The 234,267-nt window shown below is 37.0% G+C and overlaps 1 protein-coding gene and 2 long non-coding RNA genes across 4 annotated transcripts; 1 reads left to right on the forward strand and 2 right to left on the reverse strand.

Annotated features, from left to right (window-relative positions):
• Positions 1-17,459: 17,459 nt before the first annotated feature.
• On the reverse strand, positions 17,460-23,151 carry LOC145521718 (uncharacterized). Its single transcript, XR_014065624.1, has 3 exons — positions 23,072-23,151; positions 18,680-18,741; positions 17,460-17,761 (listed from the first exon to the last, which is right to left on the reverse strand). It is a non-coding gene; the product is annotated as an uncharacterized LOC145521718 (long non-coding RNA).
• A 13,173-nt stretch (positions 23,152-36,324) lies between these two features.
• Positions 36,325-212,635, forward strand: REV3L (REV3 like, DNA directed polymerase zeta catalytic subunit). Of its 2 annotated transcripts, none has more exons than XM_081530576.1 (32): positions 36,325-36,837; positions 94,002-94,191; positions 99,789-99,863; positions 103,270-103,430; positions 109,132-109,231; positions 117,647-117,741; positions 118,307-118,411; positions 119,402-119,486; positions 119,571-119,722; positions 127,028-127,147; positions 129,798-130,035; positions 135,420-135,562; positions 136,220-140,390; positions 144,092-145,005; positions 146,767-146,846; positions 148,165-148,290; positions 152,151-152,343; positions 154,157-154,268; positions 160,184-160,299; positions 163,038-163,156; positions 171,584-171,702; positions 179,848-179,989; positions 181,499-181,743; positions 183,178-183,286; positions 185,131-185,337; positions 192,602-192,711; positions 197,775-197,889; positions 202,626-202,763; positions 204,667-204,857; positions 205,515-205,761; positions 207,418-207,627; positions 211,510-212,635. In XM_081530576.1, exons 1-32 carry the CDS (start codon positions 36,699-36,701, stop codon positions 211,648-211,650), a joined length of 9,408 nt encoding a protein of 3,135 aa, XP_081386702.1. In that variant the 5' UTR covers positions 36,325-36,698; the 3' UTR covers positions 211,651-212,635. The 2 variants fall into 2 exon arrangements, with proteins under 2 accessions (XP_081386702.1, XP_081386703.1); XM_081530577.1 differs by having other exon boundaries at positions 119,574-119,722.
• Positions 201,928-206,761, reverse strand: LOC145521724 (uncharacterized). Its single transcript, XR_014065630.1, has 2 exons — positions 203,937-206,761; positions 201,928-203,318 (listed from the first exon to the last, which is right to left on the reverse strand). It is a non-coding gene; the product is annotated as an uncharacterized LOC145521724 (long non-coding RNA).
• Positions 212,636-234,267: the final 21,632 nt, after the last annotated feature.

A 234,267-nucleotide genomic window follows, 5' to 3' on the forward strand; every position in this document is an offset into this window, starting at 1 on the left:
TCCGCCATAACCACGGAATAAATGAAAGCTGCTTCACTATCTTCCATGTAGGACAGCCTAGTAATTGCTAATTAAACATATACAGACTTTTGAAGTTTAATCATCATTTTACCTCAAATAGATACTACTGTGTTTTCTGTTTCTTTGGCCCAAACAGGATGCTTCTAGTTGAGAGGGGCAGTGTGAGTACAGACTCTAGCGTCAAGCTCTGTAGATTCAAATGTTCTCCTATTACTTACTAGTTATGTGACTTGATGGGCTTCCCAGATGGCTCAGCAGTAAAGAATCCACCTGCAATGCAGGAGCCACAAGGTGACACAGGTTCGATCCCTGGGTCAGGAAGATCCCCTGGAGAAGGGAATGGCTACCCACTCCAGTATTCTTGCCTGGAGAATCCCATGGACAGAGGAGCCTGGTGGGCCATAGTCCACAGGGTCTCAAAGAATTGCTTCACATCTGAAGCATCTTAGCACAAACACACAGATGTGACTTGATAAACCACTTAACCTCTCAGTACCAAATGGGGCTAAGAATAGTACTTAGCTTGTATGGATTAAATAAATATGTGTAAACCCATATTTGAACAATGTTTGACACATAGCAAACATTCAGGGGAGCAGGCTTATTTTCTTTCTCATTTGGTATCACGTGGTTTATGCGATATATGCCTTGTTAGGGGCTGAATTGTGTTCCTTCAAATTCATATGCTGAAGCTCTAACCCCAAAGACCTTGAATGTGACTACATCTATTAGAGACAGGGACTTTAAAGGGGGTAATTAAGTCAAAATGGAGTCATTAATCCAAAATGACTAAAAGAGAAGATTAGGACACAGACAAATAGAGGGATGATCGTGTGAGGACAGAGAGAAGGCAGCCAGTCACCTGCAACCCAGGGAGAGAGGCATGAAAAGAAATCAAACTTGCCAACACCTTCATCTTGGATTTCTAGCCTCCAGAATTGTGAGAAAATAACCTTCTGTTGTTTAAGCTACACAGTCAGTGGTATTTTGTATGGCAGCCCTAACAAACTAATACATGTATCAAAATTAAATTTGGTTAAAAAAAGTAAATCTGCTGAGAAACCAATGGTTTGTCGTTAACATTTCTCACTGCATTTCATTGATAGGATATCTTTAAGTTTTGACTTTTTGTGAGGCTGAAATCATAGTGGTTAGGAGCACTGGGCTCTAGTCTTGGTTCTATCACTTTCTAGCATGATCCTTTAGGCAAGCAAAGCCTAAAGACATATATAAGGGCTGTTTAAGCTCCACGACTTCATGGGTGTGTCAAGACTGCTGCTGCTGCTGCTGCTAAGTCGCTTCAGTAGTGTCCAACTCTTTGCGACCCCATAGACAGCAGCCCACCAGGCTCCCCCGTCCCTGGGATTCTCCAGGCAAGAACACTGGAGTGGTTGCCATTTCCTTCTCCAATGCATGAAAGTGAAAAGTGAAAGTGAAGTTGCTCAGTCGTGTCCGATCCTTAGCAACCCCACGGATGGCAGCCTACCAGGCTCCTTCGTCCATGGGATTTACCAGGCAAGAGTACTGGAGTGGGGTGCCATTGCCTTCTCCGGTGTCAAGACTAAATGAGATAATATGTACCATGTGCCTGGCACACAATAAATAGGAAGTTAATAAAATTCTGTCTTTCTATCTATCTATCTAAATGTCCTCTGGTGGTGGTGCAGATGGGAGAGAGGAAAACATTTTCTCAGCACCTGACATTTTCTGATTTTTTAAAAACCAAATAAAAAAGCTGAGGTCCATACAAATTGTTTTCTCCAAGGTTTCAGAGAGTATGATGGAGCTAGGATTCACAGGCAGGTATGTCTAATTCCAAGATATATTCTCTTTCCACCATATCACATTATCTTTTCCATAAATTTTCTTAGGTTCTAGTATACTGTTCCCAAGACCTACCTAAACATGAGTGTGTGTGTATACATACATTTCATGCATGGGGCAAGAGCACTAGGAAATTAAATATTTTCAAGAGGTCTTCTCATATATGAAAGAAAAGCAAAAAAGAGAAAAATAAAATCCAATCTTTAGGTAGAAGTAGTTCTAGCTTTGGTAACTCGACTGTCCTGTAATGAAGACATATATGCTTTATATTCTCACATTGTAGTGTCCTGATTTGAACCAATAGGCTATGATTTCTAAAGGATTATAACTTGTGCTGCTATTGGACCAACCCCAATGTCTAATTTTAGCACAGGACTTGCTCTGGCAATATTTAGTCCTAGTTAAATAAGTGTGTGTTCTCAATTACTAAATGATAGTTCTCTATTTCATTTTCTAACTTTTCTATTCCCCTCTACCCCCATCAGAGTCGCAGACCAGCTACCTATGGAGTTATTTTAAGATACCCAAAAAGGCGTGGTCCAAATAGTTTCTTTAACAACAACAAAAAACTCAATAAAACAATAAGGTGATCACTTCTTGAATCATTTGGTTTTTACTAAATTGTTGTTGTTCAGCCGCTCAGTCGTGTCCAACTCTGCAATCCCATAGACTGTAGCATGCCAGGCTTCCCTGTTCTTCACTGAATTACTTTCCAGAAAATATTTAATTCCATCATGTGAGCAGTTAATTCATATTTATTTTTGTTAAAAATAGACTAGCTCGTAAAGATACCAATTTTTAAACGTTTCAATGTGAAAGGCCACGTACACATTTCTACCACTTCAATTAAAAACAGAAGCCTAAGCTGGGGATGGGACTATTTTTCTAAGTGGAGTTAAGATGGTTGTGTGAACTACTTTGCTCTAGAAACAATTTTTGCTACTTCACTAGTATTGTACTATGACAGAAGCTTGTTTGCATGATATTTAGATACTTGGGTTTGAAATGTGAAAACCTCTATGTTCAAAAACTTGTTAATCCAGTAGAAATAGTTTAAATGCTTACTGTAAATCACAGTGCAAATCTGCAAGACAATTAATGGGATTGTCATTGTCAACAGAATGAAGAGCAAAAGGCTGAAAACTGTTTTAAAAAATCTTCTCATCAAAAAGAATACAGACAGAACATAGTTTGAGGCAAATAGGGAAGCAAAAAAGCTTATCCTGCTCCTTTTGCCCAGTTTCAAGGGTAGTAACTATGTGGGAGGTCACCAAAGTTATGTTAAAGGGTCTGAAAAGCCACATGTTCTCCAAAACCAGTTTGAAGGTTGCTGCATAAGAAAGAGGTTGGAAATCACTGCCTCAACCTCCCTTTGACTTTCTTTCTTCCGTGTCTTCAGGAAGGGATGAATAAGAAATTCATGGAGAAGAATTCAAAGTGGAAATGGAGATGAGAGTAAAGCATTATTGATTCCATTGTCATTAACCAGAAGTAGTAGAATGGAGCAAAGTTAGAATGCTGTTTCTCCTTTGTTCTATGCTAACTTAAGTTCTGAGTTACCATGCCCTCAAAGAATACAGCCACAATATGCACAGTGACCATTCACCTGGATTTCTGTGATTTGAGGTCCCTCAAAATGACTGGAATGGCTTCTAAATAAAGCAGGCTAAAAAAAAAAAAAAAAAAAAAAAGCAGGCTATTCCATTACATTATTTCCTAAGCTAAGTCAGTATCAAATTGAAAAAGAATCAATAGAATTTCCAGTCAGGTGGCATAGTGAATTCATGCTTCAGTTCATCCTGTATGCTTTAAACGAATGGTAACGCAGATAAAATAGAAAAAGAGAAAGCCATAAGGTCATTGCTGGTCTCAAAAAAATAAGATAAACATCTTTGTGCGCTAGAAACACAACAGAAATGCAAAGCAGTGAGCTGAGCTAAAGCTGCAGCCCGTCAAGGCCTGGGCCCTGAAACAGCTGGTGGCAACGGGAAATTCAGCTCTGGGGAACACCAAGGCTAAAACACTCTAGTCAAGACAGAGACCAAAGCTAGCATTGTTCTGAAAGCCAGGCACTGGAACACACCAACCATCCTGGTTTCTCCAGGACACTCTCTGCTTTACCAGTGAAAATCCTGAGTTTCAGGAAATCTCTTTGTTCTGGGTAACCAGTGATGATTTGTCACCTAACTTTTCCTAGCCCCATGAAAGGAAGCTGGATAAAACTGCTGCCAGTATATTGCCTGAAGCTACGGATTTATCAAAAGTAGTGGACCCAGGAAAGCAAAAGGACAGAAAAAACATCATTACAGCAAATGAACTGAGATACCAGCTGGCTCACTTACTAGATTAGACATATTCCTAACATCGATAAGGAGCAGGAATACTCTAAAGCCATCTTAAGATCTTGTTTCTGAACTGGAGCATGGAATGGAGATAAAGGCAGATGAAAATACTCATTAAATTGGAGATGGAGTAAGAGAATAACGGAAATATCTCCCACTCGGTGATTGTGCACATCAAAATCCCAAAACACATAAAGAAGTTGATGCTAAAAAAGATAGTTATGCAATGATGGAGTAATCAGTACCAAACTAGATCTCTTGCTATAAAAAATTTTAAAAATAGAAACATATATATATAAAACAATTGTCAGAAGTTGAACAGGCTGTATGGGACTCTGTTCCTTGGGAAGAGAAAACAAAAGAGAAAACAAACGAATTGAGTTCTCAAATGCCCCATCTTTCTGCCTGGAGGTTCTTTGTGACTTGACATTACAAAGAAGGAGAATTCAAGCAGAGCACAGTGGTTTTGCAGAGTTGAAGAGAGACTGGAACTCTGGAAGTAAATGCAGTTTGAGAAGCAGTGTACTAGGGAGGAGAGAGCAGAGACAGAGTTTCAGAAATCTGCATAAGGGTCATCTCAAGTGTTTGTTTGAATATTAAGACGCACATGTACAAGACAGGACCCCAAAAGGCCAGGGAAAACGATTGGGAGAAGAACAACTTTCAGAGGAAAAACTACTGGGGATGTGAGACTCAAGCAATGCTTTCATGGAGATGGTAAGCATTTAAATTCCAACCAGTAGAGACCTCTTGAACACAAGAGTTTTCGGTAAAAGACAATCTTCCATGGCATTTTCCCATGTCTTGTAACAATGTTGTCCCAGACTACCTTTCCAAGGATACTTGTATATCCAGTAGCCTTTTGATGCTATTAGTGTCACCCTCCAGGACAAAGCGCAGCTTTGTTTCCTGACCAGGAAAATAGAGAGAATGGCTCCTTCCAGGGCAAAGTTTGGACAGCTTCGCTAGCAGCTATAAGGTGAGAGGTTCCTAAGCTCAGGGTTCCTCAGCTGTGATCCAGATCCATAGTGTGTGATCCACTCTGCAATGCCCCCACGATGTTCAGAACTAAGGGAAACCAACGAGAATAGGAAACATAGGATGCCTGCTGTGCTGTAATCAAGTTCTTCGTCTCTGACCAAGGAGTCTTAGGTCTTCTGCCAGAATCCAGGCTACTTTTGTAGGCTTGCAAGTAGGGTAAAATCGCAGATACTGACTAGTCCCTGACTGACAGCATTTAATAGAGACTCTTTTGTGACTCCATGAACTGTAGCCCACCAGGCTCCTCTGTCCATGGGATTTCCCAGGCAAGAATACTGGAGTGGGTTGCCATTTCCTTCTCCAGGGAATCGTCCCATCCCAGGGACTGAACCTGTGCTTCCTGTGTCTCCTGCATTGGCAGGCAGTTCTTTACCACTGAGCCACCAGGGAAGCCCAAAATAATTACTACCTGGCTCTTCAAAGAAATTTTTTTTACTCCTGCTTTAGAACCATCTTAACAAAACTTTAAAACAAGACTCAAAAGGATCAAGCTGATCTGAAAGTAAATTAACTGCCTGCTGAAACAAAATACTGTCAAAAAGGAAGACAAGAAAGTCTAGAAACTCAACAGTACAGTTCAGCACCAACAGAAAATTAGGAGACACATAAGGAAGAAAGGAAATGAAACTCATAACTAGGATAAAATCAGTCTACTAGAATAGAAAAGGATTTTAAAATAGACCTTATAAATATGTTCAAGGATATAATGAAACACATGAAATAATTTGGAAACAAGTAAAGTATCTAAATAGAGACACTAAAAGAAGTTTTGAAAATCTTATATAATTTCTAGAGTTGAAAAATTACATTATTTGAAAGAAAAATTTCATTGCAAGGGCTTAACAGCAGCAGATTACTGTGCAAGATCAGTGAACAGACAATGGGAATTATACAACCTGAAGCATTGGGGAGAAATACAAAAAGGACAGAGCCCCAGTGAATTGTGGAACAACATCAAGGAGTATAATTCAGAAGTAGGAGAAAGAGACTGGCAGAAAAAAATATTTGAAGAAATGATGATTGAAATATTCCCACAATAGATGAGAACCATTAACTCATAGATCAAAGAAATGCAATAAACCCTGAGAGGGATAAGCACAGGATCATCACACCAAGGAACATCATAATTAAGTTGCCATAAACCAATGATAAAGAGAAAATCTTAAAAGCAGTCAGAGGGAAAAAAAGATACATTATATAGAGGGGAACAGAGATAAGAATGATTACCAATTTTTCATCAGAAAGAAAGTAAGCCAGAAGACAAGTGTTGAAAGCAAACAAACATGCAAATAAAGACATCATCAACTTAGAATTCTTTATACAGAAAATGTAACTTGGAAAATGAAAACAAAAGAAAGACCTTTCCTGACAAAAGTGAGAGAATCTGTCACCAGCCGACCTGGACTGTAAAAAATTGTAAAGAAAATTCTTCAGGTTGAAGAAAATAATACCAGATGGAAAAGTGATTGCACACAAAGGAATGAACACTGGAAATTATATATAATACATATATATATATATATATATATATATAAAATAAATTTTAGGGAATTCCCTGGTAGTCCCATGGTTAGGGCTTTGTGTTTTCACTGCCAGGGCCTGGGTTCAATCCCTGTTTGGGGAACTAAGATACCACAAGCTGTGTGGTGGGGCCAAAAAATAAAATAAATTTTAAAAAGACTATTGACTATGTAAAACAAAATATTTAGAGTGTATTGTGGGTGTATAAAATATGTGTAGAAGTAAAACATCTGGCAACAAAAACACAAAGTACTGGAAGGGAGAAATGGAAGTATACTAATATATTATTTGAAGGTAGATTGTGGTAAGTTAAAGACATGTGTCGTAACCCTTAAAAAGCTAAAACAGAGCCATAACTAATAAACAATAGAGACAGCAAAATGATTTAAAATAGTCAAATATCTCAAAAGAAGGCAGGAAAAGAAGAAAAAAGAACTTAGAACAGATGGCATAAGTAGAAAGCAAGCAGCAAGAGAGCAGACTTAAACCAACCATATCAATAATTATATTAGCTATAAATGGACTAAGCACTCAATTAAAAGGCAGAGAAATATGACTGGATAATAAAGCAAGGCCTAACTATATACTATATATGAGAAATACATTTTAAATATAGAGATAGATTAAAAGTAAAAGGATTAAAAAAGATACACAAAATAAACACTAATTATAAGAAAAGTGAAATGGCTACATTAACATTAAACAAAGACTTCAGAGGGACAAAGAATATTACCATAAATATAGAGGGACACTTCATAATAATGAAAGAGTAATCATTAGAAAGATATATAACAATTCTAAATATGCATTCAGCTAATAATGGAGCTTTAAAATACAAGAAATAAAAACTAATCCAACCAAAGGGACATACAGACAAATTCACAATGACAGAGATTTCAGCTCCTCTTTGATTGATAAAGTAATTGATAGAACAAAGAGAAAATCAGCAGAGATATAAATGACTTTTATAGTACAATCAGCCAACTTAGTCTAATTGACATTTATAGAATACTATCTAAAAACTTCAGGATACACATTTCTTTTCAAGTACACAAAGAAAATGCACCAAGAAAGCTGTTTGCTGGGCCTCAGAGCAAGTTCCAAAAAAAGTAAAAATGATTGAAATTACAAAAATATGATTTCTGACCATAAAATGAAATTAGAAAACAATATATGTGCAAAATCCCCAAGTATCTAGACGTTAAATAACATTTTTAAATAGCCCATAGGTAAAAGAAGAAATTACAAGAAAGTATTTTGAACTGAATATACAACATACCAAAATTTGTGCAGTACACAAAAGCAGTGCTTACAGGGAAATTGATAGCAGATCATTTTTGATTGGGGATCATAAAGAATAAATACTTGAATGTCCGAATTGAATTAAAAAAACATTTTAAAGCAGCAAGCTATTGAACAATACAAGAGTTCAAAAGGAACTAAGATACATACATTTTTTTCTACAGTGTATTTCTCTTCAAGTATACAAGAGTCCCACGATTCTTCTAAAGGAAAAAAAAAGATCTATAGAGACCCAAATGAAGCTAAAAATATCTTCAAATTATGTCTGTAAAATAGAATTGGTGAGATAGATTTTAAAAATTTAGTCAGCCCGACTAATATTCCCATGTCATTTTCTAGTTACACGCTCATAAAAACAGATTCACTCAACATGTTATTGTTGAGCATTTACTACATTCTAGGAATATACTAGGAATATGGGAAAGAGGTAAAAAGGAAAAAAGTTCCAAGCACTCATGAATTTTCCTTGGGAGGGGGGCAGACAGATGATAAACAATCAACAAGTAAAAATACATAGTATTTCACCATATGGAATAAGTGAAAAGCAGAGCAGGGAAAGTGGTGGGGTTGAGGGGAGCTGTAATTTTAAAGAGTGAACAGGAAAGGTTATATTGAGAAGGTGGTATTTGAGGAACGAGCCAAAGAAAGTAAGGGAACAGACCACGCTGGTGCAAGTGTTATGAGTGTGTCTGGTGTTGGAAGGAAGAAGAGGTGTACATGGCTGGTGCAGGAGGAGCCCAGAGAGAGAAGCTGGAGATTGAGTTAGAGGTGGAAATCAGGAAAAACCAAATAAGGCTTTGAAAGCCTTGCCAGGGACTTTAGCTTTTACCCTCAGCGAGATGTGAAGCCTCTGGAGGGTTTTGGGCAAAGGAGTAGCAAGATCTTGGATTTTTCTGGCTATTGAGATGAGTAGAGTTTGAAGGGGAGTAGGGGCTGAAAGAAGACCACTTAGGAGGCTACTGCAAGAATCCAGGAAGAGTGCAGAGAGCTGCTTCCAACAAAGTGGTAGCAATTTATGCAAATAGAAATGATCCAGCAGAGAGGGCGGGAATGATGATCCAGAAGAGAAGGGAAGACTGTTGATTCACTGTCTTTGAGTAGGAGGGAAGGGATAGGATCTAGTGCATAAGCCAAAGAGATACAGAGCTTGGAACACTTCATTCATAGTAACAGGAAGAGAGGAAGAGAATATGTACAGAAACTGGCAGGTGATGGTGGTGGGATCTGTGGATATTCTTCTCTGATTACTCCTATTTCTCAGGGAAACAGGACACGAGGGCTGAAAAGGAAGGGGGGAAGGAGGCACTGGTGACTTCAGGAGGAGAAAATATGAAACAGCGAATTACGAGGGTAAGAGAATGAATAGATTGGATTTGCCCTGGTTGGTCTTCTCCACTCAAGATACATTTGAAACAGTTCTCTATAAACATTTTGCTCCTGAATCTATGTACATGAAGAAAACATAATTTGGAAGCCAAATAATTATCAATATCTATCTATCTTTATTATCCATATTCTATTCTGGAGAGAGAATGAAAATTCTGCCTGCTAGTAAGGGTAGAGATGCCTCAGAAATATATAGCTCAATGTGAATGAAATGCTGGCAGATTTGTAGCTTTCTTATATTTTTGCAGATTAAGGTTCTCTGTTTTGAATTCCTTCTTTATTACAAGACTACTTTCAAAAGAGAATCAGCACATCATAAATTTAAATGCAGTTATTATGTGTACTTCCCATTTACTCTAAAATTATAGCTGAAGTAAAAACTTAAAGGAAGAAATTAATGCCATAGAGGGAAAAATACTTATTTAAGAGGCTGGAATGTTCGAATTTTTTTCCAAAAGATCATTAAGTTTTCTAATGACCATTTGACACAGAAAACTTAGGAAAGATAAGTGAGTTTTTTTTCATAGCCTGCCGATACCAGCTAACAAAATCATCTGAAATAAATAAGGGTGTAAATTGTGTCATAAACATGCTGAAATTATAAATCTGTAAATCCTCTGATGGAGTGACAAGGAGACTAATTATCATTTTGTATTTCTTCTATTGATGCAACTCACGGAAGATGCAAAGCAAGTCTGGTGTTTTTACAAGACATGAGCAGTGTGTTGGTTCCCCTAAAACATCTGCTTCTCCTAAAACTCTGTATTTGAGAAAAAAGAATTCATACCTAAATCACAACATTATTGGACTACACTTACATGTGTATGTATTTCCAGAATCTAAACCTGTAAATGTCTCATCATCCCAAATCCCCCTAATTCACAATCTTTACCTGTCCATACTCCAAAATAGGAATCTCCTGAACCCCATGCAGGATCCAAAGGACAGCTGTCTATATAATGGATGCATTTTAAACGATGTTGTAATGGGTTTTCCTCTGTATGTGGGGGGATGGCAGATTATCATTTAAGAAAATTAGGTCCCTTCTGGGACTTCCCTGGTGGCTCAGATGGTAAAGAATTCGCCTGAAATGCAGGAGAGCTGGGTTCAGTCCCTGGGTTGGGAAGGTCCCCTGGAGAAGGGAATGGCAACCTACTCCAGTATTCTTGCCTGGAGCATTTCATGGACAGAGGAGCCCGGCGAGCTACAACCCACGGGGTTGCAAAGAGTCAGACACAACTGATAGTATAAGGCCACTTACAATAATTACTGCTCAAGTTTGGGAATAAGATTAAAAAAAAAAAATAGGAATTTAAAAGCCAACAAGACTCAAAACACTCTATTTTTTTGGTGTAAATGAGGCCAAATTAACCAAATTACCTTGCTGGTACCTAAGCAAACATTTCTAAAAATCTTGTTCCAATTACTCTTAAAGATAAAGACAGGGCAAGTAGTTACAGTCCCTAAGGTAGAACTATTTATTCTGCTTAGTTCAGTTTTGGTTTTGAATAGCTTTAGGCAGTTTTTCACTCTTGGGCAAGGCCCATCCAGCCATTCTCAGGTAGGTTTGACTTTTTCCAGATGGATAACTTAAAAAATATTGGTTGAAAATGAGTAATACAGATGTTCAGATTAGATTCAGCCCATGATCACGAGGGCCTTTGGGTCTGTGCATGTCATGAGGGAAGCTTGCCCTCTGAAGCTGCTTCTCTACAGGTTAAGAATGCATACCAAAGCCACTTGATTTAAAGAAACACTACATTATTAATGGTTGAAATATTAAAGGAGGAGGGACCAGATTTTAACTTAAAGGGCTAGTCATATTTTCAGCCCATGCTACCACTTGAAGTAATGAGAATTTTCGTAACTCCCTGAAATGCTTTATTGTTTATCCTAAATTTATCTTTTCATTCCCTCACAGAAAGGAAATGTAACAAAGAAGAACAAATTTCAGTCATAATGCCCTGATATAAGATATTCCTGATAAATAAGTTTTAAAAAATAACTGCTGAACTGAGCTTCTTGTTTTATTCATAGCTTTTAATCATCTCAGCAGTTCCTGTCCCTCATTTGCACACATAAATGAAGGTTGGCTGTGCTATACTCCAAATTTCATTCTGCTACCATCAACTGTGTTCAAACTTCCAAAGTTTCCCAGGTTTAAATTTCCTTGCTTTCTGATAAATAGTTTATCTATTCTGTGTAAAAGAGAAGAGTGAACATGCCTTATATGGATTATTTAAATACACAGCTAATCCTAAAGCCTTATTTACATCATTGATAGCAAACAGAAGCTGTAAAAGCTGAGGAAACTTAGAGCCAGCCCAAGTAAGCCCTCTTTGTGTAGAGCTTGTTAGATCTTCCTCAGGAAAATGGAGTCTGTGCTGGCCTCTACCTCTGAGAAACACTCTATCCACATGTCTCATGGGTGCTGGTACAGCCCATTACCATCATTCTTAGCTTCTCAAGAGTAGGTATTCACCTTAATCACTTGCCCATCATGTAAGTACCTATGTAGTATTCACAGATACTAAGTACTGAATACATCTTTGTCAAATTGATAAATAATTCCATAAGATAAGGGGTTTGAACTTGATGACCTCAAGGTTTCTTTCCTGATCTAAAATTCTACAATTTCTATTTGTCTCAGCTTCTACCTAAAGATTTTAAGAAATCCTAAGGATGTTAATGAATAATATACAAAAGTTGCCAATTTGGTCATTAATGAGGTTTTAATCCTTTTCCTGAATTATGGTAGTGATTTAAGACCCAGAGTGAAGGAACATCTTGTTAATAGTTATTCTAGATCAGTGCTGTCCAATAAAAATATAATACGAGCCAAAAAATACAAACCACAAATGTAATTTGAAATATTCTGGTAGCCATATTAAAACACTAAAAAGAAACAGGTGAAATTAATTTTAATATATTACTTAACATCATATGTCCGAAAGTATCATTTCAACATGTAATTGATATAATTAAGATGTTTTAAGTTTTTGGTGTGTTAAGTCTGCAAAATCTGAGGTGTAATTTACACTTGTACACCTCAGTTTGGACTTGCCACATTTCAAGTGCATGTGTGGCTGGTTAGTGGCTGTTTTTTTCACAACACAGTGTTATAGCCTAATATTCAAGTGCTCTAAGGACCAGGAGCTTGTGAGAAACGCAAATCCTTGGAATCAGAATCTGAACTTAACAGGTACTCCAGGTAATTTGTATGGATATCAAATTTGAGGAGGGAATATCCAAATTCTTTTTCCAGTGAAACTATGCTTTAGATATTTTTATAACTTTCACATTTCGTTTTTTTCTTTTTTTTTGGCTGCATCATGTGGCATGAGAGATCTTAGCTCCCCAAACATGGATCAAACTCATGCCCCTTGCACTGATCCACCAGGGAAGTCCTCACATTTCTAATTGGTATAAATTTTTTCATGTGTCATGCTTCCTGGGTGTCCCTCTCATTTTTAAAGTAACATATTTTTTCCAGTTATGAAAGCATAACCTGTTTATATAGAAAAATTAGAAACTACAAATAAGAAAAAAAAATCACTTGTCATCCCATCAGAGATAACTACTATTGACATTTTGGGTGTTTATCTTTCCAGTCTCTAAAATGTTTATTGATTAATTATGTAATACATAAATAAATTCTTATAAATAATTCAAACAATAACATATAAAATGAAGTCCCCTCAACTAATATCCCAAATGCAGTCCTCCCTGATCCGTTCACCAGGTGAAAGACATCTGGGTTGTTTCCAGCTTTGGGCAATTATGCATAAAGTTGCTATAAACATTGATTTTTGAGTTTTTGGGTATGTGGGAGAGAGACTGCTTTCAGAAAACTTTTCAACTGGCTACACTGTACTTCAAAATTTGAATATATATTCACTCATTCATTCAACCAACAAATATTGAACACTTCCTCTGTACTAGGCAATGAGAATATAGTGAATGCAGTGGTGGTCAGTGTTGGTCCCAATCCCAAAACAATGAGTTTTAAGATTTTAATTCAGTTATTACTGATCATCTGCTACCTACCCAAAATTTTCCTTGGAGTTTTCAAGGAAAAAAATGACCAACCGGGTAATCATCTTGGTTAAGAGAGTCACCTAACTCTAACCACAGCACAGGCAGACGCTAGCCTCAGGCAGCTGTTGCTAGTTAACTCTAGGTTAATGTGGAAGATCTGGATAATCCTTCAACTTCCTAGGCCGTGGTTTTCAAACCTTGGTGCACACCAAGATCAGAATCGTGTTAAAACACAGATTCCTGGACCTCACTTTGATTTAGTATGTCTGGGACGGGCTCATTAATTTGTATTTTTAACAAGTTCCCAGGTAAGGGTAACACTACTGTTCCCAGGAACACACTTTGAGAACTGTCCTTAGCTATTTCTAGGAGTTTCTGAGCCTGATATCTTAAATTTGGACTCTCCATCAGTGGTTAGGAATTCAGAGATCTAGAAGTACCGTATCTTTTTTAAAAAATGTTTTTTGATGTGGACCATTTTCAGTCATTGAATTTGTTACAATATTGCTTTTGGTGTTTTTGTTCTGGCTTTTTGGCAGTGAGGCATGTGGGAGTTTAGCTCCTCTACCAGGTATTGAACCCACATCTCCTGCACTGGAAGGTGAAATCTTAACCACTGGACTGCCAGGGAAGTCCCTAGAAGTAGGTATCTTTGAAGTTCCTGGAGAAGTTATTAATTAATGCAGAAGAAATGTCTGTGAGTCTAGAGGCTCCTTTGTGGGATCACCTGACACCTCTAGTTCCTTGGATTTGATTCCTTTTCCTCTTTACTATCTTCATGCAGATTTTGCTGTTATGCTGGTTGGCAGGGGAACCTGTCCTGTGGCACTCTCAGCACCGTTGAAGGGTTCTTCTGGAGCAGTGTCTTAATATCAAGCTCCAGAATTTCCTCATCTGGGTTGCAGGTGACTGCGTTTCTAGCTGCAGGAGCCTACTGAAAGCTGCAAGGCGTTTACCTGAGACTTCAGGTTGTGTCCAACTCTTTGCTCAGTCGTGTCCAACTCTTTGCAACCGTGTGGACTCTAGCCCTCCAGGCTCCTCCGTCCACGGAATTCTCTAGGCAAGAATACCGAAGTGGGTAGCCATTCCCTTCTCCTGGGGATCTTCCTGACCCAGGGATTGAACCTGGGTCTCCTGCATCGCAGGCAGATTCTTTATTATCTGTGCCGCCAGGGAGTGGGCAAGTTCAAATAAGGAATTTGTGCGTTCAGTCCCCTCAGAGCAGTTTGAATTCAGTTTCACCACTCACTGGCTCCATCTCTAACTAGTTCTTGGAAAATTTCCTCATCTGTAAAATGAGAACTCCTCCATCCTTCAGTTACTGTGAGAATTAACACAGTGACATATGGAAGGTACTCAATACCTTGTTAGCTCAGTACAGGACATACTGTAGGACCCTCTTCATCTACTGGGAGCATGGATTGGAGTGAAGTTGTGGTACATCATACTGTGGGACCTTCATCGGACTCATCACAAAGTACATTTGGATCTCTGTGTATATAAGGATACTGGCATTACTCCCTCTGGGAAAATGAGGCTCACTAGTAATGAGGGCTGGCCCTCAAGTCACTCACCAGCATGCACATTCTCTAGAGGGGATGTAAGATTAGGGCCTACAGAGCTGCCAGGATAAGAGCCTGTAAGAGTTGGAATGTCAGGTCAATTTGGAAGAGAGGACAAGTTGGGATGACAAAAGCATTGGAGCTCATCTTCCTGCTTTCATTTGTCATTCCCACACACTCTAAAAGGTTAATATTACTTGTATGTTCACTATAAACATTATTCCAACAACCTGACTTTAGCTTATCTACAGTTTAGTACCCATGTTTATACTCCAGTTTTACGTTTTAGTAGTCAGGAATCTTTTCCTGTTGTCTTAGGCATATCTCAGCCAGTGAAAATAATTTCCCTCTATGCCAGAAACTTAAAGAAGAAAATAACCAGAAGCCTACTTTTTAAAAAGCCTGTAAAATGAAAACTTGAGATACAACAGAGTATCTGTGAGGCCTTCTTTCTTAATAAAAAGCCTTTCAAAAAAAAAAGCACAAAAACAAACTTCACTTAGCAAACGAAATAGTAAATAATTTCAGAATGGAATGTACAGAGTGCACTCCCATCCCCCACCCCACACTCCTAGTGTCCTCTGAGTTCCTGCTGCTTTTGTTGAAGATCCATCATGGATATGAATCTTCATTACAGGAGGGCCTGACTTTTTCCTTCTCTTGGGGCTTCCCTGGTAGCTCAGACAGTAAAGCATCTGCCTACAATGCAGGAGACCTGGGTTCGATCCCTGGGTTGGGAAGATCCACTGGAGAAGGAAATGACAACCCACTCCAGTACTCATGCCTGGAAAATCTCTTGGACCGAGGAGCCTGGTAGGCTACAGTCCATGGGGTCCCAAAGAGTAGGACACGACTGAGCGACTTCACTTTCACTTTCTTTTTCACATCCATACTTAGAGGAAGGGAAGATGGGGGTGAGGGGGGGTGTTCCCCAGGACTTCGACTGTAAAAGAAGTATTTTCTCACTAAAATGATATTAAAAGTGATGTGTGGGCTTTCCTTAACTATGAATTAGATAAATCACTGAGAGCTAGGCTGAAAAGCTAATAGCCATTTTAAGATTGTTTCTATGAGAAACACATCTGTAGGTTCCCAAAATTGGCTAACAACCAACAAACATTTGAAATACAATCTGTTATAGATGGGGAAATGATTGAATTTTAAAAATTTGATTTATACAAATTCTTTCAAGCATGCAGTAAGCCACAAACATTTCTTGAGTCCTTGAACATGCTGCATTAACATAGTCCCTGTACTGACATCTCACTTAAAGCTCAGACATAACTTGGTTTACTTTTGCATATGTCTGACATTTTTCACAATAAAAATAAAATTTATTTGAAAAATTTTCAAATAAAAGTTACTGCATTCATTAAAATAAAAAAGACCCTTTCAAACATAAATTTCAAAAATCCCCAAGGGCTCAACCTAGGGCAAAATTGGGAGGTGATATAAGAATCCCTAAAAAAGAAGTAAAAACTTAAATTCTGAATTTCCTCCATAATATAGACAGCAAAGCAGCTATCAAAATGTTGAAAACATTTGAAATAATGGACCTATTTTAAAACCTTCATAATGTCTTATCACTGTTGTTCATAATTAAGAAAGTCTTTTAAATGCTTAAGTAAAAGAGAAAAAAAATTCATTGAAACTGAATCAAAAGGAAAAGGAAATTCACCTTTCAGTATATATACCTCTTTAAGATGTAGCTTGATAAAAGTCTACTAGACTTCCTAAAATGTAATTTTATTAAATTCAGAGTTAAAACATACATCCTTTAGATATCCACAGTCAACTAATAAATTTGTGATAACATCTTTCATATCTTTTACAAAGTATTTTAAAAACCGACAATAGCATGATATAAAAGAGAGCAATAATTATAGTAGACAAAATTAAATGAAATATGATATGCCTTCTATGTACCTATGAGTTATACAGAATAATCACTACCACAGATATCCTTAGAGAATAAAAGAGAACAAGAAAAGGATAAAGGTGGAGGAAGGCATGGAAGATATTTTCTGTTATCTTCTACTGTGTGGTCTTTCACTGCACTATTCTTTAAACAAAAAAAGGTCTCTGCAAGGGCAAGCCCTGCTTCAAATGTCCCCTTACCCTCCTGACTGGAGAATAATGTGTTTGTGTAGTATATGATTACACCAGACAAGGCTGTGAACACGTGTGATTTATTCAATGATCCTATTCTGTTTCCTTTTAAAGATAAAGAATGCATTTAGGTCGATTGTGTATGAGACTGTGGTAATTCCTTAGAAGGCTCCATTCAAACAGAGAATAATATTACCTATTTTAAAACATCAAGGGCATAGCCACTTCTCTGGTCTTCATTTTCTTTCCAGGCAACATCAATTAATACTTTCATTTATTTTAAAAGAGAAACATAAAAAACACACACAAGTAATTACTTTGAAACAGTTTTAATTTTTCTTTGTAGAAGCAAAACAGTCCCATAAGACATTTACTTTTCAAAAATCCTTATACACAAATAACTGTGAAAGATGGAAGAAACAGCTAAAAACAACATAAACCACCAACACAACAGCTCTTAACAGTAGGCCAGGTCAGGATGCAGACTTCATGAAAACAAGCTGCTGACATTCTAAGAACTACAATCCCCAGGGAGGAATCTTGTCCTCTTTAACTTGCTGGGTGGCAGAGCTCAGGGGAATTACTCAAACTATGAAAATCCCCAAGCATGGTCACCTAGGGGGAAATGAGACAGATATGACTTGAGCAGGATAATTATTTTCTTGTAGTAACAGTAAAGAAAACAAACTTAAGTGGTAAAGGCTGCGTGAGCTCCCACTTCAACAGGTAGCTAACTGTGTATTCTGCAGACGTGGCATTTGTCAGTGAAGGCAGAACACACAATGTATACTTGCCACTTGTCTTTCAAATAATAGTCTCTATTCACATTGATTATAGATACATGTAAATGGTATGTAAAGTACTAAAAAGATAGCAAACACCAAGGCATACTGTTCTATGTGCAGTTTACTTCACTTAATCCTCACAGTAACCCTATGAGGTGAGAACCATTATTATTCATGTTTTACCACAAAAAAAAAAAATCTAAGTCATAGGGAATTTAATTGTTTGACCAAGATCACACACCTGGAATGCAAAGCTAGGTATCTTGTCTCCAGAGCTCCTGCTTTTAATTTAGCTCCAGTTCTGCCTCATGTAATTGGATTTTTAACCCCATTATCACAGAGCTATTCTTCCAAGACTGAAACTTCTGTTTCTGCACTGTGAACTTCCACTTCTCTGAGCCATTTTCATCTTCTGCCTCCCAATTCACCTTCTGGTTTCACCTGCTTCCATGAACAACCCGGACCCCTAGTCATTTCAGCTGTGCCCCAAACCCCTCCCAGGCCTCTCCTACATAGGCACACCAAGGTGGCTGCCTGCGCCGGTGATCTCTGTTGCTACCACTGTTTCTCAGCAGCAAAGCATTACTGCTGACCCGAGAAACAGTCCTGCAGTTGGTCGGTAAGTGGCCTCACTACTGCTCAGCAGTCCTTTCACTGACACTGCACAGCATTCATAGCAGCTGTTCCAAGCTTCTTCCAGGATTAAATCCCCCCATGCACTCATTTAGCCCTTTGCAGATTATCTTACCATGGCTTTATTGAAAATTCATCCAAAGTAGGGTTGTCAAAATGCAGGTTGCCAGGAGTTATCTGAATTTCAAATAAATAAGGAAACATATTTTAGGGTAAATGTGTCCCAATACCGCATTACAGAAATATTTAAATGGTATTTAAACTAATAAAAATAGCAAACTATGTACCAAGAACCTATCAGATATTGTATGCCATGCCATGAGTGCTCAGTCATGTCCGGATCTTTGCAACCCTATGGACTGTAGCCTGTCAGGCTCCTCTGTCCATGGGATTTCCCACGCAAGAATATTGGAGTGAGTTGCCATTTCCTTCTCCAGCCAAATATTGTACAGAACATACTTAATACTAAAAATACTTGTTCATTGTTTACCTGAAGTTTAAATTTTACTGGGCATCTTGAATTTAATTTGCTAAATTGAATTCAAATTCCTCTCTTTCCATTCCCAGAAGTATTCTTCCTTTATTTCAAAGGTTAATTCTCTGACCTATGGTATTGATCTTTCTCCTTACTTCACTTTCTTCTTCATCCTACATATTCCTTCGTTTCTACTTTCAAGCATGCTCCTGTCATTCCTACTATGGTATTAGTGGTCCCAATTCTTCACCCCTGTGTGAACCCATGCCTTTACCATGTCACTTTGCAATTTCTCTAGAGAGGTGGTTTCTATTTCCCAACTCTGGAATCTGGGCCTGGTCACATAACCTGGCCAATACAATGAGGCAGAAGTGCCAGCGTGTCAGTTTGGAATCTAGACCTCAAGAAGCCTTGTGTATTTCTGCTTGCCCTCTTAAGACTCATCTTCCACATAAGAAAAAAAAAAAAAATTTGAAGAAAAAAAACACTAATTCGAAAAGATACATGTACCCCAAAGTTCACAGCAGCATTATTTACAATCGCTAAGACATGGAAGCAATCTAAGTGTCCATCAACAGATGAATGGATAAAGAAGATGTGGTACGTATGTATGATGGAATACTACTCAGTCATAAAAAAGAATGAAATTTTGCCATTTGCAGCAACATTGATGGACTTTATGCTAAATGAAATAAGTCAGAGAAAAATACTGTATATTACTTATATGTGGAATCTAAAAAATACAACAAATTAGTGAATATAGTAAAAAAGCAGACTTACAGATATGGAGAACTAGTGGTTAACAGTGGGGAAAGGGTGGGGGGAGGGGCAATATGGGGTCAGGAATTAAGAAGTACAAACTATTATATATAAAATAAGCTTCAAGGATATATTGTACAACACAGGGCATATAGCTAATGTTTTATAATAATTATAAATGCATATAGCCTTTAAAAAAGTGAATCACTATATTGCTCACCTGTAACTTACGTAATATTGCACACCAACTGTACTATCATTTTAAAAATATTGCAATGAAAAAAAAGCCAAAAACAAACTCCTCTTCCATCTCCATGAGAAAGACATGCTTAGGCAAGTCAGAGTCCCAGGAGGATGACAGATATGTGACATAGAGCCCAGCCTAAAGGAAAGCCCCAGCAGGCTTTCAGATGTATGAGCAAGCCCAGCAGAGATCAGCTAACCCTCAGACACTTGAGCTATAATAATTACTGTCTTAAGCCACTGTGTTTTAGAATGTTTGTTATTCAGCAATAGTTAACTTGAGACATCTACCCCAACTTTCTTTCTTGCACTCCTAACCTACTGCAAAAAGTATCCTGTATTATCATTTTTTTTTACCTTTGTTCTCTTACTACTAATTTTTGTTATCTGCACCACTTCTCTCACAATTGACACCAAAACCTCTTAATGATCTGTCCAATCACTTTGGCTCTGTCCTCATCCACTTTGGCCTCTATATAGCACCTGACACCTCCGTTAAAATTCCCCACTCTTGGACTGCACTACTATCAACTTCTTTGACTGTTTCATCTACTTCAGGGGTTTTATCTTCTCTTACAGTCTTCTGGGAGTTTATTCATTCTCCCCACAAAGTAATTGTCACTGATTTGACTCACACCTTTATCTCCACCCCCAAACTCTCTTCTAAGCTGTAGTTCAATTGGTTCTCAAACTATAGTGTGCATCAGAATCACCCAGAGGGCTTACTGATATTCAGATTGCCAGGGCCCTATTCCTCAAGTTTCATCTTCAGTTAGTCTGGGGTGGGCCTGAGAATTTACATTTCTAACAAGTTCTTAGGCAATGCTGATACATCACTTTGAAAACCACTCTTCTAGTTTCATATTTCTAACTAACAGTCTCCACCTGGTTATCCACAGGTGCCTCAAAGGTCATATACAGTGTCAATTAGAGGTTTTTTATTGTAAGCCCTAGGAACCAATTTGGGCTAACTGTAGCAAAACAAGAATTTATTAGGGAGGTCACAGAATCAATGTGAAGGCTGGTAAACCATGTTCCAAATAAGACAGGAACAAGAAAAGAGACCACCTGACAGCAGAAGCATTACCTCTAAGTCAGAAGAAGTAAACAGTGTTTCTTGTGTTCTTAAGTCTCTCTGCTCAAGATTCATTCCAAACGAGAGTGCTTTACCCATCCCTGAGTTGCACCAGGGCAGTGATAGAAAGGATTATTGTGGAAGTAGCCACAAAGATTCCTCTTCTTTCTTACTGTCTTAGTTTAGACCCTCATAATCAAGCAGGCGGATTACTACAACAACCTCTTACCTGGTTTTCTTGCCCCTAATCTAACCTCCAGTTCATTCTCCTCATCTTCACATAATCTTCAGTTATCTCTTTAAGACATGTCATTTTCTTCTTTGCCTTGTCCGGTGTAGTGTTTCTGTCTTATCTTGTTTTAAGTAATAAATTACTTCTCTTTATATGCAAGCGGTTGGGATACTTTTAGCTCAGCAGACTCGTAAAATGGAAAAGTAGTTTTAGAAGGTAGAGAATATGTTCCATTGTAAAATGAGGATCTAATTCCCTAGTAACTAGCAAGGATCTAATTCCCTAGCAAGGATCAGAAGTGGTCCCAAAAGTCTGCATCGAGACCCCTCTAGGAGCCTTTAAGAAATCAATATCTCATGAGACTAAAGACAAGGACCTAGCCCTCCGTTGTATTACCAGCACTGGACTCAAAACAGGCACTTAATGAAATCATCTCCAGGCCCTCCTTACTTGAGGTTAGTGTATGTGTTAGCCCCCTAACTGACTTCCTGGTCTGCAGTCTCTGCCTGTCTACCTCCTTACTACCAAATCCTTCCTGTATAGCAATGCTAAATCAAACCGATCATCATTTTCTGCTTAAAACTATCGGACTCCCCAAAACATGCTTGCCAACTGTAAACCCCTCAGTATTCAAAGCCTTCCATAATCTGGTTTCAACCAACTTTTCTAGGCTTTCTTCCACTTGTTACTTATACTGTCAACCTTGTCTAGACAAACAAGATTTTTTCAATAAAACCTTTTCTGCTCTTATTGGTTTGGTTCTACTTTTTGAAATGTGTTTGTCCCATGGTGTATACTCTACCCTACTCTACCTTCAAAGTCTAGTATTTGTCAGTATGTTGTGTGCCTGCCAAGTTGCTTCAGTCGCATCTGATTCTTTGTGACCCTATGGACTGAAGCCTGCCAGGCTACTCTGTCCATGGGATTCTCTAGGCAAGAATACTGGAATGTGTTGCCATGCCCTTCTCCAAGGGATTGTCCCAACACAGGGATCAAACCTGGGTCTCTTACGCCTCCTGCATTTGCAGGCAGGTTCTTTACCACTAGCACCACCTGGGAAGTCAGTGTTCCTAATCCTTTTTAATCCATGACTCACATTTTAGGTTCTTTTGGTCATGCCCTCTTGTACCACATACCCGTTAACTACTGAGTTAAGGATCTTTCTATTCGGAACATTTTAAAATTAATGTCTTGTTTGTATAAACACTTCATAAGAGTTGAACACATACTATCTTAAACTTCATTAATAGCTTGTATTATTTGTTTTACCAGATTTCAAGAGCATTAAGAAGCTTTCTATTACTACTTAATTTTCTGTATTTCCCAGAAACTACTCTAGTGCCTTACACAGAGTAGTGGTAATTATAATCTGTTGCACAAATGGATGTTTATAATATGGGGCTAGTGTTTGGGACCGATCCCTTATAGAAAGCAGCCAGTGGCTGCATCAGGAATTCCTGAACTGCTGGAATCAAGGGATATAAATCTTGGTGCTTGGAACTAGAAGGTGAGTCTAAAACCAAAGATGATCATGTTGTAGTCAAATGCCAGGAGGCCAAACACAAGCATCAATTAAAAAGATCCAAAGGCCAAACCTGAGACAATGTGTAGAGCAAATGGTATGGAGCAAGGCAAAGGAAAGTAGAAACAATAATAGGTTAATAATAAGTGGATGGGGATCTGGGATAGTAGACTTCTTTAGGGGCTTATGTATAGCATTTACCAAATCAAAGTGAGTGGTTTGTTGGTAGAATGGAGTTGCCTAAGAATCAGAAGTTGGGCTGGCAGCCATTTATCATTTCTAGCAAAGAAACACATACATGGAAATAAATTTATAATTGCAAACATAGTGAAATATAAATCAATTTGCTTTGAGAGATTTAATTTGAGCTCCATTTTCTGCTTCTGCCTTGTCTCCTTAATTTATTTCATACTTTTGCACAAGATTACATACAAGTTCTAATGTATTTTTTTCCTTTATATTATGGATAGAGAAAAAATTTTTTTAAGAGATATAACTCCAATATCATAGTACTCAATATCCAATACAAAAATTCAGAAAAAAATTTTTGCTATATTTTTTAGATTTTTAATCTACCAATTAGTAAAGCTACAATAAGAAAATGGTACCTAATAAGTGACAGACAGGGAAGCCTGGTGTGCTGCTGTCCACTGGATCACAAAGAGTCGGACACAACTTAGCCACTGAAGACCACCACCCTAATAACCACTGATTTTCCTACATTGACTGTTCACAGCCTGGAAAATTCCAAGAATATTTCACAAAGGTTTTTTAAAAAAATTTTAACATAAAAAAATCCTAATTATCAGAAATGCATATTTTATTATTGACAGCTCTAAAGAGTTCAATGCCTACAGCTACCTTTCCTTATCAAGCATTTGTTTTGTTTGCCTATCAGTCTGTGCGGTTGAGTTGAGCAGCTCTCTGCCACACACAGTGTTTCCTTATACTAATTAGCAGCAAGCATTGTGGCAAAAACTAATGTCCACATGAAATGCACAGCAAAATTCACTTTAAATTCTATTGTAAACATGTAGTAGTCCTTGGCATGAATTGTGAAGTAAATTTTGTTTTGAATTAAATGCTGAAAAAGTATACTTTTAAAACCTATATTATTCTTTCTGATATTACTGAGAAAAGGATAAACTCCCATATTAATTTCTTTAAAAGTCAGTATTTGGCAAGCAACATGGAAGAATAGGACGATGACTTACCAAGGAGCTAGGTGACCTGGATCCCACTTACTCTTTGGGGTTTTAGGCAAGTTACTTATTCTAAATCTCAATTTCCTCATAAAGTCTAAAGACCTGAATTAGCTTAATGGTTCTTTAGAGAAAAAGGCATTAGAACTTGGTATTTCTGAGTTGGTAGAAGTGAGAAGGGAGAGTCTGGATAAGTGTGACTTTACAATACTTCATGGGTGATCCTGATACATATTACTGGGTTAAGAACCAATGGACTAAACCATTTCGTGGGTCTTTTGCAATTCTAAAACTCTATTCGTTATTTTCAATCAATGGAATTTTAATAGCTCCCAGCTTTCATCATTATTTTCTTCTTAATGAATACTAGTTTAGGCAAATCCAAGTAGTCTCTAGTTGTTATAACTCTGGGCCAGAGGCCTAAGGCTCAGCTCACTTGAATCATTTCATTCTTGCCTTTCCCAGCTTCCCCTTTCCATCATTTCTTAATGAAGTGTATTTTAGGTAATAAAGAAGCTGTAATTATTATTAATAATATTGTTGTTGTTTAATTGCTCAGTTGTGTCCAACTCTCTGTGACACCATGGACTGCAGCATGCCAGGCTTCCCTGTCCTTCACTATTTTCCTGAGTCTGCTTAAGCATGTCCATTGAGTCAGTGATGCCATCTAACCATCTTATTCTCTGTCACCCCCTTCTCTTCCTGCCCTCCATCTTTCCCAACATCAAGGTTTTTTCCTGTGAGTCAGCTCTTTGCATCAGGTGGCCAAAGTACTGGAGCTTCAGCATCAGTCCTCCCAATGAGTAATAGTTTATTATTCTAAGTTATGAATAATAGCTTACAGTTACTGGGTGCTTACCAGTTCTAAGGTTTGAACTCATTTAAAACACATAATTCAATCTTCTGCCAATGCAAGAGACACGGATTTGATTCCTGGGTCAGGAAGATCCCTTGGAGAAGGCTAGAGCAACCCACTCCAGTATTCCTGCCTGGAAAATCCCATGGACAAAGGGGCTTGGCAGGCTACATCTATGAGGTTGCAAAAGAGTTGGATACAACTTAGTAACTAAAACAATTCAATCTTCACAACCACACTGTGAGGTAGGAACTTAGTATTATCACCTGTATATCACAGATGGGAGAAGAGAGGTACAGAAAGTAATTTGCCCAAAATCACAAAGCAGGGACCTAGGGAAGCTGGGTAGAGCCTGAATTCTTAACCATGCTGCCACTCAATAAACAAACTATATGTACAACATACACATTGCTGTTGCCCATCCATGCAGCACTGCTTTCCCTGCTACTTCAGGAGGGGAAAGGGAGTGTATTCTTAGAAATTTGTGGGATCAGAAATGCTGGGAAGGGGAAGCTGGGAAAGGCAAGAATGAAATGACTCAAGTGAGCTAAGCCTTCCGCGTCTGGCCCCAAGTTACAACTGGAGACTACTTGGATTTGCCTCTAAAAGGGTAAGTGTGGTAGTAGTGATTTCCCTTCCATAATCATTTCATTCCATAATGTTTGAGACTGTTCTTTTTGACTATTCAAATATTAATTTTAAAAACATTAGAAATTTACCTTATTGAATAGACAAGACCTCAAACTATTGATATAAAGTAAAACAGGAAAGTAAACACAAAAGCTAAATTAGAGAATCAGAGAGAGGTTAATGTAATTGAAATGGTTCAGCCTAATACTACTTTTGGTTATACAAAGAATTTGTAACACTATATCTTGGTTTATGAAGCATGAGGTTCAGATGGGTAGAGACTAATACATTATAAGGAAAACCTTCTCTTCCCAACAGTATGGATAGAGAATGATCTAGCCAGGATTGGAGGTCCTGAATTTAGTGTTACCGACAAAGTGACAATTTAGTATTACCAACAAAGGTGAATTTATTGCACTGACAAATGCCTGTCTAGTCAAAGCTATGGTTTTTTCAGTAGTCATGTATGGATGTGAGAGTTGAACACATAAAGAAGGCTGAGCACTGAAGAACTGATGCTTTTGAATTGTGGTGCTGGAGAAGGCTCTTGAGAGTCCCTTGGATTGCAAGGAGATCAAACCAGTCAATCCTAAAGGAAATCAGTCCTGAATATTCATTGGAAGGACTGATGCTGAAGCTGAAACTCCAATACTTTGGCCACCTGATGCAAAGAACTGACACAATGGAAAAGACACTGATGCTGGGAAAGATTGAAGGGAGGAGAAGGGGACGACAGAGGATGAGATGGTTGGATGGCATCACCAACTCTATGGACATGAGTTTGAGCAAGCTCCAGGAGTTGGTGATGGACAGGGAAGCCTGGTGTGCTGTGGTCCATGGGATCATAAAGAGCTGGACATAACTGAGCGACTGAACTGAACTGCCAATATGCACCAGGGTGCACTCAGCAACCTGGGAGCAGACACCTAGTTAAACTGGTGTTTTGCCAGGTGATACCAGGGCACCACAGCAAAGGAGACGTGGTTCTTGGCAAGAGTGGTAATTAAAACAATGCAGCAGGAAACAAAAGTGAAGGCAGGAGAAGGCTGATAGGGAGAAAGAAGTGAAGTCTCTGGAATGGAGTTCCCAACTCGGAGAAACCTGAGAAGGGAGAGGCTGCAGTGGAGTTGGGAAGAGCACTGGAAATGAGACGTCAGGGAACTGAGAATTGCTGTACTGGGAATAACTGAGACAACGAGTTAGGATGAAAGTTCTGGCCAGATGTGAAGTCTGTATTTCTGAAGTCAGAGGTGAAACACATTGGGTGTATGACAAGATTCACGATGTGGCAACAGAAGTGAGAGGCTGAAGATCACATCAAGGAACTCTGAGGCTGGTGCTAGGAAAGCTGTCAAGGGTGATGGATTTACTCAGGATGAGGGCAGGAACACAGGTAAAGAGGAAGATGTAGCCAAGTGTCATGGTCATTAATAAATTAAGTTTTGAAAGACCCTGGACATGCTTAGTACAGGGTACTAGGTATCTTAGAAAGGTATCTTTCTCCCTTATTTATAGGAGTTTTCAGTCTAAGAACAGTTCATATTAATGCAGAAGTAAGCAGTAGCTTAAGAAAAATGAGTAATGTTTCCCCTCATTCTTAAGACTAATATTTGCTGTACTTTTTAAACTTGGCAAGAACCTCTGCCTCACATTTTAAAAAACATTTGGCTGTGCCAAATGTTAGTTGCAGCATGTGTGGTCTTCGATCTCAGTTGTGGCATGTGGGATCCGGTTCCCCAACCAGGAATCGAACCCAGGTACCTGCATCGGGAGTCTCAGTGGATCATCTGGGAAGTCCCATATTTTCATCCTAAGGCTAGGTCTGCTAAAGTTGAATGGAAAATGAAATTACTTGCTAGTTTAGGCAAAAAAAAAAAACAACAAACAACTCAGTTCTCTGATGTCATAAATTCGTGGAAGTAAATGTTTTAAAAACAAATTACAATTCAACTGCCCTAGTTCTGGTTTAAAAACATCTGGTGAGACCACTGGTTACAGTTTCCCACTACTCGTTTATAAATTTTTAAAGATATAAAAACACACATACAAAGGTTTCTTACAATCTTGAAGGAACAGGTTGGCATGTTACTTACTGACAGGCTGACCTTTATACAAACAACCCCCACCTTCAACAAGCTGAAATTACTGTTACTGATGCCTTCAGAATATTGTCTGCTTGAGAGAGCAGCAAGTTTTGTCCAAGTCATACAGAAGTGGCTACACTGGACACCATTTTGTCACCAAATGGTGCAGTCCAGAAGGCAGGGGAAAATTATTTCTGCAGTACCAACCATATGTGTGATACTGTGCAAGGAAAAAAAGGAAATGGCAAAATGTCAAGAAACTTACAATTTACTGGTCAATTACATAATACTTTAGCACAGATCTAGGTCTTACATTTTTTGAATCACCCTCGGCATCTAACATAGGACTTTATAGGTATCAACAAGAAGTGAACAAAAAGTTAAAACAATACAAAATGCTTAGAAGGAATAAAATACATGCTTAATATAGGTGACCAAGAGAAAACAGTTAAACTTGTGTCATTACAACCTATGAAAAATCTTGCTTCTAATTTTAAGCATGTACTGACACAGTTCAGTTCAGTTCAGTCGCTCAGTCGTGTCCGACTCTTTGCGACCCCATGAATTGCAGCACGTCAGGCCTCTCTGTCCATCACCAACTCCCAGAGTCTACCCAAACCCATGTCCATCGAGTCGGTGATGCCATCCAACCATCTCATCCTCTGTCGTCCCCTTCTCCTTCTGCCCCCAATCCTACCCAGCATTAGGGTCTTTTCCAATGAGTCAACTCCTCGCATGAGGTGGCCAAAGTATTGGAGTTTCAGCTTCAACATCAGACCTTCCAATGAACACCCAGGACTGATCTCCTTTAGGATGGATTGATTGGATCTCCTTGCAGTCCAAGGGACTCTCAAGAGTCTTCTCCAACACCACAGTTCAAAAGCATCAATTCTGAGGCACTCAGCTTTCTTCACCGTCCAACTCTCACATCCATACATGACCACTGGAAAAACCATAGCCTTGACTAGACGGACTTTTGTTGGCAAAGTAATGTCTCTGCTTTTAAATATGCTATCTAGGTTGGCCATAACCTTCCTTCCAAGGAGTAAGCGTCTTTTAATTTCATGGCTGCAGTCACCATCAGCAGTGATTCTGGAGCCCCCAAAAATAAAAGGTCCTTATTGTTACCCTTACTTTTACCCAGATAATTCCTCTTCCTCCTTAAATATTAACTTAGAGTCATATTCCTCAAGAAAGTCTTTATTCTTCTCTCTAGACTAAGTTGGACAGCTTTGCTATGTGAGAATGGCACCCTGTTCTTTTGAAGTATTTGGTCATCTCAAATGATCTGTACAATAGCTATCTTGTCCACTAGACCAGGGATCAGTAAACAAGAGCTCATGGATCAAATCCAGCCCCGCTGCCTATTTTTTAAATAAAGTTTTATTGGAATTCACTCTTTCATATATGTGTGATTCATGATTGTTTTTGTGTTTCTGTGGCAAAGTTGAATAGTTTGTGAGAGAGACCATATGGCCTGAAAAGCCTAAAATTTATCTCTTTATAGGAAAAATTTGCCAAACCCTGCACTAGACTATAGTCTTGTAAGAATGAAGGCTGAAATCATGCCTGTTACTTTCACTTCTATATTCCCAGCACCTAGCATAATAACTGGCACCTAAGTGTTTTTGGACTAATTGTATTTCAGCCTCAAGCTTTAACCCATTTTATCAGTGATATGCATGAGATCACATTAATTGGCCTGAGTTTACAATAGCATTATGATCACTGCTTATCCAGATAATGATTGTAGTATTCTAGTTGGGAGGAGGGGGGACAAAAATTAAATAATACACAACTGAATGGGTTATTGCAACCAGAGGTAAGTGCTATGGGAAAAAAAACACAGTACAATTCGAGTGTGTAACAGAGAAACATAATCAAATACAGAGTTTGGGAAGCCCTCTGTAAGTCACCTTTGACCTGAAATTTAAAGAGTAAAATAACTAGGTAAAAGAGGTGGAGAGTGGAAGAACAAACCAGGCAGAAAGAAAATCACATACAGTTCTTTCTTCTTTGGAAAGGAAGAACATGGCATGTATGGAGAACTGATGTTCTTGTCAAATAATAAACAGTAAAGTAAGTTCCTGCAAAATTAAGAGTAGGATCCAAAATGGAGCTAATCATTGTGATATTTATAACATAAAATTTGAAACATTCTGTTACTGGCCAACAGTAGGAAAATGGAAGCTATTGTACGTCCATGACGCAGTGTATTCTGCATCTATTAGAATAATGTATACAAAGAATTCTCATTTGCATGGGAAATGTTTCTGCCTCAATGTAAAGTGAAAAAAAGAACCCAACAGATTATTTCCATTATGTAAAGTATCGAAAAATTTTCTAGGGAAAAAATTGACTAAAATGTTAATCATAACTGCCTTTGGGTGGGATTGAATGTCCTATATTTTATGGTTTTCCATATTTTCTTTCCTATGCATTTCAAACCTTTAAGATTAGAGAAACATATTTTATTGAAATAAGGAAACACAAGTGTTGGTCTGTGACCTACACATCTGACAGTAAATAGTCTTTCCTGGCTCCTGGAATGGGGATGTAAAATGAGGATCAAAACCCAGGAGAGTTCACTATCAATAACAACAATTACTAGTGGAAGTTCTCCGGGAGTGTGATTTAAGCTGTGAATATTTAAGTGCAGTGGGGACTTTGGGGCCAGGGAAAACTACCCTGAGATATGTCTACAGACACTTGCTTGTGAGATTTTGTATTTTGATTATTTAAACTGAGAACTTAAACTAACCTTACTTATGATATGTGTTTGGTTTCTTCTGGCCTAGGTATATAATCCATTGGAAATGCCCCAATATTAGTTCTGGATATGTAATTTAAATGAGGGTCTTGGAGAGCTCAAGCATCAGTTCTAATATTACTCTATTCTGAAAGCTTCTGTTTCTCAAACATCTTCTTTAATTTATAGGCTCATTGGTCTCTCCCTTAAAACTACTACTGCTAATTTATGGAAGTGGAAGAGTTGAAAGTTGTTTTCTGAAAGTTTTGTTTCTCCCTGTGACTGAGCAGATTAACTGGTTAAAAACATAAGAACAGAGAGAAATTCAGCTCTCACCACAATGATTAATTTTACTGTCCTTCAGTTTTTTAAAAAAAAAAAAGAGAGACATAAAACTCCATTCTTTTAGTAAAAAAATATTTTATTAATCATTCAGGCAATTCATATTTATGTGCCTATCTTATAACCAGATGCCCGCTGTGAATAAATTGGGGGAAACCTGCATGAAGTCTTTTTGAGAGTGAGCAGTCGATGGCAACTGCCTCCAGAGTTTGCCATACTTAGGTCTTCCAAATCCCTTCTAGGAGGAAATGAGTTTCTTTTCCATCATGGTTTCATAGAAGCCAGACACTGTATGAAGGACTGAGTAAAAATTTCCCTTAGAAAAGATCAACTACCATTTATATGCAAGTGACACATAAAACTCACTGGTCCCCTTTAAATTTTCATTCTTTTTTTTTTTTTTTTATAAATTTATTCATTCCTAAATATGTGCTTCATCACCAAGGTCATTGGTATAATTTTTCTGACAATGGGAAAAAAAGATCACCATAATTCTGCTCTCCCAGGTATGAGAATTTTGAAATCTTTTTAACTCAACTCTGTATTTTGTTCTGCTTGAGAATCCAAAGCAAAAATTGCACATGATCTTTCCTAGATCTGTAATGATCATGGTTCCTAGCTGCAGACAGCAGAGTCCACTCCAGGAGTTCAGTAGAGAGAAGTAACTCCTCTTTGGGGGCATTGAGAAATATATGGGGGGATTTTTATCACAGTGGAATTCAGTGCCCAGGGGTCAGGGATGTTAAATATCCTGCACAATAAAGAATTGTTTCATCCAAAATATCAGGAGAACCCCCCTTGAGAAACACTGAGCTCAGGGTCAACTTCACCGGCATGCAAACTGTGCCGTCATACAGGGTCCACTGCTTGGTTTAATGCTCTGCAGTTACCATGCTGAAAATCTTAATACTTTTATGTTTGAATGTCTGTTTTATAAAAGAAGTCATTGGTACAATGGATCATACAGGCAAGTAGAGGAGGCAACCTGTTTGTCTTTTTCCTTACTACCCAGTTTGCATACATCAGTATAATGCCTCACAAGGATTCAGATGAACCTAAGTAGTACAGGAACTCAGAGAATTACAAAGTGGCTACAAGGCAAGCATGTTATATCAGTGACTGATTTAGTGGAGGCACTGACAGTTCTAAGAGGCAATGCTTTCCATTTCAACCAGAACTTGTGTCAGGTAAAGAAAGAAGACAGTGGCATCCTAAGACACACAAGTGACCAAATAATTCTATCATATCCTTTCTTGTGTGTGTTACTTTCCTGTATGACTATTTTCACTGAAAATGATGACACAGAAGGAAGGGGAAAGGTAGGGCAACCCATAGTTCCTTTCAGTTCAGTCCTTCCTTACTCAGGTTGATAGGCTATGCTCATATCAAGAAGGGAAAGAAAAACAGCTGAATTGGTTATATGCAGTATTTACACTGCTCTGAAAAGCACAAAATACATCCTTGTGGCATGTACAAACTACAAAATATGAACTGTGTCATTTTGGTGATTTCGTGTATGAGTTAAACGCTCTTATATTTGCATCTATAAATGGCACCGCACAATTAAAGATAAATGGTAAAATTCATCCTAATAATCTAAAATTCTAATTTCTCTTTATTCAGAATGACATTAAAAAACAAATTAAAAAAACAGCATGATAAGTTGAGGGAGAGATGACAGAAGAAGAAAAAGCCTTATATTTCAGTACATGTAATGGCAATTCTTTTCCTGCTTTGTGAACAGGGGCCCTACATTTTTCATTTTGCTCTGGGCTCAACAAACTGTGTAGCTGACTGTGACTGAGCTAGTTTAAGCAGAAAGGGATTAAAGGACAGTACTTAGCTCATAGATCTCTGAGAGGACCAGACAATCAGACTTGGATAATACTTCGCTAGAAACAACATCCAGAAAAAAACCACACCAGGAAGAACATTCATCCCACATCACGTAGCTATTTAGCAGAAGCCCACCGTAGCACCACTTGCCAGTCAGCACCTATGACTCCCAAAACGGATGCCAGAATTCCTCCCCAGCTACTCAGAAGAATCAGACACCTCTGCCATGGTGTTTGCCAGAAAATCCCATTGCCCTGAGTGAAGTTGAGGCATTGTGTTGCTCATTTTCAGGTCTATGTCTTGAATGGGCACATTTGATTGCTGGAAACCAGGTCACATGGAGTGAAAGGCTGAAGCTAGCTGGTAACCGTCAGCTTCTTCTCCAACTAACTCCCCATTCAGTGAATTCACTTTGATAGCTTGGGAATATTCACACAATGAAAACTGGTCAGTACTAGAAATCAGGGTCTTTCCCCCTCCTCCAGCCATCCTTAATGACTTACCAGCACCCCACTTATCCATGCCAGTACTCCAGTTGCAAGGCAGTGTTGAAACAGTATTTTACAATTTTCTAAAGTACAGAAAAGCAAGCTAGAAGGGGGTTGGATAAGTGTTGAGTAAGCCATCTTATAATATCTGCCAAAAAATTATGGTATCCATTGCTTTCAGTCCTAAATTATAAATTGCTAAGAGACATTGAACAGTATTGGTATAGAAGGCTGAGCAGGCTTTTACTAAAGGCATGACATAACGAGCATAGGTCAGTGAACTAGAAGAGATGATCAAATGTTCATTGATATGACTATAATACGTTTCTATGATGCTAGACTGTAAAATCTCTAAGAGCACGAACCATGTATGCTTTGTTTCTTACTATATCTCAAATCACTTGGCAGTCACTTAACAGTAACAAGTAAAAGAGATGCTTTAAGGTTATTGAGTATCGAGTTCAATTTTGGCACTTCTCATTTGGTATGTAGGTAAGAGTTCCAAGTGATTTTACTGTTTTCAGATGAGTTAAATGTCTGGATGTCAAAGTTTATTATAATACTTTCACATACATTATCTCATAATATCCCATAAAAGTTAAAATAGGAATTACTCTCCATTTAATAGATGAGGAAAGAAACCCCCCAAAATAGTTATCTTTCCAAATTCATTTACTTAGTAAATGATGGTTTTTCATTCTTTAACTCAAGAGTCCAGAGAGCTTTCTTACCTCTGAAGAATATATTTATAAAACACATTTGACAGTGATTAATTAGGGGAGTATTGTCAGGTTTTCAATCTGAGCATTAATGTAATTACATGCAACTGGACACAATACCCTAATTTCATGCTGCAAATGTTTTTCTTCAAGAGTGAACATTCTCTCCTTGGAGTTCTAGAAGGATTTGAATGGTGGTTGCAACTGGCTTTTCTTAAAGTAAATGATGTTGATTTAAGAGGTAGGAGGAAAGAGAACATTTTCTAGAAATAGCTAATCTGTGAATTTGGTGGTTGGTAATTATTTAGTCACTAAATTGTGTTCAACTCTTGTGACCCATGGACTGTAGCCCACCAGGCTCCTCTGTCAATGGGATTTCCCAGGCAAGAACACTTTTACCTTTTTCTAGTTAGCAACTCCACCCACCACTGTCATGGTTCTTCAGTAATATAAAATCATGAATGCCTGTACTATATTACAATCTAGTAAATCCATAATATTTATACTATTTCTAGGTCCCATCGCTCAAAAATGTGATTTAGTAAGGGCCAAACTATTAATTTTTTCAAAATATTAAATTTCAAAGAACACTCTAGTGGCATAGAATACTGTGAGAATCACTGATATTGTGCATCTGATATTCAGCTTGTACAAGATATTTTTCCAGAAAATGCATTTGGTATGGTAGTCCTTTTTTAAAATCACTTCCATTGCCTTCTAAAACTTAAATCAACTTAAGAGATTTTGCCTCTTAAAATATACCAGGTAATTTCCTGTATATTAGTAGAAATCTTGCTACCTATGTTTATAATCATGCTCTCAGGTTGAAAACGCAGGCTAATTTGATGTGGTAATCACTCTCGAATTCCCTGGAGCATAGATTCTTATTAGCATTGTATGTCATGGAATTTATAGACAGCTTACCAGTGCTCTGTCCCTTTGGGCTTTTTGGTTTTCCTACTTTGAGAACCACAGTGTTTCCAAATGAGGATCTCTCACAACACTTCAAATATATAGCAACCTACTAACCATTAAAATACACCTGGAAATACATGTGTGAAAGAATGATCTCTAATTTTAGTAGACTGAAAATGACTGTCAAAAGTCCTAATTTAGTGGCATATTTCAAACTTGAAACCACGGTTTCTGCTGTCTACTGCTTAAGTAATTTTGCTGGGAAGAAACTCTTAAAAATTTTTAAGTGAAAACTCGTTTCACAGATGAGCAAACTGAGGCCCCGAAAAAAAAAAAACCCCAATTTGTCCAAGGTCACGCCCAGTGTTAGTGACCAAGTCAGACAAAAACCTAACGGTTCCAATATTATTAACAACCCAGCTGCATCGCTTACTACCCTGTTTTTTTTTCCCCTCGCTTTCACAACCGCACCCCTCCTTTTTGGGTGAAGTTGTTTTGTCTAACGGTCCCTTCCTTTTGCTTTCTGGCCTTAGGCTACTAAACCCTCACACAAACGGTTAATGCGTAACACTGGGAGTCCACATCTGATGCGGTGACTTTCATGGGCCTTTTTCTTTGGCCGAAAATTTCGCTGAAGGGCTCTTAATCCTACATTCCGCCGGGGAAGGGAGGGGAGGAGGGAGGTCACTGGGAACTGACAAGTCCTTACATGTCCAGGCGCGCGACCGGGACGCAGCCTGCGGGCCCCGGGAGGAAACCAAGGAAGGCTATACTACGGCGACAGGGAAGCAAAGGGGCGGGAGAAAAACACCGCGGTGGGAAATCCCTGTGCACTCGATCTGCCAACCCCTGGCAAAGATGAGCAGAGCCGAGCGTGAATAAATCTCATTAAGCGGCCGGGTGCAGACACTGCAGAACGGCGGCGGAGGAGGGGGCCCGGCGTCTCGCACGTTCGGGAGGGAGCGGCGGGGCGGCCCTTTTATAGGCCGAAGCCCGCGCTCGCGCGCCCCCGCCCCTCGCACCGCCCCTGGGCCAGGCGCGAGGCCGCAGCGTTACCTGAGAAGGGCCGGCTGCGTCCGCCGACCCGCCTCCCGCGAGGCCGCGGCGGCACGAGATCTGCGCCTCGCCTCCCCCCCGCCCCGCTCCCGCGGGCGGGTTTTCTTACCTTGTAAAAGGCCGTTTCCGCGGCTGCTCCCGCCTTCTCCGCAGGACGTGAAATGGCGGTCGGCGAGGCGAGCGCGATCGCCGCGGCTCCGGCCAATCCCGCCTAGCCGCCAAAAAACGACCCCGAACACTGGCGCCCCCCTACCCGCCGGGCCCTCCGAGCCCATCCATGACATCGGTGCTCCGTCGCCCCCTCCTTCCGCTGCCCCTCACCCCAGGTGGCCGTGCCCACCGGCCGAGTCATCGATTCCCCGTGCCCGGCGCGGACCCAGCTCTCCTGCAGCCTCCGCCCTCGCTGCGTGCCCGGGGGCGGGGGGAGAAAACACCTACTTGGCCCCCCGCTTGGGTGTCCCGCTCGGGTGCCCGCCCCGCTCCCTCCCTTTCCCGCCGTGTCCCCTCCCCCAACTACTCTTGGCCCTCCCTTCGCCCCACTCGCTCACACACACAACCCCTTCTCCCCTCCCCCAGTGGTTGCGTCCGTGACATCATCATCATGGCAACAAGAGCTGCAGCCGGGGACCAAGGAGCCCGTGTGATTCCCGGCGGCGGCGGCAGTGGCGGTAGCACGAGCAGCAGCACCGACGAAAGCGCGAGGGCTTCTCTCCGGTCGCCCCTCGCCGGGTGCTCCTGAGGAGGCGGCGGCAGCAGTGCCCACGCCGCCCCGCCCGCCGCCGCCGCCGCGGCTCGCAGTGTCTAGAGTGTGAGGGGAGGGGGCTGAGCCGCGGAGGGGAGGGGGCGCCGCCGCCGCCGCTGCTGTGGGGCCGCCGCTGCGGAAGGAACCGCCGCTGCTGCTGCCGTTGCCAGGTCGCTAGTGAAGAGGAGGTGGCGGCGGCGGCGGCAAACATGTTTTCAGTGAGGATAGTGACTGCCGACTACTACATGGCCAGCCCGCTGCAGGGGCTGGATATCTGCCAATCCCCCCTCACCCAGGCCCCTGTCAAGAAGGTGCCGGTGGTGCGAATCTTCGGAGCGACCCCGGCAGGTAAGCGGGCGCGGGGCGCGGGCGGGAGCGGCGGGCGCCTGGGCAGCTCTCCCCGCCGCGCATTCGCGCGCACGCCGCCGGCGCCGGCCCTCTCGGCTGATCGCTGCCGCGTCTTCCCTCCCCTTCGCCCTCCTCGCCTTTTCCTCCGGAGCATGACAAGAGGCGCAAAAATGTGGGTCCGCGCGAGCGTTCCGCCCCCTCCTCCCCCCATCCAACCCCAGGCGGGGAGGCGGCGGGCGCCGAGTGTTTACACTGCGTGCGGCGGTCGGGAGCCGGGTCCGCACTCGAGGTCGCGCGGGCAGGCGGAGCGGGCGTCGCTCTCGCCCCGGAGGACGGGGTCAGGTGGCCGCGCCATGTCTTCCGTGAGCCGGCGCGCAGGGCCCCGCTCTGGGGTAGGTGACTGGTGGGACCTCGGACACCCTCTGCGTCTCCCAAGTGCCCCTTGCTGGAAACGGCTTGAGGAGTAGGGAAGTGTCAGCTCTGTTGTCAATCGCTCCCCGTCGCCTCTTCTCACCAGCGCTCTCCTCTGCCCCTTCTGGAGATGCTGTGGGCTGAAGAGTGGCGCCTGGGGCCAGATAATCTTTCTCATTGAAGTGACCATGTGGTTCTGCTGTGAGGGCAGGTCATAACTCCTTAGAGTTTCAAGTAAAGCCTCGGAGTCTAGGGGCAGGGCTGCGTCCCCAGGTGCATTGCTTTCAGGGAAGTGTGTATCCACGGAAGTAGGAAATGCGTGTTTATGTCGCCCAGTGTAAAACATCCCACTTAATAGCGTCAATTTCATAAGAACCACAGCTGAGCCCAGCAACGCAAACATTAAAGAAATGTCCCTACGCAGGGTTGTAGGATTGCATTTTAAATACAAGTACGTTTAAGACAATACGCTTTTTAATAGGCTGTTTTGTTTTAAAAAACTATTTCGAACAAGTGGGGTGGGGAGACAGAAGCTTCGTTCTCAGAAGCTCTTGGGGATTTATGGTAGTGTAAGTAGGATAGTGGCCAGATTTGCAAGGTTTTTAATTGTTTTGCTTTTCTACACGCTTTGAACTGCCTGTGTGAAATAATGGAGCTGCCTCCTAGAAAGAGATGCTCTCTAGCTATGTACTGCCCTATGGGATTTTAGATAGCATTTCCCACTTGATGCTCCTTGCCCTAATCACCATTCATCTTTTACTACAGTCAGTTTTCCTGTGGGCTATCAAGATAATAGCACTTTCCAAACTCAAGCACTCATTCTAAGCAGTTATCTTTTAATGTGAATTCTCTTCTTTAAAAATTTTAGTGTTGTTAGTGAGATTTGATAGAATGATATTTGATATTTCTTTTTAAAATAGTGACAAAGCTTTTGATGATACGGACTTTTTAAGATGAGGTATTTGAATGCTGTTAACAATTTGTTGAAAGTGTAACACCTGAAACTTAGAGGCTGGAGAATAGAGGCAATAAAATGTTTTGAAAGATAGATTTTTCTGCCCTTTTAAGTATAGTGGTGCTGTCTTTATTTCTAATTGGAATTTCAGTGTAATATACTGTTTTTTTCACTTCAGGTACAGAGGAAAAATAAGATAGTGATGTTGATATAACTCTTTCAGCCACATTTTGAAATTATCAGGGGATGTGCTAATACTGTGGCATATACTGGGTGTTACAATTTATTTGGTTTGGGTTACTTTTCTACACATAATTTTTTTTTCTACACTAGTCATTAAATATGTATCCTTGAGTGATTTGCAAGCTTTGTTTTATAGGCAAGTTTTGCTTGTGGAAAAAAAATTTCACTGTGAGCTAGTAGTAATTTTATTATATGAAAAAAATTCTTTAAAAAACAAAGAATATGGTGTACTTTTGTTTCTCAGTATTAAAAAAAGACGTGAACTAGTCTGTAGAAAGAAATACATATTTCTTTCCTCTTGGCCATCTTACAATAGATTACCAGCATCACTCCCCTTTAAAAAAAAAAACAACTGTATTTTTAAAAATACACCTTGAAATGTATAATGTAAATCAGAGTTTTTTTGTATATACATTGAAAGATACAAAACTTGATACAGAGAATTTCAAACTTTAAGTTATTAAGGATTATTGAATTGAATTTGCTATAAAATTTTTGTGTTTCTTCAAAAGGTGAAAAATTTTGATGTCACTGGCATACATTTAGAGTTTACAGCTTTCAGAAATCAAGCCAGCATTTCTAGCACGTAAAATTAATGTTAATAAACATAAATAAAAACTATACTATTATCTGCTTCTGAATTCTCTCCCCAAAGAAAACCAGTCCAGCCACCTAGTAAAATAAATTTTGAAAATAATATAAAAAAGAAGTCAATTTGGTTCTCTAGTTTGAATGCTAGAATTTTTAATGAAAACAGATTTATTGTTTGAAATCACAAACTATGTTTATATATCTACTAATTAGTAAAATTAATGAAAAATTGTAACATGGTAAATGTTACAGACTGTCATAAAATTAAGTTTTTCCTATGTAGTAGTTAATTTTGGGAGTCCTCAATTCTTTACGTTGGTTTGGAGAAAATGTTTTTAAACTGAGTTTGCATTTCAAGTGAAATTGTGAAAAATAGCAGCAGAAGAAATCTTCCAAATAAAGTGACCATTTCAGATGTACATTATAAAATTTTGAACTGATTCATTTATTAGATTTTTACTAGTTCAGTTTTTCTATTATTGCATGAAAAATATTTTTCTGCTTTAGAAAACAGTCCAGTTGACTTCCTATTGTCCTATGTTTTGAGGGCATATTTGAGTAATTTAAGAAATAAATTTAGTGTCTTAGGTTTAAAAGCTCTCATATCTTCAGTTGGTGAAATTTGAAAAGGTATTTTAAAAACTGGTACATTCAAATTTGAATGGTAAATCCTGACTGATTTAATCCCTTCCTGCCTGAGGATATTGGTTCCTGAGAGAATCACTTAAATTTTCTATATGTAAGTGATGGAATTATTTTTAAAAACCCATAAACATCTTTTGCTTTTCTTTCACTCATTTAAAAGTGACTTGAATATTGTTTTGACATACAATGTATTGAGCAATTTAACAACTTTTTGGTAACTTGTTTTAGTGGAGGGAACCCAGGCTATACCTAACTACGGTACAAGACAGCGTTTTTTAATTTTTTCACTTAGATTTGAATATGGGTGTGAGTGCTCTGGGATTTCACTTCAAAAAAAATCCTAAGGGTTTACTATGAGGAACTGACTCAGGTGAATCTGGGAAGCTGCCCAGTTACCACATCCCAGCTCTTGCTTATTAGTTGCCTGATGTAACTCACTTCATGTTGAGCTTAGATAGCTTTCTCAGTTTTCTCAGCATCAATTTAAAACAGAATTATCCTTTCAAAAGCTTCCCTGCTGAGATGCAGAGGAGGAGTAAATAGAAGAGTGTGAGTGAGATGTTCACAAAGCACGTAATTAAACAAAGTAGGCCAAACAGACTATAGAGGGAGCTGCTTGACTTTAAGATTACTGTAAGGAACTCTGCCATCATCCCATCCCCCCCCCCCCCCCCCGCCCAGTCTTCCTCCAGCTAGTGAAATATCAACAACTTAGATGACAAATAATTTCTCTAATAAAAGTCTTGTTTGTTCATAGCCTCTTTTTTTTTTTTGCTAAATCATTTAACAATATTTTAACATCACACAATGCCTATTTAATATAAATATTAGAAAGATTTTTCAGGAGCACTACTGAGATGTAGTGTTTTACCACAAACAAAATTAGTCACTTTAGTAGGTATCTGATGCCCGAGTTGCAGATTTTATTAGGTTTCTGTATTACGCTTGACTTAAATAACCGTAAGTTAATCAGAAGCTTATTAAACAGAAGCCCTCTAAAATCTGTGGAGACAGTGGAATCTTGTAATATGTGATTCAGTTCATTCAGTGAACACTTAATGAGATCTTGGTACATATATTGAGCTGTTTTTTAAATGGCGTCATTATGAACAACTTTTACCCTCCACAAGCTCACAATGTAGGAGAGATGATAGACATGTAAACATAGTTTAATTGGAATATAAAAGAAATGTGTATAAGACAAAGTGAGGACTCAAAGAGGACATGTTCAGTGACCACCTGGCAGGCCAAAAGAGGAGTCAGGGAAGGCTTCATGAAGGAAGTATGGATTAAGTCATTTTAAAGGAATTTCAAAAGAATTTAAAAATTCTAATAGAGGAACAGATACAAGGTAATTCACAAATGAAGAGAAAACTACTCTTGGCCCAGTAGCTTGGCAATGCATAGCAGAATTCTTGAAATGTTGTTTTTTGACCCAATAATTTCAGTTTTAGGGACTTTGATCTATGAATGTAAATCTTTTGACAAAATCTGATTATCTTTTGAATCCGTCTATTTCTTTCATTATCCATCACCACCCTAGTCTAAACTACTAGCATTTTTGGATGCATTTACAACAGTAGCCTCCTAATCTTGGCCTACCCCAATCTATTCTGTTCCCCTCTAATCTGTTTTCTACACTGTAATCAGAGGGATCTTTTCAAAATGCAAACCTTATTATATCCCCCTACTAGGTATGCTTCAGTAGGTTTCCATTGCATTTAGGATAAGGACAAAGCTACATGTCTTATGTGGTGGCGTCTACATGTCTTACAAGGTCTTGCACAGTTTGGCCCCTACCTCTCTATCCAGTCATGGCTTGAGCCATGTCCTTCTTGCCTTGCTCTTTATGTTCCAGCCATACTGACTTTATTTCAGTCCCTTATTCTTGCCATGCTCCTCCCACAATGAGGCCTTTGAACCTGCTGTTCCCTCTGCCTAGAATGTTTTTCCTTTTCCTTCACCTAAACTCCAATTTATCTTTCCTCAGGGAAGCCTTCCCTACCATAGACTCTCAAAGCTTCATGAACTCTCCTTCATAACACTTGCTGTAGTTGTCATTTTTATATACATAGGAGATTAACGTTTGTTTTTCCCAGTTACCTCCATAAATGCTGGTAATGTGTTCATTTTTGCTCACCATTATACAGCCAATGGTTGCTTACCACAGTGCTTGAAACTCAAGTATTTGTTGCAAGAATTAATAAATAATAGATGATAGGCATAACAGGGAACAACCCCAAATGTTTAGCAACCGAGAAGTAGTTACATAAATTGGGCATGTTCATTTAGTAGAATTTGTCATTAAAATCATGTTTTCATGATTATTATGTAAGTATAACATAAAATAATACAGGAAAGTGCTATCAGTATATTATGTGAGAAAAATCAGTTTATGAAATAATAATTAATTAAAAATGCACTGAAATATAAAGATTGCTTATCTCTGGGAAGTGTATTTTGTATTTTCAGCTTTTCTGCAGAGAATGTATTGATTTTATAATTTGGAAAATATATATATACAAAATTAAGGAAAAACTATTAGAAATATGAGAAAAAGCCTTGAGTTTGATATTGGGCTCCCAAATAAGTATCAACTAAAATATGTGATTGGATGATGATAGTGTTGAATTTGATTATATAAATTCAGTTTAGGAACTGCAGAATCATTCTTATATTAAAGAAAGCCAATAATTTCTGGTTTTATTGTACTCATTTATATGTAAACTGATTTTAATTTTAAAATGTTCTGCAGAGTAGCATGTCTTTGACACAGCAAAATGAAATAGCAATGAAATAGAGCAGAGGTCAGAAATTGACTTATGTGTAAGAACTTAAGTGATAATGGATGCTACCTTTCCTATTAGTAGGGAAGAAGATTCTTTAATACTGAGTGTTGGAATAGCTACTTAGTCATCTGGAAAAGTAAAAACTTGGCTTCCAGATGAGTCAGAAGATTTAAATGTAGAAACAAACAAAAAATGTAAGATAATTATTTTAATCTCGGAATGGTGAAGGCCTTTCAAAGTATGATACAGAACTGAAGCCAGATTGCTGAGTTTTACAATGTAAAGTAAAATTCTGTATAGAGACAAAAATCATAAAGTTAAAAGAGAAATAGACTGGTAAAGTTTATTTGTACACTTTTCACAAAAGACTAATTTCCTCTTAATATACAAAGAGCTCCTAGAAAATAATCCAATAGAAAAAGTGAGCAAAGAGAATTCTTATGAAAAGACGTGTGATTTTATTATAATGAAGATGTAAATTAAAACTACAACATACTGTTTATCACCTAATTAGAAACGATTGATTATACAGTATAACTTGAGGAGGATGAGAGGAAGGGGAAATGGGCATTCTCACATATTGCTGGTGGGAATATAAAATGTTCATTTTCTATGGAAAACAATTTGGAAGTCATTTTCAGAATTTAAGATGCATGTATATTTTGGTAGTTCGTCTTCCTTTTTGGGGGCAGGGGGGTTCTGCACTGCGCAGTTTGTGGGAACTCACCCTACCATGGATTGAACCTAGGCCCCTGGAAATGCGGAGTTCTAACCACTGGACTGCCAGGGAGTTTCCCCCCCTTGTTTTTTTATTCTTTTTTTTCTTTTTCATGTACATTTTGATCTAGCAACTTCATTCAAGGATTTTGTCCTCTAAAAGATTTTTATATGTGTCAAATGAGCATGTAAGAATATTTGTGGCAGCATTGTTTGTCATTGCAAAAGGTTGGAAATAACCTAAGCATAAATCAGTAGTTAAGTAAATTATGGTGTATCTCTTCAGTGGAATACTAGGCAAGTCCTTACAGTGATGAGGCAGTACTATATGTACTGTTCTGATGCCATGTCTAAGATACATTAAAAGGAAAAAAAGCAAGATACCAGGCTCCATATGTTGTATGCTACCATTTGTGTGGCTTAAAATATATATATATACATATATATAAAATATAAATTAAATATTTATATGTAAATATAAATGTATATTTATAAGTGAATATATATTATATATATATGTGCACATATGTCTGAAAGGATACATGAGAATTTTGCAACAGTGGTTGCTTCCAGTGAGGGTAACTGGTGGCCTACAGGACAAACGTGGGAATCTGATTTTTTTTAAGTATACGCTTTGGTAACTTTTGGAGGTTTTTCACCATGTGCCTGTGATACTTATTCAAAGTTAATCTTTTTAGATTATGTTGTGCTTGCAACAATTGGTAAGGAAGAACAAAAATACAAGGTCATAGTAGTCATAAATATTTAGTTGTCAGATGATTACTGCAGTACTGTTTAATTTTAGGTTTTGGTAGAGGTCTTCTAATTCAGAGCTCCCACTTGATGTTATGTGGCTCTCTGGAGGTGGTAGACCCTAGTGGAGTGGGGTCTGAAGGCAGGCTGTGGGGTTCCTGAAGCAGATAGCATGATGAGCACAGCACAAGTGTGTTAGTCGCTCAGTGGTGTCTGACTCTTCGCGACCTCATAGACTGTAGCCCGCCAGGCTCCCTTTGGGATTCTGTCCATGAGATTCTCCGGGTGAGTATACTGGAGTGGGGTTGTCATTCCCTTCTCCAGGGGATCTTCTTGATCCAGGAATCTAACCTGGGTCTCCTGCATTGTAGGCAGATTCTTTACCATCTGAGCCACCAAGGAAGCCCCATGATGAGCACAACCAGCAGTTATTGCTCTATTTGGTATTTTAAGTATGTTAAGCAAAGTGCTCTACCATTGATGCTTGAAATCTGCTTCAGCCAGCCGGAGACTGTAGCTGCCTCTTATGGAGAAGGGATCATGGAACTGTTATTGGAGTTTGTATTCTGGGTGCTTGAGAGAACGTCATCTGATGATGAAAGGACAGGGTGGCAGGATGTTGCTCTGGGGCCTAGCTCTTAGCCTGTACTTTGCCTGTATTGGATCCTCTTAGCCATTTTCTGATATGCCATTTAGCCTCCTGCAAGGTGACTGCCTAATAGCGTATGTATGTTCTGCAAAAATTAAGCATCATTGTTATTTTGAAATGTTCCTAATGTGGAAAAGGTTGGATTTGAAATCCATTCATATTGCTACAAGCTTTGTTTAATTTTCTTTCATAATTATATAAAGAAAATATAATTTTTTTTCATCAAGCACAATGTTGATGCCTCCAGAAGACTTCTTGTTGGCTATTGTGCTGAATGAATATTATTTACAATGTGAAAGGAGTTGGAAAACACTGTTCTGGTGAAATTCTTTCATTTTATTTAAAGAAAACTGATGTCTAGATAGATTAACTCAAGGATTTGTCCAGTGTCCTGTATCCTATAATTGGTTGGCGTGGGGCTGGGTCTAAAAACTGGGGATTTTGACTTTCAGCCCTTAGTACCTCACACTCTCTTCCCCACATCTGAGAATTGGAAAGGCCTTGGTTATAATTGAAAGACAAACATACAGAAGTTTAGTGGAATTGTTAAAAAAAAAAAAGCATGTACACAGTTTAGAAATCTCAGAGGGCCTACTGTGTTCAATAGTGTTTAGACTCTTCCCGTAGAATAGATTATAGCTGGATTTGTTTTGTGATGATTGTAGCTCTCTCTTTAAAAAAAATAATGTCTATAACATATATGTCTATAGATTAGTCTATAACAAGAATTTAGGACACATATAAACAAAAATTGATACTAGAATTCTATGTGTATAGTTTTCCAAAGAGAAAGGCGATAGGTCGGGAGACCTTTCAGAGTTCCTCTTGTGCTGTACTTAAACATTTTCTGGTCTTACTTTTGATTGGATTAGAATTTGTTCAATTAAAAATGAGTGAAAAATGAGTTTTTAAGTAGGTTGGGTTTAAATAGGCTTCAGAGGATGTTGCCATTAGCCTTATATATTTCTGAGAAATACTTGGAAACTTACTAAGATATGGAACATGGGATGGTGTATGTCATTTTGGTACCTGACTGCCTTTTTAACACCACAGGGATAGTGAATAAGAGAGGAAATAAATGATGGGAGTTGAGGTACAGTAAACTGTGGGTAAAATTGTGTTAACTTAGAGTTTCCAGATAAGGCAGGAGTAGGTGTCTTAGGCAATTTAAAGAAAAATTCTTCACTGTCTGGACATAAAGTAGGTACATTTTGAGGCTAAAACAAATTATAAGTAAAACCCTTTTAATGACCGTCTGTGTAACCTTTTGGTGTGTGATTGGGTGGGGTATTTTTTGTTTTTATTTTTTTCATTTTTTAAGTTTTCCAGATGACCTGTGTTTTTTCCAGTGCTCGGTAGATTTTTAAGTATTTCATTTTTAAGTGAAAAATATTTTGTTGCTTAATTAGTATTGGCAAACTGGACTGTTTTCTGCAGCAGAAATTGAATATATGCCTAACAAAGTAAATTTGGAGAAAAAAAGGGCAGTAATTGTCTTTGGAAAATTTAAAGTTTTTTTGGTCCAATTCTGTTTTCTTTTTAGATGATAGCTGTGGGAAGTACCAAGATTTTGAGGTCAGTTTCCTTGGGGACAGTTATTTAATTTTCTTTGGGTTAAGAGAGCATTTACTATATAAATGATTCAAAGAATTAAAAAAAGCGTGTTACCTCAAAAATGCTTGTGTAATATATAACAGTTTAACAACAGTTTTCTATTTTTCTTCTATTTATTATAATTACCAAGGAAGTATAACAAGAATTAAAAGAACTATCTTATTTTGCATATATATTTATAGTTCAAAGTAATTTATATATTAAATTAGGTATTGTTTGAGATGGTGAAATGAAAGACTCTGTAAGTAAGAATACATGTTGATATGTGAAAAAAATGTGAACTTAAAACATGTTGGCATACTCCTAGTTTCTCAGAACAAGAAAATGACTAATCTAAATTTCATTTCAGAATAAAAACCAAGACAAGCCACATAAAAGCAACCTAAAAATTAATCTGTCATCATATTATTTGTTTTAAAACTATGGAATAAAATATCTGAGGAAGATTTCTCTCAAAATTGTTTTTCTCAATTTCAAGTAAGTAATTTATTTTGGTTGATATATTGGGGATGAAGGGAGGTGGGAGTGAACCTTGGCATTGAAGTTGATAAGTCTACTCATCCTTTAAGTAACAACTCAAAGATTAACCACTTTAAAGCCTTCTGTGACTCCTTTGCCCATTCCCAAAAGATCCTCTTTGGTTTCCCACAGTCCTAGCCTCCTTTCACATTGCTGATAAAAGACTGACTACACTGAGTGTTGTATTTGTCTGTAGGAATAGTCATATGGCACTGCCCTCGTGTTCCTCCTGCCCCACACCCCTATTCCAGGACCCTACTGCTGCTGAGAAACCCTGGACGAGTTATTTTATTTCTGTGAGCCTTAATTTCCTCCTCTGTAAAATGAGTTGTAATAATTTCTACCTCACTGGATTATTATGATTAAATACTAGTAACCAGCAACTGTCTGGCATATATAGTAGCATAACTATTACTTTCTTTCTAACCCTTCTAAGTCCAGAATCTGCCACATTACTAGGTGTATACCAGGTGCTCTTTAAATTGAGTTGAATTGGAATGAAAAATGGAAGTTTTGTAGCATTTATTCATTCCTCACAATAGGACAAAATAAAATACCTATACATTGTGCTATAAGGCTTCTTCCAGTTGGTCACTGACTCACGTCTATAAAGTCTAGGTAATTACCAGTTTAAAACACTTGAAAGATCGTCTTTTTTTTTTTTTTTTTTAAGTACCCTACCCAGACTTGATTTTTCTTTTTAAAATTGTTGATGTATACACATATAGACAGAAAACTATCCAGGCCTGATCTTGCCCTGAAAAAGGGCAGTGTTAAGCCATTGATCAAGGAGTAACTACAGTTTTCCAATACTGCAGTTTAAGTTAAGTGTATTTTGTATGAAAGAGCCTTATTTTCTAAAGTCTTCTATTTTTTTGTTTTAAATGGTAGTAGAATGAATTGGAGGTGTCTGTGCCAGAGGTCATTGCAAAGGTGACAATAGGAACTATTGCTCCCTTTTTTTGCCTTTTCTGAATTTGTAACACACACACAAATTGAAACCTTTGGTTTTTAAATCCATTTAGAATTGTGAAATGTGGACCAAATGAATTTGTTATTGTTTGGAGTTTCAGTTTTCTTCATTTTTTTAAAAAAAAATATATTCCCAGGTTTTTGTTTTGCTTTTTAATAAGATTGTCTTTTTTTTTTTTTTAATGAAGTCTTTAGGAAGATTTTTCAAATTAATTTTGATGTATCACACTTTGGTTGATGATGCTTAGTGGTTATAAAATAGAAGCCAAATTAGTCAAAAGACCTTAAGTTTACATCATTTTACTAACAGAGGTTATAGATCACTTATTGAGCCCTTACTGTGTGCCTTATTCTAAGTGTTTTAATTTTCACAACTCTATAAAACAAGTACTTTTATCCCCATTTTACAGTTGAGGAAATGAGGCATGAAGAGGTTAACTAACTTTTGCCTGAAGTTATTCAGCATATGTTTACTTCATAGCATGTGAGAATTAAAATGAGGGAATATGTACTAAGCCATTAGCTGCATAAACAGAAGAAGCAGGGAAGCAAAATCTGAGATGTATGTCTCCTAATACTTACAGAATCTGATAATAGCCATTATTAAGACATTGATCATGAATGTATTCTTATTCACTTTTTTTTTGTAATAAATATACCCTGCAACTTTGTACTGACTTTGTTTTCCCTGAGCAATATTAATGTCTCCTTTCAAATTCATTTTCCCATTTGGACTGAATTATTTTGTTTTTATGTATATGTGTTTATAAGGTGATAGTAGGGCTTTACTATAATATCAATCTGATATAAAAATATTTTTATAAGTTAATTAAACAAATAGTATATGAATATGTTCTTGTGAAATTTAAAAAGCAGAAAACAGGTAAAACAAAAATTTTCCTTGACCACCAATCCTATTCACCTCCCCACTGGTACCGATTTTTATATAACAAACCTCCCCAAAAATTTAGTGTATAAAACAATAGCCATTTGTTAGCCCATAGTTCTGGCATGGGCTCAGTTCAGCAATTCTGCTCCTGCTTCTGGCTGGGTTTGCTTATGTGGCTGAGTCAGCCGACTGGTCATCTGGAAGCTATTTGGCCTAGAATGGCGTCACTCATAGTCTGGATATTGGTGCTAGGGTGATTGAGATCTATGTGTTTCCAGCAGCTAGCCTTCAAATCATGTAGCCAGGCCCAGAGTTGGTGTGGGAGGAGTTTCCTAACTGTGTGACTCATTAGGGGACCATTACTGCTCAAGTATGCTATATCTCCGTTGCTTGCTGATTCATTTTTCAGGAAACGTTTGTCAGTGTACAGTGCCTTGTTCTTGAAAAAGTATAGTGTTTAAGCAATTAATTTACCAATTCAGATAAATTTAGTTAATTTCTTATTCTCACTTGTTTTACACCATTCTGATCATCCCTCAGCATCATTCTTGGTCCCATTCACCCAGAAAAGTTAATTGAACACCCACTAAGTGCATAATAAGCTGTCATAAGGTGAGCTCAGATGGAGCAGTACTGTTGTCAGTACTGCTACTTCATCATCCAAGTTTCATAAACTTACCTACCTGTCTGTTTCATCTTATGAACAATATTCTATAAAAGCAGATAATTACAATAGTTTTGTTTAATGACCAACAACAGCTCACACCAGGCTGAATATATCTTGTGTACTACATTTTTTAAAATGTCTTAGAAAGATAGTCCCAGTAAGAAAAACTATAATACAGAGGTGGTTTCTGTATTATAGTTTCCCACCAGCAATAATGAGACTTTTTCCGTATTTCACCAAGGTTATGGTCTCAGATATTTTGATCTTTATCAGTCTAATAGATAAAACATATGGATCTCAGTGTAGTTGTAATTTGCATTCTTTTATTATAAGTGAGATTGAATGTCCTTCTATATATTTGAGAACCATTTGTTTTTCCTTTTCAGGGTACTACTCGATTATCTTTTACCCACTTTTCTATTGTGAGTCTTGGTCTTTTGATTGTTGATTCCAAGGAGCTCTTCATATATTAGGAAAATTGGTCCCTATCTGTGAATTGAGTTACAAATATTTTTCCTAGTTTGTTTGTTCTTATGGTAAATACATTTTATTTGAATATCTTTTCATTTTATAAAAAAGTTTGTATCTTAAATGAGGCTTTTAGAACAGATTTAGTTGAATCTTGGTTTAAGTTTTAGGTATGGGAATGAAAGAAAACTTAGAGAAATTAGCTTTCAAAACTCTGACTTAAAATGAACAGTTTCAGAAGGATCCTATCTTCAGTACACTTCTTTCTCTTCTAAGTTTGGTTCTATCGTGAGAACCACTCCTTCTGACAGACCAGTCTAAGAAGTAGGATCATCCTTTTGAGGGTAATTTTTAGATGATTGAGTATATAGCATAGGTGGAAAATACATTTGTGTTATTACTTAGAATAAATTGTTAATAATGTTGCTTTGAGTCTTGTCTAGTACAGTGTGTATGTTTTTGTGTGTGTAATGTGTGCGGTATATACACACATGTATATAGTGGTGGTGTTTCTCATATAACCCTTTATCTCTTTAGCCGGCTTTTACCTAATCAACTGCATAGCTATGTGAGAGTGGCTACATTAGGCCAGGGCTTTTCCAGTGGGCCACAAAAAAGAAAGATAAACAGACTGTGTCCTTTTTTGAGAAAGCAAAATAATGCTACCCATATCCTAATAATATCCTATATTTTTAATAAGGTTGTAAGGAGCTAGGAAGAGAGTAGCAGAGGCATCTATGATCTGTGCAGCATCTGACATTATGGAATACCTTGACTTCCTCCCTTGAGTTCTATATAAAAGTGAATTAGAAAACTGCAAGGCTGAAGAGATTAGCATGTTTTAAGTCATTTAATGTAGTTTTTAAAAGTTTTTAAAATTGGCAAACCTTCTTCCTAATAGTTTTACCCAGGAGCATCAAAAAAGCAAAAGCAGACAGGAATCCTTAAGTAATTTATAGTGGGAAATGGTAGAAAACCAGTTTTTGCCATACTTTAGATACTTTTTAATTTTTCAAAGTTGTTGAGGTATTCTTTCAGTTCAGTCGCTCAGTCGTGTCTGAGTCTTTGCAACCCCATGAATCGCAGCACGCCAGGCCTCCCTGTCCATCACCAACTCCTGGAGTTTACCCAAAGCCATGTCCATCGAGTCGGTGATGCCATCCAACCATCTCATGCTCTGTCGCCCCCTTCTCCTCCTGCCCACAATCCTTCCCAGCATTAGGGTCTTTTCCAATGAGTCAACTTTTCGCATGAGGTGGCCAAAGTATTGGAGTTTCAGCTTCAACATCAGTTCTTCCGATGAACACCCAGGACTGATCTCCTTTAGGATGGACTGGTTGGATCTCCTTGCAGTCCAAGGGAGGGTCTATAATATTTTCAGTATCTTTATAAATGTTTTGTGGACAAAGTTTTCTATTTATTTGATACCAAATTGTTGCCCTACTACTATTTCCTTGATTAATTCTGTTTTAAAAATTCTAGTATTTCTGAGGTTAACACATCTCACACTTGTACATTTGACACAATTATTTTTTTCTCCTGAAAAGCTGGTATTAAACTGATGGATATCTTATAATAGATGACTTCCTGAACAAACTGTGACATTTCATAATTGGTTTTCATTCTCTACTTATTTTTAATCTAATAGGTCATGAAACTTTCCCACTTTATTTTGTTCTTCGTTTTTTCCTTGCATCTCTATTTTAACTTTTGTACATTTTGATGTGTTATTTGGCACATAAAGCTTTATAACTGATATGTCTTATATAACTACTTTTCAAACTAATTGTGGTGAAGAATCTCTTTTTTTCTGATACTTATTTAAAATACATTAAAAGTAAGTACTAGAAAAATGAAATGAGAAAGAAAACCCAACAAGCAAAATACAGGCTCCCTTTTTTTAATGATTATTAAACCGGTATAGAATTCCCCTGTCGAACTACTATAAGAGTTGTTAGTTTGGTACTTGTCTTGTTGCAAACCTATAACAAACAGTTCATTCACAGACTGCATTTGAGTAGCACTATAGATAACTTTTTAAATCAGTTTAAACTCTTCTGTTTCTGTTTTTTGCAGCATAGACTCTGTTTTATGTGTTTTATTAAAAAACATGATGCAGTAAGCATTTTAAAAAGCATATATACAGAATTGTAGCTTTAATTACAAAACTTGGGAACAAATAAAAAATACTTTCTTTTGTGTAATACAAAGAGTTTAGCTTATTTTAGATTTTTGTACTCTCAGCTTGCCAATTTTTAAGACTATCTTATAAATGTTGAATGTTTTAAACTGTGTATCTTCTCTTTAAAAATTTTTAGCGTGTGTATTAAATTTAAATACAGCAATTTAAACTGACCTCCATGTATTAATTTGGTGTGGAGCACCACACGACTGAGCAACTGAGGGCAAGCATGAGCGCTGCTGCTGATCTATTTATCCCATACCGCTTATACCCATTCTTGAGCTCCAGGTTTGGTTGATTGATTGATTTTGGTTGCCTTAAATACATTTTCAGGTACCATTTTTCATAACAGATTCATTTCTTTGGCAGTTTAAGAAGATGTGCTTAATGTTTGTATAAGCCCCAAGTTTATCCATCTGTGAACAAGAGGCTGTTTATTTGGTCCTGTTGTTTGCAAGTTGATAGAGTATGGGAAATCCAATTGATTGTCTTCACTTTTGCTTATAAACTGATAGAATTGCCCTCCCAGTTATACAGAGCTAGTAGTTGAGCTCAGCCCACTTAGATGAAAACATTCATTTTGTGTGCCCCTACTGGACTGAGGTTTGTTTTCCCCCGTTCTGACTGCAGAGTCTCTGACATGTGGGAGCAGACTTACTCTGGGATAACTTGTGGTGCTTTCTGTTTGACTTTCTTTCTCTACTCCAGAGCATTATATGAAAGTCTCCAGGTTATGAAAGCCCTTACCACTTCTGATGATTTTTATCAGTGATGGAAGCTCATTTAACATCCAGAATGAAGAGAGCTGTTCTCCAGTTTTGTTGATAGTGAGAGTTGTGTTTTTAGAATAGATGAAGAAAGAGAGGTACTGAGTGAGAAAATATAACCTTGATATTGAGTGAGGAAATACAACCTAACACATCTTAGAAAGTTTTTAGTAGGGGACCAGTTTCTGTTAGTGGATTTTGTCTCCAACGGAGAGAATAGCACAGCATATCTTAAATATTTTAGTGGAAAACTGGAAGAGTTATTTTGTATTCAATTGATTCTAAGATGTTTATCTCCCCTTCCCATTTTTATAGCTCAGTAGGGGATGTAGCTTACAATCAGTGGTTAAAGAAAGTCAAAGTGTTAGTCGCTCAGCCGTGGCCGACTCTTTGTGACCCTATGGACTGTAGCCGACCAGGCTCCTCTGTCCATGGAATTCTCCAGGCGAGAATACTGGAGTGGGGTGTCATTTTCTTCTCCAGGGGATCTTCCTGACTGAGGGATCGAACCCAGGTCTCCTGAATTGCAGGCAGATTCTTTACCATCTGAGCTACCAGCTGTGCTGTGCTTAGTTGCTCAGTTGTGTCCTACTCTCTGAGATCCCCTGGACTGGAGCCCGCCAGGCTCCTCTGTCCGTGGGGTTCTCCAGGCAAGTGGAGAACTTGGAGTGGTTTGCCTTGCACTCCTCCGGGGGATCTTTCCAACCCAGCTTATTGAACCCAGGTCTCCCGCATTCGGATTCTTTAATTTGGTAAAGAATCAGTGGTGTGCCATATTTAATTGGAAGAATGTTCTTTGTTAGTCGTATAAAAATTAATGGTGTCTTAAAATCTTTGGCATTTTGGACTCAGTTAAATATATTAATAGCTGTTTAGCTTAGTACCATTCTAAATTTAATCTCCTCACTTAGTGTGAGTAAAGAATTAATAGCTTTTCTTTTTTTTGTACTGTTTTGGTCTTGGTTAACTCTCTAGCTTTATTCACCTGGAAATGATAGAAATAGAATGTCAGTTGTGTAACTGAGCACCATTGCTTTTAGTAAAAATGAATCATGGTTAGTAAAGTACATATGGACTGGGAGGACTGTGAATAAACTGTAAATATTAATAACAGTGGGAGACAACTGCTTTGGGCTTCCCTGGGTATGATAACTCTTATAGTTGAGTAAGTTTATTGTGAGTCTGGAAATCTTTGTCTATAGATGAAGATGGTGATTACCATTCAGTGTTTCCAAGCTAAGTTGGATACTGCACCAGCCTTTGTGATTTCATTCCTTTTACTTGACCTGCCACCTGGAAGGCCAAAAGGAAAACTTCCTGAGTTGGTGTGAAAACTCCTGCTGAAGAGTGACTTCCTGACACTGCCTTGCTGGCATGTTGTTTCAGGTTTTATATCCTGTCAAGTATAACTGGTATCTAGAGTGGCCTCTTTGGGCCATGCACCTCTCAATGTTGAGGAACATCAGGGGTGTTGTCCTTTATTTGTTGACACTGGTTCAATCCCTTGGTCAGGAAGATCCCCTGGAGAAGAAAATGACAACCCACTCCAGTATTCTCGTCTGGAGAATTCCATGGACAGAGGAGCCTGGTTGGCTACAGTCCATGGGGTCGCAAAGAGTCGGTCACGGCTGAGTGACTAACACTTTGACTTTTGTTTTTAATATTTGCTAAGTGAATCTATATTTATTACTTAATAAGAATTTTAATTATAAATATATAATAAGAGTATCTATAATATGTATAGATTAAAGAATATAAAAGAGACACAGGTATAAAGAACAGACTTTTGGACTCAGGGAGAAGGCGAGGGTGGGATGATTTGAGAGAATAGCATTGAAAATGTATATTACCATATGTGAAATAGATGAGCAGCCAAGTTTGATGCATGAAACAGGGCACTCAAAGCCAGTGCATTGGGACAACCCAGAGGGATGGGAAGGGATGGGAAGGGATGTGGGAGGGGGGATCGGGATGGGGGACACATGTACACCCGTGGCTGACTCATGTCAGTGTATGGCAAAAATCACCACAATACTGTAAAGTAATTAGCCTCCAATTAAAATAAGTAAATTAATTAAAAAATCTTTTTACTACTACTACTAAGAAATAGAATGTTACAGATATCTTTGAAGTCTCTGATTGCCTTCTCCTCTCCTATCTGTCTAATCATTTCCTTGTTTTTCTTTATAGTTTTACCTCATTTGTAAACATCTCTAAACAATATATTATTTGGCTTTTATCTTTTTAGAGTTATTTATGTGTATCTGTTCTTCTGTGACCCCCGCCAATCCAACATTATGTTATAAGGAGTCATCTATGTTGTATTATACAGCTGTAATTCATTCATTTTTACTGCTTTATAGTATTGTGTTGTATGAATATATCACAGTTTTATTTATTCATTCTCTTATCTTTGGACATTTGAGTTGTTTCCCGGTTTTTTTAATCCTCAATTATTAGCAATGCTATTACAAAAACTGTTGTACATGCCTTCTAGTTCATGTGTATAAGAATTTAGCATGTCTTCTAGTGCATATGTAAAAGAATTTATACTAAAGGTGGAATTGCTGTGGTAGAATGTGCACATTCTCTGTTTTATTAGGTAATGCCCAATTGTTTTCCAGAGTGGTTCTATCAAACTGTTTGCCCACTATTAGAGTTTCTGATGTCCCTCATCTTCACCAGTATTCACATTTGTCAAACTTCTCAAGTTTTAAATGAATTCTTACAGGTGTAAATGATCTCTTTCGTTGTGAGTTTGTATATTTTCTCTCAATAGTAAGGTTGAATTTTTCCATATGTTGATCTGCTTGATCTTTCAAATATTGAGAGGAGTGTTACAGTCTTCAACTTGTGGATTTGCCTGTTTCTCTTTCAGTTCTATCAGTTTTTGCTTCATGTATTTTGAAGTTTTTATTATGTCCTTGTATATTTAGAATTATTATGTTTTCTTGGTGAAAGGACTTACTAATCCCTGGTAATGTTTCTTATTCTGTAAGTCTTCCTTGTCTGTCATTAATATAGCCACTCCAGCTTTCTTTTGATTATTTTTTAACATGGCATATCATGTTAAGAATTGTGAAGCGCCTGAGATTTTGTCTTCTTGAAAGGTAACAAGTTTAGTTGCCATAAGTTTCATAAATGCTGGCTATAGACAGTAGATTTCTGACTCTCCACTTTATTGACTACTATTAAGGAGGAACTACAGGTGGAAGGTGGTTGCAGATCAGTTACAACCTGTAGTAGATTCAAAGACAGACACCATGACAGAGACCCATGGAGAACTGTCTCCTAACATAGCTTTTCCCATCCTTTTACTTTCAACCTACTTATACTTTTATTTTTAAAATGGGTTTCTTACAGACAGTATATGTGTGCATGCTAAGTTGCTTCAGTTGTTTCCGATTCTTTGTAACCCTATGGAATGTAGCCCACCAGACCCCTCTGTCTGTGGGATTCTCTAGGCAAGAATACTGGAGTGAGTTGCTAGGCCCTCCTCCAGGGGATCTTCACAGCCCAGGGACTGAACTCGTCTCTTATGTCTCCCGCATTGGCAGGTGGGTTCTTGACCTCTAGTGCTACCTAGGAAATTAGACAGTATACAGTTGGACTTATTTGTTTATCTAATCTGACAGTCTCTTTTAATTGATGTGTTTAGGTTTATTATATTTAATGTAATTAATAATATGATAGAACTAAAATCTACCACTCTGCCAGCTGTTTTCTGTTATTCTGTCTGTTTTTTGTGTTTTTCCTCTTGGATTACCTGGCTATTTTTCATTATTCCCATCTGTTATAAATAGCTGCTTTCACCATGGTATGTTTGCGCTGGTCAGTGCTTTTTGACTTTTCTATCAGTTTAGGATTAAAAGACAAAGCAGGCTGGGCTACCATTTCGGCTGTCATACTTCTTGATAGTGTCTTACTTCTTTTTTTTTTTTTTATTTTTTATTTTTATTTATTTTTATTTTTTTTTTTTATTTTTTTTTTTAGTGTCTTACTTCTTTTTGTGTCCTAAGAAGCACTGATTTTGATACCAGATGACATGTTATTTAATTTTGATATTTATCTGCTGTTATCTGCTTATTTATTTGTACCTCTTTTTGAAATTAATTTAGTGGTAGTCTTAGGGTTTGTGATATACATTTGTAACCAAGCAAGTCTTCCATTATATAATAGTATGTAATTTTATATTTTTATATATATATATACTATAAGAATTTTAAAACTATTTACTCTAAATTCTTCCCGCTTATCCTTTGTGCATTTGTTGTCATACAGACATATGACACTTTTATACATGTTAAAGTTATGACCAACCTAGACAGCATATTAAAAAGCAGTTTGCTAACAAAGGTCTGTCTAGTCAAGGCTATGGTTTTTCCAGTAGTCATATATGGATGTGAGAGTTGGACTATAAAGAAAGCTGAGCGCCGAAGAATTGATGCTTTTGAACTGTGGTATTGGAGAAGACTTTTGAGAGTCCCTTGGACTGCAAGGAGATCCAACCAGTCCATCCTAAAGGAGATCAGTCCTGAGGGTTCATTGGAAGGACTGATGTTGAAGCTGAAACTCCAATCCTTTGGCCACCTGATGCGAAGAACTGACTCATTGGAAAAGACCCTGTTGCTGGGCAAGATTGAAGGCAGAAGGAGAAGGGGACGACAGAGCATGAGATGGTTGGATGGCATCACTGACTCAATGGACATGAGTTTGAGTAAACTCCAGGAGTTGGTGATGGACAGGGAGGCCTGGCGTGCTGCAGTCCATGGGGTCGCAAAGAGTCGAACACGACTGAGCAACTGAACTGAACACATGTTATCAGAACTCAGTACATCTATTTTTGCTTCAGACAGTCATCTTTTAGAGAAATTACAAATAAGAAATAAATGAGGTTTTATATTTACTTTCATTTATGTCATTTCTAGTGTTGTTGATTTCTTTGTATGGATCCAAGCTTTTGTCTGCTGTCATATTCCATCCGCCTGAAAAACTTCCTTTATAATTTACAATAGGGCAAATCTAGTGGTAATGAATTACTCGTTTTTTTTTATTTTCTGAAAGAGAACATATTTTTCTCTTTTATTTCCTTAATTTTAATAGAATATGTTTTGCTGAGTATAAAATTGTAGATTGCCTTTTTTTCTTTTAGTACTTAAAAGATGTCACTCTAGGGAATTCCCTGGCACTCAAGTGGGTAGGGTTTGTTGCTTTCACTGCCAGGGCCTAGGTTCGATCCCTGGTTGGGGAGCTAAGATCCCACAAGCTGCATGGTGCAGCCAAAAAAAAGTCATTCTGTTGTTAATTCTTTGATTCTCTGTATATTAAATGTTCTTTTTTTTTTTTTTGGTCTGTCTTTTTAAGATTTTCTCTGACTTTGAATATAATGTGTCTTTACTTTTGAAAATGCTGTGTCTCTGGTTTTCTTAGAGCTTCTTGGTTCTGTGGTTTGTATCTTTTAGTTTGGAAAATTCTCAGTCATTATCTTTTTTTCTTTTTTGACCTGTTCTCCCTTTCTTCTGTTTGTGTGATTTCAATTATATGTATGTTAGATCATAAAAGACTGTCTCATAGCTTTTGTATGATTTGTTCTGGGCTTTTTCTGTTTTTTCCTATACTCTCCTCACCTCCCCGTATGATGAGATTTATCTTTAGAGAAATTTCCTTAATGATAATAGTTGCTGTTGCTATTCCTTAAGTATATGTCAATAAGTGAAGTGATGGTATAAAGGCATATGCTTTTTGGCATGTACTGAGATCTTTTAGATTATTAGTAAAAGATAAATTTGTAATAATTTTTACCCCAATTTAAACTAGTCTGATTAGATTCTGGGATATGGCCCAGAATTATTTAATTGTAAAGATGGAGTATAATGTAATAATCCAATAACTTATGAAGTAAGATATGTTTTAGTTTTTATGTCAAAGTATATTCTAATTTTTCTGTGTTAATTACTTGAAGCCCATTGGATTTTCATTCTGAATTATGTTGCAGTTATTATAACTTTACATACTTAATTTGGAATAACGAAATAGTATTACATATTACCAGGTAGCTAGACCCAGATGTTTATTTTACTCTCTTAGGACTGTGTGGAGTTACATACATATGAGGTACAGTATAAGTAAGAATCTAACATTATTTTGCTTTGTTTTTATAATCTGTTGTTTGAGAAAGTGGTTTGAAAGTGTAAATAGGATGCGTTTTAAAGGAGAGATTTTTTTAAGATCATTAAAAATCAATAAACCTATTAGTATAAATAAAATGAACTTAAAGCTTCTTGAAGGTGAAAGAGGAGAGTGAAAAAGCTGGGTTAAAACTCAACATTTAAAAAACTAAGATCATGGCATCCAGTCCAACCACTTCATGGCATATAGATGGGGAAACAATGGAAATAACGAAAGACTTTTGTTTTCTTTTGTTTTCTTGAGACTTCCCTGGTGGCTCAGAGGTTAAATCGTCTGCCTCCAATGCAGGAGACCTGGATTTGATCCCCGGGTCGGGAAGATCCATCCCCTGGAGAAGGAAATGGCAAACCACTCCAGTATTCTTGCCTGGAGAATCCCATGGACGGAGGAGCCTGGTAGGCTACAGTCCACGGGGTCGCAAAAAGAGTCGGACACGACTGAGCGACTTCCCTTTCCCTTTCCCTTTCCTTTTTGTTTTCTTGGGCTCCAAAATCACTGTGGACAGAGACTACAGCCATGAAATTAAAAGATACTTGCTTCTTGGAAGAAAAGCTATGACAAACCTAGACAGCATATTAAAAAGCAGAGACATTGCTTTGCTGATCAAGGTTCTTCTAGTCAAAACTGGTTTTTCCAGTGGTCATGTATGGATGTGAGAGTTGGACCATGAAGAAGACTGAGAGCCGAAGAACTGATGCTTTTGAACTGTGGTGCTGGAGAAGGCTCTCGACAGTCCTGTGAACTGCAAGGAGACCAAAGCAGTCACTCCTAAAGGAAATCAAGCCTGAATATTCATTGGAAGGATTGATGCTGTAGCTCCAGTACTTTGACCACCTGATGAGAAGAGCTGATGTGTTGAAAAAGACCCTGTTGCTGGGAAAGATTGAAGGCAGGAGGAGAAGGGGACGACAGAGGATGAGATGGTTGGATGGCATCACCAACTCAATGGACATGAGTTTGACCAAACTCCAGCAGATAGTGAAGGACAGGGAAGCCTGGTGTGCTGCAGTCCACGGGGTTGCAAAGAATCAGACAAGACTGAGCGACTGAACAACAACAAAAACCAAAAAAACTTGGAAATTTTTCAGAGGAAAAATTTTTTGAGTGGATACAGATGCTTTGAATCATCAAAAGTGATAAGTTAGGCTTACCTAGTTTTTTTTTTTAATAAGGTAGATGAATGAAAAGAAATGTTACCTAAGAGGAATGCAAGATATGCTTCTCAGTTTTTCATCAATTGAGGTATGTCAGATTTAAACCCAGAGAAAGAGTCTTTGGATATGTGTGCTTCAAGTGTCTAAAAGTTTAATCATAATAAAACCTTGCATTTGTTGTCTGAAGCTTAATAGTGTAGAATGGTTATTAGTATCTTTTAAAAAAACGCTTTTTGGGGAAATAAACTGGTTTATTGTAAACATTTTTATGTAATCTCAGCTTTACCTAATAAGGTTTCTTTTCATTGATAAATTTTAACTTGTCACAGAGAGTAGAAGTGTTTTGTTTGAGCCAGTTTCCAATAGTTGGCAGATTTTGAAATGCAGATTCTCTAAGTTTATATTGGAGAATAGCCATATAAAATGACAAGGAGTCAAATGCATAAAGCATTTGCTTTTTTGGCAGAATGCACCAGCAGATACAGGTTCTTTTTAAAAATTGAAGTAAACTTGATCATGAGGAGTTTCTTGCTTAGTATGTTAATTTCCCACTATAGCCCCACCATATATTCAATAACAGAGTCAAGCTTTTGCTGACAACTGTGATTCTTTCTGGCTCTGCTTTTGCAGTTGTAAAACTGGAACATGGAATTGTTTTTCCTCTGATAAAAAAGAATACTCTAAATCACTTAAATGCAGTTGGAAACCTGATCCTACACATACATGTATACACACACACAGTGAGAAAAGTGAAAATGCATGGTGTTTTTTTAATCCTCATTTTTTCTCAATAATTATTCTTTGATACTCCTACACTATAGGAGTTAATAAATATTTATTTTAAAAAAGAATTACTTCTCTGCATGTTATATTAATCAGATGACAAACCCTTACATGTAGATTATGGACTTTCAAATCCATTCTCTGTTCATTTCTATTTTTACTGCTTTGATTGAGATCTATCTCATTGTTTTTGCTTGGACCATCATAATAGCCTCTCACCTTGCCTTTAACTTTAACCTTTTTTCACATTCAGCCCTTATAATGTAACTAAAGTGATCTTTCTTAAATCCAGATACCATCCAAATGTTGACACGGACAGTGGTACAGGAAAATAGGTGAAAAATTGCTAATAACCTAAATATTTAAAAACAAGGGATAGTTACACCTAAATGGTACCTATGGTCTGCTATGCAGTCATCAAAAATCTTTACTAAGAATAGAAGGGAGAAATATCCACTTGTATAACTAAAGTGAAGAAAAATAGGCTTCAGAGTAGTTTGTATAGTATGATCCTTCTACTTAAAAATGTGTATTAACATAATATTAAGTGAGAAAAACAAATACACCAGAATGTGAACTCTTTATCTCCAGGTGGTAGAATTGAGTAATGTTTTTCTGTTTATGTTTTTTTATATCTTTTGAATAAAAGCACCTTTTTAATTAGGGGGGGAAATTAATAAACCCAAACAGATAAACTGTTCATATTATTCTCCTGTTTGAAGTCATCATTAACTTCCCATATTCTACAGAGGTATTTCCCCAAAAGTAGTCCATGGATATATAACTGCTTTATAATCACCTAGTGTACTCATTAAAAATAAATTTCTGGGGTCCGCCCCCAGGCATATGAAATTAAAACCTTTGGGGTTATCCTGGGAATGTGTACTTCTAGTAAGAGCCATCTCTGATTTTTATTCTCTCTGAAGTTCTCAAGTTGGCCTGCAGTATAAAGTAAAACTCTGGATGATATAGAACTTTCCCATATCTGACACCTGAGTGCCTTTCCAGCCTCACCTTCCTCCCCAAGCACTTTGCTCTTCAGTTTGAGCTGCTTGACCTTGTTCAGATGTGTATTTCATGGCTCTGCATTAGCTCTTACCTTAAGGAAAGCAGGAACTCTGGTGGTTCTGGGTGTGGAGTGCCTGGCATAATTTTGTCCCTCTTGGACTGTTTGATGACTGGAATGACCGTGTCCATGCTGTAAGTTTTATCATATTTTACAACTGTCCTAAAATACCACCTCCCTTGGGAACCTCTCCTAACTTCAGTCTGCCCAGAGTTGATTGCCCCTTTGTGCCATCATTGTACTTTGTATCTCTCTTAAAGCAGTTATCTTGTTGGCATGTCTGACTTCCCTGTTCAAAGCGTTAAATTTCATGAGGGTACAGCAGTATGCTGTCGTCTTTGTATCCTTAATGATGTTGCCTAGACATCTAAAAAAATTAGTAGAAAAAACTCATGATGGAAGGACAAATTTTGTGCAATTCAACATGTAAGAGGTGTCTAGAATAGTCAAATTCATAGAGAAAGAATGTAGCAATAGATTAGTGGTTACCAGGGACTGGAGGAAAATGGGAAATAGGAATTTGTTGTCTAATTGGGTACAAGAGTTTCACTTTGGGATGATGGGAAGAAGTTTCTGGAGATGGATGGTGGGAATGATTACACAACAATGTGAATATACTTCATATCATTGACTTGTACACTCAGTGAAGATTAAAGTGGTAAATTTTGTGTATATTGTGTCACCAAAGGAAACAACGACAAGGAACCAAAAGCCCAAACCACCTCATGAAGCTAAAGGCCTTGACCAATTTACTCAGCTTTCTTCTCTGCCGTTCCTAATGTTGTTTAGTTTCATTGTGTTTTCTTTTGATGTGGTAAAACTTGATTTTAAAGATGTTTGAAATTAACTTGATGTACAGAGAAAGCCCATAGGAAAATCAGTAACAATAAATCAACATAATTTATGAAGGAAGAAAAATAAAGGGGGCTGAACATAGCATCTACCTTTTAAAAAATCAAATACTGAAAGAAAATAGTGTTATAATATACAAATAGTAATTAAAATTGAAGTGGCTGTCACCTGCCACTAACCAGTATATAGTTGTGAAACAGAAGCAGTATGGCGTTGTAGAATTTCAGACTTGGTAAGGTCAAAGGATCTTTTTTCCTCTGCTTAGAATTGTTTTCCTGCTAAAGTCCAGGATGATTGGCAGGTGTCATACTGAGTGCCTTAGCAGTTTCTTCAGTGATTTTTGTAGAGGATACATTTGAGCCCTTTGTAGCTCCATGAGAGATGACTCTGTTCCTGTAGGAAAAGCACATGTGCTGTTGAATGCTGTTGACTTGCAACTGTTGCAGACCCAGTTGTGCGTGTGTGTGCATGTGTATCTGTATATTCCTTCCAGTATAGTGGTTCTCTCAGATTCAGTTTGCAAAACTACTTCTTTGGGAGCAGTTCAGAAGGTAGATTTGGGGACTTTTCACCTAGAATGTCTGATGAAAAAGGCTTGAGATGCTTCTGACTTAGGTAGCCCTTAGAACATTATGTAAGAAATAATTTGATGAAACATGACATTTTGACCTGGTCAAGGTCTCCTTTAGAAGTAAATTATTTTCATTATTGGAATGGTTAAAATGGAACAAGAAAGGCATATTATTGTTTCTCCTTATGACTGTATCATTCATGGCAACTCCCTGTTCTTTCTGGTCAGTGAACTTTACATCTCTTCTTTCCTGACTTTTGCCATTGTCTGTCAGGTGTTGATAAATGTTGGTGAGTGACAGGTATGATGGAAATATGTTCATTCCTCTATTCTTTTTCTTTAATCAGTTTTATTGAGGGGTAATTTAAACAGAATTGACCAACTTTAAGTATATGATGAACTGCAGTATGCCAGGCTTCCCTGCAGGTCATCATATACTTTAAAGTTGGTCAATTTTGTTGGACACAACTTAGCAACTGAACAACAACAAAGTATACAATTAGGTAGGTTTTGACAAATATGTGTGGTCATGTAGCAACCATCACCAGAATCATGATATATAGGACATTTCTATCACCTTAAAAAAGTTCACTTGTGCCCCTTCAGTTAAACCTTCCCCTCCTCTTCAGCAACCACTGATCTAAATTACTATAGTTTTGCCTTTTCTAGAATTGCATATAAATGCATCCATACAGTATATAGTCATTTTTGTCTTCATCCACTTTGTTGCATGTATCAGCAGTGTGTTCCTGTATATTGCTGAGTCATATTCGATTATATGGATCTACCATTCACTAGGAGCTAGACATTTGGGGATTGTTTCCAGTTTGGTCAATTATGAATAAAGATGCTGTGAACAATCATGTACGAGTCTTTATGTGAATATATATTTTCCATTTTCTTATAAATACGTAGGAGTGGGATTGTTGGGTCATAAATTTACTTCATAAGAAACCACCAGAGTCTTTTCCAAAGTAGCTGTATCATTTTGCATTACCTCCAGCAGTGCATGAGAGGTCTAGTTTCTCCATACTCGCACCAACATTTGGTTCTGGTTTAGTCTTTTTAAAATTGAGTTTTTTCTTTTGGGAGCATAATAATATCTCATTGTTTCAGTTTTCATTTCTAAAGCCTAAGGATACTGAACATCTTTTAATGTGCTTATTTGCCATTGGCATGTCTTCTTTGGTGAAGTATCTATTCAAATCTGTTGCCCATTAAAAATACCGTTTTCCTTCTGCTCTGGTCCTCCTGCCCTACTCCCTTTTTCTCTATGTCCTTTGGACATCTGGCTTCTTAACACTTGTTTTTCAGTCAGTAAGTTGTGTCCGACTCTTTGCGATCCCGTGGACTGCAACATACTAGGCTCCCCTGGTATTCACTATCTCCCGGAGTTTGCTCAAGTTCATATCCATTAAAAGATGCTATCTATCTGTCTCATCCTCTGCCACCCTCTTCTCCTTTTGCCTTCAGTCTTTCCCAGCATCAGGGTCTTTTCCAGTGCATTGGTTCTTTGCATCAGGTGGCCAAAGTATTGAAGTTTTATCTTCAGCATCAGTCTTTCCAGTGAGTATTCAGGACTGATTTTCTTTAGGATTGACTGGTTTGATCTCCTTGCAGTCCAAGGGGCTCTCCAGAGTCTTCTCCAGCACCATAGTTCGAAAGCATCAGTTCTTCAGTGCTCAGCCTTCTTTATGATCCAGCTCTCACATCCATATGTAACTACTGGAAAAACCATAACTTTCACTATATGGACCTGGACCTTTGTTGGCAAAGTGATGTCTTTTCTTTTAATATGCTGTCTAGGTTTGTCATAGCTTTCCTTCCAAGGAGTGAGTATCTTTTAATTTCATGGCTACAGTCACCGTCCACAGTGATTTTGGAACCCAAGAAAATAGTCTGTCACTGTTTCCATTTTTTCCCCATCTTTTTGCCATGAAGTGATGGGACTGGATGCCATGATCTTAGTTTTCTGAATGTTGAGTTTTAAGCCAGCTTTTTCACTCTCCTCTTTCACCCTCATCAAGAGACTCTTTAGTTCCTCTTCACCTTCTGCTATTAGAGTGGTATCATCTGCATGTCTCAGGTTGTTGATATTTCTCCCAGCAATCTTGACTCTAGCTTGTGATTCATCCAACTCAGCATTTCGCATGATGTACTCTGCATATAAGTTAAATAAACAAGGTGACAATATATGGCCTTGTCATACTCCTTTCCCAGTTTTGAACCTGTCAGTTGTTCCATGTAAGGTTCTAACTGTTTCTACTTAACCTGCATACACGTTTCTCAGGAGACAGGTAGGATGGTCTGGTATTCCCATCTCTTTAAAAATTTTCCACAATTTGTTATGATTCACACAGTCAAAGGCTTTAGCGTAGTCAATGAAGCAGAAGTAGATGTTTACACTTCCGCTTCCCAAACTTCTAGCTCAGGCCCAGGGCATTTCTGTACTCTTCATATAGAGTTGTGCATCTGTATTGTTTTTATATGGGAATTGTTCATGATTCTTTCTCCTTTCTGGAGTTCTCCTGGTGACCCATGAGGCATAAATTTAATGAGTAAAAAGCTTTTTATGCTTTCCCTCTTGTGAGATGACTAGGATAGTTGAATATCTCATTCCACTCATGAGTACTCTTTTAACATTTACAGAATCAATACTATCCTGTCCCCCTTTTTATACTCAGTCATTTCACTCAAGAGGTGGTATCTTAGGTTTCTTGGGTGTATCAGCTTATACATAACATGGTTGGTTGTGTTTCCCAGCTAAAGCAACGTAAGCAACAGATTGAGCAGAAGCAGATATGAGAACCCAGCTTTCTCTTATTAAGCAAAGCATTAGAGATTTACAAAAATGTAAAGCAGTTTCTGTCTTTGCACTAATATTTTTTTTTGGAAAACAAAATGAAATGTTATTCATGTTAACGTGTAATAGGTTTATTATTGTCAGTGAATGAAAAGGTCAATACTTGGTGTATTCCTCAGTTTTAATGTGGTTTCTCGTATGGTTAGTATTGGTGTAACCCACATAAACAAAATTGTTTGGGGTCCTCCATAACTTTCAAGAGTGAAAAGCTCTCTTGAGACCAAATTTTTCAGAACTGCAATAGCTAGGGTTTATTGAGGACTTATTACATGTTTTTTACTCATTTAATTCTCAAAACAGTACTGTTGTGTAGGCATTATTGTTATCTCCAGTTTCCTAATGAGGAAATTGAGACAGAGAGAGATTGAGTAAGTAACCCTTCTAAGTTCATATAGTTAGTAATTAGAGAAGCTGAAGTTGAGACTCACTCGATACATTTCAAAATTTTAACCTCTTGTGTCCTTCTTCACAGTATACAGTTAATCACTAGTTTCTATTATTTCTTCCTTCAAAATATTTTCATTTCTCTCTTTTCCTATTGTCACATTCTAGTCTGGGTTCTTATTGTGTCATTCTCAGAGGCAACAGTTTCTATCTGTGCTCATTGTCTGTTATTGTCAAAAGAATTTGCCTGCATTGTGGGAAACCTGGGTTGGGAAGATCCCCTGAAGATGGAAATGGCAACCCACTCCAGTATTCTTGCCTGGAGAATTCCATGGACAGCGGAGCCTGGCAGGCTACAGTCCATGGGATCACAAAGAGTTGGACACAACTGAGCAACTTTGATTCACTCAGTCTGGGTCTTTATTGCTTCATTCTTAAGAGGCAACAGCTTCTATTTGTGTTCCTTACTTGTTATTGTCAAATTAATTGTCCAGATATAGAGCTTTCCTCATTTTTTTCTTCTGTCCGTCATCTAAATAGCTTGCTCTTATGTACTACTTTAAGTTTATATTCATCTCTCTCTTTTGTTTTTGGATTTGCATATAATACTTATCCTCCAAACTGGGAACTCAAATTCCATCCATGTATTTGAGTCTACGTAAAGTTGTCACATAGGTTACTAATGTTTGTTTTTTTCATGCTTATTTCTCTTGTGCTTCATTTCACATAGTTTCTGTTGCTGTACTTCAAATTTATTAATTTTTAATAGACATTTATTAATTTCTGAATGAATTAATGATGCTAATAATTTATCCATTGTATTTTTCATCTCAAACATCTATTTTTCATTTCTGATGAGATAAGAACTTTGATTTGTGTTTTTATATTGTCCATGTCACTGCTTAACATAGTTAAGCATTCTTCTACTTTCCTTAACATATGGATTAGTTATAACTTTCTTGATATCGTTGCTAATTAATAGGTCATGTTTTTCTATTTCTTTTTATGCCTGGTAGTCGTGTATTGAATGTCAGACATTATGAATTTTACCTTATTGTGTTCTGGAAATTTTTGTATTTCTGGAAATATTTATTCTGGGACACTGCTGAGTGACTTGACAGTAGACTGACACTTTCAGACCTTATTTTTTATGCTCGGTTAGGTGGGACTAGAGCAGATTCTATCTAGGGCTGATTTTGCTCCTCTCCTGAGACAATAACTTATGATTATTCCACCTGATATCCTGTGAGGTATAAGATTTTTTTTCTTTCTGAATGAAACACAAAAATTATTCCTACCACTGTCTGAGCTTCTGGGATTGTTCCTTCTGCTCCTTTTAGTTGGTTTTTTCCCTGCTCAGGGTAGATTCCTCACAAGCATGTAGTGATACTGTTCTGGAAAGACGTGAGGGAGCCCGTCTGTAGATCTGCCCCCCTCTCCCTCTGCAACTTGCTCGTCTCTGGTGCTCTACCAGACAAACCCGAGCAACAGCCTCAACCCAGGGATAGTGCTGGGCTCTAGGTTCGTTCGTCCCTCTGCTCCTGGAAACTAAGGAGGGAGCTGTGGGGAAGGAGCTCATTTTATTTCGCTTTTCATGGCTTTACTCTCCTATACCAGCCCTTGTTCAGAGCCTGAAAACCAGTTTCATATATTTTTCTGTTTTTTAGGTTTTTTTGGCGGGAGGTAAATCTGTTCCCTCTTACTCCATCTAGACTGGAAACCCTGTCTATTCATTTGTTAGAGATTCAGCTCGACTCTTAGCACTTCTCCAAAATGTTTCATGATTCATTTTCTAGCTGGGAATCATTTAGTTGCAAAGAACAGAAGCCTTTTCAAAGAAGCTCTAATAAAAAGGAAATTTATTATTATAATACAGAGAAATCTCTCAAATCTTCATTGCATGGTACGAACAGGTCTTTTCTGCCTTTCTCTTCTCTGCACACCAGTTTCCTCAGCAGAGTTCTTTCCACTTGCCTTTGACTCTCCTTTGCCAGGGTATGAGCTCTGGCTTTAACTTACTATGACCTTTCAGCTCTAGTTCTTGTTACCAGATTGCCTATTTATGTGAATAGCCCTGAGGAGTCAGAAAATTAACATTCATCTTGCATAAGCAGGGTTCAGTAGTGACATGACCATGATTAATATTAAAGGAAAGTAAAAAGTTTTAATTAATAAACATTTTAGAATAAGTATTTTGTGTGAGAAATACCAACCTATAAATTCTAACTGGGAAGTTAAAGTCTTAAATAATACTTATTAAATACAATGTTTATACCGAGGTAGCTCAGACATTTTGCTGATGTTTTTTGATTAATAAATACTGTGATTCATCTAAAAACATTCACTGAGTATATATTATATACCAGACACTGTCCAAGGCACTGGTGGTTCACAGAAGTTTATGCTCTAGTTAAAGGGTTGCAAACTGCAGCCCTGAAAGCTAAATCCAGCCACCTTTCTTAATTAGTTTTATTGGATCACAGCATCTCTCATTCATTTTGTATTATCTGTGGCTGTTTTTGTGCTTCAGCAGGCTCTGAGTAGTTGGAATAAAGACTCGATGACTCACAAAACCTGAAATTTTACTATTTGTCCTGTTACGGAAAAAGTTGCCAACCCTTGGCGCAGGGTGATTGTATATATTTTTTAAATATAAAAACTTTGACTTCTTTTTGTAGTGTCAGGACCTTGTTTAATCAGGTCTTAGACTTGGACCAAAATGAATGTTTATAAAGAGGTTAAATTACTTTCCTAAATTCCTAACATTAGATTAGAAGTTTCAGTTTCATTAATTAAGACCATAGGATTGTTTTGTCTCTTTAATTAATTTCTTGTTAGATTGGAGTTACCGCAGATGAGGGCATCTGGGTTTACTGGTGATTCAGAACACATGTGGGGAGGTATTTGGCAAGAGGCTAAAGGCCAAGTGTTGCAACCACCCACATAACAGTCTTTTGCAAACCATCAAGTGCTTTCTGTAATTGTAGAAATAAAAACAGATTTTTTTCCCCTGCAGTATGTTAAAACAAAGAAGTAATATACTTTGAGATGGTAGGCATAGTTGGAAACTAACTTGTTTTCAAATGTAGAAATTAAACACAGAAGCTCAGGAAATACCGTCTGAGTCGAAATGTGCTTGTGAGGTTGGTAATCTATGTAGTTCCTCTTGGTTCATGATGTCATCGTGAAAGTGTTAGTCCCTCAGTCGTATCCTACTCTTTGCGACCCTGTGGACTGTAGCCCAGCAGGCTCCTCTGTCCATGGGATTTTTCAAACAAGAATACTGGAGTGGGTTGCCATTCCCTTCTCCAGAGGGGATCTTCCCGACCCAGGGTTCGAACCTAGGTCCTCCCGCATTGCAAGTAGATTCTTTACTGTCTGAGCCACCAGGGAAGCCCCATGGTGTCATTAGTTAAGGTAAAGAAGTCTTATACAGATTTGCATGAAACTATTCGCTTTTCTAGTCTCTGCTACTATAAAAAGTATAGATGTTACTCATTTTTAACATGTGCCTATCTCTTTTAAATGAGATAGCCACTATTCTCAGAATCAAATGTTAGATTATCCTTCTGCTCCACCAGAGATTCCCGCTGTAGAGAATCTTAAAGAAAAAGTAAAGCATCTCAGTGATTTGGACAGTTTTCATAACTAAGATAACCATATATCCCCGTTTCCCTAGGATGTTCCTAATTTACCCTAACATAATTACTAACAGTTACCCCCCTTTATTGTCAAAAATCCTAGTTTGGATGGCAGTGTATGATCAACCTCTTTGTTTATAATCATGTTGACCATTGAGCAACTGGACCTGCTTTAAAATTTAGCATTTAACCAGCCTCAGTATTTATTCTGATCCTAATTCTCACAAAGGAGTTGGTGGTTTGATGGCTGTAAGACAGTATAGTTGTTAAAGTGAAACTTAGCTCATATATATTTATAGAGAGACTCATCTGATAGCAGGAACCGAGATTATGTGTGTTTCTACAGCTCAAAATTCTTTGAATCCTCACTGCTAACAGTGAACTTTTTTTATACTGTCTGGGGACTTTCTCAGTCTCTCTTCGATCTTTTCTTTCATGTTTTTCTTTCCCTTTCCCACCCATGAACCCCACATTTCAGCCCCACCTCATATAGTTTGATTTTCCTGAATATAGTCTTTTTTTCCCCTAATTTCCATACCTCCCTTATGTCGTTCCCTTTAGTTTTTTCCTGCTCTGCATTTTCCAGTTTCCTTTTCCTCTGTCTGTCAAATTCCTACCCATCATTTAAAGTATAATGCAGATACTACTTCTGTGAAGCCTTTTTTGCCACAGCCGCATTCTAATTAACTTCTCTTTTCTCTAGGGTCCCTAAGCAGTTTGTTTCTATCTCTGTTATATCTTATCATGTAACTTGGTGCCCCAGCTCTGTCCCCAGGTCTTTAAAGGCAAGAGCATGTATTTGATTCATTTTAAAAGCCACAATGCCTCTGCAAAGCCTTTTAGATACTAGTTGTTCAGTAAAAATGTGTGATCAATTGTTGGTGTATCTCCCTAATTTTTTTTGGAACAGCTAGGCTAGAAAATATTTTAAAAAGAGATTTTCTTTGTGAGCTTTGTAAGGGTAACTTTAATATACCAATTTCTGAATTTAATACCATTGATTATTTATTTTATTATAATTTTTATTTTCTTAAATTATAGTTGATTTACAATGTGTTTTAATTTCTGCTGTACAGCAAACTGATTCAGATATATATATTATTTTCTTTTGTGTTATTGTTTATCACAGGTTATTGAATATAGTTCCCTGTGCTATATAGTAGGACCTTGTTGGTTATCCGTTCTGTATATACTACTTTGCATCTGCTAACCCCAAACTCCCACTTTATCCCTTCCCTACTCCCCTCCTTTGGCAACCACAAGTCTATTCTTTATGTCTGTAATTGTGTTTAGTAGATCAATCTGTTTGTGTCATATTTTAGATTCCACATGTAAGTGATATCATAGGGTATTTGTCTTTTTCTTTCTTCACTTAATATGGTAATCTCTGGGTCCATCCATGTTGCTGCAGTGACATAATTTCATTCTTTTTTATGGCCTAGTAGTGTTTCATTGTGTATGTATGTGTGTGTGTATGCCTGAGTGTTCAGTTGTATCCAACTCTTTGTGACCCCATTGACTATATGTAGCTCGCCAGGCTCCTCTGTCCATGGAATTCTCTAGACAAGAATACTGGCGTGGGTTATCATTCCCTTCTCCAGGACATCTTCCCAACCCAGGGACTGAACCTGAGTCTCCTGTACTGCAGGCAGATTCTTTACTGTCTGAGCCACCAGGAAAGCCCATGTGGGTTTCCCTGCTTATACACATACAACACATCTTCATCCATTCATCTGTCATTTAGGTAGTTTCCACGTTTTAGCTATTTTGAATAGTGCTATGCAGATAGGGGTGCATATATCTTTTTGAATTATAGTTTTGTCTGGAAATATGCCCAGGAGTGGGATTGCTGAATCATATGGCATCTCTATTTTTAGTTTCTTGAGGAACCTCCCTACTGTTTTCCATAGTGGCTGCACCAACTTACATTGCAGCCAACAGTGTAGGAAGGATCTTAAGTTCCCCAACCAGGCATTGAACCTGGACTCCAGCAGTTAAAGTGCCAAGTCCTAACCACTGGACTGCGAGGGACTTCCAAGATTTTTGGCCCCTTAGTTTATGGTGGCGATCCAGAGTCTCCTTGTATTGTGCCACCATAGACCTTCATCAGGAGGGGAAAGTAGTAGCATTTGATAGTACAGAAAAGTTCTCATCCTTCAGTCTGAATAACAAAGTGAATTGTGGTCTGAGAAGGAACTTAAAGATTATAGATTGAAGAACTGCCTTTTATGATATGTTTTAAAGAGAGATTGGTACATTTTCTAAATAGAAGTGGATGATTTGACAGTTTTGAGAAGAGATGTGGAAGGCTGAATATTGTCTGGAAATGCTAGAGTTAGGAGATACTCCTCTTGGCAACTGATAAGATTAAATAGGAGACATCAGTGAACATATAAGTTATTCTCATTTAGGACAGAATATAGGTTAGTAATACAGGAGATATTTGAGAAATGCTAGATAAATTTACAATCAGTATTGGCAGAAGTAAAGATTAGGAAGAAGTATGGGTTCTTGAAGAAACATCAGTGTTTACTGTGAATGGGTACTTCCTTTTAATCACTAAATTTATTTGATAAAAAATACAACCCCTGAGTTTTTATTGTTGTTGTTTTTTAGCTTGTTTGAAGTGGTGCTTTGGTAAAGTGAAAAGAACATCAGACTAAGAATCAAGAGCTTAGAGTTCTTCAGGTTCTGAGGTCCTTGGACTTCTCAGCCAGTTAAATGTGTGACTTCAGGCACCTTGAATCTCTCGTTTCATATATTAAATGGGTAAACAAACTGAGATATACCCATATAAGGAGTTACTATGGAGCAATAAAAAGGAATGGGCTACTGATACATGTGATGTTATGGATGAATATCAAAATCACTGTGCTGAGCAAAAGAACTCAAGCACAAAAGAGATATGTACAGCGTGATTTCACTTTTATGAAGTGCTAGACAAAACTTTTGTGAAAAATTAGAACAGTGATTGCCTCAGAGGACATGGGGATTGAATGAAAAGTGGCACAAGGGAATTTTGGGGTTGATGAAAATGGGAAATGTTCCGTAACTTAATGAAGATACACATATTTGTCAAAATTAATCAAGTCCCAGTATTTGTGTCTTGCACCAAATGGAAATTTTATGACTCTTCCCCTGCTCCTCCCAGAAAATAACAGTAAACAAAATACTGAATTCTAGTTAGTAGGCATGCCTTTCTCAGTTGAAATGTTTAGTAATTCTGAAACTACTTTTTACATTTTCTAAGTTTTTGAAGACAGGTAAATATATTTAGGAAAATGGGAGCCAGGTTTCTGTTAGACAAAAGAGAAACATGTAAATGGGGACAACTAGAATGTCTCTGGGGGTATTAGTTTGGAATTAGGGGTGTCAGTATGAACTCAGCTTTTATAAGAGGAGGTTAGATAAGTAGGTCGTAGATAGAGAGGAGAGAGAGGAGGGGGCAAGAGAAAGACAAATATAGCGGTGTGTATAAATATATAAATTTCCTAGCTCTGTTTGCTTAGAGGTTCTGCAATTAATGACACCCTCATAGCAATAGCAATGAGCACACTTACTCCCAGATCTTGATTTCCAAATAAGATTCTCACTAAATGAACCTTTGAGAGATAGTTGATTCCATGGCTGGGGCAAAGAATGTACAAGATGAGCCTGGAATATATTATTTTTCCAGAAACATTGTGTGGTGTTAAGTAATGATGGGAACATATCAGAAGGACATAAGAATTCTGGTTTTCACTTAGACATGAAGTTGTCATTCTTATAAGAACAAAGTTGAACAAACTAAAAAGCAACATCTCTGCTTACCAATACCCTGAAAACTGGAGAGACAGACAAATATGGAGAATCCCAGCTTCCCAGGGGCAGAAGCTGATGGAGCCAGGAACTGGTAGGAAAACTTAAACTGTAACTGATGAACTTCCAGAAGCTGAGTGCAGATTAGCTTGAGAGCTAAACATTCCCAGGGGCTCAGTTTTAGGGAAGGGGGTCTCACACTTCTGTGGAGTTTTTCTTCCTCGAGCTCTGTCAGGTTCTCACAGTGAAGAATATGGGAGGAGGGAGTCCCTTTATGCCTCCAACGGGGCAATGAAATAGAAACCATTTTGAAACAGGCTCCCCCTGCCCAAAGAGGGAAACTACTAGAGCCTAACCAACTTGGAGAAAGGGAAATACCCAACTCCAGCTCTGTCCAGTCTTATTGCCCCATCTAAGAGGGGAAAAAGGCTGAGGCATTTGCAAAGGCCACAGCCAGACACACAGGGCCACTTGAAGACTCAGATCTAACCATCGGATTAGAGAACACTTTTCTCACCCCTTTTATCTTACCACCAACTCAGTGGGGCTCCTGTATAGTAACAGAGGATTACAGATGGAAAAACTACAAGGCTTGCATTTTAAAAGGAGTTTCTAGGGAAATTCAAAAGACAATAGGAGAGACAAAAATAAGGATCTTAGAGGAAATTTTAGCCTCTGATACCTGTAACTAGAGTAAACACAGCTTGACTACTAGTAAAATATGGCACGGATTTTGGAATTGTCAGACTGGGAATTTAAAATTAAACTGGTTAATATACTAAGAAATCTAATTAGAAAAGTGGATAGCATGTAAAAACAGATGGGTAATGTAAGCAGAGAGATAGAAACTCCAAGAAAGAATCAGAGGGAAATAATGGAAAACATTGTAATAGAAGTGAAGAATGTCTTTGATGGACTCATCAGAAGGAAAACAGAGGAAGGAACAAAGGAAATATTTGAGGTAATAATGGCTGAGAATTTTTCAAAATTAATGACCAGACACCAGATCACCAGTCCAGGAAGATTAGAAGACACCAAATATGATAAATAGCAAATCTACACTTACTCGTATCATTTTCAAATTGCTAAGAGTTACGTTGGACTTCTCTTCACAAACCATGCAAGCAAGAGAGTGGAGTGAAATGTTTAGAAAGGAAGAGCTTTATAGAAGGACAAGTGAAGGTAAAATAAAATCTTCTGTTTTCCTATTCCTAATTGACATAGTAGATAACTGTTCAAAATAATAATAGAAGCAGCGTAGTGGGTAATTATAGATTGTGAAGAAGGGAAATGAATGATGGCAATGTTATAAGGGAAAAGAGGGAGGAATTTGGAATACCATTATTAAAAACTTGGAAAACTATTATATAAAATACTATCCGTGAAGTGCATCTGTAGTGTTATTTGATGGTTTAACATTTCCATCAGCAGTATGTTGAGGTTTCCAGTTTCTCTGTAACACTTGTTATTGTCTGACTTTTTGATTATAGCTGTTCTAGTGGGTGTAAAGTAATATTTAATTATGGTTTTGATTTGTATTTCATTAGTGGCTACTAAGGTTGAGCATCTTTACTTGTACTTATTGGCCATTGTAATGTTTTCTTCAGGAAATGTCTATTCAGATCCTTTGCCTCTTTGAAAATTGAGTTATTTGTCTTTCTGTTATTGAGTTGCAAAACTATTTATTCTAGATACAAGTCCCAAATACTTTCTCTTGTTCCTTAAGGTGTCTTTTTACTTTCTTGTAGACAAGTAAAACTTTATGGTCCTTGAGTATTTAGCTACCATAAAGTATGCTTGAGAAATTTACTAGATTTGCATAATCTCATTATTTGTAACATTTTAGTTATGTGCCTTGGAAAGAAAATCCAGGCATATATATACAAAGTTGACTGGACAATAAGTTTATCTTGATTAGCTATTAATACTGCTTTAAATCATCTGAGTTGAATTTTCAAATTGTAAATCAGATTATTAATTTTACTTCAAGACCTTGGATTACTTACCTTTCAGTTGAAATACTGTAAGGATTAATATGTTTGACCATTCTGGCTAAAACATGGAAAACTAAAACATTGGTTTTATAAGTCAGAATTATATTTTTAGCAAGTTAATAAGTACTAGTTATTTTTATGACATTTAGTTTGAAAGGTGCACATTTTCTTGGGACGTGTAGCTTGAAACCACTGTTGGCAGTTTAATTTTTTAAGGCTAGGGTGTTTAGAACAGTGTGATGGTATGCCATGGTGTGTGAAGTAGTATCCAGGCTGAGGCTCACTGTCACTGTGAGAAGAAAGGTGATTACTGATTTCCTTTCTGTGATAATATTTGCAAACTAAATTACATATGAATGTTGGGCATATCATTTCATCAGATTTTTGACATATTAATCATAAAATAATTTGTTTATATATGCTTTTTTGCGACCCCATGGACTGTAGCCGTGCAGGCTCCTCTGTCCATGGAATTCTCCAGGCAAGAATATTGGAATGGGTTGCCATTCCCTTCTCCAGGAAATCTTCCCAACCTGGGATCGAACCCAGGTCCCCCGCATTGCAGGCGGATTCTTTACCATCTGAGCCAGCAGAGAAGCCCAAGAATACTGGCGTGGGTAGCCTATCCCTTCTCCAGCAAATCTTCCCAACCTAGGAATTGAACCAGGGTCTCCTGCATTGCAGGCAGATTCTTTACCAGCTGATCTACCAGAGATATAAGGGTTGGTTATTTTACTGCTGTTTACTATGGAAAAGTGGTCCTTAATTCAGTCTCTTGTACTCCCTAGCAAGCAGGTGGGGAATAGGAGGACATTATGAATATCTTCATAGCATTTGAAAAGCAGTGTTTATAAGGAGAAAAAATAAAAGCAGTCAAATTTCTACTAGACTCAGTTTTTGAAAACCCTTGTAGGAGTTACCCAGTATGAAAAAAATCCTGTTGTTCTGCTTTCTAACCATAAATTCTCCAATTTTCTGACATCACCTTTGGATGTTCTACAAGTCAATTCAGTTGTGACACTACCTGAAGTTTGTGCAGACTCCATAGAGTAAGGGATCAGTCCTGTAAGACTGTCCTCACTCCTCAGCCATGAATGGGGTCCCCAGGCTACCTTCACTTCTGTTCATCCAACTACAGATTAGGGGTTTTCCATAATCCCTCTCTCAAGTCCCTTTCAGGTTCAATAAATTGCTATAAAAACTTACAAATTTAAGGAAAGTGTTACACTTAATGTGGTTTATTTAAAAGGATACAAATGAGTAGCCTGATGAAAAGATACATAGGGCACTTTTCAGAAGGCTCCTGAGCTCAGGTGCCTCTCTTTCCATGGCGTTGGCATGCACCACCGATCAGGAAACTTCCCAAAGCCTCGTTATTCAAGAGTTTTTATTGAAGTTTCCTTACAAAAGCATGACTGATTAAATCATTGGCCATTGGTAATTGAACCTGGAGATGAGACAGGTGAGATGAGGTCGAAAGTTTCAACGCTCTAATATGGTTGATTCCTGGGTAACCAGCCCCCATTTTGAAGCTGTCTAACAACCCCACCAAGAGTCTCCTCATTAGCATAAACTCAGGTATGGTCAAAAGGGGTTCATTACGAATAACGAAAGATACTGCTATCAGGATACTCAGGAGATACCAAACGTTACAAGAGCTATGTATAAGGAATTAGGCACAAAGGTCAAAAATATACACATTTTTAAAATTAAACCACACATGCTAATCTAATATGTATCAAACACCCTGTGTATTTCAGGCTCTCTGCTAGGCATTAAGAATAGGAAGAATAAAAAGACATGATGTGTATGTTCAAGGGACTCCCACTGTAGGTGTGAAGATAGAGACAGTGACACTGCATCTTACAGGGTGTTAGGGTCTGAAGCTGAAGGTATGAGATTAAAACCTAACAGGCAGAGTTTCTCTGACAGTCTCTTAAATTGCATGAAATCCACCACACATCTTTCTGTAAGTCCAACAGCTTAGTTTTCCAATATCATGATCTCCTCAGTTGAGCTCTAGTTGAAATCAGGGCCGTGTTTTATGAAAACTCCTAACTGTATCTTTTAAACAGTAAGATCATACTTAGTTAACCTCTCTCAGTAAGAGCTGCTTCTACAATTAGAGGCATATAGGAACTGAGAGACTAAGGAACAGCAGATTTGTATGTCTCATAGTGCTAGAGGATAAATTTATTGACTGATCACACTGGTATCATTTAATTGTGTTCTCAGATTATTCATTTAGTCTCCTCTATCTCTGTCTCTTCCCATCCTCCCTCAATCCCTCCCTATCAAGTAAATAAGACACATATATGATGTGATTCCACTGTGTATAAACATATGTATAGCATAAGCGCATAATAGATTTATATAGGTGAGGACACAAGTGAAGAAACAAGTTTTAAACTCATCTTTGTAGGTAAAGGAAGATGTGCTGTGTGCTGTGCTTAGTTGCTCAGTCGTGTCTGACTCTTTGTAACCCCATGGATTGTAGCCCACCAGGGCTCCTCTGTCCATGGGGCTTCTCCAGGCAACAATACTGGATGGGTTGCCAGTGTCTCTTATGTCTCCTGCATTGGCAGGTGGGTTCTTTACCACTAGAACTACCTGGGAAACCCAAAGTATGATATTCATAGTTGAATTAGCAAGTGGAACTTATAGTTCGAAATGAGATGCAGTTAGTGTTTTCCATCCAAATACCAATCACATACTTCATTTTCTTCAAAAAAATACTCATTATGTCTGTCTTTATCCTATTTTCTCAGTAATTCTTCTGCTTATAGAGTATATTAATTAATTCAAGGAAATGGACTGAGCATGTCTGAGACATGGCTGAGGCAGAGGATTCTAATCTCCAGTTTCTTTGGCTTGTAATGCTGCTGTAACTTATCCACAGTACCCCAAGTTTTACTGGTGAATATAAATATGGGAAAACTGATCTTCCCCATTGAGTAGAGAACTATAGGCCAAGATATAATGCGTCCTTTGGCCACCTACACGGTTATGTTACAGTAATACATCTTCTATTTTGCTCTTTTGTTTTCTCTGTGTATAAAACACAAAGCTTTTATGTTGCTCTACTTTTCCTTTATGCTGAAAAAGTTACCTTCTTTTATGCTGAAAAGTTATTTTCTAGTATACTATTTTAATTCTATTGTTGTTTCTTATGTGTATGTGTGTATATATATATATATGCGTTTGTGTATATGTAAGTTAGGATTCCCTGGTGGCTCATACGGTAAAGAATCTGTCTGCATTGTGGAAGACCTGGGTTTGATTCCCAGTTTGGGAAGATCCCCTGGAGAAGGGAATGGCAACCCACTCCAGTATTCTTGCCTGGAGAATTCCATGGACAGAGGAGCCTGGTGAGCTACAGTCCATGGGGTTGCAAAGAGTCGGACATGACTGAGCAACACACACACACACACACACACACACACACACACACACACACACTCTCACACTCACACTCACACTCACACACTCACACACTACTTTCCTTGGGGTTGCCACAGGGATTACAGTTAACATCTTAATTTAAAACAGTCTAGTTTGGATTAATCTCGACATATAAAAACTTTGTTCTAATATAAAACCATTTATAAAAATTGTATCTTTATACATTATAAGCCCATCAACATAATTTTTTAGATTTATTTATTTATTTTATTTTGGAGGGCTGTGGTGGGTCTTTGTTGCTGCTCGCAGGCTTTCTGTAGTTGCAGAGAGTGGGGGCTACTTTCTGGTTGTGGTGTGTGGGCTTTACATTGTGGTGGCTTCTCTGTTGCAGAGCACAGGCTCTGGGGTGTGTGGGCTTCAGAGCATTGGCTTAGTTGTTGTGGCAAAGGCTTAGTTGTTCCACGGCATGTGGGATCTTCCTGGACCTGATGGAACCAATGTTCCTTACATTGTAAAGCGGATTCTTAACCACTGGACCGCCAGGGAAGCCGCCATCAATACAATTTTATAATAATTTTATGCACCTGTCCTTTGAATGAGATAGAAGAAAAGAGTTACAAATATACATTTTTCTTATCTTTTGTGTTTACTTACATAGCTACCTTTACTCCTGCTTTTTATTGCTTAGTGTGGGTTTGAGTTACTGTCTGTTGTTTTTTTCATTTCAGCCTGAAATGAAACAACTGTTTAGTGTTTCTTACAGGGCAGGTCTGCTAGAGATTTAATTCTTTCAATTTTCCTTTATCTAGTAATGTCTTAACTTTCTTTTTTCCCACCTCACCTAGCTCTCTTCATTTTTTGCAGGATACTTTTGCTAGAACAGAATTCTTGGATGACAGTCTTTCTCTTTCATCACTGTGACCCCTGCTCACTGGCCTGCATAGTTTCTAATGAGAGGTCAGCTATTAAACTTGTTCAGGAAACTTTGTACCTGAGAAATGTTTTTCTTTCGCTGCTGTCATGATTTCTGTCTGTCTTTTGACAGTTTGGCTGTGAAACATCTAAGTGTGAATATCTTCAGCTTTGTCCTACTTGAAATTTATTGAACTTCTTAGATATACAAACTGATGTTTTCCATCAAATTGGAGAAGTTTTTTGTCATTATTTTTTTCAGATACTCTTTCCACTCCTTTTCCTCTCTCCTCTCCTTTGGAAATTCACATTGTGTATATGTTGGCATACCTGATGTAGTCCCACAGACTTTGAGGCTCTGTTCATTTTTCTGTGTGTGTGTATGTGTGCGTGCGTGTGTGCGCGCGTGTGCACGCACTTAGTGGCTTAAGTTGTGTTCGACTCTTTGCAACCCTATGGACTGTAGCCCACCAGGCTCCTCTGTCCAAGGGATTCTCCAGGCAAAAATACTGAAGTGGGTTACCATGCCCTCCTCCAAGGGATCTTCCTGACCCAGGATCAAATCCATGTCTCTTGTGTCTCCTGCATTGGCAGGCAGGTTCTTTACCACTAGTGCCAAATGGAAAGCCCAGGTTTCTTCATAAAATTGGAGAATCTCAACTGTCTGCAAGTTCAGTGATTCTTTTGCCAGTTCAAGTGTGCTGTTTATCTTCTCTAGTAAAATTCTCATTTCTTTTATTGCTCTTTTCAACTCAGATGTGTATATTATACTTTTTGGGTTTTTTAATTGCACTGGATGGGAATATCATTTTCATATTGAAATGCTAGCTTTTTATTTGATTGTTTTTATAATTTGTCTCATTTATATTCTATGATAAGTAGAGAATATAAAATGTATTATATTTGTATATAAATATAAATGTGTTATATATATAAATTTATATATAAAATATAAAATGTGACTCAAACTTTTCTTTAATTCTTTATACATAATTTCCTTTATTTCTTTGAAATATTTTTAATAGGTGATTTAAGGTGATTTAAGGTTTTTGTCCAGTAAGACCAACATCTCGACTTCTTCAGAGACAGTTTCTGTCGACTTTTTTCCTATGTATGGGTCATACTTCCCTGTTTCTTTGTATGTCTTACAATTTTTTGTTGGAAACTAGATATTTTCAATAAAGGTGACAGTTAAGAAAAGCATAGTCCTTCCTACCCCCAGAATTTGTTTTGCTCTGTTGTTGGTGTTGCTATTTATTTCTTTAGTGACTTTCCTGGGTTAATTCTGTTCAGTGTCTGTTCTTTGAAGTCGGCTCAGCTAGCTTGGTGGTCAGTTATTGATTGGCCAGAGATTTCTTTAAATGCTTTGAGCCAGTAGGTCTCTGTTCAGCTTTTGTTTAGGGGCTGTGTGTGTGTGTTTAAGCAAAGCTTCAAGAGCAGCCAGAAGTGAATGATTAGGGCCTTGTTAGGTCTTCTGCGCAGTTCACACGGCTCCGCATATGTGCATAGCCTTCTAAATTCCCAGGACCATTGCAGAGTTTTTCAAAGCTTCTTATGGATATTTCACTCCTCAGTCTTTCCTTTTAAGTATTTTGGTCACCCTCTTTATTAGCTGCAACTAGTAAAATCTGCTCAGGAAACTGCGATGTTAAACAATTGCTATTGACTATTTTCAACAAATACATTGCAGATAGGACTATACACATCGAGAGGGCTCTGTGTCTTGTCAAATAAAGCCTGAAGAATGCAGTTTTTCTAGCAAGCTGCCATGCAGGTGAAATAGCAAGAGTTTTCTAGTGCTTGGGGGGAAAATGCAAATATATTCTAGCTCTCCAGTATATGCTTGGTTTTTGGGTTTCACAGCTACCATAGTAGCAAGATTTTGGTTTTCAAGGCTTATCTAAAGCTGGAGATGAGAGATTGCATTAGGGCAAGTTAACAGCCTACAAAGCTTGCTGCTTTTGCTAAGATCAACAGGTTTTCTTGAGTAAGCATTGCTTGGATTATCACAATCCTTCAGTTAATTTCCTGAGTGCTGAAAAAAAGTTTATTTTGACAGTGTTTATCTGTATTCTTTTAGAAAATTTTTTCTTGAAGTATTGTTGATGTACAGTATCAAATGTTACAGGTGTACAATACAGTGCTTTATTATTTTTAAAGGTTATACTTCATTTATAGATATAAAGTATTGGCTATATTCCCTGTGTTGTAAATTACATCCTTGTAGCATATTTTATACATAATAGTTTGTACCTCTAAATCCTCTACCCGTAAATTGCCCCTCCTCCTTTCCATTTCCCTCCCGGTAACCACTAGTTCTCTATGTCTCTGAGTCTTGTTTGTTGTATTCACTAGTTTTGTATTTTTTTAGATTCCACACATAAGTGATGTATCATGCAATATTTGTGTTTCTCTGTCTGACTTATTTCACTTAGCATCAGTTTCAGTTCAGTCGCTCAGTCGTGTCTGACTCTTTGCGACCCCATGGACTGCAGCGCGTCAGGCCTCCCTGTCCATCACCAACTCCCGGAGTTCACCCAAACCCATGTCCATCGAGTCGGTGATGCCATCCAACCATCTCATCCTCTGTCGTCCCCTTCTCCTCCTGCCCTCAATCTTTCCCAGCATCAGGGTCTTTTCTAATGAGTCAGCTCTTTGCATCAGGTGGCCAAAGGATTGGAGTTTCAGCTTCAACATCAGTCCTTCCAATGAATATTCAGGACTGATTTCCTTTAGGATGGGTTGGTTGGATCTCCTTGCAGTCCACGGGACTCTCAAGAGTCTTCTCCAACAATACAGTTCGAAAGCATTGTTTCTTTGGCGCTCACTTTTCTTTATAGTCCAACTCTCACATCCATACATGACTACTGGAAAAACCATAGCCTTGGCTAGATGGACCATTGTTGGCAAAGTAATGTGTCTGCTTTTTAATATGTTGTCCAGGTTGGTCATAACTTTCCTTCCAAGGAGTAAGTTTCTTTTAATTTCATGGCTGAAATCATCATCTGCAGTGATTCTGGAGCCCCAAAAAATAGTCAGCCACTGTTTCCACTGTTTCCCCATCTATTTGCCATGAAGTGATGGGACCAGATGCCATGATGTTAGTTTTCTGAATGTTGAGCTTTAAGCCAACTTTTTCACTCTCCTCTTTCACTTTCATCAAGAGGCTCTTTTAGTTCTTCTTCACTTTCTGCCATAAGGGTGGTGTGTCACCTGCATATCTGAGGTTATTGATATTTCTCCTGGCAGTCTTGATTCCAGCTTGTGCTTCCTCTAGCCCAGCATTTCTCATTATGTACTCTGCATATAAGTTAAATAAGCAGGGTGACAATATACAGCCTTAACGTATTCCTTTTCCTATTTGGAACCAGTCTGTTGTTCCATGTCCAGTTCTAACTGTTGCTTCCTGACCTGCATACAGGTTTCTCAAGAGGCAGGTCAGATGATCTGGTATTCCCATCTCTTGAAGAATTTTCCACAGTTTGTTGTGATCCACACAGTCAAAGGCTTTAGCGTAGTCAATAAAGCAGAAATAGATGTTTTTCTGGAACTCTCTTGCTTTTTCGATGATCCAGCAGATGTTGGCAATTTGATCTCTGGTTCCTCCACCTTTTCTAAAACCAGCTTGAACATCTGGAATTTTGCGGTTCACGTACTGTTGAAGCCTGGCTTGGAGAATTTTGAACATTACTTTACTAGCGTGTAAGATGAGTGCAATTGTGTGGTAGTTTGAGCAATCTTTGGCATTGCCTTTCTTTGGTATTGGAATGAAACCTGACCTTTTCCCGTTCTGTGGCCACTGCTGAGTTTTCCAAATTTGCTGGCATATTGAGTGCAGCACTTTCACAGCATCATCTTTCAGGATTTGAAATAGCTCAACTGGAATTCCATCACCTCCACTAGCTTTGTTCGTAGTGATGCTTTCTAAGGCCCACTTGACTTCACATTCCAGGATGTCTGGCTCTAGGTGAGTGATCACACCATCATGATTATCTGGGTCATGAAGATCTTTTTTGTATAGTTCTTCTGTGTGTTCTTGCCACCTCTTCTTAAAATCTTCTGCTTCTGTGAGGTCCATACCATTTCTGTCCCTTATTGAGCCCATCTTTGCATGAAATGTTCCCTTGGTATCTAATTTTCTTGAAGAGATCTCTAGTCTTTCCCATTCGATTATTTTCCTCTATTTCTTTGCACTGATCACTAAGCAAGGCTTTCTTATCTCTCCTTGCTATTCTTTGGCACTCTGCATTCAAATGGGTATATCTTTCCTTTTCTCTTTTGCTTTTTGCTTCTCTTCTTTTCCCAGCTATTTGTAAGGCCTCCTCAGACAGCCATTTTGCTTTTTTGCATTTCGTTTTCTTGGGGATGGTCTTGATTCCTGTGTCCTGTACAGTGTTATGAACCTCTGTCCATAGTTTATCAGGCAGTCTGTCTATCAGATCTAGTCCCTTAAGTCTATTTCTCACTTCCACTCTATAATCATAAGGGACAGCATATTAAAAAGCAGAGACATTACTTTGCCAACAAAGGTCCGTCTAGTCAAGGCTATGGTTTTTCCAGTGGTCATGTATGGATGTGAGAGTTGGACGGTGAAGAAAGCTGAGCGTCAAAGAATTGATGCTTTTGAACTGTGGTGTTGGAGAAGACTCTTGAGAGTCCCTTGGACTGCAAGGAGATCCAATCAGTCCATCCTAAAGGAGATCAGTCCTGGGTGTTCATTGGAAGGACTGATGTTGAAGCTGAAACTCCAATCCTTTGGCCACCTGATGTGAAGAGCTGACTCATTAGAAAAGACCCTGATGCTGGGAAAGATTGAGAGCAGGAAGAAAAGGGGATAACAGAGGATGAGATGGTTGGATGGCATCACCGACTTGATGGACATGGGTTTGGGTGGGCTCAGGGAGTTGGTGATGGACAGGGAGGCCTGGCGTGCTGTGGTTCACGGGGTTGCAAAGAGTCAGACACGACTGAGCGACTGAACTGAACTGAATGGTCTAATGGTTTTCCCCACTTTCTTCAATTTGAGTCTGAATTTGGCAATAAGGAGTTCATGATCTGAGCCACAGTCAGCTCCCGGTCTTGTTTATGCTGATTGTATAGAGCTTCTTTGGCTGCAAAGAATATAATCAATCTGATTTCGGTGTTGGCCATCTGGTGTTGTCCATGTGTAGAATCTTCTCTTGTGTTGTTGGAAGAGAGTGTTTGCTATGACCAGTGCGTTGTCTTGGCAAAACTCTTATTAGCCTTTGTCCTGCTTCCTTCTGTACTCCAAGACCAAATTTGCCTGTTACGCCAGGTGTTTCTTGACTTCCTAATTTTGCATTCCAGTCCTCTATGATGAAAAAGACATTTTTTGGGGGGTGTTAGTTCTAAAAGGTCTTGTAGGTCTTCATAGAACCGTTCAACTTCAGCTTCTTTGGTGTTACTGGTCGGGGCATAGACTTGAATTACCGTGATATTTAATGGTTTGCCTTAGAAACAAACAGAAATCATTCTGTCGTTTTTGAGATTGCATCCAAGTACTGCATTTTGGACTCTCTTATTGACTATGATGGCTACTCCATTTCTTCTAAGGGATTCTTGCCCACAGTAGTATATATATTGGTCATCTGAGTTAAATTCACCCATTCCAGTCCATTTTAGCTTGCTGATTTCTAGAACGTTGATGGTCACTCTTGTCATCTCCTGTTTGACCACTTCCAATTTGCCTTGATTCATGGACCTAACATTCCAGGTTCCTATGCAATATTGCTTTTTAGAGCATCAGACCTTGCTTCTATCACTAGTCACATCCACAACTGGGTGTTGTTTTTGCTTTGGCCCCATCCCTTCATTCTTTCTGGAGTTACTTCTCCACTGATCTCCAGTAGTGTAGTGGGCACCTACTGACCTAGGCAGTTCATCTTTCAATGTCCTATCTTTTTGTCTTGTCATACCGTTCATGGGGTTCTCAAGGCAAGAATACTGGCCATTCCCTTCTCCAGTGGACCACATTTTGTCAGAACTCTCCACCATGACCTGTTTGTCTTGGGTAGCCCTACATGGCATGGCTTAGTTTCATTGAGTTAGACGAGGCTGTGGTCCATGTGATCAGATTGGCTAGTTTTCTGTGATTGTGGTTTCAGTCTATTTGCCCTCTGATGCCCTCTCTCAGTGCCTACTGTCTTAACTGTGGTTTCTGTTACCTTGGACATGGGGTATCTCTTCATGGCTGCTCCAGAAAAGTGCAGCCGCTGTTCTTTACCTTGGACGTGGGGTATCTCCTCACGGCCACCGCTCCTGACCTTGCACGTGGGGTATCTCCTCTCGGTCACCACTCCTGATCTTGGATGTGGGGTATCTCCTCTCAGCCACTTGCCGCTCCAGCACTATGCAGCCTAAGTATCACTTAGCATGCTGCTGCTGCTGCTGCTAAGTCGCTTCAGTCCTGTCCGACTCTGTGCGACCCCATAGACGGCAGCCCACCAGGCTCCGCCATCCCTGGGATTCTCCAGGCAAGAACACTGGAGTGGGTTGCCATTTCCTTCTCCAGCATAATACTGTCCAAATCCATCCATGTTGTTACATATGGCAAAATTTCATTCTTTTTTTATGGCCAAGTAGTATTCTGGGGTGTGTGTGTGTATACGTATGTACACAGCTTCTTTATCCATGCATCTGCTGATGAACACTTACGTTGCTTCCATATCTTGGAAATTATAAAAAACGCTGCTGTGAATATTGGGGTGCGTATATCTTCTTAGTGTTTTTACTAATTACTTCCTCTGCCATTCTGAATGTACTTCTTCCCATTGCTGTGTATTTTTGTTAGCATTCTGTTTCCAGTCTCTTATCCAGCTTCTCATTGCTTGTTTTTCTCTTACATGTTTCTACTGGACCCTTGGGACTCTGGTTCCATGGCTAACATACTTTGTTGTTGTTTAATCACTAAATCGTGTCCAGCTCTTTTGTGACATCATGGACTGTAGCCCCCCAGGCTGCTCTGTCCATAGGATTTCTCAGGCAAGAATACTGAAGTGGGTTGCCATTTTCTTTTCCAGGGGATCTTCCCGACCCGGGGATTGAACCTGCATCTTCTGCGTTGCAGGTTGATTCTTTACCACTGAGCCACCTGGAAGCCTGCTAACATACTTCCGTTCTCAATTATTCATTGACTGTTACTGCTCTTCTATTGTCTGTCTGTTGCCCCTGAGCATTCTTACCTAGTTGTTGCTCAGACTCGCAAGTCTGTTGTCTTCTCCAGCCCATATCTTTGTCTTAAATTCCACATCTGTATCTAATTGTGCTTAATGTAAATCTTTGGAATTTCTATAGACACATAAAATTTCTTAAGTTCAAAATACAAATCAATTTATTTTTCTTTCTCAGTTTCTTTGATACTCTCATTTATCTAGTTGCCTAAACTAAAAATGTGGGTCGTTTTTGATTCTTTCTCCTTTACCTTTCCTCCATATTAGAGTCAGTTACTTTTCAATTCTGTGCCCTAAATCCTTGAATTAGATTTTCTTCATCTCTACTGACATCTCTTGTCTGAATTACTCCAGTAGACTCCTAAACAGATGTTCCCATTATAGTCTCATTCTGTCCCAAACTTCTTCACAGTGTGTCCACAAGGAAATTATAAATGCAAATCCACGTAAGTCACAGAGTCTACACACACACGCATGTACGAATACATACACACACAGACTTCGCCCTTCTCTGCATTGCATTTCTTGCTCCGTCCAAATTGCCTTTTTCCTGTTTCTGGACCATGTCATGTTCCTGTTCACTTTCAGTTACATACTACGGTATTCTTTCTCCTTTGCTTTTTGTTACTTCGTCAGGGAAACCTTCCTGTATTCTCACAAACTGTATTACATACCTCTAGATATAGAATTACCATACTGTAATTGCCTATTTACTCATCTTTATCTCCAAGTAGAATGCCAAGTCCATGAGATCAGTGACTGTGATTATGAGCAGCCTGTAGCCTAGCACTTAACTTTGGGCTTCCACAAATTATTTCATGAATAGTGAATTTATGCCTACATATATGAATGATGGAACCAAGCATATTGAGCACTGAGAATACAAAGATACCCTCAGCAAATGTATGAATAAAACAGCCCTTTGAAACATCTGGTGTTTGAGGGATATAGCTCTGCTAGTAATGCAACATTACTAACTTAAAGCCAATGATTCTAAATGAAGTCCTTTATGTCTTAGTTGAAAAATACAATGCCATGAATATATATATATGAAACCCCAAAGCATTATTTAGAAATGAAAGGAGAAAGTGAAGAGAAACTATTCAATAGGAAGTTATATATATATGCCCATAATAAAGTTAGTGATTATACTTAGTTTTTATAATATTTTGTTTTTAATTTCTGGGTCATTGAGAAGTAGGTGACTTCTTCCTTCCTGCCTGTCTTTTGCACAAATTTTATAATATTTAGAAAATATTTATAAGCAACAAGAAAAAAAACAAAATCACCCATTATCTAATTTAATATATATAGTTTCACAATTGAAATAAATCTGAGTATCACCAGAAATAGATATATCATAAGCATCTCTCTATGCTAGGAAAAACATCAGTACCATCTGTTACTGAGGTTAGCAAACTTTATACCACATAGTATATATTTCAAGTTTTAAAGACTAGAAGGTCTTTGTCACAATTATTCAACTCCTCCTATATTTGGAATAGACCATTCCAAGTGGGTGTGGTGTATTCCAATAAAACTTTACTTACAAAAACAGGTGGCAAGCAGGATTTGGTATGAGGGCCATAGATATGTTCTGTGATACATATAAAGCATAATTACTTAATTTCCTAATTGAAGATGTTTATTATCTTCATTTTTTAATGATTATTATACTGTCTTAACATCTTAATATCTAAATCTTTATGTACATTCTTAACTTTTTTCCTTAGCATAAATCCTGGAAAAAATTTCTAGGGCTAAGAGTATATCCTTAAAACTTCTTTTTTTCATGAGAATAGGTGATATAACACTTGCTTTCAAACTGTGACTATTAGGAGTTTTGTTTGGTTCATTTTGTGGTTTTTGTGGGGCTAGGAAAAGAAAGATGGAGTGATGGAGGCGAAGAAATACTGGAGAAATTCAAAAACATTGAATGATCGTAATATAAAACTTAAGAGATGTTTCATGAAGAAGAAAACATGAGAAATTTCATAAATACAAATTTTTCTGTTCACATAACCGAGTTTTTTTTTTTTGTTTTTTTTTTTGATTGTTTGTTTCATAGCTCTGTAGAGTTTTGTTTAAAATTTTGTGTAGATTGAGATTTGGGAGATGGGGTTTGCAAATTTCAAAATGGGCTTTTCTTAATCAGTCTCCTAAGATACTCTTAGGCCAGCATGATTTTGATTGTGATTACCAATCAGCTTGTTTTGGGGGAAAAAAAAAAAGGAAAAAAGAGGCCATTAAATTTTCCTGTTCTGGTTGACAGGGAAGTCTAATCAGAGCAGGGATTACTATCCATAGACAAAATCCTGCCTGTCCCCAGTTGTAAATGAAATTTTATTGGAACACAGCCATGGCTATTTACTTAAGTACTGTCTGTGACTGCTTTCAGGCTATAACAACAGAGTTTCATAGTTATAGCAGAGACAGTATAGTCCATAAAGCCTAAAATATGTACTGTATGCCACTTACCAGAAAAAAACAATTCAGACCCCAGAGTAAGAAGAATGGCACATGTTAGTCTTTCTACTATTGCAAATGGATCTACAAAACCAGACGTCATTTTTGTTACAGATAGACTAACAAGATTTTAGAAGCACAGTTAATTCAGATCCAAATCTGGGCTCTTAAAATATAGAAGAAAATGTGAGAAAACAATAAAAGAAATGTTGGAATACAGAGGACTTAATCTTTAGTGAAGTTTTAAGTTCTGTGAGAGATTAGATTTAGAGCACCAAACACTAGCTATTACAGAAGCACCTACCTTAGTTATAAAATCCCTTCTTACATAGTTGGAAAATAGCCAATTCCACAAAGTTTTGCTATAGTGTCTTTAAAAGTGAGCAGTTATGCTGTGACAAGTTCAGTGGAAAATTTTTTGAAACCTGTTTACATAGGCTTATTCTTCCAATGACAGTCTGTTCCTACTGAATTTGTTGCCTTAATTCAGTTTCACATAACAATAATAGGGAACATTCAGAAAGTAGGGATATTTTATTTCTTTGGATCTATGTTGCCTGGAAATAGCTAATATCCAGAATCCCTAAATCATTTAGTAAGGTTTCTAAGCAGCATAGCTTTTGTTAATTTGAGAAAGACATTCTTAAGAGAAACTTGTGTGGAACTCTTTGGAGTATAGTAGAAATGCCTCGAGACTGAAGTCAAATCTTCCTCTTAACGAGGCCACTAAAGAGATGTTGAAAAAACCTGAGTCTGTAGTACCAGCTACTTGGGCTTCTTTTATGAGAAGCCACTAATGCTCACACCACTGGTTTTAGGGTGTTTCCTCACAGCTGACTCTAATCCTTAGAGGGGTGAGGGTAGACTAGTTTATCTGAGGGACTGTTCATCTATATGGTCCCACACATTTGTGTGGGATGGAGCTAATAGAAGGAAATAAATAAAAACAGTCTGTATCAAGCAATGCTATGGCAGAGCTACAAATTTTACAGTCATAAAAGACATAGTGTTGCCAAAAAGACATCGACTCTCATTCATTTTTACACATTTCTCTTTGTTTCAACTTTTGAGTCTTATTTTATCTTGTTTCTGTGATACTTATTCTGTAGTAGAGCTGTTACAGCTCTGCCAAGAATTCCTTATGCTGTGGTTGCTCTTCAGGAGATTGTTCTTGAGAAGAGGTGGTGAGTCAAGCACTGAGCCATCCCTCGCTGCTGGAGAACTAGATGGAGGTGCATCTGTTTTGATGTAGTGACTACAGCTTTGAGTGGGACTTTGGATCCTTCAGGGTAGGAAAGTGCAGTAAGCTGGGGACTCTCTATGTCCTTCTGTAACCTTGGCAGTGGTACCTTAGTTGTATCCGAGTCCCTCTGTTTTCACAGATAGGTTTTTTCAGATATTCTGGGCTTTCACACCATTCCTTTTCCTTAAGCAACTATTCTGTTTTGCTGGAAGCTCTTGCATTCATTTAATAAACGTCTATTAAACACATATGTTTTGTGCTGGATCCTGGGGATTTTATGATCATTGAAACACAGCATCAGGTCCCAAAGAGTTTGCAGTCAGATGGGAGAGTCAGATAAAGAAACAGGTGTTAATAGTACAGAATGAAAACTGAGAAATTAAGGAAGCCAGTATTAATTAAAAAAAAAAGAAAATACTGAACCAGAATGGTTAAATGGAAAGAGCATTGGTTTTAGATTTTGTTGATCTGTTTTTAAATCCTGATTCAGTTACCTAATAGGTATGTTATTTTACTAAAGTTAACCTTTGTGATACTTGCAAGGTTGTTCTAAGTTTTAGAAATAAATGCATGTAAAGCACTTGATGTCCAGTGCCTGCTGAATAAATCATTTCTGTTTTTTTTTCTAAATCATCCACCACAAATTATTATAGTTCCAAAACCTAGAAATAGAAAGATCATTTCTCTGGCCCCTACTCCACAGGAGATATGAAAAGAGGATATTTTAAATGTTTAAATGAACTTTGTAAACATCCTGCCTATGAGGAGACTATTAGAAATGAAATTTTATAATTATTTCTTATAAAATGTATCTAAATTTCCATTATTAAGATATTGATTAAAATTAGTGTCTTAAGAGCTTAACAGTATTACTTGTAAAATATGCTAGTAATTCTGTAATCACTGGTCTTAGATTTTATTTGTCAACCTAAAAAGGGAATACATTTCTGTCTCCTCACCTCCCTGGAGCACACTATGGTTTAGCATGTCAGTTACTTTTAACCAAACTGGTGTATATCCAGAAGTTGTAATGGTTATACCCTTTTTTCATGAGATGTTCAAAAAACATTAAAATAGATCATCAATAAATTGATAAATATATTTTTTAAGACTCATTCATTATTACAATTTGAATTTTTTCTATTTAAAGGATTAAAAGCTATAATATTTAGAAAATAGTATCATGCTGCATGGTGACTCAGACAGTTAAGACTCTGTTTGAAATGCTAGGAGATCCGGGTTCGATCCCTGGGACAGGAAGATCCCCTGGAGAAGGATACGGCAACCCACTCCAGTATTCTTGCTTGGAAAATTCCATGGACAGAGAAGACTGGCAGGTTACAGTCCATGGGGCCGCAAAGAATCAGATATGACTGAGTGACTAACACTTTCACTTTCATTGTGTTGTATTTAGAATGAAACAGAATAAAGAATTCGCTTTTAAATGAAAGAGTTTTTTTATTTCTTTGAAATTAAGTAACGTAAAATTAGAAATTGAAATTGGTCTAACAGCAACAAAATTTGTAATTCTTCGAAAATGTCAAAGTTAGTAGCTCAAATCTGAATACTGTACTGAGGAGGGCATAGATCTTATTCCATTATGTGACCTTTGCAATTTTGCTACACTTTATAACTATTCCAGATTTATTTGTTAATTCTGTTACAGCTGTCCCTTAAAAATAAGACAAGCTGATATTATTCATTATAAAAAGTATAAATACAAGATATCAACAGAACATGAAACTCTTTTCCATGTATTTTATGTAAATCACTCTAAATTATGAATAGGAAATAGTGATCAAACAAAAACTTTTCCGAAGAAAGAAAAAGCCAGGAAACAAGAGTGGGATAAGAGGTGGGGGAGAAGCCTTAGGATAATGTTTGCAGGGCAGTACGGTGATAGTGACAGAATGAGAAAATGGGTGTGTTCTTCCATCACTGCTGTTTTCTTCTGTGTTTGTATTAGACAAATGGCACATACCCAAGGGGAACAAGGGACAATGTTCTGAGGACAGGAACCATTTTTATACAGCCCTGCCAGATTCATGAGAGTAATAGTGCATCTGCTTTTTGTTACTTAACCTTGTCACGAATACATTACTGTTTCTGTAGCACTTTCTTTAGTGAGTTCTCACTCACGTTACCTTCTTTATCATGGCTATATGGGATTGTCTGTTGGTAGATCAGCACCATTTACCCTTTCTGCACCTTGCCTAATATGATGACTTCCTAGAAAGTGTAAATGCTTGTTTTTTTCCCTCATTGTGTCTCCCCTGTCCCACTTCACCAAATGTGCAATTTAGATATCCAGACAATTGATCTGTAGGAATTGTCTTTTGTTTTTGTATGTTTTGATTTTTTTTTCCCTAACAGCAGAATTTCATTTTTGCCCTTCCCAACTACCCCCTCTCCATAGCAAAATTCCACCCACTGGAATGTGAAGATAGACATTAACTGATTTATTTAGTAAACTTTCAGTGAATTTTTGTAAGCTTCATAACACTGTGTTATGTGGTATTATAGGGAAGTTTGGTGAAGTACGTAAAAGTAGTTAGATTGTGAAGATGAAATATTCCAACGTATTTTCAGCAAAACTGCTATTTAAATCATACTCTAATGCTTATATTTACAGAATGCTTCTAGATGTTCTGTTGTGAGATATAGTCAATACAGGTGGCTTTAACTACGGGTTAGTTTCTTCAGCCCTTCTCTCAGATAAGCTGCATTGTTATTAGACCATTTAAATGATTTGTATTCTGAGCTTTGTAATGTTAAGGTTTTAAAATGCATCTCCAGTCTAAACTTTACACTGTGTTACATTTTAGGTCAGAAGACATGTCTTCATCTGCATGGCGTCTTTCCTTACCTCTATGTGCCATATGATGCTTATGGACAGCAGCCAGAAAGCCATCTGTCTCAGGTGGCATTCAGTATCGACAGAGCACTTAATGTGGCTTTAGGCAACCCATCTTCCACTGCTCAGCACGTGTTCAAGGTGTCATTAGTATCAGGAATGTAAGTATATGATAACATCTTTTTAAATTTCTATTTCTTTGTATTTATATTGCTATTCCAGTTAAAAGAAAATATATCCAATTCAGATATACTCTGTTCATTTTTCCTTTAATTCTAATCTAATGGAACTGGGATGAAATTTCTTACTATAACATTTTAAAATCAGTTTTTATTGTAATGAAAGATAGATGGTTAACAGTGATTTTTGTTTTAACTTTTTCCATTTCTCTGCTTCCCAGAACTGTAGAAATTCATCATTTCTACATTCATGTAGAAAGTCATGTAATTTATTCATCAACTATTTATTGAGCACCTTTTTTGTGCCAGCCACTCTTCTAGGTGCTTGGGATATACTGGTGAACAAAACAAAGATCCTTGCCCCTGTGGAAGTTACATTGTAGTGATGCAAAACCAATGGACAATAACCAATGAATATAACATGAAATAAATTTATTGACTTATTACATGATACTTAGTGCTATACAATAAAATATGTAGAACAGGATAAGAAGGATCATTAGTGTGGGTTAGAGAGGTAGACTGGTGGCAGTTTTATATAGAGTAATCAGGGAAGGTGTCATTGACATGGTAAATGACATTTGAGCAAAGACTTGAAGGTTGAGGGTGGGAACAAAATGGAGAGCAGGTGGCTGGAGCAGAGGGAAAGGAGAGTAGACAAAATGAGATTAGCGAGATATAAGAGGATGGAGATCATGCTGGCCACTGGATCACCAGAATCAGTTTTATCTGGTTTGACACCATGAGAATGCACTTCTCAGATCTCCAAATACAAGGAACATAATTGAACAATGGCCCCAGCTACTGTGCTGAAACCCATTTATCATCCCATGTAAGCTGAAGCCATTTTTCATAGGCTTCTCCTACCCAGTGGCTAAGCACAGTAAGAATACTAAGACAGGCCTGTTTGTAGGAGACACTTCGGGACCTTCAGACAGTCTTTCTGAACTTTCACTAGAATCACATTGCAATAGAAGGCACTTCCACTCATCTTCCCTCTCTCTCTCCTTCATTAGATCGGACCTGTATCTAAGTCTGGTGGCTTTCTCACTCTCGTGAGGTCTTCCTCATACTCTTTCACAGGTGTTTCCACTAATTTCTTGCTCATTTTGACTTGAACTTCTTGAAGGACTTCAGACTAACACACTTGAGAACTTGGTAAAAATATTCTTTGCTCTGATCCCAGACCTAATGAATCATATAATCTAGTTGTGGGGCTCAGAAATTTGTGAGCCTTTCTGCTGATTCTGATGCGTATTCAAGTTTGAGAACCATTGAAGTAGGTTATTCTAAGGACTTTGGTTTCTGTTCTGAGCTATTAGTGATTTTGAGCAGCCATGATCTAACTTTGAAAGGGTTACTTTAGCCTGTGTAAAGAATAGATTGTAGGAGCACAAGAGTTGAATAGGGAGAACATTAGGACTCTGTTTCATTAATCTGGGTGAGAAAATATGAACACTTGAACAAGGGTAGTAGCAGGGGAGTAGTGAGAACTGGTCAGCTTCTAGATCTATTCTGAGAGTTGAATCCTCGAGATTTGCTCTCTGATTGGATGCAGTTTGTGAGAGGAGTCAAGGATGACTACGAAACTTTGAGTCGGTGCAGACAGAGCAGGCTGGCAAGAAAGTTTGGAGCTCGTACTGGAACATATGCTGCTGCTGCTGCTGCTGAGTCGCTTCAGTCATGTCCAACTCTATGTGAACCCATAGACGGCAGCCCACCAGGCTCCCCCGTCCCTGGGATTCTCTAGGCAAGAACACTGGAGTGAGTTGCCATTTCCTTCTCCAATGCATGAAAGTGAAAAGTGAAAGTGAAGTCGCTCAGTCGTGTCCGACTCTTATCGACCCCATGGACTGCAGCCTACCAGACTCCTCCATCCATGGGATTTTCCAGGCGAGAGTACTGGAGTGGGTTGCCATTGCCTTCCCCGGGAACATATGAGTTAAATATATATCTCTGTGAAATCCATCTTAAATCTACTTCCAGCTGAATCCAGGTTTTCCTCTGGACTACCAGTGTCCTTTTAATTGAATTTTCTTCTTCTATTCTTATCTCACCCCAGAGCTACAGAAGTACTCTTCTTGTAATGTAAATTGGGTCCTTTTAAAATCATTTAAAATCCTTGAGTGGCTTCATATTGTTTATAGAATAAAATTTAAGCTTCTAACCACAGCCTATGTGATCTGACGCCTGCCTGATCTGACGTCTGCCTAGCCAGACTCCTGTTTCTGTTCCATCCAGAAACACTGGACTTCTTACAGTTTCTCTGATATACTGAGCTCTTGCCCACCTTTGTACATGCAATTTTCTTTCCTTGAGTGCTTTACCCTTCTCCAGTACTTCAAATCCTTCACCTCTCCAGAGAAGTTTTCTGACTTCCCTTCTTAAAATAGGTTGATGTTTTCGTTTTGTATCTTTAGCCCATTCTTTGTTTCCTTTAGTACTTAACTGTTGTTCTTGTTGTTTAGTCACTAAGTCGTATCCTACTCTTTTGTGACCCCATGACTGTGGCTCTCCAGGCTTCTCTGCCCATGGGGTTTTCCAGGCAAGAACACTGGAGTGGGTTGCCATTTCCTTCTCCAGGGAGTACTTACTGTAGTTTCCAGTTATTTAATTATTTGTTTATTAGTTCTTATGCTTTTCTCGCACCAGCATGTAAGTTTCATGAGAAAAAAGACCATGTTTGTCTGTCCATCATTATATCCCCTTACAACTTGTATGGTATTGAGCACTTACTAGACAAGACTCAATGACTATTTGATAGAATAAATGAATCAGGTGAAAGTTCACACCCATCATATGATAGCAACAATTAGGTTAAAGATAATCATCAGCTTTATAGTCTACATTTTTTTATGTTTAATGATTTCTGAGGACTTTCCTATACATATTCTCACTTCAAAGTTGAATCTCCAAACAACCTAGTGGAACAAAGAATGAGTCACCAACCGTTTTGTATTTTTGATGGGCATTTGTTAAAAGCATAACTGTATTTTTAAGAGTATATGACACAAATCTAGAAACCTGGAGGCAAAGATGAGCTATTTAATTTATGACTTCCATTTTCTTTTTTTCTCCTGTTCTAATATTTTGTTTGTTTTTTTCTTTATATAGGTCCCCTTTTCCCTTATCACGCATTGTAGCTTCTGTCAGTCCTTTACTTCTTCAATATTGCATACTTATTTAAGGTAGACAAAGTTGCATCTAGCTGTCTAATTACAATTTGTACAAATTTAACTCCAGCCTTCCTAGCCTGTGCATTATCCTGAAGCTAGGTTAAGAGACAGGAAGGATCATGACCTTAGGCTCATTTCAAGGGTTCCCTGCCACATGGGTTAGCTACCATGATTCTAGAAAATAGTCTATAAAAAGATTCTTAGTCCATCTAAATTAATTAAGTTTTTTAAACTATCATTTTTCTTCTCATTATTATATTAAAAAACTAACTCCAATTATCAGCTGCAACTTTTTAAGTATAAACATACCTACCTTAGATTTAAGTATAAACATATTTACATTAGACTCTGCCCCATTCTACTTTCTTTCTTCCAGAGAGGCTCCCTGTTGAGAAATTCTTTTGGGAAAATCAAGTAAAGTCAACAGTAGCAAGTAAGGATTGCAGTAGGAAGTAAGGATTCCAGGTTAAATTATACAGAGACTCTCTTGGCTAGAAGAAGCAGAAAACTGAGTTTATAGAATGTCCAGGCTATATTTTGAGGCAGAATACATAGACAAGCAGAATCCTAGATTTACAAAGAATTGTAGAAATTTGATAGTCTTGTATTCAGCTTTTGAAATTTATAAGATTCTAACTGTAAAAACCTAAAAATCTTTAGCAAAAACAAGGATAACATGGACCATACCAGTGCAGATTTAACTCTCTTTATTTCCATTTATCTGGCTAAAAGTGTAACCCCTATATCTTTAGACAAAGAGCTATATTTATGTATGAAAAATACCAAAGCAGGAGGAATAAAGAGTTGAATTTTGCCAGTGAAAGAGAATGAGATCATTCATATAATGTGTCTTTCACCCTTCATAGCAACAAAAATGGGGTGAACAGCATCAAACTGGACAGGAAGAGGTGTTATTATTATTATTTTTTTTAAGAATGGGTAAAGGGTCAGGGATAGGGAATGAGGGTCAGTGCAGGCCATTCAGAGGAGGTGAATTTAAGCAGGGGCCTGACTGAAGATTGAAAGTAAGCCATGCAATGGTTCAGGGCAGAACTTTCCAGGCAGAAGGAATGGCAACTTACTTGAAAGTGAATCAAGTTAGAAGGGGTTGAAATGTTTGGAATGGCTGGAGGAAAAAGGGTGAGTGGGTATGAGATAAGATTGGAGTGAGTGGCAAGAATGAGACAAAGACCTTTTAAGACTTTTTCTTTTTAATAGGAATTGCTTTACAGAAAACATACAGCTGACTCTGACCTAAAGGCTTAGAATAGCTTATTTTTTAAAGTTATTTAAATATACCTCAAATGACTGTGTTGCCAACTTACTTTTATACTTGAGGCCTACTATACTATCAGACATGACAGAAAGAAAATGGTATCCTAATGAGGGTAAGTTCTATCTAGTGCCCATCATAAGGGGAAAACACATTTTTTTTTTTTTAATGAAAAGAAACTGAGTTTATCCACCTAAAGATTTAACCAACTACTTATTTATAGACAAACTCTAGGCAAATACTTTTTATTTTGCCTATAAATTCAGACCTATTCACATACTGTTTCTGATTATATAATCTTTGAAAATGGTAGTCTGTTCATGAGAGTTTCAGATCCTCCTGAAATAATATAACATGATAGCTCAACTTATTCCTTCTTGCATTGAGGACTTGTTTCTCCTTCTATCTTAACAGATTTTTGCTTCTCTCTTTCCCCACTGCAGCTGACTGATACCTGAATTGAACTCAGCCTCAATATAAATAGGTTATTAGTAAGGCCATGATCTTTTCAATCTCTTAAATTCTGTCTGCACAGTTTTCACAGTTTCATTTGATTTAGGTGTGTGTTTTATACACACACACATATGTACATATGTATAACAGGTAAATTGTCTTTTAGTGAACTTGTGAAATTAATTTTGATGTTCAAATTAATAATAGAGACAATAAGGAGAAGAGATACAAACGCAAGTTGTATCCTTTCTCAGTTAAAGAATTTTGTTGATAAGAGCTTTAGTTTCTGACAGAAAAATATGGGGGAAAGTGTCAGAAGGAAGGTCTCTTTTTCACATGCATGGCCTGAGTAGAGCCACTTTTTAATAGAGCTATGATGGTTGAAATTAAAGTATAAATAGTTTGCTCTTCCTTTTTATCCCCAGGTTTTTTAAAGTGGTATTTTTAAACTTTTTAAAAGAAGTAACAAGATTTCATGTGTCATATGAAATATGATATTGTGGTAGGTTTAATTGAAAAGTCTTGGAGGTTTTTGTTTTGTTTTTTGGGGGGAGGTAGTTGATAATGTTCCATATAAGTAAGACTGAATTAGGCCAGCTGGATCCAATTAGGGCAATAAGTTGCATTATTTCATCTCTGATGAAAATAACTTGAAATATCTATTTCTTGTATTTCAGGCCTTTTTATGGTTATCATGAGAAGGAAAGACACTTTATGAAGATCTATCTTTACAATCCTGCAATGGTGAGAAGGTAAAAAGATAAGTGAAATAAAAATGTAAACGACTATCACTTAAGTATTTTAATAATAAAAAGAAAAATCTAGGAGAAAGGCCTGTATAGTTTGTAACATTATTAAAGAGTCCAAAATATGTACTTATATGTGTAAAGAGAGAGAGATCCATAGCTTGGACTCTAGGAAGGATATTTTAAGGGTAAGGGACCTTGTCTTATACCCCTTAACTGATTCTTTTCTGCCTTAAATTTAGAGAGTTGGTAGAAGTTGATAGAGGGATGATTGACTGCCTTGTATAATCCTAGTACCCTGCTAGCTAGACCATATGTTCAATACCAAGAGAAATTTGTTCTTTAGTTTCAAAGCAAGGAGAAATGTGTGAGAGTGAGGCCATTGTGGGAGAGCTTTCTACTGTGAAAGCTTTCTACTTAATCCCTTTTCAGTACTTTTTTTGTTTTTTCTGATGAGATAGGTGGTGATATTAACATTTTTCCATATTATTTAATGAAATATATTACCATTTAGAAGATTTATATAACTTAGTGGATGTATATTTTCCAAATGACGAGGGCAAGACATTAGAAAATTATGCACGGGTAAAAATAAAGTGTTAGGTAGACCAATAGATTTTAATGTAACAGAGTACAAAAAGTTCATTGATATGGTTTCCACATTGTTGCTAAACTTTAAGAAACCACCACCCCCTTGCATGTCCATGTAATAATAACAAAGATCAGCGTTTACCTGAAAAGGCTATTCAGATACTTCTCCTGTTTGCAGTTATATATCTGTGTAAGGCTGGTTTTTCTTTATATGTTTCAGTGAAACAGTATTTCAGAATAGATTGAGCTGAAGCAGACATGAGAATCCAGCTGTCTTCTATTAAAACAGAGATTTGCAAAGATGTAAAATAATTCCTTTTTCTCACCAAATTGTTTTTGTTTTGAAAAATATAGATTTTTTAAATAAAACAATGTTATATATGTTAACATATCTTGGGTTTATTGTTATTTTTAAATCAGTGAATGAGTCTCTTAAAATTTTCTGTCTTAACTTGATTTGGTAAATATCAGTAGATATAAACCACATAAACAAAAGCTTTTTGATGCTAGTAGTAATTTTTAACAATGAATAGGAGTCCTAGGGCTAAAAAACTTGATAACCATTGGAATAAAGTTCTCTTAAATTTCTGTCAGAGATTCTTAAAATCTATTCACAGCTGTTCGCTATTTCTCACTGCCTATTAGAGCAGAAGAGATTTACCCCTACCTTTAAAGCTCAGGATCCACTCCCTTTGACCCTTTCCTTTCATCTATCAGTTATCCCCTCTCCGTTTCCACACCATTTAAACAATAATAAGACTTAATTTTACACATGCACACATTCAAACTCAAAGACATACTCACAGCTATTCTCCTAGAAAAAATTAGCTATACTTTGTGTGTCCAGTATCTTATCTCCCGTTTGATCTTTGACTTAACTCCAACTCTGCTCTCCAATTCAGCCCTTCCACTCAAATTGCCTTCCTTAATTAACGACCTCAGTGTTGTTAAATCCAATTAATACCTTTTACCTTTTGACCTCATGTCCATCAGTGCTTACACTACCTTAAAATAAGGTTGCTTAGATGTAAACGTTTTTCTAGTTTTCCTCATCCCTGTCTGGTCATTCATATTTATGCCATTTTGTTGGTTCCTCTTTTAACATATGTGTGGTTGGTCCTTGGACTTTTGTCTTAGGCATTTATCTTTTTCTCTATATATGTTCCCCTCACTTTACAGTCTTATATACTTCCATGGTTTTTGTTTTCATCTATATGCATTTGGCTTCCAAATATATATCAGTAGCTTAAATTTTCCTTCAGAGCTCCTGATCAGTGTATCAGACCATCTACTGGATAAATAGAATAGCACTATAGTTAAGAGGGCTTAAGTCAGAAAAAATTGGAGTTGAATTTTAGCCCTTCTACTTTTTATTTGTGTGGTTTTGGGTAAGTTTTTGATCTAAGATTCAACTTCTCTGTTTATAAAATGGAGATCATAGTAGTTACCATAGTTTTGTAGTAAGTATTACTTGAGATTAAGCATTTAGAGCACCTGAGTTTAGACACCAGTTGTGCCTAATACACAGTGCCTCAAAATATGTTTGCTGTCTCTCGTCTATTAATAAAATTATCCTTAACCTCATCTTTATTATCACTCATGTCTAATATTTTCATAGAAATCTATCTGAACATTCCAGTATACCTCCAGTTTGTCTAAAACCAGTAAACTCCAGTTTGTCTAAAACCCAGTTTGTCTTTATTCCTTCTCCAAATAAAAATCCACAAATAAACCTATTTTCTTCCAATCTGTTCTGTTTCAATAAATGCAGCACCACCAACTTGCTGCTTAACCTAGGCATTATCCTCAACTTACATTCTGTCTCACCCTCTGCATCTAATTAGTCATCAAGGCCTGACCATTTTATTCCTTATACGCTTCCTGAATCAATACATTTCCTGATCCTTGTTAAAGCCGCCATCATCTTAGTTTTTCCACAGTACCCTCTCACTTTCTGTCTCTAGTGTTTTGCTTTCTTTAGCTAACCTGGTCATTTCAATTTTCCTGCTCTCTTCACTTGACAGGTAAACTCTACTACCTCTTCAAATACGTTAGTAGGCTCTGCGTGATCTGACTTCTCATCACCTCTCTACTCTCCCACTACCACCACCATAGCCTCTGTCACTAAGCCTCACTCAGTGCTTTTAGTTCCTGAATAACCACGTTTTCTTGTGACCCTTTACATGTGCAGTTTTATTTGAATGAAATGCTCCTTCTTGTCTGAGAAAAAGTATTTCTAGTTCATTGTTCTGCTTAGAGACTTCTCTCGAAGAAGGCTATGCAGAAACTACAGTCTGTTTATTGTCCCTTCTAGATGTTTTATATACATCCCCTGCATAACGCTTTATGTTATTTATAATTGCCTATTGTTTGTACCCCCCAATATGAAGGACAAATTACTCAGAGAAGAAAAATACCAAAAGTGGTAACATCTCTGTGTGGTAGATTGAATCATATGTCCTCTTTTAGAATTGTTGTATAATCTTTTCAAAATTTTTTTCTGGATTTTTAAAAGAAAAATATGATATCTTAAAAGCCTTTTTTCAGACATGTTAGCTTTTTCAGTATAGTTAGCATTGGTTTTAGAAGTCAAAATATTCTTCATTTAAGACATTTTTTCTCATTCTCTTTCAGAGCTTGCAGCTTACTTTAAAACTTGATTTAAACTTTCAGTTGCCAAAAAAAAATTTTTGAGTAAAATTGAAATGAAAATTTTGTGTGGTAGAGTAATATGTTTTATTTTCTATATTTGTATAACCATTATTTCACTTAACATTTTAGGAAACATAATTTTATGGTATAACTTTCTTTTCTAATTTAGGATATGTGAACTTTTGCAAAGTGGAGCCATAATGAATAAATTTTATCAGCCTCATGAAGCGCATATTCCCTACCTCCTACAGCTCTTCATTGACTACAATCTGTATGGAATGAATTTAATAAATCTGGCTGCTGTCAAGTTCCGAAAAGCAAGGAGGAAAAGTAAGGTTAATTTCACAAGTTCAAATTAACGCTTTGAAAAAAGTATTATGTAATTGATGATTTATAAAATAATATGTACTTAAAAGTAAGTGCTGAGTGGATAAGGAATAGAAAGAAATGTGCAAAAATATCTTAAGAGTTTATCAGGAAAAGAATGTCAATTTTTTTGATAACACCTTTATTCCTTACAATTCTCTCATTTAAAATGGACAGCTCTGGTTTTTAATATATTCAGAGTTGTGCATCCATCACCACAGTCAAATTTAGAACATTTTTCAGCACCTCTAAAGGAAGCCTCATAGTCTTTAGCAATCTCCAGCAGTCCTCCCATGCCTTCACCTCTTAGCCACGGTTAATCTCCCTTCTGTCTCTGTCTGCCCATTCTGCCCATCTCATTTAAATGGAATAATATGTTTGTTTGTTTGTTTCACTTAGCCTAATGTTTTCAGGTTTCATCCATGTCACAGCATGTATCAGTATTTCATTCCTTTTTATGGCCAGCTCATACCCTGTTGTGTGAATATACTACATTGTTTACTGATTCATCAATGACAGACATCTGGGTTTCCTTTTTTTGGCTATTATGAACAATGCTGCTATGAACATTCATGTACAAATATTCATATAGCCATATGTTTTCATTTCTCTTGGGCATATACCTAGGAATAGAATTTCTGGTTAAAATAGTCTAGCATCTTTTGCATTTTATTCTGGCTGGATTCCTTCTCTTCTACTTAAGATAAAGTAAAACCAGCATTTTTACTGCAATTCTGTTGTCCTTTCTGTTATGATTTTTTTCTTTTCTTTCATTGCCAAACTTTTAAAACCAAAAGTTCAGATTTTTTTTCTCTTGTTGTTTACCAGCTGTTCTTTTTTGGCTTAACTCCTTGCACTTCTTCTGCCATACCCAAGCTGTGCTCTGAAAAGTAACCAGGGAGGATTTTTTTCCTGGGAATGATGGGTTAGATTAATAGGATCAACCTTCTCACAAAAAACCAATTTAAGAGCTAGGTAAGGTTTTTTGGTTTTTTTTTTTTAATCTTAAATGTATCACAAAGATTACAAACAATAAAGAAGTACTGGCCAAAAGAGGAAACAGAGTGCTGAAAACAGCCTTTGCCCTGAGGTGTTTTGCTAATCCTGGCTGCCTTCATTGAGACAGCCTTATTAGGTGAGGGAACTAGAAACAGCAATTCAGGACCTGCTGGACAGGTTGGAATCCTGCACAAAGAGGGGTAGGGTTTCAAAGAGATATGCCCAAAGTAGGAAGTGGAACCACTTTGTGACATTTCAGCCCAGTTTGAGTCTCCTGGGACTAAAAAAGACTGCCAGATCTGGAACTTTGTCTTAGGTGGTGGAATCATTGGATATCCACATATGAGAAAATAAAAATAAGAGCCCAGGACTTCCCTGGCAGTGCAGTGGATAGGAATCCACCATCTGGTGCAGGGAACACAGGTTTGATCCCTGGTCCAGGAAGATTCCACATACCACAGAGCAGCTAGGCCTGTGAGCCACAGCTACTGAAGCCCACACGCCTTAGAGCCTGTGCTCTGCAACAAGAGAAGCCATTGCAATGAGAAGCCCATGCATCACAATGAAGAGTAGCCCTCACTCACTGAAACTAGAGAAAGCTGGCACAGCAAAGAAGACCCCAGGCAACCAAAAGTAAATAAAAAAACAGACAAACAGATAAAAAAATAAAAATTAAAGAGTCCAGACACATTCCACACCCTGTGTAAAAATTAACTCAAAATGGATCACAGACTTAAATGTAAAATTATCAGATTTCTAGAAGAAAACAATAAGAAAATCTGCCTAACAAGTTGATTTGGTCAAAGTTAAAACCTTTTTATAACAAGTAATATTAGAAAAATAAAAAGGTAAGTCACAGACTGGGAGAGAATATATTCAAATTATATATCTGATAAAATACTTAGATCTACAATATATAAAGTGTTAGTCACTCAGTCGTGTCCGACTCTGCAACCCCATGGACTATAGCCCACGAGGCTTCTCTGTCCATAGGATTCTCCAGGCAAGAATACTGGAGTGGGTTGACATTTCCTTCTCCAAGAATATATAAAGAACTTCTGAAAACTCAGTAATAGGAAAGCAAACAGCCCCATTAAAAATGGCCAAAAGACGTGAACAGAAATTTCAACAGAGGATACAAGGATGGCAAACATAGGAAAAGATGATTCTCAATACTGTATATCATTAAGGGAAATACATATTAAAACCACAAAGAACTACCATTACACATTATTAGAATGTGTAATATCCAAAAAACTAGCAATAAACAAATGCTGATAAGAATGGAAACAACGTCAACTCTCATTCATTGCTTGTGGGAAGGCAAAATAGTGCAGTCATTTTGGAAGACAGTTTGCCAATTTCTTGTAATGTAAAATACAGACTTACTATAGGACCGAGCAATTACACTTCTATGTTTACCCAGTGATTTAAAAGTTATGTCCATCCAAATGTTATGTGGCAGCCTGGATGGGAGGGGAGTTCAGGGGAGAATGGATACATGTATATGTATGGCTGAGTCCCTTCACTGTTCACCTGAAACTGTCACAACATTGTCAACTGGCTATACCCCAGTGCAAAAAAGAAAACAACTTATGTCCACCCAAAAACCTGTATGCAGATGTTTATAACGGCTTTATTTCATAATTGCTAAAAATCTAAAGTAACCAAGATGTTCACTCAGTGGGGGCCATGGATAAACGGTTGTATACCAACACATTGGAATACTGTTCATCAGTGAAACATATCACGATATTGATTCCTACAGCATTGATGAAAGTTTAATTCATTTACTAAGTGAAAACCAGACCTAAAAGACTACAAGTTGTATGTGCATATGTGTTAGTCACTTAGTCATGTCTGACTCTTTGTGACCCCATGGACTGTGGCCCACTAGGTACCTCTGTGCATGGAATTCTCCAGGCAAGAATACTGGAATGGGTTGCCATTACCTTCTCTAGGGGATCTTCCTGACCCAGGGATCGAACCTAGGTCTCCTCCATTGGAGACAGCTTTTACCATCTGAGTAACCAGGGACATATACAAATTGTATGATTTTATTCATATAACATTCTGGTAAAGGTGAAACTATAGAAATGGAAAATATATTAGTGGTTGCCAAGAATTGGAGAAGAGTAGAATACTGATTACAAAACAAATATATAGGGGGACTTTTCTGATGAATTATTCTGCATGTTACTTGCATGGTGGTATGATTTTCTACAGTCATCAAATCCATAAAAATATACCCTAACCAAGTACTGATTGTCAACAGCCCCAGTCATTGGATATAGTGTTATTTGGATATCATGTCCCTCTCTTATGGTGTGATCATCATGGAATTCTTCATAAAAATACCTCATTGTGGTATTCTCCACGAAAACTCATAATGACAATCTAGTCGTAAGAAAACATCAACAAACCTGGATTGGAGGACATTCTGTAGGTTACCTAACCAGTAAGCGTGACTGTTGAGGTCATGAAAAATGAGGAAAGACTGAAAAAATAGAGCAGAGGAGACTAGGAACACATGATAACTAACTACAATGAGGTATCTTACTTTAGATCCCTGAAACAGAAAATGGACAGTAGTGGGTAAACTGGTGAAATTTAAATAAAGTGCATAGTAGTTAATAAGAATGTACCTGTGTCAGTTTCTTTGATAGATATATTGTGGTAACGTAAAATGTTAACAACGGGAAGGATGTGATAAGCAGTATTCAGAAACCTACTATCTTTGGAACGTTTCTGTATCTAAAATTCTTCCAAAATAAAAAGGTTACTGGGGGAACAACAGGTTGGTTATCAGTGTCAAATATAGCTGGGAGTACAAGAAGGATTGAAGAATGGAAAATGTTTTAGAGAATGTGTAGGAGGTATTTATAAGAAAAGGATGTCCTTTTTACAAAAGTTTGTTTCCAATAGGTAAAAAAGCATGAGAAGAGTCTTAATTAGCAAATATATGTAAGCCACTTATTTTAGTTATAAAAGTTAGATGAGTATTGGAAGGTACAACTGGAAGGCAGAAATATATGAAATTTCTTTAGGGAAAATTAAGAGAGAAATTTCAAGTATGATGAAATAAAATTTGTGTTTTAATTTATCATTACTAAATAAACCTTCAGGTTTTTGTTTTGTTCAAAAAAAATAGATTAAAGATTATACTGAAATGGAAAGAATAGGTGAATTATTTTTTGTATTAACATTTTATCATGTTATCTCAGATATATAATTAAATGGACAGTAAACTTACTATAAATATGTTATATATGCGTAACTTAATATTTTAATCTTATAAAACAAGATAATGTCATCTTTAATGTAGTCTTTTGAAAGTAAATTTAAAAGTGAAAAATATTTAGAAATTTTAATATTATGTATGCATATACCATTTTGTCTTAGTATTCAGTTATATACTCAGTTGTCAAATGAAATGGAAATATTATTAAGGTGAAGTATATAGAAGTACTTAGAGTAAATATTTTTTAGATCAGAGGCATTTTTTACTATTCTCCATAGTGACTTTATATTACACTTTTAACATCCAGAGTTGAAAAGAATGACAAATATATTTATAAAATAAAATAATACAAAAACTGGAGATAAAGTGTGAATTTTAATACTATGATAGGTAACTTGGTAATTAGTAAACACATAGATTATTCATTCATATAAATTTTATTAGAAAATAATTGTTTTGTAATTTACAACTTACAAAGTATTTCATATAAATATTCTTGTCGCATAACACCAAAGCCTTCAAAAACTTCTGAAGGTAGATAGAACCACTTACATGGTTTGATACATGTTTTGTTAAAGCAGCAAAGATGGTAAGTCTAATTAATTATATAATTTTGTGATCAGGCTCACCAAATAAGTATTAAATTTAGTTGAAGAGGATTGCAAATTTAGTGTCTTTCTTACACATCATTGTTAATCAGATATCCTCCAATATAAAATGAGAAGTTAAAAAAATACTTTATGTTGGGATTCTTTCTTTGGCACTCATTCAAGCTTTGTTTATCTGAAAATTTAAATTCCTCGTAAGAGATCACAAAAAGATTGCTAACATTTAGAGACCATTTCCAAAGCATGGCTCCTGGATTCTGTTTATGCATCTGGGATAACTAAGCAAAAATGTAGTTCTCTCCAACCACTGGTCAAATTGTATTTGCATTTGCCCCAGCTTTCCACTTGCTGTTACTGCCATTACTTTTGGAGTGCATCGTGTGTTTTCTTTTTATTCAAGGATTAGTATTAAAGTATGTTTTGAATTTTATCTGGAATCTGGTTTCCACTGGAATTTTAATTGAGGCTCATACAGAATACCCTAGGAATTTAGATTATAGTCTACAAAAATACTTAGTTTTTTTTTTAATGAAGTTTTAAGCACACCTATCACTATAATGTGTTTAAATGTATCATACTTTTATTCTAGTATGAAAGTATTGTGGCCATTCCTCTTTCATATCCATATATTGCAGATACTTTCCCCCCTCTCCATTTGGAATCCTTACTCCACTGTGCAAATGCATTCCAATATGTTTATGAATTTTTAGGATACAGTTTTAGGAACTAGTCATGTGGGTTGTATACTAATTTACCTAAAGAGTAATTATGTGCAAGTTAAAAGTGAAACTTAACCCTTTTGCCTTTTTATTTCTAGGTGATCCATTGCATCCGATTGGGTCTTGCAAGGATCGACTACCAGGAAAAAATTCCCTTACTGGTACTTTATTTCGTTGGGAAGAAGGCGAAATACCAAGGTTAGTTAATGTTGTAAAGGAAAAGAAAACTTATTTACATATGTCCTACTCTGTTCAGAAATCAGTGGCTAGCATAATTTAATTTTATAATTGTTTCTTTGTAAGTTTATCAAAAAAGCAAATCTCAACATTAGTATGTTACATGGATCATAGATTTCAAAAATAAACGGTGAAAATAGGTTGAAAATATACCTAGTTATTCAGTTCAGTTCAGTCATTCAGTCATGTCCGACTCTTTACGACCCCATGAATTGCAGCACGCCAGGCCTCCCTGTCCATCACCAGCTCCCAGAGTTTACCCAAACTCATGTCAATCGAGTCAGTGATGCCATTCAGCCATCTCATCCTCTGTCGTCCCCTTCTCCTCCTGCTCCCAAACCTTCCCAGCATCAGGGTCTTTTCCAATGAGTCAGCTCTTCGCATGAAGTGGCCGAAGTATTGGAGTTTCAGCTTCAGTATCAGTCCTTCCAACGAACACCCAGGACTGATCTCCTTTAGGATGGACTGGTTGGATCTCCTTGCAGTCCAAGGGACTCTCAAGAGTATTCTCCAACACCACAGTTCAAAAGCATCAATTCTTCGGCACTCAGCTTTCTTCACAGTCCAACTCTCACATCCATACATGACTACTGGAAAAACCATAGCCTTGACTAGACAGACCTTTGTTGGCAAAGTAATGTCACTGCTTTTTAATATGCTATCTAGGTTGGCCATAACCTTCCTTCCAAGGAGTAAGTGTCTTTTAATTTCATGGCTGCAATCACCATCAGCAGTGATTTTGGAGCCCCCAAAAATAAAGTCAGCCACTTTCCACTGTTTCCCCATCTATTTCCCACGAAGTGATGGGACCAGATGCCATGATCTTAGTTTTCTGAACGTTGAGCTTTAAGCCAACTTTTTCACTCTCCTCTTTCACTTTCATCAAGAGGCTCTTTAGTTCTTCGCTTTCTGCCGTAAGGGTTATGTCATCTGCATATCTGAGATTATTGGTATTTCTCCTGGCAATCTTGATTCCAGCTTGTGCTTCATCGAGCCCAGCGTTTCTCATGATGTACTCTGCATATAAGTTAAATAAGCAGGGTACTTATTTTGAGGTACTCCTTTTCCTATTTGGAACCAGTCTGTTGTTCCATGTCCAATTCTAACTCTTGCTTCCTGACCTGCATACAGGTTTCTCAAGAGACAGGTTAGGTGGTCTGGTATTCCCATCTCTTTAAGAATTTTCCACAGTTTATTGTGATTCACACAGTCAAAGGCTTTGGCATAGTCAATAAAGCAGAAATAGATGTTTTTCTGGAACTCTCTTGCTTTTTCTTTTAGTTATTACCTAATTAATAAAAGGAATCTGAAGATAAATTTTTATACTTCTCTCCAACATCTATCTTGTTTGTACATTCTAAATTGACATCCTACAACTTGTTAAGTGGGCTTCCCTGGTGACTCAGAGAGTCGAGAATCCACCTGCAATGCAGGAGACCTGGGTTCGATCCCTGGGTCAGGTAGATCCCCCTGGAGAAGGAAATGGCTACACACTTCAGTATTCTTGTGTGGAGAATCCCATGGACAGTGGAACCTGGTGGGCTGCAGTACATTGGGGTCACAAAAAGTCAGACATGACTGAGTGACTAAGCACACACACAACTTGTCAAGTAAAAATCAGATAATAAAAAAGCAATTTAAAACCTAAATAGCAGGACTTCCCTGGTTGTCCAGTGATTAAGACTCCAAACTTCCACTGCAGGGGGGTTCCATTCCTGGTCAGGGAACTAAGATCCCCTATGTTACATGGCACAGCAAATAAATATTTAAATCAATAGGTAAACCAATCAATCCTAAATTGAAAATATTTTTAATAAAAATAACCCCTAAATATTTCTGAATACTTGTGAGAAAAAAAGTGGGTTACTGTAGTGTATATGAATAATACAATTTGTGATTTCTTTTGACTGTTTAGTATTTATTAGACTCTTAGAGAAGGTAAGATATTCTAAAGGCTTAGATTTCCCTACTATAAAGTATATTTATAATCAGTACCTGTCAAAATTATCATAATATCTTAATCTACATAGAAGTAGAGGATTTTTGTTTTATACCAAAAAGTTGTTGCCCAAGCTTTCTTGATTCTTTTGTTGATCATTCAGGTATTAATGGAGTGGTGTGGTGTCCTCTGTTTCACTACATATATGTCATCTGATAAGTTTTAAGTGGTTTTTTTTTTTTTTTTAAATGAAGGATGCAAAGTAGAAGTATTCAGTTAAATGACTTTTTATTTCATGATAAAATGTGAATTTATTAATCGGTTGAAGATAAGCTGTTATAAGGATATTTGTTTAGAGCTTAATTTATATAGTTTAAGATACCAATATGTTCTTCACAGAATTTCCATATTATAGAATTACTTTGGCTTTTTAAGACCTAACATTAAGACTTTATTAAATAATGATAGAAGTATGTTGACTTATGACTAATATTATGCCATAATGAGACTTCAGAGACTTCCAAGTGGACAGTGACTTGCCTTACCTCTGGATTCAGTTAGCAAATGTCAGGACTTTTTGGTAAAGTCATACACATATACATACGTATGTGCTTCTAGGGTCCTCAGATAACAGCAGAATTGTTTTTATAATTGTGTTGAAATGGTATTAATTTTAGAGAGAGTGTTATTTAACGCATCAAATTCAAGTTCTAATTAGTCCAGAACAAAGTGACTGACAAGCTGTTTTCTGTCCAGTTTTTGTGCCTGTGATATAGTTCCTCTATCTCTCTAAAATTGGAACAAATCAGCTTAACCCAAGGATTTGACCTACTCACTAGATCCCTTGGTTTTCAAAGTTCTATATTTAGTAAGTTGTTTTTTGCATGATCAACTCAAATCAAGGTTTATTTGTATTGGAAGCCTTTTTTAGCAAGCATGGTTCTTGTTAGATCATAAGACTATATAGTAAAGCTTCACTGGTTAGGAGTTAGTTTAAAGAAAGTCTGTGTATTATAATGAAAAGTTTGAATTATTACTTTTAAAAGCATAGATGAGCTTCCCTGGTGGCTCGGTGGTAAAGAATCTGCCTGCTGGTGCAGGAGACACAAGTTGGATCCCTAGGTTAGAAAGATCCCCTGGAGAAGGAAATGACAAACCACTCTAGTTCTTGCCTGGAAAATCCCATGGACAGAGGAGCCTGGTGGGCTGTAGTCCATGGGGTCACAGAGAGTTGGAAATGACTGAGCACAGTACGGTACAGAGCAAAGATATGAAATGGCAAACTAGTGAAATTAGACAAGGTATTCAGAACTAGAATTTATAATAAATCTAGGTTAGCTATATTTTGTCCCATATTTTTAGGCTTCTTGTATTAAACATGAAAATCTAGCATTTCATCAAATACAAATAATGAAACGTCATAAACATTTTTGCCAAATCAGTACTCTTAAATTTTATTAGTCTCATTTTTACCCCTGTGTGAGCACCTTTCTCTGGGTACCTTTTTTTTTTTTTTTTAAACCTGAAATGTTTTATATTCCTTCACAAACATTATTTCAAGGGATGGAACAAATAGCAACAAACTCAATGAGATGAGAGTGCTGAGTTTGCAAGTCTACTAACTTTACCTGCTGTGGCGGTGGTGGTATTGCTAAGTCGTGTCCAACTCTTTTGCAACCCTTGCAACCCTATGGACTGTAGCCCACTAGGCTCTTGTGTCCATGGGATTGCCCATGTGAGAATACTGGTGTGGGTTGCCATTTCCAGGGAATCTTCCTGACCCAGGGATTGAACCCACATCTCCTGCATTGGCAGGCAGATTCTTTTCCATTGAGCCACCAGGGAAGCCCTGCTGGCTCATTGTAAGTTACCACATATCATGGACCTTCAGTCATTTTCCAGAGTGTTGAATTCACAAAGGTTGAATCTACTGCAATAATCTCAACCTGGCTGCCCATCAGAATGGTCTGAAGAGATTTTTTAAAATTACAGATGTCTGAGCTCTACCCTCAGTGACTGTAATTTGTGGGTCTATTGTGTTAAGCTGTGAATAGAAATATTCAGAGAGGTACAGTTGTCTAATTACCATTGTATTGCTTATCTACCTTTCATAATTAAAATGAATGGCCTACATGTATTTGCAAGCTCAAATTTATTTTAATTTTTAAAAAATTATTTCTAGTTGGAGAATTATTGCTTTACAATATTGTGTTCGTCTCTTCCACATATAAACATGAATCAGCCATAGTTAAACATATGTCCCCTCCCTCTTCAACCTCCTGCCTACCTCCCATCGTATCGCACCCCTCTAGGTTTTTTTTTTCTATTTACTGAAAGCAGTTTTTTAATTTCTGAAAACTACTTCCAAAAAGATGATGCTGTTAATGTGCTTCACTCACTGTGCCAGCAAATTTGGAAAACTCGGCAGTGGCCACAGGTTTGGAAAAGGTCAGTTTTCATTCCATTCCCAAAGAAGGGCAATGCCAAAGAATGTTCAAACTACTGCACAATTGCACTCAATTCACATGATAACAAAGTAATGCTCAAAATCCTTCTAGCTAGGTCTCAACAGTATGTGAACCAAGAACTTCCAGATGTTCAAGGTGGATTTAGAAAAGGCAAAGGAACCAGAGATCAAATTGCCAACATCCACTGAATCATAGAAAAAGCTAGAGAATTCCAGGAAAACATCTACTTTTGCTTCATTGACTACGCTAAAGCCTTTGACTGTGTAGATCACAACAAACTGTGGAAAATTCTTAAAGAGATGGGAATACCAGACCACCTGACCTGCCTCTTGTGAAACCTTCATGCAGATCAGGAAGCAGCAGTTAGAACTGGACATGGAACAACAGACTGGTTCCAAATAGGAAAAGGAGTACGTCAAGGCTGTATATTGTCACCCTGCTTATTTAACGTATATGCAGAGTATATCATGTGAAATGCTGGGCTCGATGAAGCACAAGCTGGAATCAAGATTGTGGGGAGAAATATCAATAACCTCAGATACACAGATGACACCACTTTTATGGCAGAAAGTGAAGAAGAATTAAAGGGCCTCTTGATGAAGGTGAAAGAGGAGAGTGGAAAAGTTGGCTTAAAGCTCAACATTCAGAAAACTAAGATCATGGCATCCAGTCCCATCACTTCATGGCAAATAGATGGGGAAACAATGGAAACAGTGACAGACTTTATTTTCTTGGGCTCCAAAATCACTGCAGATGGTGACTACAGCCATGAAATTAAAAAATGTTTGTTGCTTGGAAGAAAAGCAATGACAAACCTAGACAGCGTATTAAAAAGCAGAGACATTACTTTGCCTACAAAGGTCCATATGTGCTGTGCTTAATTACTTAGTCGTGTCCACCTCTTTGCGACCACATGGACTATAGCCCACCAGCCTCCTCATTCCGTGGGGGTTCTCCAGGCAAGAATACTAGAGTGGGTTGCCATGCCCTTCTCCAGAGGTTCTTCCCAACCCAGAAATCGAATCCAGGTCTCCCACATTGCAGGCAGATTCTTTGCCGTCTGAGCCACCAGGGAAGCTTAGTCATGTATAGATGTGAGAGCTGGACAATAAAAAAGGCTGAGGGCTGAAGAATTGATGCCTTTGAACTGTGGTGCTGGAGAAGACTTTTGAGAGTCCCTTAGTCTGCAAGGAGGTCAAACCAGTCAATCCTAAAGGAAATCAACCCTGAATATTGATTGAAAGCACTGAAGCTGAAGCTCCAGTACTTTCGCCATCTGATGGGAAGAGCCGACTCATTGGAAAAGACCCTGATGCTGGGAAAAAATTGAGGGCAGGAGGAGAAGGGGATGACAGAGGAGGAGATGGTTGGATGGCACCACTGACTCAATGAGTTGGAGCAAACTCATTCACAGGAGATGGTGAAGGGTAGGGAAGCCTGGCTTGCTTCAGTTCATGGGGTCGCAAAGAGTCAGACCAATCTGAGCGACTGAACAGCAACAACATCCTCTTCCTGGTAACACCTCCTATTCTGAGTGTCTGAAGCAGTTTTTAATAAGGGCAAGAAATAATTGCAAGTTTCTACTGTGAAATTGCATTTTTAAATATTTCCTCCCTTTGTTGCAAATGATCTACTCCTGGAAAATTCACCCTTGAAATTTATAATATAATTCTTTCAAAATTGTGAAACGTTTTGGTATAAAGGAGAAAACTATTGGCCAAAACTATTTTATCTGATACTTTATTTCATGGCATAACTTTTTTTGTTAAATTAGACAAGCTGTATTGAGAATTACTTTTTCTGAAAGTTAAAGAGATGGATATACTTTGATAGTTTGACGAACATGTCCCTCCTCAGTGATAAAAAGATACATGTGTGTTGTGTCTGTATATCTGTATCTACATATGTGTATAGATAAATTATAAAAATTCTTTGTTTTAACAAATTAATTGCTTATGTTCCATCAAATTTTATACCTATGGCTGATTCATGTGGAGGTTTGACAGAATACAACAAAATTCTGTAAAGCAATTATCCTTCAAATAAAAAATAAATAAATTAAAAAAAATAAACTTATTTCTTAGGTATGGACAATGGAGAATGAGTTTTGTTAATATGTTTCTTTTAAAACATGACCTTATGGTATCACCTCTTTTCCTAGCTTGATCCCGATACTGGACTTGGGTGGTTTTGCAATTCTCATGTTATAGAAAGTTTTAAAGCATTCCCCAGCTCAGTAGTAGTCACTGAAGGCAGGGAGAGCAGTATCACCTGCCCGCTTTTCAATATGTTTATCTCCCCTCAACTCTTGTTATATATTTCCTCCTAATTTTTAAAAACCGTCTTTTAATAATTGCTGAGATAGATGCCTCTGGGCAAGTAATTGCATATGTGTATGGTTTTGATGAGTCCCCTCTCTTGTCTCTCTACTGTCTTAACCCAGCTCGCTATGGATATGACCCACATGCTGAAACATTGTATATTCCCTTTTATATATTTATATAATTTTATGTATTTATTTATTGTTTATTTTTGGCTGTGCTGGGTCATTGTTGTTTCAAGGGTTATCTCTAGTTGCAGACAGCTGGGGCTACTCTCTAATTACAGCTTCTCATTGCAGTGGCTTCTCTTGTTGAGGAGCACAGGCTCTAGGGCATATGGGCTCAGCAGTTGCGGCTCCCAGGCTCTAGAGCACAGGCTCATTAGTTATAGTGCATGGGCTTAGTTGCCCCACAGCATGTGGGATCTTCCCAGAGCAGGGATTGAACTCATGGACATGGAACAACAGACTGGTTCCAAATAGGAAAAGGAGTACGTCAAGGCTGTATATTGTCACCCTGCTTATTTAACTTATATGCAGAGTACATCATGAGAAACGCTGGGCTCGATGAAGCACAAGCTGGAATCAAGATTGCCGGGAGAAATATCGATAACCTCAGATACGCAGATGACACCACCCTTATGGCAGAAAGTGAAGAAGTACTAAAGAGCCTCTTGATGAAAGTGAAAGAGGAGAGTGAAAAAGTTGGCTTAAAGCTCACCATTCAGAAAACTAACATCATGGCATCTGGTCCCATCACTTCATGGGAAATAGATGGGGAAACAGTGGAAACAGTGTCAGACTTTTGTTTTTTTGGGCTCCAAAATCACTGCTGATGGTGATTGCAGCCATGAAATTAAAAGACACTTACTCCTTGGAAGGAAGGTTATGGCCAACCTAGATAGCATATTTAAAAGCAGAGACATTACTTTGCCAACAAAGGTCCGTCTAGTCAAGGCTATGATTTTTCCAGTGGTCATGTATGGATGTGAGAGTTGGACGGTGAAGAAAGCTGAGCGCCGCAGAATTGATGCTTTTGAACTGTGGTGTTGGAGAAGACTCTTGAGAGTCCCTTGGACTGCAAGGAGATCCAACCAGCACATCCTAAAGGAGATCAGTCCTGGGTGTTCATTGGAAGGACTGATGTTGAAGCTGAAACTCCAATACTTTGGCCACCTCATGCGAAGAGTTGACTCATTGGAAAAGACCCTAATGCTGGGTAGGATTGTGGGCAGGAGGAGAAGGGGACGACAGAGGATGAGATGGTTGGATGGCATCACTGACTCAATGGACATGGGTTTGGGTAGACTCCGGGAGTTGGTGATGGACAGAGAGGCCTGGCGTCCTGCAGTTCATGGGGTCGCAAAGAGTCGGACGCGACTGAACTGAACTGTACTACTGAACTCCTGCATTGGCAGGCAGATTCTTTACCACTGAGCTATCAGGGAAGCCTTGTACATTCCTTTTATATAAAATATAATGAACCAAAGTATGTAAAATGATCCCAAAAAGATCTCTGTAGAGTTATCAATTGATAAATATCACTGGCTTTCTGGTTACCCCTTAAACATGAAAAATCATTTAAGAGAAATCTTAAGAAAATTTTCTCTTACATAATTATTGTGTCTTTTGATACTTCTTTAATACAGCTCTTTAATACTGGAAGGTGTTGAACCACAGAGTACTTGTGAATTAGAAGTGGATGCTGTAGCTGCTGATATCTTAAATCGGTTGGACATTGAAGGTATATACACAGTTGTTCTTAATATATATTTTTATTTTTAAAAATCCATGACCAAAGAATGGAAAAAGTATGGAAGAAAACATCACTAGGGAAGTGAAATTAGTTAAAGAAAGATGCAAAATATTATGAAGATTTTTTCCCTGTACCCCTGATGAGATAGTCATTTTTTCATTTATGCTTCATTCATATGAGTTTGTTTGTATAGATATAAACCTAAAGTAAGTGTGACACTAAATAAATAAATTAGCCATTAGGAAAGAATTTACCATATTCTGCCTTCTAATTTTTTGATTTCAGATTATGTACCAGGGAGGGGACTTTTGGGTCTGTTGACTATCATCAGATGTTTGAATCGTATTCAAACGTTTATGGAACTAGTAAGGAAACTAAAAAGGGAGTAATATAGTAAATGTAGGTTGGGATAATTTGTTTTATTATACAGAGTAGGTAATTGTTTTTCTTAAAGGCAACAATTTATTTTTTTTTAAAGTATGGAGTTCTCTTTTTTTAAGCAAGTATATTTCACTTTGACCCTTGTCTTATTGAAATATTATTGTGCTTATAGCTCAAATTGGTGGAAACCCTGGTCTACAGTCCATATGGGAAGATGAAAAGCAACGGCGAAGAAATAGAAATGAAACTTCTCAAATTAGTCAACCTGAATCACAAGGTACAAGCCTAATAATACTCTGATGATATTTTTTTAACTGGATATTTTAATGAAAAACTACAAGCCATTGAATTTTTACCTTGACATTAGATTTTGCTTTTCAAACTACATTTAAATTTTTTACATATTTTTCTTCATATTCTCATTATTCTTCACATCCAAAGTGTCACTTATTGTCTATTATAAGAAATTGACATCTTCATTGGCCTTGGTTTTCATTCGACCCTTTTCTCCTTTTTCATTCTCTAGGATGTTTTAACCTTGGCATTTCCAAATGAGCTATAGAATACTTATAGAAGAGCATGAATCCCAACTTAGAAACACTGTTTAGTTCATTAAGCTTTGAACATGTAACCCATGAAATTCTATCCCCAAATTATTTCTCTGGGTATATAATAAATTCTGACTTTGATTACCTGTACATCTCTGAAGAAAATACTCATTTGATTTTTTGCTAAATTTTGGTACATTCAAAAAGAATTGGAAGAAATTTTTTAAATGCCATGGATACAACAAATTGTTAAATAAAGGTAAAAGAATAGAAGACAATTTAAAAGGCAAATGTATTTGAAATACAGTAGTAAGCCTATACTGAAGTCCAATTAAAATTTGGGTTATAATCTCATGGACACTAAAAATCCTCTGATAAATTTTGAATGCCTTTTATGTGTTTTAAAATAGAAATATTTTATAAAGGGAAAATTTCTGGATTCATGGTGTATGATAACATTTTTAGATAGAAAATAATGTTTTTCTGTTTTATATTTAATTTATAGAACTTAATCTTGAAATGACTTTTAAGTGCTTAATTTTATAGCTTCAGTAACAACTATTTCTTTTTTGTTTGATTTATAATGGGACTATTTTTAGGTGGTGTTATATGTGTCAAATATAGGAAATTGCTACCACTTTAAAAGCTATTCTAAGAAAAAGGAAACTATTTCATTCATTTGCTGTCTACATTTTTTAATGAACTTTTAAAATTCAAAGATCACAGGTTTGTGCCAGCAACAGAAAGTGAAAAAAAATTTCAGAAGAGACTTCAGGAAATTCTCAAAGAGAACAATTTCTCTGTGTAAGTGGTTATTTATTATAGATCTCAGAACTAATTTTATTGCTTTGTTATGTAGTTTGTTATAAAGGATATGTTTTAATTAAGCAGAACATTATCAGGATCTGTGGACTACAGCGATGGATCCCAGGAGTTCTCTGCTGAATTAACATTGCACTCTGAGGTTCTGTCTCCTGAAATTCTTCCGTGTACACCAGCTAATATGGTAGAAGTCCACAAAGATGCAGAGTTGAGCAAAGGTGAGGTTTTCCTGCAAGCATACAGAAAATACCAAGATATCCATGTATCTAGCACTGAGATATTAGTATTTAGTTGAGTTAGCTCATTTTTTTCCTAAGAACTAAACATCATTGATGTAGCAAAAACCTCTCTCTCATTCCTTTACCTTTTCTTAATCTCTAGAGGTAAGCATCATTCTAAAGTTGATACAAACTGTTAAACCAGGTATGATTTTATATGTTCTTACATAGGTATGTCCACAACAAATACTATTGTTTTAGGTTTTAAATTTTACATAAATGGTGTCCTACTTAGCATAGGTTAAGCAACTTGCATTTTTCATTCAACATTATATTTTTTAGCAATTTGAGGTATAATTTACAAATGACATAAAATTCACTCAAGTGTGTAATCCAGTGATTTATGATAAATTTGCAGATTTGTACTAACATCCATAATTCAATTTTAAAACAGTTCCTTCACCTCAAAAGACTCCAACCCTAAGTAACCACTAATCTACTTTCTTGTCTCTCAAGATTTATCTTTTTTGGGTAAATCATGTAAATGAAATCATAAAATATGTGATCTTTTGTACTTTTTTACTTAGCATAATGTTTTTAGTTTTTTCCATACTGTAGATATCTATCAGTATTTCATTCCATGTTATCACCTAATAGTATTGCCCTGTACTGATATATTTTATTGATTCATTCATTAGTTGATGAGTATTTGAGTTCTTTTCACTTTTTGGGCCCTTAAGAATAATGCTGTTCTGAACGTTTATGTCTTTGTGTGGATATATATTTTCATTTTTCTTGAGTGGATACCAAGGAAGAGAATTGCTGGGTCATTTGATAAATTTGTGTTTAACTTTTAATAAACAGCCAAACTGTTTTCCTAGGTGACTGCACTGTTTTACATTCCCATCAGCAGTATATGAGGGTTCCAGAGACCTTACTTTCTCACTAACACTTGTTATTATCTGTCTTTTTTATATAGCCATCCTAGTATGTGTGAAATGGCTTCTCATTATGGCTTAATTATAATTTCCCTCATTAATAATGATGTTGAGTATCTTTTGTGTCAGCAGTAATAATTTTGAAATCTATTCTTGTTCTTACATGTTTGTAGGTCACTCATTTTAGCTGCTGATTAGCATTCTTTTGTAAGACTAAACAAGTTTATCTGATTCTCTACAACTCTTAGATGGTTTTCACTTTTGCACTGTGGTTAGCAGTGTCACATCTGTCACCTTGTGGCCATGTGCAGGAGTTCCTCTACAGAAGACATATAAAAGTATAATTTGCCAACTCTTAGGGTGTATGTATTATTAAACTCTACCTTAGATAGCATCTATTCTATCAGGGTTTCTGCAATGCAGTTAGCTTTTACATGGTTGGTAGTTAAGAGTGTAATGAAAGTTTTACTCAGAAGTTATATTGTTTATGCATACAATTTTTCTAGGCAGGGGAGTCAGAATAGCAGAAGTAGAATTACCAACTTACAGTAGGAAAGGAAAAGCCCTCTTTTCACTGCTGCATGGGCAGTAGAGGCACTGTTGACTGTATTAAACAGCAGCTAGAAATGAGCACCTACATCCACCTAGGGCTTCCTTCTTCCCTGAGAGTTGCATCCTAGCATTGTGCCCTCTGTGACTCAGAGCAAGTTACACCCTCTCTCAGGTACTTTAATGGCAGCCTTTTGGATCAGAGCTCTATTTTGATTTGCTTTGTCTTAGCATCTGCTAGCCCCATCCTAATCAAAATGTACCCAGAATTTCCATACTGCTATTTCCTGTGCATTTTTAATATCTACTATGACAGCATCCAGCCACACTGAGCTGCCTGCCTGACTGAGCAGTTTATTTCCTCGGGTACCAATTACTGATTTTGTTAGTATTCGCGTTACAGAGTTGCATAAATTTTGTCTTACCGCTTAATTTTCCTTATAAGCTCCATTTTAGTACTCAGTTTTTCAGATTTTGAGGTATGTTAACAATAAAACTATCACATTTTATTACAAAATTGCTCTATGAAATGATTATACCTAAGTTTATATTCCCACAGAATGTTAGAGCTTTTACTTCCCTACATCCTCAACAATATTTGATAGTGTGAGATGCAAAAATTTTTTGCCATTCTCATTCTTCAGAATATGAATCCCTTTAGTTTAATCTGCATTTCCTGATTACTGATATTTATAAGCATTTGGGTGTTTCTATCTGAGAATAGCTTATTCATGTTCTTTGCTCATTTTCTATTGCATCTATCGTTTTCTTACTAATGTGTAGAAATTCCTGTATTTTCTAGATATCAAGCCCTTGTTAGTTATATTTATTGTAGAGATATTTTCTCCTTATCTAGACTTGAACTTTATTTTTAGTCTTTTTTCCCCATTTTCTTCCCTTTTTTAAAAAGAGTGTTTTATATGTCTTTTTAGCATTATATTTAACAATTTTTTTCCTTCACTGTTTGGTTTTTGTGCCTGACTTACAAGTAATTTTCTATCCCACTGTAATGAAAATTTTCATCCTTAAGGTTTATGTGTGCTTACAGTTAGTTTTCCACATGTAGGTCTTCAATTCATCCTACATTTTACTTGTGTACATAGTAAGGATCTTACTGTATCTGTTTTTTCTAGGTATAAAGAACTAGTGGTTCCAAAACATTGAAAAAAATTTGTTTTCACTGAATTCCCCAACCTCACTTGTGTTCTCCCATGTTAATATCATACTGTTGTAATTACTGTTGCTTTGTAAGTATAGATATATATCAGGGGCAAATCTCTGAATAGCTTCAAAATTGTCTTAGTGACTCTTGGATCTTTTAAAAAGCTCTCCCATGTTAATTATAAGATCAAATTGTCTTGTTTCTGAAAAGAACTTTGTTGAGATTTTATTGGAAATTTATTGAATTTATAGACCAATTTAGGAATATTTTAAATCTTTCTATATACCAAATTATCTCATTTATGAGCATCATATATTTCTCAGTTTATTTGGTCTTCTTCCTTGTCTTTCCCTGGTGGCTCAGATGGTAAAGCTTCTGCCTTCAGTGTGGGAGACCCGGGTTTGATCCCTAGGTTGGGAAGATCCCCTGGAGAAGCAAATGGCAACCCACTCCAGTACTCTTGCCTAGAAAATTCCATGGATGGAGGAGCCTGGTGGGCTGCAGTCCATGGGGTCGCAAAGAGTCGGACACAACTGAGCGACTTCACTTTCACTTGTCTTTCAGTAAAGCTTTGTGGGTTTTTTTGTAAAAGTATTTAATATTTTTTGTTAGATATACACCAGGTGCCTCATAATTGTTGCTGTTGTAAATTTATCTTTCAAAAATTACATCTTTTAATTGCTGATATTAGGATCTTCACTGACCTTGTATGTCAGTCTTATATCCAACAACTTTTATTATTGTTGATAATTTATATCTGTTTCATTGGATTTTCTGTGTAGAGTCATTATCAGAAAATAATTATTACTTCCCTTCCCATCCTTATACTTTTTTAATGTTTTAATGCACTACTTAAGAACTCTTCAATAATGTTAAGTAGAAATCATAAAAGCGTTTTTCCTGGCTTTAAAGGGAATGTTTTTGTATTTCACCATTAATTATGAAATTTACTACAGGATATTATTGGTAGATAAATTTTAATCAGTTTATAAATAGCAATTAAGTCTTCTATTTCTTGCTTGCTAAGGAAAATTTGAGTTTTTAAAAGCAAGAGTGGATATTAAGTTTTACCAAATTTTTCTTTCTGAATTTATTGACATAATCAGTTTTTCTCTTTTACTCTGTTAATATGGTAGTTACATTAATAACATATCTAATGTTAAATTATGCTTGTACTCCTGAAACAAATCCTTGTTTGTCATAATGTGTGTGTTTTTTTAAGCATTGCTCTATTCACTTTGATAATAATTTTGTTTAGGGTTTTTTTTTTTCCTTCCAGGAATTGAGAAGCATCCATACTTTAACCCCATTAAATGCATTGTAGAGCTTTTCTTGTTTTTCACCTCTCCTTTCAAGAATTTTTATTGAATTGATATAATCTATTTTTAGAGATTTGATACATCTCATCTGTAAAACTGTTCAGACTTACACAAGTTTTTTGTGGCTTGATTTTTATGTGGGGGTGATGGTAGTAAGGGCTTCCCTTGTGGCTCAGATGGTAAAGAATCTGCCTGCAATGCATCAGACCCAGGTTTAATCCCTGGGTCAGGTACATCTCCTGGAGAGGGAATGGCTACACTCCTGTATTCTTGCCTGGAGAATTCCATGGACAGAGGAGCCTGGAGTCCATGGGGGAAATAAAGGGTGTGGATTTTAAACTATTAATTCATCTTCCTTAATTGTTACAGGTTTACTCAGGTTTTCTCTTTGTTTGAATCAGAGTTTATATCAAATTTTTCCTAAGAAACTATCCATTTAATCTGAGTTTTCCATATTTTTGGTATAAAGTTGCTCATAATGTTCCTTTAATATGTCTCTTTTACCTTTGGCACTTCCCCTTTTATTTCTCATGTAATTTATTTACTCTTTCTCTCTTTTGTTGTGATCGTTCTTGCCAGTCTTATCTATTTTGTAATTAGTTTTAAAACCTGCTTTGTTTTCACTGATCACAGTTTTTGGGGTTGTGTTTTTTTTTTTTGCTTTGGGATGACCTGTTCATTGGAAGGTCTGATGTTGAAGCTGAAACTCCAATACTTTGGCCATCTGATGTGAAGAGCTGACTCATTGGAAAAGACCCTGATGCTGGGAAAGATTGAGGGCAGGAGGAGAAGGGGACGACAGAGGATGAGATGGTTGGATGGCATCACCGACTCAATGGACATGAGTTTGGGTGGGCTCCGGGAGTTGGTGTTGGACAGGGATGCCTGGCATGCGGCAGTCCATGGGGTCGCAAAGAGTCGGACACGACTGAGCAACTGAACTGAACTGAACTTACCTGTTGTTTTGTAGTTTTCTTCTTTGTTCTTTCATCTTGATTAAACACTCTAGCTATGTCCTGGGATGTTTTAAAAACATTTCTTCCTGGAGCTTCTAACTCTTTCTTTAAAAACTGTTGAAAACATTTATTTTCAAGTCTGAATATCAGAAGCAGAAAAATAGAATCCGTGTGGGGAACAGAGTGGTCCAGGTGGGGAACAGAGTGGTCCATGTGGGGAAACGTATGTGGGTTTATTTCTGAGCTGTGTATTCTGTTTTAATAATCCATATGTCTGTTTTTGTGCCAATATCAGGCTGTTTTGATTACTGTAGTTTTGTAATATTGCCTGAAGTCTGGGACAGTTATACCTCCTGCTTTTTTTTTTTTTTTCCTTCAGGATTGCTTTGGCAATTCTGGATCTTTTAGGAGTTCAGAATTTATATCCAAAGTATAAATTTTAGGCTTATTCTAGTTCTGAGAAAAAGTCATGGGTATTTTGATAGGTATTGCATTAAATATATTGATTGCTTTGGGCAGCATGGCCATTTTAACAGATTTAATTTTTGTTATCCAAGAGTATGGAATATCTTGCCATTTCTTTAAGTTTTCTTCAGTTTCCTTTATTAATGTTTTATAGTTTTCAGCATATAAATCTTTCACCTCCTTGGTGAGGTTTATTCCTAAATATTTTCCTTTTTAATGTGATTTTAAAAGGGACATTCGTTTACGTTCCCTTTCTGATATTTTACTGTTAGTGTAAAGAAATGCAAGCAGTTTCTGTATGTTAATCTTGTATCCTCCAACCTTGCTGTATTTGTTTATCAGTTCTTGCAGTTTGTGTGTAGAGTCTAGGGTTTTCTATATATCGTGTCATACCATCTACCTTTAATGACAGTTTTACCTCTTCCTACCAATTTGAATACCTTCTCTTTTTCTGGTCTGATTGGTGTTGCTAGAACTTCCAATACTGTGTTGAAGGGAAGTGAGAGTCAGCATCCTTGTCTTGTTCCAAATTTTAGGTGGAAGGCTTTCAACTTTTCACCATTGAGTATTATATTGGCTGTGTTTGTGTCATAGATAGCTTTTAGTATGTAAAGCTATGTTTCCTCTATACTCACTTTTATAAGGGTTTTAATCATGAAAGGATGTTGAATTTTATCAGATACTATTTTCTGCACCTATTGAGATGATCATATGGTTATTATCTTTTCTTCTGTTGATGTGGTAGATCACATCGATTGATTTATGTATGTTGCAACATCCTTTTGATGCTGGGATGAATCTTAATTGTTCATGGTATATGATCTTTTTTATGTGTTGTTGGATTCCGTTTTCTAATATTTTGTTGAACATTTTTATATCTATATTCATCAAAGATATTGCCCATAATTTTTGTTTTTTTTTTTGAGTATCTTTGTCTGGTTTTGGTATTAGGGTAGTGGTGGCTTCATAGCCTATCCTTGAAGTGTTCCTTCCTCTTTAGTCTTCTGGAAGAGTTTGAGAAAAATTAGTATAAGTTGTTCTTTGTATGGTTGGTAGAATTTGCCTGTGAAACCATCTGGTTCTGGACTTTTGTTTGTAAGGAGTTTTTTGTGTTTTTTTTTTAATTACAGATTCTGTTTCACTTCTAGTGATTGGTTGGTCTGTTCAAGATCTATTTCTTCTAGATTCAGTTTTGGAGAGCTATATGTTTCTACAAAGTTATCCATTTCTTCTAGATTGTCTAATTGTTCATAGTATTGTCTTACTTTTTTTGTATTTCTGTGGTATCAGTTGTGATTTCTCCTCTTTGATTTCTTATTTGGATCTTCTCTCTTTTTTTCTTGGTGAGCCTGGCCAGAGGTTTGTCAATTTTGTTTACACTTTCAAAGAACTAGCTGTTAGTTTCATTAATTTTTTTTTCTAGTTTTTTTGAATCTCTCTTTATTTATTCCCTCCCTGATCTTTCTTACCTCCTTCCTTCTGCTGACTTTAGGTTTTGTTTGTTCTTCTTTTTCCAGTTCTTTTAGGTGGTGGATTAGATTGCTTATTTCAACATTTTTTTTTTTCTTGAGGAAGGCCTATATCACTATGAACTTCCCTCTAAGAACTTGTTTTACAGATTTGAATGTACAGTGACTTTATCAAGGTAATATAACTGTACAAACTAAGTAGTTGATTTAGTGAAGAGATTGTAAATGTTTAGTGATCACAGTTTCAGGATTTTTTTTTTCTGTGTGACTGGTTAGATTTCCTGTGGCTTTCATTAAGTTTATTATGTTTTTATTTCACATATATCACTAACACTTCAAAATTTTAAATAGCTTTACATTGTAGTGTTTCCTAATTTACACAAATTGTAAGCAATTTCAGATTTAGGTCATTTACTTTAATGTTTTTGTATTCTTTGTCCTCTTAAGGTCACACTAGACCCAAAGTGGAGGAAGCTCTTATTAATGAAGAAGCAATTTTGAACCTCATGGAAAACAGTCAGACTTTTCAGCCTTTGACCCAAAGACTGAGTGAGTCACCAATTTTCTGTAAGTAACAATTCTATCATAAATTTTCAGTATGTAAATCAACAAAAGTGCATATATCAGGTAGTATTTTTTCTTTCATTTGAAGAGGTTAAAGTTGCATGTTGAATAAATTCTTACTCAGTATAAGAATGAAATCTTGCATTAAGAGAAGTGTAGTTTCTTTTTTTGTTTTTCATACAGCTTTTTCTGTTACAGTTGGGAAAGAAAATAATTCTCTTTTTCTTCACTTTGGTTGGAAGAGAACTATATTGCTTTAAGGGGAAATGTGTTTATTTTGAATTAAAATTCTTCAAAGTTAAGTACATTAATAAAATACCATGATTTATTCTTTCTTAATAAGTCTCAGAAATTTGCCTGGACAACACCTTTCAAGCCATTAATTCTTGACTAGTGTAGGACATAACAGTTATTTCTGAGTATCTTTACATTTCCATAAATGCACTTTCATTAATATCATAAGCCATTTACTAGATTTCATTTCAATAATTTAGTCTAAATTACTGATATCTTTTTCAGAAATGTTTTTAAATTTTCATTGCAAAAAGTGAAATACATTGAACTTCCTGCATCTTGTTTGCTTTGTATAGTGATTTTATGTTTCTTGCTCACTTTGTTTTTCCATTCTTACTGTATCAAATGAGGTATAGCATCAAATGTGATCCTACCCCTCCACAGTATCCTCTCTCTGTTATTTACATTTTCATTTGAGTGGTAGGTTAATTGAATGACTAGGGACAGTATCCAAATTATTGTACACAATCATGTTTCAAGAACATTTCATATGGAGGTAGGTAACTTTTTTCTTTTTTAAATGAATGACGTGACATACATAGAAAGAAATGATCCAAAGACCACATCTAAAAATTAATTTGAAGTTTGTAATGTAAAATGTTTATTTCTCTGAGTAAACAAATATGTTATATGCCTAAATTATATTTTAGTTATAAAAAGACAGTTAAAGAAATTGAAAAAGAGAGAGGTATATTCTTATTTCATCATACTAAGTGAATAAAATGTATCACCAGGTGATGTAATTTCACTTGTCTAAAGTTGCAAAAAATACAGTCTCAATGTTAGTCAGAGATTTGAGTCAAATATATATAAACCATTTGCTAATGTTAATTTTTTTAAAAGTATGAGTCAGGAAAAATAAACTGCAATTCTAGGTTTAAGGAATGGATTTTTGCCAAAATAGCCTCTATAAGCAAATATCTTCAATTTTGCCTTATATTTGGTAGCATGATTGAACTAGTTTCTTTGTTGTCAACAAAGAAAACCTGAAACTTAATATAGTCCCCATTTACTAAACTATTATATTTTATAGAGAAAAAGGTTGTGTACTAGATTAGAACAGCCTCCTTCTTTACGATATTTTTTTTAGATAATAACTTTTAATGGGATATAATTCACATATTGTAAAACTAACCTTCTAACTTGTACAGTTTAGTGGTTTTCAGCATTTTGTGTAGTTATGCAATCATTTTCACTATCTGATTACAGATTTTTATCACTCTAAAAACGAAACCCCATACTCATTTGTAGTCCCTTCTCTCCTTTCCCTCCTCTCAGCCTCTGGTAACCTCTAATCTGTTTTCTCTTTTGCTAGATTTACCTGTATTGGGCATTTCATATAAATGGAATCATATAACCTTTTGTTTCTTTATTCTTTTCTCTTAGCATAATGTTTTTAATGTATATATGTTTTCATGTTGAGGTATATATCAGTGCTACATTTCTTTTTACTGAATAATGTTGCATCATATGGATATAAACCATATTTCATTTCTCTGTCCTTCAGTTGATGGATATTTGAGTTGTTTCCACTTTTTTGGCTATTGTGAGTAATGTTGCTATGATTATTCATGTATAGGTGTTCATGTGGACACATGTTTTCACTTCTTTTGGGTATATACCTAGGAATGGAATTACTGTGTCTTAACTCTATGTTTAACGTTTTAATAAACTGCCAAACCTTTTCCCCCAGAGCAACTGCACCATTGTACAGTTTGACCAGCAGTATATGAGGGCTCCAATTTTTTCACGTATTGTCAACACTTGTTATTATCTGTTTTTGATTTTAGCAAACCTAGTGCATATGATGTGATATCTCAGTGGTGGTCTTCAGGAAGTAATGCTATTAATCACTTTTAAAGCTCTCCTGTGTTTTTCAATTACAGGTTTTTTTTGGTTATCCTATGAGCTAAATAAACCTCAAATGAGGGATAAGGTGTTCACATGTTTCACTTAGCATTAATTCATATACTTATTATATATTTTATATTTATTATGATCATTTGTGATTATATTTCGTTTAGTGCTCCTTAGCCTTACTTATGCAGTAAGAGCTTGAGTAGCTTGTTAACATGCAAATTCCTGAGCCTTGCCTCAGAAATTCTAGTTCAATAGATGTGAGATGGTGTCTTAAGAATTTTCTTCTTAATAAGGACACAAAATCATTCTAGTACAGGTGGTCCAAGGGTCACACTTTGATGGATGAACTATATCAATACATAAATCTCTGTACCAGCTGTATTCTTTCAGCATGTGCCAGCATATATGATTCTTATTGTTTTATATATAATTGATCTGAATTATTGAATTATTTAGAAAATTTAAGTTATTTGTTGGTGATGCTTTACTTGTTTTATAGTGGACAGTAGTCCTGATGAGGCTCTGGTACATCTTCTTGCTGGTTTGGAAAATGACGGATATCACAGGGGAAGAAATAGGATGCCATCACTGTGTCGTTCCTTTGGAAACAGTAAAAATCCTCAAAATAGCGATGATGAAGAAAATGAACCACAGATTGAAAAAGAAGAAATGGAGCTTAGTTTGGTAATGTCTCAGAGATGGGACAGCAATATTGAAGAAAATTGTACCAAAAAGAGGTAACTTTTTAGTTATTTCAGTTTCTTTAATAACTTTCAGTCATTATCAGTATTCTTTAATCAGAAATTCTTACTATTATTCATAATAAAAAGCACCTTATAAACTAAATTGACTTAAATCTCTTTTAAATAGTGCTTTGTTTCTAGTGTGGAATAAACTTCATAATCCAAGTGAAATGAAATTTTGGTACATTTAAAAAAATTAAACCTAACTTTTTTCCCATTATTATTGAGATATAAGACATACATCACTGTATGAATTTTTGATGTATAGCATAAAGATTTGATTTATGTATATTGTGAAATGATTACCACAGTAATTTTAGTTAACATCCATCATCTCATAGATACAATAAAAAGAAATAGGGTATATGTGTATGGAATGTAGAAAGATAAACCTATTTGTAGGGAAGCAATGGAGACGCAGACATAGAGAAGAGACTTATGGACACAGTGGAGGAAGGAGAGAGTGGAACGAATTGAGAGAATAACATGGAAATATATACATTGCCATATGTAAAATAGATAGCAAGTGGGAATTTGCTGTGTGACACAGGGAGCTCAACCCAGTGCTCTGTGACAACCTAGAAGAGTGGGATGAGATAGGAGATGGGAGGGGGGTTCAGAAGTGAGGGGGACATATGTATACCTATGGGTGATTCATGTTGATGTATGGCAGAGGCCAGCACAATATTGTAAAGCAATTATCCTCTAATAAAGAAACAAAACAAAAAAGAAATGGGGGATTTTTCCTTGTAATTTGAACTGTTACGATTTACTCTCTTAACTTTCATATATGTCATACAGCAATGGTAACTGTAGTCACTGTGTTGTATATTATATTGCTTAGTCTTATTTATCTTATAACTGGAAGTTTGTATCTTTTGACCACCTTGCTTAAATTCATGCTCTCCCGATACACCTAACTTAGAAATCATCTGTTTATATACACAGTATCAATATGTGTGTCATAAATGGGACAGAATAGAAGTGCCTCCTTATCTCAGAAATTGAAAAAAGAAAGCCCACTTTCTGATATTTTGTTGTTAGTGTATAGAGATGCAACGAATTTCTTTATATTAATTTTGTACCCAGCAGCTTTACCACATTCATTGATGAGCTCTAGTAGTTTTTGGTGGTGTCTCTAGGATTTTCTATGTGTAGCATCACGTCATCTGCACATACTGAATTTTACTTCTTTTGCAATTTGAATTCCTTTTATTTTTCTTCTCTGATTGTTGTGGCTAAGACTTCCAAAACTATGTTGAATAAAAGTGGTAAGAGTGGGCGTCCTTGTCTTGTTCCTGATCTTAGAGGAAATGTTTTCAGCTGTTCATCATTGAGTATGATATTAGGTATGGGTTTGTTGTGAATGGCTTGTCTTATGTTGGGGTATGTTCCCTCTGGACCACAACAAACTGGAAAATTCTTAAAGAGATGGGAATACCAGACCACCTGACCTGCCTCTTGAGAAATCTGTATGCAGGTCAGGAAGCAACAGTTAGAACTGGACATGGAACAATAGACTGGTTCCAAATAGGAAAAGGAGTATGTCAAGGCTATATATTGTCACCCTGCTTATTTAACTTATATGCAGAGTACATCATGAGAAACGCTGGGCTGGAAGAAGCACAAGCTGGAATCAAGATTGCCCGGAGAAATATCAGTAACCTCAGATATGCAGATGACACCACCCTTATGGCAGAGTGAAGAAGAACTAGAGAGCCTCTTGATGAAAGTGAAAGAGGAGAGTGAAAAAGTTGGCTTAAAGCTCAACATTCAGAAAACTAAGATCATGGCATCTGGTCCCATCACTTCATGGCAAATAGATGGAGAAACAGTGACAGACTATTTTTTCAGGCTCCAAAATCACTGCAGATGGTGACTGCAGCCATGAAATTAAAAGACACTTGCTCCTTGGAAGGAAAGTTATGACCAACCTAGACAGCATGTTCAAAAGCAGAGACATTACCTTGCCAACAAAGGTCCGTCTAGTCAAAGCTGTGCTTTTTCTAGTAGTCATGTATGGATATGAGAGTTGGACGGTGAAGAAAGCTGAGTGCCGAAGAATTGATGCTTTTGAACTGTGGTGTTGGAGAAGACTCTTGAGAGTCCCTTGGACCACAAGGAGATCGAACCATGCCATCCTAAAGGAAATCAGTCCTGAATATTCATTGGAAGGACTGAAGCTGAAATTTCAATACTTTGGCCACCTGATGCAAAAAACTGACTCATTTGAAAAGACCATGATGCTGGGAAAGATTGAAGGCAGGAGGAGAAGACAACGACAGAGAAAGAGATGGTTGGATGGCATCACCGACTCAATGTGCATAAGTTTGAGTAAACTTCAGGAGTTGGTGATGGACAGGGAGGCATGGCGTGCTGCAGTCCATGGGGTGGCAAAGAGTTGGACACAACTGAGTGACTGAACTGATGATGTTCCCTCCATGCCCACTTTCTAGAGTTTCTATCATAATGGATATTAAGTTTTATCAGAAGCTTTTTCTGCATCTGTTGAGATGATCAGATGGTCTTTATTCTTCAATTTGTTAATGTGGTGTATCACATTGACTTGTGAATACTGAAAAATCCTTGCATTCCTGGGGTAAACTCTACTTGATCATGGTGTATGGTACTCAGTGTATTGTTGGAGTCAGTTTGTAAGTATTTTGTTGAGGATTTTTGAATCTATGTTTATTAGTAATACTAACCTGTAATTTTTTTTTATGTGGTATCCTTGTCTAGTTTTTGTATCGTGGTGCTGGTGGCCTCATAAAATGAGTTTGAGATGATGGCTATTAACTAAAACTATGGTAGTAATCATTTCACAATATATGTAAATCAAGCCTTTATGCTGTGCATCAAAAATTCATAGTCGTTTGTGTCAGTTATATCTCAATAATAATGGAAAAAAATAAAGTTAGGTTTAATCTCTTCAAATGTACCAAAATTTTAAATATGACCACAGTCTCATATTTAACTTGCCTTCCTGTACATCTCTATTTGTTGTTACACTTATCTAGTTTGGGCAGTGTTATTATTTATCTGGAAAGCAAACCATTTTTTAACTGGTTGGCTTGCTTCTATTTCTGCTCCCCTATAATAGCAGTGATAATTATGATTATTAAATGAACACTTCATGGGCATTTACAAAGGGAAGCAGAGAATATAAGGACCCTTCATGAGTTCAACTCATGCTCTACTGTTTTTATATCTTTGCAAAATATGGTTACTTAGGGAAATACAATAATCATATTGAGTCTTAATTTCAGCCAGATGTTTAACAAAGTACTACATAACATCCTTATAGATAAGAAGGATGGTAGTAGTGACTGATTAGATGGGTTCACAGGGAACTTGCATGATTTTGCATTCAAAAACCACTTAAATGCTTGCTTTGTGCCAAATGTCATGCTAGATTGAATTGAGATTGTCAGAAACATTGGAGATTGATAATTCATTGGATGACAGAATATAGATTCAAAAATATCTTGAAACTGAAAAGATGATGCCTAATAAGGTGTAGAGTCATAGATTTTTTTGTTCAATTGGTTTCACAAATATAGACTAGGTAGACTTACAATTCATTCTAGACTTAACAGTTTCTGTGGGAAAGCCATAAATTGTACTTTATTAAGAGCACAGTAAATCTGTAGTGTTGTATGATTGCCAAAATAGTGAATTTAATTAATGACTACCAGATGTACCTGGGGTAACATTTATTAGTCTGACAGATTTTGGATTTTATTAGTAAAATAATTATAGCATTTATTTGATGTATTGAAATCTTACTGTAATAAGTTGGGTTGCTTCTTTTATATGTCAGCAAAGTTTGTTAACTATTCGATATTTTTATTTGATTGATAATATGGCATTAAGGAAGCATTTTTCTTATTTCCATTTGTTTTTCGTCTTTGTTGTTCTTTCATTGCTTTATTTTGATACTGTCCCTTTGATTCTTACCTTCAATCTATGATTAGCATTTTTTCTACAGTTTCTTAGATTATACCTGGTTTAGCTATTTAAATTTTCATGCCCATATTAAGTAGATACGCATTCGATATGTAACATTCTTGTAAAATCACCATCTTCTTATTCCCAGTAGTGCCAACATGTTTAAAATAATAGGCCTGGTTTATCCCATAATGATTTAAAATGTTTGTGTATTCATTGACTGGATCATTTCTGTGAAAATCACCAGGAGGTTAACCTTGGAAAAACATCTTGAACGTTTATAAAAATATATTAGAGAAAGATTGATAGAAGTATAGTATCTAGAAAGAGAGTCATTTAGTTGCTACTTGTATATTGGGTATTCTGCCCCAAGTACCATATTTTAAGCATACTGAAAAAGTAAAGAGAAAGAAGAAGAACACTAGAAGGATTTGTGAGCACTGTCACTTTTAAAGAACAGTGGAAAGAATAGATAATGTTTAATTAGAGAAGAATTATGAAACAAATGATAAAAATGCCTTCAAATATTTTAAAAGTTATCATGTGGAACATGGCATAGGTATGCTACATATGGCTACACAGGACAAAGGCAGAAATGAAAGATTTTTGTGTAATATAGGAAGAAAATTATTAACAGTTTGAGCCATTAATAATTTTGATTTGGGAAAGGTTTAATGGAAAAATTATTCTACATATAATAAAGTAATATTTTCAAAACAAGTGAAAGAAAAAGGTGTGAGTAGAAAGTAAGTTTGCCCATCCAGATGGAAGGGAAAGGATCAAGCTATGACCTAGTGAAAAATGTAAATTGGTGGGAGATAGAACTTAAGGAGAGTATCCATCTGGACTTCACAGTCCATCTGCATTCCTCAGTAACCCTGCTTTTACAGCCACTGCTGGGATTGACTCAATACCTGTACTGCTTCCTAGCCTATCTATCTGACCCCTTTTATTTTCTCTTTCAGCCCTGACCTGAATACCCCCTTGCCTGTCTTTTTGTTTTTTCCAATTCATAATGTAGTAATTGTGTACCTATGGAGACTTCTTAGAATATCCCAAGATGCCATCTTTTTAGAAATTACCAGGTACTCACCTAAGCTGTTATATGTGTATATTTAATGATAAAGTGAAGGGGACAGTATAAGGAAGAACATAACTAAATATGGTAATCCAAGATATTGTGGAGCTGTGAATATAGGAATGATGGTGCCTCCTAGCTCACATGAAAGGGATTGTAAAGTCTATTTACAATAACTTTTGATGGGGCATGATACCAAAGCAAAGTAAATCTGCTTTTCTTTTTAAAGTTTTAATTTTCAGATCTGCTTTGTTCAGTTTTACTATTATAGTGTCAAATTAGGCAAATTATTTGAGTCTGAAATGCTTTTTTCTAATGCTCATACTCACTGATGAATCTTAATATTCCCTAGATCACTGTGCAGAAATACCCATAGAAGCTCAACAGAAGAAGATGATTCATCTTCAGAAGAAGAAATGGAATGGAGTAATAACAGTTTGCTTCTAGCCAATCTTTCTATACCTCAGTTAGATGGAACTGCAGATGAAAATAGTGGTAAGTAAGCTAGTCTACTGTGAGCATTTTGTTATTTAGGGGCTGAAAATATATTTGATTTTGAAAAATAGAATCGCACACTCTACATAGTTGGCTAAGTGAGACTATGACAATACTGTTAGATTTTGTCCTTCTCAAGGATGTTTTCTTTTGAGAGAATGAAGATAAAGTATGTTTTTTCTAATTTCTAAGAGGATAGCTTTTATCAGTCACTGATTAGAGCTTTATAAACTTTAATCAGTTTATCATAACATTTAAGCATAGAAAACTATAAGAAATACGCTTAGCTTATTTAAAGTGATAATGCAAAAAAAAGTGGTAATGCAAAGATGAGTGTTATTTTATGGAAACTTTCCAAGGCAATGAGATTTTCCCCCTTATTCTCTCAAAAAGCATGAATATTGATACCATCTGTTTTTAATCAAAGGCATATGTGTTTAAAATAATGACTAATAGTCAAATGTAACTAACTCTCGATTATTCAGATTAAGATGTCATCCTGATGATAAAAACTACCTTTCTGTTGAGTTAACTATTTTAAACATACAAATGTAATTTCATATAATTTCTTTCATGGTGATAGCATCATGATATAGGAAAATATTTTAAAAATTAGAAGAGTTGAAGTGAAGCAAATTCTTTTTTCCCTCATTTCAGACAATCCACTGAACAACGAAAATTCTAGAACCCACTCTTCTGTGATTGCAACAAGCAAGCTATCAGTAAAACCTTCCATCTTTCACAAAGATGCTGCTACATTAGAACCCCCATCTTCCGCTAAGATTACCTTTCAGTGTAAACACACAAGTGCCCTTTCTTCCCATGTTTTGAACAAGGAAGATTTAATTGAAGACCTTTCACAGCCAAGCAAACTAGAGAAAAGTCTAGATCATTCAGTCACTTCTTTTACAAATGAAAGCACTTATTCTATGAAATATCCTGGATCTTTAAGCAGTACTGTCCATTCAGAAAACTCACATAAAGAGAGTGGTAAGAAAGATGTCCTCCCAGTGTCTTCCTGTGAAAGTAGTACTTTTGATTATGAAGACGATATTCCATCTGTTACAAGACAAGTACCAAGTAGAAAGTATGCAAACATTAGAAAAATTGATAAGGATGCCCCTTTTATACATATGAGCCGTCACACTAATGAAAGTACATTGGGCAAAAATTCTTTCAACTTTTCTGACTTAAATCATTCAAAGAGTAAATTATCCTCTGAAGGAAATGAAAAAGGAAACAGCACAGCTCTGAATAGTTTATTCCCTTCATCATTAAACGAAAATTGTGAATTGCTGTCTTGCTCAGGGGAAAATAGAACTATGATGCATTCTCTTGATAGCATTGCTGATGAAAGTGGACTAAATAAACTTAAAATTAGATATGAAGAATTTCAAGAACATAAAACAGAAAAACCAAGCCTCAGCCAGCAAGCAGCACATTATATGTTTTTTCCCAGTGTTGTTCTCTCTAATTGTCTCAGTAGACCCCAAAAACTCTCTCCTGTGACATATAAACTACAACCTGGCAATAAACAGTCCCAGTTAAAAATGAATAAAAAGAAGCTTGCAGGTCATCAAGAGACTTCTACCAAAACTACTGAGACTGGATCCTCAAAAGATAATTGCATACAAAATAATCCTTGTAATAGTAATAATTCCGAGAAGGATAATGTATTGGCTAGCGATTTAATTAAGGTCACCCGTGGAACTTTTGAAAATAAAACATCTACAGACAGTTTTGTAGACTGTCACTTTGGAGAAGGAACCTTAGAAACTGAGCAGTCCTTTGGATTGTATGGAAATAAATATACCCTTAGAGCCAAACGCAAGGTAAATTATGAGAACGAAGATAGTGAGTCAAGTTTTGTAACACACAACTCAAAAATTAGCCTACCTCATCCCATGGAAATTGGTGAAAGTTTAGATGGAACTCTCAAATCTCGAAAACGCAGGAAAATGTCTAAAAAGTTGCCCCCTGTCATCATAAAGTACATTATTATTAATAGATTTAGAGGGAGGAAAAATATGCTTGTGAAACTAGGAAAAATAGACTCTAAAGAAAAACAAGTAATATTAACAGAGGAAAAAATGGAACTGTATAAAAAACTTGCACCTTTGAAGGATTTTTGGCCCAAAGTTCCTGACTCCCCTGCAACCAAATATCCCATATATCCATTAACACCAAAGAAAAGTCACAGAAGAAAATCAAAACATAAGTCTGCTAAGAAAAAAACTGGTAAACAACAAAGGACAAATAGTGAAAATATTAGAAGAACTTTGTCTTTCAGGAAAAAACGGTCACATGCTATTCTTTCTCCTCCCTCACCATCTTATAATGCTGAAACCGAAGACTGTGACTTAAATTATAGTGATGTTATGTCTAAACTAGGTTTTCTTTCTGAGAGAAGCACAAGTCCCATAAACTCTTCTCCACCCCGCTGCTGGTCTCCCACAGATCCAAGAGCTGAAGAAATTATGGCTGCTGCCGATAAAGAAGCAATGCTTTTTAAGGGTCCTAATGTATATAATAGTAAGACTGTTAATTCCCGGATAGGAAAAAATAGTCGAGCAAGAATGCAGGTTAAGAAGTCAAAAACAAAGCTTGTTAATCCCTCTACAGTTTCTAAGAAAAGGAACAAACGAAATCAGACAAATAAACTAGTAAATGATGGAAAAAAGAAACCAAGAGCAAAACAGAAACAAAAAACAAATGAGAAAAGTACACCAAGAAAGCACATAACACTAAAGGATGAAAAACTAAAATCTCAAGCTGGTACTGAAGTTAAGTTTGTGCTGAAACATCAGAATGTGCCTGAGACCTCAGATAATTCTGGAGGCTCTCAACTACTTTTTAAACAGAAAGATATGTCATTAATGGGCTCTGCTATAGATCATCCCCTTTCTGCTCCTATCCCCACTGGAATTCATGCACAACAGAATTTATCTGGCTGCTTTTCTTCTTTCCTAGAAAGCAAGAAACCTGTAGATTTGCAGGCATTCCCCAGTTCACGAGATGATGTGAATTCATCTGTTGTTTGTAGTTCTTTAGGACCTGGAATCTCAAAAATTAATATTCAGAGGTCTCATTGTCAAAATGCTATGTTTACTCTAAAAGAATCAAGCTTCATTCAAAAAAATATATTTGATCTTTCAAACCATTTGTCTCAGGTAGCACAGAATACACAGATGTCTTCTGGTATAATGTCTCCAAAGATAGAAGAGAATGCAAATATACAAAAAACCTATTTGTCATCTCTTGGAAAGTTAAATGAATATCGTAATTCCCTAGAATCAAAGCCAGACCAGACGTATGCCCCTAATTTTTTGCATTGCAAAGATAGTCAGCAGCAGATTGTGTGCATGGCAGAACATTCAAAGCACAGTGAAACTTGTTCTCCAGGAAATGCAGCTTCAGAGGAAAGTCAGATGCCTAATAATTGCTTTGTAACTTCTTTGAGAAGCCCAATCAAACAAATAGCTTGGGAGCAAAAACAAAGGGGTTTTATTTTAGACATGTCAAACTTTAAACCTGAAAGAGTAAAGCAAAAGCCATTGTCAGAAGCAATTTCACAAACCAAAGCACTTTCTCATTGTAGGAATCGAAATGTGTCAACACCTTCAGCACTTGGTGAAGGACAGTCTGGACTGGCAGTTCTAAAAGAATTGTTGCAGAAAAGACAACAGAAAGCACAAAATGCAAATAGTATACAAGACCCGTTATCTAATAAACAGCAACCAAACAGAAATATCTCTGTTTCCCTTGAGCATAACAAATCAGTTAAACGAACACGATCAGTAACATCTCCAAGAAAACCTCGAACTCCTAGAAGTACAAAACCTAAGGAAAAAATTCCCAAACTTCTTAAAGTAGACTCCCTAAATTTACAAAACTCTGGCCAATTGGATAACTCCCTGTCAGATGATAGTCCCATCTTCTTTTCAGATCCAGGTTTTGAAAGTTGCTATTCACTTGAAGATAGCTTGTCCCCTGAACATAATTATAATTTTGATATTAATACAATAGGTCAAACTGGATTTTGTAGTTTTTATTCTGGAAGTCAGTTTGTCCCAGCTGATCAAAATTTACCTCAGAAGTTCCTAAGTGATGCAGTTCAGGATCTTTTCCCAGGACAAACTGTAGAAAAAACTGAGTTTTTAAGTCATGAAAACCAGAAATGTGATGAAGACAAACATCATGCCTCAGACTCAACTGCATGGATTCGATCTGGTACTCTAAGTCCTGAACTATTTGAGAAATCACCCATAGATAGCAATGAGAATCACCGTCACAATCAGTGGAAAAATACCTTTCATCCTCTAACAACTCGGTCTAATTCAATTATGGAGACTTTCTGTATCCAGCAGTCAGAGAACTGTCTAAATGAAAAATCCAGATTAAATAGGAGTTCAATAAGCAAAGAAGTGTTTCTTAGCCTCTCACAGCCAGGCAGTTCAGACTGGATTCAAAGTCATACCAGAAAAGAAATGGGGCAGTCTCTTGATGCAGTCAATACTTCTTTTACTACAATACTATCCTCCCCTGATGGTGAACTTGTAGATGCAGCCTCTGAAGATTTAGAATTGTATGTTTCAAGAAACACTGATGTGTTGACACCAACTCCTGATAGTTCGCCAAGGTCTACCAGCTCTCCCTCGCAATCTAAAAGCGGCAGTTTCACCCCTCGAACTGCTCACATTCTGAAACCACTAATGTCCCCACCAAGTCGGGAAGAAATTATGGCAACTTTGTTGGATCATGACCTTTCAGAAACCATTTACCAAGAACCATTTTGCAGTAATCCTTCTGATGTACCAGAAAAGCCCAGGTAATCAGAATTATTTTTCCCCTTGGGTCACTCTGAATAATTATAATGTATGTAACAAAATTTGGTAACTGACTACTACTTTCTTCTCTGTGATACTGTATTTGTAAGTATATCATTATGAAAGCAATTTTGTAATTATGGACTTATTAAAAGAATTCACAAACTGGGTGGATGGTGGTACCCAGAGAAATTTAAGTTGATCAGTGTTGGTCTTGGATCTGTTATTTTGCACTGCATCAACATTGAAGGATTAGAGACTGTCTATGACACAATGCCAAGAAGGATGTCATAATACTTTTATAGTATTATCATTTTAAAGGTTTTTATTTCTAAAGTGGTAAGCTTTCATAATTTTTAAAAAGAACTTTGTTTTTAAAAATGTTTGAAAATAAGCATATATATGTTTTAAATACTCTTAGAATATTTCTCTAAATGAAGATTAAGTTGTTTCTATTACATACATTCTCTTTTCATATTGCCAGCATCTTCATTCATATTGTTACTGTTGTTTGTGCATTTATTAGGAGTACAAGGTGGACTTTGATTCCCCTCATCTCTTCTTTTAAGAATCTTTTCAGAAAAGTGATAAACAGAGAGACAGATCTGTGCACACACACAGCCAGTAGCAAAAGGTGAAGGTTTATAAATAGACCACAGCCCTGGCCTATTTATAAACCAGTAGTTAAGTAGGTATCCTGTCCTGCCTGCATCACCAAGGTAGAACGTATCTGATAAGAGCTAAATTGGGGGACAAGGCTTAATCCAGGAAGTTTAAGGGATGGGTTTTGGCCCTGCCCCTGTGTCTTTGATCCTATTTACCTAATCAGTTGCAGAGAGAGGCAGTTCATTTCAGCCATCCAGTCAGAAGCAGAGCAGAACTGCCAGGACTGCTGAGGCAGACCCTGCTTGATCTAAATGATGGAAAGAGATAGGATGTGCCAGCAAAGGCAAGAGGCCACACAGCATGTATGCACTGACCTTGAGCAGCACTGTGTTCCTTACCCTACTGAAACAGACAGTGAATGCCAGGCTTTTTACCCAGCAGATTAGCAGTAATTTCTGCAAGAGTCCATTTAAGAAAAGGGTGAGAAAAAGTGATCAGAAATATAGAGTAGAAGTTCCCTCCTCTAAGGACTTGAAGTGAAAGGTAGAAAATCCCTCACCCTACCTCACCCCCGCACTGCCTAGCACATAGTTTTGCTGTTCTTTTGTGCCTGGTACCCACATTTTGTTTTTTAACATGAATGGAACTCTTTATTTCACTGTCAGAATATATGAACATATGTTCCTTAGCCATTAGTTTCCATTATTTTGGGGACTTTGACTTTACCAGTAGTGATTGTGGTATATTTTTTCATCTATATTTTCTTCCTTAGCCTTACACATCTTCATAATTCTTAGTTAGCTTATCATGTCCTAGTCATTTACTCTCTATGGCCTAGTCATTTACTCTATTAATTGTTGTCCAACTTTGGCACTTGTTCTGCAGCTGAAATAAGAGGATGATAGTCATTATATTTGAAATTTGTACCCTGTACAAATTTTTCTAATTAAAAACTATGTATTCACTGTAGAAAATTTAGGAAAAGAAGAAATAAAAATGACACCATTTCTCTACCTAGTAACAACCATTATTAATATTTTAATGTTTTCATTTTTAAGTATAGTTTTTATTTTGTTTTATTGATATGTTCTTACTATAGTCACAGTATTATTTTGAAATTGATTCACTCACCATTATAATGTAAACATTTTCCAAATTTATGAGTGTCTTGAAACATCATTTTAAATGGCTGCATAATATTCTATCACGTGCATATTACTAGATAGAAAGGTTGTTCTCTGTTTGGCTACTATAGAGAATTATGTGATACCTTCTTCATAAAGCATTTCTTGTATTTTGGAGTCTTTACTTAAAACTCTCAAAATAGGATGACTGAAAAATTTAAAGCTCTTGATATATATTACAGCATGAGTTGTAGCAGTTAGCATGCTGCTGACAATATTCAAGAAAGCTGAACTTACCACACCTCAGCAATTTTTGCTTATCTTTTACTTCATTATGATCTTTGTATTATTAATATTAGAGTTGGGTATAGTCACATATGTGTACTTATTTCCTTCAATAACAATAATTCTCCTAATTTTTCATAAAGCTGCAAGGTAGGTGCAGGGAAGGTGCTAGTCCTGATTATGGAGTTAACTAGGCAACCCACTCCAGTACTTTTGCCTGGAGAATTCCATGGACAGAGGAGCCTGGTAGGCTGCAGTCCATGGGGTCGCAAAGAGTCGGACACGACTGAGCGACTTCACTTTCACTTTTCACTTTCATGAATTGGAGAATGAAATGGCAACCCACTTCAGTGTTCTTGCCTGGAGAATCCCAGGGACGGCGGAGCCTGGTGGGCTGCCATCTATGGGGTCGCACAGAGTCGGACACGACTGAAGCGACTTAGCAGCAGCAGCAGCAGCAGCAGCAGTAGGAGCTAGTATCTTTCCATATATAGGGGGAAAGGAAATGTGGTAACTCTGGTGCTGTTCCTGCAGCTCCAATCAAAAATAAGGATTCAGGTCACTGAGTTTTATCTAGAAAGTGACCAGGTCATTTGGGAAATCATGCCCTACAAGAAGTAATTGAAGAAACTAAGAATGATCTTCATACTCATGAAAGAGATACCATGAAGAAGAAAAAGAGTAATATTATGTTGCTGCAGAAGGCATAAATACATGACCTGTGGATATGTTAGAGAATGAAATTTAGCTTAATACTTACAGTAACTATTAGAAACTAAGCCAGGTTTCCTTTTTTTTTTTTTAATAAATGTATTTGTTTTAGTTGGGGGCTAATTACTTTACAATATTGTAGTGGTTTTTGCCATACATTGACATGAATCAGCCATGGGTTTACATGTGTTCCCCTTCCTGGACCCCCCTCCCACCTCCCTCCCCATCCCATCCCTCTGGGTCATCCCATTGCCCCAGTCCTGAGCATTTGTCTCATGCATCAAACATGGAATGGTGTTCTGTTTCACATATGTTAATATACATGTTTCAATGCTATTCTTCACATACATTAGTACCATTTAACCTATGTGCACACTGCCAACTGCTAAGTTCTTATGTTAGTATTAACCTTTTTCATGTAAAGAGGAGAAAGAATTACGGTAGTTTACATCAATTGTGTGTGATTTTTGTAATGTTTGAGGGAATTTGGCAGGGTATAAAGACTTGTTTGAACTGACAGGCTTTGCTAGACTGCTGCATAGAGAGTAGAGAATGTATAAAGAGGTTATATATAAAATCCGGGGTACAGTCTCTGATGATAAATTCTTCCAGCGTATTTATTTGGAAAGTTATTTAAGATGAATAGAGGAAAGGAATCGGATGTGTCTATACCATCTCCTTGAAAAGAAGGTTTCATTGGACACTTGCTTTCCCTGGTTTTGATGATACCTTCCAAAGGAAGTTAATTTAGTAGTGATATACCTGTTAGAAAAAGCATATTGAGGCTAAAGATAGAATGTACTTGCATAAAATATATGTTTGTGGAGGTTGGGGCATAGGATGTGAAAACAGAAGAAAGAAAGAGGCATTTTTAAAACTCCAAAAAGAACTTTTAAAAATCTCTAAGTTAAGGAGCTAAATATTTTGGTAATTTTTCTTTGAGATGAAACAGTTGTTCTAAAATATGTTGTTTATAGGGAGATCGGCGGACGGCTTCTCATGGTAGAAACTCGACTTCCAAATGATCTGGCTGAGTTTGAGGGAGACTTTTCTTTGGAAGGACTTCGTCTATGGAAAACTGCCTTCTCAGCAATGACTCAGAATCCAAGACCTGGGTCACCCCCTCGCAATGGCCAAGCAGTTGTCAATAAAGGATCAAGTAATAACCGTAAAATGGCTGAAGATAAAAAAATTGTGATCATGCCTTGCAAATGTGCCCCAAGTCGACAGCTGGTTCAGGCATGGCTTCAAGCCAAAGAAGAATATGAACGTTCCAAGAAACTGTCTAAAACGGAGCCAACTGGAGTTGTAAAATCTGCTGAAGACTTCAGCTCTTCAGTTAATCCAGATGACAGACCTGTAGCGCCTCCAAAAATGGATACAACTCTGCATATACTCCCCACTACAGCACATACCAAGGAAGATGTTGACAATTCTCAGATTGCTTTACAAGTGCCAACCACAGAATGCCATCAGACTGTAAGTGAAAGTCAGACGCTGCCACTAGTTGCTTCTGCAGATGATGTGGAGAAAGATCAGGATGATGATGATGACTATTATATTAGTTATAGCTCTCCTGATTCTCCAGCAATTCCCCCTTGGCAACAGGCAACATCCCCAGATTCCAAAACATTAAATGGAGTTGACAGACCCTCATCACCAGTAGAGGACCTACATTCTCTGAGTACTGAGACCTTATTAAAGCCTGTAAAAGATGGTGTACAGAAGAGCCCCTGCACTGAGCCCCAGGAGCCTCTAGTGATATCCCCAATTAATGTTAGGACAAGAACTGAGATATGTGAATCACTTTGCCTTCATAGTACACCAATCATACAGAGAAAACTCCTGGAAAGGCTTCCTGAGGCAACTGGCCTTAGCCCTTTGTCAACAGGTAAGTTTACAAATAACAGAAAGTCACCATAGAGCTCTTCAGATACCAGAAATGAAAGCAACATTGACTATGTAATGAAAATCAGAGCTTTTTAAATGTAATTTTAGCTCAGCTAATGAGAGGTTATTGTTATTTTATCATGTCTTAGATATCCTCACATGATAACTTTTTTATCTTTGTGCTGCAAAATATACTCACATCTGTTTCCATCCTTTCTGGGTAAAATGTAAGAGGCCTCTCAGAAACCTTTATCTTCTTCTCAACTTAATTTTTCCTACTGGCTTTGATACATCCAGATATTTCCCACCCTGTAAAATAGAAAACCAAATACCTGTCTTGACCTTCCATCTTTCAGCCTCTACTCTTTTTCCTCTCATGTAAAGCTAAATTTCTTAAAAGATCTCTCTAATTTGACAGCTCTATTGCTTTACATCCTACTCATTTGTCAGCCCACTCTAAACTGGATTCTGCCCCCATCAATTCACCAGTATGAATCTTGTGAAGATTCTCTATAATCTTCATGTAGCTAAAGCCAGTAGATATTTTTCAGTCTTTCTGTCACATGCCCTCCAAGCAGCCATCGTTCTTATGACCACACCTTCCTTCTTAGAGCTGCTTCTCCCTTTGTTTCTTCCTACTTGCTTTCCTTTGAAGTTTATCTCACATTCTCAGTTATTACCTAAATATTGTAGTTTATTATTTTAGCCTTAAGCTTTCTTTACTCTGTGTTCTCACCCTCAGTGAGCTAGTTCCTGCCCACAGAATTGATAATTCACAAATTTAAATTTCCAATTCAGAATTCTCTTTTAAGCTTCAGAACACTATATCCAGCTACCTTTGGCATTTCTACTTGAATGCTCAAAAGCACCACAAGGTCAGTATTTTTTAAACTTAGTTTATGATCTCATTGCATCCATTCACTACCAATCACCTAGCATGCTTTCCACACATACATACATGCCCACACATTGAAAACTATTCCTTACTGGAATGAACAGTACCACCAGTTCCTCTTGTCACTGAGTTAACGCAGGTTAGAAATAGTGGTCTTATTTATAACATCACCTGATTCCCTCACTGCCCATCCTGTGGTTTTCACACTTCTTTGTTTCCTAAATTACCCAAAACTCTCTACCTCTGTCTCTGGTACTACCAAGCCCTCATCTCGCACCTGGGCTTCTACCCTAGCCTTCTTATTCACCCTTAACAATTTCCAGTTTTTTTGTTTGGTAATCAGGGAAAGTGCCAACTCTTTTCCTAGTTAATTTCTAGTCTTTCTTTAGATTTTAGCTCAAAAAAGCCCTCCTAATCCCCTGACTAGATAAAATTTCTCAATTATCTTCTGCTTTGTTGTACTTACCCCAGTTATCATTTTACTTTTCTATATGTATTTGATCAATGTCTGATTCTCTCTCTAGACCTCACAAGGGTACAAGATTATTTTTTCTTCATCTTCATAAATACTTGATAAATCAGTGAATAAATGGATTAAATGATTCCCTAGGGTAATAACTGAGGTATAAAATTCAACAACCAAAATCTAAATGTTTTTATTTAATAGTACAAATATTAAAAGTTATTTTAGTGTGGGAATCACAGGTTTGAACCAGTTTCATTTTAAGTTGTGAAATCTTTGTGAAGAATTTATAGAACAATACTCATGAATGGTACCTAAGAGTTGAAACAATAAAAATTAAAAGAAAACCACACAGAAGCAGGCAATGTTGATTTGTATGTTAAATGTAAAATTTCTTTCTGCAGAACCAAAAACCCAGAAATTGAGTCATAAGAAAGGAAGTAATACTGACGCTCTTAGAAGAGTACTCTTAACACAAGCAAAGGTAACTATGCTAAACATATTTAAAAATCAGTGGAAGATCCATTCTTATTCTTGGATTTCAGTTAGATAATTGATAACTTTGTGTCTCAATTTTTTAATAATTTTATTATATTTTTGCATCATTTATTTACATGTCTTTGAGACAACAAGAAATTGCCTAATTAAAAAAATTTTTTTTTGTTGTTGGGATCTAAAAGATTCTTATATGTAAATACAAATATTACAGAGAAAGTGAATATGATAGCCAAAATGTGGATTATGAGGATACAAATACATTAACTGATTACTGGCAAAATCAGAACAATCCAATGACAGCAGAGCTCAAGTAAGTGATTTTTGATCCCACCAAAAATATATCCTTTTTCTTGGTTTATTACTTTTTTCTCAAATATAGCATTATTGATTTTTCAGTTCATTTTACTAAGTATCAAAGAAAGCAACATTATTTATTACCAAAACTCTGAAAAATCATAAATGTCTTTATTCAAATACTAAAAGTTGTTGTAATACTTAACTGGAAATACATGGTTATGTGAAAAAAGTATGCATTAGACATGTATCCTTAGAAATATATGATAGAGATCACTTCTGTATTGGCCACTTCTTGTAAATAGCATTAACTACATAAAATATATTTTAGTATTTCTATTTTGAGATTACAAATGCTTTTTAAAACTATCATTTTTAAATCAGTATTGAATTAAAAGTCATATATATATTAAAAACAAGTATGAGTGTACTAGGAACATAAATCAACACTTTCAGGAAAATGGTTAATGGATTTGGAAATCAGAATATATATTTTTTTTATTTTTTAAAAAGATAGATTCTATTCTTTCTAGCCCCTTGAAAATTATGCTTTAGTTTATCTTTCAGATACATGTTGTATTAGGGTAAAATACAAACCCACAATTTTAAATCTTTTATACATTTTAGCCAGACTACTTGCAAATATATTGCTTGCTTGCTTGCTTGTCATATTTCCAAGAGAGGTCAAGATAAATGTCTATGTGGTACAAATGGCAACTCTCTACTCTATTATTTTCAATATTGGGGGTTTGTAAACTCAAGAATCAATATATGGTTGACTTACACATTATATCAGATATTTGTACACATACCCAATTCTGGTATCTTGAGTTACTAGCCTGAAAAAAATGCAAATAAAATACTTAAGTTTCTTCTTTTACTTAAGGAGATGGTACTAGTTTATCATGTATTACTAAATGCATAAAGTTATCTAAGCAGAAATAAGTAATCAAAAGAAAGGAAATAATTGCTCATTACTGTTTTCTGGCTCTGTGTTTTTTTTTCAATAGAATCAATTTGCAGCAGTAAATACCCCAAAGAAAGAAACTTCTCAGATTGATGGACCGTCCTTAAACAATACTTACGGTTTCAAAGTCAGCATACAAAACTTACAGGAGGCGAAAGCTTTACACGAGGTAAAACTGCAACAGTAAGGACACATACACACTTTAACTGTTATGTTTTATTCTATGGTACAAGTACAGAAATTTTTTACAGAGAGGAATACATTGAATTCTATACCTATTCGTCTTTATCTTGTTCTTATTATCCTTACTATTTTATGTATTTGTATAAAACAGAAACCTTTAAAGTAGTCATCAGTTATTGAGACTGCTTTGTGATTTCACAATTTTCTCAAATCTTATACCTGAAATTTTTAAAAAGAAGCTAAAATTTAGAAAACGTTTCTCAGCTATTTGAAACTCTGTATATTACTCTGGGATTGTTATATTACCATGTTATATCACATCCCAAATGTGATACCTACTTGTATTTTCTGTTTGGTTGACTTAATGGATTATTGCTTGTATAATTCATTTGTTCACGTAATCTTTATAACCCAGTTATCTTCACAGCACAAACCATATGCAAAGACTAGGAAGCTATCTTGAAAACAATGTACATTCTTACTGGAGAATATGTATGAATGGTTCACTGTAAAATTATCTGTATTCACTGTTAATTTATCTGTGTTTACTGTAAATATTTCTGTAAAGAAGACACAACTCAGAACATATCTGATTGGCAAGGAGGTGAAATTAGAATATATTTTCATTGTTTAAATGTGTGCTGTCGGAATGGTAGCTACTAGCAGCATGGTTATTGAGAATTTTAAGTTTGGCTTACATATCTAGGAATGAAATTTTAGATTTCATTTAATTTTAAGTAATTTATTTCCATTACAGCTTTTGCAGCCTCACTGAGATGTGCCATAAATGTAAAATGCATACTGATTTCAAAGACTTAATAGGAAAAAAGAATATGAAATACCTTATTAGTAATATTTTATATTGATTACATGTTCAGTGGGTAGTTTTGATATATTAAGTGAAAATATTTTAAAATTAATTTAAGCTATTCTTACCTTTTTTAATGTGAGTACTGGAAAATTTTATATTATGAATGTGACTTTCATGTTTCTTTTGGTCAGTGTTGGTTTATACAGTTGTTTTATGTCTTTGCCCTTATAGCAGAGAATGTGATTCTTTTGGTTGGGTTTTTGGTCTCCGGTAGGTTCTGTCTTCTGAGAATTAGATGAGTTGACTAAGAAAAATTTAAATGTTGTCCTCATTTTTACCCTAACTTTGATCTAAGATTTTTACTTTTTTAGAATTAGATCAGAACATAGTCTCCCTAATAGTTTATTTGCACATTTCTTCATTCAGCAGCATTCATTTAGTTCCTGTTTTATATCTGGTCCTATACTATCCCCTGAAGCTCAGATAAATTAAGTAACATGCTCAGGAATGTTTATCTTATAAAGTACACACCCAAAATTCAAAAATTAAAGAAAATACTTTGTAAAAAACATTTATTAAAGCAAATCTGATAGATCTTAAAAAAAGACGTGTCGTATTTGATTTTTTCTGTTATTATCTGAAAAACATATTTTCCTTCTTATACTGTTGTTTTATTTATTCTATGTAATCCTATTTCAGAATCTTGGGCCTTCTTGAAGTTAAAATCTTTTTGAAGGTCTGGCAAGTTGTTCATAGCTTCCACACACGCTTTCTGCATCTCAAGGCACAGTCCAGATAGCCACCTGGTGGTCAGATAGGGAATGCACCAAAAAAAACTCTGCTGTACTCGATTCCTTTTACTAGGAAATTGTGCCCCAAGCATTTTTCCTGTTTTTCATTACCCTGGGCTAATCTCTCTCTCTCTTTTCTACATATAAAGTACTCAATGCAGAAAAAGAGGTTTGTATTCCCTTTCCTTACCCCTTCTTTACTGATCCCACTCAGTAAATCTCTGTCTCATCATTCCATATGTTGGCTTAAAAAAATACCCCTAAGAACTATAATGCATTTTATATTGAGGAATGAAAAGGCAAAATTGGAGTGTGAAATTTGGCCTAGTGTATAAATAAATCAACCTCCAGAACTCTTTTGACCCAAAATTGTCTTCAGTCTTCTCCATAGTTTGTCCACATGTTCCTTCTTTTCTAATTAAACTGATTTTTTTTGTTTTGTTTAGGTTTAGGGAGGTTTCCATTTCACAATTTTTGGAGATTTGTTTTATTCCATATGCCTTATACATGCATAATTAATGTTCTTTATATTTTAAAAAGTACTTAATAACAAATTTACTGATGAATGCATGCACTATTACATGTACATGGTAAAAAAGTTCAAGACAAAAATATTTACATTGAAAAGTAAACTTCTCTCCCACCTGAGTTCCCTTCCCCAAAAACAATAAACAGTTTTGTGTTTTTTGTCTCTTTGCAGACATTTTCTATGCATGTGCTTAACATTTTTTATATATGTGGAAGCATATTACACTCATTTATTCCATTTATCACTGTATTATGGTGATCTTTCCATATTAGGACATATAGATCTGGCTCATTCTTTTCAAAATGTTAAAGGTTACAGAGCATTCATTCTGTGTAGCATTTATGTATGCCACCTAATTTATTGGCAGTGACCAGTTCCAAACTGATAGAGATTTAGGTTTTTAGCTCTTTATAACTTAGAAAAACTGAAAATAGTATCATCTTAGTAAACATCTTTGTGCATGTATTTTGCCTACATACATAGTATATCTACAGGATACATTCTCAAGAGTAGGAATGCTAGATTGAAGGGCATGTCTTGTTTTTAATTGAAATAGTTGATGTACAATATTATATGTTTCAGGTATAGAGTGATTCAGTATTCTTATAGATGATACTCCATTTAAAATTATAAAATAATCACTATATTTCCTTGTGCTGTACAATATATCCTTGTTGCTTGTTTATTTTATACATAGTATTTTGTATCTCTTAATCCTCTATCCCATCTTGACCTTCCCCCTTCTCTTCCCAGTGGTAACCACTAATTCTGTCCTTATAAAATTTTGATTGATATTATTTAGTTGTCCTCCAGAGATATCTACTAAATTCTACTCCCATCACTAAGGAGAATTTCTGCATTTATATTTCTTTAACAGATAGCATGCACGATAAATACAAACTATAGATCCTTTATTAAACTAAGGTGACCTGAATAATTGCAGTATTGTAACAGTAGTCTCCTATTTTCCATTGCCAGATATATGTATATCACTGGTACAGTAATGGCTATAATTCCAGCTGTAATCATGAATCCAATCTATATCTTTTTTTCTTATTCAGAGTTTATTCTTAACTCTGTCTTAGAGAACTAAGTAAGGATTACTGTTAAGAATTTTTATTAGCATAGGGAATTAAGTGTAAAAAGCAAAAATATTACGTTTTTTGGATTACATGTCAAAGAGAAAATGTGCATTGTCAAAAACCTGGCTGTTGTATAGTTGACATCTTACAATTCTTATGATTTTTTTTTTAGGAAAAACTATTCTAAAAATTGCTTATTATATATGAAAGTCTAAGTAACTTTCAGAGAATTAATAAGTAGGAGTTTCAAACTAAAAAATAGAACTCTTTTGAGTTTAAAGTACAGGTAGAACAATAGTTAACTGGATAGAAAGTAAAAAGTAACAGACTTTGGTTTGAATGTACAACCTTTTGGCCTAGGCATTCTTTCTCAAATAGAAATTGAGAAAATTGAGAGGCACTGCATGTTCTCTAGAGAGAGAGTTTTTAAAAGAAAAACATGAATTGATTTAATCTGATCTTAGAACTAAAAACCTAGTTTTAATTTGTGGAATGTTAAATTATGAATGTGTCCTATATAGCCATTTTTCTGTAATTTTACACGTGTATTTCCTCAGAGCCTTAGTGAAACATACTACTTTCAACTTTTCTCAAAAAAATGCTTAAAACCATGGTATTTATTTCCTTTTATAGATACAAAATCTTACCCTAATCAGTGTGGAATTACATGCTCGAACTAGACGAGACTTACAACCAGATCCTGAATTTGACCCAATCTGTGCTCTGTTCTACTGCATCTCATCTGACACTCCACTACCGGATACAGACAAAACAGAACTCACAGGTGTAATTGTGATTGATAAAGACAAGACAGTGTCTAGTCAAGGTATTGGTCATTTTTATTAATTTTATACCTACATACCCTAGGAAGTATGTAGGCTTCTCTGGTGTCTCAGACAGTAAAGAATCTGCCTGCAGTGCAGGAGATCTGGGTTTGATCCCTGGGTCAGGAAGATCCCCTGGAGAAGGGAATGCCTATGCACGCCAGTATTCTTGCCTGGAGAATTCCATGGACCAAGGAGCTTGGCAGGCTATAGTCCAAGGGGTCCCAAACAGTTGGATATGACTGAAGGACTGACACTTTCACTTTCACCCTAGGAAGAACCTTTTATTGGGGCAGTTTCTGTGCTCAAGATTTAAACCAAATAAGCATAAAGAACTCCTGTCTACCTATGGTTAGGAGTTCCCTCAAATAGTACTATTTTGTTGATTATGCATCCATGAGTTTCCTATCATGCACATCTTATAATCTGTTATTGTATCAGATTGAAATAACCGATTCCCTAGTGTTAAACAGAACTTTCAATACTAGGATACATTCACCTTGGCTTTGATGTATATTGTTTTAGCTATTGCTATATTCAGTTTGCCACTGTTATGTTAGGATGCATGCACCTATGTTCATGAAGAAGACTGGCATTTAATTTTCATTTCTTACGTTGTGCTTATAAAAGTTTGGTAATAAAGTTTTGCAAGCCTTAAAAAAAAACTTTTCTAAATGTTTGCTGAGGTGGGAGTAGGAAGTGTTGTATATAATTTTGTCTTAGATTCATTATTCTTGAATTATTGTTAGAAGTCAGAAGCAGTACAATATAAAGAGCTTAATAAAATTTCCAATTAGCATATCTAATTTGATCTAAATATTATATGAAATACTAATTGTTAATGTTGAATTCAAATGATTGTGTATCTATAGGTTGAGTGGACAGTCTTCCTTATATATACATGCTGGTATTTTGCTGCTAATACAGAGTTTTTCTTTGCTTTAAGAAATTAAGTTATGGACTTTCCTGGTGGTCCAGTGATTAAGACTCCACCCTTCCAGTGCAGGGAGTACAGGTTCAATCCCTGGTCAAGGAACTGAGATCCCACACGCCATGCAGTGTGGCCAAAAAAAATTTTTTTTTAATTTAAAAGTTACTACTGTAAGTTAATGGTTTGCAAAATACTTAAGGTATATTCCAATTTTGTTGATATTTCTTCATAAATACATATACTTTAAGTTCAGAGGCTCTTCATATAGGATACCACATAAGGCATTTTATAAAATACCAAGTGTTCTTTGGCAATTTTAAATAGTAATATCTGAATTCAGTCAATTGAGGAGGAAGGTTTAACAGAACAAAACTGTTCAGAAATTTGCAGTTTAATCAGTGATATGCTTGAGTACCAGGTCATGAGCCAGTTGCTAAGTTTTCATGAATTTTTTGAAGTAGTTGATATCACATTGGTAGTTTGAATTTAGCCATGGGCAGAATTTCTCATGTCTTAAAAAATAAGCAAGCAGTACAAATCAGGGCTTTTTTTTCCCCCCATGGAGAGGTGCTTGTAAACAACTACTAAGCAAAGCTCTTCCTATAAAAAGAAATAAAGTAATAAAATTTCTTTTTGGGTGACATGTTATCTAGGGAATTTTGTGAATGTAGACTTTTCAGGATAATAGCTGAAAATATAAAATTTGAATTTTCAGTTGTATATTGTACTAGAAAACCTTTAAGAAAATTTTCAGGAAACAATTATGTGTTTACTTTGGGGAAGCTGTCTTATTTTAAAGTATTCTACTTGTGTAATTTTACTCAAAAGTTAGATAATATTACTTAACACAATTATATATAGTAAACATTTTGTTTATTTCTTAGATATCAGATATCAGACCCCATTACTTATTAGATCTGGAATCACAAGACTAGAAGTTACCTATGCTGCTGATGAGAAGGCACTTTTTCAAGAAATTGCAAATATAATAAAGAGGTATTGTTTTTATTTTCTGATTTTTCCAGCTTTTGTTCCAGTCCTTTTGTGCTATTGCTGAGTAATGTAGGTGAAGGTAAAAAAGAGAAAGTGAGTCCCTTCCTGTGGCCCTTGAAAGAAAAGTTATTCTGGAAAGGATTTTGCTCTCCTCTCCAATCACCATCATCATTTCTATCAGATTAGGGATAAAAAAAGAATATTCTATTCTCAGGATTGAGGGGCCAGTGAAAGACAAATACTAGCTTAGCTTCTAGTTTTTTCCAGTTAGATTTTAGCATTTTTCTGTGGTGATGAAATAATAACTTAACTATAAAGCTAAATTGTATCATTGATTAAATAGAGTTCTACCCTAGGAACCACCATTTCAATACCTTTTTACTTTTTTTTTCTTTTTTTAGAAAATGTTTTCTGAGTTCTAAACACATCCATATTTCCAAAAACTTTGGATTATAATCTGTTCATAAATCTAGGACTATCTGGCACATACCCTTTTGTGTACATAATTTCTTAAAAATCTCTTTTGACCATTTGATGTTGGCTTTGATGTTTGATAGTAGAATCTTGTCAAAATTTATGAAAAAGATGTTTTACCAAAGCTATTTTAATTTAAAAATAAAACAATTAAGTGAATCTCTTTTGCATTTTCTCAAGAGTATAACTCTTAGTAGCCATGTGTTTCACTTTTCTAGAAACTTAAAACTTCTGCCTGTTGCTAGGTTTAGGTTTTTAAATGCCTAAAAGCAGGCTGGAAAATACTCTTTGGATTCTGATGTATGGATAAAAGCTGTCCTTGAGCATGTTGTTACATTCAACGCTTTCTGTTTTGCTTTGGAGAACTTTTTCCTGTAAAAGTGAGATGATACTAAAGATCACTGATGATATTTTACTGACTCAACATCTGATTGAATCCTAAATGGGTTAACACAAACCATTTTGAAAATTAGAACCTAGAAGGGTATGATGAGGTGGGAGGAAGGTTCAAGAGATATGGGACATATGTATACCTATGGCTGATTCATGTTGATGTATGGCAGAAACTAACACAATATTGTAAACCAATTATCCTTCAATTAAAAAGAATCTTTTAAGAAAGAAAATTAGCACACCAGAAAAATTTTCAAAGAAACAAAATTAGATGTCAGAGCATCAAAAAAAAAAAAAAAAATTATGTGCTAATCCCCACCACTCTAGGGAGGAAAAAAGAGGAATGTATTTTTACTATTTATAGCACTGGTGACTGGATGGATTCCCATCCATTTGAGTCTTACCATTGTCAGTCCTATCTTTTATCTTCTCACATAGCTTGTCAACATGTCAGGTACTTGCCGTGCTCACACTGCAAGCAGCTTAGCAAAAGGAACATGTAAGAGTTTTAATCAAATACCATTTTATGGGCCAGTGCATATCCAATAATGTCCCTGGGCTTTGTAGGCTTGTGTTCTTCTTCTTAGGTATATTCCTAGCAATAGGATTACCTGCCAACATTGAGAATCTTGTCAGTCATTTGCAAGTGTAGTAACTTTCTTAAATGTCCATAACATGAATTATACTAGTTGTTAAGTGCAGTAAAGAAAATAAAATTAACTTCTGGTTCTTACTCTACATCACATGGCTACTAGAAAGAGAAGAAGAAGAATTAAATATTAGCATTTCAATTCTGTAATGTTGTTTATGTATTACTCCAAACAACTCCCTAAAAGGTTATTTCCTTCTTAAACCTCATTTGTTGAGTACCTACTTAACACAGGCTTTGCTAAGAGGGTAGGCTTGGGAGTCAGCCATCTCTGTCTTTTTGTCTTTGTCTCAAGCAAGTTACTTATCTCTCTAAACTTTACTTTCCTCATCTGTAAAATGGGTAATAGGTATTAGAATTAAGTGTGATAAAGCACATAAAACTCTTAGCCTGGTCAGTACTTAAATATTAACTCTGTAAAATACAGTGCTAGGTGCTGAATATAAAACTGAATTAAATACAGATGCATAGTCTCAAAGAGGTTTATCGTCTTTATTTTTTCATTCTTAATATTTACTTCCTCAGGTGGCAAACACGTAAGTCATGTAAAGTGCTATTAAACAAGTAAAACCAGATCCATTATATTCTTGTCACAAACATTTTTTATCTTTCTCTGTTTCCTTGAACTATTACTTACACATTTCCCCAGCCTCCCTAACTTAAACAATTTAAGTTCTGAGTCCTACCTTTTTCTCTTCCCTAGTCCATGCATTAGTCTCTCCTATCCATTTAACCTCAGAATTAGTTTTCAAGATCATTCCTTCTCCTTTCCCCATGCTCCTGGCCACTCCCCAAGTTAGAGCCCTTTCACCTCTCATCTGTACAGGTCTTAGTGTTATCTACAATATAAGTTGTGAAGCAACTTTTTTCTGCCTGAGCAAATAAAATCATTTTCATGTTTCTTGGTGCTTCCATTTTCTCCACAATTTTGTTCTTCACTACTAATTGCATTTACTCAACCTTGTTCTTTCTATAACTTTCAGAAACCTGGTAGAGTGAATAAAATTTACAAAAATTAAAGAACAAGTCACCAAGATTTTGTTACTGTCACCAAATGTTTTCACAGAAGAAATATGGAATCCTTGGAACTTTGAACTTGAAACAGATATCGTATCAGCTTTGAGAGTCTTGTAAGACTGAACAACCTCTGAGTCAAAAAATAAATATACATGATCTGAAAATGTTGAAATGACACAGGTTTTCTAAAAGAACCAAATCTTTAATAAATCTATTAAGAGAAGCATTAAGAGTAACTTTTTGTTTTTTTCAGCAGTCATCTCTGAGCCTTAGTAGTTTACAAAAGATACACTTGTTAATTGAGAAAAAATTTTCATAGCTATCAAAAAATAAGTGTATTTAATCAATCTATTAACCATTTACCACAACAGAGCAAGTTGCTGATTGGAAAGATAATTCTTACAATAATAAGATGTTACATGAGTCAAAGAAATTCAGATGAAGAAATTGGAAGAACATTGTAACAGTATAACAGAAGAGCTCTGTAATAATTTGGCATCCTCTTCATGCTCTACCCATGCTTAGAAATGTATATGATAGGTGCTCCAGCAACCTTTCTTAAGTTCAGAATGCTTTTCATCGTTTAGTCGCTAAGTTCTGCCTGACTCTTTGCAACCCCATGGACTGCAGCATGCCAGCCTTCTGTGTCCTCCATTGTCTCCCAGAGTTTGCTCAGATTCATGGTCCGTTGAGTCTGTGATGCTGTCTAACCATCTCATCCTCTACCATCCCTTTTTCCTATTGCCTTCACTCTTGCCCCCATCAGGGTTTTTTCCAATGAGTCGCCTCTTCACATCAAGGAGCCAAAGTATTGGAGCTTCAGCAACAGCCCTTCCAATGAATGTTTAGGGTTGATGTTCTTTAGGATTGACTGGTTTGATCTCCAGTAGTATGAAAAGTTCATTGTTAACTGTGACCAAATTGCAATGCCTGTTCTAAATGAGAAGTATTAAAGCTGTCAGCTGTGGGTTCTTTTGTGTGTGTATGGGATCCTTCACATCTCCTATCCTTGATGATCTTTAGAGACACTTAACACTTCTACCCAAGTTTTTCAAGTTTAGACATTACGTAGTTTTACAGGGAGATGTACTCATCATACAGCTAGTTCATCTTTGCTCTGAGAAGAGATTGACATTAATGGAAGAGTTGATGAAGTTGCTATCAACAAAAAGATGTGTTAAGATACTGGATATTATTTTAGAAGACTAATGAGCAGGAATGGTGTTGGGAGACTCTTTTTAAGGCCCGAGGACCTTTCTGGACTTCCTTTTAAAGAATCAGTCTATGATTAACCTCTGATCTCTGAGCCTGAGTCTTACCACATAGTTGCATAATGCTTTGCTTTCTTTTGCTTCTCCACACTTACGTTGTAATCCCACTCTTTGTTCCAGAATTACCAGCCACATGGCACTTTCTACCAAGAAAACACTTTTATAGGTTGGAGAAAAGTTCCATTTGGCTGTTGTATTAAATTAATAAGTTTTATTAAGTGATTTTCTCAGAAATTTCTGTCCTTTTTATATAGAGGAAAGCATATATGTTATCTTTTTCTCCTAACAAGTTTGAAGGCTACTTTGTAAGTCTGTAGTGTAACAGTGGGTCACAAGCAGATCACCAGATACTGAAATTTACATTAGGGAATGTATTTTATAGGGCCCTTAATGAATAGGAAAAATGAAAATAATATTATTGTAGAGGTTTGAACCTAGTTCTTTTGATGTCAGCCACTAAATCCTTCCGGATTAAAAATAAGGAGACATTTATGTGATACTCTTATTTTTGTTGTCAAAGTACAAACTAAGGTAACTAAATACCCTTTAAAAAAAAATAGCTATGGAAGAATGACAGAGTATTAGAAAATGGTTCTAAACATAGATCTGGTCTGTCCATGATGCACTAAAGTACCATAGATCTGATCTGTGCCACAATTGCAGAGTAGCCAAATATTGCTTACATCAGTAGACTGAGATACTATAGACATTGGATGATACTTCAAGTGTTAAGTAATATAATCTGGGCAGGTTGGACATTCCATAATTCAGAATGACTTTAAAAGCAGTTATGTGAAACCCAACTTTATAAATTTTTGTTATCTTTTACTCTGCTTTTTGGCTTTTATAAATACTAATTCAACAATCAGGGGCTTCCCTGGTAGCTCAGCTGGTAAAGAATCTGCCTGCAATGCAGAAGACCCCAGTTTGATACCTGTGTTGAAAAGTTCCCCTGGAGAAGGGATATGCTACCCACTCCAGTATTCTTGGGCTTCGCTGGTGGCTCAAAGAATCTGCCTGCAATGCAGGAGACTTGGGTTCAATCCCTGGGTTGGGAAGATCCCATGGAGGATGGCATGGCAACCCACTCCAGTATTCTTGCCTGGAGAATCCCCATGGACAGAGGAGCCTGGCGGGCTACAGTCCATGGGGTTGCAAAGAGTCGGACGTGACTGAACCACTAAGCACAGCACAGTACAACAATCAAAGTAATTTAGAACTTGTGATTTGATAGCATTGCAGTATTTTTTGCTCAAAAGTTTTTGTTCTCCACTTAAGACTATAATCAGTTCTTGTCTTGCCCACACAGTTTTCCTATGAAAGTAAATCATCATGCTATTTTCCTGTGTTCTATAATTAAACTTTTTTTTTATGGTGGCTCACTGTCAAAGTCCTCAGAAAAAGTACAAAATGGCTCCTTCTGAGTTAGATGCAGATTGTCAGTTCAGTTCTACCAGTGCAACCGTGTGACCACAGCAAGCACATGTTTTGTCTAGTTTTTGGTGTTTATCTTCCCCACATTAATCTCACCCCTATTAATATTTCACTCTTCCATTAAACTAAGTCACCTTCCTCTTAAGTTTAGAGGCAAACTTGTCATTGTCGAGACCTTTCTTTATGTGAGGACCAAGTCTTTACTAAAATTCGAGGGAAAAGGAAGAAGTTTCCATTTTCTTTCTCAGCATTACAACTGTTTAGGGACAGTAGAGCACAGAGGAGTAGAAAGTGATGACAGAATGACCTGGGAGATCATTTTCAAAATACAGTATCCACACATGCCCTCATACTTCACCCCACCCCTGTCCACATTATATCTCAATTTTACCCTCATTCTTGCATTTCACTGGTAATGCTTGCCTCCCGCCCGAATTTTTAGCAGCCTCTTTGCCAAGTCATATCAAGTAAACACCTAATCTAAGTAGAAACTACTTTTGCTTTACAAAAGTGGCTTCAAACTTAGAACTCTAAATGCCCCATTCCTTCCTATTTAGAAATTCAATAGGTAAACACTATATCACCCTTTCCCACCTGAGAAATAAAAAATAGATTTTTAATTTTTTAATGAAGAAGCAATTCTTCTGGTTAAAGGTTTAATTTTTTCATTTCTTCTTCAGGTATGATCCCGATATTCTTCTAGGATATGAGATTCAGATGCATTCCTGGGGTTACCTCTTACAGAGGGCTGCTGCTTTAAGTGTTGACTTATGCCAGATGATCTCTCGGGTGCCAGGTAGGACACACTGGGAATGTTTTTTTGTTCAGCTACAGAGCAAATTATGAATAAATAAAGACAAGATTGTTGTTTCAGCCTAATTTTTAATACTAAATTGTGTAAGTTCTAGATATTATCATAACTCCATTATATAAAAATTTGAAAATCAAGGAAAGTGAAAGAAAAATGCTATAATCACTGCTATAGATACCGTTAGTATATCTGTTGTTTATTTTCCTTTCAGTCATCTTTCATATACATACATAGGTCTTTTGGGCTTCCCTACTGGCTCAGTGGTAAAGAATCTGCCTGCCACTGCAGGCAACATGGGTTTGATTCCTGGGTTAGGAAGATTCCCTGGAGAAAGAAATGGCAACTTGCTCCAGTATTCTTTTCCTGGGAAATCCCATGGACAGGGAAGCCTGGCGGGCTACAGTTCATGGGGTCACAAAAGAGTGGGGTACAACTTAGCAAGTAAAAAACAACAAAAAAATAAATTCAGGTCTTTATTTTTTTATGTAACTTTAATCATACATAAATCCCATTTTTACCCAGCATTTTAACATAAGTATTTTTCTGCTTTATGAGGTAGTCTTTATAATCATTATGAAGTACAAAACATTTCTTTGACTTCATAGTTTTATTTTATTTGTCTGTTTCTATATTTTATCTATTTGGTGAGGAAGGAGGAGATGGTAGAGAAACACAAACTGTTGGTTTTGGGGGGGGGGTGTCAGGCTAAAAAATTACATGAATTTTGAAGTTTATTCCTCAAAAGTGTTATTCTAATTGAAGAAGGAGACAATAATATTCATACCAAAATTAGTTTTAAAAGCATTTTTTTAATTATGTTTTCTTTATAGTTGCCAAATTTTTAATAACTTTGTCTTAAAGGCTCCACACAAGTCTGACTAGGAAAAAGTAGTATATGGTTGGAAAGGCTTAAAGGTCAAATACAAAATTAGTAAAACCAGTCAAGATACGTCCTGAAAGGGGTTATGAAGTCAATAAAATATCCAAAGTGTTGGTAAATAGAAAGAGAAGGGTTGAAGCTAGAAGATTCAAGGACAGCAAATATTTTGAGCTTTGCAAAATCTTAGGATAAAAAGACAGCTGCTTTTAGCTTTTCATGGAATTAATTTTTTGTAGCTTCTGTGTCCGTTGAGCGAAGAATAGTGATATATTTCAGTTTTTCTCATCATTTCATTGGGGATAGGGTTCTGAACATTGAGGATAGGTAGCATGAGTGTTCAGTGCACTTACTAGTTGATTAATTTGTAACAAGGTAGATGACTTTAGAATAATGAATGAAACTTCCTGTCCTTTTAGAACATTGCTGAAACCATTTATGAGGTGGCATAAAACCATAGAAAGGGCATGATTTAAGGAGGCATAGTAAAGAGCACTAGTGGTAAAGAGTTCATTGTACAGAAAGTACCTGGATTCAAACCCTGGCCAACAGGATTTGGATGTCCCAACAGGATAAGTTACTTAACCTATCGATACTTCAGTTTGTTCATCTGTAAAATGGGGATATAATGGAACTTATTCCATAGGGTGATTGTAAAATACTGAGAACGTAATAAACATTATGTAAGTGTTAAATTAAAACCTTTTTTAAAATTGATTTATAATATTGTGCTATAATATTGTGTCATGCAGTATAGCACAGGAAATTATACCTATTATCTTGTAATAAACTTTAATGGAATATAATCTGCAAACATGCTAAATCATTATGCTGTACACTTGAAAAAATCTTTTAAGCATTATGTCTCTAAAATAAAGAAGAGCGGTAGGTGTGTCTACATGGTCTTTATAATCAACTAACCCAGGTTTAGAATACTGGTTTTGTTACTACATGACCTGGGGCAAGATAAAACATGTCTGAGTAGAAAGTATAATTTTTATTTTGCACTATAGTACAAACATAATAAAGTAGCTGTATTAAAATAAAATAATGTTAGTAAAGTTCTTGTACTCTACAGACATTCAAATACCGTTGTTATTCAGTTGCTAAGTCTTGTCTGACTCTTCGCGACCCCATGGACTGCAGCACACCGGGCTTCTTTGTCCTTCACTATCTCCTGGAGTTTGCTCAAACTCATGTCCATTGAGTCGATGAATATACTTATTATTCCAGAGCGTCTAATCAACAACATTCTTATATACCCAGTGTTATATACTTGAAACACATTTTGATTTCTATTCTAGATAAAATCATCACTTAGAAACTAAACTCAGAAGTCTCTATGCTATAAGAGGTACTCTTCAACTAGTTAATAGAATTTCATCCTCAATACGAACATCATTAATTAATGTCAACAAATTTTCAGAGAATTGTTTAGGTTAAAAATTCTACCACTTTTTTGCAAGAAATGACCAGTTTCATAATAAATATTTTTCATCCAGACACCAAAGAATGATGCGATATTAGGTATTCATAAAACTAGCACCACTAATTATCATATTTAAAGAGGAAAGGATTTATTTTAAAAATACATGTGTGTGTATACATATGTTTTACTGTTAAAAATATGTACAGTTTTCAGATACATTTATTTCACAAAATTCTTTTATAACTTAAAGAGGACAGAAAAACCTATCAAAATAATTATTCTCTTAAGTCTAATACAAAATAGACTGTGAATTACATTTAATCCTTAATCTTCATTTTTATTATTCTCATTTTCTTATGATTTGCTTGGAAATTTGGTTTCTATGAGTCCTGATGCAGTCTGTATTCATTTCTATAGATGACAAAATTGAGAACAGATTTGCAACCGAAAGAGATGAGTATGGATCAGATACAATGAGTGAGATAAATATTGTTGGCCGAATTACACTAAATCTTTGGAGAATCATGAGAAATGAGGTAAGGTACTTTATCTGAAACTTGGTTTGGAAGTAAGAGATTAGATCAATATAATGATTTAGTCATTATAGAACGTTAGTATAGCTTCCTATGTAGTGTATGCTTCTTTGTGAACTACTTTTGTTATACTTAAGAGTTTCAAAAACAAATACTACTTTCTAAAATGCAAAGCTATAAAAGTACTTAACTTCGTTATTGATGATTTTTTCCGTTTCTGTCTAAGCACAAATAGCATTGGCTATGTAAGTCTATAGCTGTCAAAATGTTATCTTGTATGTATGGAATGTTGTATAATTTCATCACTTTTTGCTCTTAAATCATTTTTACACAAGGCCAGATAAACTCAACTTGGCCTTTTTAATTTATTATAGTAAGAAAAATTCAGTGTAGACATAGGAAAGAACTTTTTGAAATTAGGATATTTAAAACCTAGGTGAATTAGAAAGGGACTTCCCTCGTGGCTCAGTGATAAAGAATCCACTTGCCAATGCAAGAGACATGAGTTTGATCCCTGGGTCAGGGAGACCCCCTGGAGAAGGAAATAGCAACCCACTTTAATATTCTTTCCTGGGAAATTCCATGGGCAGAGGAGCCCAGCTGGCTATAGTCCGTGGGGTCGCAAAAGAGTCAGACACAACTTAGCAACTCAACAAGAAATAATTGGAAAGACAGTACTTGGAAATAATTAATAGCACATTCCAATTGAGTCTTTGGAGACCCAGATAAGGAGTTTTGGTAATTTGAAACTATCTTACTAATATGCAATCACTCTTTCACCAAAAATGTAAGAAAAAAGATATATACAATAAATTGGTCTATTCTCAGATTTTGGACTTATAGTATCAGATAAAATGTTTATATTTTAAAGAGGAGTCTATTCTTCAACTACTTCCTTTTGAAACTACGTTCTATTTCTGTTGTAAACTTATTATTTGTTGTGATCTTTTCTGGCTCTTCTAGGTTTATATAAAAATTTGAATTTCCAGACATGTTCTCTGCAATTCTTTTGGGACCTATCACACAGTAATTCTTCCAGTTAAGGAAATACACTCTTTATATCGAATTTAGGTATTGTTTTTAAAAATAATTTTATTTATTCATGCATTTATGGCTGTGCTGGGTCTTCTTTGCTGCTCGAGCTTTTCTCTAGTTCTGTGAGTGTGGGCTACTCTCTAGTTGAGGTGGGAGGGCTTCTCATTATGGGCTCTAGGGCACAAAGCCTTCACTAGTTGTGGTATGTGGGTTCGGTAGTTGCAGTTCCCAGGCTCTCAAGCACAAGCTCAGTAGTTGTGGCACACAGGCTTAGTTGCTCTGTAGCATGTGGGATCTTCCCGGACCAGGGATGGAACTTGTGTCTCCTGCATTAGCAGGCAGATTTTTTTTTACCACTGAGCCACCAGGAAAGCCTTCCCATTTTTATTTTCTCTCTGCACCATAGACCTGAAGTTATGCTCACATTTTATCTAATTTGAAAATGTACCATATATTTATCTACTTGAGGATAATTTTATCCTGTTGTTTCTTCTTAAAATATTGTCAGCACAATAATGCCCCAGTGATTTCAAAAATACAACTGACCCTCAAACAACATAGCTTTGAACTGAACAGATCCACTTGTTGGCAAATTTTTTTCCCCCAATAAATACATACTACAGTATTATACAATCTGCAGGTTGGTTGAATCTGCAATGCAGATATGCAGACATGAAGAGCTAACTGTAAAGTTATACACAGACGTTTCAACTTCATGCGGGTCAGTGCCGCTAACCCCTGTGTTGTTCAAAGGTCAACTGCAATTCCTAGTGACACAGCATAGAAAATGGAAGATACAGAGATTATGATGTATTTGTTTCGTATATTCTATTATATATTTCAAACTTCAGTCTCTGATACTGCCTGGAATGAACACATAAGTATATAAACACAAAATTAAATTATTGAGTCTTAGTTTTAGGGGTCTTTTCATTCCTGAAAATCCAAAAGGCAGCTCTAACAATTATCAACTATTAGCTTAAAAATCACAGTTTAAAGAGGAAGTATTTTTTCAAAGTTCAGGGCTTTCTTTAGTCCTTAAGGAAAATTCAAAGTCAAGGGCTTTCTCTAATTCTAGGCTGAATATGTAACATCTCTGTTCTTTTTTTGTATCTGTGAGGAACAACTGTGAGAAAGTTATGAGTAGGGTAATTTATCCCAGTCTCCCCAACTTTTCCTGGATGAGCCAAATTAGATTATCACTTTTTGTCTAACCCAAAGTACTCCTGGCAATTTGGAAATTTCCATGAAATTCTGAGTACACTTGTGAGAAATATTGTCTTGTATCAAGTTGTACAGAATTTTAAGGGTTATGATTTTGGCTCTAAGAATTTCTTTATATTAGAGGCCCTTAAACTATTATTCTGTATTTAAACAGCTCCAGAAGCTCCTTTTTATCTTTATTTCTTTGTATCTCCCTATGGCACTCAGCTATTTCTAACTCTATTATTGTTTTTTTTAATCTTTATATTTGTTTTTAATATATTCTTTATTTAAAAATAATTTATATTTCCTATTTTAAAAAAACAGAAGAGTTTGTAAAATGAAAGTGAAATCCCCCTGTTCTTTCTAGGACACCTCAACAACAGTTGCACCACCCAGATACAATTTATAGCTGAATGGGTATCTTTTTTTAAAATGTTACTTTGGATTTAAAATTTATTTTATTTTTTTAATATACTGTTAATAATTTTCACTGTCCTGCAAAACTTTAACATAGAATTACTGCTATTCCCTCTAGACTCTGAATCCTCAGTAACAAAATGCCTCTTAATAGTGCTCATGATATACTTGTTGACTGCTTGAATGAAAGAATACATGACTCTTCCCCCAAAGGACTTTATTTAGAGGCCTTCTAGATATCAACTTAATCCAGGCTTTTCAAGAATTTGCAAAGTAGGTTGGAAATAGATCAGTTTCAACAAATATTGAACTGATTCAGTTCAACAGATATTACCGAACGCCATCTCTAGTGCACAGATCTGGGCAAATCTGTTTCAGATTTAGATCAAGTTAAGTTTTATATCAAATTAAGATTAAGGGTATAGCTGTTTCCTCTATTTTAGCAGGCAGGGAGGCACACTATTGTTGCAGATGTTAGGTGGATAAATGTGAGGATGAGAATTTGTGTAAGCTCTTGTTGCTTCAGTTTTTTTTCTAATAATTTTTAAAATTTTATTTATTATTGGCTGTGCTGGGTCTTTGTTGCTGCTTGAGCTTTTCTCTAGTTGCAGTGAGCGGGGGTTACTCTTGATTGTGGCATGCAGGTTTCTCGTGGTGGCGTCTCCTTGCGGAGCACAGGCTCGATAGTTGTGGCGCATGGAGTTAGTTGCTCCACAGCATGCGGGTTCTCCCCAGATCAGGGATCAAACCCATGACTCCTGCATTGGCAGGCATATTCTTTACTACTGAGCCACAAGGGAAGCCCCTGTTTCAGTTTTCTCTGTGAAATAAGAAGCACTGTTTTCAGCACATTTGGAGGGGCTCTTTGGGTTTGAAGAGAGAAGTGTCATCTGGGGGAATTTGAGAGTGGTTAATTAAGAAAATATAGAAGCTAGACATTGACTACCCAATTGAGATTTGCATCGGGAAAGTAAAGTGATACCTGCCAACTGTGTTCAGATTCACAGATACAAGTACAGAGTAACAGAGGTTTAGATTTGAGCACAGCTTGCAGGCAAAGAATTATGGCTTTACTAAAATTGAATTAATTACAAAGGAAGCAAGAGGGGGCAGAGAACCAAATGTTATTGTGAGGTTAGGATTATGATAATTGACTGTGAAGTTGAGCTAGGTTAGGAGCAAAGAGGTCAAGGCACCAAGGGGAGTAAACCAGAAGGAGACAGTGTTAAGAGGATGGGTTGCATGAAATTATGGAGAGGATACAATTACTGGTAATCACAGGTCTCGGAGTATGATCATTGAGTTGGTTAAGGTGATACAGAGGCACTGATGTGATTTTATCTTGGAGACTTGTCTCCTAAGGAAATGGCAACCCACTCCAGTACTCTTGCCTGGAAAATCCTATGGACAGAGGAGCCTGGTAGGCTGCAGTCCATGGGTTCGCTAAGGGTCAGACATGACTGAGCGACTTCACTTTCACTTTTCACTTTCATGCATTGGAGAAGGAAATGGCAACCCACTCCAGTGTTCTTGCCTGGAGAATCCCAGGGACGGGGGAGCCTGGTGGGCTGCCATCTGTGGGGTCGCACAGAGTCGGACACGACTGAAGTGACTTAGCAGTGGTGTAGAAGGGGAGAAGACCAGAGGTAAGGAAACCAGTGAGAACATTATTGTAGTACCTCAAATGAAAGTTGACAGTGATATCAGGATTCACAAAACAGTTTAGAGAGTATACAAGAATTGGATGTAAAAAAAGATGAAGATGTGTCGAGAATGATTATCAGGGTTCTGGCATAGATGGTTTAAGATCACATTTAGATGAAGATTAAGGATAATGAGCATGAGGTATCAGTCATATATCCACGTAAATATACTCAGCAGACATTTAAGTAGGAAAGTCCCAATTGTGGGGTAGAGTCTGGATGAGAGGTACAGCCTGGGAGGTCATGTTAGAGTGTGGGTGAGCTCACCAAGAAGTAAATGGAGAGAGCCAGCAGGGTTGAGGCAAGCACAACGTTTTTGTGAATGAAAACATTTTGAGAAATAGAGGAATCAGATGCTAAGGAGGAGTAGTCCAGATAATAAGTTCTCTGAGGACAGAGAGCATGTTTGAAATGAGTGTGGGGGCAGGCAGTGATGTGTATGTATACACGTATCTCCCATATATATGGTTTTGATAGACCATCTGTCACTGACCCTACAGGCATGTAAGAGCCAAATGAGACATAAATGATATATACATTTAGAGGAAAGACAGATCACTGTTGAGTCTTGGTGCAGAGTGAGGAGTGAGTGGGAAGGAGGTACAGAGATGTTCCTGCTGTCAAAGAACACTCTGGGAGATAGACTTGTCACCGATAATTGGTGTGTAGGAGGGTGCAGAGTAAGCAGCTGTAACAAAAGAATACCACCCAGCAATAAAGAACGATGAAATATTGTCACACTGAACAGCTATTGAATCTCAAAGGTAATTTTGACCAGATAAAAAGAAAACCAGATAAATAATAGTACATGTTAAATGTTTCCATTTAAAGTATGGAAATAATGAAGTTTTAAAATGAACAAGCCTAGTCTATAACTTTGGCGAGTATTGAGTGGGAAAGGGCACAAGGCAGCCTTCCAGTATCCTAGAAATTTCTTCATCTATGTGGTGGTTACATGGATGTATACATACATTAAAATTCATGGGTTCACTATAAATTTGTGTTCAGTTCAGTCACTCAGTCGTGTCCGACTCTTTGTGACCCCATGGACTGCAGCACGCCAGGCTTCCCTGTCCATCACCAGCTCCCAGAGCTTGCTCAAACTTATGTCCATTGAGACAGTGATGCCATCCAACCATCTCATCCTCTGTCGTCCCCTTCTCCTCCTGCTCTCAATCTTTCCCAGCATCATGGTCTTTTCAAATGAGTCAGCTCTTGGTATCAGGTGGCCAAAGTATTGGAGTTTCAGCTTCAGCCTCGGTCCTTCCAATGAATATTCAGGACTGATTTCCTTTAGGATGGACTGGTTGGATCTCCTTGCTGTCCAAGGGACTCTCAAGAGTCTTCTCCAACACTACAGTTCAAAAGCATCAATTCTTTGGTGCTCAGCTTTCTTTATAGTGCAACTCTCACATCCATACATGACTCCTAGAAAATCCATAGCTTTGACTAGACAGACCTTTTTTGGCAAAGTAATGTCTCTGCTTTTTAATAAGCTGTCTAGGTTGGTCGTAACTTTTCTTCCAAGGAGCAAGCGTCTTTTAATTTCATGGCTGCAGTCACCAACTGCAGTGATTTTGGAGCCCAAAAAAATAAAGTCTGTCACTCTTTCCATTGTTTCCCCATCTATTTGCCATGAAGTGATGGGACCGGGTGCCACCATCTAGTTTTCTGAATGTTGAGCTTTAAGCCAACTTTTTCACTCTCCTCTTTCACTTTCATCAAGAGGCTCTTTAGTTCTTCGCTTTCTGCCATAAGGGTGGTGTCATCTGCATATCTGAAGTTATTGATATTTCTCCTGGCAATCTTGATCCCAGCTTGTGCTTCATCCAGGCTGGCATTTCTGTATAAAGTTTATGTCAATCAGAACTTTTAATTGAAGGCTCTGGGGAAGTGAGGAACAACTGAGGGAGTAAGGTGATAGGATAATAGGGCCCAGGCACTTCCTCATTGTCTCCTTCCACTTTCTCCCTTTCCTCTTTACTTCCTGGTTCCCCTGCAGTGATTCTCTGATTGCTTCTCCCCATTCTGAGGAATTTGTTTCTGAAGTGACTAACCATTGTATATTGCACATTGACTCTATGAATGGAAAAGTGTAACCACACCTCTTATCAGCAGATTCCTTTATCAGTAAATAAATGGCCAAGGACTACAATACTTTCTTCCTTTATATTAGTTCTAGCTTTGATCTTTTGTCATTTCGGTTCAGTTCAGTCGCTCAGTCGTGTCTGATTCTTTGCGACCCCATGAACCACATTATTCCAATGTTTAACTCACTTAGATTGCCTTCTAAAACAAATAACAAATTCCCAATTTTTACTTTTAGATTTATATGTCAACTTGTGGAGTAAACCACTCTAAAGATTGGAAACATTCCAAGTATCTTAATTTTAGACTTCATGTTTCTTTCCTTTAATTTTACTTATAGCTGGGATTATAGCTGAGCATTTTTATGCTTCTGTGACACTAATAAAACCCAAAGTAGAGTGGGTGCTACAAGGTTATAATATTTTAGCCTTAATCCAATTTATGAAATAAACTATTTTATCTATTTTAATCTATTTGAAATAAAATCAACTCAGAACATAGGTCTGCCATCTGCCTCAGGTATTACAGACCAATTTCTAAAATTTTATATAAGTGTAGTTTGAGATCACAGAATTTCCCAGTTAATCCTTGTAGATCATCTTACATGGCAGACTTTAAGTCTTCCCATAATGAAAGAGCTGCAAGGTGATCTTTTCTGGAGAGATTTTTTGCTTGTTTTAATGGTGATGTATACTCTAGCAGAAGTATTGGTTTGGTCTGAAGTGCTATACTCTGTATTAGGTAATCATGTAACTACCTGAGGTCAGATATTTGGTTTCATTTTCTGTGAAACTAAATAGAAAAAAATTTTAAACTAAATTAAAATATTCATTAACATGTAGAAGAGTCGTTCAGGTATGGGGATTTGATAATGAGTTATTCATTTATTTTTGAGGGAAGTACTCCAGGGCAATACCAATTTTTGTAAATAGTAGTAATTTACTTCCAAGATAATGTGTTGGTACCTGTTTTATAGTGGTGACTTTATAATAAATAGCCTCATTCCAAAGTTTAAAAGTCTGTATCCAAGTGTAAGTTACATACACACACTCCATGAAATATGCCACATTTTGGTGCTGTTTTTCTGGAGATTGATAGAAATTGTAGATGAAGTGAGACCAGTTTGGGTCACTGGACTGAGATGAGCTTAACTTCAGTCTCTGTTTTGTACTTGTTGGATTGTAGAAGTAGAAAAGAAATGTGAAGTGCTATTTGAACTGTTCCTCACAACCTCAAGCTGCCCTAAGAACGGTGACTGCTGCTTCCTTAATTTTCATTTACAGTGAAATAACTGTCTTTGTCTAGACTGCTGTGTCTTGTAGGTATTTATGAGAGATCATCTAGCTAGAGGTATGTTTTTATGAATTTGGACCCTTTTCCGGTATTCTTTTCCCAGTAACACAGCTTTCACTTACGTATTTTGAAGATAAAGAAACATTTCTCCCACTTCTTGTTAATCTTTTGCTTTGGAGATGAAGTTAACTGACTCTATAATGTCCGTGTATTGGGTCTTAGTACTGATGTTATTCTTGGGAGCAGGATGAATGCCTGCCTTTAACTAGGTAACTCATTCTTGAATCTGTGGGAGCATGTTAATCAGCATGTCATCCAGGACCAAAAAGTAAGTATGGAAAGAACAAAAAATTAATGTGCTTGACAATAATCTGTCAGTATTTGTATTGGCATAGATATAAACAGAAGTGATAAGAACTGGGATCACTAAAGTATTATATGACCAAGTTGAATCTTACAGGTCTGATTATTTTTCCAATTAAATGTTAATTTATTACAAACATTTCTGTCCAGTAGGCTGTATCTACATAGTTTTAAATTAATTGTGATTAAATTGTAACATAGATTATTTTTACAAGTAGCTTTCATATCATATGAAAAGTTAGAAATAATATTTAGAATCTTTTAGAAACAAATTCGCACCTAAGTATGAGTGTTATTATAATGGAGTTTTTCTTTTTTTTCCTAGGTGGCTCTAAATAACTACACCTTTGAAAATGTGAGCTTTCATATTCTTCATCAGCGCTTTCCCCTCTTTACTTTACGAGTCTTATCAGATTGGTTTGATAACAAGACAGATCTATACAGGTAATGTTTTATAACTCTGAAGAGGATAATATCTCTTTTTAAAAATCAATAGTGAAGTGGAAGTCAGTCAGTTGTGTCCAACTCTTTGTGACCCCATGGACTATACAGTCCATGGAATTCTCTAGGCCAGAATACTGGAGTGGGTAGCTGTTCCCTTCTCCAGGGGATCTTCCCAACCCAGGGATCGAACCCAGGTCTCCTGCATTGCAGGCGGATTCTTTACCAGCTAAACCACAAGGGAAGCCCAAGAATACTGGAGTGGGTAGCCTATCTCTTCTCCAGCAAATCTTCCTGACTCAGGAATTGAACCGGGGTCTCGGCTGCATTGCAGGCGGATTCTTTACCAACTGAGCTATCAGGGAAGCCCTATTACTGGAGTATAATTTATATACAATAAAAAGTACACATTTAAAGTATACTGTGCAGTGACTTTGAAAAATGTATACACCCTGTAACCACTACCCCAATCAAGATAAAGAACATTTCTAACACCCAGAAAATCCCCATATACAGCTCTGTCATTAATCTGACTATTCCTTAACCACCCACATAAGTACAAATTGAATTTCTATTCCTATAGATTAGTTTTGCAGTTTTAGAACTATTATTAGAATTATTTACAGAGTACCCTTTTGTGTCTGTCTTAAGAATCTCAGCATGTTTTTTGAGATTCAACCATGTTGCACAAACCAGAGTTTGTTCCTATTTATATTACAAAATAATATTCATTTGTATGAGGATACCACAGTTTACCCAGTCACCTGTTGAGGGACAATTGAGTTGTTTCTGGTTTGAGGCTATTGTGAATAAAACTATATGCATATGTTTTCATTTCTCTAGGAATGAAATTGCCAGGTCACATGATTAGCATGTTTAACCTTTTAAGAAACTGCTGAATTGTTTTCTTTGCAGTTCTGCTAGTGCAAGACTGCTGGAAACAAACTCTCTCAGCCTGTATTTATCTGAAAATGTCTTCATCTCACCCTTACATTTGAATGATATTTTCACTAATTCTGGAGTTGAGAATTCTTTTTCTTTCACTGCTGTAAAAATTTTATTGCCTTTTCCTGTGGCCTTCATTATTTCTGATGAGGAATCAACAGTCATTCTCCTTTTTCCAGTGTATGGAAAAGTCAGGCTTAATGAGTGGATGGCTGCTGCTGCTGTTCTGTATAAGGCTCAGAGTGGAGACAGGCAGATTATTCACTTCCCTAGGCCCAGAGTTAGTCTCTGAGAGTTCCTGTTCTCCTTGGCCTTGGGGATGAGGCTTCTTTAGCATTCCTGCTCGTTCCACGATGGCGATGGACCTCCGCTTTGCATCACTGCCAGGTCCTGGTCCAAGCAGGTTTCCTGACTCTCCCACAGAGAAAAATGGCTTACGCTTCTACTCCTGCCTCTGCAGTGGTGTTTCTTTGCCTGAAAGCTGTGGTGGGAATGTTTCTTTCCCCTTTCTTAGTGGTAGACAACTGCTGCTTATTACTTGGTACAAGGCCCACAGTTGGAACAGGGGAGGTTTCCTGCCTTTCCTTCTAGTGCAGTTTTTAATACCAACCTTCTCCCAGCCACAGACATCTTTGGCATCTTTTCTTTTCTCAAAGATAGTGAATCTGCATAAACCCTAAGGATTGGCGAGTTTCCTCCTAGTCCCACAGCAGCTCAAGGTTTCATATGAGAGAAGGGTTGGAGGAAGTTGTAAGGTTTCACTTCTGTGTGCCCTGCCCTAGTGTCTAGGGCTTCCAGTGATTCTAAATAGTCATGCTGGCTCATATATGACCTTTAAGAATTTAATAACACGTTAACTGTTCCTTCTTACCTGCTTTTATGACTGTTGCTTCTCTCCTGTTCTCTGCCAAAGATGAAATATGTTATGTGTCCTTTCTATCCTTCGATGGGTTTCTTACCTATGAAATTTAGTTCACCTGATTCTTTTAGTGGAGGTGATGGAATTCCAGTTGAGCTATTTCAAATCCTAAAAGATGATGCTGTGAAAGTGCTGCACTCCATATGTCAGCAAATTTGGAAAACTCAGCAGTGGCCACAGGACTGGAAAAGGTCAGTTTTCATTCCAATTCCAAAGAAAGGAAATGCCAAAGTATGCTCAAACTACCACACAATTGCAGTCATTTCACGCGCTAGTAAAGTAATGCTCAAAATGCTCCAAGCCAGGCTTCAGCAATATGTGAACTGTGAACTTCCAGATGTTCAAGCTGGTTTTAGAAAAGGCAGAGGAACCAGAGATCAAATTGCCAACATCCACTGGATCATCGAAAAATCAAGACAGTTCCAGAAAAACATCTATTTCTGCTTTATTGACTATGCCAAAGCCTTTGACTGTGTGGATCCCAATAAGCTGTGGAAAATTCTTCAAGAGATGGGAATACCAGACCACCTGACCTGCCTCTTGAAAAACCTGCATGCAGGTCAGGAAGCAACAGTTGGCACTGGACATAGAACAACAGACTGGTTCCAGATAGGAAAAGGAGTACATCAAGGCTGTATATTGTCACCCTGCTTATTTAACTTATATGCAGAGTACATCATGAGAAATGCTGGGCTGGAGGAAGCTCACAAGCTGGAATCAAGATTGCCGGGAGAAATATCAATAACCTCAGATATGCAGATGACACCACCCTTATGGCAGAAAGTGAAGAACTAAAGAGCCTCTTGATGAAAGTGAAAGAGGAGAGTGAAAAAGTTGGCTTAAAGCTCAACATTCAGAAAACAAAGATCATAGCATCCGGTCCCATCACTTCATGGCAAATAGATGGGGGAACAGTGAGAGACTTTATTTTGGGGGCTCCAAAATCACTGCAGATGGTGATTGCAGCCATGAAATTAAAAGACGCTTGCTCCTTGGAAGAAAAGCTATGACCAACCTAGACAGCATTTTAAAAAGCAGAGACATTCCTTACCGACAAAGGTCCGTCTAGTCAAGGCTATGGTTTTTCCAGTGGTCATGTATGGATGTGAGAGTTGGACTGTAAAGAAAGCTGAGCGCCAAAGAATTGATGCTTTTGAACTGTGGTGTTGAAGAAGACTCTTGAGAGTCCCTTGGACGGCAAGGAGATCCAACCAGTCCATCCTAAAGGAGATCAGTCCTGGGTGTTCATTAGAAGGACTGATGTTGAAGCTGAAACTCCAATACTTTGGCCACCTGGTGCAAAGAGCTGACTCATTTGAAAAGACCCTGATGCTGGGAAAGATTGGGGGCAGGAGGAGAAGGGGATGACAGAGGATGAGATGGTTGGATGGCATCACCGACTCAATGGACATGAGTTTGGGTGGGCTCCGTGAGTTGATATTGGACAGGGAGGCCTGGCGTGCTGCAGCTCATGGGGTCGCAGAGTCGGACACAACTGAGCGACTGAACTGAACTGATTCTTTTACAACCTCAACTTACTTTGGCTTCAATTAAACTTTTGATTTTGTATATTATCCAGGTTTTTATCATTGTTAGACTGGAGTGATGTGCTTTTGCAGCTTTCTACATCTGAAGCAGAATTATATTTTCCTGGCTGTTTTCAAGTTTTTTTCTTTTTGCCTTTGTTTTCCATAATTTCACTATGTATATTATACTAACTGATAGTGTCCCACAGATCCTTGAGGCTCTGTACATTTTTCATTTTTTTTTCTAATGATCTGTCTTTAAGTTTACTAACTTTCTTCAGTTGTCACCAACCTGCTGTTAAGAACAACCAGTAAATTTTGTATTTCAGTTATTTTTAGTCCCGTATTCTCATTTGGATTTTTCTTTTGATAGTTTCTGTATTTGGCTGATTTCCCCGTCCACTCATTAAGACTGTATTTTTCTTTTAACTTTTTAAATATCTTTTCTTTAGATTTTTGAACATATCTTGTAATAGTTTCTAAATTCAGCACCTGGCCATCTCTGTATTTGTTTCTGTTGACTGCTTTTTAACTGTGGGTCATGTTTTTTTGTTTCTTTGCATGATTATGTAATGGATATTACTGATGTTCTGTTGTACAGATTCTGGATTTTTATTATCCTCCTCTGAAGCATGTTTATTTTTGTTCTAGCCAGCAATTCAGTTATTGGCTGATCACCTTGAGCGTACCTGCTTTTTGTGCTTTGTTAAGATGAATCTCTGGAAAGCCGAAAGTGCTCTCTTATCCCTCCAACTTGACAAGACTCAGTCTCCATATTCTATCCCACAGGCCTGTTGTTAGTGCTTGGTTTTAGGTTTGCCTGCGGTGGCCTTACTTTATGCCTTACTCCCAAGGCGTGGTTTTTCTGAGCTCTTAGCTGGATGCTTAGGTTATTCATAAGGGGTTATTGAAGTCTCTCCACTCGGGCATCGCCAGACCTTCAACTACAACATTGTCTTACAAGTTCTGTTCCAGACTCAGGTCCACAACAGCTACTCTCTAGTAAGCCTCTCCCTGCTCATTTTTCAGCATAGCCCTGGGCCACTCACAAGAAACCCTAATCTGTACTACTAACTCCTAACTCCTGCCCCTTGCACAGATGCCCTTTTCCACAGATCGCAGATACAGCCTGCCTGAACTCTAGGCTCTTGTCTCTTCGTCTTGGCAGTATAGCCACACTGCTCAGACCTAGCATACTGTACTGGGTTTAGGAAATTATCTCCAGGCAACCTGGGGCTCATCTCATATGAGTTTCCCTTCTCTCAAGGAGCATCGTTCTGCACTGCCTATTGCTCACTGCCCAGAAACAGTTACCCTGAATCTTTTATCCAGGAGAGCTAGTCTAGTACCAGTTACTCTTCTGTAATCTGAAGTGAAAGTTTCCACCTCTGCTTTTCTTTAAAGGTAAAATGGATAGTAATAAGCTTAGAAAATATCTGTATAAAGAACATAGTCTTAAAATTAAGGTATCTGATGTTAGAAATTAATAGAGCTGCTTACTGAGTTATAAGGCCATACGATGGTGAGGATGGGAAGACTGAACCCTAAACACAATTTGCTACATTTGAAGTGACTGCTTTCTGAGCATGTCCTCTTGTCCTCCAGTCTCCTTTAAGGAATCTCAAGGGAGTGAAGTGAAATCACAGAAAGTACGGAGCTTATGATCAAGCCTTATAGAAATAGAAGCTTAGGAGAAGTTATATACCAGTAAATAAAATGAAACTTGATATTAAACTTAATAACTACATTTAGTGGTTTGTTTATAAACCCTAGAGTGTTCTAAATGTATATTTTGCTACATCTAATTAGGTGTTATATAGGATGATAAATATGTTTTTGCCAAGTAAAATCAAGAAACTGGACTTAATATATTTTAAAGGAACTGATTGAATCCACATATATGCATTATCTTAGCTTTACATTTGGCTATATGTATTACTGAAGGATTATATGAATGATCTAAAATAATACATATTAAAATGTGATTAGTTTTTTTGCCTATCAAACTAAAATAATTTTTAAAATTACAATCCCTAGTGTTGACAAAGATGCATGGAAACACTTTACTAGTATGAATGTAAATTATTAAGATTATCTGAAAAGCAGTGTGTCACTTCATATTAAAAAGACCAAATCTAGGAATTTATCTTAAAGAAATATTTAAGCATCTGTACATAGAGTTAACTACAAAGATGCTCATCCCTGGTGGTCCAGTGGTTAGGACTCCATGCTTCCACTTCAGGGAGTGTGGGTTTCATCCCTGGTTGGGGAACTTAAGATTCTACATGCCACGTGGGGTGGCCAAGAGAAAAATGTTCACCACAGCATTGTTTATAGTAATAAAAGATACTCAACAAATCCACTAAATTGTTACAACCATACAATAGTATACTCAGTAGCTATAAATAATACATAAATGTGGAGAAATAGTCACAATACATTGTAAAAAATGCAAGTTACAGAACAGTATTTCTATTCATTTTACTTTAAAAATTGAGTATTAATAAAGTTTAAGGGTTTTTTTTTGTTTGCTTCGTTCTTTTTAACAGTTTTTTTCGGATGTGATTCTCTCACGTACCATACTATTCATCCATTTAAAGTGTACAGTTCAGTGGTTTTTATTGTATTGCGAGTTGTGCAACCATCATCACAATAAATTTTAGAATATTTCCATTCTTCATCTCTTAGCCATCACCCTCCAACCCTCCCTTCTTCACCTCCTTCTCCCCCTCATCCCCATCTTAAGCAACCACTAGTCTACTTTCTGTCTCCATAGATTTGCCTGTTCTGGACCTTTCATATAAGTGGAATCATACAGTATATTGCCTTTTGTGACTGGCCTGTTTCAGAATATACAGTCCAGATTCATTCATGTTGTAGCATGTATTAATACTTCATTTCCTTTTTTACCAAATAATATCTCATTGTGTGGGTATATACCACATTTTACTTACTCATTCATTAGTTGATGGACACCTGAGTTATTTGCACATTTTGGCTATTTTGAAAATGCTGTTATGAATATTTACAAGTTTTAGTGTAGGTGAATATTTCTATTCCTCTTGGACATATACTTACGAGTGGAACTGGTCAATCATACTCTGTTAAATCTCTGTTTTTAACAATTTGAGGAATTGCCAGACTGTTTCCAGTGCAACTGCACTATTTTACATTCCCACTGCAGTGTGTGAGGGTTATAATTTTTCTACATCCTCACACTTTTATTATCTTTTTAATTATAGGGTGATTTTTTTTCTTTTCATGTTCATTTTCTCATTTTTTGTATGGATTAATCATGTGTCTTAGGAACAGGTTTTTAAATAATTTTATTGAACTATTATATGACTAACTTGTTTTAAAACCCACATAATTAAAAGTTGCAATATATTTGAAACTTAATATTCTTTAAATGAATAGGTTTTATTCTTTATCGTATATCTTTGAGTCATTTTTCTAGTCTAATAACATAATACTAAAATCAAAACTTCCTTTCATAACTTTGGTGAAGGTTTTTGTTGTTTGCTTTTTTTTTTAATAGTCTTATTTATTTATTTTTGGCTGCACTGGGTCCTCATTGCTGCACAGGCTTTCTCTAGCTGTGGCAAGAGGGGGCTACTCTCTAGTTGCCATGCACAAGCTTCTCATTGTGGTGGACATGGACTCTAGGGTGCACAGGCTTCAGTAGTTGCAGCTGCTGCTGCTGCTGCTAAGTCACTTCAGTCATGTCCGACTCTGTGCGACCCCCTAGATGGCAGCCCACCAGGCTCCGCCGTCCCTGGGATTCTCCAGGCAAGAACACTGGAGTGGGTTGCCATTTCCTTCTCCAATGCATGAAAGTGAAAAGTGAAAGTGAAGTCGCTCAGTCGTGTCCGACTCCTCGCGACCCCGTGGACTGCAGCCTATCAGGCTCCTCCGTCCATGGGATTCTCCAGGCAAGAGTACTGGAGTGGGTTGCCATTGCCTTCTCCGAGCACATGGACTCAATAGTTGCAGCTCCTGGGCTCTGGAGCACAGGCTTAGTAGTTGTGGTACTTGGGCTTAGTTGCTCCACGGCATGTAGGATCTTCCTGAACCCAAGGATCAAACCTGTGTCTCCTGCATTGGCAGGCGAGTTCTTTACCACTGGCCACCAGGGAAGCCCTATTGTTTGCTTATTTATAAAAAGGTAGGGTAAAGAGGTTTTCAAGGTTTAAGTCAAAGAACAGAATATTTATATTTTCACAGGAAATACTGTATGACATATTTGTTTACCTTATGTGTGGTCTCATTAAAATTGTTTTCCTGATTTTTCTAAATCTCCACCAACCAAATTGCTGTTTCTTCCCGTAAGACGCCAGTGCATACTTTCATTTGAGACTGGTATTAACAGTGATGACTCAAAGCTTCCATGTTCTTTAAAAGCCTATAGATAAAATAATTATAAATGTGTAATTATTGCATCATCAGCAGTGGCATCTAAGAGAGTATTACTGCTTGCCAATGCAAAAACAGAGTAAGATCAAGCAAAATATTGAAAATAATTAATCTTATCACCTTATCACAAGTACTGTTTTGAACTTTACATATTTTTACTAGGTTTTATGCCCTTGAAATATCTGCAATTTTCTAATCTTTATCTATCCTTAACATAATGTGCTAAAGACTCTTTCATGACTCCCTTCTAAAATAACTTCACTTTTAATAGGTAGTTTTTGGCATAATGAAAATATACTAGTTTTAAGTACCCAAATGTTCATAGCATGGATTCTCTTTTAACAGATGGAAAATGGTTGATCATTATATTAGCCGTGTCCGTGGAAATCTCCAAATGTTAGAACAGCTGGACCTAATTGGGAAAACCAGTGAAATGGCTAGACTTTTTGGCATTCAGTTTTTACATGTACTGACAAGGGGTTCACAGGTAGGAAATCAATTTTCTTGCACACTTGAAAGTTCTATGTGAATGATATACTTTGGAGATGTTGAGATGATCTGATTTTTTTTTTTTTTAACTTTGTGTCTGGTACCAGCTAATATGTAGCTGGTTAATCAAATCTTGTCATTTTGTTTTCTGGAAAAGCTTAATTTCACTTAATAGCTTTGCTTTTTTATTTTCTCTCCATACCAACTTTTTGACCACTGCTGAGTTTTACATGGTAATAAAAAAAATAAATGGCTGTGCCCTTGAGGATGATATTATGTTCCTAAATACTGTCATTGTGATTAGGGATGCTTTTGAAAGCTGCTTAGAACTGGAGAAGCAGCAAAGAAAGTCTACCTCTTTTGTTATACAGTCCTACTTTTGGGAATTCCAAAACTTCCAACAGATAACTAATATTTAAAAAAAAAAAAAGAGGAAGGAGGATTTGGGAATCAATATAAGTGGGCTGTATCACTTTTTTTAAATATTGAAGAAAAATGGGACCTTAGAAGCCATTTAACTCATATCTAATTAGATTCCCAAGGATATAATAAAAGATTTTGTTTAAATGCCTTGCTGAAATGGTTTCCTGCTTTTATTCAACAAATATTTATTTGAATACTTTTAGTGTGTTAAATAAACACTGTGCTAAGCCATCTGGGATACTATATTAAATCGCTCAGACTCCTTAACCTCATAAAATCTTTTATTTTAATTATTTTATGTCTATAACATTCCCCCAGTCTACCAATTCAGTAAATATAGCAAACCTAGAGCTCTAATTACTTTAGCATTACTTGTTGCTGTATTTTATTTTATTGCTTTATATTGATTTTACTTATTTATACTCCCATGAGTTTCAAAGCCTATTTGAGCTGGCTTATAATAAAAGGCAGAGAGATACCTTAAAACCATATGAGAACATTTCAGGGAACCCATACTGGTTCTTGTGAGTGGTTTTTTTTTCCCCCAAACTACAGACTGTCCACTTTATAGCTATTACTATAAACGATCAATAAGTGCTTGATTAATTTTTGTGAAGGACCATTATTAACCTGGCTTTCAGTTTTAGAATCCTTGTGTTTCCTTCTTGGGAAATTGAGGTAACATTTATCCATCTCAAGTCTCCTGATTGCCATCCTTTAATTTTCCCGAACAAATTTTTGAAAGATTATTGGCCAGCTTTTTTAATGAAATTGTTACATTCTACAGCTGTGTCTTCTACATCTTTTATTATGATATAGCTATTTTTAAATCTTGAAAGAAATGTAGTTGTGTCTTTTTAAAATTGACTTACTGTATAAGTTATTTGACATATTTTATAGTTTTTATAAAAGTTATGAAAGCTGATTAAATAACCAATACTATGTAACTGTGATGTGAGAAAGTCATGCAGCTGTATTCTGAAGAACAAAACATCTCCCACATGATTCTCTACATATTCAGAAGACCAGTGTATTTGTTTTTAAGTTTCTTCTTCTCTCCTTACTTCCACCTCTCTGCCTGCAGTACCGTGTGGAATCAATGATGTTGCGTATTGCTAAACCAATGAACTATATTCCTGTGACACCTAGTGTACAGCAGAGATCTCAGATGAGAGCCCCACAGTGTGTTCCCCTAATTATGGAGCCTGAATCTCGCTTCTATAGCAACTCTGTTCTCGTTTTGGATTTCCAGTCACTGTATCCTTCTATTGTGATTGCATACAACTACTGTTTCTCCACCTGCCTCGGTCATGTGGAAAACTTGGGGAAGTAAGTTTTTTTCATATTTACAATTATTTTGTTATATGTCATACTTCTTTGTCTTTGAGTGTCTCTTTGCATATGAGACTACCCTTCTGAGCAGGATGAATGGGCTGTAATACAGCTAGTCCGCTCTTTGTAGGTGTGTGTGTGTGTGTGTGTGTGTGTGTGTGTGTGTGTGTGTGTGTGTGTGTGTGTGTGTGTGTGTGTGTGTGTGTGTGTGTGTGTGTGTGTGTGTGTGTGTGTGTGTGTGTGTGTGTGTATGTATATGGATCATTGTATGACTAATTCAGCATCATGGATAGATAACTCATGTGAACAAGACTGTAAATACGATCATCCTTGCAATTTATCTGTTTCACTCTTCACGTGTATCTGTTAAATAAGACATATTTGTTATATCTTGTTAAATATAATCTTTGTTATATTTGTTATATCTTGTTTACCTCTTGTTAAATAAGAATTATGTAAAATTTGTTGGTATAAATCACTTTTCAGTGGAACAGTTTGAGGATTATGATCTTATAACTTTAGCTGTGACTTCCTCTTGACTTTTCTTAGAAATAGTTTTCTTTTAAAAAGTTAAATTGCCAAATGTTAGATTTTATTCATGTCAGCCAAATTTTTTCTCATAAGAAATGGCCTTCCTTTATAATATTTTTGTGTAATTAAAACCAAGTGTTATAGTTTTAGTCTGAAGTACATTCACTCCTTATAGAAACTTTTATGGGAATTGTTATCGGTAATTCTGTCTTTTTAATAAAAATAGGAATTTGGAAAAGTTGTTTACAGTCTTTTTGAAAGTGAAAGTCGCTCAGTCGTGTCCGACTCTTTGTGACCCCATGGACTGTAGTCCATGGAATTCTCCAGGCCAGAATGCTAGAGTGGGTAGCTTTTCCCTTCTCCAGGGTATCTTCCCCACCCAGGGATCAAACCCAGGTCTCCCGCATTGCAGGTGGATTCTTTACCAGCTGAGCCATAAAGGAAGCCCAAGAATACTGGAGTGGGTAGCCTATCCCTTCTCCAGTGGATCGTCCTGATCCAGGAATTGAACTGGCTTCTCCTGCATTGCAGGCAGATTCTTTACCAACAGAGCTATTAGGGAAGCCCCAACAGTCTTTTTATTTAAGGTTTAAATTTTTCTTTAGGTAATTTAGTGTAAGGTAGTCATATGTTGAGATGAAATTTGGTATTTCAGTATAGATTTTCCCCGTATGTTTTAGAATAGTGCCATTTAAGAAATGTTTCTTTTAATAAATTGTATTTGAAGAACTGCTTTTTGGTAACTAAGCAAATAAACATTACTAAATATATGAATTCATGTTTAGATGTTTAAAAATGAATTTCCAATAGAATTAGAAAGATTCCTAAAATTGCCCAGAATCTCTGTTTATGATTTGAGAAAGTATTTGCTTCATTTTTTTTTTTTTTTTTCCTTAACAGGTATGATGAGTTCAAATTTGGCTGTACCTCTCTAAGAGTACCTCCAGATTTACTTTACCAAATTAGGCATGATATCACAGTGTCCCCCAATGGAATAGCTTTTGTCAAGGTAATACTCTCTTATAAATGAAAGGTATCAACTGTGGTTTAACCTTTGGAGAGCTAATGGTCTAGATGTTGTTGGCATATAATACAAAAAAAAAAAAAAAGCTACTTCATTATCTCAAAAAAATCAAAGATACAAGGAATCTTCTAAGAAATTTTTTAAATCATTTTTTTAAAAATAATGATCTTATTTTGCATGAATTTAGGTTTAAAATCTTTTGTTAGATTTTAGTTTTTTAATGAACTATTGCAAGAAATAGATTGCATATATACCTCCTGCCCTCTATTAGAATCTGGTAGACTTAGATAGCTACGTGATGATCACAACAGTGTTAACTTACAAAGATTAAAACTGCTTTAATGCATACACTTTACTAATTGTTCTATATATTTTAAATTAGGACTGTCTTAGAAATGATATTCTAATATATTTATTGATTATATTTTTAAGAAGATACCCAGACTTATAACAGAGTCCTTTTTTCTCTCTCTGTCTCCCCTCAAAAAGAGACTAAAAAGCCTCATAAATGAATAAATCAAAGGCAAATAGGAAAAGATCTAGGAGAAGAGTATATTGCCTCTCATATGCCAACTTCATTCCTTTCTTTTTTATTTCCTTAGCAGTGAGTCTGTAAGAATCATGGGACAATAGAGTGGTTGGTGGTGGTAGCATGGACCCCACTAGCCCTCAGATTCATTCTGGTGTACTTAGCAAAAGTAGCATCATTCTCTACCAGTCCAAGGATGCTGTGTTTAAAGAGCACTCTAAAATTAGCCATTTAGATATGAGGAAAAAATTTTACCAAGAGAGTTCATGATATATTCCATTTTGGAAAATGTTATATTTTAACATAATAACATGTCATGTCTTAATGTAAACATGGCTGCTTCAAAAGGTACACAGAATGAATTAGAGGTTAGAATATGTTTTCATTGTCACATATCTAGTAGCTTATTATTTTATCTCCGTTTAACAGCATTTTAAGAACTTGCATCTACATTTTGACCCAATGTGTAAAGCTTCATGAAAGTTAGATTTTTATTTTTTTTTTAGTATTCAGGAGTGTGATTATACTATCCCTGAGGTTTTAATTGTTCAGTCTGACATGCATTACTTTGCACGTGTCTGTGAATCATCTTCAAAGTTAATACTGTTTTGTGATTTTCATTCCTAGTGGAGTTCTCGTAAATTCTCCCTAGTCTTGATTAATACAAATGATTTTTTTTTTTGGCGTCAACAAATTTTATCACCTCACTATTCATCCCCTCTTCCAGATTGCTAATAAATATAGGCCGGAGGGGATGGCTTAGTGGTCTAAGCATCAGATTTGAAATACCTAGAGTCCCTGGAACTGCAGGTTTGAATGTCAGCAGAGTCAACCCAGCTCATCATTCTTCCAAGGTAGATAAATGGAGTTCCATGCAGATTACTGTGTGGGGTCATTAGGATGAGATCTTTTAAAATTGAGGTTTGTTATGAGTGATACAAATCCCGTGTGTCTTTCTGAAAGAGTGGGGGTTTGGATCAAAGTTTTGACAAAATTTCCCTCTGAACTCGTATGGTCTTTTACATACTAGTTGGCATCCTCCTTCCTGGAGGTCTCTGAACTCACATAGTAGTGCTACAGTAGATTTATAAACATTACAGGAACCTTTTAGGAGAAAAGCCCTCTTCAAAAGAAAGCAAATGTGATGATTTTATATTGACGGCCACTGGTCTTGTGGCCACTCTTATTATTTGTTTCAATTCATGACAGTTGGCCATTGTTATACTTTGTGCTTCCTTCTTAATTATCTAAATCTATAATATTTATGGGGTCTAAACATTCTCTTTTTCCTTTATGATAGCCTTCAGTAAGAAAGGGTGTGCTACCAAGAATGCTTGAAGAGATTTTGAAGACTAGACTCATGGTGAAGCGGTCGATGAAGGCTTACAAGCAGGACAGAGCCCTTTCACGAATGCTTGATGCACGTCAGCTAGGACTTAAGCTGATAGCAAATGTCACATTTGGCTATACAGCTGCTAATTTTTCTGGGAGAATGCCATGCATTGAGGTAAGTGATACAAGTCTATAGTTTTTTTGAAAGAGACTAAAGCAGCATTAAATGAATACCTATTCATTGAAGCATTTTGGTTTGAAACTTTAGACTAAAGGATTTCATTTCCATGACACAGTATCAGTTTTTCTTAAACCAGGGCTTATATACATACATCTTCTTAGGGATTTGTGGGTTTTCTCTATCAGAACTCTATTTAATGATAATGTTAGAAATTAGCATACACATTTCTGCATAATCTAGATGACCATATCATAACTAATTATTGGCATGAGGTTTCTGTGCCACCTTTACAGCATTGTTTACAGTAACATTGGTACTAAATAATTCCTTTTAATGTATTGATAGAGATCTGAGGCTAGTTCATTTGTCTTCTCTAAATGTCAAAAAAAAAATCATTCCATATTTACTGCTGCTGCTGCTGCTAAGTCGCTTCAGTCGTGTCCGACTCTGTGCGACCCCATAGACGGCAGCCCACCAGGCTCCGCGGTCCCTGGGATTCTCCAGGCAAGAACACTGGAGTGGGTTGCCATTTCCTTCTCCAACGCATGAAAGTGAAAAGTCAAAGTGAAGTCGCTCAGTCATGTCTGACTCTTCGCGACCCCATGTACTGCAGCCTACCAGGCTCCTCCGTCCATGGGATTTTCCAAGCAAGAGTACTGGAGTGGGTTGCCATTGCCTTCTCTGCCATATTTACTAGTATACTAGTATTTATACTAGTATAAAGTAAAAACTTTCTTTTGCAGTAGTTCAGTTCAGTCGCTCAATCGTGTCCAACTCTTTGTGACCCCACTGGACTGCAGCACGCCAGGCCTCCCTGTCCGTCACCAACTCCCGGAGTTTACCCAAACTCATGTCCATTGAGTCAGTGATGCAATCCAACCATCTCATCCTCCATCGTCCCCTTCTCCTCCCACCCTCAATCTTTCCCACTATCAGGGTCTCTTCCAATGAGTCAGTTCTTTGCATCAGTTGGCCAAAGTATTGGAGTTTCAGCTTTAGCATCAGTCCTTCCAATGAATATTCAGGACTGATCTCCTTTAGGATGGACTAGTTGGATCTCCTTTCAGTCCAAGGGACTCTCAAGAGTCTTTCCAACACCACAGTTCAAAAGCATCAATTAAGACACTCTTCATTAAAAAGACTAATTTCTTATTATTTACTAAATTAGGGTGTTAATTTGACATAAATACAAAGTAGTATGACAGAGTAATACAATAATTCACTAATTGAGAAAAGAACAAAGTATTCTTGTTTGGTTGATGATCTTTTCATGCCAGATGAAGGCTAGAGCATTGTGGTATGCCATATTTGCAGTAGTTCAGCAAAGGAAAAGCAGTGCAAGAATAAAGTGCCCAGACAGCTCACAGTAGGCAAAGTAAACTCCAAAAACTTGTGCAAGGGGCTTCTGGTTATATGTCCAGCATGTAAGAAACTCAGAAGTCTCCACTCTGTCCCCCCACCAAGTAGGCCAAACAAACAGAAAAGTCAACAACTCTTCTTAGATCTGTCGGAGAGGCAAAGTCACAGGGTAAACTGCTACCCCTCCCGCCAGCTGAAGAGGCTCAACAGGTGAATACAGAGACTCACAGCTTACCAGAGCATAATCCAAGAGCACAAGTCTGAGAACCAGTGCCACGGTAGGGAAAATAGAACCGTAACTGATGAATTGCTGGAGGCTCAGGGTAAATAAATCAGAGAGAAAAATCCCCAAGGGACCCAGTCATCAGGGTCCCCACACTTCTGGTGACTTTTACCTCTAGGAGCTGAGCCAGGTTTTCACAGTGAATATCAGTGAAAATTTCCTTGTGCTTCTGGCACAGAGAGGAGAAAAGAACCATTCTGAAATACACTAGAGTGTTCTGTGTTTAACAGTCTGCCCTTAGGAGAAACTATTTAACCAGAGCCCAAGCTATTGGAGTTTTCATCAGAGCCTAACTGACCTGGGAAAAGAAAAATACCCAACTCCAACTGCTGTAGCCTTCTACATGGAAGAAAAATACTCTGGCCTGCTCTAGTCATCCTGTCCCACCAAAGTGGGGTGAAAAATTGAAAATTATTTATGAAGTCTATAGTCCAGAGGCACAGGTTCACTGAAAAACTGAGACCTACTCTTAGGACTAAAGAGCACATCCTTCTCTCCCCAACACCTTTCCACATTACTAAAGGCCTGTTTATAGCAGTTCCTGTTACCCAGTACATCATGTCTGGCTGTCAAAAAGAATTGCAAGACATACTGAAAGCCAAAAAAGAGAAGAAACAAAGAAACCATCAGACTCAGATAGGGCAGGGATGTTGGAACTATCAGACTGCAAATTTAAAACCATGGTTAGGATGCTAAGAGCTCCCTCCAATGGCTAAAATAGACAGCATGCAAGAATAGATGGGCAATATAAGCAAAAAGCAGAAATTCTAAGAAAGAACTAAAAAGAAGTGCTAGAAATCAAAAATACTATAAGAGAAATGAAAAATGCCTCTGACTACTACCCTGAACATGGCTAAGAAAAGAATCTCTGAGCTTGAAGAACTCTTAGTAGAAACTGCTAAAACTGAAAAGAAGAAAAAAAAGACTAAGAAAAAAAAGGAAAAGATGTCCTAATACTATAGGACAACTACAGAAAGTATGATATATACGTAAGAAAAATTCCAGAAAGAGAGAAAGGAACAGAAGAAATACTAAAACAATAATGACTGAGAACTTCCTCTAATTAATGTCAGACATCCGCTTGTTCTTGGAAGGAAAGCTATGACAAACTTAGCATATTAAAAAGCAGAGACATCACTTTGCTGACAAAGGTCCGTACAGTCAAAGCTATGGTTTTTCCAGTAGTCATATATGGATGTTAGAGTTGGACCATTAAGAAGTGCTGAAGAATTGATGCTTTCTAACTGTGGTGCTGAAGAAGACTCTTTAGAGTCCTTTGGACAGCAGGGAGATCAAACCAGTCAGTCCTAAAGGAAATCAACCTTGAATATTCATTGAAAGACTGATGCTGAAGCTGAAGCTTCAATAATTTGGCCACCTGATGCAAAAAGCTGACTCATTGGAAAAGACCCTGATGCTGAGAAAGATTGAAGGCAAAAGGAGAAGAGGGAGGCATAGGATGAGATGGTTAGATAGTATCACCAACTCAGTGACCATGAATTTGAGCAAACTCTGGGAGATAGTAAAGGACAGGGAAGCCTGGTGTGCTGCAGACCATGGGGTCACAAAGAGTCTGACATGATTTAGCAACTGAAGAACAGGAGCAAATTGTCAAACACCAAACTACAGATCCAGGAAGTTCAGAGAACACCAAACAGAATAAATGCCAAAAAAAAAAAACCACCTAAACCTAGGGACATCATTTTCATACTGCAGAAAATCAACAATAAATTAAAAGTCCTCAAAGAAGCCAAAGGGTAAAAACCACCTTGCTTATAGAGAAGCAAAGGTAAAAATTATATCCACCTTTTCCTCAGAAACCATGCAGGCAAGAAGAAAATGGAATAAAATATACCGTACAAAATTATCATTCAAAGGTGAAGGAGAAATTAAGATTTTCTCAGACAAATGAAACTTGAGGGAATTTGTTGGCATAGACCTGCCTTGCAAGATTTGGTTAAAAGAGGTTCTTTAGAGACAAGGTAAGTGACAATGGGTCAGAAACCTAGATCCAGAAAAAAGTGGAAGAGCGTCAGAGAAGGAATAAGTAAAGGTAAAAGAAACACTTTTATTTCTCTTAATTGATCTAACAATCTGTTCAAAATAATAATAGCAAAAAAGTATTTGATTAGGTGTGTTTTCATATATGTAACTAAAATGAGTGACAAATGGTACAAGGACTGGGAGGAACAGATTAGAATTCTTTCATTTTAAAGTACCCACACTACCTATGAAGTGGTTTAGTGGGTTTTGAAAATGGTGTATTGAAAGTAAATATAAATATTGCAAGATTTTGGGCAACCACCATAAAAAGTTTTTAAAAAAGAAATAAAACTAATGTGTAATATAAAATAGTCAAAACCAAAAAAGCAGTAAAAGAGTGGAAATTAAAAATAGGAACAAAGCAAAGGCAACATAGAAAATAAAGAAAATCAGGAAGAACATAGTTGAACTCAACAGTACAATAAAAGGGCATTTACAGACTACTTCATCCGACGACAGTTGAACACATATTCTTCTCAAGCTCACAAGGAACATGCAAGATAGACCACATTCTGGGCCATGAAATACACCTTAATAACTTTAAAAGAATAGATTATATAGTATATTCTGCTTTCAGATCAGAATTGAATTAAACTAGAAATCAATAACAGAAAGATAGCTGGAAATTCCCCCAAATACTTAGAGATTAAATGGATGATTTCTAAATAACACACGGGTCAAAGAAAAAAATCTCAAGAGAAATTTTTAAATTATTTTGAACTAAATGAAAATGAAAATACAACTTACCAGTTTGTGGAGATCAGCAGAAACAGTACATAGAAGGAAATTTATAGACTGAATGCATCTAAGCTTGATCTGAAAGGATACATGCAGCCCAGTGTGCACTGCGGCACTGTTTACAATAGCCAAGACATTGATGCAGCATAACTGTCCATTGGCAGAGGAATGGATAAAGAAGATGTGGCACTTATATACTATGGAATACTACTCAGCCGTTAAAGTGAAATAATTCCATTTAGAGCAGCATGGATGAATGTAGAGGGTGTCATCCTGAGTGAAGCAAGTCAGAAAAGGAGAAATATTGTATGACTTCCTTTATATGTGGAATCTAAAAAGAAATGATACAAATGAACTTACGTACAAGACAGAAAGAGACTCACAGACTTATTAAAAAATGAACTTTTATGGTTGCCAAGGGGAATGGATGGTCATGCACACACTGCTATATTTAAAATGAATAATCAACAAGGACCTACTGTATAGTATATGGAACTCTGCTCAATGTTATGTGGCAGGCTGGATGGGAGGGTAGTTTGGGGAAGAATGGATACATGTATATGTATTGCTGGGTCGCTTCACTGTTCACCTGAAACTACCACAGCATTGTTAATCAGCTACATGCCAATATAGAGTAAAAAGTTAAAAAAAAAAAATACTAAGCATAATACCCTCAACGTCATCCATGTTGCTGCAAATGGCAAAATTACCTTCTTTTGTATAGCTAAATAATATTTCATTGTATATAAACTACATTTTCTTTATCCATTCATCCATCATGGACACTTAGCTTGTTTCCATGTCTTGACTATTATAAATAATGCTGCAGTGAAAATGGGGATATAGGTATCTTTTCCAGTTAGAGTTTTTGCTTCCTTCAGATAAATACCCAGAGGTGAAATTGCTGGATCATATGGTTGTTCTACTTTCAATATTTTGAAGAACCTCCATACTGTTTTCTGTAGTGGCTGCACCAATTTACATTTCCACTAACAGTGCACAAGGGTTCCCTTTTCTCCACATCCTTACCAGCATTCTTTTCAGAGAATTTTTACTTTAAATATTTTTCTTATTATGACTTTTCAGGATCCCAACCATTGTCTACATTGTGAAACCAATCAATTTTTCTTCTTTTTAAATCCATTCTCTTAGCCCTGTAATCTTATTTATTAGGAACTTTTGCACAAAGTAGCAGAATCAGTTTTAATGTAATTCCCGCTCCTTTCTTCTCCCCCAGTGCTTGACGGTGCCCCTCCCTCTCATGCCTGAGTTCTTGATAGTGCATGGACCTCAGGGCCAGCTGCAAAAGTTCTGACTCTTCCAGGTGTAGTTTAAATGGGTCAGAGTAGATGGCAGGAGGCAGACATTTAGGATCAGTGTATGTGTGTATTTATTTGTATGTGTAGATCTCAAAATCATATTTGACTCTAACTCTGGATGGCGCACCCATTTAGCTATTTGCTATCACATATTTTTATCTTGTGAAAGTGGCAAAAGACAGATTGAATATTTTACTTAAACTTGAATTTCAATTAGATGACATGATTGATTCTTTTAATGTATTAGGTTGTAGTTCATATTCTCAAGGTTTTCTAATGCACAAAAGGTCTCAACAGGATTTATGATCTTAATTTAAAAACCAAATTAAGTTTCTGTGATCAGTTTATTTATTCCTTTGTTCATACACTTAATATTTCCTTTGTAAACATCTTTAAACAGCCTTTTAAATATTATTCAATCCTGCATTTAGTTCATATAATTCATATTTTACAGTAAAATGGGAAAGATCATTAAAAATACTGTTTGCAAAAGAAAAAGTGCATAATTCTTACTTTAAAACTTTAAAAAGTAATGTTCCATTTATGCTGAACAGCAGTTTCCCCAGCCTTTAGCTTTAATGAGTTTAATAAATGAAGCAGCAGTGCTATACTAGCCTCCTTAATTTATTTAACTGTGAAATATAATTAGCTTGTTTCTCATATTTGTCAAGATCCGCCATCTTTTTTGCTTCATCAGCTTATGCCATGATCATTGTTAAAACTCACCAATCACCAATGCAAGAACGCTTGTTAGACATATATCTGCTTACCTGATTTAAATTGAACACTGTGATATATTTTCCATCATATAATCATGCATTTTTCCTTGCATTCAGTATTAATATAAAAATTATGTACAACCAATCACTGAGATTTAGGTTCAGCATAAACTTTTTTTAATTAATTTGTTTTAATTGGAGGCTAATTACTTTACAGTATTGTAGAGGTTTTTGCCATATACTGGCATGAATCAGCCATGAATGTACATGTGTCCCCCATCCTGAACCCCCCTCCCTCCTCCTCCCCATCCCATCCCTCAGGGCTGTCCCAGTGCACCAGCTTTGAGTACTTTAATGATACTGAAAGAAATTACTGTAACACTCCAACAGAAAAATTTTGAAAGATACACATGCACACACATGCATATACATAGTGTGGTCTCCTGCCGGTATAAGGGCATATTAGAAAGTCCTTGAATAAATAAGGTTTATTCTTCTAGGATCAAACATAGCTATCCTTGTATACAGTGCAGTGCATTGTACTTACTGATACACACAAAGGCAAGTCTGTATGTTGATTGGTTTCTTTTAAATTATTCATCCACCCCATTTTCTTCTTGAGTACTTGAAGAAGGAATAATGAATGGCACTGGTGACTATTTTGTTTTCTTTTCAGTGTTCTCCTTGTTTCATTTTTAGAAATATTCAGTAATGAAAATTAAGTATTATACATTAAAGCCTATTGTCTTATACTAAACTATATTAAGAAATTTTTTCCAATGTGTTTGTACCAACAGGTTGGTGATAGTATTGTTCACAAAGCCAGAGAAACTTTGGAACGAGCTATTAAACTGGTGAATGATACCAAGAAGTGGGGTGCCAGGGTTGTATATGGTGATACTGACAGGTAATGAACTTTCTGTTTTGTAGTTGTCCTTTTGCATCTCTTCAGATATTCATTTCAGTGTTTGAAACGCCTTAAGGGTAATCCTTCCTAAGAATAGAATTCTACCTAAGTTCTCTCCAGTTTTTGTGAGCCACAGACTGTGAAGATTCCCATGGCATCTCTCCAGGTAGCAAGTATGTAGATGTGATGGTAGGTTAGTTGTGTCCGACTCTTTGCGACCCTCTGGACTGTAGCCCATCAGGCTCCTCTGTCCATGGGATTGTCCAGGCAAGAATACTGGAGTGGGTAGCCATTTCCTTCTCCAAGAGATGGATGTTCCCAACCCAGGGATCAAACCCACATCTCTTGCATTGGCAGGTGGCTTCTTTCTGCTGAGCCATCTGGGAACCCCTAAGTATTTAGATAGGGATCTGTAAAAACTGTATATACAGGAGTCTAGTCTGTTTAAAGAAAGAGTTTTTAATGTGAAGAATTCTTCAGATAGCTGCAGATCTCTGAATTTAACTATATATCTTAAAATAATCAAACTGTTTTTGAAAGACAGTTGCCAAAGGTATGAGTGGTTCACTTTTCAATGGGCCTCAAAATCTGTTGCCCTTCTTATATAAACAGTTCATATAGGTAAATACAGTTTTCGCTTTGATTCCAGAGGCTCACAGACTTTCTAAAGCCCATCATCCATGAGCTGACAAAGGATAGGACTGCCTTTGAATCCTAAAAATAACCTCAACCTGGCTTACTTTGATATTTTTCAGGGCCCAGTTATTTATGTAATATCCTATTTATATGACTTATTAAAATTTTTCTAGAATATAGGGGTTATGCAAGTTTCTTGGAGTCTGAAATTTTCTTTTCATATTAAAGGCTTAAAGTCACAGTGTGATCATTCTAAGAGCACTTGCCTCGGGAGCTCTGATCACTTCACAGTGCAGTGGACCAATCAGAAATAATGCTTTTAATCACTGAAAATAGCTTCCAGCTAATCTTTAAACAGCATTTAATCTTCTCCAGTTTTTTAGTGCACATAAAATCAGCATAATCATATTAATGCTGAATAAGACCTTGCCCTCACATAGCAGCTGTTTCATTATCAACAGGTGGGGATAGTTTCAAGTTATCCAGGCCCCATTTATCCATAGTCTCTACTATTCCCCATCAGAAGCCACTCCTCACTTTGAGTATTTCACTGTTCTGTAAAACCACTTCTGCTGAGAGGTCTAGCAAAATAAAAATTACTAGGACATAGTTTTCCAGAGCTCCTCACAAAATAATTAGGGAAAAGGAGAAAAACTTTAAATTACTGAATTTAATTTCAGGGTCATAAATGGCAGTGGTTGACAACACACACCCAGAATCAGAAGTTGGCATGATTCTGATTGTAGTTATGTTGTTTAGCCTTTAAGATTTTTAGGAAATCAAACAAATCAAAAAACACAGACTTAGAATGTCAGACTGGAAGAGGACTTTTCGATCAGAGTTTCCATGTGGTTGGGAGAAAATCCTAGGAGGCCCATTCTCAGGTGTTCCTTAGGAGCAGATTCCCCTGGGGTAAGAAGTATGTCTGAGATCACCCAACTAGTAAGACCTAGAGCTCAGATGGTAAAGAGACTGCTTGCAATGCAGGAGACCCGGGTTCAATCCCTGGGTCAGGAAGATCCCCTGGAGAAGGGAATGGCTACCCACTCCAGTATTCTTGCCTGGAGAATTCCATGGACAGAGGAGCCTGGTGGGCTACAGTTCATGAGGTCATAAAGTGCCAGGCCGGACGTGACTGAGCAACTTTCACTACTACATCAGATATCACAGGTTTTTTTATGATTCTAATCAATGAAATGTATTTGCAGTATCATTAGAACTTTTGATCACCATTCACTATCTGATTCATTCAGTAATGCTTACTGAGATATACTGAATGAGGACAATTTACTCTAGGGCATGCATTCTCAACGGTAATAACATTGCTCCAGCAGAGAACAAATCAGTCCTTGAGGAGCAAACCGCTTAGACAGTACGGTGAATCTGGGCCCCACAAAGATCAACTGTACCCAACAATATTTTATTCCTTATTAATTACTTTCTCTTGTTAAATTTACTTTTAACTTTTTTTTTTTGGAGAGGACAGTAATGATACCATAGTGAGAAGCACTGCTCTGGGGATAACAGATGAATGCTTGAAGGAAGGAAAGAGTTCTTTACCAAGAGTGAGATCTGGAGTCTCTTTTGAAAGCTATGCTCCTAACTGATTGCATGGCCATCAAAAAGGCACTTCAGCCTCTCTCAGGCCATCATCAGACCACATCTGATACATAACGATGAATGACCGTTGGCTCCCTCCAACTTCAAGACTGCTGAGTTTATGAATCTTGGAGTCTAGCTGAGGGAGATCAGTTACCAAAGCATCAAAATTACTCTGTCAGAAGGGTGTTTCTTTCTCAAGAGCAGCAAATGTAATTGTGGTTCTAAACGATATTTCTCCCACCTTAGTGGGACAGACCTACTTCCATCAGCTATTGAAGCTCTCTCTAGTAGTGATTCTCAGGCAGGATAGGGAAGGACGTTTGACAACACATGCGTCCATGGCAGCAGAAGGGTGCTGGGGAACTAGAGCAAAAAGTCCCTCGGGAGATTAATCTGCGTGTAATTGAGAAAAGGCCTCCTGGGTGATTCTAATACCCCACTCAACTCTCTGTCCCATGTGAAATGACAGTCAATCCTTTAAGACCGTCTCTCTTTGTAAGCTAGTCACCTTAATTCTGTTAAGTGACCCCAAACTCCCGTTAATCCTGGTCAGCTCTCTTGAAGCTTAGCTCCAACTATAACTGGCCAAAAGAGCATAGATGAACTCAAGTAAACCTACTAACACTGCTAGGTAAAATCTCAAATATATACACTATCGTAATAACTTTTAACATGTAAAGTATTTATAACTTTAATTTTTTATCAGCTTTATCAAGATATAATTTTTAACAAAGTACACAGTGTATATAGTTCAGCACACAAAGTGTATAGACACATATAATCAGCTGCCACCCCAGTCAAGATACAGAACATTCTGTCCCTGTCGAAGTTCCGCCATGCTCCACTGCGGTCAATCCCTCACTTTCATCCCGTACCCCCAGGCAACCATTTACCTAGTTTCATTTACCACAGCTTAGTTTTCTCTGTTCTAGAACTTAGAAATGTGTGTATAAACACTGTCCTCCATCATTGCATCTAAACATTTTAAGTATAATAATTTTTTAACTTTGGTATTTACATCCAAAGTAAAACATACCCTTAGCATATGACTCAGCAGTCCTACTTTTGATATATACCTAAGAGAAATGAAAGCTTTGATCCACATAAATCCCTGATGCAACTCTTCATTGTAGCTTTTTTGATAGTCCAAAACTGCAGTCCAAATGTTCATCAATGGATGAATGAACAAATGTGACATATCCATATAATGGAATACTATTCAGCATCAAAAAGGAACTCTAGTTAGTGTTACTTCAGCAATATGGGTATATCTCAAAATTATGTTGAGTAAAAGAATCCCAACATATGTATATTAGTTTTATATATTATATAAAATTATTGAAAAAACAAAATTATAGTAACTGAAAGCAGGTTGTGTTGCCTGGGACCCAAAGTGGAGTGGAGAATTATTGCAAAGAGACCTCCGTGGGGTCATGAAAATGTCCTATATCTTGATTCTGGTGGTAGTTACACAGATGTATTAGTTTTCTAGGGCTGTCACAGATCTGGTGGTTTAAACACAGAAATTTACTCTCTCACAGTTCTGGCTGAAGTCCAGGATGGAGGCATTAGTTAGCAGGTGTGGTTTCTCCTGAAGCCTCTCAGCCTGGCTTGCAGGTTGCCACCTCTTACTTCGTCCTCACATGCCCTTTTCTGTTCATGTGCAGCCTTGGTGTTTCTTTGTTTAATTTCCTCTTATAAGGATACCAGATTAGGCTCACCCTAACCACCTAAATTAGAGCCACATTTTAACTTAATCATCTGTTTTAAGGCCCTGTCTCCAAATATAGTCACATTCTGAGATCCTGGGGGTTAGGGTTTCAACATAGGACTTTAAGGGTCACAATTCAGCCCTTCACAAGTCTATACATTGTCAATATTCATGAACTATACACTTAAAGTATATTCATTTCAATATATGCAAATTGTATCTGCATATACTACTGGTGGGATTGTACATCAGAAATAACTTTTTGCAAAAAAAAAAATGCCTTTCTGGAATTCAGTTTCACATTATCTTTCAGAAAATATTTTTAGTGTATACCATTTATCTGGAAATCCTACTTTTAGGAATTTATTCTAAGGACATAGAGTGTGCCATGTTACTATTACATATGAAATATTAGAAAAAAATTTAATGACAATATCCATACATTGAAATATAGAACTGTCAAAATAATGTAAAAGAACTAAATAACGTGGGAAAATGTTCATAGTACACTATTAAATGAAAGGGGAAAGTTATCAAACTGTATGATCTGTAATCCCAAATCAGAAAAGATTTACAGATGTACACAAAAGACGTCCAGGTTTTCTAGTGTCTTTGATCTGGACAGTGAGATTATAAGTGGCTATTTTCTTTGTGCCTTTTTGTGTTTTCTAACTGTTCTTTAGTGAACATGTTTTATGTATGTGTGTCTTTTCTAAGTTGGGTGGTTCTGAAAGGAAATTTTCTCCCATATCACAAGTAAATTTTCCATTTCTTTATAATCACATCTTTTATTTTGTGACTGACATAACTGTGTGTCATAAGAAACCATAAATGTATAGGAATGACTCAGGACCTTCTTGGCAGCTGTGCTAACTGGTCTGTGTGTGGCTAAACTAGAAACATTAGATGCTTTAAGGATCTGTAACAAGATATATCATGGGTACATAAGGCAAAGGTGATAAAACAAGAAACCTCAGATAGGAAGCAACTTAGTAAGGAACAGTAAGGGGGAAAGGTTTTCCCTGATATTATAGTATTAGGCAGGAATATTACTATTGATGAGATTTTGTTGCAACGACTTCCTCATTACCCTACTCTATTTTTAACCTCTTAGTATGTTTGTGCTACTGAAAGGAGCCACTAAGGAGCAGTCTTTTAAGATTGGGCAAGAAATTGCTGAAGCTGTAACTGCTACCAACCCTAAACCAGTGAAATTGAAGTTTGAAAAGGTAAGAGAAATTTAATACTAAAAATCACTTATAAAATTTGCATACCTTCTAGACATTTCTGATTTCTTAATACATTTTCAGGGTATACAGGTCTGTGAAAGTGTTAAATTTAAAGTATTTTTCCATTAGTTTGGTATAATTTTCACAAAAATTTTTTTAGTAATATCTGATATAAAGAAATGAAAAGACTGTTGCACTTAACTATCGATGTGCAGCCCCAAACTTCATGCTATAAAACAAGCACCATTTTATTACGCTCCCAGATTTTATGGGCCAGGAATTCAGAAAGGGTACAAGTGGATGGCATGTCTCTGCTCCACGATGTCTGAGTCCTCAGCTGACAGCTCAGGACTGATCCCCTGATGCTTGGGGGATCACTCCCACATCTGGGGGTTGATGCTGGCTGTTGTTTGGGACACAAGCTAGAACACCTGCACGTGGCCTTTCCCTGAGGCTACTTGCTCTTCCTCACAGCATGATAGCTGAGATCTAGGAATGAACATCCCAAAGAGAACCAGATAAAAGCTGTTTTGCTGTTTATGCCGGAGTCTCAGAATCATACAGATCACAGCCTATCTAGATATGAAAGGGAACAGAAGCCCCCATCTCTTAATGGGAAGAATGTCAGAGTCACACTGTAAGAAGGCTGTGTCTGAGAAGAGTGTTTCTTTGGAGAATGCAGTTTGCCACAAGGACCTGTTTTCACTTTACCTTAGATATGAAATATGCATTTAGTTCTTTCTATATAAAAGAAACTGACCTAGGAGCGATGTGGAATGCAAAAACACAGTCCTGCCCTGTAAGAGCCAGTAGTCTAAAAGGAAAGATTAGAAATGTTATGTAAATGGTCTTTTATTGTAAACTTAGGGAGCAGTCACCCTAAACACTATAAGAATGCAAAGAAAAGGAGGTATTGTGTCCCTCTGGGCTAGGTGGGGAGACTCCTTGTAGGAGGTAAATGCTGCATTGTGTCTCAGAAAATGGTTAATTTCAGCCATGCAGCCGTGGCACTGCAGTCCTTCTGCACAGAAGAAAGTGGCATATAAAAGGATATGGAGTTGGAAATGCACAATATGGGAATACAGATTAGCAGACGTCTGGGAGAATAAAGTTGAAACCAGGTTACAGAGTGTCTTGAATGCCAATCTAAAGTGTTTAAACTTTATTCAGTAAAGTTTATCAAACAAAAGCATGGCAGAGCCTCTTAGGGAGGATTGGCCTCACAGTGGTTTGGAGATGGATGTAGAAGAGAAGAATCTCAAGACAGGATGCCTCTTACAACCTGTACATACTAAAGTAGGGGGATGAACTAGTGAAAAGAAACAATTCAAGAGGTACTGAGAAAGAAGGATGGGCAGGAATTAAAAGTTTAGGAGAGCAGATGTGGAGGAGAGAAAAGAGGGAGATGAGAACCAAAGATGACTCCCAAATGTTTATTATGCACCTGCTCTGAAGCAAGAATTGTGGTAGGAGAGATTCAGAGAGGTCTTGGGTTTGGTATCTGCTCTGAAGAATGAGCATTCTAATTGGGGTGAGAGGGGGGAAGAAAAATTAGAGAAGAGTGATGCTGAGTGCTGGAAGTATGTGTGTGATGCTGTGGACATTCAGCCTGTCTAGCAAAGTGAAGCGCATGGTGTCCTTAGAAACTAACACTGGACATGAAATTTTACCTGAAATAGATTACAGGCCTAAACATAAAGGCCAAAACTGCACAACTTCTCAAAGAAAACAAACCATTTAAGAATTGCGATGCATATGTTCATGAATATTGATCTGTAGTGTTTTTTTTGTTTTTTGTTTTCTGCTTGTATTGTCTTTGCTTTGGGGACAGGGTAAAAAAAGCTGACCTCATGAGTTGGAAGTATTTCCTCTTCTACTTTCTGAAAGAAAAAGTGCATAAGATTGGTGCAGTTTTTTCTTAAATGGTTGATAAAATTCATCAGTGAAGCAGTCTAGTCCAGAAATTTTATGGGGGAGGGAGGACTTTCAATTATAATTTAAATATCTTTAATAATTCAGGTTCTCTTCTCATGTCAGTTTTAAAATTTGTGATTGTCAATGAGTTTGTCCATTTCTCTGAATTTACCAAATTTATTGGCGTGAATTATGTATACTTCCTTAAAATGATTTTGGTATCTGTAAACTCTAGTAACATCCCACCTTTTACTTTTGATATTGATAATTTATGTTTTTCTCTTTTTCCCCCTTGATCATTCTAGCTAGAGGTTTAACCATTTATAGAACTTTCTGAAGAACCATTTCATTAACATCCACTCTTTATTATTTCCTTCCTTTGGGATTAGTTTGCTTCTCTTTTCCTGTCTTCTTAATTTACAAACTTGAATCACTGATTTTAAACAAATTTTTAATATAAGCACTTAAAGATACAAATTTCTCTCAAAGCACCAGTTTAGCTTCAGACTTTGATATCTTGTGGTGGTGGTGGTGCTCAGTCATGATTCTTTGCGACCCCATGGACTGTATGTAGCCCACCAGACTCCTCGGTCCATGGGCTTTTCTAGGCAAGAATACTGGAGTGGGTTGCCATTTCCTTTTCCAGGGAATCTTCGCAAACCAGGGATCCAACCCACATCTCCTGCAATGGCAGGCAAATTTACCACTGTGCCACTTGGGAATCCCTGTCCATAAAGTCAGGATTCTTTTTTCTCCATCAGGGCAGCTGAAAGCCAGGTCCCCCTTGCAGGACTCCTAGGCACTCCCTGACATGTGTGTGTACATGTGTGTGCTCAGTCATGCTCGACTCTTTGCACCCAGTGGACTATAGCCAACCAGGCTCCTCTGTCCATGGGATTCTCCAGGCAAGAATACTGGAGTGGGTTGCTATTTCCTCTTCCAGGGGATCTTCCTGACCCAGGGATCAAATCTGAGTATCCTGCATTGCAGGCGAATTCTTTACCACTGAGTCACCAGGGAAGCAGCAGCCACCTGGGAATCTTGTGCTTCAATGATAACGATCTATAGGTTACTTAGAAGTGTGCTGTTTAAGTTCCAAATATTTAATATTTTCAGACATCTTTTTGTTACTAATTTTAATTCCATGTGGTGAAAGAACATGGTCTATATAATTTCAATGCTTTTAAATTTGTTAAAGTTCATTGTTTGGTCTAGCATATGGTCTCTTTTTTTTTGTTTTGGACTCTACTGGGTCTTTGTTGTGACCACGCAGGCTTTCTCTGTTTACAGCCAGCTGGGGCTACTCTCTAGTTGCAGTGCATGGGCTTCCCATTTTGTTGTCTTCTCTTGTTGTGGCGCACAGGCTTCAGCAGTTGCTGCACGTGGGCTCCTGAGCGTAGGCTCTGGCGTTATGGCACGTCGGGTCTTCCTGAAGCAGGGGTGGAACCAATGTCTGCTGCATTGCAAGGTGGATTCTTAACCACTGGACCACGGAGGAAGCCCAGCATGTTCCCATGTGACCTGGAAAATCCCTGTGTACTCTGGTTATTGGGTGGAATGGTCTACAGTAACACTTAGGTTAATTAATAGTGTTGTTGAAGCCAACAGTAACAATTTTGCTGACTTTGTCAGTTTCTAGGAGAGAGGGCCAAAGTATCAAATACAATCACAGATTTGCCTATTTCTTGCTTTTAGTTCTGCCAGTTTATATTTCATGCATTTTGAAGTTTTCTTATTAGCTATATATACATTTATGGTTATTTATCTCCTTGATGAACTGATATTTTTATCTTTGATAATATCCCTTGTCTGGAAATCTACTTTTTCTGATATTATATATCCAGTCCAGCTTTGTTTTGATTAGTATTAACAAGTGTATCTTTTTTTTCCTAACCTTCCTATTCTTTTTTATTTAACGCAGCTTTCTAGTAGAAAGCATATGTTGCATCTCTTTGATGGGATCTAATCTGATCATTCCTGCCTTTTACAAGTTACAGTTTCTTTTCACATTTTCTAACACCATTTTTACACTTTCTACACCACTTACATTTAATGTGATTACAGGTACAGCTTGGGGCAGAAGAAAGGACCAATTTGGTAATATAAAAAAGGGGTGGAGACACACACACATTCATCCAGGAATTCCACTTCAGGGAATTTATCCTTCGGATTAATCCATGCAAGGTTGTTTACCGGGAACACTATTTGTAATTCCAAAAGATTGAAAACATCCTAAATGATGCAGAGTAGGTAACTGGTTACAAAATTTATTACACCCTCATAAAATGGACTGTTGTGTAGCTACAAAATAAAATGAACTTTTTGTTCAGAATGGAATTCTCTCCAAGATAATTACCAAATGAAGCAAGCAAAGTGCAGAGTGAGGTGGACGGTAAGCTACCCTATGTGTGTCAGTACCTGTACTGAGAATATCTCTGGAAGAACATACGGGAAATCAGTAACAGAGGATGCCTCTGTGGAGGGGATGGTAGACTCTTTATTGTATATTCTCGTGTAACTTTTTAATTTGTACCATATGTAGGTGTTACTGAAATTTTTTAATTGTTTAAAGAGATATGATTGACTCTGAAAGAGCAGTGTCAGCTGAGAAAGGAGCAAAATTGGTAGTGCAAGGCAAGACAACTCATTTTGTGTGCTTTGTCCTCCAAGTGTTGTTCATGAATTTGTTGGGCCCTACGCCGTATTTAGAATTTTCTTAAAATTGACATCTGGTTAAAGAGAGAAAAAGGCATATAAAAATAAGATGTTTGTGGTTGGGGGAAAAGTGGTTATTGAGAGACATTTTATTAATTTCATCACAGGTATATTTGCCCTGTGTCTTACAAACAAAAAAGAGGTATGTGGGTTACATGTATGAAACACTGGATCAAAAGGACCCAGTATTTGATGCAAAAGGAATAGAAACAGTGAGAAGAGATTCCTGCCCTGCTGTTTCTAAGGTAAGTTTTATCTATCTTGTTTTCATCATTTAGAAGTAAGTGGCAAAGAAAGTGGTAAACATCCTTAAGCAAATATCTAGGTGGAAGAACTAACTGTATAGACTATATGCTATGTGTAACTAAAAGAGAAACTGTATGATTTTTTGAGTTTCGTTTCTAATGAAGGCAGCTTGTTTAAGTCCTTAGTTTCCGACCTCTCCCACACCTTACCTTTTACACAGTTGCTAAAAAGCAACACTTGATAAAAATTTCCTGCCTAATCATCTAGAGATGATATGATATTTTATCATACGGCAACACCCAAAAGCTGTGAAGCAGGATAAAGAAGAGAAAGTGAACAGAGAAATTAAGTAAAATAATCCATCTTAGATTAACTGAAATTCTGTTTACTTGGGTTACCAAATACAAGTTAAGGAGATTTCTGAACACTGGTACTATAAATTACCTAAATTTCTTAACCACAGTAATTTTAGTCATGGTATTTTTTATTTCTTTTTTTCTTTATTCAGGCCCATATTTGTTCTGTAACTAGCCAAAAATAATTACTGTCAATCTCTTATGCTTTTAATGCTGTCATAAAACTCAGTGTGTATAGAGTAGGAAATGGCAACCCACTCTAGTATTCTTGCCTGGAAAACTCCATGGACAGAGGAGCCTGGTGGGCTACAGTCCATGGTGTCACATGAGTCATACATGACTAAGTGACTTTCACTTTCAAAAGAGAGAATGAGAAAGGAAAGAAAAAATCATCATCTAACAGCCACAGATTTGGTTCTGAAGGACAACTGTTATTTGATACTGTTTTGATTTTTGGAGATCATATTTTTTAGTATTCATGTATAGGTTTTTTCCTCTCCTTTAGTATTAGAGGACAAAGTTGAAAGAGTATTCCGTAAATTTATGACAATCAAAGTGCATACCAAATATTTGATATTTGATCCCACAGGGATTGACTTATTAGTACTTGCCCGCCTTGTGAAAAGTGCATGATGCACCAGGTCCCTTGGAGGCACATTCAGGCTCATAGAAAAGAGTAGCCTTTCAGGGTCAGAAACTGCGGTTTCATGGTAGAGAAGTTTTATAACGGACATCAAAAATAAACAGTGTGTAGAGTGCTATTCCATTTATACCATATGAGAGCATTAAAAGCATAAGAGATTGACAGCAATCAACCTATATGTCATATATGTAACATTATGTAAATTTGAGATATATTTCATACTAGTTTCTGAAAAGATACTATCCAGTGCATTCTTTCTCTGAGGGAAGAATGGTACCTTAGCTAAGTTAGCAAACTTCTTGTGTAAAATACGTATGGATTCCAGTACTCAAAATAAGATACAGAGCTTTCACCTGGAACTAATTTAAATTCTTTCCACTGTATGTCAGTCATTTTCCAATAGAAATACTGCAGCACAGAAAATTCTGTCACAGTTTCTATTTACTGACATTATAAAAAGGCAAAAGACTGGCTTTTCTTTCACTGCTTGGTGGTGTTTAAACTTCTTTCTGTCCACCTGAATCCAACCCTTTCTATAACAGAGTAAATAAAAAATAATACATGAAAATCATGTCTGGCTTTCTGTCCCTAGAGTGCTCTTGGCTATATAAGACAACTTAAATGTTTCATGTTGCTCATCACACACAGCAAACATTTCATCTGAATGTCATTCCAGTATGATTTTCCTCAAACTACATAATTCTATTTTTAGAAATAGCAAGCTAAATCTCCAAATAATTTCCAGTTTCAATAATTTTTTTATTATCCATTCATTGTAAATAGCAGATTGTTTAGGTAGATCAGGAAGTTTTCTGATAGTTACGTAAGTGAAAGTGTAACAGCAGTGATGAAATATATTAGAGGATATTTTACCCTTAGAAGTATATCCATTTTCTTTTTAAGATACTTGAGCGTTCTCTGAAGCTGCTATTTGAAACAAGAGATATAAGTTTAATTAAACAGTATGTTCAGCGACAATGTATGAAGCTTCTGGAAGGAAAAGCCAGCATACAAGATTTTATCTTTGCCAAGGAATACAGAGGAAGTGCCTCTTATAAACCCGGTGCCTGTGTGCCAGCCCTGGAACTTACAAGGTAATGATGCGCACAGCAGCACAGCCCTCCGTACCTAGTTAGTGTGGTCCTGGGATTCTAAACGGTTTGGAGTAGATGAAAAGACACCTAGTCCACAGGCACAGATACACAGTTGTCTGTTCTGCCCACATGAAGCCTTATTAACATGAGTGGGTATGGGTGACGCCCAAATGCTGCAAGCTCTGAAGTGGAAAAAAACAGCTCCTCTTCTGGCCTTTCCTGCAAAAACTAGATTCAGTGAAATTGTAATCGGTTACAGAGCTGGTAAGTGATTGTTTTTCCTATATCAGAATCATAGGTAGTCCTTAATCTTGATCTACCACAGCAGTAAGGAGGTGTCATTCTAGAAGGAGATCAGCTGATCAGCTAAATTTTCTCTTATCTTTTAGATTTATGATAATTAATTTAAGCTGGTTGGTATCTGCCAACTCATACTGTTCTCCAGGTAACAGTAATTTACGGGGTAAGTTTTAAACTCTTAGAGCATATCCACTTGTTGCTAAGTGAAGTGTATATGGTTGTCAGAGTTAAAACTACCTTGAGGGTTCCCCTTGTCAATTTCTCATGGCTTCATTATTGTTTAATTCTTATTTCATTTTCTGGAGAGGTGCCTTCCATGACAGTCTTTGAGTGACTATTTTATTTGGATTTAAATAGGAAAATGCTTACTTATGATCGGCGCTCTGAGCCTCGAGTTGGGGAGCGAGTACCGTACGTCATCATTTATGGGGCTCCTGGGGTACCGCTTATCCAACTAGTAAGGCGCCCAGCAGAAGTTCTCCAGGACCCAACTCTGAGACTGAATGCCACTTACTATATCACCAAGCAAATCCTTCCACCCCTGGCAAGAATACTCTCTCTTATTGGTATTGATGTCTTCAGCTGGTATCATGAATTACCAAGGGTAAGCCTACTAAACAGTACCTGTGCTATGACTCCATAGAGAATTCACTTAACATTTTCAGTAGAACTAAAGATTTTATTTACATGCTATCAGAGCAGAGCAAATGCTTTATTCTCCTAAACCAACAAAGGTGCTATACTTTTCTGGTTTCATCTTTTACAAACACCTTCCCAGCTTCTGTCAGATTAGCCAAATAATAGAAGATTAAAATAAATCCCACAACTACTTAAGTGGTAAACACTTAACTATAAAATATCACAAACAGCAAATAAAAATGAAAGAGAGCAGAAATTCCTTCAAAATGGGTATTTAAGAAATATATAAGCTCTAGTAGCTAGACATAGTTCTGTAGAAACCAGAGTAAAGAAATAGTATTAAAGTATCACTTTACTAATAAAACATGCAGTGTGGAATCTTACCAAAGGGAGTTTTGCCTGAACTCCTTTTTTCTTAGTTTATCCCCATCCAAACCCTGAAGGAGCAATTTGTGGTTCTGTAACGATCAGGGATACATCACTCTAGGAAAGTAGCGGTTGTTATCTGATGCTTACAATTAGGTCTGCCCAGTCATTTGCTCAGACTATGAAAGGCTGAGAGTATTCAGGAAAATTGATATAAGTTAATACTTAAATTGTTTTTACTTTCTCAGTACGCACTTAGGGCCTCAAGGAAAAGAATCAGCTGGGAAACTGAGGGTGAAGCTGTGCTTCAGACTGTCTGTGCTGGCCAGCATCTGTAACGCTGGGCCCTGGCTCTGCACTACAAAGCTATTAGTGTTTTTCATTACATCAGCAGCAGGAGTGTTCAACCAGTGGCATTTATAAAAGGCTAACCTAATACCTTTGGTGCAGAGTGATTTGTACGACACCAGGGGAATACACCAAGGGAATGATAGTAAGAGGATAATGTTATTTCAGTGTGAAAAGAGTATCAGAAGACAGATCTCTGAAACCAGTATCAACTTTAAAGAAGGAAGCTTAGGTGACATGTATCTAATTTCATTTGAAATGCCCCAGGTTTACTTTTGCTTGAATTTTGCACCTTAATGCCTAACAGGTTACTTTTTTACCTTGCTTCCATGGCCAAAACTGCAGTCTTAAACAGTATCCACTCTCAACCTGATTTCCTTTATCCTCCCTGATCTCCTTTGCCCCCTATAATTTCATACATCTACATATTGCAACCAAAAAAACCAAGTGACAAGAAACTTTTTTTTTAATTGAGGTATAATTGACATACAATCTGATATTAGTTTCAAGTATACAATATAGTGATTTGACAATGAGATGATCACCATGATAAAATCTAGTTATCTGTTACCATTTAAAGTTACTGCAATATTATTGACTGTATTTCCTAATCTATATAAAATATCCTGATGACTTATTTACAACTGGAAGTTTGTACCTTTCTGAGACCATTGCCCCCCCCAAAAAAAGGAAAACAAAACAATGTATCTGATGATATTAAGCTATAAAGGAAGGACTGTGTTCTTTTCTAAAGCCCCATTATCTAGAACAGTGCCTGATACATAGTAGCTATTCAGTATTTGTTGAACACAGGAAATAATGCCTTAGTGATCCTGTAATTAGCATGAGAAGAGCCACTCTGCTACAAAGCTGGCTTAGACTTATTTCTGAACTGATGTTTATATAGATCCAGAAGGCCACCAGCTCCTCTCGAAGTGAACTTGAAGGGCGGAAAGGCACTATTGCACAATATTTTACTACCTTACACTGTCCTGTGTGTGATGACCTGACTCAGCACGGCATCTGCAGTAAATGTCGCAGCCAGCCTCAGCATGTTGCAGTCATCCTCAACCAAGAAATTCGAGAGTTGGAACGTCAGCAAGAGCGACTTGTAAAGGTACAGCCTTGTTCAGTAGACCCAGAATCCCAAGCAGTCTGAGTCTTCAGGGAAATGTAGTCAACTCCTGAGGGAGGTGTAGTGTGAGATGTGAAAGTGGAGTAAGGATTCTAAGTTAATCAACTTCTAAAATCCTAAAAATAGTATAATTGAACTACTAAAAACTAACTGTGTTTATTAGAACCATAAAACTATACTGTCCAGCCATCCAGTTTCTTTTATAGCAGTATTTCTAAAACAGAAAGTACTAATTGCTATGTCTCCCATATCTACTTAACCATTCTCATAGAAATCTGGTTTTCTTAGAGAATTGCTAGTCAACTTGGAAGGTTTGCAGTTCTTACTGACTGGTTATATCTCCTTATACCATCATGTTTCAAGTAACATTTTTAGCTTTCAGGCAAGAATAACAATCTTGTGGTGGAGTTTGTTTTGTCTTTAGATGAGCAACATATAAGGTTATTGAAATGTTTTAAAACCAACCAGATGGTTGAGAGCCAGTGTGATTTAGTGGAAAATGACTCCAGCTGATAGTAAGGACATCAGGTTTTCAGTCTGGACTCCCTAGTGTTGGCCATGTCCCTGGCCCCAGATTTCTCAGAACACAGATTGATGCTCTTTCGTAGGTCCCTACTAGCTCTTCTGTTGTGAACTCGCCTATACAATCGCTCCTAGCAGCTCATCTGCTCTAAAGTAATCCAGTCACTAGTATGTAAAGGCCAGGCTCTGCACCACAGCCTTACAAGGAAAAGAGACTTTTGAACCAAGTCAGAGTATCCACAGCCTCCTAGGAGGACACTCCTAGCTACCACGCAGGGCAGCAGGACAGAAGCCGTCTCTAGGGAGACTAGGCTGTTCAGAATTTGTATGGTTATAGGATAGTTAAGGACTGTTACAGACTGTTTCCTCTGTACCATCCTAGCCGCTGTTGTGCATTGGCAGAAAACTCTTTTAAGTTATATAGTGTATATAGCTAGTCATTCAGAATGCAGTAAATGAATTTCATTAAGGATGATAGCATCTGAAAGGTATGATTTTATTGATGCAACCATAGAAACCTAGCTTATTGAAATGATAAATTGACTTTTCCCTCTCCCCATCCATCTACTAATTAGTTCTTAAATAAATAAGAACTTTTCTGCTTCCCTTCTGTTATCATCCTATAGTCCAACCACCATTATTTCTCCCTAAACTCCTGCAGCAGCCTCACCCTGATCCCCCTGCCATCCTGTACAGTCTCAGCACTGTGGCTCAAGCAACCTCACCAGAGAGCAAGTGAGGACAGAGGCCCTGCCCTTCTCTAACTGCTGAGTCAGTTGTACCTAGCCTAGAGTCCAGCTCTTGGTGGTGATCATACATATGTATTAAATGAAGAAACAGCTTCTTGCTGAATGCACAGTTAAAGCAGCAGTAAGTCACTGGAAGTGATTACCAACCGATTTTCAGCCCATTTGTCCCAGTTTTTGTACCACTACAAAGTAGTGATTATAGTTAGTACAACCACTAGTCACTGGGTGTCCCTAACTTCTGTTTTGTAGGTTCCTACCCTAATGGCAGCAACTTGCCCTCCCAGAAAATTCCCTAGTTGGCTTCTAGTAAAAGGTGCAGACATGGGCAGGGCCTCCAGAGCTCCCGAAGTCAGAGAGGCAGCTCCCCAGACCTGTCTTCTGCCCCCAGCAACATACACTGTGCTAGTTAGTGCCATCAGTTTAACCAGAACCCTCCTTCAATATTAGGTCTTATTTCTTATAAAAATGCAGTTTTAAAAGTAACACTATTCATAAATAAGGGGTGGTTCATCATCTTTAAAGAGATAAAAACTTTAGGATTGCTTTTTTCCTAAGAGAATTAAAATGTGTGTCTCCTGTACATAAATAACCTGTAGGAATTCTCACAAAGCAGAAATTACAGGAGATAAAATGAGAAACTGTCAGAAACATTAGTAATAGTAAACAGCTCTTATACCAAGACAAGTGATCAGAAATAAGTACAATTACTAAAGATCTAAACAACATTATAAAGTAAACCTTTTGATTATATATCAAACTCTCTGACCCAATATTAGAGAATATAATATATCTTTTCAAGTTATGGAAAACATTTATATGAAATGTTAAATAATTGACCATATCTTAGACTACAAAGAAAACCTTAATAAATTTCAGAAAGTAGAAATATTACAAACGTTTTATCAATACAATTCTATAAAGCTAGTAAACTCAGAAAACAAAATTATCCTTCTATTTGGAAATTTTAACACTCCTTATTAAACAAACAGTACATACAAGATTCTAGACAGCCATGGCAGATCTCAGAGAAAAATTCATCACCTTAAACATTTAATTATAAACATAAAAAACAAAATTAAGCATCTGACTGAAAATTTTTTAAAAATCTAGAAAGTAAGCCAAGGGATAACAAAAGAAAAGAATAAATATTAAAGCAGTTTTTTTTAGTTTGTTTTTTTAAGCATCTACTAAAAAATACGCTTCTAGGTTGCAGTGTTTAAAGTTTTAAACATAACCTGTTCAGGGTTTAAATCACCAGTAAAGGATCTTGAAACTAAACATTAAGTTTAGCGGGACAAGTAATTCCATCCTGGTTTATTTATCAGACAGGCACAGAGTGCATAAATATTTATCAGTTTGTTCTGGCACCTGGATGTAGCTGCAGGACATGGAGCTGTAATACAGACATTCTATATTTAGGAGTAGCTTTAAGTCTCTTGGCAGAGATCTAATTGGTGAAAGTCTTCAGAATAGAACAGCACATTTAGTCTCCAGAAAGCGCACTGAAGCTTGGGCCTCTGAGCAGTTTGCTTGTGGCAGTATCATAATACCGCGTAGAGGAACCAGGGTGCTGAGAAAAATGGGCCCTGCAATCGACTGAAAAATATTGGGGCAGAGAATGAGTTTTTTTTTTCCCCTGTGAGCCCTCTAAAACAGAAGCTCTTAGATACAGACCAGGGAATTAACTAGAGCAGATCTGATTTCTCTCTTAAAAGGTAATTAGTGTAACAGCTGCTAATTGCTATCCCTTTTTTAAATCACTTGGATAAACTGTTCACATTAAAAATCAGCCTGTATTTTCTTAACCCTTGGGGCCCTCACTAGTATCCTTTAAAGTTTTTTTCTTTTAAGTTTTTCATGTTTTACCACTTTTCAACTGTGTGTGACTTGAGACCGTACATATTAAAATCTGATCACTGAGTAAGATATTATAATGCTTTTCTTTAAAAACTGCCTTATGATGTAATATTTTCCTTTAGATCCGTTCTCATTATACATCAGCATCATCTGGGTGCCCTAAGATGTACAGATTCTTAAGCTTTCACACCCAAAGATCCTGATTCAATTGGGCTGGGATCAGGCTCAGACATTAGTCTATTTTTAAGCTCATGTACAGCCAGGGTTGAAACTATTGGTCTATCCAGCTACTTTCAAAATCTTTTTTTTCCCCCCATACTAGCATTTTCTCTTCTGAAATAAGAAAGTGGATAACTTTTTTGATTAGCATATAAAACGTTAGAGTAACTTGAAAAAACAGTGTACATGGCTAATTTAAGACCCAGTCTTTGAATGGTAATTGGGTAGCCTATTTTGTGGATCTTAATACAATAGGATTCTATCATAAATGAAAGTTGATTCTGGGATGAAATGAATCCTTTAGGGAATTTCATGCTCTACGGTTTGTGAAATAATATTCTTTAGAAACATCTCAACTTAGGGTTGGCTATGCTTCAAAAAGATGAAAACTAATGAAACTTTTCTGTAATATGTGCCAGTAATTTGTGGTGAGTCACGAAGGATTATAAAAGTCTGCTGTTTACACATACAGATAGAAACCTTCCTATCGTTTGATGTGCTCCTCTTGTACTTTCAGATATGCAAGAACTGTACAGGCTGCTTTGATCGACATATCCCATGTGTTTCTCTGAACTGCCCAGTACTTTACAAACTCTCCCGAGTAAATAGAGAATTATCCAAGGCACCGTATCTCCGGCAATTACTAGACCAGTTTTAAATTGTCAATATCACAGAATTCCAGGTGCTATTTTTCAGTGTTTACCACTAAACTGTTGTGCATGGTGCTTTTTCAACTTTCATCGAGTCAAGTATGTTCATTGTCTGTCTATTATCTGAAGACTAAGAAGACTTTTATGATAACTGAATTAAAAATCGTATCTGTTGATCTCTGAATAGCTCACTTCTTACAATGTACAAATTCCTCATCCTTTCACCTTTTTAACATTGTTTTATAATGCAGGTGTTGAATTTGCTCCAGTATGTGTAACATCTTGTAAATCCATTTGAGTAGATCGTATTTACTTCCCTGTGGAAGGAGCACTGAAAACCTCTTTAAAAAAAGACATTCGTGTTTTCCTTGAACTGTCTGTATCAAGACCTGTTACTTAGAGATACTCATTCACTTTATAATTTTGACTGCGAAATATTTTGTAAATACACTTTTTTACTTTTCAAACAACTGAGTAAAATAATGTGCAATGAATTTTATACAAATGATTTTCAAGTTGTTTGGTATATTTCCTCTAGGTTTTGCTTGACTCAAAGTAGAGTTGTTATTTTGATCAAACTGTGCAAACAATAGTACCATGTGTAGCATTTTGAAACATTATTTTCTAAAACCGCTGTCTTGCTTTAGCTATTAATGGGGCATTGTGAGGAACTGTGCAAAGACATTTTTGTTACAAACCTGTGGGCCTGTTGCAATACTTTAAAAATAAAAAATTTTATTCCATTTTTGCTTGTTTTGTATAGACATTTCTATTGCTTCTAAATATGCTTAAAATATTTTCTTTCCTTATGTACTGTACAGTTAATCTTATTTGCCATCATCTTGAACACAAAATGTGTATTTAGAATATTTGTATAACTGTATATAAAAAAAGAATTATGTGGTCAGTGCATTGTTTTCTAAACTGGAAATCATTTTGTTTTAAAAGTTAATAATGGAAACCATATTAAAATTGAATAAAATATGAAATACAGCAGTGTGGTTTTATCTTGCTATAAGTAGAATAGTCTTCATCTGTTCTATAAGCCTACATTAGTTACACCCTCCCTACCCCACCCCTTCTGAATTTTAATAAGGTAAATTTAACTCATATCCTAATTGATGCCGTAATTCCCTTACCCAAACTTTCAGATTTTTTTTTTTAAATGGGAGCAAAAGTAGTCTAGGAAATGTTTAGCTTTCATCCTTTCAGAGTTTTACAAATCTACATTTTAGTACATCTCCCATGTTCATTTAGATATAATACCCAGAGGGAAAGCAAAAATTATATTAGTACTTCTTAAAAAATTATTTTCAACAGAAAAAAAATTAATTTTAACATAGAAAGCTCATCTGGTTATGCACTGGAAATAGGTCTTCTATTTACATGATCTTTCTCATCAGAATAGCTAGATACAATATTCTCAACAGAATAATCATTCTTAACCTCTTCATAATTGGACACAGCCAAACTAACAAGTGGTTATTCAGCACCTAGTGCTCAAAACTAGTTTTAGGCACTTAGTATAGCTCTGGTTCCCTTTTCTGCAGGGAATTGCCTCCCTTTTCACTCTGCCCTCAGAGTCTGTAGCCTGACCGCCTTTTAATGAGCTGCATTTGCTGTTTCAGTAACTCTCACCAGTGAGTGTGTTGAAACATGATCCAATTTTACCAAAAAACATTTTGTAAGAAGCTTCCAGTATACTTTCATAATTATTTCTCCTCCCTTTTAGAATAGCTATTAATAAAGTTTTCTCTTTCACCCAGATTGAAAAAAATACTTTCATCTTCTGAGTTATGCTTAAATAATCAACATTCCCTTAAGTTAAAACTCTTTTCTCATTCTGTTCTCTTCCCACCAACGTGTTTCCCTAGAGGTAAAGCAGTAACAAAAGCTACTTACAACGCTAAGCTCCCCTCTTTGTTCCCACAGACAGAGGTCCCAGTCAACAGGAAACAGGCAGATGCTGACATGTAATGTTCAATTTTACATGAACTTCAGTTTTTAATAGTGTCTGTGAAGAAGGCCAAAATATTGGAGGAAAACAGATTAAACTGTGAACAGAGGAGCAGTCAGAAAGAACTCTTAAGAGGAGGTAGTTCTGTGAGGGCTGGATCAAGTTTGCAGACTGTTCAACCTTGCTGATTGTCACAGGACATGTCCTCACTGGTCTCAGGAGAAGCACATGCCCTGTCATCAAGAATGCTGCCCTCCCAGAGCTGTACTTTATACTAGTAGAGTCTTGTTGCTATAGATCTGTCCATCTGTTCCCCAGTGTTTTATTTTCTTAATCAATAGCTGAAGCACAAGGATATTCTTTAAAGGCCTATCAAATAAGACTGCAGTTGATTTCTCAACTTCAGAATGGCATTTCTTAAAACACTCATGTATTTGATTTTATAAAGTAAAAATAAACCTGGTTATAAATGACATTATTAGGGCTTTGCCATGAGAAGAGCAAAGAAGGGGAAGACCGCAGTACACAAATAGCTGTTTTCAGGCTGGAAGAGTGCTCTCAATAAGACCTGCGCCTCTTGGAGTTGCCTGCCAGCTGCACTCTACTCATTATTACCCTCCTAAATACCTGTCTCTCCATGATGTGCGGACGCTTGTTACACCTAACCATTTTTGGTTTTATAAGTGAATGAATTTTGATACCATTAATGCCCTGGAGTTTTGCTTAATAAGTAGCTATAGGAAAATAGTCATGGATTGTTTCTAGCATTTGGGATCTGAGGAGGAAGTCGTAAGATGTAGCTGTAAACCTACCACATGTGTCTCATTTCCTCACTCATAACTCTGTTTTGTCACTTTGGTCAGAGCAGCTTACAAAGAAAAATATCTTGTAGAAGAACTCAGATTTATAAATGAGGTTTCTGTATATATTTGGGGAGAAAATGTGACCAGGGAGACAAATGAAGCCATTTTAAAATCAAAATATGACCTTAGTGCCTGGAGTCTTGCACTTACTGACTTGTTGGAGGGAAGGACAGGGAGGTTACAGGTAATGATGATATGTTAGGAGTAAGGAAATCCTGTGCCCTGGGGTTTTGCCTGCTGTTAATGGTAATGCAGCCCTTTGGAAAAGGAACTGATTTGGCTACAGATATTAAGAGGTTTAAAAATAGTCATTTTCTTTGAAAACTCAGGATAATACCACCTGCCCTAACAGGCTTTATGAATGGGAATGTGGGTGAATGTAAAATACATACACAAATGTAAAGTATTAATCATTCAATAAATACTTAGCATTTAAGTTATGCCCCACATTTTGTTCATCTAGAGAAACCGAAGTAATCCCCTGTCCTCGGGTATATCACAATCTGTTGGTAAAGACAGGTAATTGACACTGGTTTCAAGAGGATGAAGAAATAATTTTCGCCGCCTCCATTGGATAAATCCAAAAATAAAGAGAGTGCCAGAGCTGGTCCCTGTTACAGAACTCCAGGAAGGCTTAGCCACAGAAGACCCCAGGTGGGAACTGAATATTCAGAAGGAGCAGCTAGTTCAGTGGACCAGCATGAACCTCAGGTCCTGGCTTCACCCACCAGCGGGCAGGCACCAGCCCTGCCTGAGGTCTCCTGGACCCTAACTCGGCTAACCAGTGAGCCAGCACTACCCCCAGGACCCCTGGAGTTCCACAGCCAGACATGGCATGACCAAGCCCTGGCAACGAGCAGCCAGTAGCCTCTGCAGAAGTCAGGGTCTGAAACTAACTGAGCCAGGGGCCATTCAAGCTTACTAGACTGCCCATACCAGTCAGCCTGCCACACAAGGACCACACAGCCAGCTCAGTGGGCCTCCCTAGAGCATACAGCTCTGGTGATGAAAGGGGAGTGTGCTGCTGGGACACACAGACCATCTCCTACAATAGGCCACTTCTCCAAGGTCAGGAAATGTACCCAACCCACCAGATACATTAAAAACATTAGGGGAAATGAGGTGACAGAGGAAAATACCCCAAAAGAAGAAACAAAATAAAGTCCAGAAGAAAAACTAAGTCAAGTGGATATAGGCAATTACCCAAGAAAGAATTCAAGGTAATGATCATAAAGATAATCAAAGAACTTGGGAGAAAAATGGATGCACAGAGCAAGAAGTTAGAAGTTTACAACAGACAGTCAACAAATACAAAGAACTACCCACCGGGGATGAAGAATGCAATAACTAAAATGAAAAACCTTGGTGGGAATCAATAGTAGACAAAAGAATACAGAGGAATCAATCAGTTAGCTGGCAGACAGAGTAGTGAACATCAGTGATGCTGAAGAAAAAAGAAATGAGAACAGTTTAAGACCCCTGAGACAACATTAAGGGTATAAATATTTGCATTATGGGGATTCCAGAGGGAGAAGAAAAAGACAAAGAGGTTGAGAACACATTTGAGACATAACAGCTGAAAACGTGCCTAACCTAGGAAAGGACACAGATATTCAAGTCCAGGAAGCACAGAGAGTCCCAAACTAGATCACCCCAAAGTGGACCACACCAAGATGCACAGTAATTAAAATGGTAAAGATTAAAGATAAAGAGAAAATATTAAAATTAGGGAAAAACAGGGAGTTAACACAAGGGAACTCCCATAAGGCTAACAGCTGACTTTTCAGCAGACCACAAAGGAGTGGGGGCTTCCCTAGTGGCTCAGACAGTAAAGAACCTGCCTGCAATGCAGGAGACCCAGGTTCAATCCCTGGGTTGGGAAGATCCCCCGGAGAATGGAATGGCAACCTACTCCAGTATTCTTGCCTGGAGAATTTCATGGACAGAGGAGCCTGGTGGACCATAGTCCATGGAACAGCAAACAGACACAACTGAGCAACTATCAACTTTCACTTTCAGAACAGAGTGGCACGATATATTTAAAGTAATGAAAGGAAAAAGCCTATAACCAAGAAGACTCTACCCATCAAGGCTCTTGTTCAGATTTGATGGATAAATCAAAAGTTTTATAGACAAACAAAAGCTAAAAGACTTCATCAGCACCACAACAGCATTACAAGAAATATTAAAGGAACTTCTCTAAGCAAAAAAGAAAAGACAACAATTAAAAAAGGAAACTTATGAAATGAAAAGGCTCATAAGTAAAGGCAAATATACAGTAAAGGTAGTAAATCATCCACATACAAAGCTACTGGGAAGGCTAAAACACAAAAGTAAAATCATCTGTATCCACAAGGAGCAGTTAAAAGATACACAAACTATTTAGATGTATAATAATTTCAAAAACAGTAACTGTGAGGAGTAGAGAGTACAAATGCAGGGTTTTTAAAATGTATTTGAAATTGAGAGAACAGCAATTGAAAACAATCATACATACATACATACACACACAGAACCCTACCTCATGGTAACCACAAACCAAAAAATCTATAAAAGATACACAAAACAGAGAAAGGACTCAAAACATAACACTCAAGATACTCATCATTCAAATCACAAGAACAAAAGAAGAAAGAAAAAAAAATCTGTGAAAACAACCACCAAACAATTAACAAAATGGCAATAAGAATACATGTATCAATAATCATCATAAATGTAAACTGATTAAATGCTCCAACCAAATGACAAAGAATGGCTGAATGGATACAAAACAAGACCTGTCTATGCTGCCTACAAAAGACACACTTCAGGTCTTAAAGACAGAGAGAAAGTGAGGGAATGGAAAAAGGTGTTCCATGTGAACTGAAATCAAAAGAAAGCCTGAGTACCAATATTTACATCTGACAAACAGACTTCAAAATTAAGACTTATAAGAGACCTAGAAAGATGTTACATGATGACCAATGGATCAGTTGAAGAAGATAAAACAACTGCAAATATATATGCCCCCAACACAGAAACACCTAAATACATAAAGCAAATATTAATGGACATAAGAGAAGAAAACAATAATGACACACAGTAGCAGGGGATTTTAATACCCCACTTACATCAATGAACAGATCATCCAGAACAAAAACATTACTAAGAAAATGCTGGCCTAAAATGACATGTTATGTCAAGTGCACTTAGCAGATACATACAGATAGAAGACTCCATCCAAAAGTACCAGAATACACTCTTTTCAAATGTACATGGAACAATCTCCAGGACAGATCACATGCTAGGCCACAAAACAAACCTTACTCTATCTGAGAAAACTGAAACAGTATCCAGCATCTTTTGTGAAGACACTTATGAGACTAAAAATCAAGGAAAAAAACTAAAAAAAAAAACCCCCACACACACAACAGGTAGAGGCTAAACAATATGCTACTAAATAACCAACGAATCACTGAAGAAATCAAACAGGAAATAGAAAAATACTTGGAGACCAATGAAAACAAAAACACAATGATCCAAAATCTATGGGACACAGCAAAAGCAGTTTAAAAGACAAGTTTACAGCAATACAAGCTTACCTCAGGAAACAAGAAAAAATCTCAAACAACCTAAACTATGACTAAAGGAACTAGAAAAAGTAGAATAAATAAAAGCCAAAACTGATAGAAGAAGAGAAAGCATAAAGATCAGAGCAGAAATAAATGAAATAGAGACTAAAAAAATACAATACAAAAAAATCAATGCAACTACGAACTGAAACAACCAACTGTATACCACAGGGAACTCTGTTCAGTATTCTGTAATAACCTAAGTAGGAAAAGAACTTGAAAAAGAATAGATACATGTATATGTATAACTGAAACACTTTGCTGTACACCTGAAACCAACACAACATTGTTATCAACCATACTCTAATAAATTTAAAATTTTTTTAAAGAAAACTAAGTCTTAAAAAATGGAAAAAAAAAAATCAGTCAACCTAAGAGCTGATTCTTTGAAAAGACAAAATTGATAAACATTTACCCACACTCATCAAGAAAAAAAGAGAGTGCCCAAATCAATAAAATCAGAAATGAAAAAGTAGTAGTTATAACTGACACCACAGAAAGACAAAGGCCCGTAAGACACGATTACAAACAACTATATCCCAAGAAAATGGACAACCTGGACAAAATGGACAAATTCCTAGAAACATAAAATCTCCCAACAGTGAACCAGGAAGAAATAGAAAATACTGAACAAGTTACCAGTGATGAAATTGAATCTGTAATTTAAAAAACCTCCCAAGAGAACTTTCCTGGTGGTTCAGTTGTTAAGAATCCGCCTGCCAATACAAAGGACACAAGTTCAATCCCTGGTCCAGGAAAACTCCACATGCCACAGAACAGGCAAACCCATGCACCACAACTACTGACCCTGGGCTCTAGAGCCTGGAAGTTCTTAGTACTGAGCCCATGCACCACAACTACTGAAGCCCAGAAAACTAACCCATCACAACTACATGCCCTAGAGCCCATGCTCCACAATGAGAAGCCACCACAAGGGAAGCCCATGCACAAGAAGACCCAGAGCAGCCAAAAATAAATAATGTATTAAAATTTAAAAATTAAAAAAGAAAACTCCCAACAACTAAAAGTTCATTGCCAGATATGTTCACTGGTGAATTCGACCAAACATGTAGAGAACAGTTAATACCTACCCTTCTCATACTATTCCAAAAAGTTCAGAGGAAAGAATGCTTTCTAACTCATTCAATGAGGCCAGGATCACCCTGATACCAGACAAAGATATCACATAAAAATAAAATAATAGGCTAACACCACTGATAACACGATTCAATATCACAGTAATCCAACTCTATGTGCCCTGACCGGTAATACTGAAGAAGCTGAAGTTGAGCGGTTCTATGAAGACCTATAAGACCTTCTAAAACTAACACCCAAAAGAGATGTCCTTTTCATTATAGGGGACTGGACTGCAAAAGTAGGAAGTCAAGAAACACCTGGAATAACAGGCAAATTTGGCCTTGGAGTACAGAATGAAGCAGGGCAAAGGCTAATAGAGTTTTGCCAAGAGAACACACTGGTCATAGCAAACACCCTCTTCCAACAACACAAGAGAAGACTCTACACATGGACATCACCAGAGGTCAACACCGAAATCAGATTGATTATATTCTTTACAGCCAAAGATGGAGAAGTTCTATACAGTCAGCAAAAACAAGACTGGGAGCAGACTGTGGCTCAGATCATGAACTGCTTATTGCCAAATTCAGACTTAAATTGAAGAAAGTAGGGAAAACCACTAGGCCATTCAGGTATGACCTAAATCAAATCCCTTACAATTACACAGTGGAAGTGACAAATAGATTCAAGGGATTGGATCTGATAGACAGTGCGCCTGAAGAACTATGGACAGAGGTTTGTGACATTGTACAGGAAGCAGGGATCAAGACCATCCCCAAGAAAAAGAAATGCAAAGAGGCAAAATGGTTGTCTGAGGAGGCCTTACAATAGCTGTGAATAGAAGGGAAGCAAAAGGCAAAGGAGAAAAGGAAAGATATACCCATTTGAATGCACAGTTCCAAAGAATAGCAAGGAGAGATAAGAAAGCCTTGCTCAGTGATCAGTGCAAAGAAATAGAGGAAAATAATAGAATAGGAAAGTTTAGAGATCTCTTCAAGAAAATTAAAGATACCAAGGGAACATTTCATGCAAAGATGGGCTCGATAAAGAACAGAAATGGCATGGACCTAACAGAAGCAGAAGATATTAAGAAGAGATGGCAAGAATACACAGAAGAACTGTACAAAAAAGATCTTCATGACCCAGATAATCACGATGGTGTGATCACTCACCTAGAGCCAGACATCCTGGAATGTGAAGTCAAGCGGGCCTTAGAAAGCATCACTACGAACAAAACTAGTGGAGGTAATGGAATTCCAGTTGAGCTATTTCAAATCCTGAAAGATGATGCTGTGAAAGTGCTGCACTCAATATGCCAGCAAATCTGGAAAACTCAGCAGTGGCCACAGGACTGGAAAAGGTCAGTTTTCATTCTAATCCCAAAGAAAGGCAATGCCAAAGAATGCTCAAACTACCACACAATTGCACTCATCTCACACGCTAGTAAAGTAATGATCAAAATTCTCCAAGCCTGGCTTCAACAGTACATGAACTGTGAATTTCCAGATGTTCAAGCTGGATTTAGAAAATGCAGAAGAAACAGAGATCAAATTGCCAACATCCACTGGATCATTGGAGAAGCAAGAGAGTTCCAGAAAAACATCTATTTCTGCTTTATTGACTCTGCCAAAGCCTTTGACTGTGTGGATCACAATAAGCTGTGGAAAATTCTGAAATAGATGGGAATACCAGACCACCTGACCTGCCTCTTGAGAAATCTGTATGCAGGTCAGGAAACAACAGTTAGAACTGGACATGGAACAACAGACTGGTTCCAAATAGGGAAAGGAGTACATCAAGGCTGTATGTTGTCACCCTGCTTATTTAACTTATATGCAGAGTACATCATGAGAAATGCTGGGCTGGATGAAGCACAAGCTGGAATCAAGACTGCCAGTAGAAATCTCAATAACCTCAGATATGCAGATGACACCACCCTTACGGCAGAAAGCAAAGAACTAAAGAGCTTCCTGTTGAAAGTGAAAGAGGAGAGTGAAAATGTTGGCTTTAAACTCAACATTAAAAAAACTAAGATCATGGCATCTGGTCCCATCACTTCATAGCAAATAGATGGGGAAACAATGGAAACAGTGACAGACTTTATTTTGGGGGGCTCCAAAATCACTGCAAATAGTGACTACAGCTATGAAATTAAAAGATGCTTGCTCCTTGGAAGAAAAGTTATGACCAACCTAGATAGCATATTAAAAAGCAGAGACATTACTTTGCCAACAAAGGTCCATCTAGTCAAATCTATGGCTTTTCCAATAGTCTTGTATGGATGTGAGAGTTGGACTATAAAGAAAGCTGAGCGCCGAAGAATGGACGCTTTTGAACTGTGGTGTTGGAGAAGACTCTTCAGAGTTCCTTGCATCGCAAGGAGATCCAACCAGTCCATCCTAAAGGAAATCAGTCCTGAATGTGAATTGGAAGGACTGATACTGAAGCTGAAACTCCAATACTTTGGCCACCTGATGCGAAGAACTGACTCATTTTAAAAGACCCTGATGCTGGGAAAGATTGAAGGCAGGAGGAGAAGGGGACAACAGAGGATAAGATGGTTGGATGGTATCACCAACTCAATGGACATGAGTTTGAGTAAACTCCAGGAATTGGCGATGGACAGGGAGCCCTGGCATGCTTCAGTCCACGGGGTCACAGAGTCAAACATGACTGAACAACTGAACTGAACACTATTGATAGATACAGGTACAAAAATTCTCAACAAAATCATAGCACATTGAATTTGACAGTATATTAAAAGGATTATACACAAATGGGGTTTATCTTAAAGATGCAAGGATTTTTCAACATCTGCAAATCCATCAGTGTGATACACAACATCAACAAATTGAAGACTAAAAACCATAAGATTATCTCAATACACACGTGATATGTATGTATGTACATACTTAAGATGTACTCAATACATACTTGTCAAAAGGAAAAGCTTTTGACAAAATTCAACACCTATTTATGATAAAAAAAAAAAAAAAACCTCCAGAAAGTGGGCATAGAGGAAACATACCTCAACATAATAAAGGCCATATATGACAACCTGCAGCCAGCATCATACTCAATGGGGGAAAAGCTAAAAGCATTTCCTCCGAGGTCAGAAACATGACAAGGATATCTACTCTCATCACTTTTATTCAACAGAATTTTGGAGAAGAAAAGGAAATAAAAAGGAATCCAAAGTGGAAAGAAGTTAAACTGTCACTTTCTGCAGCTGACATGATACTATTTATACATAAAGCTACTAGAGCTCATAATGAATTTGGTAAAGTTGCAGGATACAAAATTAATACACAAAAATCTGTTACATTTCTATATACTAAAACCAAAAGATCATAAAGAAACATTAATGAAACCCCATTTACTATTATGGCAAAAAGAATAAAGTATCAAGGAATAAACCTACCTAAAGAGACAAAAGACCTGTACTCCGAAAATTGTAAAATGCTGATGAAAGAAATCAAAGACAGCACAAACAGATGGAAAGATATTCTATGTTCTTGGATTAGAAGAATCAACGGTGTCAAAGTGACTACACTACCCAAGGCAATCTACAGATTCAATCCAATCCCTATCAAATCACCAATGGCATTTTCCACAGAACTAAAGCCAAAAATGTTTAATTTCTATAAAGACACAAAAGATTCCAAATAGCCAAAGCAATCCTGAGAAAGAAAAAATGGAAGTTGGAGAAATCAGGTCCACTGACTACACTCATCAAAACTGTATGGTACTGGCACAAAAACAGAAATACAGATTAATGGGACAGGATAGATAGCCCAGAAATAAACCCACACACCTACGGCCAATTGATCTATGACAAGGAAGGGAAGACTATACAATGGAGAAAAGACAATCTCTTCTATAAATGGTGCTAGGAAAACTGGACAGCTATGTGTAAAAACTAATCCATGGATCACAGCCTCGTCATGGTGAAGGGGCTTCCATAACTCACTGAAGCTATGAGCCAGGTCGTGCAGGGCGACCTAAGATGAAGAGGCCACAGTGAAGACTTCTTACAAAATGTGGTCCACTGGAGGAGTAAATGGCAAACCACTCTAGTAGTCTTGCTGCGAGAACTCCATGAACAGTATGAAAAGGCAAAAGGATATGACACTGGAAGATGAGCCCCCAGCTCAGACTGGGTCCCATATGCTACCAGAAAGAGCAGAGGACAATTACTAACAGCTCCAGAAAGAATGAAGCGGCAGCTGGGCCAGAGCGGAAATGATGCTCAGTTGTGAATGTCTCTGGCGGTGAAAGTAAAGTCTGATGCTGTAAAGAACAATATTGCATAAGAAGCTGGAATATTAGGGGTCCGTGAATCAAAGTAAGTTGGACATAGTCAAGCAGGAGATGGCAAGAGTGAACATCAACATCTTAGGAATCAGTGAACTAAAATGGACAGGAATGGGCAAATTTAATTCAGATGACCATTACAACTACTACTGTTGGCAAGAATCTCTGAGAAGAAATGGAGTGGCCCTCACAGTCAATAAGAGCCCAAAATGCAGTCCTTGGGTGCAGCCTCAAAAATGACAGTATCTTTGTTCATGTCTAAGGCAAACCATTCAACATCACAGTAATCCAAGTCTATATCCCAACCACTGATGATAAAGAAGCTGAAGTTGACTGGTTCTACAAAGATCACAACACCTTCTAGAACTAACACCAAAAAAGAATGTGCTTTTCATCATAAGTGATTAGAATGCAAAAGTAAGAAGCCAAGAGACATCTAGACTAACAGGAAAGTTTGGCCTTTGAGTACAAAATGAAGTAGGGCAAAGGCTAACAGAATTTTGTCAAGAGAACACACTGGTCATAGCAAATACCCTTTTCTAACAACCCAAGAGAGGACTCTCTACACATGGACATCACCAGATTTTTAATACCAAAATCAGACTGATTAAATTCTTTGCAGTTGAAGATGGAGAAGCTCTATATAGTCAGCAAAAGACAGACCTGGAGCTGACTGGGGCTCAAATCATGAGCTTCTTACTGCAAAATTCAGGCTTAAATTGAAGAAAGTAAGGAAAACCACTAGACCATACCCTTCAGGTATGACCTAAATCATTATGATTATACAGTGGAGGTGACAAATAGTTTTAAGGGATCAGATCTGATAGAGAGAGTGCCTGAACTATGGACAGAGGTTCATAACACTATATAGGAGGCAGTGAACAAGACCATCCCAAAGAAAAAGAAAAGCAAGAAGGCAAACTGGTTGTCTGAGGAGGCTTTACAAATAGCTGTGGAAAGAAGAGAAGTGAAAAGCAGGGGAGAAAGGGAAAGATATACCCAACTGAATGTAGAGTTTCAGAGAACAGCAAGGAGAGATAAGAAGGCCTTCTTAAATGAACAATGTGAAGAAATAGAGGAAAACAATAGAATGGGAAAAGACAAGAGACCTCTTCAGGAAAACTGGAGATATCAAGGGAACATTTCATGCAAGGATAGGCATGATAAAGGACAGAAACAGTAAGAAGCAGCAGAAGAGATTAAGAAGAGGTGGCAAGAATACACAGAAGAACTGTACAAAAGAGCCTTAATGACCGGGATAACCATGATGGTGTGGTCATTAACCTAGAGCCAGACATCCTGGTGTGTGAAGTTAGGTGGGCCTTAGGAAGCATTACTATGAACATAACTAGATATAATTCCAATTGAGCTACTTAAAATATTAAAAGATGATGCTCTTAAAGTGCTGCACTCAGTATGCCAGCAAATTTGGAAAACTCAGTAGTGGACACAGGACTGGAAAAGGTCAGTTTTGATTCCAATCCCAAAGAAGGGCAATGCCAAAGAATGTTCAAACTATGGTACATCTGCACTCATTTCATATGCAAACAGGTTATACTCAAAATCCTTCAAGCTAGGCTTCAGCAGTACATGACCCGAGAATTTCCAGACAAGCTGAGTTTAGAAAATGCTGAGGAACCAGAGATCAAATTGCCAACATCCAATGGATTATAGAAAAAGAGAACTCCAGAAAAACATCTGCTTCATTGACTACACTAAAGCCTTTGATTCTGTGGATCACAACAAACTGTGAAAAATTCTTAAAGAGATGGGAATACCCAGACCACCTCACTTGTCTCCTGAGAAATCTGTACATGGATCAAGAAGCAACAGTTAGAACTGGACATGGAATAAATGACTGGTTCAAAACTAGGAAAGAAGTAAGACAGGGTTGTATATTGTCATTCTGCTTAACTTACATGCAGAATACATCATGAGAAATGCCAGGCTGGATGAATCACAAGCTGGAATCAAGATTACTGGGAGAAATATCAACAACTTCAGGTATGCCGATACTGCCATTCTAATGGCAGAAAGTGAAGAGGAACTAAAGAGCCTCTAGATGAAGGTAAAAGAGGAGATTGAAAAAGCTGGCTTGAAACTCAACATTCAAAAAACTAAGATCATGCCATTTGGTCCCATCTGCTAAGCTGCTAAGTCGCTTCAGTCGTGTCCGACTCTGTGAGACCCCATAGACGGCAGCCCACCAGGCTCCGCCGTCCCTGGGATTCTCCAGGCAAGAATACTGGAGTGGGTTGCCATTTCCTTCTCCAGTGCATGGAAGGGAAAAGTGAAAGTGAAGTCGCTCAGTCATGTCCGATTCTTAGCGACCCCATGGACTGTAGCCTACCAGGCTCCTCCGTCCATGGGATTTTCCAGGCAAGAGTACTGGAGCGGGGTGCCATTGCCTTCTCCGAATTCCCATCACTTCAAGGCAAACAGAAAGGGAAGAAGTGAAAGCAGTGACAGATTTTATTTTCTTGGGTGCCAAAATCACTCCAGATGGTGACTGCAGCCATGAAATTAAAAGACATTTGCTCCTTGGAAGGAAAGCGATGACAAACCTAGACAGCATATTAAAAAGCAGAGATATCATTTTTCCAACAAAGGTCTGGAAGTTCTCAAAGCTATGATTTTTCCAGTAGTCATGTATGGATGTGAGAGTTGGACCATAAAGAAGGCTAAGCACCAAAGAATTCATGCTTTCAAATTGTGCTGCTGGAGAAGACTCTTGAGAGTCCCTTGGACTACAAGGAGGTCAAACCAGTCAATCCTAAAGGAAATTAACACTGAATATCCATTGGAAGGACTGATGCTGAAGTTCCAATACTTCAGCCACATGAGAGCCAACTCATTGGAAAACACTCTGAAACTGGGAAAGATTGAAGGCAAAGGGAGAGAGGCAGCAGAGGATGAGATGGTTAGAGAGCATCACCAACTCAATGGACATGAATCTGAGCAAACTCTGGGAGATACTGGAGGACAGAGGAGCCTGACATGTGTGGTCCATGGGGTCACAAGGAATCAGGCACGACTTAGCAACTGAACAACAACATAAAAAACAAAATTAGAACACTCTTTAACACCATACACAAAAACAAACTCAAAATGGATTAAAGACCTAACTGTAAGATCAGATATTATAAAACTCTTAGAGGAAAACACAGGCAGAACACTCTCTTGACATAAATTGTAGCAATATCTTTTTTGATCTGTCTCACAGAGTAATGGAAATAAAAACAAAAACAAATAGGACCTACTCAAACTCAAAAGCTTTTGCACAGCAAAGATAACCATAAACAAAACAAAAAGACAACCCACAGAATGGTAAGAAAATATTTGCAAACTACGCGACTAACAAGGGATAGTATCCAAATTTTACAAACAGCTTATGTGGCTTAAATTAAAAAAAAAAAACACACAATCTAAAAATAGGCAGAAGACCTAAACAGACATTTCTCCAAAGACATACAGACCACCAAGAGGCACATGAAAAGATGTTTAACGACACTAATTATTAGAGAAATGCAAATCACAGCTACCATAACATATCACCTCACACCAGTCAGAATGACTATCATCCAAAAATCTACAAACAATAAATGCTAGAGAGAGTGTGGAAAGAAGGGAACCCTTCTACACTGCTGGTAGGAATGTAAACTGGTACGGTCACTGTGGAGAAGAGTATGAAGGTTCCTTAAGAAACTAAACATAGAGCTATCATATGATCGTCCTACAATCCAACCTTCGCACACATATCCAGTGAAAAACATGGTCCAAAACAGTACATGGACCCCAGTGTTCACTGCAGCACTGTTTACAATAGCCAAGTCATGGAAGCAACCTAAATGTCCATTGACAGGGGAATGAATAAAGAAGATGTGGCACATATACACAATGGAATATTAATCATTAAAAAGAATGAAATAATGCTATTTGCAACAACATGGATGGACCTAGGGAGTGTCATACTGAGTGAAGTCAGAGAAGGAAAAACATCATATGACATCCCTTATATGTGGAATCTAAAAGGAAATGATACAAATGAGCTTACAACACAGAAAAAAACTCACAGACTTAGAGAACAACTTACGGTTGTGGGGCGGGAGGGGGGTGGGCAGGAGGAACAGTTAGGGAGTTTGAGATGGACATGTACACACTGCTATATTTAAAATGGATAACCAACAAGCCCCTGCTGCATAGCACATGGAACTCTGCTCAATGGTATATGGCAGCCTAGATGGGAGGGGATTTGATGGAGAATGGATACATGTATATGTATGGCTGGGTCCCTTCACTGTTCATCTGAAATTATCACAACATTATTAATCCACTATATCCCAATACAAAATAAAAAGTTCAAAAAAAAGGAAAAAGATGTGGTACATACATAAATGGAACATTTATTATGGAAAAGAATGAAATAATGCCATGTGCAACAAAATGGATGCACCTAGAGACTGTCATACTGAGTGAAGTTAGTTAAAGACATACATCATATGATATCACTTACACAGAATCTTAAAAAAAAAAACTGATACAAATGAACTTATTTACAAAATGGAAACAGACTCACAGACTTAGAGAATGAGCTTATGGTTACCAGGGGTGAAAGATGAGGGGGAGGAATAGTTAGGGAGTTTGGGACTGACATGTACACACTGCTATATTTAAAGGAGATATTCAACAAGGAACTACTATATAGCACAGGGAACTCTGCACAATATTATGTGACAACATAAATGGGAAACAAATTTTTAAAGAATAGATACATGTATAACTGAATCACTTTGCTATACATCTAAACTAACACATATACAGAAGAACTGTTGTGTCTCTAAACACTAATAACAAAGTATTAGAAAGTGAAATTAAGAAAGCAGTCCTATTTACAATTGCATCAAAATGAATAAATATAAACTTAACCAAGGAGGTAAAAGTCTTGTACACCGAAAAGTGTAAGACACTAATAAAAAAATTGAAAACATAAATAAATGGAAAGATATTCATGCTCAAGGACTGAAAGAATTAATATTTCTTTTTAGAATAAATATTTTTAAATGTCCATACTACTCAAATCTACAGATTCAATGCAGTCTAGGTCAAAATTCCAATGATATTTTTCACAAAAATAGAAGAATTTTAAAATTTGCATAGAAGCACAAAATTCCCAGGTAGCCAAAACTACCTTAAGAAGAAAAAAGCTGAAGGCATCATGCACCCTGGTTTCAAACTATATTACAGAGTAAGAGTAATCAAAACAGTATGGCTGGGAGGGGGAAGATACATAGACCAATGAAACCTATAGAGTGCCCAGAAATAAATCCATGTATATATGGTCAACTAACGTACAACAAAGGAGGCAAGAGAATACAATGAGGGAAAGTCTCTTTATTAAAGTCTCTTTAATAAATGGTGCTGGGAAAACTGGACAGCTACATGCAAAAGAATGAAACTGGACCACTGTTTTATACCATACACAAAAATTAACTCAAAATGGATTAAATTGAATGTAAAACCTTATAAAAATTATAGAATAAAACAGGTGGTAAGTATCCTGACATCGGTCTTGGCTATGATTTTCTAGATCTGACACCAGAATCAAAGACAATGAAAACAATAATAAACAAATAGAACTATATCAAATTAAACAGCACAGCAAAGGAAACCATCAACAAAATGGCAACCTAACAAATGGGAGAAAATATTTGCAAATTTATATATTTATTTATATAAACAAACAGCAAAACAACAAAAAAAAAGCAATATGACCTAAAAATGGGCAGGGGATCTGAGGAGACATTTTTCCAAAGACATACATATGGCCAACAGTTATTGAAAAAGTGTTCAGCAACATTAATCATCAGGGAAATGCAAATTAAAATCAAAGAAAGATCACCTCACATCTGTTAAAATGGCTATTATCAAAATCAAAAAGCCATGAAACAACAAAGATGTAGCAAAAAAGAAAAACCCTTGTGCACTGTTGATGGAATTGTAATTTGGTCCAGCCACTATGGTAAACAGTATGGAGTTTCTTCAAATAGAATAGAACTATCATACGACCCACCAATTTTCCTTCTAGATATTTATTCAAAGGAAATGAAATCACTTTCTTGAAAAGAAATGTACATGCCCATGTTCACTGCAGCGTTATTACAATAGCCAAAAATGGAAACAACCTAAGTGTCTACTGATGGATGAATAAAGGAAATATGATATGCGTGGACATAGGTGTATGTATGTATATATGGTAGAATGTTAATCATAAAAAAGAAAATCCTGCCACTTGCATCTACATGAATGGACCTTAGAGTTATTATGCTAAGTGACGTAAGTCAGAGAAAGACAAATACTGTATATCACTTAAATGTGGAAACTTAAAAGCTGAATTCATAGGTACATAGAACACATTGGTGATTGCAAGAGTTGGGGGATGGGGAGTAGATAAAATGGGTAAAGAGGATCAAAAGCTAAAAACTTCCAGTTATAAAATAAATAAATCCTGGGGATATAAAGTAAAGCAATGGTGACTGTAGTTAACTATAGTATACTGAGCACAATAAAGGAAGCAATAAACAAGAAGAAAAGACAATCCACAGAATGGGAGAAAGTATTTGCAAACAAAGCAACCAACAAGGGATTAACCTCCAAAATATACAAATAGCTCATGCAGCTCGATGTTAAAAAAAAAAAATTCTAAAAATGGGTAGAAGATCTAAATAAGACATTTCTTCAAAGAAGACATAGAGATGCCCAAAAAGCACATGAAAAGATGCTCAAAATCACTAATTATGAGAGAAATGCAAATCAAAATTACAATGAGGTATCACCTCACACCAGTCAGAATGTCCATCATCAAAAAGTCTACAAACAATAAATGCTGGAGAGGGTATGGAGAAAAGGGAACTCTCCTACATTGTTGGTGGGAAGGTAAATTGGTATAACCATTATGGAGAACAAGAGAGATGTTCCTTAAAAAAAAACTAAAAATAGAACTACCATATGATCCAGCAATCCCACTCCTGGGCATACGGCTGGAGAAAACTCTAACTCAAAAAGATACAAGTCACTTCCATGTTCACTGCAGTGCTATTTACAATGGTCAAGACATGGAAGCAATCTAAATGTCCATCAACAGATAAATGGATAAGGAAAATGTGGTACTCTCATCTGGAATGACTCTGGCCTGACTCCAGGAAAAAAAAAAAAAAGATGTGATACCTATATACAATGGAACATTACTATAGTCATTTAAAAAAAGAATGAGATAATGCCACTACGTATAACATGGATGGATCTAGAGATTATCATAATAAGTGAAGTCAGACAAAGACAAGTGGAATCACTTATATGTGGAATCTAAAAAAATGACACAAATGAATTTATTTATAAAACAGAAATAGAGTCATGAAGGTAGAAACAAACTTATGGTTAACCACAGTGGGGGGAAGGGATAAATTGGGAGATTGAGATTGACATATACACACTACTACTGTAAAAGAGATATTAAGAACCTACTGTATAGCACAGAGAACTTGACTAAATACTCAGTAATGACTGATATGGGAAAATAATCTAAAAAAGAGTGGATATATGTATAACTGATTCACTTTGCTGTATAGCAAAAACTAACACAACAGTATAGATCAACTGCTACTGCTGCTGCTAAGTCGCTTCAGTCGTGTCCGACTCTGCGTGACCCCATAGACAGCAGCCCAACAGGCTCCCCCGTCCCTGGGATTCTCCAGGCAAGAACACTGGAGTGGGTTGCCATTTCCTTCTCCAATGCATGAAAGTGAAAAGTGAAAGTGAAGTCGCTCAGTCGTCTCCGACTCCTAGCGACCCCATGGACTGCAGCCCACCAGGCTCCTCCATCCATGGGGTTTTCCAGGCAAGAGTACGGGAGTAGGGTGCCATTGCCTTCTCCAATAGATCAACTACACTCCCCCAAAAATTAAAAAGAAAACAAGTGTACTGAATACTTGAAAGCTGCTAAGAGAATAAATCTTAAATGTTCTCATCACAAGAAAAATATTATGTAACTGTGTGGAGATAGATGTTAACTAAACCTGCTGTTGTGATCATTTCACAGTATATACACATATCAAATCACTTTGTTGTACACGAAAAATTAATACAATGTTAAATGCCAGTGATGTCTCAATATCAATTAATCAGATTATTTATGTTCATTTATAAAGTGAAGTCGCTCAGTCGTGTCCGACTGTTTGCAACTCCATGGACTGTAGCCTACCAGGCTCCACCGTCCATGGGATTTTCCAGGCAAGAGTACTGGAGTGGGTTGCCATTTCCTTCTCCAGGGCATCTTCCAGACCCAGGGATCGAACGTGGGTTTCCCGCATTGTAGGCAGACGCTTTTACCATTTGAGCCACCAGGGAAGTCCCTGTTCATTTATAGGTATATATAAGATCCCCTGGAGAAGGGAACGGCTACCCACTACAGTATTCTGGCCTGGAGAATTCCATGGACAGAGGAGCCTGGCGGGCTACAGTCCATGGGATCGCAAAGAGTCGGACATGACTGAGCGACTTACACACACACATACACACACAGGTATACAGAGCTTCCTGATGGCTCAAACAGTAAAGAATCTGCTTGCAATGCCGGAGATGCTAGAGCCTTAGGTTCAATCCCTGGGTTGGGAAGATCCCCTGGAGGAGGAAATGGCAACCCACTCCAGTATTCTTGCCTAGAGAATTCCAAGGCCAAAGGCTACAGCCCATGGGGTCGCAAAGAGTCAAGACACAATTGAAGAGACTGAGCATATATACACAGGTATACACATAAACACAGTTTTATGTTTGCACAGATAAAATCTCTAGCAGGTGCACAAACATAATAAGAATGGTTGTTTTAATGGATCAAGGGTAAATAACATTTAAAATTTTACCTTTGTACTGTTTGATTTTATTATTATGCACACATATTATCCATTAAAAACAACTGTATGCTCCTGCTGTTTCTCCCTCTTGTTGCTGGTGGGCTCCAGTCATCTCAGCTGCTTGGTCAGGTCCAAGAAAGTCCGTCCTTTGCCTGGTGCCTGAGCAGAGAGCTCACCAGGCCTGGTGTGGCTCCCAGCCACACATATTCTTTCCAGGACAACTAAGTATCCTGTGACCCATAACCCCTTAGTTATGGGTCTTAGCTTAGTTAGGGTGTCCCACCTGGCCTTCCCGGCCACAACAGTTATGCAAAAAAAAAAAACCCTCATTATTTCCCTTTTGTACATGGTCGCTTTTACTAAACCAATGAACATTATTTTCTTATTAAAATTCCCCACTGTGGTTGCTTTATTTTTTTCTTTGGCTGTGTGGTTTGGGAATAATAATAATAGTAGCAAATATTCGTTGTGTGCTTAATTGTGTTAGTTTGCTAGGGCTGCCATAAAAACATATCATAAACAAGGTGGTTTAAACAACATAAATCTTTCCCATTATTCTGGAGGCTCTGAGATCAAGGCATTGGGAGGGCTGGTTTCCTAGGTGGCCTTTCCTTGGCTTGTAGATGGCTATCTTCCCTGTCTTCATCTGACCTTCCCTCTGTCTCTTCTTCTTATAAAGACACCTGTCATATTGGATTAGTGTACACCCTAATAAACTCATTTCAGTTTAATTGCCTCTCTAAAAGCCCTGTCTCCAGTTACAGTCTAGGATACTGGGGCAGGGTGAGGGGGGTGGACTTCAACATCTGCTTGCCTGTGAATGCAACCCAAGGCACAAGAATAAACAATGCAGCCCAGGTAATAGGCAGCAGAGTCAGAATTTGAATCCAGGCTCCAGATCATACTCTTCAGCACTATACTGCACATGAATTTTTTTTCATGTATTCTTCTGGATCCATTCAAGTTTCCCAAAGGAGAGAGAATTAAATGGCTGCTATAGTAAACCAACAGAAAAATTCTGCTCCTCCAACAAAAAAAAAAATTCCACGCCCCAAACAATTATCATTTCCAGTGGAAGGTATCAGAGGGGCCCTGCCAGCCCTCATCTCCTTGTGAACCACAGTGTTTTACCCCATCTTTCCAGCCCAGGGAACCCTTAGGAGCGGGTGGTGTGGTCATTCGGTCCACACTCATGCCTAGCCAAGTTCATGGAAGATGAAATGGGTGTGCAACAATCAACAAAGCCCCTGCTTCCTCATGAAAGTATTAGGGACCATATGATGACCGGCATTGGACGTCACAGTCAGTTATGCTTGAAATCCTACCTGGCCCAATGCCAAGGCTTCTAGAGGTTTTTATTTATGATGAGCCAGAAAAGACCAAGCTTTGCCCATAGTCCCTGGCACGAGGCAAAGGTACAAGAGCATCCCCGTGCAGAGTGAAGTGCACAGCTGTAAACTAGGTCACCGAAAGCAGAGACAGTAGTGGTCATATAAGGACACCCAGAATGTCACCTACAACTGCTCCCACAAGACAAGGGAGAATGTGGTCATTTAGTTTCTCTCAGCTTAAATGTCCCACTTTAAAAAATATATCCTTTTCTAAGACACCCCATAAAGTATGAAAGGGATAAGGAAGTTGCTGTATACCTGAATCAAAATCCAAGTCAGAAGCATTTAACCAAATAACCTGTGGAAAATTCTGAAAGAGACGGGAATACCAGACCATCTGACCTGTCTCTTGAGAAACCTGTATGCAGGTCAGGAAGCAACAGTTAGAACTGGACATGGAACAACAGAATGGTTCCAAATAGGAAAAGGAGTACGTCAAGGCTGTACATTGCCACCCTGCTTATTTAACTTATATGCAGAGTACATCATGAGAAACGCTGGGCTGG

The sequence above is a fragment of the Giraffa tippelskirchi genome, chromosome 9 (assembly GCF_054371585.1).
Source record: "Giraffa tippelskirchi isolate mGirTip1 chromosome 9, T2T-mGirTip1v1.2.pri, whole genome shotgun sequence".
Lineage (NCBI taxonomy): Eukaryota > Metazoa > Chordata > Mammalia > Artiodactyla > Giraffidae > Giraffa > Giraffa tippelskirchi.

Excerpts from the sequence above, each read along its gene's own strand:
- REV3L (XM_081530576.1), top strand. The coding sequence starts at position 36,699 with ATGTTTTCAGTGAGGATAGTGACTGCCGACTACTACATGGCCAGCCCG. Across the intron at positions 140,391-144,091 it reads GATGTACCAGAAAAGCCCAG|GGAGATCGGCGGACGGCTTC; the intron begins GTAATCAGAATT and ends TGTTGTTTATAG. Across the intron at positions 154,269-160,183 it reads ATTGCAAATATAATAAAGAG|GTATGATCCCGATATTCTTC; the intron begins GTATTGTTTTTA and ends TTTCTTCTTCAG.